Consider the following 288,358-nt stretch of genomic DNA (forward strand, 5'->3'; position numbering starts at 1 on the left):
TGTTTTTTTCACACCGCTTTTTGTGACCAAAGAAAAAAAAAGTGGGTTTATCCCTTTTTTTGCAAGTTTTCACAGTGACGGATCACGGTCTACAATAGGAGAGGTGTTTTCTCTCCATCACCGGTTCACCCATCATGTCCAGGTAATCCTCCAGTCCCTCCTCTCGCCTGTCACGACCGTGTCCAGTGCAGCTGTAATGAGAGACTTCATCTCTCACCTGACGCCCCCACCCCACCCCACCCAACAGGAATGCTGGGAAGTCCGGGAACATGGTGTTTGACTGTGTTCACCTCATTCTGATGGATTTATTGCAGCGAATGAGGCAAATCAGTGGCGTTGAGGACTTGGCGTGAAATACCTGACATTGCTGGGAGTCAGACTTTGCGAGGGCACTGGCATTTTATCGAACCAACACTCTGTAAAAGTTACACACTGTAAATTTAAATGAAGGAGCTGGAGATATAAATCTGACATTTGAATTTGCAGGGTGAGAGGAACATGAGGAATGTGGAGCGTCTCTCCTTTATGCAGCAGCTCGTAATTCATGTTAATTCTAGCATTTTTGTGCATATGCTGCTGTTATTGTGGTTTTAATTGGTTTTCATCTATCCTGGCTTGTGTTTCATTTACCTTGCCCATCTCTAAGATTATTTTATTAAAAGGAGAAGTAGGAGAAAATGCTTTCCCAATCTTGCCTATTCTCTTTTTTTTTTTTTACATCTTTCATTGCCGCGTCTGCGCAAGGTGAAACCCACACGGGTGAACACCTCATTTGTACTCAGCCGGAGGTCTTTGCATTGTGGGTTCGGAGCAGAACGAGCCCTGAGGTTAAAGCAGCACAATTTGGAGTGCCTCCCATTCCTCTGACTCATTGGATCAGTTTAAGAGAGCACGTCGCAGGCTGAATACCTCGGGCTTATTAATTGACAAGCGTGCAGCGTACAGAATGCGCCAATATCAGATTCTGCTCTTCAGGAAGCGGTTGTCTTAAGCTGACAGCAGATGAAGAAGAGCACAAAGAGAGAAGGAATGAGACAGCCAGGTTGTTGCAGACACACCCTTCTTCCCCGGGACGGGCCTCACTGTGGTCTGCATAGCTCGGGGGGGCTGCTAGACACCGAAACAGAGCGAGAACAAGAGCCAGACAACTTCCTCAGATGTCATCACTGCATGGTTAGGAAGACTATTTGCAATCAGCATCTTTAATAATGGCCAACATCATCTTGAAGAGTTTAATCCCAGAATGAGAAATTAATTACATTCTTAAGAAATGATTGACTGTGGCAAGTTAAAACCAATTATGGCATGTCTTGCTATGTATAGACTGATTGACAGACTGGCTTAGCTCTATATTAGATATGTCAAAGCATGAAGTTCAAGATATTGCTTTGGAAATCGATACCTTTCAAAGGATAATATGGATAATTTAAGTCCTTGATTGACAAAACAGCAGTTTTTTCCAAACTGGATCCCCCTGTTCACTAAGCATGATCTTTAATCCTGGGATTTTGAAAGAGAGATTTGCATTCCAGCTGTTTTCAAGCACTTTTCTCCAGTGAGATAATGGTTTTTGTTCATGGCCCCAGTTTACAGAGAACTGATTCTGTGCATAACAGATTATAATGTTTTTTTTTTTATCCATATAGCCTATTTATGATCTTTGAATATTGCTTTATTCTAATGTTGTGCTTTTCAGAAAATTTATGATAAGTAATAAAGGTAAGATACAACCAAAGAGTGCAACAAAATATATCATCATCCATTGAGAGATAGATATTTCTTTTTATTGAATACCTCGATATCGATATTGTGATAATATTGTATGGTTGACTATTGGTTCTTTCACAATTTTTGATAGATGATTATTAGTAATGTGGATTTGATGACTAAGCAGGTAGAAGCAAATAATAGAACAGCTGGAACAGTGGTTTTCAAAATGAGGTCTGGGGACCCCCAGGGGTCCTTCAGGGTCTTCCAGGGGGTCCTGTTAAAATGAATGGTTTTTCACTTCAGCCTGGTTTAAATGGTTATGAAACATCTCTGAACAGACATTTATTTATGTTTGTATTTATTTTGCTGTATGCCCGTTTTAGGTAGGTTTTTGTGCAAATTTGCTTATGTTAACTTATGTTATGGTATTTTTTTTTTTTTTTTTTTTTTTTTTTTTTTTTGCTAATTTGCAAATAGCCTTTTTTCCATCATGTCTTTGAATGAAATCCAATCACTTTGTGCAGGTGTCAAAGGGTTAAATTGACACCTGGGCCACTGCACAAATATATGTATGAGTGATTATTTGAACATCATGTTTCAATCTCAACACGTTGAATTTATTTGACAAGCATAAGTGTGTGACACCCAGACAGATCCACAAAGAACACAAACCAAAATATCTCTCAGAGTCCCGGGGGCGATATCACTTCAAGTGGGGGGTCCCGGGCGGCTTGATGAGACTCAAGTCAGGGGTCCCGAGCACGAATAAGCTTGAAAACCTCAGAGCTAGAGCAGGCCATCAAGTTCTGAAAATTTCATTGCTTTACTGTAATACAGCCTTTAAAATCATCGCCTTTAAAATCCCAGATAGTATACTAGTCCTATATTGGATTTTTTTTAATGGCATGAGATGACTGTAATCCACACACTAAACCCCATGCAGACCACCACAGAGCCTGATTGTCAGTTCATGACACTGAGCAGGAAGGGACAGAGTTGCAGAGTTGCAGCAGCAGCCAAGACCCATGAGGAAGAGGAGGAGGAGGAGGAGGGAGAGAGGGAGGGAGCGGACCTGGACCCAAATGCATTTCATTTTGAGAGGGGAAAAAAATAAAAAGAAAAGTTGGACCGTGCTGAGTGTGCTGCTGTCTTCTTTCCTCCCAGTTCTGTGTATTGACAGAGCCTGTCACCAGCCCCATTGACATGCAAATTACACAGAGAGGGAGGCGGCGGTAGGAGAGAGAGAGAGAGAGAGAGAGAGAGAGAGAGAGAGAGAGAGAGAGAGAGAGAGAGAGAGAGAGAGAGACCAGAGGAGCGACTGTCTCTCCCCTCTTCACTTTGTTGTTTCCTCTCTTGAACACTGCGGGGCTTCATGGGACCCAAACCGGACCAAACTCCGTCCTCCGCCTGAGTCTGTGCTTGTGGATGTTTTTCTTCGAGGTTTGTATTTTTTTCTTGCCTGCTTTGCTCACACACTTCTGGGTCACACGGCTGCTTTGGTTACTGCGCAGCGGAGGCGGCGAGCTCCGTAACACACAGCGCATGTTTGCGGACCAAAGCTGGGGCTTCTGCCGAGTTACAGCGCGTCTCTCTGCCCTCTCACATGGGAATAAATCGCTGTAATGCTCCTATAATATGACCACAGGCTCCTAACAGTGTCTCTGTGGTAATCAAGTGTGAGTTTGAAGTGATTTTTTTTTTATTATTATTATTTTTAAATCGCATCTTTGGTGTGTTTTAATCACCAAACCTGTGCTGAAAGTTAGTTCAGTAACCAGGCTGATGTGCTTATTAGTTAGTTTGTAGTTTATAGTTACTTTACAGTATTTTTAGTGTTAATTTTATCATTAAAACTTCCTCACTGATAGCTGAAGTTGTCTCTGGTCTTCCAAATTAAAAGCCACTGTGATATTCCTACTAATAGGCTGGCAGCCTATTCCCATAGGGACTTATACAGTGTGACTGGAGTATAGTTAATAAGTGACCCTATAGTACTTTGTGGTGTTTTACTATCTTTGATCTCTCTAATGGAAAATCCCATAGACTAATGTTCTTGTAATATTCATGTAGTGTGTCTGTGGTGCTAATAGTGGGTTTACAAGTGATTTATTTGTCTATATTGGTGGCTATCATCTCCCTGTTGGAGAATTTCTTGATTACTATAGATTGGCTGTACTGCTAGTGAGGTTATAGTATTGTACTGTACTGTAGTATGGTAAAGTCACTAGGATTTCCAGGGTGTGAAGCTCAATACTGACCTCATATTCAGCTTATCATGATAATATTTCAATAATATTCTCAGTATTGCAATCTGACTTAGAGTTTGCTGTGGTATTAATATAATCTTGTGAAATTTTATTATAGGCTCACTATGCAAACGTGTTGATCTCTAGTCTCAGAAGAGTTTAGTATAACCATGTAAGTGAGAGATTTTGTCACTTAAGTCTGGAAAAAAAAAAAAAAAAAAAACATGGCACAATTAGCGGAATTCTAAGGAAAAATGCTAATTAAAATCCAGTGCAAAAATGACCTTACATCTGATGCAAATTAGGCTGCAGCCAGTGAAAAAAAATCTTAAGGAAATGGGAAATGAAGCAGGCCTAAGTGAAAATCCTCTCAGCAGCATGCAGCTTAGCCTCAGGCTTAACCTAAATATTTAAGACGACAAGGGTTCAAATTGAGGCTATTTAGCTCTGGCAAATCTGGTGAGAAAGTGGGAACGTATTAATAGAAGTACAGTATAGGCTGGTCAGTAATGTGTGATAATGATAATACCTTTCCACAACAGCATGACAGCCACACAGTGGAACTTGTGTTGGGCATTAACTCCTAGCTTTGATAAATTGCATTCATTTGACTATTATTTGTTTGCAAGGCAGTGTAGGGTGCACACGGGGTTTTGATGGTTGAGTTTCCAAACTGAGGTCCAGAGGCCCTCATGGGGTCCACATGGCAAAATGAAGATTAAATTTCACAGTTTTTCTTCAGTCATTAGAGGATATCCCAGTGAGAAAGTGTACAAAAATGACCTTGTTGGTCAGAGGTTTCACTTTCTCCTCTGCCGTCTCTTCTCTCACAGTGCAGACAGACAACAAAACACTTCTCAGATTGAAGTTCCTGTTCAAACCAGGCCTTTTGGTCCAAAGTGGCTCTGACCTCTGACATGGAAAAGCTTGGGATCCCCAGGGCGTGTAATCCATTAATGGATCACTGATTACCTGCTTAAAACTGTAATCAGTAATGGTGCATTTTAGTACTTAGACTCTAGTGCTTGATTGGTTACTTTTTATTACTTTGCCTCCAAAAGCTAGAATTAGCAGCAGCCCCACAAAAAGATGTTAAAATGACATGTTACTCCATTTTAGTGGCAGTAATTTGAATATTGTTATCATTTAAATAGGCTAAGGATGCACCAGTGTCAGTGCTGTAATTGGTGTCAGTACTTGGCAAAATTGAGTATTCCTATACACAAGACTAAAATCCAAAACCGAAATTCATCAGTAACATGTCAGAGATAAAAGCAATCCATCTTGATTTTCTCCATTTTGACAAACAAGAAGCCTTTATTTCTCAAAAATAAGAAATAGTAGGGTTTTATATGAATTATTTTGTTTCAGTGGCCCCAAACTAATGTTGTAAGCTGCATTGTCTAGTTACAGTAATGGATCAGATCAATACTCTGTATTTGTGACTACTTGAAGCTTTGTACTTGCTATGAGCGCTGAAAAAGTGACATTGTTGATTCCCTATAATAGACAAATAGGTGTAAAATTTGTGGTGTTAATCTCACAGTTAGATACAATCAGCATCATTCAAATAAGTTCAATATCCAACAAGTAGAAGAAATCACTTATTTTTCCCTCTAAACAGCCTGTGATCTTAAAACTGTGTGTTTCCCATTAACTTTGATGGATTCATTGAGTGACTTTTCATAAAAACATGGTTGTTTTTCTGTCTTATTTTTCCCTGTTGCTTCAAAAATATGGTGAATCTGACAAATTTCAGCATTGATTCACTGTACCCTGATGCCTCTAATGTTGTTTATTGGTTGATTTAGCATCAGATTCCTCTCTGGGAAATGATTTTTTTCCCCCCTAATTTCTAATCTTAGCACATGTAATCTACTCCCCAAATGTGGAGTCTGTGCTCTGTGTGAGGCTGATCCCTGCAGTTGGAGTATAAACGCTAAGCTCGCCTCGTCTGTCCGTCTGCTCGGGTCCCCGGGGAGCTGATTAGCAGAGCGCTGTGCTGCCGAGGTCAGAGTTCACCAGGTGTATAATGGGCACATAATGAGCCATAATAGGCTCCGGGGCAGCAGGGGCCCATTTTAAAGGCTCCGGAAACAAGACACTGTACCAAAACTGGTTATTAGATTTGTCTGTCAGATGGTGAGATGGTGTGTGCTATTATGAGCGCTGGTAGTCAGGTGCAGGTCCAGATGCTGATGATAGCTAATTCCCAGGATGCTTTGTGAATGAAAACCAGCGCTGTTAAAGCTGTCACATTTGTCATTATGGCGCCGTGTGACACTGCAGTACGTGTTAAATCTGTGATATTAATGCTCTGATGAATTTTCAAGGGACGGTATCACTTTGGAATCAGATCTGCACATTTACATTTTAAAAGTAGCCTCAGGAGGCAATATAATTGGACAAATCCAAGGATTAGCGCACTATTTGTCATAGCATTGCTGCCTAGTGAGGCATTGGAAGCGCAAGTGAATAGCTCGGTGGCACAAGAAAAGGAGCTTACTTTAGTCTTTTGCCTTGCGGGGGCTCTAAAACTTCTTTATTGGTGGCTTGAAACAATGAACTCTTGTGGCTGTGCACGGCCCCTCGCTCTTTCACCGAGACTGCATCTGCTGTCATTAAGTTTTCTCAGCGCCAAGGATTAAAGAAGTGGGAAAAATATTGGTGTTTGGTCGTTTCTTTCAGGGCCGATGTGAAAGGAGACAAAGGGGTGGTGCAGTAGGGATGGAGTGTGGTGTGTATGTGTGTGTGTGTGTGTGTGTGTGAGGGTGGGGGAGCAGGATGCTCTGCCCCTCAGCTGACACTCTCGGGTTAGTCCTCTCCAGCTGGAGACTGTGAAGCAAAGACCCCTCCCTCTTGCTCTAATTTTAGTGTGTATGTGCTGTGTACTTTTGCACGTGTGTCTATGCTCATATGAGTGACTGTACTTGCATTGCGCTTGTGTGTGGGAGCCGAGCAGAGAAAGACACAACTAAGAATCTCTGTGTGTTTGTCCCACATGCATACTCTGGATGTGTCGAGGAGATGTGTGAGATTGTGCACTTTAATAACCACATGTGGTATTCTGCTGCTCCCAAAAGGTTGTGTATGTACGACTGGCTGACTGTGAATGTGTGCTTAACACAGCCCACGGGTGGTGAGACTCATTGTGAAGACACCATTAAAGGGGTAGGCCTTGCCTTGAGGAACACAAGGGGCTTTTTCCCGCTCAGTGGTCCGGCACAATGAAGCAGGACAGCGCAGATGATTATGATTGCGGGATTGGCAAGGGTCTTCAAACTCATTTAGCATTTAGGAGGGTCTCCGCTCTTGCTGCACACCTGGATCCTCTAAATTATGCTGCATTACACTGCAAAAAAATAGCCATCTGAGCAAGTCACTGTTTTGCAATGAGATTTAAACTATTAATGTAGGGGGGAAAATACTAATCTGGTGATAAACCTAACCATGTTCTCATAAGTTTAAAGAAATTTCTTCAGACAAGTGTCACACCCTTGAGATATCCGAATAGTATTCCTCTAGTATCAAGATGTAAGGCATCACTCCATCCATTTTCAACCTGGATCCTATTCTTCAGTATTTTCGATCATAGCTATCAAAATCTCATGAGTCAACTGACAAGAATTTAGTCAGAATTGTTCAATATGAAGGAAAATGTGATGTGAAATCTGGTGTGAAATCAAGGGTCCAAGTTTTGCCCGTTAATGTTAATGTATTTTTTGCAGCGTAAGGGGAGAAAGTAGGTTTTTTGGACCATTCCAGCACCTCAATTTTTCATAAGTTTCGTCTTTGTTCTGAAATTTCTGTATTCAGATTGTGTCCGATTGACTCAAAAATAGTCATCTGAAGAAAGAGAGTGCATAACACAGAGAGAGAGAGAGGGAGTGGAGATGAAATGGAAAATGGAAAGATTTAGGACACTCACACAGAAGTGCCTTAGCAGAGGGACCCAGAAAAAAAATAGCCTGATAATAAGTTGTCTCTTGCAGTTGTGTCTCGGTTCTCTCTCTATTTTTTTTTTTTTTTTTATCCTTGTATTGCAAGCGATAAGATGTTCTCATTGTGCACGAGGAATACCTAAACACTGTTGTCCTCCAGGCGCCTGATATCATCAAGCCACACCATGAGACTCTGAGCCACGATGTGCTCAGTCAACATGCGGCTATTTCCCCTGAATATGTAATCCCATACGCACAGAGAAGACTAAACAGGAGACGGCACGGGCAAAGTGACAAAAAATACTTTAGCCAACAGGATGATGTTGTAGACTAGAGTACGCTAACTTTGGAGAATTCGGCCTGTTGATTATCTTACCCAGACAGGTTGTTTTTTTTCTCTGATGTGCATGCTGTTGCTGAGTGCTTATGCTCTCAGGGCCCTATAATCTCTCTGTAATGTTATACCATTTCATATGTTACTTACTGAACACGTGCTGCCAGATTATGCATTTCTATTAATATGCCAGATGACAGTAGGGACATTCTTCTATTTTTAAATTGGCATAAAGTAGGATTGTGGCTGCCGCTGATGTTAAGTGTTTTATATATATGGGCCTAATGTTGCTCGTGCCAACAACAGTGCCAACTTTGTTAATGTTTTGTCATGTTTTTTTTATTTAAATGTAAAAACCTTATTTGAGTAAGAGAGAACATCTGCAGCAACTTGACCACAAACACCATCTTTTATTTCTCATTAGCCCATTTACTGAGCACATTCTGACACATTATGCATTATAATTTGGAAATTACCATTCTTTTTATGGTGTGGGAACACAGGATTGAGGGAACATGGGGTGGTGTTCAGTTACATGGAGGGAACACAGGGCCTGGGAACATAAGGTGAACCACATCATGCATTAGGCAACTCCCCCTAGAAGTAAAAAATGAGAGCTTGTAGCAACTCCAAAGGTTGGATATATTTTAATGAAAGATGAAATGAAAATACATCAATGGAGCTGCTTTCAATGGAATAAGATGTCTGTTCCCTCAAGCCCGGTGGTGTAGTGGTGGGGAAATACAGGCGTACAGAGTGTATACACCTCTTTATTTGGCAGTTTACAGTATAACCCGCCTGAAATAACTTGTCTTGGAAGTGAGCAAAGGTGGCCAGATAACTACAGTTTTTTTGTGCTGCTGATTCATAGTGGGCCTCAGAAATGATGAAGACGGACATTTTCTTAATCAATACCAACTTAAAAAATCAATTTCTATACTAGACTAAAGTTTTGTTTAATATTTCTTCAGCCCCATTGGAATCTTTCTGATTAGAGATTCCAGCCAAACTGTTTCCATGGACGCCAAATACAGTGATCTGAGAGGACGTGTGTTTGCATGCCCCGAAGCATTGAATCAGAACAGAACTTTTTTGACATGTGCAAATTGGTCCTGCCTGCTGGGAAGCGTCTAATTTGCTAGAAATGTAAATATAATGTAGACTGAGTTATGTTGGCCTGTAAAAATGAAGAACGGCTGTTGCCATTTTGACTTTTACCCTTGGAGCAAGCAGCCGTCAAGACTTTTTCCAGCGGGTTTTGATTTGATCGTTGAATCGATGGACTCCCGGAAACTCCTCACGTCACCTGATGTTCCCCCCATGTGGGGCAGCCATGTGCAGAAAGAGTTTATTTATTCCACCCAGAAAGAAACGATCAGATTAAGTGTTTTCATGGTTATTAGAGGCTAATATTTTCCAATTGAACAGGTTATCAATGGATTACACCAAAAATGAAAATTCCCACTGATCAGGCCAGATTGAAGTGGTTACATGAGGCGTTTTTTGTTATTCTGATTGGGCTGTTATTCTGATTATTAGTGGAATATTAGGGTCCATGTGAACGCAGCTGTTGCCGGGACGGACCTGCAGGCTGGTCTTTCACACAGCCTGCAGGAGATTTTCAAGTGAGCGTGTGCCACCTGTGAGAGGGATTGTACAGCATATTGGATCTCTTGGAGCGGCGGCTCGGCCTCGACGTGGAGGCGCTGCCAGTCAGACGGATGTGCTTTGTGAGGCATTCCTTCACCGATGAACAGCAGAGTCCTGATATCTTCATCTTGACAGGAGCACATTGGTGGTGCATTCAGGCAGTTTTTCTTTTATTGTCAATTTTATATTTAAATCGTCCTATTTCTTGTACATTCAAATATCTATTATGATTCATACGCACGGTTAGGCCATACTGAGAGGAATTATGCTGTTACTCACATCTTCAGCGTGACCCCTGTCCTGCCTTTTTAGACGGCTGTCACATCTGTTTCGTCCATCTTCTGGACCGCAGAAAATTTTCATTATCAGCATTCACCCTCCGGATTAGCCACCAGGATTTGTCAGCCTCCTGTACTTTTGCCCAAAATACACAAATGCTGGGTGGGCGTTTTTTTGAAAACAACCGATAAAACGACACAGAAAACATTTGCATCACATCTTTTCCGGTGCATTTCCTGGTACATTTATGCGGACAGTTTTTCCGACAGTAAATGGATCCCCTCTGCTTCAGCCTGATTGTCTCAGAGATTCTCCCCGTTGCAGCGATGCAGCCAGATAGCCAGCACTGAAACAGATCTTGGGATTAGTGAGTGGGTCAAAGTATTGTTTTAATCTGGTTTTGGCTCTCGGTCCCTGACGGAACTGGTATAGGGAAAGACAGATGGCTGAATTTGAGTGAAATCCAGGGTGGGAGGGAGGGAGGGACGCGGGGGGGAGGAGGAGGAGGAGGGGCGGGCAATCCCCCTCTGTTCTGACGGCCCGTGTCACACATCATCCAGTCACGTCACTGATCCAACGCCGGAGCAACAGGGGAAGAGCCCTCCTGCGGGGAATACTGCCACATTGTTAGGCGAGGTCGAGTCAAAGCTGCTGTTTATAGCTCCTCTCTGTTAGCGTGTCCCTCTGGGGTCAGATTCAGGAGCTCTGTTTTTTTTTTTTTTTTGTAAATTTGATTAGAGAAAACAACACTGCACGCACAGCAGCAACTCTTTTCAGCCAGAGCGATAACTCTGTGGTGCGGCTGGATTTTGTGCAAGAGGAGAAAAATCTGATTTTCAATTCTTTGTTATCGAGCTCCGATCCTGTCACTGCTCGGGTAATTGGTCTACAGTTTCTTCTGAACTACAGAAACATCATGATAAGAACTTCAAAGACTTCAAAAAATCTTCAGAAAAGTTCAAATCTGTCCCAGAAAAAAAAGTTAAAAATAAGATCTTTTGTCACTGTGTTAATAAAGCTACACATTTATCTGTGTGTAATAAGATGTATTGATTTCCACAGTCAGAAATCAGTTAAACATCTGTCTAATATTGGCAGCAATGTTAGATAGTCTGCTAATGAAAGTGTGACATTAAAATGCATCAAATCATAAAGAAGTACGGTAAAGTTGTGATAAATAATGATGAAGGCAATACTCAGCAGAATAATTATGACTGTCTTCGCAGCTTTGATTTTGTAATCCAGCGTACAACATCAGTATAATTAAGTTTTCAGAAAATGGGTCATTGTTAGTTGAAGCTATACACTGATCTTAAAGGAGAAATCCACCCATTAATACAATCTGTGATGCTCAGTGCCTTTCAGCTGGCTGATTAAAGCATCGTAAGTGATTTTATGGTTACGTGTACCCACTTCCTTTTACCTGTCTTGTCCTCCATATTCAAATTAGAGTATTTTTTGATATATTTTTGTTTTTATTTTAACTTGTATTTAACTTTGTCTTGCATCAAAGTGGAGAGAGTAATAGTGCAAGCATTATTTTATTTAAGGAGAAAGAGAGAGTTTTGTCCCTCAGTCAAATCACTGCATTGCCTTCTGCTCTGCTAAAGATGAAATCTCTCCCTGTTTGCTTGTTGAAAACTGGTGCAACATGGCCTGCCTATGAACCAGCTTGGTCTTTAATTCTGACGGACTGACATCAAAAGTTTACGTTTACCACTGACGTTTGATAATTGATCATTTTTTTGTCCTCTCAATGCGACGTCACATAGTTTAGGTTTAACCAGTCGTCTGTGGGGATAACGAAACCGCCCCACGATACAACAAAACTGACACAGAAATGCCACGTGTAGGCTGGATTTTTCCTTTTAACACGGCCGGGTTCTGATGTAATGCATTGCCCTGCATCTAAAGCTTCATATATAAGAGATGAGAGCTCCTGTAAAGTTGCAGCTGGACCAGAGGAAGTTGCAGCGCTGCGTGTTAAAAGCCCCACAGTGCCACGGTGCCGTATAGTGAGACGGTCTCCCTTTGTGGGGTTGTGGGAGCTCACACAAACAGAGGGGAAAGCATGACCCACATAACAGGGAAAGTACAGCAGGCAGCACTGTAGCTCAGGGCGCTCAAGTTAATTTTAGTGCATCCACGTCCTGCCTCATTGCACAGAGGTAATATTGTAGATTTGGGTTTTCAGAGTCTCCATACTGCGTGTTTGTCTCAGGTGGAGGCGAGGGTTGCAGCACAAGCTGTTAGACGAGGCTTGATGTGCAGACTGTGACCTCTTGCTGTTTTCGCTGGCTTCGCATGCACGCAATCTGCGCTGCCAGGTGTCTCAAAACATTTAATGACCTCCTTGGGGGGCAATTTTTCCATTTCTGTAAATAAGAACTATTTCAAAGCTGGCTTTTGAAGTGTGCGCGGCGCTTTATTTTTCATTAGTAAGGGGGAAACCTATGATGCAATTTAAGATGCACAGTCTTGTTTCTGAAAGGGAGAGACGTTACACATTTTAAAATGTAAATGAAGGCTTACCACTGAGCTCTGTGCATAGTATTTCTTATCGAGTGTTGAATTTTGAAATGTGTGTCATGCACCATGCATACATAGTGACCTCCCCATCAGATCAGGAAACTTTTTGTACCCAAAAGTCCCCCAGCTACTTCCATATTTTCTATTTTAACCGCTGAGTGGCTTTTTAAAAATAGGATAATCACTGGTTACATGTCAAAGTGGGAGATAGAAGAGACAAGCTTTGACAGAATTAATTTCCCAGCCTTCCCTCTGTTTTACAGCTAATCATTTTTGGGATTAGACTGGCAAACTAACCGTGACCAGCCAGAACTTTTTTTTTTTTTTTTTCTGGAGGGGAGTAACTAATGGAAATTGTATGAAAAAGGCAATCAAGTCGACACAGCGTTCCACTCCTGACATGCAGGACAAAAAGGCCCTCGCTCAACTTTCTTGCGCTACTTTTTGGGGGGTCGGCAAATGGGGTCCCGTCACTTCCCTCTTCTTCAGATGTGACATTCTCACGCCCGCAAAAAAAAAAAACTTTTCATTAATTCTTTGCCGGCTGAATTCCTTGAAAGGCCTCTGTGGCACACACTGACGGACGGGCACTAGCAGCTAAATTCCTGGCATGCCTCAGATATCAAATGTTGTGTTGTCTTAAACGATGTGCAGTTGTCCTCTCACTTTATCATTCATGTCGACAGGCTTGACAGCAACCAATTGGCTTTGACCTCGGCGCTTCATTGTGAAAGTGTAAACGGATCACAGCGGGTGTCATCGACTTTGCCCCTGCCTGGGATACGTCTGCATCTCACCCTAAAGAATCTTTTAAATGGAGTAATTCAGCGCTATCTTGGTGTTGTGGTGGTTTTGCTCAGCTGTCATGCGGGCTGTGTGAAAATCCCCTCTGCTGAACCTTCACGTCACCAGAGAAGAGTGTGTGCTCGTGTGTTTGTGTAAGACGTAATCATACATGTTAGCAAAGATTTAGTAAACTAAAAATAGGAATCATGCATCAGTAATAACAGCGTTCACCACTGCAGAAACTACCTCTGAGGTGCACGCCTTATCTAAAGACATAGATGCAACAGACAGGAGTTTTAATTACATAAACATTTCTTGGAAGCAGAAATTATCTCGTTTGTAGGGTTAAATGGGTGAAGCCGAACAAGCGCAAGTATAGCTGAAGCCCAGTGGAAAAGCTGATGTGTAAGAGAGAAGCTAACCAACATTATGAAGCCTGCTGACTGAAAAAAAAAAAAAAAAAGCACTCCAGCCATTGTATTTCCTCCCACGTTAACGGCTGATTTGCACACAAATATTTGGGCCTCCCAGGGCGAGCATGCAGTGGTAGGGGTCCAGTCTCTCTCATTGTGTGCATGTTTTCTTTAGACAAGAGCACAAATCAGGACAGATGTGGGCACAACTTGAGATCTTGAGATAACAAACTGGAAGAACCCAAAAACTAAATTGCGTGCACATTTTAGGGTTTCTTGATTTCTCGATTTGTGCTCAGTCAATCAATGACTGTATATAATAGGGGTGTGACGCTTCAACGGTTTGGTTTGTATTTTTTTCATTCAGAGATTTCATAAGAATGTATGACATCCACAAATATTCTTTTCAAAAGTGGCCGACGCTCTGCTGACCCAATAACTGCAGAGCTCCAAACCTCCTCTGGCATCAACATCAGCACAGAAACGGAGCGCCGGGAGCTTCACGCGAGCCTCACATCACCGAGCATAACAGCGAGCATCGGATGGAGCGGTTTAAAGCACGCAGCCGCTGGACTCTGGAGCCGTGGAAACGTGTTCTGTGGAGCAACCAATCAGGCTTCTCTATGTGGCGGTCTGATGGACGAGTCTGGGTTTGGGGAACGCCAGGAGAACGTTCCCTGCCTGACCGCATTGTGTCGACTGTGCAGTTTGCTGGAGGAGGGGTCACGCTGTGGGCTGGTGTTTCTGGGCTCGGCCTCGGCCCCTCAGCTCCACTGAAGGGAAATCAGAACGCTACAGCTCACCGAGACATTTTGGACAATTCTCTGCTTCCAGCTTTGTCAGACCAGTTTGGGGAAGGAAGGTCCTTTCCTGTCCCAGCATGACTGAGCCCCAGTGCACAGAGCAGCTCGATAAAGGCGTGGCCAGCTGAGTTTGGTGTGGATGAGCCCTGACCTCAACCCCATCCAGCACCTTTGGGATCAACCAGAACAGAGATTGTGAGTCCAACATCAGTGTCTGACCTCACAAATGCTCCTCTGGATGAACGGGCAGAAACTCCCACAGACACACTCCAAAATCCTGTAGAAAGCCTCCCAGAAGAGAAGAAGCTGTTCTAGCTGCAAAGGAGGGACCAATTCCATATTAATGCCTATGGATTTAGAATGGGATGATCATAGAAGCTCCTGTAGGTGTAACGTGGAGGCATCCCAATACTTTTGTCCATATAGTGTGTGTGTATGGGTTTCTGTGGCCGACCTTTCAACCTCTAACTAGGAATAATAGCCTGTAGCTATTTTGGTTAACCAGAATAGGTCTTGGAAAACCTGCACACTAAGTTTGCAAGTTAGCTAACTCTGGGTCTTTGGCTCCCACCGAGGGTTTATTCTGCCAGTGAGGTTTGTTAAGCCACCAGCAGAGCAGCTTTGCCCCAGAGAAATGTTTGCCTACAGTAATTAAAATGCCAGTCTGCTTGGATGTAAGCGGAGGAGGGTCAGGGCAGGTATTTCATCGGGGTTATGCAGTGGGCACCTCCCATCACAGATGTTTTTTTTTTTTTTTTCTGAATGAAGCCCATCACACTTGAGCAGACAAGATAAAACACGTCGCTCTCACAGCGATCGCTTTGACCCGAGTGTCAGGGAGCTTTGGTGTGTTTGTGCTCCGGTGTCACTGAACCTTTGACGCCATAAAGCAGTGACTGAACGAATGAATGAGATTCAGTGCATGAGCTTGTACGCAGACAGTATGTGTGACGTGACATTACGATGGAGGTGATATAATTGGCTTTTGTGTGCTTTAAAATATAGTTAGCGCCCGTGCAGAGAAGCTCAGCTGTTAGAGGGAAGGGTTTGTGGGCAATTATACCGTTCCAATTATCAAGTGGGCTTCTCCCGTTACAAATATTTCTTCGGGTTTTCGGCTGCACGACACCCCAGGCAGGCTCCACAGCGAGACGTAGCGCCGGGAACACTGAATAAATCATTTTATGTAGGTCTTCTCATCCAATACGCATGATGATAAAATATTCTCAACACTGCCATGGGAACCAAGCTTAGGCAGACAGCCAAAACAAACAGCAAAACAGATAACCGGCCTGTCTGTCTTTGCTAATATCACTATAATGCTGGTATTTTTTCAGGTTTAAATAAGAAATGATGTTTTTGAAATATCTGGAAAAACAGTTTCACATTGGGAAATAGTAATAGCACATGGTACAGGCTGTAATGCTCTTTTTTATGCATTGCCCTCACCCACAATCAAGATGGTGCAGCAGGTAATGTAATAAAAAGAGCTAATGTGATTTGAAAAAAACAAGGCAAAGGAATAAAGACCAGCAAGTGGTCAGATACATTCCTGTGAGGTCAGACCGGCCTGACCAGCGTGTCGACCCCGGGCTGACCCGCCTACAGGGGAGGTGAAGAAAAGACATGAGGACCTGGGCTTTGATGAGCCAACCCTTCATCCTGTTCCTTCCTTTTGTAAAAACTCTCCGCGACACCTGGGCCTCCTTGAGTTTTTATTTTTTTTGAGTGCAGTCCAGGTTTGGATTTGGCCGAATAAAGGACCTACACAGAGAAATAGTGAACTCCTGTTGTAAACGGGTGATGCATTCATTTATTGTTTACAGTGGAGAACGGTGCAACAGCAGGATATTGTTTCTCCTCACTTTTTCATATTTAGTATTTTTTAACAGTGTAATGACCTTTACAAATAACATTTTATTAGTACTTTCTAATCAAAATACACAATTATGCCCAAGTAAAATATCCTCTATCTTTTATTGGCACATCCTTGTAAATATGGCTGTACTTTTCTGATAAATGATAGAATCTGACAAATATCAAGACAGAATTTTGATAAAGTTAATCCCAACAGATGTAGTTTTAACACAGTTAAAAGTTTTGGAAAAATGCAAAAGATCTGTGACAAATTACATGATATCACCTTTTATTTTTAACAGTTGTTTTGACAGTGTAGCTCTAATCACGATGAGGCACGCTGTCTGTCTTTCCTGTCTCACCCCCCCCTGCTCAGAAAAGACAACACTGCCAGGTAGGAAATGACACGGCCATGAAACGGTGCGTCTGCAACGAGAGGCGAGTTGTTTTTCAGCGTTCAGCTTGTTAATAAGTAGTCCCCGAGGCCTCCTCCCCTAAGCCATGTGAAAAGTAAGGGCTTGGCATTTCTTGTTTTTGAACCGAGTCCTGAGTTCCTGAAGGGTTGCACAAAAGCCCCGTTGCCTAGCTGCGTGTGAGGAGCCTTAACTGCCAGGCTTTGTGTGTGCGGGGTCTGTGTGTGTGTGTGTGTGTCTCCCACTGAACGGGACTCTTCTGCAGATTCAACAGGAATGCAGCCGGGGGAGAGAATTCCCCCCCCCTCCTTGCTTAATCTTATTCAATTTTCAGCTGGCAGGAGGGAGTCATTCAAATGTTACCATAGTGCATTAGCAGCCTTTTCAGCTCAAGTGAAATGACCTCTCCAAAAAGTGCATGGACAAGAAGCCTGTGCTGTTTCTCTCTCTCTCTCTCTGGCATTCTTCACTTTGTGTGGTCTCATTTTTAATTGCTGGGAAATACAAGGGAGCTTGTCGATTGCAAATCTCTAGTTTTTCCTGTACTTTGACTTTTGTATTGGTCTTCTGCAGATTGCATGAATGCAAAAACCTGCTGTCCTTGTCCAGAGTGACCAGAGAAATGTTCTCATTTTGTCACCTTTTATCATTTTCAGTAGCTATGTTTAGCTTTGTTTAGCACAGTGCAAACTTAGAGTACTTTTCCAACCAAAATAATGTTATTAACAACATATTTTATGGCAATAGTGTGTTAATATGAAACTATTTTTGTGGTGGAGACTAACACAAATGGATGCATCCTTGGTGTAGACATGGCAGAGATAGAATAGATGCCAATATTTGGATTGAAAAGAGTGTTATGGCTGTTTTATCCTCACATCCAGTGATAATACAATAGTATCATGTACAATAGTACAATATGTCCATGGTTAATTTGTAACTTATTTCAAACTCAAGTTGAAAGGTTAATCCATTTCTCTGTCTGGGTATTCGTGATGCAGGCCTGTGGCACTGTAAATCTGTCCTATTGATATCATCTGTCCTATATTATCTCCTCCTCTCTCTTCCTCTCTCTTTGGTCTGTATTTTCAGAAATGATACACACAGTCATTAGAGTCTCTGTCAGTGCAGATTAGACTCCAGGGATGATACTGGACTTGGCTCTTCCTCTTCATGTTGGAGCTGAGCAGTGATTGTTCAGCTGAAAACGCTGCTTTCACATCCTGTCTTTGTCTCAGGTTGCCAGGTGCCAAATTTCGCGTTTGTAACGTCCCTGTGCAAGAGAACGAGCGCATTGACAGTGTGCTAATCCTTTTCACGGGTCACGCTGCTTATACAGTATTAGCGTCACTTGCCATGTAAATTTCCTCATTTGATAGTGCGGAGGGGAGTTGACAGTGAAGAGGTTAAGTTACGGCCTTCAGTAATGGTCGAGAAATGAGGTGATCCAGCCGCCCCGAGGCTCAGAGGCTGGATCAGATGGCCCCAGGATTAGAGGCACCTGCGGGGATCTCCTCAATAATCTGAGCCTGGCATTATACACCAACATTAATCCAGTTAATTGGGGCCAACTATTGGATGTGCAAGAGACTGTGAGAACCATGATTAAAGCTACACTGGCAGAGGGAGAGAGAGGGAGCTTGCTTCCCCCTGCTGTTAGCTGTGATACGAGGCCCCGTGGCCCCGTAAGCCTCTGCTGAGAGGAGAACGGAGCCTCGCCTCTAGCTGGCTTTCAACCACCAGCAGAACATCTGAAAATATCTTCGCAGTTGCCTATTTCTGCTGCCTCCCAGGATCCGGTGAACCCCCCCCCCCCCCCCCCCCCCTTTACGTCACCAAATTTATGCAGAAAGCACTAAGCTGCTCCCTGTGCGGCCACGTGGGGAATTATGCAGGTATGTGAAATAAATCTCCGATGAAACAGATGTTTTGAAGTCGTATCAACAGACCTTTGATCTGTAGCTGCTGGATAGGCCTGGTTGTCTCTGTCTGCGTTCAGCTCTTCAAAGAACCAAGACACTGTGTGTATGTTGATAGGGGAGTCAAAAAGCTTAACCCCAAACTCACCAATTTTGAAGAGAGACTGCCTTTGTTCTGCGCTGCACTGTTAATTTGCCGCTGTGGTGCCATGTTTTGCTTGTGTGGAGCTTAGTGTGCAGGATTATCCTCGACGTAGCTCAGATTTACACAGCCAATAAACACTTCATGGATCATAAAGTGTAATTTTGTAGTTGCCTACGCTACTGTACGTAGTTTACAAAAAAAAAAAAAAAGAGGAACTCCTATATAGGCCTACAGCACAAACAACATGTAATAGAGCCTCTTTAATCAGATAGTAACTCATGTCAAGACATGCTCAGAGCGTCTGTTTTCACTCATAAATCATAAACCGCCCACCTTATGGCTCTGATACTCACAAGAAAAAAAAATTATGAGAAAGAAGCCCACTAAGACTCAAAATATGTATGATATGCCACAGTTAAACCTCTCCACCTGCCTGGTTATTGTCATCTGTTGCACTCCATATTTGAAAGTTAAAGGGAAAGAGAGAGTTTTTAAGGTACTTCAGCTTTTTTTTTTTTTTTAAGATAGTTACCAGAGGAGAGTGAAATACAGGAGATAAAGGCATGAATTGAAAACCTTATGGAAAATAGAAAGTAATACATTAAGTCTACAAATTGCACTTAAACCTGACGGTCCTTAAGAGTGAAAATACTGACTTTTTCATGTAAGACAAGTGAACACTGCTCCAACCTGGTTCTCTACAGAGTTTAAGCAATACATACATTTACTGAAATTCACCCACTGGCCAACTTATCCATTAATTGGTTAATTGATGAGGACACAAACGCCTAAATCATGCAGTTGTCCCTGGTAGATCGCTGGCTTCATTGCTCCATGCAAAAACTACTGCGCAGCAATGGCTAAAATCACAGATGAGGTGTCCAACAGGCCGTTATTAAAGTGCTTTCTCCAAACTTGATCCATTATTGGAGCAACAGTGCCAGGCTGCCATGGCTGTTTTTTGTTTGGTTTCTCAAGTCTTAGTGTAAAAGGAAAAATGTCAGATAATGCATTTTCCAGATGACAAGTTTGATGAATGTCTAATTTACAGGTGCATTTTGGATTTTGTTGATTAGCAGCACCCTTTGGTGGCTTGTCAGGCTGGCTGTTTTGTAAAGTAATGTCAAGTTATATCAAACCACTCTATTATGACTGACTGAAGCAGATGGCACACCATTAAGATTCTGGGCATAATCTCTGACTCTGGTGATTGACGTTGCAGCTTGATAAAGCGCCTTGATTTTGTTGCATCAGATCCCAGGCCTGCAGTCCAACACAGAAACATCAAATGACACGCCACAAAAGTCTCGTCCGGTGGATTTGGGCCTTTACACTCCGTGCACTTGGCTGGTTGTAATATCGCTTATCTGGGAAATGAAGCTTGCACCGCTGTTGGACACATTCTGAGTCACTTTAAATGGGAGTGTCATGTCAGCTAAATGCCAAGAATGTGAAGCGAAACAGAGACCACACAGTCCAGCAGACACCCGATATCTGCATAAAGTCTTTTCATGCAGACATGGACGAGATGCAGTTGATCCTTGCATTGAACATGGCTGCTGGACGGTGAAAAGATGAGCAAAAGGATTATGTTGATTATAAATTGTGAGTTGTTTGGCTCAGGTGCAGGGTTATTTATTTATTTATTCATTTATTTATTTATTCATTATGAAGATTGCTTTGTAAAGAGAATGCCAGCAATGATTTATGATACAAAAAACAGTGTTAGATATTAGATACCTGTGGGAAACAGCGTGTGTAATTGGTGAGGAATGTGTTCCGCTGAACTCCTTGAGACTGGAGTGTGTGACACCTTGACGTCCGCTGATGGATTTTAACGCTGATAAGAAATCAGGTGAGACACTTGTGCTGTGGCAGCCTGTTTTCCTGTGAGTCACTCCACCTGCCCTGTGGTTAAAGCAGCTCTCACTCATCCAACCGCAGAAGTGTGTCTGCTGTACCTGGTGGTTATAACTAGGCCTGGGAGGTATTCGTGTTTGGCTGTCAGCAAAACGGCACACTCCCTTGTAGGGCACGGTGTCAATCTCCGACTAAAATTTTGGCCCCTGCTGGCTCTCGGTGCAGATTATTTCTAAGCGGCGTGATCCCGGTTGGACGGGACATGGATTTAGCGTGCTGGACAGTCGTGATGCTGATGCAATTGCTATTGAGATGTCAATCGACACTGCCCGTTCCCTCCTGCTTTCCTGTTTGCCAGGCTACTAAGGGCAGAGCACGTGCCGGCTTGTTATCATTCCATGTGTTTCCTGTTCTCTTTCCCAGCAGCTGAGAGGATGAAGGGGAGGAATCCTGGCAGCTAACAGGGTTTGCAGCACCAGAAGAAGCAGAAGCAGCAGCAGCAGCAGCAGCAGCAGCAGCAGCAGCAGCAGCAGTGGCAGCCCCTCTCGCTCCTGCCTGGCCCGTCTGTCCACATCATGAGTTAGTGGACCTCGGATCCCCCCCCCAAAGCCGCCGCCGCCTCCTCTTCATCTGGAGCCTCGTGTCTGGAGACGGCAGCATCACTCGCCCTGCTTCATGAGCCAGCAGGATGCGGCTGCGGTCCTCGCACTCTCCGAGCGCCTCCTCATAGCGTCGCACAAGGGCCAAGCCGACCATGTGGTCCAGCTCATCAACAAGGGCGCCAAAGTAGCCGTCACCAAGGTGAGTGAGGCCATCAGACTTTGTGTTTGCTCTGTATTTTTATTGTGTTATCTTCCTGCCGTGTACTTAAATGATTTTTATCACTGCCCATATCTTGATAATCATACCTCAAACTACATTCAACTAATTTTCCTCTGAAAGTCAGCATTCCCACTAGTCATGGAATTTCAAAAAGTCAAGGAATTTAATAAATTCTCACGTCATGTTAAAAAGATAAAGTCTAATGCCTTTATGTTGCTGTATGTTCACTTACCCTAAAGAATAAAACCAAATGATAAACTTTAGGAGGACTCATGGATCTGAAGTGTGTTTAAAATTTTGCTCAAGGTAAAAAAAAAAAAGTCATGTTACATTTTAGTAAATTGTAGAAATTCAACATTTTAGTCATGGAAAGTTACGAAAGAGTCAGCGAATTCTACATTTCAGCACAGGCGTATTTTGGCAATCTGTGCAGCGCTGTTTTGAAAATCTGGAAGCCGGAAATGTTGCTTGGCGATTCAGTCCACCCGAGTTCACACCGCGAGCAACAACGCTGATCATCTCGCTGTATCCTGATCGGTGGTGGTTAGTGCAGGAAAACCTCTGTTACATCTCTAAAGGCCTCTGCAGTCCATTCAAACGAGCAACTCCTTTTTACTGCCTTTCTACATGTTGCATCATTTTGATAACCAGCCTGCAAGCACTAATTAGGTGGCATTAATCAGACAGAGGCAGAAAAGTGTACCACAGTTAATAAATAACTTTGTGTTCACTTTGTGTTATGTTCTGAGCCATTCCTCCCAGCTTAATTTCTCAGAGTCCTGCAGCCAAATAAACGTTGTTAGAGAACTGGTAAGCTTTGAATGGCAGTAATCAAAATCTCATCTATTTTGCACTTGCCAGGCAGAACTATTGTTCAGAAACAAGTTCATGTTGGTGAGGGAACAAGGACGCATGGGAATCTAATTTGCTGTTGACAGCCGCTGACCATGAAAAGCTGAAATGCTTGCTGACAAGAGTGTTGATCATCCACACACACACACACACACACACAATGTAGTTTCCCTGTTTGCTGAGCTCTGTAGGAAATGAACAGGCGTCTGCAGACTTGTTGATGGTGTCGCTCACAGTGTGAATGCAGGGTCAGGACCAACAGGTTGGCCCAATTTGGCTCACAGGCTTTCTCTTTGCCTGCAGTTACTGTATGTTCTCTCTCTTTTTTTTTTTTTTTTTTTCTCGTCCCTGTTGGTGTCGTTTTACTCCCATTGTGTGAGTGAACTGCGTGACTCATGGATGTGGTCCGGGGAAAAAACAACAAGGACAGTTCGCTTTTACTTTGCGGTTTGTTTGGGATGGCAGTGGCAGTGACCACCCTCGTCACCGCAGCGTCACGGGGTCTGATCCCCACGACGGCCTCCATGTGCTGCTGAAATGCTGTCGAGTACGACGCCGAACCTGCTCGGAGACTGTAAATGAATCCAGACAGGAAAAGTCAGAGAGAAAACAGCATCAAAGCGTGCGCAGAGCCGGAGCCGCATACGAACACAACCCCTCAGCACGTTTCAAAACCCGGATCAAGAGAAACTGTCGGCTAATCACTGCCGCTGAATTCAGGCCTGTAATGTTCTTGAACGAGACGCTGAAACTCCGCCGCTTCGGGCGTTCTCCGTGCTCTGATCCTTTTGCTGAGATTTATGTACTATATATTTCTGTCTCGGGGAAATATGTGAAGAAATACCCTCCTAATTGCACCGTGCGTGATATGCAAAATGAAGAGATCTAACTTGGAAAAAAAGATAAGACTGAATAATTGCTCTTTTCAAGGTGCATCAAGTATTTTTTAATCATAGTTTGTCTTGTGGGGGTTAATTAATACAAAAGATTCTAAGAGCCATGCCAAGTCATTTAAAAAGAGATGGCTGTTGTTGTTTTTTTTCCAACATAACTTTGTAATGTATATAATGCCACAGTCAGTGTCAATCAGTCCTGACAAAAGTAGCTCCGGTCACATACATAAATAAAAAAAAAAATACTGCATGCCTCAAGGAGAAATTAAGCTCCAGATTCTGTAGCCACTTCGTTATTTAGATAAAATTATTATATGAAAACATCAGTTTCAAAGACCCAGATTCTTTATTTTGCCTCTCAACTGCCAGCAGAGGGAAGTAAAGCCGCCATACACAGGCAATATTTTTTTTTTTTGGACAAATTTAGGACAACACTGACAAATTAGAAATGGATGAACTGGGAGGTACTGCTGCCATTGCTGTCCTGATGGTTCCTCTTTTTCTACTGAAAAGGAAATAATTTAATACATTTTTTGTCTCAAAGACCAGCTGAAATCACCAGTATTCCAAGTTCTTTAATAGTTGTAGGTATTATTATAGTTCATACTGGATGAATAGATTAATTACCTAGTTGTTAACAGGTTATTAAAAATAAATTAATGTATATGTTTGTTTTACAGTAAAAAGCGTTAGAAAAAAGAACATGGTCAGTGGCTATTAAGAGGAAAAAGGCGCGGATGCTGTCACTGGCTGCTCAGTCTGCCGTTGTTGTTTGAAGTTTTTGAGGTAGACTGGCGTAGGTCACCTGACCAGGTTTCTTGTCTCTGATTGGCTGAAGTTGAACCGCTGTCAGCAAAACTCGCTGTCCGATTTAGTTCGGCTTGATTTCGGCGGGAAAATTTTACTGTGTATTATGCAACATGTAACAAAAAGAGAGAATGCATCATCATTATCTGTGTGCTGAAGATTGATTGATTGATTGATTGATTGATTGATTGGTTGATTGATTGATTGATTGATTGAAACCTTTATTTATTCTCGGAAGACAGTTGAGGTTTCCCTCTTTTACAATGCCGCCGAGATACACTTTAAAATACATCAACAACAAACAGGATATACCTCATACATTATAATGACAGGAAATACACATAATAAATAGAAGAAAGGGAAATACACATAATACACGTTAATAAATAAAGTTGTAAAACTGGCTTATGCAAAATTAGAAATGTGCCTGGACTTCAATTAAAACAGTTACAATTAGAAACACAGCGGCTAGTGATAATAGAGTTAAATTCTGCATAAGTGGGTAGACTTTCCAGTTTTAAAAAGCTTTGGAGAGCATTCCAGGATTTTGGCCCATCATAAGAAAAGGCAGTCTTCCCCAGTTCTGAGCTAGCCCGGGGGACTCTAAGAAACATTAAGTCATTGGAACGGGTCAGGTGAGGCCCTGTTTTCCATTCCAATAAGGATGTGATGTAGAGAGGTTGCTTACCAATTAAGGCTTTAAAAATAAACTGAAACCAATGTTTGTCGCGCCTTTCGTTAAGCGACGGCCAACCGACTGCATCATAAAGAATGCAGTGGTGGGTATCATATTTTGCACCAGTAATAAATCTAAGAGCAGAGTGGTAGACTGTATTTAAGGGTGTAGTAAACCTTTTCTTTCTCTAAGAGTGAGTGGATTGTTTAGGGGCGTAGGGTCACTTGAATATGGTTTGTCAGTGATATCAGTGATATCAGTGATAATGAATAGGAGGGTCGGCTCACTTGAACCCAAACTCTGTGTTTGTCAAGGCAGCAGTGTGTGTGTGTGTGTGTGTGTGTGTGGGAGCTGGTTTGGTAACCTGTGACTTTTGAGAGGTTGGGCAAACTCACAGAACAAGACAGTTGTCGCTTCTTGCTGTTGCAAATACATCGCTGGGTTTAGGCTCGTGTGCATGATTGGCGATATGGAGAAAATGAAATTCCACTGGTAATATCCTTTAAAGAACTTTACATTGGTAGCTTATGGGGCCCCTCTACAGACGCCTCATAGGTGCACATCACCCCTCTGAGCTGGGGGTCACTCAGGGTGACAGCCCCTGTCCTGCTCTCTCCCAGCCGGTTCTACATGAGCGCTCGGCCCAAACGGCACAAAGGGGAGTTACATCACATCCTGTGTGTTGGAGAATGACCTTTCAACCTCCGTGTGTTTATGGGAGATGTGAGAGCTTATGAAAAGAGCTAAACCATGGCCACAAGGGACTCTGCGGTTGACTCTGACTGCCAGTGTGTGTGTGTGTGTGTGTGTGTGTGTGTGTGTGTGTGGCTCTTGGACACAGAGCACTGTCACTGCAGTCCATTTGGCCGAGCCGCAGCTCAGCTGTTATACCGTTAAACATCTGCGTGCACATGCCAACTTCTGTTCGAGGTTACACGGCACTTATAAATATAAAGCGATATGTTTCATATTAGACACCGGGTCAGTTCACGCTTAATTGAATCAATTCAAAAGTTACATTCACCCTCAGCCAAATCACAAAAGGCTGGACACAACATTTTCATGCCGTAAAGCTTCACTTAGATTTTTATGGAAAACGTGCTACCTAATTTAATTATATTGCTACTACATGCAGTTTAGTGGTCTAAAATAAGAATTAGGGCATTTACAGTTAAGTGTGATCAGTTTAGTCACAGTTTTAATCACCGAAATTTTAAGAAACGGTGGTAAAAGTGGCTGATTTTATTACTTGTTATTGTTTGGTCTGTGGATATGATTCCTGTTTATTTGTGTTTTTGTTTCCATATCTTAAGGATTTTGTAGGAAAAGAAAAAAATAAGTACATTTTTATGAGAAAGTGTCAAGACAGCACTGTAATGGGGCAAATACCACACACACACACACACACACACATGTGATCCAACATATGATCACGACACTGTAGCTGTGTGTGTGTGTGTGTGTTCAGTCCTGTACTACAGTAGCTACAGTGGCTGCGTGTCAACAGCCTGTTTGTGCTCCTGTGTGAAAGGACTTGCTTGACTGCCAATGAACCCGAGGTAAACGAGGCAGAATGTAGGTCAAGTCCACAGATTTGCGCGGCGTTGACGGTGTTTTTACAGCCTGCAATCAAAGGCATCGGCGTTTTTTTGCTCGAACTGTGGTGAACTCACTTTCTCTGACGCAATAACAAGGGAACTTTTATGCCACGAGCTGTATGGAGCTGGGAACTTATTGGGAAGTTCCCAGCTCCATACAGCAACACAGTCAGGTATCTGAAATGCTTAAGAGGCCAAATGCTGACTGCTGTTAACGGGTGAACTGTTCATTTGTTACTCAGTGCTGCGTGTAATGTTTTCCATGCTTTCTGCGCCGGAATTACAACCTGATTTTCCTCCGGGACAATATCCATATGGTATCATCCTAAACAGCTATAACAACATTACATCTGCTGCCGCTCATTGTGATGATTTTGTCTCTGGCTGTGTTTAGATGGTTTTTTGGCTGCGTGCCTCCGCGAGAGCTTAATCCAGGATCAAGGGGACAGAGTTTCAGATGAAAAATTCCTCCTCTTCTTCTTCAGAGGAGGAATGAGCAGATAGTTTTTTTTTTTTTTTTTTTTTTTTCAGGCTAATATGAGCTGGAAGGTGTTGAGTGGAGTGAGGCTGATGGGAGGAAAAACAAAGTCAAGAGGATATAAGAAGGTTAGAGGTGGGTCGTAGGGGGAGATAACGCTGGCAATGAAGATGTGGAAGGAGGAAGAGGAGGAGGAGGAGGGAGGGAATTGAAAAGAGAGGCAGGAGGTGGTGGCTTAAAGGCAAAACAAGAGATGAAAGATCCATTTATACATTGGATAATGATTAAAGAAGCAATACGAGAGATGTTTTTCAACAATAAGTTAACCGATATGTTGAGATTTCAGGCTTTCGCACATTTTATTCTTATTTTCAGATGTACAGGTGATTGATTCAGAAATGTAGATGTAGTAGTAAGCCTTGTCCTCAAGTCAAAAAAACACAAGTGCACTATTATTCCAGTGTTATTAATTGTGATATATTCTCTTCATCAGACATTTCTTTTGGATCTCTGCTCTAATTTAACTCTTTCAGGGAGTTTTAAACAGCTGTTTCAGACAAATCATCTTAATCTTAATGCAGCCTGTTTGCAGAGTGATGCTCACTGATGGGAATCAAAGATCTCAAATAAACAACCAGGAATGATTATTTACTGTCTGACAGCTGAACAGATAGATAGATAGATAGATAGATAGATATACTTTATTGATCCCAACCAGGGAAATTCTGGTGTTCCAGCGGCAACAGTAGAAACATATAATAAAGTTAAATAAAATAGAATAAAGGCTTAATATTTACAATAAAGACTATAAAGACTAAAAACTAAAAATATACAATAAGGGCTAGCCTAAGAAAAAGACATATGAGATGTGAAATATACAGATGGCAATGAATATGAAAGGAAATACACAGATGGAATTGAAGTATATAACAGGAACAGGAAAATAGACAGATAATAGACAAAAAAAAGACAGGTATTAAACATGCGTATGGATGACCTTTTTTCTGCAATTTTCCATCCTAGAAATAAGCGCTTCAGAATGATATTTTTGTTGCTACCGGCCGTGATGCTCCTTAATTAATTATGGTGTCTTCTGGAGAAATCCTAAATCTCCACTCAAGTTTTTAATCCGTTAACTCCCTGGTCAAACACCCCCTTCACTCGCCTGCAAACTGTGAATACGGCCCTGCGATTGGACAAACATCTCTCCAGTCAACACGTGTCAACTTGGAGTAATTGCCACTGGAATAATTAATAATTCTAATTCACACTTGGAAAATGTGTTTTGTAAGTTTTCCCACTCTCAGCATGGAGGCCGCTGCTGCCCGCTGTTTACCTGAGCCGGCCTGGTGGCGCCCGTCCAAGCCTGGCCCTGTGTAACTCAATCCCAGGACCGCATGAATGCCGAGCAGAGCAGGGCCGCACCCAGGGAAGACCAAGCACCCCCCCCCCCTTCTTCACTAAGATAATACTTACGGTGTAATACGGCTTGTGCTGCTGTGTGGGAATACACACCCGATCTGTAATTAAACTGCATTTACACAGCATAATTACAGATTAACAGAGATTGTTTGGGTTACCGGGCGAGAACCTCTGCGTTTGAAGTCGTAATTACGGTATCGGCGCTGACATCCTGATTTGCCGTCCTCCTTTATTGAGCTCAGCGGAGTTCATTATCTTGAGAATAATGTTCAGGATGTCGGGATGTATTGACAGCGCTTTAACTTCATCCTCTGAAGGATTATTTTGAATTCTCGTTGCTCTCTGGAAGACAACGACAAAAAAAAAAAAAAAAAAAAAAAAAAAAAAAAGCACACTCCCAGAGGAAATATTCCACTGTTTACGTTGCTTATCTCATTTCCCAGTAAAACACAAGAGCATCCTCGCGTGCTTTCCGTCGCCGCAGGGCATAAGACCCTGGCGAAGTCAAGTGACCCGCGGCCTGAATCATGTGCCGCTTTGAGGCCAGGAGGATGCCGAGTTGATCCTCTGAAACATGAACAGCTGTGGAGGTTGCGCGCCATTCTGTTAAATCATAGATTAAGCGTTTGTTTGTTTACGGCGGACTCATTATTGAGATGGGGCTGCACGGCCGGGGCCAGATTGCACTCGGTCTCGCCACGAGCCATGACAACGGTGACCCGTGGAGCGGCGATATCCGACTCGTTTGAACGGTGTGATTGTGTGTGTGAAGCGGCGGAGGTGGGTTTCCCCTTGCCCTTTTTTGGGGGGGGGGGGGGGGGGGGGGGGTGTTTATGCTCATTCACAGACTCTGGGTCAGTTTCCCTGGTTCACATGGTTGGCTCGGTGTGTTTTGTGTCCACAGTATGGCAGAAGTCCCCTGCACTTGGCCGCCTACAAGGGCCACATCGAGGTTGTGCGAATCCTGCTCAAAGCCGGCTGCGACCTGGACATCCAAGACGATGTGAGTAGATCCGTTCATCCCTCTACCAGCTGTGGGTCTACTTTTCTTCCACTCCCAGCTTGCACTGCACTGGTGTCGACAGTGATCAATGCTTGTGGACCGTTGCTTTAGTTTCTATTTTATTGGAATCATTCTTCAAGCATTTTAGACTTTTTAAAAGACAATTTCCTCCCCACACACGCAGCAGCGGGATATTTGCTTGAGGAGCGGTGTATTTTCCCTGTCACACACACAGAGTTTCTGCCCACACAAGTAGTGCAATGACCTCCAGCGGCCTTGAGTGGGACTCTTTTGACTGCCCGCTAGTGGGCTTACCCCGGGGATGCAAGTTCCCCTTCCTGGCAGATAGCGGAACAAATCTCTGGTGCTCCCAAATTAACTCGCTGTGGTCAGTGAGCTCCGTGACAGGCTGCAGTGCGTCCTCCAGGACTCGGGGGAGGCAGGAGCAGCAGCAGCAGCAGCAGGAGGAGGAGAAGGAGAAGGAGAAGGAGAAGGAGAAGGAGGAGGAGGAGGGGAGAAGACAGTGGAGGAGGGCTGGGAAAGAGCCTGGAGGATCAGGGAGAGTGAAGGAGGTTAGAGAAACCCTGCTCCTACCGAGCCGGTGGAAATCCCTTCCCCCCCTCCTGTCCTTCTTTCCTTCCCATCTTCCTTCCCCTGCCCAAGCTCCAGTCCTCCACCGCCTCTGCTGCTGCTTCTTGTGCTTGGCAAAACTCTTATCTAGCTTGGAATGGCTCAACTTCTCCTCCTCCTCCTCCTCCTCCTCCTCCTCTTCCTCCTCTTCCTCGCCCCTCCCTCTCAAGGAAATCACAGCTCCTTGCTCTTTCTTCAAGCGTCCTCATGTCAAACCCGGCCTGCCGAGCGTCCGTCGCTCACCGCTAATCTGCCCTGTCCGCAGGAATTCCATTTATGGCCGTGCATAAATGTGAGCTGAGCTGAGTGACTCTTTTTTTCTTTTTTCTCTTTTTTCCCCTCTCTCTCTCTCTCTTTGCTTTTTTGCCTGGGACTGTGCCGTGTGCTTGCCGCTTTGTGTGGTTTCTACAAGCCACAGCAGGGCTCTGACAGTGGAGAGAGCCATTTGGGGTTGAACTGCTGTGGTTCGTTTAACTGCTACATTGAGTTACCACAATAACATTAGCGCCACTAGAGGCTGTTGTAGCTGTGAGCTTTGGGATATGTGCTACACTCACCCCAAAAAAAAAAAAAAAAAAAAAAAAAAGCTTACTAAAACCTCCTCTGCCATTGTTGACATTTTTGATGAATGAAAATCTTGTATCTCCATATCAGCTTGTCAGATTTGCATAAATTAATATAAAAAATGATCCTGCAAGGGCAAGAAAAGTTACAGTTTCAGCACAGAGTCAATGTAAACTAGCGAAATTGGGGTTCCAAGATTTTCCCATAATGCTGATTGTGTTATGATTTGAATTTTGGTGCCGTCCTGTTGGTGGTGGTGGTCACGTTTGGGTTATGAGTTTTCTCTGTGTGTGTGTGTGTGTGTGTGTGTGTTGCTGTTGGCAGGGGGAGCAGACGGCGCTACACCGGGCCGCTGTGGTGGGAAACAGTGATGTTATCGCCGCGCTCATCCAGGAAGGGTGTGCTCTGGACAGACAGGACAAGGTACACATCAGAGGACCGACACACACACACACACACACACACACACATGCACAGTGCACCTGTAATCACACACACTCAGGCGAGCAGTGACACACAGACACACAAACAAGCGCACATTTACAAAGAGCCTATCAGCAACAGTCCCATTACATTTACACACATGCTCTTCTGCATTCACACACACACATTCACACACTCACACACACACTCAGAGGCTAATGGAAGCTCTATTACAGTCAATCACGGGAACAGAGTGAGTTTCAAAGCCATCATAATGTCGGCTTGCATTAAAGCCATTTGACGATCAGCAGAGAAAACAGTGTGCCTGTAATCTGCTTAGCCTCATTCCTGGAGGAAAATGGAGTAGTGTGTTTAAAATCACAAAGGAGTGGGAAATTATACTCTCTCCTCGTTGAGCTACTACTCCATGCTATAATACATACACTTTTAATAATGCACCAAAAAGTAGTGTATACTTACTTTTACTCAAAAACCAGCAGATTCACAGTGCTTCAAAGTGAAACCAGTAGGTGCACATACAAATAACACCCGACCAAATTTTTAGGTAATCCCGCTCCTTCCATCAAATGAAGCTGCCTTTCTCACCCTAACCACGTTCCCATAGGCTTACAGTGTCATTGTGAGTGTTTCCTCCATGTTGTGCCTCTGTCCAACATCCTGTTTCCACTGGAAAGATTGGTAACACTTTACAATACAGTACAACAATTGACATTAGTTAACGTTAGTTAATGCCATAATGGTTAATTAACTGTTAGGTAATGATTATTATGGCATTTACTAATGTTAATAATATCTACAATAACCCTTAAATAACATATAAATTAATACCTTAGCATGAACAGCATTAGTACATGATTCTTAGACACATTAGTTAATGGTTACTTAATGTTTATTACCTGTTACTTAATGTTTATTACCTGTTACTTAATGTTTATTATGGCATTAAGTTACGTTAATTGTTGTACTCTTATTGTAAAGTGTTACCGAAAGATTTTGCAATTCTAAAGGCAAAATGTTCTTAAAATGCTCTAAAAGGTCAATTCACAGATTTGGAAAAGCCTGGAAAGTCAGTGTAGTAATCCTTAGAGGTCTGGGATTGCACACAAAGTTTGGAAAATTTTTGAAAAACTAATTGCGTCTAATTGGGAAAATTTGTGCATGGCATTTATTTTATTTAGTTATTTATTTTTTACCCTTTGCACTATAGCATGTGCTGTTCATGCACTGTTATACTGCAGTATGCCCCAGCTGTCAGCCATTTACAGCCTCTCGCATATTAAACAATGACTGAAGTTGTCTAATCTCTGAGTGAGGAATTTTGAAATCGTGTTAGTGCAAATTGGATTTAGATTCATTTGCTGTCTTAAATCATCATAGAATTAAATCCGCATTACAAATTAAAACCAAAAAAAAAATCAATAAACTATCATGTAAACAAAGCCGTTGGTGACAGATGCTTTCTCAACAGGGGGCGCCTTGTTGGAACTATAGATTTATTATTCTCAAGAGGGGGTTATGGACGGTTAAATTCATGTAAACTTCTGATGTTTGCCCAAAATCTCCATTGTTTTCTGTGATTTTCTGGACTGGAGGGAGGATTGTGGCCGGTGGCAGGGGGGTAACATAAAGTTCACATAAGTTTTTGTCTCTGATAATGCTGGTTTTGTGTCTTCGCAGGACGGCAACACTGCTCTCCACGAGGTGTCCTGGCACGGCTTCAGCCAGTCCGTCAAGCTGCTGGTGAAAGCCGGCGCCAACGTTCATGCCAAAAACAAGGTAACCGCAGCTCGGTGCGTTTCTCTGTGCTGCAGCGGTGATTAAATGTGAGTGTTTTGCTGTAGAAGGTCACTGTCTTCTGGGTAGCAGAAGACAGGGCCGCTTCTAAGTATTTCTCGTCCCAGTAGGAATGAGAAAATCAGACAGCACAGCAAAAACGATTGATTTTGACCGGCCACTTTAGTCTTCCACTGAGTGTTAAAATCCTGTTTTCTTCACAGTCTCCCCATTTGTATCGAGATAAAGTCTCTTGGTTGAAGAAAAATAATACAAAAAACGCTAATTTGCATTGGAAACACGTGAAATTATTTCACCGCCATGGAAGACTTTTTTCACTCATATAAATTTCAATTATAGATCAAATAACATGTTATGACGGATGCTTTTTGCAGTGTTCTTTCTAGTCATCTTTCTACTACGGTAATAAAAGGATTAAATAGTGCAGATAATAGCTTTTGGAATCTGTAAAAGCCTGATTTGGGATAAGCTGTTTTCATGCATCCTCACATCCGACTCATGAATATCTCTGCAGACATAAATGAAAAGAATATTCTGAATATTGCCACGCAGTGCCGAAGCTGTGTCGGTTTGAAAACCGAGGCTAAATTGGATAAGGTGGATGCATGACTCGGTACACAAGGAATACAAGCAGCTCTTACCCAGAATATATTTTGTATTTTACATTTGTCAGCTGTCTGCCAAGGAAAAAAAGACATGTCCACTCTTTTTTGGTACATTTTCCACATACTGATTTTCTAGAGTTTGGCTTGTGTTGTATTAGTACCTCCTCGAAAATGAGATGGCTCATTTCAAAAGGTTTATCCTAATGAATAAACGTTTATCATCATCTAGAAATGATAGCAATATCTTCAGATTGGGCAAAAACGATACAATAATTAAGATGTTACTCATTTCTAAAACTGAATCTGAAACTGAAACAAGCTGAATTGTATTGAATTGACACCTCACCTTGTTTGTGTGTTTTATTTTTCTCAGCTGACAATATAAGATTTACCGGATTCAACATGAGATTAAACAACATGAATTTTTTTTAATGTTATTTATAGCAACCTGTGTAAAAGGCTAGAATGAGCGCTCTAAAGTGTTGAGCACATTAAAGAGGAGACGCTCGGGGAAACATTATGAACAGAGCTCGCGCAGCTTGAAGCCTGCTCAGTTAGAAAAATCAAACCGCCTGTCTCTGCCGAGTGGGTTTACAGTGTGTGTGAGCAGCAGCATTATGATTCAGTGAACGCAGCCGCCGCTCTCTCGCCGCCTCCTCCTCCTGGCTCCCGCTCCTCACTCTCATTTTGTCTTTTGTCATCATCGTCTCGCTTCTCTCACTCTTCTCGTCTCTCGCCTCGTGCCTTTTTTGTCTTCACACTCCCTCTCCTTTCTCTCTCTCTCGTCTCTCGCCTCTCTCTTTGGTTTTTGTTTCCTCTCCAAAGATGAAAGTAAGCTGATTGCCGTCTGCCCCCTGTTTTTACTCCATACATTAAAAATAAAAAGTCCTAGGAAACTAAACTAAATGATGAAATGGACTCCTTATTTTCTGTCGGTGTCTCCCAGGCAGGAAACACGGCTCTCCACCTGGCGTGTCAGAACGGTCATGCCCAGAGCTCCAAGGTTTTGCTCCTGGGAGGCTCCAGGCCCGACAGCAAGAACCATGTAAGTCCTGCAGGGCCGCCGCCATTGATGCTGATGACAGAACAACCTGCCAGAATTAATCAGATGCAGGCACACTGGAGTGCTTTTGACCAGTGAAGTGCTTTTTTCTGCTGGTCTGGAAGGTCATGTAGCATTTTTAATCAGAATTATCCTCATTGTCAGGTGTAATACTTATGTGTAATTACGGTAAACAAATATCACCATATTCGAGACTGTTGTTCATCTGTTTTGTTGGTGCTCGTCCACATTTCCCATATAAACCCTGTGCAAAGGAGCTGCAGCTTCTACTGTGGACAAAATCTTTGTCTTTCACTCGAGTTGTGTGCTCTCTGTTTTCCAAAGTGAGTGACTTGGGTTAAAGAGATCATTAAATGGACTCTTACTTTCTTGATTTGATGTATTTCCTGTTCAAACAGGATGTACGGGCAGGACAAAGTGCAGGGAAGGATCACTCACAAGTGCAAACCAACACAATATCAGTTTGGGAGAGAAACACAGTTTTATTTGAAGGGATGGGTGGATGAGGGAGGATGTTTTAACATTTGTGAAATTTTTATTAGTTGAAATTTTAATGTACACCCACTAGTGCAGGATGATGATGTCGCCAGATACTCGGGGCATGATACTCTGTTTTACACGAAGTAGAAGTCATGCGAGGTTGCTCCACGGGGACTTTAAGTGACTTTTCCTGTCAGAAACTTTAGCTTTAGCTGCGTGTTCCTCTGGGAGGACAGCGCCCTCTTCCTGTTTTGTGCCGTAAAGCAGTCCAGCTTTACAGCACAGCAGCCCAGCCAAATGCAAATTCAGATGGAAATTCATCCTAATAACACACAACGTCAACTTGAGAACAGTGGCTGTCAGCAACACTCTTACCTTCATCTTAATTATCAAAACTGATGTGGTAATGACTTGCTGACTTGCCTGCCTTCTAGAAAAAAAAATAAAAAATACTGAAACATGTCAAACTGCACTGACACATTTTTCACTGTTTAACAAAAATTGATTTTATTGCTGCATGATACTAAATGACTTGATAAATAGGATCACTTTTTGCAGCAGTGATACTCCTCTTGAACATATTTAATACTTGATGTCGCTGTCAAGCATGTTTTTGTTTATTAGGAAGCATTTTTTAACTAAATCTGCAATATTTTTCGTTTTAGGCCTAGGCGGATTATTTCATAATTCAGTGTTCCATCTGCAGCATAATTTCCATTGCCTAATTTACCTTGTGTACCCTCTGAAGTTGGCAAGAACTTCATGTAAAATGCAAACTTTGAAAACAAACTTGCCTCCGCGCTCATCCACACACATTCACCTGGCTGCCGTTATCCAGCGGCTTTAAAATCCAGGATGACGGTGTAATGCTGCTACAGTGCTGTTTACACGGCAAAGAAGTCACTTAATTATGAAACCCTGCACGGTTCAATCTGCACTTCAAAAGTAATTTCTGCTCTCCTGGGGAAGCTGTTGTTACTCAGCACAACTCACATGTGGGAGGTTGTTGCTGCTGAGTCTCGGCGACGGCTCTTACTTTCACTGTTAAGAGCTTCATCCATGTGCTGTGATGCCGTTTGTGAGACCAAAAGTCTTAACAGGTCTTAATGGGACAGGTTGACCACCAGCAGCCATGTTTCTTGTCAAAATGTGACTCTGAAATTTTCATTGTAATGCTCATTTTTTTTCCTCATGAATGCCAAAAAGTCACCATCTAAAGTTCCTCTATATCTCCCAGCCAGTAATTTATCTCACCTCCTATTTTTTAATGCTAATTTGGAACAAATAATGCCTCATTTTGACATGAAAGTCTGTAGGTGAAATGGTGAATATGTTGTTGTCTCCAGGCAGGGGACACCTGTCTGCACGTGGCGGCCCGCTACAACCACGTGGCCATGATCCGAACGCTGCTGGGAGCCTTTTGCTCCGTGTCAGAGAAGAACCTGGTGAGTTTTGGCAGATTGATAAATTATCACTCGACACTCACTGGAGATAGCTGGAGTCTTGGGAGTTTTGTTGGCTTGCTTTTTTTTTTTTTTTTTTTTTTGGCTTTTTTGTGTGTATATATGTGTGTTGTCTATTGCTGATGGTATTTTAAAATGCATGCATGGTTGTATGTAAGTATACAGTCATATACAGGATGTGAATGTACGAGCATGACTGTGTGGATGTATGTGTGCATGTAGATAAATAGTTTAGTGTAGATATTTTTCAATTTTTTATTAATCTATTTTATTTTATTATTTTATTTATTTATTAATTATTAATTATTATTACTATTTTATTACTTTATTAATCTAAATTCTGCATCTATTCAGTTGTTAGTTGTGAGCATGAATGCAACAGTAACAGTGACTCTGATACGTGACCAGCCATTGTCTGGAAGTTATCAAAATATCAATTCTAGCTGCTAAAATAGTGCAAGTGGCTTGTGAATTTTGTCAACCATCAACCAAAGTGGCTGAAGGACAAAAAAACTTCACTGTCCTAGAGAAAGTTTAATATTCTCAAAAAAAAAAAAAAAAAAAAAAATCTGTTGTCAGTTTGACAAATCATATGCAAATGCTCTAGTTTGGTGTCTGCTTGTGTTGCATAGGGTTTTCATAATATATGTTTTTTCCAATATAACTATATATAATTCATTTGTGTGTGTTTTGGAATTGCTTTTGCACTGAGTCACTCTGCATAAAGAGCCTCCGCTAAACATACAGAATGTAAACGTTCATTCAAGCATAAAATGTCTTGGACTTTCCGAAGGCATTAAGTCTTTTGTCTTTTTCTCTCTCTTTCTCTCTCTCTCTCTCTTTCTCTCTTTGTCTTTTTCTCTCTCTCTCTCTTTCACCACCCTCTTGTTCTCGCCGTCTTGCACCAGGCCGGGGACACACCGCTACATGTGGCAGCTGCTCTGAATCACAAGAAGACAGTACGCCTGCTGCTGGAGGCGGGGGCAGACAGCCGCATCTGCAACAATGTGAGCGCCCGGGGGGCTTCTTTCTACATCATTAATGCTCGGGAGCGGCCCCGCCCGCATGCACGCACACACGCACGCATGCCGCTCCTCTTCCTCATCTTTAAGTCGGAGCACATTTCTCTTCTGTGACCAATCTCCTCTCGAGGGATTTTCACAGCATCCCTCCTTTATTCCCTCTATTTAAAGCCGTGCTAGGCAGCTTTACATGTTGGCAGCTCCAAATGTCAACATCCGTTTCCAGAGGTCATGTAAGGTGATGTCAGTAAACTGCACACAACATGCTCATGCTTACCAGCCTGACGAGTGTCTGATGCCTTATAGCAATACATAGTGAGGGGACAAGAGAGGCAAACGCCAACTTTGGTGAGTCTGGCGTTTCTCTGGTGCTGCTCACTGCTGTGGAGGAGATTATTTGCATTTCGTATCAGATCTTTGTATAGGATCTAGGGCGACTAAAGGAACATTTTACACCAGCACTGCTTTTAAAATTCATTTAAAACTCATTTATAAGGCCCTAAATGCTCTAGCGCCTTCATACCTCTGCGATTGATTATCTGACTATGATCCAAACCGTTTCCTGGGGTCGTCTATCTCTGGCGTGCTCAGTGTCCCAAAAGTGAACAAAATAACAAAAAGTATGGAGAAGCAGCTTTTTGTTATTATGCACCAAAGGCTTGGAACAAACTCAATCATTACAAATAAGACAAGCAACATCTGTTCATAGGTTTTCAGCTCTTTCTTGAAACTGTTTTTGCGATCTTGCCTTCAATTATTTTTTTTTTCTAACTGCATAGTTATTTCCTATTTCTTTTATATTTCCTATACTTCTTTCATGCTCTTATATCTCAGGACTGATTTTTGGCATTATCAACTTATTTTATTGCTACAATTATCCTATTTTTTTTCCTTCTTAATCTTTTCAGGGTTTTATCGTCTCATTGTTACTATTATCCTGTGTACATTGTGCTCCTTGCAAAGCACTTTGAGTTGTATTTCATGACATGAAAAGGACTTTTTTTTTTTATTGCTACTATCATATTATTATTAAATATGGAGGATGGAAGGCTCTTGCTATCAGTCAGTCCTATTTTGTGATTTAGGCTGATTCTATCTGTCTATATTTATTTAAAAATCTTGTTTAGTGCATTTTTAATCTCTAACTGTCTGTCTGAGTAACTTTTTAACCGTCTGTCTGACTGCCTGTCTGTCTGTCTGTCTTTCTGTCTGCAGGCAGGTCAGACAGCGCTGGACCAGGCCAGAGACCACAACAACCCGGACGTGGCTCTTCTCCTGACCAAAGCCCCTCAGGTGACACCACCATGGCAGCCAGCTCATTCACCCATTTCACTTTATGTTTCTATATTCATATACTGGCTCTTCATAGCAATGCATTGGTTTATTAGGCTCATAGTGATATTCAAAGAGTGTTGGTTTACTGCTTAGTAACATTTATTTTACATAACTGGTTATAACTAGCTAGAAGTTTTCGTAATTTCATTTAATAGTCAGAAGTGGGGAGTTTTTGCTTTCAAGGTCTGTAGGTTATTCCGGTGTGTGTAATAAAATAGTAACAATTTTACAGACTCTATTATCTATATTTTAAAGATTGTGTATGATGTGTATTTTTTTTTCTCCTCCTAAACTGCTTTAGAGTAGATCTCTTAAACATGCACCTGCGAAATGCCTAAAATCGAAATGATAAATCACACATTCTGTAAAGACTTTGACCACCTCATTCACCCGGTCACGTCACTCTACAGGTATTTTAGAAAAAACATTCGCCCTGCTGTTGGGGCTTGTTTAATGACACTACAGAGATGGACTGTCATTTCTAACTTTTATAAAGATCAAGCGATCGCCATAATGCTAATCTGACATCATTCCTCTTGGCTGGCAGTAAAAGTGTTTCTGCTGCTCTCGCCGTACATTAAAACAAGTACAGGCACAACGTGCTCGCAGAGAGTACATGGACATTTGATAAGGGAAAATAAAAATTGCTCTTCAAAATCAAATTAAATGTACCAACAACTAATTTCCAAATGAAATGTTGCAATACAGTAATCATTTTAGAGATGGCACTGTATATAATTCAGAGCAAGCGAGTAATGGGAATGCTAACAACAATCATAGGACAGTGGCAGGGCATGTGATGGACTTCCAAAAATAAATACCTGGGTGGGGGCGTGGGGTGGAGATCGGTCCCAGGCAGGCTTTTAATGTATCTTCAGATCAAATTCACAAACATAGGGTGGAAAGTCATATTTATATCTAAGCAAAGTCACATGCTTCAACATTAAGACCAAGAAACCTTTGGTAGTTTAGTGAGATTATGTTGGCTGTGTCACGATTTGATGCAGAAATAATGTCAAAGAGATTTATTTCATCAAGGTGAAATAATTAATTAACTCTAACATTAATGAGCTCATTAGTTTTATGGCAGTAAGTATGTAGATGGTATAAAATCATGGGCAGCATCAGGACGTCCCAGTATTTGATACAAGTTCTAGGGGTTAGCTCTTACGAAACAAAAATATATTGCAGTATATTGGAAAATATCATGTGATCTATTAGATAATACATTTCCATATATGGGAACTAGTCTTTTAAATATTTTCCCATATATTGAAATATATGCATAGACCATACATGTCTATATATTGATACATATAAAGAAATATGTAATACATGTTAAAAAAATATATATAGTTTGTCTTTATATGTTCAAATATACTACAACATATGCATATACCATATATGTATATATATCGCAACATATCTAAAAAATATATTGGGATGTTTTTTTAACATTGCATATTTTCCAATAAACAACCATGACATATGCATGGACCATGCATGGCGTATATCTGTACATATATTTCCAATACATGTCCATATATAATTGGAAAGTCATAGACATGTACCCAGTATTCATCAAATATAAATCTAAATACATTATGGAGGATATTTATAAATATAAAATGGCAAATATTATGGGATATAAACACATATATATTCATTTCCAATATATTGCAATATATGAAATGCGCAATTACTTATGTATAATTCCATATATTGAAATACATTACAATTATTGATGCAATATATATATATATATATATATATATATATATATATATATATATATATATATTGCATATGGTTCACCAATATATTATTCCATGTATTGCTAAGACATTTTCAGATATAAAATATATTTCAATATATTGTAATTCCATATATTAAATGTAATATATTCTAATATATTACCATATATTAGTAAATATATTTTCTTTCCGAAAAGGAGGGTTGATTTAAAGTTGCCGATTGAGTTTTACTTGACCCTCGGAGTGAAAATGGACACCAGTGTTGTGAGTTTTTGAAATCTCCAGGTCTGCTTGGGCTGTCGCTCTGCACGTCAGCTCTGTGGGTGCAAGTCAGCGCTGTTTTATATCTAAGTTAAGGGAGCCTAGTAGACAGTGCAGTGTGCAGCAGGAAGTCAGTTCCTTATATATGTGTGTGCACGCGAATATATGCCTGTGTTGTGCATGTGTGTGTGTGTGTGTGTGTGTAGTCAACGTACATTTACATTTGCATCGACTGCGACCTGCTGTGCTGCATATGTAAGCTGAATTTACCTCCGGGGATCGGTAATCTACAGTCTCATTTAACTGAATTATGTATCGCGATTGCAGTTTTCCTGTTGGACCCGTTTCGTATCTGAATGTTTCCTCTGTGTGTTCAGGTGCAGAGCTTCACCCGCGGCAGGAGTGTGAGGAAGAGGAGAGACAAGCTGAAGGCGGAGGGCAGGGCCCAGTCGGTACCCAGAGACGAGATGCTGCCCAGTAAGGTACAGCACCGGATCACTACACCTGTTACAGACAGCCACTTTCTTAATATTATAAAAATCACAGTGAATAGAGTAACGGCAGTAATGTAAGGACAGTATCTAGTGACCATGTCAATTTCTACTGCATGTTCGGCAGGAAATATTAATGACTCAGGTTTCTGGCGCCTTTCCAGCTTTGAGCGAAACACAGAAGGAGAAGCAGTTTTCAGATGCTTGTCATTTTTTGGATCATATCTCTGCTTTGGTTTTTGATTGAGCCGAAGGAATTTTCCCCGATCCTTTGATCCTTAATCCCTAAATGCCTCTTTTGTTTCATTTTGAACTTTGATAAAATGAAAACACACTGCATCGGTTTTAAGATCCCTAATTCCCCATTTTCACCTGTTCCTGCGATGTTTGGCCTCCTGCCACTGAGACCAAAAAGCAATCATTAAGCCACGAGTAAATCTGAAGGTGTAAAAGAAAAGAGGCATATTGGACATGTCTCTTTGAAGTCATGAAGTCTTCAAGTAAAGCATCCACCACTCTGACTCTCCTCTCTCTTGCCTAATTCCTGCAGGACAGTGCCTCCGCTGCCGACGACACGCACAGCAGTGACCGAGTCGCCTGCAAACACATGGAGGTGACCGAGTCAAACACCAGGAGGGGAAAGAACAGGAAGCAGAAAGAAAAGGTTCCTATTTTCCCCTAAAGTCGCCTAACTTAAAAAGAGTAGGGCCGGGTGCTGACTCAAAGGTGCCATGTTTTTTTTTTTTTTTTTTTTTTCTCTTTTTTGATCAATTCAGCACACTTTCCCTGTGGTCTTGTTAGGTGTATGGCAAAACAAAAACACTGAGCTCAGCATTTGAAGTGTGAGCTCCGGTGTGTCAGTGCCTCCGCTGCAAAGAACAGGCTTTTCTCCTCTGGGTGCTGATTTTATGCTAATGAGGCGCCGCTCGCATCAGGGGGTTTGGCTCGCGGCTCCGAGGAGAAAAGCCAGAAAAGTAAGAGTCAGTGAGTGGGAGTGGTAATTCACCCCGGGGGCAGTCAAACACAGATTGTCAGCTCTGAGTGATGTCACGAGGCTCCACATCAAAACAGCAATTTTCCCCTCATGTAAACTCACATGAAGGAGATGGTGTCAAACTGGGTGTCTATTGAATTCAATGGCAAATAGTGTGTATAACAATATGGGACCTTAGAAGGACAGGGATGATGTGAAGGGAGGTTGCCAGTCAAGGAAGGTCTGGGCCATGCAAAATAATGACTTACACTCCCCTCTCCCTTTAGTAGCATTACTCAGGAGCCCTTGAGCAAGGCACTTACTCATCAAGCTGCTCAAATGCAGCAGGTCAGCAATCAACCGGAAGGAAGAAATTGTCATAAGTCAAAAGTAGAGTCTAAAAAGAGTCACAATAACGTGTGGTGTTGCTTTTGCAGCCGTCTTTGTCCGACCCGCTGCGCCGCAGAGAGCCCAAACACAGTGACGCGTCTCACAAGAGGAAAGGCAAACTGCGCGGCTCCTCCCCTCACGCGCCCGTCCCGCCACACAACTATAAGGCCTATCAGCTGTACACGCTGTACCGCGGCAAGGACGGGAAGATCATGCAGGTAGGTGGCCTCCCCGGCGTAACGGTCCACTGTTTTGCCAGGTTTTTCCTCCATGTCAGACAGTTAGGAAGCCTGCCTGAGAAAGTATTGTTTCAGACCGCCTGAAGGAAAACAGGACTCTGCGTCATCCACCGTCGATATGATGGAGGTTTCCCCCTGCATGCAGCAATATACAAATCTGTAAACCCTGCAGTGGAAATTTATTTTCCTCTGCCGTTTTATGTATTCACATTTCATTGTAATTTTTTTAAATTAACTAATTGATTTGAGAGGTTGTAATGTCTCTTTCAGTCCATTTCACTGACAACTGAAAAGGTGCAATGTGCAATGAGTTTTAGTATAAATGTCTGAGGTAGTCCCACCCAGCTAAGAATATCATTATGGGGAAAGAGAGCAAGAAAATGTTTAAATTTAAAGGTATTGATTGTTGGCACAAAATTTTCACACAATCAGCAACTCTAGTCCAAGCATAGCATTAGCTTTCAAACCTACATTGATTGAATATTAATATCTGTGGCCCGTTTGCACACATTCTCAGTATTCAAGTCAAAACCCAAGGGATACTGCACCGTATCTGCAGTATGCTCCATACGGATGCAGAAAAGTATTAAACTGATTTTATAAATTCCAGTTTCATTTGAGGTTAAGGTGGTTTTTGCTGCTGGTGTTGTTGTAGGCTCCTCTGAACGGCTGCCGCTGCGAGCCGCTCATCAACAAACTGGAGAACCAGCTGGAGGCCACCAAGGAGGAGATGAAGACAGAGATCCACACCGTCCAAGACCTGATGAACAACAAGATGGGCCAGCTGGACCGCAAGAACAAACATCAGGTAACACACGCACACACACACACACACACACACACACACACACACACACACATAGATACCTAGTAAAGTTTAGGATTAGCATCTCAGGATGTGATCTACCAAGTAGGGATGCTCCCAAATCCGAATACATATTCGGCAAGTAATGAATAATGGCTTTCTGATGGAAAAAATTACTCTTGTGAATGCCAATTGTCAATTTCTATAATATCTTTACAACCTGGGTTTACCTGTGAAGAATGACACCACTTTAGATGTCCTCAACATCGATTTTTTTTTTTTACTTTGAAGGAGCATTAACCCCAATATCATGAAACAAATTGCATAGCAGATGGAGCTACACCAAAAGAATAACAGCCCAGAAATAATGTAAAACCATCCTCAAACTCAATAACACAACACAAAGGCCACATGATAAACAGCACACACACAAAGTAAAGAACTAAATAGGGAACATGAGCCAAACAACAGTGAACTGGCCTCATTAAATGTCCGTTGCCAAAAAAAATCTATATAGTTTTAATAAGCATGAATTTCAGTCGTTTTATATTTCTTTGTGGTTAAAATCCAATTGAAAAAAAAAAAAAACAAAACACTTCCAGTTTGAGCCTTGCCCACTTTTTCCTGAATCTGAATCCAAATTATTTTGCACAAATACAAATACAAATAGCATGGTGGAAGTTCCCTCTGTTGCATTTGTTCAGATGCTCAATTACAAGCGAACCAGGGCTTGTAAACAAAAGTCACATGCACTTCTAAAGTAGCTTGGAGGGAGTTCTGGTAACATATCATCATGACAGGTCAGATATGGCGTGGTCTGCACGCTTTGCTGCTATTTACATTTCCTGGTGTTTATACCAGTTAGGGACAAATTGTTTCCTGTCAGTTTGGATTACATGGTTCTTCCTGACAAACTGGCCCACTGTTCTCTTGGAGGAGGACTGAGCGCTCGTTGTTTTCATGTGGCCAGTAGGTGCCACCCCAGTTCAGGCAGTATTGTTAAGGCCTTTACACAGCAGGCTGACAGTAGGGCCTGGGCTCTCTTCTGGAGGATCACTGGGAGTCGGTGCGGGGTGTCCTGCACCCTCATCACCTTCATCGGCCCTCCTCAGCAGCCTCCCAGCTGATTCAGCCTGCTGGATCAGCTGTGGAGGCTGTCGGTGCCAGAGAGCTTTGTGATTGGCTGTTCAGCCGAAGCAAATCAGGGCATGAGAAGAGAAGCAGAAATTGAGTTATGTTGTTATTGTGCTAAATAACAGCAAAGCAAAAGACCTTCAGGCTGACAAGACCAGATTCAGATGCAATCAGACATTGTCCTCATTTTAATAATGAAACTGTTAACCCTAACCCTAACCAGATTCAGAGTAGTGTCAAAATGGACTAACACTAGTATCTTTCTACCATCTTGAGGCTTTTGGTTTGCTTTTTTGAGACTACTGCCCCCTCCTACCATGGCCGACTACTTCCTCTCATGCAGGTGCAGAACATGCGGCATGTCAGCTGTAGTCTGTGTTAATGTACAACTTTAAGCGGGAGTCGTGACGGGTGGGAAAGTGATCTGCCCATCTGTCTTGGTCGGCGCTTGTTCTTTGAAGCTGGAGTGTCCCAGGTGTTAATCTCACCTTTCGCACTTTTAATCTGAGGGCCGTGTGTTTGAGCCTCACACTGAGTGCAGATGGTATCCACAAAAGCCTTCTCATTGTGCTGCTGTGTAGTTGAATGGGCACAACAAGGCTATAACACTGCAGAGGTTAGGGGTTCTATTCCCTGTGTAGCTCCTTGAGTGGAGCGTTACTACAATAACAGAGCCTAGGTTTTGGGTTCCACTCCCACTGGAGCCACCCATATGAATAAAACATGCACTCATGGTGCCGTGAGGGGCTTTGGGTAAAATCCTCTATCAGATTGCGTACACTCATTCCAGCACACACTTCAAATGCATCACTGCTGTCTAAGAAGACGCGATGCTTGATGTCGGCATGAATGCATAATCAGCGAGATCAAAACAACACAAACTGAATCTGTGCCGACAGCACCTGCCGGACATAAAGAAACGAGTACGCAGACCCAAAAGAATCCAACATCAACAAAATCCTGAAGGAACTTCTGCTCACTCCTGGAAGGGGAAAAAACTCCTCAAACTGAGTTGGTGGAGTACAAAGTCCACATTTATTTTACGTATGACAGCAAAATGTGGTGTGACAGAGTGAAAGCTGTTTAAAATGTTTTTGGGTTCCCCTGTTTTCACTGTAAAAGGTCTATTAAAGAGACTTACACCAAAGTGCACAGAGACATCACATGGGCTGCAACAGCTGGAGGCATTCAGCAGAAGGAATGAAGTCATGAATAATGAAATGACCATGCATGAATGAGTGCATGGAAATATGTTTACACATACATCCCGTACATACTGTACATGCACCCATAGTATCATAAGCCTGGATGTAACATCAACACAAACAGCTATCACACCGTTTCACCTGCGCCACAGCAGAACACAAGTGTAAGCCTCTTTGGCTGCTGAACTAAATGAGGTTTTTCTGTCGTCAGATCCGAGCTCTTGACAAGATCACGGTGGAGAGGGTTTCAGCAGAGAGGACAGAGTGCCTCCACAGGATTGACCAGCGTGCCATGCAGGAGCGACAGGAAGGGGAGAGGAGACAGGTAATACTAACAACACTCTCAGCTGGGTCTGCACACTCGCTGAGGCTCACTCCACCTGGATTAAAAAAGGCTCATGTGGCTATGTTGTGGTGTATTTTTTTTTTTTTTTTCCTAAATTTAGCCCACAGTAGGTTTGCTCCGAAACAAAATCTCTTCCAAAAGCCAGAAAGAGTCAGTAATCTCCACACCAGCAACAAAAACAAAAAACAAAAAACAAAAAAAAAACAATGACTTGTCACGGGAATCGATCAATAAACCGATCAGACCCCTGCAAATATATGATGGTCAATTTGTGCTATAGGGCATTAAAGCTGTTACTTATTGTACCTTTTTAAGATGCCCTGACATATATTTAAGTTGAATGGTTTCATTTTTAACACTCATACTTTTTGACATTATGAGGTTAGCTTGCAGAGTTTTTCATTTTTTAAAACTACGAATAAGCCATAGGCAAAATGTCATGAAAAATACAAAAATATTTACCCCATTGTGGCAATCACTTAACATGCACAGACTAATAACTGGCCTAATTGTGCATTCATGCAATAAATGTGACGTAAACTTTAATAATGGGCACTAACTGACAAAGAACAGATAATGCACATTTCTATAAATCCGTTAAAACCTCTTGTGATTTTCTCTGCCCTTTAAGCAGGCGTCAATGGTCAATGAGCTGAAAAGCTGGTGCCTGTCCAAGCTGCAGAACATCGAGGTTCGTTTCGCGGGGGATCCACGTGGCCCCATGCTGCAGCGCTCAACCTCTGTGACGGAGGGCCTGAACGAGGTCAATGCGGCCGGGCTCAGCGTGCTGCCTCCTGGCCAGGGTGGCAGCTCCCAGTGCCTGGAGGTCCACAGCAGCGAGGCTCAGCTGGACTCTGCCCAGGGAGAGCCCAGCGTGGCAGAGGGCGGCTCTGCCAACCACTACTTTGTGGTTCATGTTGAAAGCTCTCCAGGTATGATAGACAGCTCAGTGAACCAGTGCTCTAAATTTGCAGGGCTTGTCACGCGCAGCCAGACACATGTTCACAACGAGAATGGACTCGTTTTGGGAATATACAGGCTTACGTAACCAAAACATTGCATAATCTAAGTACATTATTCTTCTGTCATGACCTTTTTGGAAGAAAATAACAGATTGCTGCCAGAGCCAAACATTGTCAGTGAAATGTTGACTCAACTTGCCTGCAGTGTGCTTTCTATTATTCATGGTGCACAAGTTTATATTGCATATCAATTAACAGGCTGGCTTGAATAATCATGAATATTTGCATGAGCTGTGCTTTTTGGTGATTACTGTGTAATTGTACGTACTCAACAACTCCCTCTTGCACATTCAACAGATGGTGATAAGGCTCATAATGCAGACATTGCGTCTTCAGCTGGAGCCAGGAGCCCGCTGTCATCTACTCAAGTGGTGCGGCCTAAGGAGCGCTCGATAATCTCTACTGACACCCGAAGGAAGAACCATGAACTGCTGCCAGACATGGACATCCTAGAGTTTGGGGCGAGCAGTGGTAGAAACCACAGGACCAGCAGCCTCTCCCCTGCGACAGAGCGCCGCTGCAGCAGCAGGACTGATCACAAAGAGAGGGAGCACGGCCGGGACAGGGGGAGGCACCACAAGAGGCATTCCCAGGGCAGGACTAAGTCCAGAGGGGCCGCAGGGGCCACGGGACAGGCAGGGGGTAGGACTCCGACTCAGGAGGTGTGTGGGAACCAGCCCAGCGACCTCTCCTTTGCACAGGAGAGGGAGAACATGCACGCGCTGGAGGTCACCCAGTATTTCTTCGAGGCGGTGTCGACGCAGATGGAGCGCTGGTACGAGAGGAAGATCCAGGAGGCTCGCTGGCAGGCCGACCAGAGGGCCCAGGCGGACCGGGCCGCCCTGATGGAGAGGATCGCCTACCTGGAGGACGAGCTGCGCATGCTGAGGACTAGCAGACATGATGACTGCTAACACTCAGCCATACGGGGGAGCGAGAGGTTTCAGAAACTGGACAGCAAAAACAGCTACAAACCACACAGAACTTGATTTTACCCTCTCCAAACAGCCATGAGAAAATCTGCATCTGCGCCACAAAAATTTTAATGTCAGATTTTCTGTTCTTCGACACAAGCAGCCATATGCATGGGTTACTCAATTCATTATTTGCATTCCTAAAGGCCATGGATCTACTTAATTATACACATAACTACAGGTGTTTCATATTTATAACTGCTTAAAACCCTACTTTTCTGAATCACACTAATTAACAAAATACACAAAACACCCATTTCAGTTCTACATCAGAAATCTATCTATCTATCTTTGATATGAGTAATAAATCACTGACCTGGTAGTTGTCATGTTACGTCTAGATTTGTAAATATAGTGATAAGGGCAGCTCTTGTGCACTGTGCGTTGTAAATAAAATAGATGTAAAGCTAGATGTTTAAAATGGATGTACTGTGCCATTTATAGTAGGATAGGCGCAGTATATCACATGAAAGGGCATTAACACTGGTGTGCAGCGTGTACAGATGCACAAATACAATTTTACCCTATTGCATACACACACACACACACACATATACAAATTCATCCAACCATAATCTAAATATGGATATGCGTTATGTAATCTCTCAATGTGCATTATATGTGCTGCCAAGAACAAACACAGTAACTTCATGTGGAGCATTTCCATGTAACCATTAACCTCGGGCACAAGAACTGCAAGAAAAAAACGACAACACTTTGAAGTCAGCCATGATGGAGAAATAGCAGCATAATAAGCTTATTAATGTTATCTGCAAGCTGGAATTCAGCTTTGTGATTTAAAAGGGCAACCTTGTGTGAATGTGGCCAAACTGACACTATTTAAGCCCCTGTTGATGAGCTTTTTGCGCATCAATCTTTAATTTTTTTTTGGAGGGAATTAACTGCACAAACAGGCAAATCTTCACACCACGTCACATTTTAAACTTTAATTTCACCATCACATCTTGTCAATCCTTATAAATAGCTGAGTCGAGCAGTGGTGTGTCTGATGTCACCCATTCATCCTTCCACTGAGAGGTTTCTGCAGCGGTGCTAATTTAATAGCACAGTGTCTATAGTTACACCAGCTTTAATTTACTGGTAAAAGTGTGAGTGAAACACGTTTACAATCATTTAAATGAATAGCAAGTGGTGCTAGGGAGGACTAAGCGTTTATAAATAGGCCTTTTGACAAATAACATAATCTTTTGTACTGTTAGGCATCTGTCTACTTTCCCTTGGGATTTTTCCTGAAAAAAAAAAAAAAAAAAAAGACCTTAATGACTTAACAGGATTTGATGCTGTGGGTCAGTATTCAGTATAACCTAGGCAACCACTGAAATCATACAGCACAACATTACTTTCAACGCCAAACAACATAAATAGGCTCTGGGGTCTGTAGCCATGTAAAATGTGTACATATACTGGGAATAAAAACATTTCAGAACTCTTCAAGACCTGGAAAAGATCAAATTTATGTTCTATACTTCCAAACTAAGACAAGAAAATGAATTCCTCAAACTGGAATCTTGGCCCACGAGCAAGTCTCGGAGCGATATCAAGTGATGATCTTTCACTACAGCCGACTCTAAACAAACTATTTCACCACCATTAAGATTTATTTGACTACCTGAATTATACAGTTTCCCCGAAGACCTCTCCAAAATCTTCTTGAGCTGTGAGAAGACAATCTTGTCGTGTTGCCAAGTCAGAGAGATGAATTATATGTCGAGACAATTTGCATGAAGAAAACAGCGTTGTGTGTCGCAGTATTACTGTCCAGTGTAGATTTTATGTAGCGACTGCCTGTTCTGTTCATGTTGGAGGCTTGTTGTATATGGATGACTCTGTTGATATGAACAGCACTCTGTGTAATGATGACAATGTATTTTGTATAAAAAATAAACATTGTAAATGTGTCTATTTTGTAATCGTTGCCCATTTAATAGATAATACACAAACCAAAGTCAGTGGCAAACGTGCACATTCACCCTCACGGTTCACACTGTAGGCCTAATTCATTCATTTGATACTTTTTTATCGTCATAGGATCAACAAGTGTTGTGAAAGTCTCACCGCTGCAGGAAAAGCAGCAGAACAGGCTTTGCTGAATGATGCCTGCAAAACTATTACATGTCATGCACATTTGGACAGCCGACAACAGGGAATGTTGGCCTTAGAAAGTGGGTCAAAACTTCAGTCACTGGACCTAACAGCTTGTTAGACTACACCATCACTTTGTTCACTGTAAGTTAGCAATCCCTCTTGATCTGAGGCTGCCATTTCTCCATTGTTATGTCAACACTTAGAGCACAAGAGCAGCAAAAAACATAGCAAATCTGAGTTCATAATACGTGATATTTATCAAATAAAGGTGTGCTGTCAACACAAACTGGTTTGGGATCCACATACTAAAAATATCATGTTCACATCACATCACATTTTCCATGAATATGAACTCCCAACATGAGAAAAAGCATCAACTTCAGCCTGTTAGTGGTAAATGTAAGTTGAATGTGGTATTTTTTCATGCGAGCACCAGTTGTGCAAGTGAATCCACAGATGTCAACAGTGCAAGTTAACAGTAAGGTAAAGATTCAGTTATCAGTTTAATTGACAGTAATAAAACCAACCCCTGTGCGAACAGCAAACGTTATTCATTATTCAGTTTTATTGCTTATGACATGAATTTATAAATAAAATAAGTGATTTTGAACGTGGACATTACAGTGATTTTGATACTACGGGAACATACACACTGATGAATAAGCTGCTAGCTTTGACAGTGTCCTTACACAAAAGAGTAAAATGCCTACACATTCATTCATTTAATGGTGGAATTGGGCATTTTACTCTTTTCATTCCATGAGTTCATGAGTTCAAGATATGAATATTTCCAGTTACAGCAACAAGGTGTCATCCCATTCTGCTTCATCCAGATCAATGTGAACGCAGCATCAGAGCTGCCTCAGCAGTGCTGTGTTAATCACACAGGGACATCCCATGGCCAGCTGATGGTACTGCTGCCCGGCGCAGCATCACCTACAGAGGCATCTCTAAAGCTCAAGCACCATCCAGCAGCCATGTGAGGTCTTCACTGAGACAGAGTCCAAAGCAGTCTGTAGGCCGTGACAGTGTGAAGTCAATGTAAGATCTTACTGACTCCCAGCAGCTGTGAGGCTTCAGCTCCTGGCCAGTGCCAGAGACTTCTGGAGCGTCTCCAGGTGGTTGTTTGCTTGTGTGATCATCATGCGGATGGCATCCTGAGGGATATTTGAGAGGAAATATCAGTAGTGAAGAGGGGGGATACGGGGAAAATACATAACTGCGTCATTTGCGAGCAGGGTCTCCACATTTTGCATGACAATATTCAAGTTGATTCACAAGAACAGCCATCTCCAACTGTATTCCTTTATACAACTTACTGGTATGTTTTTGTCAGATAATCAATAATTATAATCAATCAAAATACTTGTAGACTATGCTTGTAGACTATGCTGATTGTGGATGGACAAAAATGACATTAAATTAGGGCAAAGGTATGTATTGAGACTGAAAATTGTTTGTGTGTTTGTCTAAAATAATTTTGCGCTTAAAGGTTCAAGGTGAGCTGGGTCACCCACTGGCTACTATTCAATGTGAAGAGAAGCACACTATATACATAATGATGTGCATTTACCTGGTTTGTGGCAGTTTTGTTCCTCTTGAACTCCTCCCTCGCCCAGTCCCTCAGGTATTTCCTGTCTCCCTCGTCTGGCACCTGTCTTATGGTCCTCAGCATGTTTCTGTAAATTGACAAAACCCTCTGCCTCTGCAGAAACTGACCAAGAAAAGCAGCCGGTCAGAATGAAAGCATGGATGTAAGTACAGGCATGTATCAGCAAAGTGAGTATTAATTTTAAAACCTAAAAATGAACAATTATTTACCGTGCAATTCAACATACTGGTGGCACATATGTAACTACCAGATTACATTACACCTCAGCAGATGGTTCACACACTAATCATACTAAACTAACATTGTGTCAAACTATACTTTTGCTACTGAATGTATAGTTACAAGTTTCAAAACTAGATTTCATTACTCTCCATCACACTATTGTCTAGCTTTATGACTCAAAAGCAGCAACATGATACTGACTTTTGGTTTTCAGGGCATCCCACCTTGTCATGATGTGGTAAACAATGATGAATACCACTCGGGTTTCAAAAGAATACAACTTCAAGATGCCTCAGGAGTTCAGGACAATCTTTGACCCCATCCTGACCCAATTTACACCAGCGCCGTGCTTCATGTTATGTTTTTGTTTACATTTGACATCAAACCACCAGATTAAAGACAGACATTCGAACGTGTTGCATTAATTCAGCAGGTTATTAGTTTACATCATTATTTACATTATTTTATTCTATTAAAATTATAATTGTATTATTACTTTATTTTATTTTTATTTTATTATTTTATTTTAATATTTTAATATATTTTATTTATGCTATCCTATTTTGTTTTATTATTATTATTATTATTATTATTATTATTTACTTTATCTGATTTTATTTTAATTGATCTTATCTTATTTTATCGTGTTATCCTACTGTTTTTTGTTTTTTTTTTACCTTTTTATTCTGCTTTTGTTGTGTTATTTTGTGGTGTTTTATCTTGCTGTGCAGCACTTTGGAAAACCTTGTGTTTGTTCAGTTGTGCTATATAAATAAAGTGGATTGGATTGGATTGGATAGGGACGAATCCGAGGAGTTTTATCCTCAGCCTCGTCTTTAACACTAATGGCCCTTTTCCATTAGTATCTACTCGGCTCGACTCAGCTCGCCTCGGCTCGACTCTACTCGCCTCGACACGGTTAGGTGGTTTTCCATTACAGTTGAGTCGCACCTCGCCGTGGTTGGAGTCGCGGCGCACCGTCCAGCTCCCTCTGGATTCTTTGGGGCCGCCAACAAGCTCAGGAAAGTCTCCACGTCTTTATTTGACCGCGGTCGCGGTTTGCTTGCCATTTCCGACTTTGACAACTTCACTGACGGTCAATGCGCACGGCCGCTGTTGCCGTTTTTGTTTTTTTTTTTTTTTAAATGTCGGGTTTTGTTTTCGTGCGGGAGTCGCTCTCGTCACTCCCTGTCCAATCAGTTGCCTGCACGGCGTTAACGTCACATTTTCAGCTCGACTCAGCTCGACTCAGCTCGCTTGGAACCCCGATGAGTAGGTGCTAAAATGGGACCTGCTAGCAGGTACTACGACCTAATGGAAAAGCTCTTAAACCGAGTAGAGTCGAGCCGAGTCGAGCTGAGTCGAGCTGAGTAGGTACTAGTGGAAAAGGGGCATAATACACAAAATGCTGTTCCCCTCCCATTTGAAACTACATGGTGTGCCTTTCAATCATATGAGCTAATGTTATTTTTAGCATCACATTCTGGGTAAACGACCAGTAACGTGACAAGCCTGTGTCCACTTCCATCCTGAATATGAACAAGTAAACATGAAAACCGTCTGTAAAGCTGTAATTTGTACATAGAATAAAAGTTACTTGTTTAGTTGGTAAACTACCTTAGCTAACGGTGACACCACACATGCTAGTTGTTAAATTAATGGTCAACACCAGTTTCTCGTAAATAATACTAACTTTACACGTAATTTCCGACTTGCACTGATAAAGTAAAGACATACTGGACATTAGCCTTGTGTAGTTTCTATTATTATTTGTTTTATGAGTTTTATAAAACTAATAATCGCCTGTCGCTAAAATTAGCATGCATGGCTAGCTGCGGCTGAAGAAAAGTTAGCAACTGTAATTTCACCGAGTTGGATAAATGATCAATTCTTCGGTAGTTTTTAAGAAAGCTATCAATTTCCAGCATACTGTTCGTTATTATATTTACCTGTTTTAAAGAAAAAGCAGTAGGAGGTAACCTTGAAACGGACATGATGCAGGGCTGTGACACAACCTCCGCAGCGGATGTTGTCAAGGAAACCAGGCCGGCTCCATGGCAGCGCACAGCACTGAGCGCAGCGTTTGTCGCCCCCTAGAGGTTTGGAGAATAAAACCTGCAACAAACAGTGTCACTTAGTCCAGTAATTTTAGGCCAAAATTGGGGTCAACCTAGGACAAATTGCAAGAGAAGCAAACTCGACTGATTTTGTGTCCTCAGTTTGTCCTGAGTGAGGGGAAAAAAAGTCCCAAGAAATCCCATTGGTGGAAAGTTTTGAAAATCACCTATTTATGACCACATGTTACCAAAAACACGTTTTTAACATACAGGGAAAGGGGTTCAAAATTTTACTTCAGATATCACTATAAAAATTCACAAGTTGATTGCACACACAAAGACAAGAAAAAACGTCAATTACAAGTTCTTTGAATTATTCTGTTTACACATGCATATCAGACATTATCTGATTTGATATGCGCTAATAGGAATATAAGGAATAAATGCAGAAGAGACATTTAAACAGTGAATTAAAAGTTACTATATATATAGTAACCTTGAATTAAAAGGTTACTACATAACAGTGAATTAAAAGGTACTGTATATATAGTAACCTTTTAATCCACTGTTTAAATATCTGTTCTGGCATTTATTCCTGATATTCCTTATTAGCGCATATCAAATCAGATAATGTGTGATATGCATGTGTAAACAGAATAATTCAAAGAACTTGTAATTGACTTTTTTTCTTGTCTTTGTGTGTGCAATCAACTTGTGAATTTTTATAGTGATATCTGAAAGTAAAAATTTGAACCCCTTTCCCCTGTGTGTTAAAAACAGTGTTTTTTTGGTAATATGTGGTCATAAATAGGTGATTTTCAAAACTTTCCGCCAATGGGATTTCTTGGGACTTTTTTTCCCCTCACTCAGGACAAACTGAGGATACAAAATCAGTTGAGTTTGCTTCTCTTGCAATTTGTCCTAGGTTGACCCCAATTTTGGCCTAAAATTACTGGACTACTTCTGCACCACAGCAAAACAAACAAAACAAGACCTTTGAAACTGTTTATTATCAGGATCATTCGTGTCATGGTATGGTTTTAATAGATGGGTGTCATGAAGAAACAACCTCTTAAATATAACCAATGCCTGCTTACATTTATGTCCACGTTACAAAACACATTGGTGGTTAACATTTCAATGCACAATCATAAACACCTCGAGTCTACTCCTAACGGACACAGTGATGAGCTCCTCGCTCTCTTTCTGCAGATGTGTAAGTCACACACAGTATGGTTGTAAAATGAACACAGCAGATATGTGTCTTGAAACCACAAAAATTGGTTATTGGAGCATATATCAAAATTGGAATCTGCAGTCCCTGTGCTTCAAAGTGCATAAGAACTGAATTTCTTAAAAATCCTGACCTTTACAGAGCTGTGACCGCGCCTCTAAGACCGTTCATCGCAGGTGTGAAGTGAGATGCAACACCGTTTTCCTCTCCAAGGCACATTTTTTTTTTTTTTTTTGAGTTCCTCTAAATGTCAGTCGAGACCACACCAACATGCTACTGTTATGCCGTGACATTATGAGGGGGGTTCTTTTACGCAAAAACAGCTGTTCAAAAACACAATACCACAACTCTGTACCGTCAGCTCTGTACATCGGTTGTTGTGTTCACATTGAAGATGAGTGATTTCATGACGCTCGTAACACTGACTAAAACATCCACACAAACGTGAAAGGGGGGTTATTGTACAGGGGGGGACAAAAGAGGTATTTACTGACGCTTCACTGAGGTGTTTCACACGCAAGGGAATCACATTTTTGTTTCTACCGTTTCTCAGAGACGTGCAAGTTAAAGCAATCCTTGTTACATTACAAAAGAAACTTCGAGAATTCCCCTGATGACAAAGACAAAACAGCAAAGGTTGCTATCAAACTCTACAGAGTCTACTAAAATTAGAGTAAAAATAAGAAAATAAAGGCACATGTACAGCGGCAAATCCGTCTTTTTTGTGTCCATGTTTTTCTCTTTTTTTTTTTCTTTTTTTTTTGTAAGTTCTGTTGAGAGGCTAGCAGCAGAGTGGCATTGTGCAGTTGTTTGCCGGCCCTCCCTCCTCCCTTTCTAAAAAAAATGGCTTCTCATTGGTCTACTGGTCGGCTGCCGTGACGAGCTCGAACCACTGCCTCAGCGCGTCGCTCAGGGTCTCCGGCAAGGCGTTGACGTCCCGCAGGATGACGTAGAACGGGAAGGGGAACTCCTCCATGTAGGAGCGGATCTCCGGCAGCTCGCCCGGCCCTTTGAATATGGGCACCTTGATGTCCAGGATGGAGTCCTGCACAGATCAACAGAGGTTTTAGTCAGACTTTAATCAGCCACACTGAAGATTAAACTGGAGAAACGGGAAAAAAAATAGTTCCCATCTTGTTTCTTCCTGAAACAAGTTGCTGGGGCGGGACTTTAACATGGAGAGGCATCTTTCAAAAGTGGAAAAAAGTGTTTTTTATATGGTGGGACCGGCACAATTATCAATCAAACATTTTCTGTTTTTATTGGCTGAAATTTTTGTTCATGGCTACTGGTTCACCCCTGCAGATGCATTGATTTCCAGCTGGTAGAAGAAATAGGAAAAATACCAAAATAGTAAATAAAATAAAATAAAATAAAATAATCAATAAAAAAAAAAAATCATTAATTGTTTGGCATTGTTAAATAACTGAATATTATGGCATGGAAAAAGAGCTAACAAGCTGAAAAAACAAACATTTTTCATTTCACTGTGACTTTAAAACAGGGAAATTTGGCTTACCACTGAAAGAATACTTCACTTAAAAACTATGTTGTTAATATCATGTGTACAACTTGAAGAGTCTTGGCTGCCTGCTGTAAAAGTTTTGAATCACAAAAACTTCCCAAAACAGCTGTCATCTCTGCTAGAATGGAGTTGATTAGCACCAAACAGCAGCCAAAACAAGCTCACAAACTGTGTGTGTTCAGTTCATCTCATACCAATGTAATTATGTTTAAAATAAAAAAATAAATAAATACAAATAATCTACCTCTGGAAAATTTCAACTCCAAGCTAAAAGAAGTGGCTACAGTTTTTGAAACATTCGTTCTTGTTGGGGCATGGGATCAAAATCTTTTTTCTTTTTTTTTTTTGTTGGATATTTAAGACCACTCAGGGTGAGGACATGATACAACCAGAGTGCTTTTGAGTGAACTGCTCCTTTAAGCACTGCCTTACCCTCGAGTTGGGGTTGTCCAGGACGACGAAGATGACGAAGACGTTGGCGCTGCGAGCCGCCTGCACGGCTGCCGTCACCCTCTCCTTCCCCTCCAGGAAAAGCCCCCTGCCGTCCGACACGATGAGCAGCAGCTGGGCGATCTCTGTGGAGGGAGGGTCACAGGTCAGGGGTCAGAGGTCAGAGGTCAGAGGGGTGGGTGTGGTGGTTAGTTACAACACACCTGGAAATCCAGCCAGAACTCAGGACAGGTAAGTACAAGGATTTCCTTAAATTTCTTTCTCCAGGACAGTATGACAGGTTTTATATTTTCCCAGTTGGTTTAAGTGTAGCAGCTCAGAATGAAGGAGCAGTGCAATCGGTTCAGGGGTTGAGCAATAAATAGATATTACATCGATATAATTACATATAACAATATATCATCTGGGGTACTGTGGTATGGCATAACTGTCTGTTTTTTACAGTAAAGGAATGCAGTTTTCTGAACTTCTGTTCTAGATGTTCTGTTTTTTGTCTCTACCTGCTTGGTTATCATATTCACATCACTAATGACTGTTTATTAAAAATCTCAAAGCACCACTAGTCATTCCTACAATGTGCTCACAATGTCAATATTGAGGTGTTTGGTCATAAATGATATTTGATTTTGTCCACAATGCCCAGCCTTATAATAGGTTCAGTATGCTGAGAGTTTTATAACATCAGAAACGTTGACTGATGCAGAAGACTTTTACTAAGTGTTCATTAATCACCTCATATTTTCAAATTTCACACTATTAATGACTTTTAAGGTGTAAAAAAAGGAAATTAGGACATTTTAAGTGTCTTTAAAGACCTGCAGACACTGTGCTAGGAAGTGTCTCCACTTTGAGAGAGCTGTCTTGTCTTTTCTCCTTTGAGTCCGCCTCCGCTGGCCTGCTGCTCTGCTGCTGGGTCAGTGACTGAGCTGCCTCAGAGGGACGTTGCTACCCTGCTTTATTAGGCAGCCTGAATCCCAGCCTCATGAAGGGGAAACGTTAGCTCCACCAGGGGCTTTACGGCCGTGACAATGACTCGCTTCAGACTCAGAAGGCTTGGCTCTGGTCCTGGGACTGCCTGGCCTCCTGGTGCCACACTAAACGCTTGTTTGTTGGACACTGGATACAAACTGGGAATGGATTCCCTTTCCTCAGCGGCACAGGGGCGAATCCAATCAGCAGGCCTTCGTGAATGCATCTGTTGGCAACGCGGGAACTGACTTTTCAAGCAGCCATGGTGGCTGGCAAGACCGAGTCTCAGCAGCTGCTCTCAACATTTTAACCTGCCCACTTGTTTGAAAACAGGCTCTCCAAATGCTGGGTGGATATCTGCCAAAGTGTTTGGTACCAGCTACAGCCCAAATTACCAGCCCTCTAAATGTCCCACCCTCCCACGGTGTATTGTTGTTGTTCAAACTAAGTGCATCCCCTGTTTAGATTTAAACTGCAGGGGACTGCAGAGCCCTGAATTGCAAGGGTGAGTGTATTTTAGCCTTATGAGAGTCACTGATGTCTGTTATGCAGCAGAAATTATGATGCAATCTATTAACGTATAGTATGTAGAGCTGCTACCTGGAGGGTGCAGGAAAATGTGCTATTCTTACAGCAGAAACCATGATTTAAACCCTGTTTTTTCTAGCGCTTACTTAATGTTGAGATACAGCAGAGTTCGTATGCAGTGTCAAAATAAGTAAAAAAAAATAAAAATAAATAAAATCATCACAGCAAAGATGTATTTTATTTGATGGACTGTCTCCAAATCTCTTCTTAAGATGCTGATTATGTGGTTATGCTCCGATAATTTCCCACAGGGACTTGAGGTGCCAGCGGTGTGTCAGCAAAGCACATTACCGCAGCGCGACACGTTACCTGAGTTTGTGGATCCTGGCATCTGCTGTCGCGCTGCTCCAAACATTTTGGCTGAAGTCTCCAAAAACTGCAGGAGAGAGGCGAGACACGACTGTCAGGCAGTGACAAGAACGGGCGCAATTTAATGCGGCCACGTTGCACATCCAGAACTAAACTTTATGGAGACGAAAGAGCAAGCAAACCACAAACTCCAGTCCTGCGAGTAAAACTTCCCATTCATTTTCCCCATAGACAATATATATATATATATTTTTTTAAACAAGGAAATTAACTACTTTCACACGGCATTGTAAATGATGCTGAAAATGTGTTTCCCTTTATTTTCAGTGGTGTTATAGTATTCTGTTTTGAAATGTTTTCCGCTATAAATACTCTTCCAAAACCCTCCTAAAAGCCATTATGTCAACAGGACAGGAAATCCAAGGTGGAGCGACATCAACCTCTAATACAGGTTATGTACTTGTTTCATCATCTGAACAGTGAAACATTATGGCTAGTAATCAAATGTCCTATGTTGAAAAGGTATGGGAAATTACTCTAAATAAGCTTGACTATATAAATAAGCTCGACTGTGGAGGGACAGCGGACGTGGTGAAAAGCCGTTGAGCAGGACGAGGACTCCCACCTGTGCTATTCTGGTCTTCTTCTGCTGGAACTGGCAGAGTCTCAGTATGCGAGCGCCCGACTCGTCGTTGAACTGCTGCTGGAAAGGGTGGAGCAGCTGCACCGTCTCGCCAAAGCTGAAGGCATGACCGAAGATGTTAAAAGTGTTAGCCTTTTTAAATCGAGGGCATGTGCACAACAGCAGCTGTGCATGCAAGTTTGCAAAGATAAACACACTCACGCTCATGTCCAGGATGATTTTATTTTATGCATTTTCATTTTGCATGCCATGCTTGTTTAGGTTATTTTCTGCTGTTTAAATTGTTCATATTTCTATTTTTTCTATATTCCTTGTTTATAGTGTTTATATTGCTTGCTGCTATTTATTATCTGTTTATAATGTAAATTTGCTTCATATTTTGCTATCCACTTTGCTACTGTAATGCTGGAAATTTCCCCACTGTGGGACTAATAAAGGAATATCTTATCTTATCTTATCTTATCTTTATGTATCAGCAATCTCCATCTTGTCTGACCGCTCTCATCCCTTACACCAACAGTTCCAGTTTTTACCATCAGGTTCACTGCTCAGACTCCCACTTGCAAAAACAAACAGATACAAGCACTCCTTTGTACCCTATGCTGTTTCTCTTTTAAAAAAAAAAAGGAGAAAAAGGTAGATGGGTGGAATAGTCTTCCTAACTTGAAATGGTCTCTCTAATTCAAGTGATCATTTATTTATTCATTTATTTTATTTTATTTTATTTTATTTATTTTTTCTATAATGTGTACTTGGAATTGTAATTTACTATGTCATGTGTATTTGTTTACTTTGTTGTGTGTGCTTCCTCTGTTGTGAAACTAATTGCCCCATTGGGGACAAATAAAGATATTGATTGAGTGATTGATTGATTGATTGATTGTTGCACTTTTTAGCCATTTAATTTCTGTTTATCAAATTTCTTTGCCCACTTAGTTTCTTCTTGTTTCTTCTTTTGTGGGTTTTTTTTTTTAACACTGTGCAAAAAAAGCACAGTGTTTCTCCAAGTGAATGATCTTACCTGCACACAGACACCTGGCCGACCTCCAGCAGAGTGAGAGCATTGACGATCACCGACAGGGATTCAAACGCCAGCTGCATCACACAGGAGAACAGATAACTTAACGGTAAGAGTCATTCAACTGTAAATTGCTTTTTTTTTTTTTTTTAAAGTATATATAATCATTTGACCCAAGAGTTCTTCTCCCTGAGGAGAATCAAAATCTCCCCGTTTCTTTCAATTAAACAAAACTCAAAATCTGACTAAAGCCTCCAAATGTGTCCACCTAGAAAGCCTCTTCGGATAGCTTATAGAAAGAACCATCATTTGGATGTTTTAATCCATTCATAAATCCAGTCGGCAGTCAAATATTGAGAGAGGTTGGCAAGTTCGGGGATTTATCGTCCATCGTGGCCTGCAGACTGACAGTTTTCAGCTCTGATCCTCATTATGCGAGCAAGAATGTGGAAACACAAAGCCTCCTCTGCCAATCATACTTAAATAGTTCCTAGAAGAAATGATTAACTAAAGTGACAGCAACAATATCTAATTCTCATGTGGGAAAACTACAGTCCGTTGTGTTTTTTTTTTTTTTTTTTTTGGACAGTAGTCAAGTCACAGTAAGAGCAAGGCTACTAATCTATTTGTTCAGTTGCCAGCTTAGAAAAGCAGCTGGATTTCTGTCCTCCTCTGAAATGGACCTAAAGACATTACACTAAAGTAAAGACAACGTGAACAAAGGACTTTAATCTTGATCTATTTCATTACCAGGGTCATGTGAATTTTATAACCTCACCATGGGGCGGGGCCTGTGCACAGAGGCCTGGGAAGCTCTGGCCTGTGGCACATCACCTTCCAGAAACAACTGAGGCTTTGGGACTACATTAATGAACCTTCTTCCATAAATAAATAAATAAAATACAATAAAATAAATAAATAAAATCATTTTCTGAACTTTGCTGTGGGGAAAAATAGGAAAAAATCTCTTATCAAAACCAATTCTCAAAAACAATAATTAACCTTCTTGATAAATAAATGGTTTTCTTGAAATGATCGTTTTTAATTTTTTTTCTTAACATTAAGGCAGCTCTTTCCTGGTCTTGAAATCCCTACCGTTAAACTGTAAGGCCTCTGATTTCACACATTTAAACACTTTTTAGACAGTAAGGTTACAGTTCAAAGTTTAATGAAAGATACACTTAAGGTTTAACTTGCGTCTACCGTGAACATGAACGGTAAAGCTTCATTTAGGTAGGCCTGTGTGCCTCGTGTCGACTGAAAACAAGCGAGCACATTTTAGAGTCTCGGTTGAAACGCGCTCGCAGTCGGACCGACCTGTTTGGAGTGGTTGTCCACCATGCTGGAGGAATCGTCCACCGCCAGGCAGATCTGGTAGTCCCTCTTGCTGGGTTTGGTTCTCCGCAGCCAGATCTTGTCTTTGCGGAACTGACTGGCGATGTAGGGGATGACCTTCCTCATGTTGAGACGCTTCCCCGTGCGGTAGTCACCTCTGTGGAGCAGCGAGGGTTACAGATCACAAACCGGATTAATAATGAAATCATCCAACTTGCTGAACTGTGTTGAAGTTGCTGACAGCAGTAGTTTCCTGAATACTGATACAAAGTAATTTTGAGTGTTTCTCTATTACAGTAGTTACTAACAAATGTGTACTGTGCAAAAAAAACAAAAAAACAAAATACCCTAAGTAGTGCACATGCATAAGAACAGCAACATGGAAACCCCTGCTAAAAATCCAATCCCACTTTGGGTCAAGAAGTAACAAAAATATCATCTTGTTTTGCGCTGGAATAACTGCACCACCTTTTGGCAGATCAGTGTCATTTTGAAAATGTCAGAACTGATGTGTGTGAGTCACCATTTTCATCAAAATCTGATCAGGAGTGTCAGAGAAATCATGAGAAAAAAAATGGACAAACAAATTAGTCATCCGAATTTGGTCAAAACCTGATCTAACAGTAAGCAAATGAATGAATGAAACAGCCAACCACAAAATGACCCACAGTCCCTTTCCTGCATTTTATCTTGGAAAACAAAATCCGGAAAAAGCAAGAAGCATCTCGAATGTGATCAGAAGCCCGGCGCCGGTACTGACTTGAGTTTGGCGGCTTGCGTCGGCTCCAGGATGAGTCGGAGCTGCTCGCACAGCTGCTGGGAGAGGGCCGAGGTCAGCGTCTGGTACTGCTGCCACATGGCGGCTGCCGCGCTCTCCTGGACCGCGGGGAAGACGGTGAACACAAGTGAGACAGCCAAGAAATACATTTAAACAAAAAAAACTGAGGACTCCAGTCAAATAAAAATTGATTAAGATTCAGCCTAGAAGTCAGACGTGACCAGGATGAGGCGGCGTGGTCTTAAGGCAGAGGGCCTGACTTCATTTTTCCTTCTTTGTCGCACAGGACAGACAAAAAGACACATTTCTCCTTGGAGGACCAGTGCAGCAACTCAAACCTGGTGCTCATAATCTCTCAAAGCAGCTAAATCCCTCCAACAGAGCATGATCAAATTAGTATTTTGTGGTGAAAATGTGCACTTTTCTAAATAATTATAATACTTATTTACTGAAGATTTAGGCCAGGATTTACAAATCACGAAACATGATGTGCATTAGTCCAAACAGATGAAGAGAAAAGGAGGATAATCTAAAATTCATCAATCAGTATTTTAACAATATAGTTCATTCCCTTCTCAAAATGTTAGCCTTTTGCAGGTGAAGGTCTTGAAAAAGCTGGTAAAAATGTTTCTTCATGTGAGTCAGCCATCACTCTGTCAGGGCAGGTCATCTGTTTTCCAAACGGTGGAGGGAAGATCATTTGGGAACAAAACTCAGCCTATCCATACAAGCACTGGCTAAAGTGTTTTTTTTTTTTTTTTTAAGATGCATTAAATGTGATGATTAGCTGACTGATGGCAGAGCAGACTCACCTCCTCCTGGGCCCCTGGAGCCTGTCGCTGCCAGGCCTCCAGCTGCAGCTCCATCTCTCTCCTCATCTCCTCCGGGTCCTGCACTGGTTTCTGCAGACACAGGGCAGTGGCGGCTTTAAGGCTCGACTTCAGTTACACAGTGACTTTCTGAAGCAGAGGTGAAAGGTAATACATCTGTCTTTGTGTTTTTTAGTGGCTGTGTACCTGCTTGGTGTCCAGCAGCAGCTCGGGGACCGTGTGAACCGTGGACTCGGAGCTTCTCTCCGGTCGCTCTTCATCTTTGGGACGTTGGCGCTCCTTCCACTTCTCCTCTTCCTCGCCCTCTGCCTGCTTCTGGGCCTCCATCTCTCCGCTGTCCAGACCTGCGGGACGACAGCATGTCAGAGTATCTGCAGAGTGTCTTCTGAAAGCTAAACATCTGACCTTTAAAGACCTTTTTTAAATGCAACCTGGAAACTGAACTGAAAAAAAAAAAAAAAAAAAAAAAAAAAATGGCTGTGCTGTATTAATCTAAAACTGGACATGCAACAAAGATGCCTGTCATTGCATGGTGCAACATTAGATCTCTAATAACTGTCCTTGAGACTTTTTACTACCTTTCAAAGCGTTGAATTTGGATGTTTTACCGTATTTCACCAATTAATCGCCCGGCCGCAAATAGCCGCCAGGTTCTTTTAAACGCCTGGGGTCTGCACCCATTTTGCGTATTAAACGCCCACCTGAATAACCGCCGGGGCGATTATTTGCATTATATTGAGGTAACGCAAAATAAGGCTACTCACCTTATTTTTGCAGAAGTAAACAGTTAGCCGCACAATAACTGTGCGGCACTTCCGTTTTCTGTCAAAATAAGAGAGCTAGCTAACGTTAGAAAAAAGGGTGTACTGTAATCTTAAATCGACCGACTATAAATATGTTGGACGGTAACTGTCATCACGATGATGGCCTGGTGCAGGTCTGTGCAAAAATAAATAAAGGCCTGCAGCAAATAGTCGCCTGGTTCTTTTAAACGCCTGGGGTCCAAGTTGATTTTGAGTATTAAACGCCCGGGCGATTAATTGGGGAAATACGGTATATAAAATTTCTATTTACAAAAAAAGAAGAAGGGCACGCAGTAATCCTTGAAAAGGTCAGGGATGCAATCGTACCACACAAAATATTGTTCTCATTCCCACAGGCACAGAACGGTGAAATATGATATATGAGAGATAAAAAAAAAACAATATTATGGATGGAACGATTGGAGTTAGGTGGCCTAAAGGTTAGAAAGGTGGATGAAGGGTAGGACAGGGTAGAGATATCGATGGTTTGCATTAAAATAACTGAATTCAGCTGTTCAGGTTGAATGTGTGTTTGAATATAACTTATTGTAGGGCACTACTGAAAAAAAAAATATGACAACCGTTCCTGGATAAATTAAAATATAAAATAAAAAACGATCCTGAATCCGGACCTTTCTGTGTGGCTTTAGTTGAGTCTAGCTTCTCGGGCTTCAGCTCCTGGCCTTCAACAGCCTGGAGCTCTTCTTCTTGTTCCTCCGTCTCCATGGCGACATCCTCATCGTCTTGGTCCTGGTCCTGCTGAGGCCCTGCTGGTTTCTGCTGGTCTGAGGTGGCAACATCTGCAAACAGCAACACCAGTAAATATCACATCCATCTAAGTGCTTTGAAAATAATGAAAATGTCTGATGACAACTAGCGATGAAGTTGGAGTTTAAAAAAAAAAAAAAAAGAGTTTAGGTGATGATTTTCAGAAAAATAAATGACTCGTTTGTCTCCTGGTGTCGAGTAGATTTCTCCCAGTAGAATCCTCTCTTTACTGACCGTATGTCTGGGCGTCGTAGGCCGTCTCTCCCTCTTTTATGTGCTCGTACAGGTCCGACTCCTGCTTGGCGTCGCTCTGCCTGTTGTCCTGAGTCCGCTCCTTGCTGCTTTCCGTGGTGCGCAGACGCTTGTTGATGCGTTCATTGTAGTCGCCCATCGATCGCTCGTTGTCCGCTTGACCGGGTTTCCTCTTGAAGCTCTGCAACGGGCATGGAACAATCGTGAAAATGTCGACCAAAATTGAAGAAAAACAGCGGGGGCGGCAAGACCAGAAAATAATCGTGAAGTTGGGTTTTCAATGTTTCAAAACACACCTGAGTCTTGCTCTGAGTCTGTTTCTGTGAAGCCATTCTCGCCGTCAGCTTGGACTGGTGGCCCTCCGACTCGCTTGCATCAGCTGCTCCGCTGCCGTGCTCCTGCAAGACAGAGTGACCGATGAACTGATAACGGGCTAAAATGGATTAATTGGAGATTTTACGCCACGAACACCACGAGCTCAGAGTAACATGTCAGAAATAAAGCAAACTTTCTTGATTTTCTGCATTTTTTTTTCACATAGAAGCCTGTATTTCACAAAGAACGGGGAAAAAAGGATTTTATATCAATTGTTTTATCCAGTGATGGCAAATTAATGGTCCAAGACTACACTGTTTGGTGAAAGTAATAGATTAGTTGGAAGTATCAAAGTTTTGTATTTAGTGTCAGTGACGCTGAAGCATCCCTAATAAAATGGTAAGACAATGTTTTTTTCTGAGTGTTTGGGGGGTAATTTGAGGGTGGCTTGCCCCCAAATGGAAATGAAAATGGTATTTCCATCATCCATGTAGAATTTGACAAGAAAATGTGATGTGTGATGTCCGTTGACGTTCAAAAGGATGTGGCTTTTTGCTTGAACTCATCAATTTATTTGTAAAGCTAACGGCCAGAGAAAATGTTAGAAATCTGAAGCCGCGATGAGAGCTGCACCTCTTTCGCTTGGTCTTTCTCCGACGCCTCGCCTGCCAGCTCGACGGCCGTGTCGCTCTGGACGTTCTGCTCTCCCGTCTGACCGTCGCTGCTGTGCTCCTTCCTCTCGGCTGACTCTGGCTGCTCCTCATCCTCGCCCGCTCCCTCCTCCTCCTCCTCCTCCTCCTGGAAGAATGGGACAGCAAAATGACATCAGTGCGCTGACTTTAAACAAACTTTTCTGGGATTTTAACAATTATGAGTAACTATGAATAAAAAACACAAACAGAACTATACATTTAAATATGTTAACTGCTCTTGAAAAAGGAAAAACAATCAAATATTCATCTCTAAAGTGCCTAAAACCATCTTTTTCTGCATTATGCTCTGTAAGAAAAAAAAAAAGCATATTGGACATACACACCAACACCAATTTATATCATTATAGTTTTAGTGCATAAGTATTGTAAGGCGATGGAGCATCAGAGAACATGTGCACCTTGGGTTTCTGGCCTTTATCATTTGGAATAGCCTGATCCTCCTCCTTTCCTGCCTCTTGTCCTCTATCCTTATCCTCCTCTTCCTCCCCCTCTCCCTCTTCTTTCTCCGCAGACTCTTTGTCTTCCTCTGCTCTCTCTCCTCCCTCTTCCTCCTCCTCCTCAGTCTTCGGCTCCTGGCCGTTCTCCTCTCCCGGTTGGTCCGGTTGGTCCTCCTCCATCCCCTCTGCTCCCTCCTCCTCCTCCTCTCCGTCTTTCTGTCCGTCCTCCTTCTCGTCCAGGGTCATCGGCTTCTCGTCGATGTCAAACGGATTCTCTTCTGGTGAGCGGAAACAAGGCCACAAAAGATTTTAAAACACATTAGTGCTAAAGCGCATATGTGCTGTATTATTAAACATCGGTATAACATTGCCAAATTAACTGTGACTTAAACCATGTCGCTTCCTGTTGCAAAGACAATGCGGAAATTTCTTTGCTTGTTTGGTAAAAGTTTTCTGTTTTGCTTTACGGAGCAGGATAAAAAAAAAAATTCTTTGTGTCACCAAGAAGTCTCATTTTCCCACCAAACTCCCACTCCTCCTTTTCCTGTTTTGTGCCATAAACCAATAAAGCAGATTTCCTAAAAATGCAGCGTAGAGGCTGGTAGGAGCTGTTGATCTTCTCAGTGGTGGTCCTGCTTATTTATGTTAATTATACAGTGCTAATGTTTTAAATTAATGTATTAAGGTAAAAATGAACACTGCCCAGCACTTCTGACAACCGCCTATTCCCTTCAAATTACAGTTAACCAGTAATACTGACTAATGCAAATGCAAGAGACTGATAAGTTTTCGAAAGAGTTTTTGTTTTGTAATGAGCAAATGTGACTTTTGAGCAATTTCTAAGGAACAATAAACAACCTATGCAGAAGAAAACCTAAAAATTTTGGCTCGAGTTGTGCAGCTCTTGCGAGGGATGAGTGTCGGAGTCGGGCCCTACCGTCTCCCTCGCTCTCGCCTCCAGCCTGGTCATCATCCTGGTCCAGGTTGAGATCCTCCGGCAGCTCCATGGCCTCGGGGTCGGGCCTCTGGTCCTGCTTCCCGTGGTACGGGTCCACTTCATTCTCATCAAACTCCCTCTGTGAAACAGGAACCAAACAGGTCAGACAAGGCAAAGTCAGAGAAGAAGAAGGGATCGGTCCGCTCCCTGATATTTAGCCTGAATGACAGAAGACTGAAGAATATTTGCAGGGATTACATCTAAGGATTTCTGATTTACCCAAAATAAAAAAATAAAATACCTGATCTCCTTGTTCATGGATCTTCTCTTTCTCCTCATCGTCCAGTTGCTCATCTTTGTCCTGATTTTTCTTGTCTTTATCGGGCTCTGCAGCGTCCAAGTTGTCATCTTTGGCAACCAATTCGGATTCACCCTAAAATAATCCACAGTGTTAGCAGGACATTAATGCCCATTTAAACTAGCGGCTTCCAAAATGGCAAAATTAAAGATGATCAATCAACAGTTATGTTTTTTGATTTATAAAAGTAAGAAATTCCTCATTTCAAACTTTTCAAAGCCACTTTTTCAAGTCTTTCTTCAATGAATGTAAAGACTTTAGTCAGTTTCAGTATGAATTATATTAAGGATGGCTAGGGAATTTCACTATTTATGAGGCTATTAAGATAAAGATCATAAATAGAGAATTATTTTCATAATTAGTTTGGCTTTAAATATAAGTCTTTAGCTATATAGCTGTAAAAAAAAATGAGGATTTTCAACTACTAAGATCATATAAATTTAAATATTGGAAACAATCTTTTTCCAGGGTTTTCCAGATTTGTGTGCTGATCTGCTGTTTTTTGTTTGTTTTTTTCTTGGAAATAATCAAAACCTTTTCCAGACTTTTCCAGACTTCCTTGACCCACTCAGGACCCCTGTATGTACCTGGTCCATGCCATGGCCAGACTCTTCCTCCTTGTCACTTCCTTCCTGGTCATCATCCTCGTCATCGTCCCCCCACATTCTCTCATCCAGAGTGTCTGTCTGGCCTTCGCCGAGGTCGCCCATCTTTTTATCCAGCTCCTCTTCATCCTCTCTATCAGAATCATCATCTTCACCTGTGAATGACCCAGGAAAGACAAAAAATACAGCAGTTTGACAAACTTCTCACCCGGCATCTTCACCATCCAGACACCAGGCTGCTTCCCTCACTGCAAAAACGCAAAATCTTACCAAGATTATTTGTCTTATTTCAAGTCAAAAATGTCTTATTACTAGTCAAAATATCTTATTACACTTAAAATAAGACATGATCACCTCAGAAGTGAATTGTTTTTAGACAATTGTCTCTTGTTTCAAGTGAAAATTTGCTTGAAACAAGTGAAAATTTGCTTGTTTCATTGGCAAAATTTGTTTCTTGTTTCTAGCTAATTTTCACTTATTTCAAGTGAATTTTCACTTTTTCCACTGGCAAATTTTGCCAATGAAACAAGCAAATTTTCACTCGTTTCAAGTGAATTTTCACTTGAAAATTTTCACTTGAAACAAGTGAAATTGTCTAAAAACAATTCACTTCTGAGGTGATCATGTCTTATTTTAAGTGTAATGAGATATTTTGACTAGTAATAAGACATTTTTGACTTGAAATAAGACAAATAATCTTGGTAAGATTTTGCGTTTTTGCAGTGCTGATCCGTATTACACCACCACACAGCACTTCAGCTCACCTGGCTCCTGCTCATCCCCATCATGCATTTGGCCATCAAAGTCCTCTGACATCTCGATGGCGTCGTCTTCCGCCTTGATCTTCCCCTTGTCCTGCTGTTCCTCCTTCTCCTGCCCCTCCTGGAAGGTGTCCTCCACCTGCAGGAACACCACACCGGCCATGAGAAACGCCGCTCAAGTCATCGATCTAATCTTGGACTCGGATGCTATATCGCTTTTCCAATGCTTATTCTTCTTTGAACATTCACACACCCTCATATCCTGCTACGGCATGATGACGTCAAACAGACATGAGCAGTTAAATCAGAGTTTATTCATCACCTGCTCTTCGTTCTCGATCTTGTCGCTGACGTCTTTGGTGCCTTCGCCCTCTCCGATGCCGCCGCCCTCGTAGTCGTGAAACTCCGTGGCTCCTTCGCCGTCACCGCCAGCCATCAGCTCCTGGGGCAGACAGAAGCCCTGCAGGGGGTGGAGGACAGATTCATTATTCTTACTGAGGAGAAAGACAAACTAAAAATTATGTAGGCGTTTGGAATTTAATTGATAGTGATAGTGATAGTGAATGTTTTATTTCGGTCATTTTCAAGTTGCAAAAATCAAATACACATGAATAGACAATATCTTATGCACATATTTTTAAACAGTAAATAATATTTCATTTCCTTTCAGTGGAACATATAAGAAAGTAGCAGAGTAGATGAAAGACGGAGTGACAGGATATGAAGTGCCAGTGGGGGACAGCCAGGTTCAAATCCCTTCAGCCACCAAATTGTCTTGCTTTTTTTTTTTTGTTTGGTTTGTTTCTTTTTAGAATACAAGAAATTAACATAAGCTACAAGGTGAATTACGGTAAACTGCAACCATAGATGCAAGGATTTGTTTTTTTTCTCCATCTAAAATGTGAACTCACACCTCACAAATAATCATAAAAATCAACCGGATAAAAGCACTGCAGCCAAGGATTTATATTATTTTTTTATTCTCTACTTATTCTACTTATTTGGACATCCTGGCTTAGGCGTCTACTAATTATGGAATGCGCTTGCCACTTGGGGCTGCGATGGCCGGTTTTAACGTCACAGTACCTTCTGGGCGAGCTCGGTGAAGATGCTGGCGAGCACGGAGAGCAGCTTCCCGGTGCTCCTGTGGGCTCCCAGCGACACGGCCAGGTAGTAGCGGACCAGGTCGGAGTAAACGCCCAGCATGGGCTCCAGACGCACCAGCAGCCTGCAAGCCTCGTTCAGCTCCTGAGCAGCCAGAGAGAAGAAAAACACAAAGTCAGAGCCACAAGGAAATATGAAGAGATTATACAGCCAGGCTTTAGGACGAGATCAGGAAGGAAAAGCTCACTTGTCGCAGGTATGGAAGATGCTGAAGTGCTCATGTGCATCATAACGATGGTGAAAACGTAGCTTCATTACATGTTAGTCATTAGTACATTTTATATGTGGATATTATTAATGCACAGGGATCCCATTCTATGTCAAATGTAAAATTCCCAGACTTTTCCAAACTTTTCCATGTCTAAAATGAATTTCCATGACCTACATTAACATAACCATAACATTAACTTATTTTTTTTTCTTTGACCAAAATTTTAAACACACTTCATACTTTCTGTGTTGAAACAGCCCTTGAGTTTCACCACATTTGCACGTAATATCAGTAAAAAAAAATCTTGCTTGCTTACTGACCTTTAACATGAATAAATAAACTGAACCTGTAAGCGAGGTTTTTCAGTACCTGGAGTTGCTGCGGCTGGCAGGCGTCCCTGTGAGTCCTGAGGCGGCTCAGCAGCGTCTCCAGCTCAGCGCTCACCTCGCCCAGGGACAGAGACTCCACCTCGGCTGCCAGCTCCTCCTCCAGCAGCCGGCTCAGGTGTCCCGGCTTCAGCAGGTCCTCCACAGGCTCCTCCTCCTCCTCCTCGTCCTCCTCTTCATCACTCTCTGAGGTGTCAAGTGACATGGAAAGCCAAACCATGAATGCTCAATTTTGGTAGAGTCAGTCCAAAAAAAATATTCTACGGTCCAAATGTCAGCTTATGAGAATATTCTAAAAAACTTTGTTTATTTGGATGTGGATGTCCTGTGTGTTTTGACTGGGGTCCAGGGTTGTGAGATATGTTCTCTATGTTGGAGCTTTCAGTTGATACAGCATTATCCTCATTGTTACAGATGCAAGTTTATGACGGGATGAATTTTCTGGCTGTAAAAGTTTGCATTAAATATCCTCGATTTTTTTTGCATATAAATTTAATGGTTGTCCCACTGCTAAAATAAAATAATAAGTGCATAAAAATAAGGCAAGCAATTCCAAACTGGGTAAGAAGGTTAAGTAAAAGGTAAAGTGAAAATAAAACAAATAAAATATACCTATCACACAATAAAATCTTTAACCCCTTGTTTTCTGTCTGATGCTCACCATGTTGCCCAGTTTCCCAAGCATATTAATATAACCGTATAACCTAACAGCCATGATAGTTGAGGACAATTGCATTAAGATCTGCCGAGACTTTCATCAACATTTTTCTAAGAATCTGAATGTGTCTAAAAGTGGTTAATTATTATAGAGTTAGATAAATAATGGCTAAAATATGAAGTGTGAAAGTTTACTGCATAAGAACTGCCATAAAAATAGTTTGTACTGCAGTCTAGTCTAGTCTCTCCACTTTTAAAGCCCAACTGAAGACGCACTTGTTCACTTTAGCTTTTGGCGGAGTATAATTACTTTTATTGGGTCTATATTAGTTTTGTTTTTTATGTTGTTGCCTTTATGTCTTTTATATGTTACATGTTTTTTGTTTTATTGCTTGCTATTGCTTTTATTGCTTCTGCTTCTTTACTGTAAAGCACTTTGGTAGGCCAGTGGCTGTTTTAAATGTGCTATACAAATAAAGCTGACATTGACATAGTCCAAGACGGTCACTGTCATTTTCTCCATGGGAATGGAAAGTGAACTTTGAATTTTTAAAGGACAAAACAGCCTACAAAGCTCGTTAGATCTAGGCTTGTTTATGCTCCCTGTTCTTGTCGCCGGCGGTGCTGCTGCTCTCACCTCTCGTGTTTTCTCCATGCTGCTCCCGTCGATGCTCCCGCTGCCTTCTCTTCACCAGCGTCTGGACGGCACACAGCACCGAGTTGATGGTTTTCTCCAGCTCGGCAGAAAAGTCGGAGCAGAAGGCCTGCTGACGGTCTGCTCGGAAGACAAGGAGACGACACAATGCACAACCACGTACGCCTGTTATGTTTTGATCTTGATGAGCAGACGAACTGCTGCTTCTTACCTCCAACAAGGAGATTATGCTTTCATTAGTTTGTTTGACTGTCAGAGGGATATTGTGAAAACCTAGAAAAACAGATTTCCAGGAAATCTGGCAGACAGATGGTCCTTGAGCCGAACATTAACACGCAATTTTGGTGATCAGACGGATCTAGGATTTGTTGGGTGAAACAATTATTTCACGTCTTGCAATAACAAGTTGAAATATAAATGTATAAATACAGTGTCTCCTGTGTGCATCTGCTCTTCTCCTGCATCTCCTCCAGCTGCCAGATCTTTGTTTGTTAATTTATCCAATTCTTTATTTTATTTAATTCATGTATTTTACTACTTTGACTGGGTTGTACACTTTTCTGTAAAGTACAAAAGTGCCATACACACTAAGGCTTTATTTATCTATTACTAACAGAGGAACTGTACACTCAGTCCACTTTTTTAAGACACATAAAAGTTATTGAAAAAGTTATTAGTAGATTTAGTATCATTAACCATTAACAGTATGAGGAGCAGCAGAGTTAGCGGAACTAGTTTCACCTGTGTGTTGGAGTCCCAGCGAGAGCAGCTGGGTCTTCCAGGTCGTGAATTCGGTGACGCTGGCCTCCACCTCGGCTCTGACGTACTGCAGGCTCTGGCTGATGGCCGGCTGGCTGTCGGCGCCGCCAACGCACACGGCCGGGCTGAAGAGCTGCTTGACGCCGGGCATCTGAGCCGACACGGCAGCCAGCTGGTCGAAGCCGGAGCAGCACAGGGTGAAATGGCTCCTGTGGAAGATAAAACACACAGAGGAGTTGGTGGTGTTTTTTGGCCGCTTCGACCAATTTCACACAAACTCCAGAATGTGGTTTCTGGTTTTCAGTGAGTTCATGACTGAAAGGTAGCCAGTGTAACCAATGTCAACTTTATATTTTTTCTCCCTGCTTGTCAACATCTTTTGCTTCCATTTTATTTTGTTTTCTGTATTCTTTCTGATTTGTATGTTATTTTATTCCTATTATGCATTTTGTAACATGATGGCAAATATGCTCCATTCATAGCTACTATTATTAGTAGCAGTAATCATACTAGTAAAAGTGAGAAAACAAAAGCCTCAGGAAGCTCAATCCCAATAGAGTTGAATTGAGAAATTATAGGTAAAAGTTACATTAAATAGTAGTAGTCACATGCAATGTCAAACAACTGCATTCAATGTGACAATGTTCAGTTGTGTCATGTGTCTTTTTTGATTCAAGAGTTCAATATATGTATGGTAAACTGAGATTTATGTAATTAAAATGCAGTCTGCTGACACTAACCTCTTTCCTTAAAAATCCCATTTAGTTTTACATCCTGCTATAACAGGATATACATACAATCAAGAAAGTAAAAAAACTGTTTCATGGGGTCTTTGAGCACAATTTTGCTTATTGATTACATATTTGGAGTGTTACCAGGTGTGGAGCGCCCCCTGTGAGTCCTGCTGTGCTGCGGCGTCCAGCTCTGCCTTCAGGCTCTCGCTCTGCCTCAGCATGTTGGCCACACGCTGCTTCAGCTGGCACCAGGCGGCGTCTCCCCTCCGCATCAGGCAGGCAGGCGGCTGCCGCTGTGCCACCAGGGGGGACGGGCACCTCAGGGTGTGCTGCCCGTGGCTGCCCGGCTCCTCTTTCTGCTGCAGGTCCTCGGGGCAGCACTGCAGCAGCCAGGCCAGCTGCTGGAGGAGGGTGGCGCACTGGGCGGCCAGCGCCTGGCCTCGGCTCACCCACACCTGCAGGGAGGCCTGGGGCGGCAGGGTGCTGCCTGGGTCCCCGCTGTGGCTCTGAAGGTGGGCCTTGACACCCTGAACGCTGGCTGTTAACCTCCTGTGGAGAGGAAATGAGAGGAAAAAACTTTCAAAAAAAAAAAAAAAAAAACATACAAGCATCTGCACTGCTGAAGTTTCCTTGAGGCACTGAATCCCTTCCAGCTCCTGTCAGCTAGGAACATAATCATTCATTCTTTGCTTAAATGCATGAATTAGAAAGTTTGCTGATTAAACTGTATTGATTGGTTGAAATTAAAAAAATACAGTAAATTGCTCTGACTTCAGCCTGAATCAATATTAAATGCATTCATAATTCTTAAAAAAGTGTGATCTAACAGAATACTATGAATTGCACCTTTTTGTCATTTCTTTTTTTTCTAGAAGAAATAAAACCATTCTTGAAAAAATCTGTGGTGACATTTCAGAAGAAAGAGCCGGCGAAGTCTTACATTCTTCTCATGTGTTTAGTAATGAAAGTAAAATTTTGGCTGAAAAGTAAAAAAAAAAAAAAAATCAAATCCTGACTCAAATTGTGGTTTACAAACTCAAAACAAACTGAATAATTCCCCCTCAAAACACTGTTCTTTTGTTGTATTAGTATTAATACTGTTAATTACCATTAGCTATTAATTGTATTACTAATTAATAAACCACCATGAATCAATCTGAATCTCTGTTAAGCTTAAACACCGCTCATCTGTAATGGAGACACCAGACTGACCTGAGTCGAACCCACTGCTCGGTGAGCTTGGCCAGTCGTCGCCTCTGTCTGAGCAGCAGCTTGAAGAGGTGAGAGGAGAAACCTCTGCAGCGCTCAATGTTCCCCACACCGAGCTCCTGCAGCCAAAATCACACCAACCTCAGACTACATGGTCACAATGTTGTTGCTACAGGCGCTTTGAGTTTGTCACCTTCTTATTATTCAGCAGACAAAGTGTCTGTGTCTCACCTTGGCAGCGCTCTGCAGAGCGGTTTGCAAAGCCGTTCTCCTGGCCCACGAACGGTAAAAATACTTCTGACATCCATCCCATGCTGTCGTCAGCTCGGTAAACAACCTAGAAAATAAAGAAGACAGAAAAAAATTACCTGTTTGCTGCAAAAATAGAGAATATCCACCCTGTGACTCTCCTTTACAACAAAAATACCAGGTAGGATCTGACTTTTGATGTAAAAACTGTTGAAACGACAATAAAATTCAATAATGTGGTACAGCCTCAAATGACTCTTATTTGTGATTATATTTACGTGTTCTCAGCCTTGTCCTGGGTCCTGACAGCAGACAGGGCGGTGGTCATCTGCAGCGGCTGCATGCAGAGGATCTCCTCTGGGTCAGCCGTCCTGTTCCAGGTCAGGCCTTTACGGTACGACAGACCTAACAGGACAGAATAAAAAAACAAATGGTTAAATAGCCACATCAACAATAATCTTTTTGTTTCATGTCACTTTAAGTATCCCACTGATGCTCCAAAGACTCCAAAGTGATATCTGTGAGTGTGTGTGGGAAAAGTCACCGATCTCTGTGAGCATCTTGAACAGGTCGGCCAGAGCTCTCTGCTTCTGCTGCAGGATGTGTTTGACCTCGGCCTTCTGCTTCTCCTTCTCTGCTGACGTGTCGATGGTGAGGCTCTGCAGGTCTCGCAGGTTGCTGATGATCTCACCTGAAGCCACACAGACACACAAAGATAAAACAGGGCTGCATTAGTAGCAGTATCTAGATGCTGAGAAATAAAAAAGGTAACACTCTTCCCTCCCTCAATAACTACTGTTAAGGCGCCTCTGTATTATGGCATTATTTGCAAATGAAAACTTTATTTTTTTGCAACTCTCTGTTAAAAAATAAAGATGGGAGTAATCTAATGTGCTAATGCTAAGATGTGTTCTCAGTTTGAATAAAAGGGAACCTGATATGAAGCCCAAGGCCTTTCTGCACAGAGCCTGGAGAATGTGAATGTAACAATTCAGGAATTGCAGTCATGAGTGTTTCCCCAAAACTCATTCCAAAGTTAAATTAAACTGCATGTTTTTAGCTCCATTTGAATGTTTTTTTTGTTTGTTTTTTTTTAGCTGATGTGGTGAAAAGTGTTTTTTTACCGGTGAAGATGTCCAGGTCTTCAGCCAGCTCAGGCACTGGGTTTTTCTTTACCAGCTGGACACACATTTTCTTCATCTTCCTGGTCAGAACAGGCAGACGGCCCTGAAGAGACGAAGCCTCGATGCTTTCCTCTGAGACCTCATTCTGAAATACACAATTCAGTTGAGATACAATGAGACAACAGAAAAGAGGTGTAAAAATTATTTGGTGATAAAAACACAAAGTGAGATAATAACACCCCAAGATGCTTAAAAAACACTTCACAAATGCAAAAACACAAAAAAAAAAAAACCAACACAATTTTTATGTGATTTTTAAGCGATTTTTTATGCTTCGTAAGACTTGCACCTGTACATCTCTGCCCTTTCCTGGCAGGGTGATCTTCAGTGTCTGGTGAACCCGGTGGATGGGTGTTTCTTCTGGGTTGGCGTCCACGCTGTCCAGGTTGGCGCTGCTTCCCTGCTCCACCAGAGCGGGCGCAGTGGGGCCATTCAGAGCCTCCTCGAACTTCTTCACAAACTTGAAGAGATTCCTACAAGCAAGAATATGGGCAGAAAACATACTTATTAGTTGATTCTAACACATGCATCCCAAAGTATATGAGGCAACAGGGTGAAGGAGATGGTAACAAAGGGTGAAATATAAAATCTTACCGATGTGTCTTCTCCACCGACTGTTTGATGGCCCAGAAACTGACATCGTTCCACCTGGAGATCTTCACAAAGTCCTGTGGAGGAGCAGTAGCATTGTACCAGTTCACATTACAGCAGAGTTTAGGACTATGCATGTACTGCTGTATGCAACTACAAATAACATGTATTTAAAAAGGATCAAAAGTATAGAAGGAGGAGGATTAAAAAAAAATCGTATTCACCTTGAGCTCCTTCTCAATGGGCTGTCTGAGCTGAGTGATTTTGGCCTGGATGCTTTCAGAGAACTGGGTGTAGTATGTGTGCAGGTTCCACAGAAGACTGGATAAAGGCTCTGCAAAGAAAAAAAAAAAAAAAAAGACAAGAGTAAACAAGTTGTCCCTCCACAAATCCAGTCCCCTCACAGCCAATCTGCCAACAGACACATCATCTTGTTTGACCCATCAGTGTAATTTTGAAAATGCTGGAATGCAGTGGGGAGATGCATCATTTTCCGGAGGTTTGTCAAAAATGCGATCGGTATGTAGAATGTACAACGTATCATCTCCCTTGGACCAATCAGTGTAATTCTGACAATGCCGGATCGCAGTAGTAGGACGCATCATTTCCCCAAGTATCTTTGATGCTGCAGATAAGACAGTAATCAGTGCAAATTAGAAAAATGGCAGACCTTGCCCCGGCTGGCTGGGAGCCAGGAGGAGGTGGCAGTGGAAGCTGAGCAGCATGGCCAGCCGGGTGTGGAACTCGCCCAGGGTGGAGCCCTCCATGAAGGCCTGCAGGGTGGAGGACACCGAGGACAGGGAGAGGCGCTCCCCCTCCTCCTCATCTGGATACGCCATGCAAAACAGAAAACAGAGAGCCTTATGTAACTGTACGGATGACGTTTCAAATCAGCATGTCGAAGGTGGGTCTTTTGCTTTCCAGAAGGACAAGCAACATGCGGCTCGTTTTCAGTGCATCTGCATCGGAAGATCGCCTTTTCCATTTCACATTTCTCCACAATTCTTTGTTGAGGGTGCAAATTTACCCAAGTTATCCTTGCTAACTGCATGTAACCACTGCTAAATACTAACATTGATGGTAACATTAACATTATTGTGAGTGATTCTGGATACCCTTGACCAAATTTGACATAAACTCTCACTATGAAATTTAACTCAGAGATGTACTTGTTAGATTCGATATGATCGGTGACCTGATTTTATATTTCATTTCTATGTTTATCATTTGCTACGACACTCACACATTAAGTAATAATAAACAAGTTTTCACTTAGACTTTGTTTTAACGTGTTTTAGGTGATCCAAACACAAGTGGACAGCCAAGACCATTGTGCAGAAAAGAAAACAGAATATAAATCAAACTGTAAAGGTTATCATATTAAACGGCCTCATCATTACTTGGCATTTAAACGATATCAGCACAACCTACAGTGATAGTTTAAATACCTGTATTGGTGCCCATCCTCTGCTCCTCCAGGTATCTCTCAATCAGCTGGTGGACAGAGAACCAGTGGCTGGTTGATTTCTCTGTGTGGCGCTTCATGACGTTATCCAGGCTGCTCGACCAGCAACTGCCACACAAAAAGGAGAGGGAACGCGACAGAAAACAACACGTTTACATTTCCACACACAGGAGCTTGTGTTCTGGTAAAGGTCATATTCACCATCAGCAATTTTCTATGTATTTTTACATCAGACCAATATCTCTGTACAAATAAATAAGTAAAAACAATGTTGTGAATATTATCCTGGAATATTATCATTGTACAAGTCATGAAAAACCAACAGTGAACTCTTAGATGTACACATTTACATGCATCAGAGTCTCGGCTAATACCACACTGTTACTGTTAGGGTTTCTTGTTATTGCGATAACTCAACTCAACTCAACTCAACTAAAGCCCTTTAAAACAACCACAGTTGCAACAAAGTGCTGTACAAAAATAGGCAATAACAGGAAAATAAATAAATATTAAAATAATTGTTTATTGTTTTTAATGTTTCTAAAACAACTTAAAAACAATAAAACAATTTAAACACAATAAAACAATAAATAAAACAAACCATAAAACACTAAAACAGAAGCAGAGTCTCATGTGGGGTTGAAAGCCAAGGAATAAAAATGCGTTTTAAGACGAGTAACAGCTTATAATTTTTCACATGAATACTAGCAGAATTTTAATTTCGTGGCGGTCAGTTCTTCCCATCTCCATATATCTAGTGAAGGTCTGAAAATAAATACTAGCCGGACTGAAAGCCCTGCCGTGTCTTACTTGAGCTCCAGTTTACGCCACTGGATGATGAGCTGGGTGACTGGTTCCAGTTCCTTCCGCAGAGACACTGAGCGACTGGCGTTATTCTCCCAGTCCTGATGAGAGCAGAAGAAGAGACACTTTATACTGACTGTTTTGTGTCTAAAAGTGATGCTGCATTGAGATGTGGGGGACTAGAACTTGGCCGTATTTTTCTTTGTCAGTAACATGCCACCCTGAAATACATTTATGTGGCTGGACGTTCAGTAGCGCATCAAGTGTCCTGCATGCAGATCTCACCTGTGCTTTACCGAGTAGGATCTCCATGCCGTTAAGGAACTTGGCCAGCGGGCTTGCCAGACTGAAGGACATGATCCTCTCCATCACCACGGTCAGCTGGAAAGGAACATGCAAATATTATTTTAGTTTTCCTGAAAATGCTAGAAGGGACGATAAGGAATTGAGGAATACTGATGAATTTGGATGGTATATTTAAAAAAATCAGGGGGTTCCTGGTTCAATCCCCGGCTCCTCCAGAGAGTGCGTGTGAATATTATGAGGACATTGTAAAGCACTCTGAATTGTCAGTTAGACTAGAAAAGAGTTACAGAAATGCACTCTATTCAAAAGGCCTTGCAATATTTTTCTCAAAACCACAAACAAAAGCTGCAGTGATGCTGCTGAAATGTAATTAATAAAAAAAACAAATCACCTGCACTAGAGCTGGGTGCTCGGGCCACTCGTCCAGCCTCTGCTTGACCGCCGTGCTCAGCTGCTCCAGGACAGGAAGGCAGAGACGGGCCTCGGCCATGTTGGGCTGCTGGTAGAAATCGTACGGCCCCTCCGCGTGGACAGCCAGGCCGTCGGGGCCCTCCGAGCCCAGGACGGTGTTCTGGAGGAGGGCGGACAGGAGCAGCTGGCTGCCGGTGAGCTGCTGGTCCAGCTCAGCATCTGAGGAGGGAAACAGACGAGCAGCTTGACAAAATATCATCATGCAGGCCTTGTTCAGTAAAGTAACGATCCACCTTCCATTGACATTTTAATGAAGTAATGCATGATATTTTTTATATAAATGCATTGCTGTTTTGCAACTCTTTGTTTTTCCTGATGCAACTGTATTGTTTATTGAAACATTTGCAACACTGAGGAATAGTATAATATGATATAATATATAATACAAGAATACCCACCCATCAGATGATAGAATCGCGACACCACAGGGGTGGCGATCTGATAGGAGGAGACCAGGGCTTTGATGTGCTCTTTGCTGTGATTGGCTGGGGCTGTGCTTTGGTACCAGAGGGACCGGGCGTATCCCAGACACAGGCGCTGGTGGACCTGGACCACAGTGTTCATGCTGGCCGGGGACAGGAAGCTGCTGTCACTGGACTCCTCATGCTCCTCGTCCTCCTCCTCCAGGCCTGCGTCTCCTGGGCCCTCCAGGCTGGGCTGGGAGGTGATGTCTGCAAAGTCCTGGACGGAGAACATATGACTGTAAGGTGATGTGAATTTTTTTTTTATAAGCCCCGCTTTTTATAACCATCAGATTTTAATTTGGGATTCTTTTATTTGGGATGCACCAAAGTGTTATTTTTTTAGGCCATTATATCCATATCAGCGGATACTAAAATTCATTTTTGGTGGGTTAAGTTTTTCAAACAGGTCTGTCTTAAGATATATCTTTTTTTTTTTTTTTAAACAAAAGGTAATGACTAAATTTAAAACTAACGCACTCCATCAAAAAAGGTCAAACAAGTACAAAGTTCAAAATGCAAAATATTGACAATAAAATAATAATTTTTTGTTTGTTATTATCTTATTTTATCTTGGCTTTGTGCAACATTTTGTAACTTTCTGTTCTGAAAAGTTCAATATTAATGTTATTATTATCACTATACCACTACTTCTTTCTTAAGCTGACATAAGCTGATACTGCTAGTCTGCTGACATATCAATCAATCCTTGTTTTTTTAAAAATTATTTTGTTTTTAAATAAACAAAATTTAAAGTGTTAAAAATGCTGGTGTTGTGTGCTTCAGTTCTGAAATGCATCATCCCTTCAAAGTTTGTCAGTTTTGCACAATGTGTTGTCCAACATGTCACTGCTAATTTAAAAATGCTTTCATTTGAACACAGTGTTTTTGTAATTGTGGAACTCAGTGCCAAGATGCATGATCTTTCTAAGTTTGGTCAAAATCAGACCAGGACATGACGGTTAATGGACAGACAAAATTCACAGGCACCGTCTGTTTTCCTAAAGCCATGGGTAAATACCTTGTTGAACTGAGGGAAATGGCGTCTGAAGTCCCTCTCCTCCTGCTCATCTTCCGTCAGGCCTGAGCCGTGCAGTCGACTGCGGTTGCGGTACAGACTGGCCTCCAGCTGCTCTTTCTCTCTCCTCCGTCTCTCCTGCTCGTCCCACTCATTCACCAGAGCCTGGAGAGCATCACATTACAGTCAGAGCAGCTGCACACGCCAACACTGTTCATTCACTTCAGACAATCTGACAAAAATAGCACATCTCAGGGTTCTCTCTCTATGTCAAGTGTAAAATTTCCTGATTTTTCCATGACCTTCGATGACTGAAATGGATAATAGACATAAAAAGATATGAAACCGATCAACTTTAAACACACTTCAGATTCAAAAGTCTTAAAAAATGCCATGATCTGTCGGAACCCTCATGACTTGTCAAATGCCATTTTTTGTGATATGAATGCATATGTACAATAACACATGGCAGAAAAAAATTACATGGAGGGCAGATAACGGTAAAATAGCAAAATGTCACAGACATTTCTCAGGAAAATCAGATGCTCTAGGTGTAAACAAAACATCTTACCTGACAGATGTGCCTGAAGAGGTTTTGCGTGTCCTCGCTGAACTCGCCTGTAGACAGAACGTGGCACTGCACATAGAGCAGAGCGTTCAGGAGCAACGTGGAAGACTGTGGAACCACGCGCTGAGGGTCCTGCTGGGGCAGGAACTTCACCAGGCCCCGCAGAGTGTCCATGCAGGTCCTGGAGCACAGGAAGTCAGCCCGGGCCAGGTAGGAGGGCAGGCTGGGCGACAGGGAGGGGAAGGCGAGCAGGCACGACACCAGTTTGGGCAGGCCGGGTACGGGCGTGAGCGAGGCAGCCACCTGGGACGCCACGAGCCTCATGCCGTGTCGGAGCTGGAGGATGCCTGTCCGCAGCGGCCCGACCACGTCAGGGTACAGGGGGTAATCCTCCTGCAACCTCTGAGAGAAGCGGTGCTGCGAGTTCTGCCACACGGCCTCCTCCTTCAGCAGACCCTGGACGGCCGACCTCGACTTGGAGGAGGATCCCTGCAGGGCCTTCAGCAGGTGGGACAGCAGGTCTTCCACAGCGGACGCCTGGCCGATGCTGCAGAGGTAGTGCTGCAGCTCCTGGAACAGCCGGCCGTACTGGGGCTCATGGGGCCGGCAGGCTTGCTTCCTGGAGAGCTCGGCTATTTGCTCCTTCACCTGCTGCATGCGGATCCAGAGGTACCTGAAGATGGAACAATACAGTCAATCAACTGGTTAGAAGCTGACAAAACATCAACGAAATTCCTCCTAAGTCAACTATAGATAGGACAAGAAGGCACTCTCCATCAGTGTCACAGCTGGAAGTTACAGACCTGTTTGTGCCGCAGCCCTTCCAGCCAATCAGCATTGAAAGCTGATCACTATTGCCTTAACACATGACCAACCTTCCAGCCGGATTTTAGATGTTATGTGAAAGTGTTGGGATCCAGTAACCCTGTATGTGCTAAGCCCAAACACCATCTGGATGGCTAAACTATACTGAGGTAAAAATAAAAATAACTTCTTTTTTTTTTTGTATTTTGAGTGAACTGGTCCTTTAACTGGGGTATAGTAAACTGGGTTAGTTTATGGTTCTCACCTGATTCGAGGGTGCTGGAAGCCGTCAGTAGTGCTGCTCTCCTCCAGTGCTGCTCCAGTCATCAGCTGGGACGACAGGCTGCGTCCTCTCCACTCCTCCTGCAGCAAAGCCAGCTGGGACAGACAGAGGCAGACATTGTTTGTTTCCCTATCATGGCATTATATATATATATATTTTTTTTTTTTCTTGAAGCTACATCCAACAAAATCTGCCTGGTCAGGCAAAAGTAGCTGGGTCGAAATTCTGTACAATCCCATAACAGATTTGTGGTTTTGCAAGCTACAGCCAAGTAACGGTTATTATTCAAGGGTGGGAGTTTTGGCCGTAGCACAATGTGGAAAAAAGGACTGAAAAGAGTAATATTCACCTCCTCCTGAGCGTAGTTGAGTTTGTAGGCCCTCTTCACAGCCGGGTCAAATATGGTCTGCGGTGTCCACATTTTGATCTGGAGCAAGCCCATGTTGACCCAAAACACTCCAGAGCGCACCAACAGGTTGGTGCCCTGGACCTTGTTCTGGACGTACTGCTGCAGGCAGGTTACGCAGGCCTCCAAAAGGCCCTCGGGGAGCAGGTTGGGAGGCAGGAAGTCTCTGAAGGCCGTCTGGATCTCCTGAGCGGCTATCAGAGGGTCCTGGTCCTCCACCAGGCTCTCGCAGCTCTCCATGTAGCCCTCCTGCAGGCTGGGAGGCAGCAGGTCGGCCATGCTCTGCAGCTGCCTGCGCAGCACCATGCCCTGGAGCCTGAAGTCTGTGCCCCTGGGGAGCAGAGGGTGGAGGCACAAAGATGGGTGATCATTCACTTTGTATTCTTCTGAGACATTAAGATGACTGCAAGTAGAGTTCCTCTTTGGTTTGCATTTATAGATTACCTTGAATTTATTAAAGGGTTTCATGTGTTACTGTAGGCAATTTTTACAAAGTCTCATTTTGAAACAAGGTGACCTAACATATCTTTTGATGTTTTGAGGTTGTTTAAGTTTTTTTTTTTTTTTTTTTTTTTCACACCTGAACTTCTTCACAAGATTTGATTACTTGGCTGCGTGCTAGACGCCTGAGGAACAAGACATACAGGTCAGCACGTTTTTTTTTTTTCAAATTGTAGATTAGAAAATATAATTTGAAATTACAGTCTAAAATAACATTAAATGTGTACACTGGAACTTGAACTCGACATGTATTTAGACTGAACTGCAATATTTTAAACTCTTTTTTGAAAACTTTTTTTGTGAAACTTCCAAACTTTTTAGAGCCAATAACGAATCCACTGCTGTTTCTACACTTGTTTCACATTTTCCAGGCTACTGCATCATTCTATATTTGATATTATGCTCACTAAACTAGAGAAGTGTGACTTTCTTTGTGTAACCTACCTGAACTCAGCCAGGGCAGGGATGGCCATATTGTCCCACAGCACAGCAGTGATATCCTGGAGCTGCTGCATCCTCTCCCTCCACTCGCCCAGGGTGACATGGGAGGAGGAGAGGAGCGCTGTCCCGGTGGGATCCCATCGACCTCCGCTCTCACTGCTGCTCAGCACCCCGAGCATACAGCGTGACCACACCGCTTTACTCAGCAAGGCCGGGCCCTGGAGAGGACATGGACAGTGTTCACAAGGCTCTGCTCTCATAAAAGAGCTGTCAATCTTCCTGACAGTGGTTTTGTTTCAAAATTTACATGGAAATGATTTATTGCTGCTGAATTGCAATATGTAGGACCTTTAAATTAGAACTTTATTTTAAGTACAAAGCAGTGACAGAATAAATTTGTGTATAACTGTCTGTATCAGGTAGAATCAGTTTGGATAACAGGCAGAGCACATTACTGTATAAAGCAAATCCTATTCTACTTGTATTTAAAGTGTGAGATCTATATGGCCAGTACCAGGTTATCTGCTCCGTGATGTGACTTGGTAACTGTCTGGGTTTCAGGGCAGAGGGGGTCCCACTTCAGCCAGCGGTCGGGGTCAGAGGTCACGCTGCTGGTCCACAGGGCAGCCAGAGCCTCCGACAGCAGCTCACACCACACAAACTGCAGCTCCTCTGTTGGCTAGAGGGTGGGAGGCATTACTTAACATCTGCGGTTTTAAAAAAAAATTATCTTCAACCCAGTATTATACTCCTATTCTACTGCTTTTTTATCAGTCTCAGCTGTGAGGTGGGTCTGAGCAGCTGCTAAATTAATACATACAGAATTTATTACTGTTATCACTGTTGTTACATGTGAAATTACAATCTTATATTTCAAGACATATTGTATACTATTAATGCCAAACATTGCAGGAAACCCAAGACTTTTTCTACTAACCCTGTCACTGCTGAGCAGGAACCAGAGTGGCTGCAGCTGACTGACGTTCATCGGCGTCGACTGAAGGCAGAAGCGAAGATGTCGGGACAGCTCGCGACGCAGACTGTCCTCGGCCTCCTGGTCACTGTGGATTAACAGGAACATTCACAAAACTGTCTTTCCAAACCATGGAAGTGTTGTTTCAGATACTGCAGGGTCCCATAAGTGTGTTCAGTTGTTGTTTCGGGAGTGAGGAGAGACGTTTGAGATGCCTGTCATACATTCAGGTGGGTCAGTGGGTGAGAGATTTCAGTTGTATGCATTTTTGTGTTTGTTGCATTAATTAAATTGAACTCAGAAAAATGAGAATATACTTGAAATAACTGATTTCAGTGACTACATGGTAAGGTCAGTAAGACTGAACAGGGAAATGGATACACAAATACATATAATACTAAAACACAATCTTCTTTGTTTTGAAGCTTTACCCCTGTGTGAGAGCCAGCTGCAGCAGGTCTGTGCTGAGTCGTAGCTGGTTGAGTACGGCCAGTTCCTCCATCAGAGGCCACAGCTGGGCTCTGTGGGCGAGCTGCTGCAGCTCCTCCCTGGACAGATGGACACCGTCTCCGGGTTCCTCCTCCTCGGACATGGTTTGCACCTGCATCAGCCCGCTGGACGTCATCTGTTTCTGCTGTTGCTCCACACAGGACACCAGCCTCTGCAGGACTCCTGAAACAGAGCGAGAAAGAACATGTTTCCCGCCACAAATGATGAAGTGCCCATCTAGGCCAATCAGTAGTAAATATGTCATCTTATCTGGCGTTGTAATTGCACTTTCCCCTTTGGTCAGTCTGTGTTTATGTGAATGTCTGAGTGCAGCACCATCATTTCCTCAAGATTTGTCAGAAGTGGATCAGTATTGTCTGAAATAATACCCATGACACTGGCATAAATGATGTGCCAGTGTGTACGTTCCTATAGAAGTGCCCTTGAACGACAGTCTTGAAACGCCAATCAACAGAGAGTTTTTGCTCTAAAACATAAAGTTATTGGGCTATTTTGAATGTAGTGATGCAAATGTAGTGATGATAATAGACGAGGTGGAGAGTGTTTGACCAACAACAGAGTAAAGGCTATAAAGTGAGTTTTTTTTTTTTTAGAACTTTTTATTTAGATTATTTATTTTTTTTTTTTAATCCATTGAACAGTATCTGTTGTTCTTCTCATGACGTCACCGGAAGTCCCTATAAAGTGAGTTTTGAAAGCCAGAAATCTTTGTACCTGGAAAAATTATCACTAAGTCATTAGAATCTATTGACCCTATAAACCATCTGCCAATATACTTTGTGTTATGGTCAACTTGTGCTGGGAGGCAAATACAAATCAGACATATTGCCCCTCAAATAGTGAAGTGAAGATGCAGGTAATCAGGTCTTTCTGCGGCACAAGCTCACCAGACTTGTGGGGGTCCAGCTGGTTGTTTGCCAGCAGGACGAGGCCCCAGGCCTCCAGCAGGCTTTCCTTGGTGTCGAGCCCCAGCCCAGCACCCTGAAGCCGGACGAGCTCCTGCTTCCACCGGACAGCGGTGCCGTCCAGTCTCAGGTCGCCAACGTCCAGCGCTTTGCTCAGGACCCTCAGCCGAGACGCACACTCAGCGACTGACTCCAACTGGAGGACAACAGAGGAGGACAACAGAAGAAAGCAACAGATTTTAATTTTCAAATAACACAGCACATCAGATCTGATCAGATGAGAAGTCCTCTCTGTCACAGTTTGTGAAAGTGCTTGCTTATAAATATTTCTCAGGTGTTTAAAGAGAGTGAGTAGACATCCTGTGTATGCTGGTATATTATGGGCAAATTCATTCATGGCTCATGATCATAAAATAAGGCATAGATCATATTATGTTTTGTTTACACACAAACCTGGGACAAATAATAATTAGCTTTTGCGTTTAATTTTTAATGTATAAAATGTATGAAATCCAAGAGCCCATGGATGGGATTTTACTTTCAAAAATTTTATTTAACCCTCACAACAAAATCTTCTTAATTTCTTTCAAAGATATAGAAAAGATGCTGTATGGGCCAATGAAGATGTAATTATTTTGTTTATGAGGATTTTTAAAAATTATTTTTTAAATGAGAATCTGAAATTACAAAAAAATAGATTGTCTTGTCATTATCCAGAGAGGTGTTTTTTATATGTTTTTTTTTTTTTTTTTTTTGAAGAAAAAAAAAATCAAAGAGTTAAATAAAACTTTTCAAATGGAATAAGTGCATTACAATTAGGTGAGGCTCATTGTGAATCCCAGCCATGTATGCTAAATTGATAATCAGATACCTTATGATTGTCTAGACAGCTAGAACCATACAAAAAACATTTAGTAAAGTAGGACTGATGGAGTCTCTCCCCACCTTGAATGGGAGAGTTTTTCCCAGGTTTTTCTGGATGCCTTTCAGGGCCGTGGCCACAGAGACCGGAGTGGACAGCACAGTCTGGATCGCTGCAGACACCGTCTGGAGCTCCTGCTGCCCTCTGCAGGACAACGATGAATGAATTGTAAACTTAAAAATACAACTCAAATGATATTAAATATTAATTTATTCACCAGAATTACACAGGAGAAAAAAAATGTCTTTGTCCACTGAGAAAAAAAGTTTGGAAATTAAACTACATGAAGCACTTTAAAGACCTTAACTTAACTGGTAAATATCAAACTAAATTAATTGAGAGAAAAAAAAAATCCTTACTCAAAGGTGTCGGCTCCGTCTCCCAGGAGGAGCTGAGGCAGCCGCAGGATGAGGTGCTTCTGGACCCACTGCCAGTGCAGAGACAGGACGGAGACGCCCTGAGAGTCGGCTGGCAGCGTGTTGCAAACATCCCAGAAACGATCCCGCCACTGCAGGAGCTGCATGATCTGCACACACACATACACACACACACACACACACACACACAGGAGAAGTGAGGATGTGGCAGTGTCATTTGGTATCTGTTATGACTAAGTTAATAATTATCAATTATATAATTATAATACATTTGATGATATAATAATTTATTAAATTATTATTATTACTACTATAAAAGAAGAAATAGTAGAGGCTCACAGCATGGGAGCACTAATATCACTAGTATCAGTACTGATAGTAATTATACTGTTAGCATTACTGTTCATAGTAGAGGTTGTTGCAGCAGGGATAGTAAAAATAAGCAATTTGCAATTAGTAGTGGTACCATTAGAGGCAGCAGCTGCATTAAAAGTGCTGATAATTTTTGCACTGTAATAATAGCAATAATAGTAGCTGCAGATGTAATGATAGCAGTAGTAGTGGCAGAGCTGGCCTGGAGGAATTAGTATTAGGTGTTAGTATTAAAGCATTAGTAATAAATGTAATAGTAATGGCCATAGAGGTAATTAGTAAGTAGTTATCATTTACTCAAAATATGACCCCCTGCTTTAAAAAAAGGAAAATAAAGAAGACAGTAGATGTGATGTGAGTCCACGAGCAGGACGGAGCTCTCACCTCGAACATGATGTGGTCTGAGATGTACGGCTGTCCGCCCTGTATGGCCTGCAGCGTGAACGAGTCCCACAGGTCGAAGAAGGTTCGCAGGTGCATCAGCACCGGGTGAGGCAGGTGGCCGATATCCACAGTCCCTGTGAGGGCAGAAAACACAAGCTGCCTGATAATCAAACTGAAACAGGAATCATGCACGGCTGTCGGTGGACCCATGTAGCTGAGTAGCTAGAGGATGAAATTAATACCTCCACTATAGCCACACAAACTCAAAATGTACTCATTGCACTGAAACGAAATTGGTATAAACACACTAAACCAATTACAATGTCAGGAAATTTGGAATAAAATCAGTATGACTCTTAAGAGCTATTTGGGAGGTTGGATCCAAAGTCCAAAGGAGAAACAAAACGACAAAATCATGTTACAAATACATTTTTCCACCTGTGTCTGTGCATACCTTTGCTGAAGGCTGTGGCCAGTCTCAGGGCACAGTTTTGAGCAGACAGATTGATGGCACAGGTGCAGATGACAGACCGCTCCTCTCTGTCCATCATCAGGACAATCCTACGGCACCAACAAATAATAATCACTCTACACATGAGGGAACTGGCTGTAGAGGGAAGTCATGCTCTATCTTTTTCTACAGGGATGCATGTATGTTTTCCTTTTCCACACCATCAGTTCATAAGTGGATTACACAGATTCTAGGCACCGTTCAATGTATTGAAAATGTGTGTAAACCTGATCATTCAAACTAGTTCACTAGACAGTTTTGCATATATTTTCCCAATATCAGTATTCTTGAAATGATACTGCATGTTCAGCAACATAAAGTGTGTAGTCACATTTGTAGTTTGTAGTTTGTTTCTCTTGCATTTGATTTGTTACTGATTTTGACTCTACGACAGCAGTGTTTAAAAGTTTTAACTTTAGCTTAAACTGTGTGACTGCAACCCGATCAGCAGATAAAGTCGACCCCGGTCCTCCTACCTGTTGGCGACGGCGTTCAGTGCCTCCAAAAACTCCATGTATCTCTCCTCATCCTCAAAGTTACACTTGTTGGCCAGAATATCCAGGTATTGCTTGTTCCAGCGCATGTCCACCAGGATCCTGTATTCATCTGGCAACATCACAGAAGATGATTTTGACTGTACCAGCACTGCACTGATGACTATTGGTGCTTTGATAGGACATTTAAACATATGAGATTTTTGATAAACAATCATTAGTAATGTTTATATGATGACCAAGCAGGTACAGGCAAATACCAGAAAACAGAATATTAGTTCAGAAAATTGCAAATTCACTGTAATGCAGCCTGTAAAACCTGGAAAATTATGATAATCATTATGATAATCCCAGGTGATGTGATATATTGTGCCGCCTTTAAAAAAATGAAATGGAAATGGAAACAAAGAAACTGCAGATAGTGTACCTGTGCTGTGAGGTTGGAGTAACTCTGTGAGGGACTTGCCCTTCACAGCGAGTTTGCTACTGAACACGGCCTTCAGGGCTCTGTTTCCCGCCTCCACCTGCACCAGCGCTGGATCTGAAAGAGTCCGCAAAGAGTCAAAGAGTCACCTTGTTGTAGGGGCAAAAGCAACCGTAGTTATGGATGGCACCGCATAATGCAGACCAAAAAAATATCCCCTTACCATTTCTGCTGTGTTTGAGGAAAGATTTTTGCTGAAATGCAATTTAATTTGTTGGCAATGAACAAAAATACCCTCTTTAGGTGAAGACCATTTAGACTAAACTGCCAAAAACTGTGGAATAAGCACACAATTTATCACTGAGTCAGGCTGGTGATGAGAACCATGTCCCCTTAACCAGCAAATTTTGTGCTTAGTTCATATATTTGGTCAAGTGAGTCTCAGTAGTCCTCACTTCAATCAACCTGTGGTGATTCTGCACCTTTACTTCTAAAATTTCAGGATATATTGTAGGTTGAACCTGCAGCAGTTATTATAGTGATTCTGACCTTCTTTCAGTTTAGTGCAGCCATAGATCCAGAAGGATCCACTTCAGTAAACAAAAGTGATAGGTTAGGTGTAAATTAACTAACCAGGGGCGTATTTGTAGCTCTTTCCCAGGTGAGAGAGCCAGCTGCTGCGGAGGATCCAGTCCCCGTGTGTGGCTCTCTCGGTGAGCAGTCGGACTGCGGTGGGGATCAAACGCAGAGCGTCTCCGTCCTCCAGATCCACCACTCCTCCAGAGAACACCTGCCCCTCATGTGCACCGCTACTCTGCAGCGCCCTCTGCAGGTCGCTCAGACTGAGTGGACGGTTCCTGTGTGAAGCGCAGAGGAGAAGAAACTCAAACTTCATCAAAAGAAAATTCAATGAAAAAGCCATCATTGTTCATGGATGTTACACCCTGTGGTACCTTATTAACCGCTATTCTTGAGACTCCTTTGACCCCAGTGTCTTACCTTTTGCCCTGCAAACTGAGTGTGTTGAGGCAGAATGAGAGGACCTGTCCATCTCGGAGGACAGAGGAGAAGCAGGAATCCTCCGTGGAGAGCAGAGCGGAGGGGAAGCCGTCGGGCCAAACCCCGGCACACAGCAGCCCGCTGCCCCAGTCCTCAGTGTCCAGGATGGCCAGGTGCTGCTCGATCACCTGCTGGGCTTGCTAGACCCCAAGAATGCAGGAATTATCAATATCTATCCCTCCTTTAACAGCAATAAAACATTTTAACTGTATCTGCAAAAAACAAGGCAGTTATTTTACATTTTGTGCCACTAACAAGCATGGCTATTGCTGCTGCTAAGTGGCTGCTGAAATCCCCTTTGAAGCATTTTTGCATATTTTAATGGCTTTTTTCTGTATTTCACGGCTGATAGCGGAGACATGACAAGCATAACAGAAAGGAAAACACTTTTTTCTAGGGGTGCTGGTACCTTTTGGCTGGCGGTGGTGCGCTGGCAGAGGGAGTAAGCCTCCCCGCAGGCGTGCTGCAGGGCGCTGGGCAGATCCACGCCTCTCTGCAGCTGACAGGACAGCAGGGTGGCCGCATGGAGCAGCGAGGCCACAGAGGAGGCAGGGGAATCTGAAAGATAGGAGGACTGCTCTGTTAAATCTGCAGACTCACTGCATGAGTGCACTACGGCTACGTCCACACAATAATCCCTGCTATTATAAATGTCCAACAACTCGCATCTATTTCTGTTTTAAAGATGGCATTTTCAGTTCAAGTTGCAATGAGAGAGGACACAAAACCTTTTCATTTGCTTTGACAGTGGCATTTTCTTCCTGGTTCATGTTTGTTCTTCTCTGCTCGCATTTTTGCAACGTGTGATGTCAAATTTGTCACATGGGAGAGCATTTTCAGAGGAGAAGTCTGAATTGCTTTGCAAACCCCAACAGATGCGGTTCATCTAATCTGAAAAGACGAGAATCCATGTGTTGTTGTTTTTTTTTTTTTTAGGTGTTCAGCCTCTGGAGAAATAAAACGGGATTTGAGCTGCCTGTCTGAGCATGTCATCTCATGGCTGTCAGGTGAAGAGCTTGTGTCTCTGAACTGCCTTATTTTTCACGAGCTGGGGAAAGCAAGCTTGTTTTTTACCTTGACAACCGCTTATTTTTTTATTCATCCAGTGGGCTTTTGAAAGTGTGTTATATTTGCAAGGGTCAGAGTTTATAAAGCCCAACACACTGCAAGAAGTCAAAATCTTACCAAGAGTATTTGTCTTATTTCAAGTAAAAATGTCTTATTTCTAGTCAAAATATCTCATTACACTTAAAATAAGACATGATCACTTGTCTTTAGACAATTTTCACTTGTTTCAAGTGAAAATTTACTTGAAACAAGTTGAAATTTGCTAGAAACAAGAAACATATTCTGCCAATGGAACAAGCAAATTCTTACTTGTGACACAAGTGAACAAACAAATTTTTACTTGTGACACAAGTGAACAAGTAAAAATTTGGTTGTTCCATTGGCAGAATTTGTTTCTTGTTTCAAGCAAATTTTAACTTGTTTCAAGTAAATTTTCACAAGTGAACATTGTCTAAAGACAAGTTATTTCTGAGCTAATCATGTCTTATTTTAAGTGTAATGAGATATTTTGACTAGAAATAAGACATTTTGACTTGAAATAAGACAAATAATCTTGGTAAGATTTGACTTTTTGCAGTGCAGAAATGAGGAATCCTTCAAGTGAAAAGCTAAAACCTCACCAAAACATCACCAAAATTGAAGTTATAATGTTTTCACATGACAACAATGATATGAAGCCACTGGCCAGGGAACAACAGAGATAATTAACAAGTTAAAAAAAAAAAAAAATCTCTACAAAAGCAAACTTCCTGTGCTTACCCCAGATAGCAGTCTTGATGCTTTTATGGATTTCAATCAGCAGATCACACACACAATCCCCAGTCACTCCCGCAGTGTGAAGCACCGTCTTCAGGTCCAGTGTGTCCCAGCAGACTCCTTCATGCTCCCCTGGGATGTAAACCTCCACTCCTCGGTTCCTCATGGCTCTGGAGATTTCTCCGTGCATGGGGTCCATGGTCAGGAACAGCCTGCAGAGTCAAACTCAGCGGTTGGGTTTCGGATTGCTACCGCGGTCTAATGTGAAAAAAGTGGACTTGCTATGACTTTGCGCACTACCTGAAGTTGGGGTGTGGGACGATTTTGGGGGTCGTTCCGTCTATGACGCCGCGTTCGTTGATGGTCAGAGATCCTCCGGGCTCCAGCAGGGCGTTCAGCCGGTCCAGGACAGACGCACTGAGAATGAGCAAGCAAAAGCAGTTTTTTCAGGCTTTGCTTATTAATTTCCTGAGGTCTGTCTGAAATACAAGGTTCCTGACATTTTCCATTTGAGGACTCCATTTACCTTCAAATTTCCTAACATTTTTTTAATCAATTGGGGTTAATTTGCCATGCGTACAAAACCCCAGCAAACTTCGAGAAGATGACAGTAAAAACTGTTACTTTTTGAACTTTTTGGTTCACTATTTAAATGAACTGCATTTCTATAGTATTTAAATAGCCAAAATACACCTTAAAATAATTAAATACACAAAGATGCCTGGCCATTTCTTTACCTGCAGAAGTTGACGTTGTCCATTTTTTATTTTTTTAATCAATTGGGCTCAATTTGCCATGCGTACAAACCCCTGGCAAACCTCCAGAAGATTATGATTTAAATTGTTACCCAAGTTAATATCATATACTTATATATCTTTTTTGTTGACTATTTAAATAGACAAAATAGCCCCGTAAATGAAAACAAAATTTAAAATGCATAAATGTACCAACATGCATGGCCATTTCTTTACCTGCAGAAGTTGACGTTGTCCATGAGCAGCCAGTCCCCAGCCTGCAGGGCTTGGACCAGCATCCCGTCCAGCCACTCGAAGCCTCCGTTGGTCCAGCCGTCCTCCAGCTGGGCCAGACGCTCTTTGAGCAGCGTGAAGTCCATCTGCAGCTTGGACATGTCTGCAGGACAGACACAAAGACAAACGAGTTCGAAGACTGTAAAGACATTCTTAGACCTCCAACATTTATCTATACTTAATTCCAGCTGTTAATTTTGCTTTTTTTTCTTCTATCAGCTGATATGAGGGCGTGTTACCTGTGAACACTTTGAGTTTGGTGTTGAGTTTCTGCAGCAGGAGGATGATCACCTCCAGTTTGTTCAGGGCTTCAGAGTTGACCGTCCCTCCGGTCCTTTCCAGCCCTTCCTCCTTCAGCCAGCGGCAGAACAGGCCCCACGTCTTCAGTAGGAACTCTGTGTCCTGGATGCCGACGTCCAGCGACATCAGGCCGCGCCTCGTTACCATGGCAACAATGTAGTCCACGCTCTCCAGCACTTGTTGCCAGGGCCGCATGATGTCCACCTGGAGAACGTACAGAGTGACAAATTGTTGGAAAAATGTCAATATTGATATTAGCTCTGATACTTTTTCATATATTAATTGGAAAAATGAGGCACCGATTTACTAAATTATAAGGTAAACTCTGCAATGTAATAGTTCCACATCTTTTGAATGAAAACGATACAATTTTCTCAATAAAAGTTGAGGAAAAACCCAATTTCAAACCAACTCGTACTCTTTTTATAATCAAAATCATTTAATCTAGTAACTATAGAGTAAATGTTTAATCAAACAAATAGTGCCAAAAACACTTACGGGAAGTTAGCAGAGCTCAATGTGAAATCTTCAAATTACTTGCTTACCCTGGTCAGCAGCCCAAATAACCCAAAATATTATTTTATGATGATATGAGCAGAGAAGAGTACAATGATTCTTAGCATCTTAGTGGTTTTGGGAAGCTGGAGTCGACAAATATTTTGAGTTATTACTTAATATTTAACTGAAAAGCTAATAGCCTGGAAATATTAAGAATTCTCTGTCAATTGATCGAATAATTATTTCAGCACTACCGTAAGCCTCAAGCTACCTTGCAAACACTTGGATTCACTGGTTTCAGAGGGTGGTGCTAACAAGCTGAAGGACATCTCCAGAGATATTTTTCCAGCTCATGATGTGACAAATCAGATAACAACAGGCCAAAACTCCTGAAGCGCAGGAATCTGTTTGATGTTCACCTGTTCAAAGCCTCCCAGCAGCTCGGTGGTGTCCATGGCGCTGTTCATGGCCATCACCCTGAGACGATGGCCTGTCAGCAGAGCCAGCAGCCGCACCAGGCTGGTCTTCCCACTGGCTGTGGGACCGACCAGTACGGACATCCAGCCCATCTCCACGCACTTCATCAGGGACTCCAGCGGCCGCAGAGCCTGGTGTGTGATGGACAGCGGGGGGTCCAGCGCCACGGGCGCTCCACCGCTCCGCTGCAGGACCGAGAAGCCCACCTGGAGGGGCGAACAAGAAAAAAAAACAACCCTAGACTGTTATTAGAGAACATGACAGGACTTTATTACTTCTATAAAATTTTTCTAAAATTTTCATTTTGTAATAGAAAATCAAGGCCAATGAGATTGGTCAAATGCCACAATCATGTGACCTGGGATGTAGAGCGATCTTTGCTGATTGGCTGGATGAAGACCAAATGATTATTGAACTAACTGAGACAGGGGATGGGCCTGATATGTAAAATTTCTGAAATTACCAAAAATAGTCACTTGCCCTATAAAGGGTTAAAAAAATATGCTGCTTAATACCTGGATGCAGTTTGAGATTCTGACAAACCTGCAGATTGAGAGGAGTGATGTGGAACTGCCGTGAACCTGTGTACGGCTCAAAGTCTTCTCCAAACACCTTCCTGAACACAGACAACACCTGGGTGGGACAGGACAGGTTACACAAGGTGAACGGGACGTTTTGAAATTATTAATTGTTATTAATTGATCACAATTTATATTTACAGTATAAACAAGATAAGTTGACCAAAGGTTACTGTGTAGAAGTGGCTTAAGTGAACACAAAGGGTTAATATGGCACACCTGGGCCTTGTCTGCCTCGGTTCTCATCCGGTCAGCATAAACCAAGGCGACATGCTGGCCCGGGTTGAAGAATCCTGGCGATTGGTCGGCCTGCATCAGCTGACACCAACGAAACATGTCGCGCAGGTTGAACTCCCAGGGGCTTCCTCTCTGACCCCATCGCCTCTCCACTGATACCTCCTGGGCAAGCTGATGGGATGTGGACAGGATATGAGGATCAATAACACTTATTAAAAGTGAAAAGTGAAAACTTACAAGGAATGAAGAATTAAATACTTGTTCTAACATGCCTCCCAACTTTGTAGAGAAGCTCAGGTTGCAGTGAAAGAATCAAGCAGAAACAAGGAAACAGATGCATAAAAGAGACGTACCCTGTTATTGAACTCCACCATTTTATCGATGATTTCTTTGTCAATGTTGGGGAAAATGGAGTCTCCGATAAACTCCAGGTCTTTTTTGGTGAGTTGGTCCACAAACACCTGGAAACACAGGCACAAATTAGATTATACCTAACAGAATTCAGTATTTATTTAGTATGTACATAAATATATAAATCGTGAGTATAATAATAATGACAGAAATAAACAAGCAAATAGTAAACAAAAAAGGACAAAAAACATTTTTTCATATTAAAATAATAAAATCATGATCACTCTGTGTCTCTGTGATGCTCTGTGCACATGCCTAAATTTGTGTGTTTTCCTGAAATTGACTTTTCAGTATCATATGATGAGTGGTGAGCGTGTTTATGGCTTTCAGTGTGGGGCTAATGGCCACAGTGCAAGGAAGTAACAGCAATAATACAGTAATAATGGTGAAAATATGGAAGACAAGAAAGGCACAGCTAATAAAATATGCAACAGATATGACCACTTACAATACATATAACAATACATATCTGTTGCTCTTTTCATTACAGACTGACTGCTTTTACCATTTGCCTCTTAAGCATTTGTGGTAACTTTCTAAGTGTTTAAATCGTTATTAACATCCGAGTGTGGTTTACTTGAGTGAATCTGTTGAGGAAGGATTTGGGCAGGCCCTTGCGCCCGCCGCCTTGCGTGAAGGGATTCTGGCAGCCGAAGATTTTGGTCTTCTCGTGCTGGACCTGGAAGCTCATGCCCAACTCGGGGATGTAGATCTCTGCTCGGTGGTCGAAGCAGGCGTTCAGGCCCTCGAGTACCGACTGGGAGGCCAGGTTCAACTGTGGGCACAGGAAACAAAGGCGGGAGTCAGTTCGTAGTCCAGGGAGGTCATGTGTGCTTTTAATTTGTCTTAACTAATCTAACTTACTCTTTACTAACTTAACTGTCTGGGGAAGTGATTTCACAAAAAACACTTAAGGAAATGAGAAGGAATACAAGCAGTGTCCTGGGTATAATCTGTAATAATACATGTTTTTTGTAATGAATGTTTTTAATATATTATAATATAGATATTTAAAGGGACATTAAGTAAAATATAACCTTTGCTGAGCTCTAGTGGTGATCAGTAGGAATCACAACAATTGATCCCCTTCATAAAAATCTTGCTTATTAATACATTAACTTGAATAAAGGGAAAAAAGAGGAGCGGTTTAAATCCCATGCTTTTGTATCTCCATCACCGGCTGGTGCGCGGACAAAAAATGGGTTACAAATGGGTTGCAAACTTAAAAAAAAAAAAAAAAAAAAAAAAAAAGCAGTTAAAATTGTTATAATTGTTATAGGACTGAATTTATAGGACATTGCAGTCGACTCAGAAGTTGGAGTTGTGTTGTGTTTTTCATAGATGCTGGGCATTGCAATGTGACAATAACACAAGATAAATTCTCCTAAAAATGCACTGTGAATATATTATATATGTGGTATGAAAAAATATTAAGTTTTTATATCTTTTTGCACTATTAAATGGATTAATTAACTGGAGAATTGCGGATGATGGTACTGAACTCTACGATCACCCTTTAGAGAGCTAATGATATTTTTTCAGTCTATATCATGATGAGTATGATGATATTCAACCACATCACCAAAACATCACATGTAACAATGGAGAAAAATGGTCTGGTTGACTAATAGTCCAGTAATTTTAGGCCAAATTGGGGTCAACCTAGGACAAATTGCAAGAGAAGCAAACTCAACTGATTTTGTATCCTCAGTTTGTCCTGAGTGAGGGAAAAAAACATCTCAAGGAATCCCATTGGTGGAAAGTTTTGACAATCACCTATTTATGACCATATAATACCAAAAAACGCCCTTTTTAACACACAGATGAAAGGGTTAAAAATTTTACTTTCAGATATCACTATAAAAATTCACAAGTTGATTACACACACAAAGACAAGAAAAAAAGTCAATTGCAAGTTCTTTGAAATATTCTGTTTACACATTCATATCACACATTATGTGATCCTAGGTTTTTTCATAAAATGACTGGATTATAATAGTCCATACCTCATCCAGGACAATCCAGTGTCCCGCCTTCAAAGCAGCCAAAAGGGGGCCATCACGCCACGCAAACTCTCCCCCCTTCCCTCCCTCCACCGGCAAGTCTGTGCCAAACAAGTCTGTCACATCCTGCCGGAGAGAGCAGAGCATCGATTTCAGAGAATAAGCTCATTTATATAAACACCATCAGTAATAACTTTCCAACTTCCCTTTCTTTCGCCATTATCACTTTTTAAGAGCATGGAGGTGAGTCCAGGACATAATCGAAAGAGCTCAGCAAAAATGCCGGCGGTGGATTACCGTTTGCTCTGAAAGGTTGATTCTGACCAGGTGGTTCCCAGAAGCCTTTGCCAGTGCAGCGACCAGGCTGGTCTTACCCACGCCGGGCGAGCCCTCCAGCAGCACCGGCCTCTGCAGCTTCAGCGCCCGCAGGAGCCTCTGGGCGTTCACGGCCGTAGTTCCAGCTGCGATGGCGTAGTCTGACAGGTTGCGACTCTCACTCTGAGGTCCTGGATGAAAAAAGAGGCATAATAAATAACCGGTTCTGAAATTTAAGAAATGGAGCCGGATCCATCATTTTCGCAAAACTGGTTCCCATAACGATTCCTGGAATTTCTCATCTGCATTCATTTTGCTCAGTTGTGTGCACTGAAGCGACTGTAGTGATGTCACGTCACCTACAAGACTGAGCGGGCCCGGGGTGGATACGCCCCCACTGCACTGCTATGAACAATGTCGGACCGTCATTATCAAGCGAGGCAGGAGGAGGAGTGCAGCCCCACAGCGTAGCCAAACAATGTCGAAGCCAGAAAAACGCACTTAACTAGGGCCCTATAATTTCCGCGAACACGGAATCGCGGAATTAGAAAAACAACTGCACCGGCACCGTATGAGTCCAAAAGGCAAAGAAACTTTCCAGGCTACAGCAGCGCACTGACATAGATTGTCTAACAAAGTGAAGAGTTGCCACTCCGCTCTATTTTCACTGGCTAACAGCAGCACACTGACAGCTTAGCTTGTCTATTCAGAGAAGAGGTATCACTTCGGCTTATTTTTCATATTCAATCTATGTTATCACAGGCATACTCCTGCTCATTCGTTGGTAGTTGAATTGTTAGGTCTGTTTGATAAGTAATTTACATTTTTAAAACAAATAATAATTTAACATATTGTTAAATTATTGGAGTCACTGGTAAACATCTATTCCTGCAAGATAATTTATTATGTTCTACAACTCATAAACATACACTAACACTACATTACTAACACTACTTGTTACTTCTTTATTTTAAGTATAATGGTGTCATAAAAAAATACAAAAATATACATATTTGTAACCGTTATCGGAACCGGTAGGAACCGGAATCGTTAAGAGGGAATCGTTTAGGAATCGGAATCGTTAAAATCCAAACGGGTCCCAACCCTAGTCATAAGCAGACATTACTGTACTCTAGGCTACAATGACCATTTGCCTCAAATGCAAATACTTTTTTAAAAAAATTGGTAAAATAACAAAGAGTAAAACTTTAAGTCTGAGGCCAAAAAGCGTCTCAAGTCTGGTTTTATTTTTGTATTTGAACAAAAGCAGAATGTGTTTGAAACAAGGTAAGACGATGGATGCACTGTCTTGTGTTCTTCCTCTGTGCACATTTGCTATAAGTTCATATTGGTAGTGGCTATAACCTAGGGTAGAAAGAAAAGATAGTGGCCTGCAATGGAATACAGCATGGGGGCCTGTGAAGGGAATAAAAACCTCAGTGAAATTAAGTGTATGACATCATATCAGTGGTAATAAGAAATGACAGGTTGTTATGTTCAAACCTAAGGCGATGTAGAAAGGGTCGATGCCGAAGAAGTCATCGCCCCACTGTGGCTCCCTGGGCAGGCTGGTGTCGTAGACCCTCAGGGCGTCCAGCATCTCCTGGTCCAGCTTGGTCGTCTTACTGAGCCGCTGCTGGAGGAAGCCCAGGCATAACTGCCGCGCCAAGAGGGCGTTATCCGCAGAGGACACGGTAGTCCCTGCAAGAAACGGAGACGTCTTTACATCATACCCTACAAACAGTCCCTGCCCTGTTCAAAGCTTATGTTACCCCTTTGTATACAGCTCATCTCTGGTCCTCCTACAGAGTGAAAAGTATGCAGAGGCTCCGAGTGGCATATAATGATGCCATGAGGCTGCTGCTTGGCGTTCCTAGGTGGCACAGTGCCAGCCAGCTGTTTGTGTCCTGTAATGTACCAACATGTCAGGCACTGTTAAGAAAACTAATGTTTAATTTTATGTGTCGACTGGAAGTGTCTGAAAACATCATTATTTTGGCCCTAATCAGCCCCATAATGGGCTATCGGTTCACATCCAGACTTCGTATGCACTGGCTTATCAGTTTGAGCCTTTCTTAAGTAAATGCTTTTTATCTCTTATCTATAGGTAACCTGTATATGTGTATATGTGTGTACATGTATGTATATGTGTGTGTATGTGTATATGTATGTATATATATATGTATACATGTACGTATGTGTATATATGACATATATATATTTTTTTTTTTTGGGTAACTTAATGGTATAGCACTGTATAATGTATTTCTTCACTTTTGTGTCTGTTTTATCTTTGATTTTATTTTCAATTTCATTTCTTATGTGGACCTTGTGTCTGAATAAAGATTCAATAAAAACACTGAGCAATTCCCTGTGAGAGTGAAAACGCTCCTACTTTGTATGCCAAGTTATAAATCCTGAAAAAGCTCCATGACCAATATTGTGGAAATGCTGCCATACGCCACTTCGCTTTCTCACCAGAGCCAATGCCGTCGATGTAGACCAAGCAGGCGGCGTGGATGAAGGCGGTGACCGTGTCCAGCCTCAGGTCCCACTCTGCCTCCTCTTCGTCCTCCATGGCTCCCATGGTCATGAAGCCGTCCTCGTCGCGCTCGCACACGGTGTTGAGGAAGTTGACCCAGGACAGGATGTCGCGGACGCTCAGGATGCAGCGCCGCCCAAAGTCTTGCTGGGTCAGCCATTCGATAAAGTCCAGCATCAGCTCTGTGATGTCTCCCCCTGCGTTGGAGGTCAAAGACAGGAAAAAAACATCATTAATACTATATCATTTGAATTTAACATTTTGTACATATTTTATCAGACATCTAATGATTTAACAGTGAGCTGAAATTAGTCTTTGTTTGCACACTTAACATCTACAGATTAATATGGAACAATGTCAGCCTCTATGTTCAAACCACAACACACATCAGAAAACACTGGCGAGGTCTCACTGCCCCAATAATTTGACTTTTGGCTCTTTCTCTCTGTTAAGCCTGGCTAACTAGCTGGTGAACGAATGATTCTGCCAACAGATTAAGTCTAAGCAGGTTCTCTGAAAGACTCAGCTGTGGTCCAGCTGCATGCCTCTAAGTTTTAAAAATAGTCAAGACGCCAGGTTTGAGCCAGAAAGGCCATGACACTGCTAAACCCCGGCCAGTGCAGACGAGGCCAAGGCCTTACGCGACTTCTGGTCTGACACCGATCAAGGGGAGGAGGTTACCGTCGAGCGAGAGGCCGGAGCGCAGGTTGTGCTGGATGATCTGCACCAGGTCGCTGCGGCTGTTGCTCTGAGGACACCAGATCTCTGTGAAACGGTTCCTAAGAGCAGGCGAGAGCTGCCAAAAAAAAAAAAAAGGATAAATATAACATTAAAGTCAGTCTCGGTCCTCATAAAATAATAAAAGGTTGCCATCGTCTTTCTTAAAGGTCATTCCAATACGTGCAAATTTCTCCCATTTCACTGTAAATTATTATACAGAAATATTAAGCATGTTAAATGTCCTTTTCCCTACTTTCTTCCATGTCCTGTTTTAGGCATCTACCTCACTGTTTGCAGAGTAGCTCACAAGGAGTTAATAGGAGAGGCTTTATTGTCTTATCAGCTGTTTTCTCCAACCACTAAGCCACCCTGCTGGCCAAAGCTTTGCTGCTGTTATTGCCAGCTTTGCTCTGAGCTCAAAAGACAACACGGTAAAGCCAGCGAGTTTTTGTTTACCTCCTTCTTGCCAAAGTCTCCACCAGGGTTCATGGTGGCCACCAAGCGGAAGCCGGCCGCTGCGGTGATCAGCTCCACTTCGTCGTTGTCCCCGCTGCCCTTTTCTGCGAGCACGAGGGACCTCTCTGTCTCCAGGACACTGTCGAACACAACACAGCGTCGAAAGTCAATCACCAGTTTTACTTAGCTGATCATCCATATGTGAGTGTGTGTGAGAAAACAGCATTTAGACCATCAAACCACAATAAAAGTCTCCATTGAAATGCATGCACATGAAATTTTTGGGTTAGGTTCCAGCTCTTAAAAGCAACAGTGACCATCCCCACTTATTCTGTGACAGGGAAAACTGGTACATGTGTGTATCCGTGTGTATTTGCACCTGTTGAGTCTCTCCAGCACCGAGTCATCCGCCAGGGAGATCTCATCCATGAGGAAGACCCCTCCCTCCTTCATGGCCAGCACCAAGGGGCCGTCATGCCACTGAAACAGCCGGCCGTCCTCACCGTCAGCCTGCACGCACGCACGCACGCAAAGCGAGGACAAGATCACTTTTTACTACATGATCTTAATCTATGATGTACAACAATTATACAAAACAGTTTCGGAAACAGCTCAATAGATCACAATTAATAATTATTTTGACTTCTCTTTTACTTGTTGTGAAGGAGACTTGTGACAGTATGGAAAAACTTGATACAGAGTAGACCAGGAGTGTCAAATTCATGATATAAAAAAGGCAAATTCTCCATAAAATGATTCCTAATGGAACTGCGTGAGAATATATTTAATAACACATGTTTGTACTTTCTTGAAACCTCTCAAGGGCAAAAAAAAAAAAACAACACCAAAGGGAACAATGTAGACATTCCCGCTGGCCGCTCGCCAGTACCTGATGTGTGTGTCTGACAGGTCGCAGGCCTCCCAGGAAGTCCGACGTCTCCATGTGCAGATGACAGTTCAGGGAGAAGAACTTCTGCCCGGCCAGAGCGGCAAACAGCTGACAGATTGTAGTCTTACCGCACCTGGTGAGAGATTATGAGAGAGTGCTAACCTGCTGGCATAAAAGCATGTGCAAACACACGCACATGACAAGATAATCCCCCAGATGCAAACGCACGTAACAGACTGTCATTCATACCCTTAAAAAACAGCAGGAGGGATTGTTTCCGGATTAAATAAACAGATAAACAAAAAGGTATCACAGGGAATTCCTTCAAATGTGACTGTTAAGCTTGTGCATGCCACTAAAGCACTTTTTTTGCTGTTATATTACATTTTCTAATGATGGAAATTTAATTCTGTGATAGCACTGAGTGGCACTGACTAAGGCGGTCAAAAGAAAAAAATTGTGGATGTTAATTTACTCCAGGGTGTCTACAGGTGTCAAAGAGTTCAATTTAATGCTTTTTAAGACCTTTTCAAGATGCATTTTAACCTAATTTATGACAGATTTTCGGGAAAAATCATCTTTTTGTTATTAATATGAGCATTGCAGGTAAGTGTAAAGGTAAAGATACAGGTATAGGTATAGGTCCCTGCAGATGCAAAGGTGAATAGTGCATGTAAATGTAGTATATGAGAGTAAGTGTAAAGTGAGTTAGGTTAATCTACAACAGGCATTTTCCCAACAGGTTAAGTGCAGTATGTTAGTATGAAGGAAGAATTAGTATTCAGCATTTTGTAACATCAGAAATGTTGAATTTCATGCAGAGGAGCTTGACTAACATTTATAAAGAGAAATTAAAAGATGGATAAATTGAATTTGATCAAATGTTTATGTGGAAATTAACTATTTCATGACTGATAAGGCCAAATATTTACAGTATAAAACTGAATTTAAAACATTTTAAGACTTTTTAAGGACCTGCAGACAAACTGGTATCTACAATCAGAATAAGAAATTAAAAGATGTTTGAAAGATTTTTTTTGCCCTTCTTTGATTCTCCTTTAAGAAGAAGAAGAAGTCTTACCCAGTGTCTCCAACCAGCAGGACAGACTCGCCAAATCGAAGCGCCCGTCCCACCAGCACAGCAAGTCTCCTCATCCCGTGTGTCCAAACCACGTGACGAAACTCCTCAGGAACTCCTGCGATGCTGTCAATGAAGGGACCTGCCAATCAGAGCAACAGACCAAAAATGATGTCATGTGTATGAGACACGTTAAACCGTTTTCTTGATTTTTATTGTCCACTTGTGCAGGCCTGCTGTGAGTCTGATGACACACTCAATCTCCACATTCAATATTAGTGCTGTGCGATCACACTGAAATCAATATCACAATACTAACACTGATTTTTTTTTTTTTTTTGATATTGATGTCTATGGCACTGTGACTTGTATGCAAAATCACTTAAATACTCAAATACATGTTCATCCCATTGAACTGAAAGGTAACGTTAGATGTGATGTCAAACAAAACTCAAAATTTGTATTCCTTAAAATGTTTCAATTAATATTACGTTAGTTTTTAATAAAAAATTGCCAGTCATCATCAGTTTTGACAGCTGAATTATGTCGCAATATCCCAAAATGTCCACTACCATGATCACAATGTGCTCCTACAGACAGATGATAAACAATAGTGAAATGAACTGAAGCCCAAGTAAATATAAATGTCCAATGTCAATGTTTTAGAAAGCACTTAGGAATAAACAAACAACTGTAAGTTACCAACAGTAAATTCAATATATTCTGAGGCTCAAAATATTTTTTTTGCAAAGGGAATATTGTATCTTTCAAAGCTAAGAGAGAGACCATCAAGCTGTTAAAATAAAGGGAATGCCCATGCAAAAAGCTTAATATTGTGACTGCAAGGTGAATTATAATATTAATACGGGTATCTTGCCATTAAAAAAAATATACAAGGGCAAACATGAGATGTCTCTTCATGGAAAAAAAAAAAACTCAATTTGTACATTTTCTCTTATGTAACAGTGTAACTGGAAATGGGGGCTTCAGCACAGCACCTGAATATTTGGATCTGAAACCGTCTGGTACATGTTTGTCCCTGATTAAAAAACCGCAGCCTCTTGGGATTTGGGAACTGCAGCTGTCAATAATATGATTTCAATTTTTTTTTTATTTTAAAAAAACAGTGCACATCAATAAAGTGTTCATTTGGCGGCGCTCCAGCTGTTAATGCAGCACGGGGGACGGTGAGGTCGCCCTCGGTCAGCGTGCGGGGATGGAGCTCAGTGGCCGTGGTGTTGGGCTCGACTCACTGAAGTGGCTGGTGACCTGCTTCTGGGAGAACAGGCTCTCCGGGTTCACCGTCCGCTTGAAGTGCTTCTCCAGGATGGACTGGATGGTAGCAGCTTCCTCCGGCTTCCTCACGCGTCCCGCCAGCAGCATGTATCCTGATGGAGGGGCAACCAGTTTACTTAATGAGGCAGGGCTTTTTTTTTTTTTTTTTTTTTTTTGGAGGATACCAATACTGCAATCCGAGATCTTCAGATAGCAGACAAACAGCAATATGAATATTTGCAAAATGGTAACACAAATACACATGCAAAACATGTTAACCTAGTGTGTTTTTTTTAAAAGAAAAGACAATGTCACTATTTTTACAGTTGAATTAAATGATACACTCCTAGGAAAAAAAGGTCACCAAAGTGCCAGTTTCAGCCCAGTATCCACAGTAAAAGTAATACTGGACCGACCTCGGTTTTGCTTTTTAAAGCCAATACCAGCCAATACTGGTCATCTGCAAACTCTTGCTTTCAGTGGATCTCTGGCAAGCAAACGCCAGAACAAGAGACAACACAAAAAAAAAAAAAAAAAAAAAAAAAAGTAACCTATAATTAGCATTTATTACATTTTTATTATAGGATCAGATCTGGGAATGCAGCTTCAAGCACTTCACTTACAGTGCAGCGCTACTATAAAAAATAAAGTTTGATGTTTTGATTATATTTTGCTTAAGAGAGATAAATGAATAAGAGAAAGAGAGAGTCAGTATATATTGACTCTTTAGAGTTAATTTGTTTTCTGATAAAGACAGGCTAAGCATCTGTGCAGATGAACGCGTAACAAGCCTCACCATCATCGGCTAAATGCTGCAGCCAGTCCTGCGAGGCCTCCGTCTGCTCCTCCAGCCGGTAGCGGTCTGCCCAGCGGAAAAGATCCCTGAGCGTGATGAAGCCATGTTTCCCAGCAAACACTGAAGATCCCCTGCGCAAGGACTGGAAGAACCAAAACACAATCCACGGACGCAGTTTAGAATAACACAAAAAAAGAAGGACATAATGAGGGAAAATCAATATAATATGAAATCCCCAGTAGACATTTAGCCTTAGATCCCAGTGATTGGTAAAGCTGTATCTGGACTGTCTAATTAGATAATATTCAGTATCAGTTAAGATTAGGTTGATAAATACTGTTACAAAACCCATATGCACCCCTGCTGATCCCATAGATAAAAAAGGCTACATATTCTTCAGACCATATTTCTTTTTTTTACATTATTTAACCACATTGCCCCCACAGTTGTTGTTTTTTTTAATTTTTGTTTTTCAAAAGAGACTCCTGACCCAGAAAGCGATATCAAAATCAACACACAGCGATATACAGCAGTTACCTGCAGGTCCTGCATGACTTTGACCAGCTTGTTGCAGTAGGATGGCGGCAGGCTGCACCTCTGGTGAAGGATGGTCTCCAGCTCGCTACTGGGCAGCTCATCAAAGTGCAGCTCGACAAAGCGGTTCCTGAAAGCCCTGGACAGCACCTGGGGATCGGATGGAGATCTTTGTTTTTGTTTTTGTTTTTTTTTTGTTTTTTAAGATCACTTGTTCCTATTAACAAGAAAGACAGGGAAGCTGGGAGGAAGGGTGAAAATCACAATGAGAGGTGAACTGGGGCCGGTGGAGCCTCCAGGACGTTTGATCATTCTGTCGTCCTGTGAGGGCCTGTGAGGATCCTGGTTCAAACATTTCTTTCACTTTGATGCTTGTAATCGTTATATGAAAATTTGAAGGTATTATGTGCAGCAATTTTCAGTGTAGTGTAGCATTAAGCTGGTTGAGATGCATAAAATGTAGTGAACGGTGCTTCAACCAGCTGTGAGATGGTACAGCCCAAGGGGGGCAGCAAACTGTAGACGAGGAGAGGTGCCACTTTTGCTCACAGTAGAATTATTTTATTTTATTATAGGCTACATATCAAAACACATGACGTTTTGACCCATCTGTTCACCAGGGCCTTCATCAGATTAACTCACCGATGTTCGTCTGATGAAGGCCCTGGTGAACAGATGGGCCAAAGCGTCATGTGTTTTGATATGGAAAAATAATTATATTTTTCTACTCCGACAAAATCAAACATCCTGATGTTTTTGATGAATATCTTGTTATTTATATTGTGTCGATGCCATATGGATGACTGTTAGTTCTTTCATAAGATATTCACTCACAAGAGATTTCTGATAAATAACCATTATTAATGTGGATATGATGATCAAGCAGGCAGAGGACAATAACAGAACAACTAGAACGGTCTAATAACTTAGAAAACTGCATCCCTTTACTGTAATGCAGCCTTTGAAACCAGGAAAGTCAATACTTATTCTATACAATGATATTATGACAACCCAAATCCTCGACAAAATCTAATTAAACATTACAATATCAATGTAAAAATCTATATATCACCCTAACAGATCACTGTCCAACCCTGATATATCACTGTTCAATTTATAACCCCAGGAAGAGCAGCTGCTATCATTACAACAGTTTATGGGGATCATAATAAACTAAACTGGACAATTAATTTTGATGTCTTTCTATAATTACCAGAAATGAATATTCAAGATAATTTGTGACCTGTGTCTTGCACCATCCTATCATTATAGTAGCCTTCATCATAATAAATAACCCACTTCCCATAAACAACATTGCTTCTTGTCAGAAAGTGGATTTTCCTCCTCGCCCCTCCTCCCAGTCCCTAGGAACGCTTCATTTGTGTTTGTTTTCTCCCTCGACATGATGGAAGTGATTTCACCACCGGCCTTTCACTCTCTCCACCATCAGCCAGTGTGAGAGGCTATAAAATATTTATATCTGCGCTGGAAGAACAGCAGCCTCTTTCTGTTTTGTGCCGGTTCTTCCTCAGCACCGTAAAGAATTAGAGCAGATTTACTAACCTGACGGCACACAGTGAAAAACGCAGCCCCGCAGAAACTACCAATCTTCTCAGCGATCATTTCACTTATTTATGGTGCTTACACTAATGTGTTTGAAAATGAATGGAGTAATGATTTATTGATGTTAAAATGCTACAAGTAGCATGCTTATTCCCAAGATTATTCTACTGTTGCACGGCTGAGAGCATCAGCTGAATGACTCATATGTTTTATATATATATAAAAAAAGGTAAGAGTATGGACGCAGCCAATTTGGAAGCCAATGCATTAAAAAAAACAAAAAAAAACAAAACAAAAAAAAAAAAAAAGATCCTCCAGCTGAATGAACGGCATACCTTCCTACCGCCGTAGAGACCTGGGGGATTCTGGGTAGCGAACAGCATGAACCTGGGGTGAGCCTTGATAACTTCCTGGGTCTCAGCCACAAACAGCTCCCTGTTGTCATCCAGCAATCTGTTGAGAGCCTCCAGGACATCGGTCGGGGCGAGGTTCAGCTCATCCAGTATGATCCAGTAGCCTTTCCTCATCGCGTCGATCAAAACGCCTGCAGCGGGGGCACACATGAGCAGCGTGTAAGACCGTGCTGATGCCAGAGGTCACTGATACACTGGGGCTTGACTGGGAAAAGGCCATTTTTGTATGTTGGGTTGAAGAGGAATGCAAAAAAAAATATGTTTGAAGAGGCATGTTTAAAGCCAAAAATGGATTTACTTTGTGAAATCTTGGATGCAAACATGAATTTTGCTTGTAGATATATTTGTGTTGCAATTTTGAGTTCATTCAGTGTTTAATAAGGAAGCAGACAGTTACTTTGAGCTGGATTAGAGCATCGATGGTGATTACAAAGCAAATTTGAGGGTCCACTGTTCAACCAGCCTTGCCACAGTGATCAAATGTCAGTTGAATCCACAGTGGACAAATATGCTGGCCTTTATTTTATATTTGCCTCTCCATTACATGCAAAATATCCTGTATTAAACTTCAAAATCAAATTCAGGTTTTACTGAAGTCTGCCATTCTGTTTTAGTCTGCAGGGGAAAAGATCATGAGGTGAACACAGCAGGAAATTAATTTTATGTTTGGTAAATAACTGCAGTTGCTGATTTTTTTTTTTTTTTAATTGAGGCTGAAAAAATTGCAAGAAAGTCCACGCCTTATCCGGAGATTTTTATGAAATTCCCTCACTCTCGCTGTCTAGAACGGACTTCTGAAAATTTCATGAACTGCGGGAACCCAGTTCTCTTTCACATGGGTTTACATTTTCACATTTTGTGAAAGCATATATCAAAATGTTGCTCAGGGCTGGAGGCAGTGTGACGCGTCATACCCTCTTTGAACACCAGCTTGCCCCTGTCGTCTGACGAGTAGCAGCCGATGTACTCCTGGATGTCGGTGTGCTCGTGGTTGTTGATTCTCACACACTGGTTTCCAGTGGCCGCAGCCAGCCAGCGGATGAGACTGGTCTTTCCCACGGACGTCTCTCCTTGGATGAGCACTGGGTGAGTCCTGCGAGGCCACAGCATGAACAGAAAGAGTGAATTTGTCACTTCCTGGATAAATGTGCCGTTTTTGATTGTCGTGAGAGCAGATGGTTGATTTCATCAGCTCAGCACAGAGCGCGGTACGTCCTGAGTGAACCAAATTAACCCCATCGAGGCCGTGCTATTGAGCGGCTAACAGAGGCCAGTGACCCATGAACCAAGGTCACTGTCAACGAGCAAAACCATGACAACAACAACAACAACAACAATCACTGTTATCATCATGACAGGCAGTGGGCAGCTTGTTCAAATCAGGCCAAAGTGAGCAAGAAAACAGTTCACATTACATGCCTGTGTCAAAAAAATTAAATTTATAACTTCATGATTTGAATTTTTTTTTTTTACAAAGATATATTGGCAACCAAGCCCCAACATCCCAAATCTGTTCATTTATACAACGTAACCCATCTTTATACTTCATAAAGATCATACAGGGACACCAGAGGCAACATTTAGAAATATGAAATGTAAGTACGGTCAGATATGATTAGTTAAATTAAAAAAAAAAAAAATGTATGTTACAGATCAGTTGGGAGGTTAATCATAAATGGAATTTCATTTTTTTTTCCTGGTGTATTCCAAAAAAAAAAAAAACAAAAAAAAAAACTTGAAGAGCTTGTTTGCAAAAACAGATATCTCCATTTGAATTTCTTAAACCCTTTTTAAACTTTTTGGAATTTTATTAAAATTTACTATATATTTATTTCTATTTTTATATGTTTATTTAGCCTGGCATCATTTTTATTATCCTAAATCATGCTTTGTGTGTGTGTGTGTGTGTATGTGTGTGTGTACTCCAAGCAGTATCAGTGAAAAAGGTGTATTCATTTTAAGAATGGCTTTTATCTGTTTTTGCAAATGAACTCTTCACTTCCAAAATAACTTGCTGGAAATTTGTATGCAAAAAAATAATTCATTTGAGTGAAATCATGGGTCAGCCAAGGAAAGCTTTCCTACCCTGCAGACACCACTCTGACCAGGTCACGGAGGTTGAGTTTAACCGAGGCAGTGAGAATGTAGCTGGGGTCCAGAGCCGGCTCCATCTCCCCCTGGGACACCCAGTAGCCCTCAATCTCCACACAGGACCGGCCCAGGGGTGCCGGGATGGGCTGGATGGAACACAGAGGACAACAAAATACTTAGATAAAAACAATGAATACACATCTTTTTTTAAAGCTTCAGAGTAAGTTCCTTCAGGGTAGCCACGGTAACAATTATTATCCAAAGTCATGATGGGGCCTTCTCTGACATTACTCAGTGATCTTGATGAAGATGAGGATGAAGCTGTGTCTGCTGATGCCGTACCTGTTTGAGACATTTGGTGTTCCCTGCCAGGATGTACTGACACACCAGTTTCTGGACCAGAGGGTGGGAGCTTCTGTCCAGCTGGGTCAGAAAGCTCAGGCAGAAACCCTGAAAGCATGACACGACACGGGGAGAACTCAAAAATTCAGAATTCATAAAGGGAACGGGGGCGTAAGCGACTTCTTTTAACTTCCTACCTCATAGAGCGAGCGCTGCACGCTGCTGCAAGGGTTGGCTGCCACATACTTCAGCGCCCTGCAGAGAGTGCGCAGACTGTAGTGAGGCCTGTGGCCGGTCCCGTCCACCAGGTGAGAGTTGGCCTCCTTTCGTACCGACAAGTAAAAACTGCACAGAAACACAGTCATCCAAAGGAGAATTAAGTCATTTAAGACCAAGGAGCTGGAACAACACTGGGTCCTTTTCCTCTGCAACAGAGCCGAACCTGGCACTGATGTAGCTGCAGATCCTGTTTCCTCCCATTAGGGTCAGTGTTTGTTGTTTGTTGTGCAACAGAAAAGGACCCATTCATGCATTTTTAGTCTAGTTTATGGGGGCCTGTTTTTGACCTACATTAAAAAAAAAAAAATCCACAATAGAGATGAGTAAGCTACCTAATTAGAGCAGAGATCTAGAGTAGGTTCAGGAAAAATAATACTGCTTCATCATTTGCCCACATACACTATATATCCTGTGGTTATTTCCTGCTGTGGGGCAGTGAAAAGCTTATTCATTTTACCTCTGGACATATAATCTCTAGGAAAAAGTGAGATTATAATCAAAGGTGGAAAACCTCTCAGCACAATCTCAATTTCCACCAGTCACTGTAATTAGTTTAGTCAATTTAAACTATTGTTTGAATCAAAAGCTCTATGTATTCTCTTGAAAAGCATGATAAGGGTTATAAGTTTTGAAACAAAATGTTGGTTGGTTTGAACACCATCCAAGACACTGGTAACTTGACTTGAACTGAAAAGTTTCCTAACGGCTCTGCTGAAGGACGAGCATGTTCTTACTTTATGATCCCACTGATGACGCTCCGGTGGGGATTCAGGCCTTTGAGGTAGTCTGAAACTAGAATCCGGAGGTCCCTCTCGTTCTCCAGCTCCTCCACATAGAGCTCAGTAAACCTGTGGGAGACACAGACTCAGCACGTTTAAAGACATCCCTGCCAACAGCAAAACATCTGTCTAAAACTAAATACTGCAAACCAGATCATAAATCTACCTGCCAACATCGTCGTTTGTAGTAGGGGTTGCCTCATTATCAATGTACATTTAATGCACCATTATCAAACAATGGTGCAGTCGTCTCACCTGTTCCTGATGCCTGGGGGCAGATTCCTCTTCCCGACATCAGTAGCAGGGTTCATGCAGGCGAAGAGGCGGAAGTCCGGGTGGCGAACGAGTGGCTCTACACAAAATACATACGAAATTTAAAAAATGTATGCATTCAAAAATATAATAACAATCCAAATATACTAGACAGTACGTATGCAAAAAAGCAAATACATTTTCCATGACTTTCTAGGACCATATTAAGTTTTTTACTTTATATATGTAGCATGAGGTTTTTTTCCTTAATCAAAATTTTAAACACATTTCATATTTAAAAGGTCTTATAAATGTTTGCTATTCTGTTTTATGTGTTTCTATCAAAGTGAACATAATGCAAACACAATGCAAAATAAATATTATGTTTGGTGAATAATTCATTACTTTTTTTTTTTTTTTAAATTGTGGCTGACAAAATTCATGATATTCCATGACTTGTCCAAAGAATTTATTAAATTCCCTGACTTTCCCTGTGTGGAACAGACATTTCAAGATTTCAAGACTATCCAGAAAATCAAATGAACCCTGGAAAGGGGAGGTAAAGGCTGAAGGCAGCCTCTTTGTGGCCTTAATGATTAAATATTGACTCACATATACAGACTAGATTTCTTTACTGTAGGAGTTTTAAAGGAAAAGAGAATATTATCTGTCCAGAAAAAAAAAATTCAGTTATCTGCTGCGGGGACTTTTATGGATATGGCAGCTAAATCAAAGCAGACAATAAGTGGATTCTAATTTTGTACTTGAAGCTGTAGGCCCGACAGTGCGGCGCTGTAATTGCTGGATTTGCCACATCACATCATTATGAATAGTTTGGTCCAAAATGCAGTCAGCAGTGTCCAAGATACTGCAGCTGACTGACAGAGGAATTCGTAAGCGGAGCCAAAAATCCTCGGGAACTCCTGTCCTTCACGTGTCATCGCTTCCATCATTACAGCGCCGCTCACCTGTGTCTCCGCGGTCCAGCAGCACCAGCGAGCCGCCGCTGCCCTCCAGGAGTCCACTGAGACACTCCAGGGTCTCCGCCGTCGCCAGGTTGATCTCATCCAGCAGCACCCACTCGCCTTTCTTTACTGCCTGGGCTAATGTACCCTGGACACAAAGCAGAGAGCACAGGGGCAGAGGGATGAGGGGAATCATCCAGACTGAGGCCGGTTTGTCGGCCCATATTTATGAAAAGACACCGCTTAGGCTTTAGATTAGATTCAGAATCTCGGCCCAAAAGGAATACAAATTTGGGGCAGACAGATAGAGTTTGTCGGTGTTGTTCAGAAGGAGAGAGTTCCCAAAAAAAGCAGATCACCCCCGAGGGCTGTGGATTATGCATGTCCTAATTTTTGGAAAGAGCTGTTGCTGTTTAGCTTTTCACATGTAAATTTCTGACAGTTTGAGCTCCACAAATGAAAACCCATCCTGCCCCCTTTGTATTAGCTTGAAAGGAAACTGGAAAGCTCACCAGATCTCACAGAATCTGTCTGGATGAACAGATCGCACTAGAAATAAGTGGGGAAATATCCTTTTTTTTTTTTTTTTTTTTTTGTATTTTGGTTGAACGGTTCCTTTAATAAAACATTTTAGCAATCATTACCTCCACAAAGGCGAAGACCATGGCTGTCTCACATGCTCTGATTTGCTGCTGGGTCTGACTTAATCTCACAGCCAATGCCTCCCACTGCTCCTGGAGCAAGGCAGCTGCACAAACACACACACACACACATACACACACAGAAAAAATGGTCTTATGATTTGGCTACAGTGTACAATATTGTAATAGGAAACCTTGATTTAATAATTAAAATTAAAATAGTCTTTGCACTGGAGAGCAATTTGGTTTACAGTTTCATGTCTTTCCCTGTGCATTAGATAAATTAGGAGAAAATAGTTCCTTTTCAATTATTAATTTCTGGTATAAGCAAGAGTAATTTTCTTACTGCAGGAGCCGATCCCTGCAAAAGCAAGACAGGATAAAGAGTTTCTGGTACAATACCGTTGGACTTCTCCTGCAGCTCCTTGGTGAGCGCGGACTTGCAGACATGGTCCATGAGCTTGAGCAGATCCTGCCAGCGTTTCCCCCTGAAGCAGGTCTGCACGTGGCCCAAAAAGGTCAGGTTCTGCTTCCTCGAGTACGTCTGGGAAAACAAATCCTCGAAGGCTTCCCGCAGAGGTAACAGGATCAGCTTGTGGTCGACCGGCTTGTAGCTGCAAAAGACAGTGGATAACCACGGTGGTGAATTTGGAGTGTCATTCGAAAACGAAGCAAACACATCCGCTATCGCCAAAAATCACTGATAATCACAAACAAATGTGCCCCCTTGTTTTGACCTTGAGCCTGTTGGTGTGATTTTGATAAGATTACAGTGATCCGATGCTTAATTTGCCCAAATGTCATCTAAATCTGATTAGTGGTATTTGAAAAATTACATGTGAGGGCAAAACAAAAGGAAAAGCAACACAAACTAAGAATGAAACTTAATGAATTGTCCCCCCCATAACTGAAGATCTGGAAAGGGACTATGGATTAGGCTTCATCCGTCTATCACAAGAAAATTTCTGAGCCTCTTCTGCCTGTTTGGGATGAAACTTGAAGGATACAAACCTGATTTTACACTGATGTCCAGCAGATACAAAATGAATGATCTCTGAATGATAGTCTACAAGCTCTATGCAGCAATGGGTGCCATTTGTGTTTGCACTTTAAGTTTTTAAGTGTTTGCACTTTAAGTTGTCACTCACCCTCCCAGCAGGTCAGCAGTATCACTCTGCTGGTTCATGTTCACAACCCGCAACTTGTGTCCTGGAAAGTGCAGAGAACAGGAGAAGTTTGAGGGATTCGGTTTGCGTCCCACAAGGTTTTTTTTTTTTTTTCCCTTCTGTGTCTCACTGACTTCATCCTGTCTCTGTATTTTCAGAGAGGCTTCATCTTTGCCTCTGTGGAAGCTTACCTGTGGCTCTGGCCAGGTACTGCACAGTGGAGGTCTTCCCTGTTCCCGTCTCTCCGACCAGAAGGACAGGCTCCCCCTTGGTGACACACACTGCCAGCTGTTCCAGCAGCACAGCAGAGGGCCGGGTCGCAGCGAACGTCTGGATTTCCCTAATCATGAGACAAACATCGAGAGGTTAACTGAGTCTGAGTCAGTCTGCTAAAACAAAGAAACAGAATGAGTTGCTCTCATGATTCATGATTCCTAACAACAAAAAGCAGAATACTATACATTGCCAATTTTATTTTTCCATAAGGTTTTTAGTAGCATAGATAATGTTAAGGATGTAAAGTCATTTTTTAATGATTTTTTTTTTTTCCACAAGAAAGTGTACAGTTTAACATTACTGAATGAGTTTATTTAATCAACATACATTTTTAAAAGCACTGAATGGATTTGTTGACTCCAACTGATATTTACAAACTCAAATCAGCTTGAATCATTCCAAAAAAGAGACATCTTTCATAAATCAAACAACCAAATGCTGAAACGTGCATCAAACTGAATCAACATGAAGCCACAGATTCACACACCCTGTAGTTTGCCTTCCTGCAGGTCACACCTGCCAACTAAGGAAATACTGTCCTGAGCCTGAACTTCAAGCTGCAACATAAACTTGGCAACAAAATTAATTGAATATCTGATACACAGCCTATGTCATATTTGGGTTCATTTTGGGGTGTGTGCTATTTGCTATTTACTATTTGTGGACAATATGAACTGGGTTATGGTTATGAGGGTGGGGCAAGTGGCCACAGCACAGGGGAGTCATAGCAACAACAGAAAGCAATGGCAAAAAGCAGTAAACAGACTATTGAAATAAATAAATAAATAGATAAATAAATAAATAAGACTTCTCGCATTTGCAGTATTCGTCAGTGTCTGTGATGGCTTCACAGATGCTTGCAACTTCAGTCGCAGGCTAGACGCCCTTTTCAAGACAGCGGGAGGTAAAACTGTACGTTGCATCTTTAATAAATGTGTAAGGCATCTCTTTCATACATACAAATACATATGTCTATCCCATCTGAGTTATGGGACAGACATATGTATTTGTTTATTTATAAGGGCCTTGTTGGGAAGCTGCCATCTTGTATCACATCTCTGCTGAACTGGTCCTTCAGGGCATATCAAACTCTGGCTTTCTCTGCCAGTTCCTCAAGTCTGTACTGAGCGTGGAAGATCTGCTTTTATGTCTTTCCCTCGACCATCTGGAATATTTTACATAGCTCCCTAAAAATTAATTCTTTAGTAGCCCTAGGTCAGTGTAAATCCATGATCACAAATCTTTCAGCCTCTGTGTGCACCCGTTTTAACTGAGTTGTTTACTGAATTTTCTACGCCCAATTATCTTAATTAACTGTGTATATATACTTGTTTTAACTGATTGCTCCCGTTACTATGTATCTTTTATTACTTTTGTGATTTTTTTTTTATGTCATTTAACACATCACTGTAAATAAGGGCCAGCTCTCAATAATTTTGTAGTTTAAATTAAGGATAGTGAATCACATCAATACACCTTATCTGTAAGAGATCAATACTTCAGAAGCTTTTACATTACCTGAGAGTTTGACATGTGACATGCATTTGTGTCAGTCTGTACACACAAGTACAAAATGTGACACTTGCTTTGTTACCAGCCCAAAGTTTGACCCCCGTACAGTTTGGCTTTTGGAAATAATCAATGTGTATTTTTGGGCATTTGCTGAGGGCTGAATCATTAGATGGGTTTGTTTACCATAATGCAGTTTGAAATCAATTCAATGTTTATTCAATTTACCAGCAGGGGATCTATTTGGCTCTATCAGTGGGTGAATGCTGGCACAGCAACTGCCTGATGTATGCACTGTGTAAACAGAGGTGAAAGGGGACAGCTGGGCAGGATGCCCCACTTACACACTCAGCTGCACTACTTCGGTCTGCTTTCGACCCAGAGACACTCTGCCCACTGAGGCCTCCAGCTCGGTCAGCGAGATGTCAGGCTGGTACATCTGGCAAAAGTGCTGGGCCTACAGGAAAAACAGCAGACAGCACACAAAATCACACTCTAGTTAAAATGTTCTTTATTATATTATTACATTATCTATCTATTTGTAGTCATTATAAGATACATTTATTTACAGATGGACTTGCATATTTAGTACCTAACGGCATCACTGGCCTATAATGTTAAGAGGCACATTGAAAAATATTTTGCTGCATTCTTACAGTGTCAAGTCTGAGCACATTTTTCTCAAACGTGCTATTTACGTGTCTTTTAACATGCTTTAAATCAATTCTGCAGAGGAGGTAGATTCAATACATGCAAATTTTTTTTATCAGCCTTAGGTAGGGCTGGGCGATGCAGCCAAAAAATAAAATCTTTTCATGATTCACATTTTTCACAAGTTAAATCTATATCTCACCCAGACCTAACCCCTAACTCATGCTGAGAAACACCTGTCTACCATACGTTTTTAACATACCTTTTCTTTGGAGATGTTCAGTTTACTTCCAATGACCTCAGCCATTCGCAGTCGACTCTCTGCGCAGGACAGCATTGCTGTGAAGCAGTCAAGTGCCTGACAAAGTAAAATGATAAAAAACAAAAATCAGTTAATAATAATAAGGCACTTATATACATACTTTAGCTCAAATGTGTGACTGCCACTGCCTGTTGAACCCTACCACTGGCTTTGAGTGTTTAAACTGTGTACACTAGGTTCACTCTAAAAATGTATTTACTGAGCTTTTGATACAAAGTGAGAACGACTTTTATCCACATTGGCATCTTGGAAACGTTGAGGTTTAACGGGCTTGTATTCTTGGTCATAAAAGCTGTAAAAGCTTATTTTCCATGTATACATTTCCTCAACAATCAGTGTGAAAGTACGTCAAATTTAAATGTCAAAACAAATCCTGGATGGGTGTTTTAAAGAGCAGGATTTTCAAGAGTGTATAAAACTGAATCTGCTTTTGCCTTAATTTGATTTTAGGTCCGCCGCACATAAAATGGATAAAAAGTGAGACCAAGTGCTGGGGAGACTCCATTAGTGACTACGGGAAGGTAAAGTGGTAAAAGACGAAAGTGGCAGCCACCTGTGCAGCAAATCAGTGACTAACCTCAAGGAAGACGTGTTGTGCCGTAGCGGATGAAGAGCTGTCAAAGTTGCTGCTGATCCTCTCGCACCATTTCAGCAGGTCCCTGTAGAGATCACAGCTTAATTAACCCTTTTGCGTATAGCGGTCACTACAGTAGACAGCTGTTTAAAAGTCATTTTCTCCTAAATGCAATGGTTTCAATGGTGGAATTGCACATCAGCTGTTAGAATGCTCTCTGCTGCTCCCCTCCATTGAGGTTTATGCAGAGACTGTCAATTCTTGTTGCTGAAAACATATTAATACTAGTATCATGACATGGTAATACCAGTCCTGCATCCTTAAAGAAGTATGGAGACTCACAAAAGTGTTCATGCCCTAAGAAGAGTAAAAACACATAAGAAAAAAATCTTGACTCAGGCTTTCATAATTCATGCATCAAGGGGTTAAAAAAAAACAAAAAAAACCCTGAATTTGGAAACTATCAAACAAAAAGCACTGCAGGAAAGTCAAAGGGGATCAATGAGAAACGGACCCTCCATGTTTAATGATCCCTGCAGGGAAAGTGGGTCATACTCACAGCTTTAACCCACATTTATGCAGCATGTGGAATACTGGGAGATTTCAATGACAGCGACCAAACTTCATTTATTTTTACGTGTTGAATAAACATAAATAAGGTTAAGGACGGGGAACTGAATCAAATGCTTGTTCAACGGCACATACCCCTAATGACCTCCAGTGCGTATGACCACCGCGGTGCACACTACACTGTACACTTTAGGAACAAACAGTGCATCTGAGTTAATTACATTGATCCGTGAGCTACTGAAGTGGAGAGCACGGCACACCACCCGCCCACACATCATGTTTTTTTACACGGCTGGATCCTCACCCGCTCCCCCGCTGCCTCCCTTCTCTTGTGAAGGCGTATCTCTGGCTGGAAAAGGCGATATGCGTGTGATTCGCACCTCGGGTTTTTGAGCGGCTGACTAGGAACGTGCTGTATCTCCAGAGGACGCCCTGATAAATCAGCGGTCCGATGTGAGGGTTCAGAAAAAGGTTCAAGCCCCGTCGTCCAGAGAACTATCCGATCGATGATCAATAGAGCAAAGCAACACCCTTTGGAAAGCTAATTAAAGTCATGGAGGCTAGCTTTTCAGACTGACTGGTAGCTTCACTGGGAGGGGGCATCTGACAGATGGAGGGTTAGTGGGTCTAACCCTCCACGTTTGTCATGGTGAACTCCTGTTGTGAGGCTGTCATGGCATAGAGAGTCTAGACATCATGTAAAGTAGGGCTTTCATGGCGGCTGTGGCGGTAGGGTGGCCATACGTCCGGATTTAGGCCGGACAGTCCGGAATTTAAATGCCTTGTCCTAAGCCGGACGCTTATTTGTCCTCCTTTTTGGAGTTGCACTTGAACGCAACGCTGGCCCGGCACACTGGCTTAGCTTGTCTATTCAGAGAAGAGGTATCACTTCGGCTTATTTTTCAATCTATGTTATCACACGCATACTCCTGCTCATTCATTGGTAGCTGAATTGTTAGGTCTGTTTGATAAGTAATTTACATTTTTAAAATAATAATTTAAAATATTGTTAAATTAAAAAAAAAAGCCAACATGATGCAAGTCAAAGACTAAAAAAGAATATTGACTAAAACTATTGACTAAAACTAGACTAAAATACTTTGGATTTTCTTCGACTAAAACTAGACTAAAATGCCAAGACTTTTCGTCGACTAAAATGTGACTAAACAAAAAAGAATTCAAGTTGACTAAATATGACTAAAAGTAAAAAGGGCATTTGACACTAGACTAAGACTAAAACTAAATTGAAAATAGCTGATGAAATTAACACTGGTGGACCTGACTGAGAAAAGATGTTCAATCCCGTTTTCACCTCTGTATGTCCAATGGTTCCATTCATATGGGTAGTATATCCTGTTAGCTTAGCATAAAGACCTAAAGTCTATGGGAGTTGTTAGCCTAGCTCCGTCAAAGTAAATAAATAAACCTTACAGCAATTTCAAAGCTGTCTTACTTATACAGTATATCGTGTGTATTTGCTTCGGAGTTGCTGTAAGGTTTATTTTTTCACTTTGACAGAACCAGGCTAACGACTCCCATAGACGTCAAGTCATTATGCTAAGCTAACACATAATGCTACCCACAAGATGGTATCAAACATCCTGTCTCAGGCTGGGTAAGATGGAAAAAGGGTATTTTGCCCAAAACACTGGGGTATTCTTTTATAAATTAGCCTGCAGGGTGTATTGAATGTTCCCAAGATTTCATGTTACCCTGTGTTACAGGTATATACTTTTTTCCAAACTGAAAATAACCCCATGCTCCTTCAATTCTATGTTCCCTCAGTATAAAACGCTGAATAATGTCCACACTACTAATATATATCACATTATGCACTCTAATAAGAAAAATAATTTCCATCTGGTATTATAACAATAAAGAACACAGAATTTAGGGAACAGAGGGAATATAGGACACTGGGAATATAGCTAGCTAAAAAAATAAGCAAAATATAAGCCTTTCCTTCAGGTTAACTGGACTCTTCTCAAGTTTTGGACCTTAAGTCTGTTTCCTGTGTCACCGTGATATAAATAAAATCTCAAAACTTAATCAAACTTAATCAAATATCTGTTTTTTTCTAGCCTTGTTGTTGCATATTTAGTCATTACTGACCGACAGCTAGCTCGCCGGTGGACTTGCATGCTGGCCCCACATGAAGTGGGTATAAAATTTATGACATTCATTTATTAAATTTAAGGCTTTGGATTAAGGTTAATCACCCCAATAGCTTTTGTGATGAAAACAAAAGTTGTTTATGCTAGCAGACTTTGGGATTCAATTTTTTTCATCCAACAAGGATGTGCGAGCTCTCTATAAGCGCAGAGATGACATAACACACAATATGGTGCAGAGAGGGAGGAACGATGTCAGCAGAAAAAAGAGACACGACTGAGTCTGCATGGAGCCGGTCATCGCCGGTCATCACCTCAGCGACAGGGCTCTCCCCTCCAGCGATGAGGTCTTGTCCTCAGACCTGTGCTGCTGCGTCTCGTCGGGGGAGCGCAGGCTGTTCGTCTCCTGGTCAGGGTGCCTCTCGCCCGTCAGCTGACAGTAAATATCCAGGAGACGGTCCGCCACCACAGTCAGGTTAGGATACCTGCTGATCAGGACCTGCACACGGAGACGGGCAAAGCACAACCAGCTGTTAGTACAGACAGGGACATTTAATTACCTGCAGAATAATATAAAACTCTTAATGATCTCTGGAGGGAAACTGGGCGAACATACAGCAAGAAAAAAACAAATATCAACAAGAGAAGGCCAAGCAGCATTAAGATGGTGTGTGAAACAGCAGCACTAGAGGCGATGGAGCTGACTCGGCTGCTGACTCGGCTGCGAAATATTTGCCACATGAACCACAATGACAATCTAAAAATATCAATGTATACTCGATATATAACAAAGGCAAAGGTAACAAGCACATCTAAAAATACATACTTGAAGTCCTACCCACTCACATCTTTTCAGACATGCACAAACACAAAAACAAGCCCATGACAGGTCATATATATGCATATGTAATGTATGTGTGCATGCTTTCTAGTCACATAAAAACAAAATGAGAGAAATAAGGCCATCAAACACAACAAAAGGGGGAAAAAAATTAAATTTGGGGACTTTTTCCATATTGTGATTCCTCAACGCTCACCTTCTTCAGCTCGTCCCGTGTCATGTTGCCCATTTGCAGCTTGGTCCAGTATTTGTCCAGCAGGGCTGCATGGGAGCTCTGTGGTCTGTACCAGCTGCCGCCGCTGTAGTACAACCTACAAACCCAAACGTGTCTTACTGTCCATGCAGAATTAAAGACATCATATGCAGGCGGACACTGTGTACGTTTGGAGTCGGATGGTGTTCCTACCTTCTTGTCGCAAAGAACTGAAATCCAGGAGCAACATCAATGCAATCCTCCCGTCCTGGGATCATTAATTTTTTATTCTCCATCAAAGGCAGGAGTACGGATATCTTAAAAAAGAACAAAAAGTCTTAATCTAGTCGCAACACTAATGCAAAGAAAAGAAACAGGTTAAACATCGAGAAAAGCTCTCAAGTTCTAATACGAAATGCAAATACTGACCACATCCAGGGGCGCGTGGTCGATGTCTTCCAAGAGGATCCACTGGCCTTTAGACACGGCTTGTGTCAGTGCACCAGGCTGCCACACAAACTTCCCGGGTATATCCGTGCAGCGGTACATGCCTAATAGCATCTGTGAGACAACAATGTATTAGTGAATTCATTCATCAGAGAAAAAAAAAATACATTAACTTTACCTGAATCAACTCAGCTTTCTCTCACCTTGCTGTCGGTCTGATCCCCGAGCTGGACTTTGAGGATTTCTGTCGTTTTTGTGTGTCCGGTGACAGCGGCCATGAACTCGACCAGGGCCGTTTTGCCACACCCGATGGGACCCTCGAGGAGAACGGCCTTCTGGGAAGCCACGGCCAACGCCAGTCTTCTCAGATTGCGGCAGGTTGAGTCCACGAGCACCAGGTCTTTTTGGTTCATCTAGACAGAGGACACAGCATTAGGGCTAAAGCTAAAAATAAAAATTAAAAGATAAGACGTGGATGTTGCAGGGACGGTGCTGTGCGCCATTTCAATTGGAGAAAAAAACAAGTGCACATGCCTGTTCTGGTTGTCGTGGTACGATCCTGGGCAGTACCACGCCGCAGACGGCCACGACGTTCTGCGACAGATCCTCAGACACCACCTGACCCCGGGTAAACTTGTTGGCTTTTTCCTGGCGCCACATCACAGAGCCCTGATTGGCTAAGACTAGGGCTTTTTCTACCTCCAGCTGCTGGGTTTCTTCCAACGCTCTGAAGGCATAATCAAAGCAAAAGTCATGACACACAGCTTGAAAAGCACCTTTTTACCGGGCCACCGCTCTGTAAACAAGACATTTTGGTACTGTACCAATTAAAGATCACTGGGGAAATTAACCGAGAGTCATGCGACGCTCAAAATGTATCCAGAAAGAGGAGGCATGAGGAAATATTCAACAGAAAATGTAATCTATCACATAGTGAAATATGTATTCATTAAAAAAACAGCGGTATCTTTTAAGCACCGTTAGTGAGTCATGTTGAAAATGGCACCGCTACTGGCAAATTTCCACGTTAATCAGACCACGCGGATGAAAATGCTTCATCAAAAGAAAAGGACATACTTTATTTTCATGTGCAGGATCTCATCGCTTGACAGCACCTTCCTCAGAAATATGGTTTTCTGATTATCAGTCATGTGAGAAACCAGTGCCAAACAATGGGCCGTGTACCTGTTGAACACAAATGGGTGAAAATTTTAATGTGTTTCGGCCAAACGCAAAAAAAAAATTACATCATAATCATCGTAAATAATCATAAATGAACATTTGAGGATTAAAAAAAAAAAGGATTAAAAAAAAAAAGAGGTGGTATAAAAAACCCTGGTCAACAATCGCTGTGAAAATCTGGTTGTGCTTCTAAACATAAAACCTGACTGCCTCTATAAACATGGTTAATATGTGTGCTATTTTTTTTTTTCCTGGAAACTAATCATTTTGCCAGATATATCTTTGGAAACATTGTGATTTCTGCTAGAATTTAAAATAATGTACAGTGGGTTAGAACAAAGCTTAATATTAATACTATGACCAGAGCAAGAGTTAATGACGGCATAGGTTACTGTGTGATGGGAAACCAAATTTACAGCCAAATCTGCATTATCACACTGTTCACATTACTGAATTCATCAAACCCAGAAAAATCTTTTTTTCAGGAAACTGCCTTTCTTTGCTCAGTTGTTTTAATTTAGTCTTTATTAGTCCAATTCTCCAATGGACTAGAGCTGCACGATAAACATTTCATACCTTCATATTTATGCCAAATATCTCAATTGTGATACGATACAACTATGGGTTCACACTTATTTGAAAATCTGAAGTGTAACAACAGTTAAAATTATGTATTCTTCAAAAAACAGCATAATAATACCAAATGGATGTAGAAAATGTCACTACTTCACAAAGTATTTCATTGATCACTGTCTTAGGCTGACTCTAATCATAAATTTGATATTATCCATTTCATTGCCTTCTGAGATACGAACATCTCGCCTGTTCATATCCAGATAATGACATGATAAAGACATATCGTTTAAACCTGAAATGAACCTCCATGGCTGCACGGCTGTGGTCGCCGGAACGTTTGTGCCACAAGTGCAAAAAGCCTGTTAAGGTCAAAAAACAGGAAGCGGAGCCTCACCCTCGGACCATGATGTCACTGGTGAGCAGCTGGGACACGCAGGGACTCCAGTCCCACAGCACCCGAAACTTGGCACAGTCGCTCTGCAGGAAGCGCAAGGTGGCGCCCATGAGGTCCCGCAGCTTCATCCTCCTGGGTCCATACTGCACCGACGAGGACTCCTCGCTGGTGAAGAAGAGCCTCTGGAAGACCGGCGGGGCGTCGTTGAAGTACCTCGCCGCGAACCTTGAGGGACAGGGGGAGAGGACAACATCGTGGCTTACACATGGCAGAGAGGTTTCCAAAATGTTTCCAGCGTGAGGCGGCCCGCGAGCTCCACTTACGCCTGTGCGTCCGGGCTGATGCCGAGGAGCTTGCTGAGGGCCACACACAGGCGCTCGTGGAGGTCATGGTTGATCCTGGCCCCCGATTTGACCCTCTCCGCGTTCCTCTCCAGCAAATCCAGGACGAGGGGTCGCAGGTGTCGTGCGATCAGCAAAGTATAATCCTTCTCCAACAAAAGCTGAGCCAAACATCCCAGGATACACTGCCTGTCCTGCTGGCTCCATATCTGAGGACAGATCAAATGTCAAAAAAAAAAAGGTCCCAAGTGAAATCCTGATTGATTCCCATAATAAAAGCCCAGACATAAATCAATTTCTTCTAAATATCCCCATCCTAGGGGGGCCAATATCGCTGCTACATGCATTTAATGACACAACAGGGCTAGGCATGCGTGTATTGTGCTATTTGTAAATGGATAACATCAATATCTGAAGGGGAGGAATTTGCATACTCAACCCAGGACGCGCTTTGATTCTCACTGTGAAAACAAGCAGCTCGAAACACAACATTTTGCTCCTAACAAGTCAGAGAGGTATTTATCTTACCTGTTTGGCCAAATATTGGCTGAGTTCGTTGTGACTTTTGTCAATATGTCTGGATATGGTGCCCAGTGATGACAGGCTCAATTCTAAATTTTCCATCGTATCATTTGTCGTGTCTGGAGGTGCGATCTACCACGAAAACAAGCGAGAGCGCTCCGCAGAGTAATATGAGGATCCACCGCTCATTAACTCAAATTGAGGGGGTTCATCACTTGCTTGTCTGTCTGGTTTGGGTATCACAACACACAAGCACGTTCCCGTCAGTGGTGTTAAAATCCTGTCCACATGTGAGTAAAGCGCGAATCCTTCCGGGTCGCTTGTGCTTCGCAGCGTCGCGCTTGATGACGCGACCAGAACGGCGACAGAGGCAGACGGAGAGGCAGAGGCAAGGCTCCGCCACAGAAACAGCAGCGGCTACCACGAAAAACTAAAAGATTGTCTTTTTTCCAGCGCATGTTTATCGCTGCCAGCGGCTTGGCTTGTTAATGTAAGGCCCGGCGAAGGCTGCCAGATGCGCAGTTGTTGACTTCGTTGCGGATTTGGCGCAGTTTTTAGGGATAGTTTAGCGGCAAGCAGGGAGCTAAAAGGCGTTCTTCAGTGACAGACCGCGGGAAAATGTCGTTACTTCCTGTGCAATGAAGTCTTGGCGCGACGTTGCTTTTGTAAACACCGAGGGGAAGAAATAACGAAATACAAACAAAGCAGTCGATGGTAAGCCAAGGTTTATTTCTTGTGTTGAATCGAGACTTGATTTGTGCATAAAGATGACACCGCTGTCTGAATTTCATGCGTGTTTTCACGGAAATGCGCTATACTCAGCGTTTTTTTGGATGGGTGAACTGGTTTTGACCTCAGATTAGAGATTTACACGTCCACTGTAAGGTAAAAATCCGCCTGAGCAGGGTTTAGCTGTGTCTGCGCTCCTGTGTCACTGCTGACATTTGATTTTAGTGGAAAAATAGCTCAAAGTGTGAGGCTCCACCAACATGGGACTTCACTAAATTACGGTGTTAAAGGTTAAAGTTAGCTCGCCAAGCAAAAGTTGGCCCGCTCACTTCAATCTGAAACCATGTTTAGCCCTGTAGGATTTAATTGGAAATAGCCAGTATACTTAATATTTTTGTCCCATTTCCATTTTGGTGTTTTCCTGGCTCAGGACTTTGCTGTCCTCTTTGTTTGGGGCCTCGCAGTGGCCCCAGATAACAGCTCCAGCTTCCATGCAAGACGAGTTTTGGTTACTAATTCAGCTTTAGTTTGTTAAATAATAATTGTTATAATACCCCATTTTAAATGTTTTTATTGTATGTGCTGATTTTTGATGCTGAAATGAGTCAAAACATGAGCAAAATTGCGATATGGCCAAGTGCAGTATCCCAGTTGCCAGTTGCAGGTCTTTGAAGGTAAAGATTTTTTTTTTTTTTTTTTAAAGATGCTGCTATTATAAATGAAGTATTGTGGTGCTGTGGAGATGCACTGGCCTACAAATTGTATTCTGTAGCTGCAAGAAGATGTTTGTTTGCTGTATTGATGCCAGCAAGAATAACATCATTTTAGTATTTTTTTTTTTTAAACAAAATCAAAACAAATCATATCATATTATAACTTATTATTAGTAGTATTTGTCAAAGTAAAAGCAATCTGATTTTTTTTTTTTTTTTTTTTTTTTTTAACCATACTATATGTTCAGGACTAATTACCAAGGCAGGTCAACTGGTTTTAGAGATAGATTTGTTTACTGATTATTAATAGTGGTCATGTCTGGGCGTTTTATGCCTTTACGTGCACTTTATTAAAAGCTTATTTGAATCTGATGGGATAAACACACTGCAACAGGCAGGAGAGTGAAAACATATAGTTCTGCAGATTTTTTTTGAGGAACGTGTTATAATTTTTTTTCCCTCAGCATTAGCTGTGGTGACGTAGCTGTCAGCCAAGTTTTCTTCGACAAAATAGACCGTGTCAAATATGTTCTGGCCTTTACAGACTGGCATTAACTGTCTGTTTTGTTTTGTTGTTTGTTAGGTACTCCTTGCAAACAAACTGAGCGAAAAACACATTTGGAAGAATGGAGGACTTGTTCAGTGACGCTGTTGACGGTCACGGTCGTAAGTATAATGCTTTCTTTTTTTAATTCTCACAAAACATTTATATATTTCAAATTTTTTGTGTGTGTAATGATATATTATTACAATGAAACTCTGACTGTGATGGAAAGAAAAGGTTGAGTATGACTGCTGTAATATGGATGTAATGGTTTTTATGCTTACACACAGTCTTGACTCCTGTTGTCAATGAAGACTCTGTGGATATCTATGCCGGGCTGGATGCCAGTCCATGCAGCGTCGCAGGTAAAAATCATTTAAATAAATTCAGGACAAAACTACAGTTTGGTGTCACACTAAGAAATTAAGTTTTTCTTATTATTTATTTATTTTTTTTTAATGTTTTTACTGTGGCTGATGGAAATAAAGTAGTGCTACAGGCAAAATCTGTAATCTGCAAAATCAGATCAGCTCTTGCCAGCAGTCAGTCAATATTTTGATGCTATCAGGCCAGTTTGACAGACACGGCTGTGTTGAATCATGCCATGATTTCCACTCGCAATATCGAGCCACCAGTCCTTCACTGCGGCAGTCAAATTCGGCTACAGAGCACCTCATATGGTTAAATTTTGTCTGAAGCACTTTGAGTTGCATTTTATGGATGAAGAGTGCTATAAAAATAATAATAATAAAAAAAAACATTATTATCATTATTATTATTGTTAGTCATAGCAGTAATATCACTATTATGATGTGTGAAAGGGGTATTATATGCTGTTCATACTGGATTTTAGTATTTGGGTTGCTGTCCAATATGGGTTCAAATATCAGCCCAGTATCTGGCACCATCTTCAGGACATCAGTAATTGATTATCATATTTTGGTTTATTGTAGATAAGTCCTCGTTGCTGCTTTCTCCGCGGCTGAAGGAATCAATGGATCTGTATGAAGAAATTGTCACAGAGGAGCGTCAGAGCAGAGATTCGTCTTACGATGAGGTCAGTTGTCACGTCCTGTGTGCTTTGTTTCTTCTTGTGTTGCCTGAATTTAATATAATAATAGTGATAATAAAAACTGAAAGAGGCTTTTGCCAAAATCGCTCATTCATTTTTTTTTTTTTGTTCACAGTTGAAGAAGAGATTCCAAGCAGCACAAAATCAAATTGAAGAGTTGCGCAGAAGACTGCAGCAGATGGAGACACAGGTTTCTTTACTTTATTTACTCTGTTTGTAACTGTGGACAGTATGTTGAGAATATTAATAGAAATGATACATGGGTCTGAAAAAGATTATCTCTATGTTTTGAAATGCTGGGGACAGCCCAAATACTCAGAAATGTATAGAAAAAAAAAGTTTTTCACTCCGTATGCATTTCTAATGTCTTGTTTGATTTAGATGTTCACTTTCCATGTTGTGGAAAATGTGAATTTATTTTGTGAACAATTTTAAGCTGTAGTATGACATGATGTGGTTCATTAGCCACGATCAATCAAAATCTTGTAACCAGGTAAAAAAATTAAGGTCTGGAAAATGTGATTGTTGAAATGGAAAATGATTAAGAACTATATCTTAACATTAACAATATTTGTAACTTCATTATAAATTAATTTTAATATGTTTACCTTTGGTAGTTTTTTAATATTTTGTGATAACGTTTTAAAGTGTGAAACAGAAAAGGCTGATTATTTTATGCCTAAATGTAGTTGATATGATTTTATGTTCAATGTTTCCATCAAATTCATTTAGCTGCATTGAGCCTCCACAAAAAATTAATATTCATTCACTTGGCCTTATAGCTCAGCCGGCTCAAAAAATAGCCATTAGAATTGCAGGTACAACATTTGTACCATGATTGAAATATCCAAATAAGAGCTGTTCATTAATTTGTTATTGCATCACAGTTTTCCCATCTCAAGACATTCCCATCTCACTTCAACAACAAACTTCATGAATATTTGAATTAAACCTACAATTCGTTCTATTGGGTGTTTTCTCTCCCGCAAAGCAACCGGATCGTCTTCTCATATTGTCAAGATGCATCTGGACTCGTTAGTTTTCATACTACACATCTTATGTGACCCAAAGTATCCCATACCACCTCCTTCAAATGACTTGAACCCATTGCTAGCATAAGCCCAGGAATAAACCAGAATAAAAACTATGGCAAGTTGTATCTCGACTAAAAATTCAATAGAAAAGACTGAAAGTTGGCAAGTTGTATCTCGACTAAAAATTCAATAGAAAAGACTGAAAGTTTTTTTTTCCCCTCCTTTTACAGAACACAGGGTTGAACACAGAGAACTGCCGACTCAAAAAGAACATCTCTGCACTTTTAAGAACTGCCAGACAGGAGGTGGTGCGAAAAGATGAAGAGATTCAGAGGTTGAACCAATGGTAAGATTCATTTCTACAAATACATTTTTAAAAATCAGGTATAATATGTGAACGACTGGCAACAGAAAAACATTTTTTTAATCTGCATCACATTACTACCGTATTTCACCAATTAATCGCCCGGGCGTTTAATATGCAAAATCGACTTGGACCCCGGGCGTTTAAAAGAACCAGGCGGCTATTCGCTGCAGGCCTTTATTTATTTTTGCACCAGGTCATTATCGTGATGACAGCTACTGTCCAACATATTTTCAGTCGGTCGATTTAATATTACGGTACACCCTTTTGTTCTAACGTTAGCTAGCGCTCTTATTTCGACAGAAAACGGAGGTGCCGCACTGTTATTGTGCGGCTAACTGTTTACTTCTGCAAAAATAAGGTGAATAGCCTTACTTTGGGTTACCTACATATAATGCAAATAATCGCCCCGGCGGTTATTCGGGTGGGCGTTTAATACGCAAAATGCGTGCAGACCCCAGGCGTTTATAAGAACCAGGCGGCTATTTGCGGCCGGGCGATTAATTGGTGAAATACGGTATATTATCACTATATTGTCTAAGTCATATTGTATTCAGGAAGGGTTTGATAAACCAGTTGCCAGCCAAATGCTAATAATTTTTTTGGTATATCTAATGAGTCTGTCTATGCTACCAGCTACTTTAGCAGGTAATCTAACACTGCTGGTATTCAAAATACAGTTGTGGGCAAAATAAAATAAGTTGCTGGTTAATTTGGGGATTTCATATCCATTAGGGCCAGCAGACACAACATTACCTACATTAACTGATTGTATCTGTGTTTGTTACGTAATCAATCAGTTGTTGAAATTATCCTCCTCAGGTCAGGCAGACGTCAGCCTCGTCATCAGCCTCACATAAATGGTCTGTGGCCTTCAGATTCAACCAGACAGACCGCCTCAAGTAGCCCCATGAGTAAACCTCCTCCCCCAGCAATCAAGCCTCCTCCCCCTCCACCATCAACATCTTCAGGACAGCCACCCCCCTCTTCACCACCCAGAGAGGACAATCTTCAAAGGAGTTCCCCTCAACTCCCCCGAAAAGAAAGCAGTTGTGCCAACCTTCAACCCAGCGCTTCTTGTGTAGAGACAACAGTTTCAAGATCCTCTGACATTTCAAAATGTTCCTCAAGAGGAGAGGCATCCGTAAAACAGACTGATCACTCTGTTCGCAAATCCAGCGGGAGCTCATCATCTGGACACAGTGAGATGGACAAACACAAACAATCCAAGCACAGAGAGGAAAAACATCAAAGTCCAAAACTATCTGAATCGACAGTTAGGAAACACAAGTCTGGCTCAGATCGCAGCAAGGAATGTCATGAGAAATGTCCTGAGAAAGACAGGTCTCACAAAACAGAAAAAGAAGCAGGCAAAAAATATGACTACATGTCATGTAAAACCAGAAACTACCCAAATGCTGAAGTGCACCACAGATCAGAGAGGGCTAAAAGTCCACCACCCGAGATTTTACCTTGTGCAGCATCATCTAGTAGTAGTACCCAAGGATCGTCTGATGACACAAAAAGTAGAAGTAGAGACCGGAGGCAAGATAAAACAAGAATTGCAACAGTAGACTCTGTACACAGTACAGCTTCTGCTCACAACTCTAAAGAATCATCTAAAGACAGTTCAGAGTCATCAAAAGACCGTGAAATGCGGTTAAAAGGCCATAGTAGAGATCATAGAAAAGTCAGGACTGGAGATGGACACAGTAGAAAAAGTTCAGACTCAAAGGACCGGAAGCAGTCCTCTTCAGAGCAACATGTTGAGCGATCCAGTGAGTCGTCCAAAACAAAGAAAAGGGATAGTCCTTCAAGGGATCATCGGAGGAAAGGGGAGAGAGGCTGTGAAGATGAGATCAGGAAAGGAGATAAAAGGAGCTCTCTCTCAGAAAGAGGCAGAGAAAGTGAGAAAAAAAGGTCAAAAGAAAGGGACCAGGATAAGACAGAAGTTAGAAGTAAGGTTAAAGAGAAGAAAACAGTTGAGGCCTCAAAGAGATCTTCTGAAGAACCAAATATCACTGGAAAAAACGTTGTGGAAGAAAACAGTCCAAACAGGAAGCTTTGTTTCATGGAAACACTGAATCTCACCCTTTCACCAGTTAAGAAACCACTGCTTCTCGTAAATGGTAGCCAACAAGATTCCACACCAGCTGACAAGGCATTTGAAAATGGAGGAAAAAGTGACACTGAGCAGCCTGATGTTGGAGTTTTTTTCGTCATAGATGAACTGGACAGCAGTCAGTCAGAAATAGGATTTGATCAAGATTCAGATAATAAAGTTGCACAGCACTCTCCAGATTTGCCCAAAACGCCAGGTTCTGAGATAACAGATGAGAAATGTGTCAGTATAAAGGTTTGCCAGGAACAGGACAAACCCCAGATTGAAACCACTGTGGCTGGTGAGCAACTTGAAGATGATTCTGTTCAAACTACCTCAGCACATTGCCAACAGCTTACAGATAATCAAACAACCAATCACTCTCCAAAATTACCAGAGAGTAGTTTCGTTTCAGTAACAGATAGTGTTGTTTCAAAAAACACAAGCTGCAACACAGAGCAGGGGTCAGATGACAAAATTAATGAGCCTGGAGCAACAGCCTGTATAAATGGTTCGCCCGGAAGCATTTCAACATATGACCCTTGCAATTTTTCACAGAAAATAAACCCTGAAAATCAAAATAAAGAAACTACTATTAATGAACCCACAGTGCTTGATTCAAGTGTAGAAACGTCTACAACTGCAGTACCTACGAGTCTTTCTGTGGATGCAACCAAAGAAGATGCAGTTGCCTCACCCTCAACAGAAAGTCCTGTTGCTGAAAATGATACTGGAAAGGCCAAACTTGAAGGGCTGCACACCTCACCATCCATCCTTCCTGAGGAGAGTCAGCAGTGTCCGGTTCCTTCTGCCTCATCAAATTCTACCCTTGTGAAAGAGGCTTGTAACTTGCAAGATGGTCCCAAAGATGCAGATGCTGTATCTAGTACAATAAGCCTTGAAGCTTTCCCACAAGAAGGCTTGAGTTTGCCTGAAGCAATTGATGTTTTAACGAAGTCGAATGAAGACATCAGCGACACCAATAGCATTGCAGCTGAGCCAAGTTCATCAACTGGCTGTGTTGGAGTTTCTAAAGTGAGCAGCACAACAGAAGAAATGACCCTGCCAGAGAAGTGTAAAAGCGTTCTTACTTTCACACCAAAGAAGACCTTCAGTCCCCGAAAGTGTCATCCAGAAAAAGACGAGGGTAAAATCGAACCTTCCAGTTCCATGCCACTACTTCATGATGAGGACTCCATGATGCGCACACTGAGCAGCCTGAAGAGCATCCCTGATGCCATAAGCCCTCTTAGGAGCCCGATACGGCTAACCAAGAGAAGTCACCTGCATTGCCATGGCAAGCCAGCTCATGTCAAAAGCCTTAGGAAAGGTAGGGTGCACCAGATATTGTCATTTTCCATCTGATACGCTGTATTATTATTATTATTATTATTATTATTATTATTTTACTTGACCATATCTTCATTAAATCAGATGAATGTTCATGACATGGTTTTAGTACAATTCCAGGTGTGCCATTGAGCTATTTATTATTCACTCTACACATTTTTCCCTCTCCTTGCAGATTTCTCTAGCACATCTGTCGATGCAAGTTCAATGAAGCTGGACGTGAACAAAGAGAACAAATACCCAGGTTCTCCTTCAAAACACGAGTCACAAAACATTGGAGACAAGGCATCGGATCCTCCCTCTAGCCTCTCTGACAGTGAACTTGAGGAAGGGGAAATTGTCAGTGAAAGTGAGGAAGCAGCAACAACAACTTCTCCAGTGTCTTCACCCAAGAGGGCTAAATTATCAAGACCAGAACGAAATCAAACAAGTTCAAAGCTGGCCTCAAGGTTTTCTAAGAAGATATCTGAGGAGAGGTGTGTTGCTTCAAAACATAGGAGTGCAACAGGGTCTTTATCGACAGGAAGTCCATCAAATAAAAGTCGTTTTAAAACCGTTTGCCCCACAGCATCTGAAGTTTCTTTCTCCACCATGGAAGAGGTGATGGAAATGTTAAAGACTGTTCGCTATCAGATCCGAAAAAAGTACATGAAGCTTCATAAAAACTTCCCCAAGAAGAGTTTCTATGGCATGATGGACAATTTCCATGAGTCTTTTTTAGAGTTTGTGGATGGTGCTCGTTTTGGACAAATATGCAGTGAAGTTGAAGAGCTGAAAGCCACACTGAAGAAAAAGATTACATCTGTGTTTAACAAAGTATCAAATAACGGTATTGTGAACCGCATCTTTGAACAGCAAGCATTTGATCTGAAGCAGAAATTGTGGGACTTTGTGGATGTTCAACTTGACTTCTTGTTCAAGGAAATTAATTCAACACTAATATGCTTTTGCAAACCAAGAAAAGAGGCAGTGGATGGGAAACCAAGTGGAAGTGAAAATGTATCTAAGCAGCTCTCTGTAAGAATTCCCTCGAAGTCGCAGTGTCAAAAGGACAAGCAGTCTGTTCAGACCAGCCAGAGGACAATCAAGCCTTGTGCTGCTGCCCCTTGCAAAACAGGTTTAGGAAGTAGAGGCAAAGATATCAGAATGATCCACACAGAAAAAGACAGACCAGTTCCAGTTCGCCCAATTCCACAAACTGTGGTCAAAGTCTTTTCTCCCAACAAACTGACTTCAACTCCAGAGAAGAGTAATAAGGCTTCTTTGGTTCTCTCTCAAAGTGGCTCATTTCAAGACAGGACTGACTTTGAAATACTCACCGAACAGCAAGCTAGCAGTTTAACATTTAACTTAGTGAGAGACTCTCAAATGGGAGAAATATTTAAGTGTCTCCTGCAAGGAAATGACTTACTAGACTCCAGTGCCACTGCTGGAGACAGCACTGCGTGGTCAGTCAGTACCCCAAGGAAGGATGGTGTTCCTGGAGAAAGTTTCATTAGCATTACCACCCCAACTAAATATTCTCCAGCTAAATTTCTTTCACCAACCAAATTTGCTACTCCCTCCAAACTAATCACTACATGGTCTGGCATTTCACCTCACAAGGGGTCCTCTCCACGTTCAGGAGTGCAGGTCCCATTGAATCCAGCTTTGTTTGATGAAAGTTGCTTATTAGAAGTGCCTTCGGAAAGCAGAACAATGACGCAATCCAGTGTGATTTCTCAAAGATCCTATTCCATACTAGCTGAAGATCTGGCTGTCTCTCTTACGATTCCATCACCCCTCAAGTCTGACAGCACCCTCAGCTTCCTACAGCCACCTACCATGGATATAACATCCACTCCTGAGAGTGTCATCAGTGCTCATTTAAGTGAGGATGCTTTACTGGATGGAGAAGATGCTACTGAGCATGATATTCACCTTGCCCTTGACACTGACAACTCAAGCTGTGAGTCCAGCAGCAGTGCAGCCTTGGAAACAGCTGTCACACCATTATTTCAGTTTAAGCCACACTTGCCCATGCAAGCAGTTGTGATGGAGAAGTCTAATGATCATTTCATTTTGAAGATCCGCCAGACAGCCACTGATGCAGATGTTACTCTCACTGCTGATCAGAGTCTAAGTCAAACACTAACAGAAGACAACCAGCCACATGCGGAAGAAGATATGCTAATTCAGGAAAGTCCTTCAAAAGCTATTTTGTCTGATGAGTCGCAGAAAATGTCGGAGCAACAGAAAACAACCAGTCCCTCAAAAACTACCTCACATAACAGTGTGTGTGCCCACACTGAAAGCTCTGAAACACGCCAAAGCAGTCAAGTGTTGCTGTCTAATCAGTCAGACTCATCAAGGGATGAAATGGATATGTCAGCATCTGACAGGAGTCTTGTAATTGCAGAGGAAGTCAACAAAACCCCAGAGAAAGAGCAAAAGGATTGCAAAATGAGCAGAAAACGCAAGAAGAAACAAGATAAATTAAAAGTAAAACGGCCCAGAAAGGAGGAAGAAAAGCCCAAGGAAGGAATGGTGTCAAAAAGTCCAAAAGATAGAGATGCAACAAGCTCAAAGAGCGAGAAAAGTCAAGCCAAATGCAAATCAAAAACTGTGTCCCCCAGCAGCCTCTCTGCTAAGAATGTCATCAGGAAAAAGGGTGAAGTGGTGGTGGCATGGACTAGGTCAGTTCACTTTCCACTTTGCACTACACACTTGCACTCTATTTCATTGTCTTCAAGTGCATATCTGTAGAGCATAATTATCACATTGAGGCATTGCAGCTTATGCAAGGCTGTGCAAATGGCACTTGTGTAATGAATTATATTGTTATATGTAAAGAAATTATCTTAGCTGCAGCACAAAATGAGCATTGCATGAAAAAAATGTGCCCCTGAAATGTCATTGCTTAAATATTGATTATTTTCTACTTCATCTTGCAGAGATGAAGATCGGACTATTCTTCTTCACCTGAAAACAAAAGGTGCCTCTCGTGAAACCTTCTCTGCCTTGTCAAGCATGCTTAACAAGTCACCAGCACAGGTTTGTCACTGTTTTTCTTTTTTTTTTTTTTTTTCTCCCTAGCTGTTTTGTGATACGCACTTGTCAGTGGCAATATACTCACCAATTATGCAGACGGAGTATTACATCATGTCCTGCATTGGATTTGATAACAATGACAGAACACTTTTTCCCATTTTTCAGATTGCTGACCGATTTGCCCAGCTTATGAAGCTTTTCAAGAAGCAGGAGAAGATGGACAGCTGACCCCACTGATCATTTGAGCATTATGATTTTATAAAGTGTTCATGTATCGGGCAATTTATAAACATTGTCAACACAGATATATAGGCTTTGATTCACCTGACGTCATGGAAGAATATCTGGATTCCTGCTGATTAAAAGGTCACAGGTTGATCTCCACAGTGGCTAATGTATTCAGTAAGATCCATGTGTCGACCAGAAAGACATTTAACTCTTGCCTGCTGTCATTGTAAACTGATCAGAGATTCGGCTAAATTGAAATATTTCTGTGACGGACTGCAGGTTCAAGCAAGGCTCATGTTTCTAAGTGAAGTCGATTGACAGAAGAATATAAGCGTTTGTCACTCACTTCATCTTTTCATACTGTTCGATTTTGCCAACGGGCTGCAAAGTGTGTGAATTAGACAATTGCACACTTGTCAGGTCAATTGATTTTGGTGCAATTCAAGAATAGTGGCTCCCTTTACGCCTCTAAAAGGACAGATGTGCATGGATGGTGTGAAACATTCAGTTACTAACAGTAATGGGTGTTGTGTTTGCCTGAAGGCAGGCAGACACACTGCAAGTGTCTGTACACCTCATTAAGGACACAACTGTTGTGAAGGAATTTTTTTCCCTGGAGAATGGATTAGCTTTTAGAGAATGTGAAATGTGAATTGTGATCAAAACTATTATAATACGACTGGATTTTAAATACTCATTTCAGTGTTACGTGCAAAACAGCAAACAACACAAGAGCATATTTAGTGTTTTCTGATTTAACTTGGTGTACCTGATTGTTTTGAGCATAATTCAATGTAAGCTATCTGTATAGCCATTGCATAAAATCAGTATCATTTATGGGGATTTGCTGTTTTTTTTTGTTTTGTTTTGTTTGTTTTTTTTTCCCTAAGTTGTTTTGCTATTAACAAAACCCAGTCCAGTGCAAAAAAATTCTATGTTTTTCCTTCTTGGCCTTCACAAAATGGTGCACTGCAAAAATGTCCATCAATGAAAATCACTTTGTCTTAAAAAAAAATGTATATTTCTTACATCAGTTCAAACTGGCTGAGATAATTCCAGGTACAACTGCATAACAATTTGTTTTATTCAGTGAGCTGACATTTTTTGACAATGGAAATGTCTGCCTTTTTCTGCCTTGTTTTAAGATACTTCAGAAGAAAGGAATACCCGTTTTTGCAGGACTGGCAGTCCTGAGCACATTACAAAAAGGCCATTTTATGAGAAGTATATATTTTGGATCTTTTTTAAAGGTTGCGTGTGAAGGGGGTATTGAAAATGTTTACATGTCCAATTACTGTACAGTACATTTATGTGTATATGTTAATAGACATTAAACCTTTTATCTGTGAGCCTAAATGGCACCTTTGACTGTTTACTTGTTCCACTGATTATAAACACCATGCAATGCAATAATTCCACATTGTTAATATTGTACATATTTCTTCACTGAAAATAAAGTTTTATTTATTTATACTGCTGTCAGTTTTTAATTCTAGTTAACTAAGACTGAAGCAGAATCATTTGGGTAAATTCATTTTGGTCAATTATAACTAAGATAATTTTGTCAGGTGGCACAATATGCTGTATTCATTGTGACACATATTCATAAAGTGGGCCACAAAGTATGAAAATTGAGGCCATAGCCTAGGGGTGCCATTTGTAACTCAGTAGCAGACCCTCATTCAGCGACAGGAGGTCGAGGACAGAATTAAACCTGTAGATACTGCAAGAGTTCACTGTACCAGATTCAGGGTGGATGCCTGGTATATCGTTATCAGAGACGAAATACATCGCCTAAAATTGCCAATGATTTTGCCATGCATGTAGAAATAATTGATTAAATTATTGGTTGCGGGCAGGTCAATAACATGCTTAACGTAAATGAAGATTTAAGGTGTAAAGTTGCGATGCGATGCTATGGGGGAAGAATATGCTGTAAGCAACAATGTTTAAAAGTTAAAACAATTTTGCTCGGCTGCATATTGACATCTCAGTTGGCGATATTGATAATATACCAGTATAGTGTCCTGTTAAAAATTGCAGGGTAAAACTAACCTCGGGGCACTGTAGGGTCACGTGGCGGATCAATCAGTTCATTCTGAGCCCTAGTTTGCAACAGCATTGAAATAGTGTCTGCTGCATTGCAAATCTTCAATGGGTGGCAAATGGACCCTGATGTCACCACGAGGGAATCTGCTGTTTTATAATGGCTTAAAGCTGAGGCGGGAGGAACCAAGATCCTTAAACAAAATGTGAGTAATTATTTGATGAGTAATGAAGTGGTGTGTATTGCATGTTTGTTATTTTCATTGATTAAGGCACTCAGAATTATCTGTAAACCCCTTTTTGAAAGTGGTGTGCCGGGCTACTCATGTTTGTCTGTGGCTTTGTTATTTCTTTTACAGTGAGTAATTATGTAACAGAAGATGGGGGATTGGAATTTACTAGGGGGTATCTTAGAAGAGGTACATATTCACTCCACCATCGTGGGGAAGATCTGGCTCACCATCCTCTTTATTTTCCGGATGCTTGTTCTCGGCGTGGCAGCGGAGGATGTCTGGGATGATGAGCAGAGTGAGTTTGTTTGCAACACGGAGCAGCCCGGGTGCAAGAACGTCTGCTACGACCAGGCGTTCCCGATCTCTCTCATCCGCTATTGGGTGCTACAGATCATCTTTGTGTCCTCTCCGTCTCTGGTGTACATGGGACACGCTTTGTACCGCTTGAGGGATCTCGAAAAGACTCGTCACCGGAAGAAAGCCTTCTTGAAAGCTGAGCTCGAGGGGACCGATCCAGTCCAAGAGGACTACAAGAGAATAGAGCGGGAGCTCAGGAAACTAGATGAACAGAAGAGAGTGAGGAAAGCGCCGCTGAGAGGCTCATTGCTGCGAACATATGTATTCCATATCTTGACCAGATCTGTGGTGGAGGTGGGCTTCATTATTGGTCAGTGTGCTCTGTATGGCATTGGACTGTCTCCTCTGTACAAATGTGAGAGGTTGCCTTGCCCCAATAGTGTGGACTGTTTTGTGTCAAGGCCAACAGAGAAGAACATTTTCATGGTTTTCATGCTGGTCATCGCTGGGGTGTCTTTATTCCTCAACCTGCTGGAGATATTCCACCTGGGGGTGAAGACGATCAAAGAAAGCTTGTACGGATACAAATATAGTGATGAAGACAGCATCTGCAGGTCAAAGAAAAACTCTATGGTGCAGCACGTTTGTGTGCTCACTAATTCATCACCACAGAAGATGAGGCGGCTCACACAGATGACCTGCTCCTTTGCCGCTGATGGTCAAGGGGAAGCTCTTCCTTTGACCTTGACCCCTTCAGCCCCGCAGGAGGGTTTGAACAGCAACAACGCTTCCAACGCCTTCGAGCAGCCGCCCAGGCAGACGCGCCTGCCGAGCCAAGCTGACATCCAGGGTCTGCAACAACAAGGGGCTGCAGAGCGGCGTCACACCCTGGACAACAGGAACCACTCATGCAGCAGTGATGAGTCTAATGGACCTCAAAGCTCTGGTCAGCCACGGAACGGCGGAGCGCAGCCACGACCTTCACTGATGGCCAGCCACATGGAGATACCAGCAGCTCTGCGTAATCCACGGAGGAAACAGAGCAGAGTCAGCACTTGCAAGGAGCTCAGTGACGTGAGTGATTCTCCTGAGAGTGGCCATTACCCCCCGGCCAGGAAGGCCAGTTTCATGTCCCGGGGAATGTCTGAGAGCAGACTGGCCAGTCCGTCGGACAGCGGCGACTCTCAGAGTGGACTGGACATCGAAGCTCAACGCCTGGCCCAAGGGGACAGTCCTTCAGTGACCCCGCCCCCTCCAGCCAGCGGGAGGAGAATGTCCATGGTGAGAACCGGCACTGATTTATAAAGTGTTAAAATTGTATTGTGTCAAATTTTGATCAGTAATAACAGTGCTGTGCTCTCTCTTGTCTTACAGAGCATGATTCTGGACCTGTCTTCAATAATGAAAAAGTGAACTTTTGGGACCAAGCTAGAGACAGAGTGAATTGTAAAGGGACCCAGGGATCCTCATCGCCAAGCGAATCTCATCCTGTCTCTGGATTGCTCATTGTTTCCGCAGTGATGTGTGTACTAACCGTGAGCAGAAAGCATTTCGGTACAGTTATATTGATGTGAAGTTCAGTCCACACAAAGTTCTTTTCATTTTATTCATGTTCTGTTAAAAGACTCTGCAGCGTCAAAATGTGTTTATATTAATGCAAGCTACTTGCTGGGTAGAGGTAAGGCTTATCATTGGGGTAGTGAACTTAATCAAAATTCTCTTTGGCTCAAAGCGTATAGCACTACTCATCAAATGAGACCAAAACTCTGTTACAAGGGATAGTTGGCAGACGGCAATTAAAAAATGTGGGCTGGGAAACCACAAAAAAGATCAGAGAACACTCTAGACCAATGATGATGGTTTATCATACAGAATGAGCTTCAGAAAAAAAGGGCTCTTCAAATTCAAGTTTTCCCCCATTGACACTATTTATGAATATCTTTGAAGTTTTTAGCTTTGCTGTGAATTTGTCTTTTTCTATTAAAACATTTTCTTTCCCTCTTCAGTGGGACTGAACTCTTTCAATATTCTGAATAGATGGTGCAACTTTTTACTGCCTCCATTAGGCACCAATGAAGCACAAATTTCAGTTTTTTATGACTGGAAACCAAAAGCTCGGTAGTGGACATACGTTTACATATAACACTCATAAAATCACAACATAATATGCATGATATGTTTCTTTATTTCATAAACAGAAATGGTGTCTAGACAAAAAAGTCATTTATGTAACACTAGCAATTGAAATGAATGAAAATGGGGTTTGCACAATACCGTATTTACAATGGTTATTAAGTCATTTTAATTCATTAGGGTCATGTAGCATTTAAAAATTATAAAGGTAAGAACTCTTAGTAGAGAATAAGCAAATAACAGCTATTTCAAATTGACAATATTAACACAAAACAGTCATCTAGAAAAATGAGAGAAAAAAAACAACTTTGACTACAAGCTTAAGAGCTATTACATTAAAAATGATGCACCAAAATCTACTAATACAATAATCCATATAATCTGTGTAAAAAGCATGTAGAAAAACACCTGATGCAGTTTGTTGATACAGTCATTGACCAGTTATGAGAGGTATGAAGGATTTCACAGGTAGATAAGTGTGAGAAAGTCCGCACTGGTGACTCGGGGATGGGGGCCCAGGCCCCTGCATACACTCACTTCACTTGAATGTGAACTATGGCCTCTGCAAGTTCTAAGGCAAATATCGGAGGTGCACTTGTATCCATGTAATGCTGAACCATCCCAAAAGTTGGATTAAAGACAAGGTGAGGAAACTCATTTGTCTCTTTACAAAACCAGTCCAATTGAACCTAACAATTTTACATGGCAAATCAATCAAAACACGACATGACACCTTTTTGTAAACATATTCTTCTTTTTTTTCTTATATATATCTTTTACTCAATGATCTCAGCCTGCACTTTCAACCAGGATATCAGATTATTATAAAGTTGAGCAATCTGTGAGAAAGGCAAGTTTTGTTCATATTCCTTTAGAACAACCTTTGGAGTTGAAGAGCCAGTGTTTGTTTCAGAGAAGCAGCAACAAACAAACAAACAAATAATAAAAAAAAAGAGTCAAACTAAACAAGACAAATACACTGCAAAAAGGTAAGAGCATTCAATTATACACAGAGTTACAGCAACAGCAGAAATTGTTCACTTAAACCAGTCCACTGTAATGGCCATGACCACAAATCCAATGCATGTTCTTCTTTTTTTAAGTTTGGCTTGTACAAAATAAAAGTAACTTGATGGATTTTTCATATTCTAATTTCAATTCAATTCATTAAAATTGCTTTAGGACTTTTCTATGCTCAGGATTACATAATCACTGGTACATCCGCTTAAAGATTTTAGTTTAAACAATGTTAACAAATCTATGTAACCATTTTTTCCGATTCTCAAACAAAGCAAGTCAACAAAACCTTTTTTTTTCTTCTTCTTTTTTTTTTTTTTTGCTCGTAAGCAAACAAACTATCAACATATACAAAAGTCTGCTTCAGACTCTGATATGGAGAGAAATGTAAAATACTTGGCACCCTGAGACATTAAAAGAGAACGACCGTGGAAATGATAGTCTCGATGGTGTAAACCGGACTTTTTCAAGGTGTGATTGAGATGATGACGCGTGGATTCATCCAATTGGGTGACGCTGAGGATGTCTCTTACTGCACTTTGACCCCAATATTCAGCAAGACTCGGAGGCTTAGCAGGTCTGGACGCAAGCTTTTTTTTTTTTTTTTTCGACCGGATGGTGTGTGCTTCGACAGCCTCGGCTCTTTTGCATCATCCCTTCATCTGTTTCTTTTTGCCTTGATAAGAATTAAGCGTCTCGTTTAGTCAAACTAACAATGTTGAGCGATTCGAAAACGTTACAGTAGGCCTGCAAAACAAAATGATCCCATGCACTCGTCACAATCACCTCGGACTGCGATCAGCGTTATTAGGACATCCAAAGTTGAGATTTGAGCTTTGTCAGGGGGCGTAAATTTCACAAATTCAAATATATATTTTCCCCAAAACACTGAACAGACAAAGGTATCTGGTAACTGTAAAGCCTGATGAGTCTGCACTCTCGAAAGTGGAGCAGCAGACTTTCCAAAGTTTAGTTCAAACCAAAAAAAAAAAAAAAAAAAAAAAAAAAAAGGGAAAGTAGATCAACAGATTCGGAGTTGTTTGCAGAAAAGAGACTTCTGTCAATGTAGACCATTTCACTTTAATTTCCTGGCTTGAACCTGGTAGAGTTTCTACAGCAGGAAAAACTACTCCAATAAAAAAAAAAATGCAAACAAGAATGAATAGAGCACAGAGAGGAAAAAAAGGGCCTCACAAACACGAGAAATCACATCAATCAACAAAGAAACACAACTGCTCCGTACTCAGGCTGTGCCAACAAGTGTGTGTGTGTGTGTATGTGTGTTAGAGTGTGTGTGTGTGTGTGTGTAAGATTCTACAAAGAAGGGACAATAGTCTTTAGAAACTTTAAAGATAAGATTATCAAATACACTTAAACTTACTCTGTTAAGCTTATAACAGAAACAGTTTTTAACATGTGAGATCATTTGGACTAAATCTAAAAATTTACAAGAAGAAGAGTCGGGGAACAGGAAATCAGATGGGTTTTCTGTGTTTTTTTTTCTTTTCTTTTCTTTTTTTCTCCACAATTTCATCCAAACCTTAAAGCCTCAATCCAAGGTTTATTTCGGCATTTTTTTTTTTTTTTTTTTGGGGAAATATTCACATAAATCTTCCAGTAGTTTCAATTTATAAGTTAAAAACAAAGTCGATGTCATTTATGAAATGCACATAAACTCAAGATGCAGGTCTGTTCACCTCAATTTTTACAAGAATCGTCAATCCAACAGAGGGTTTACAGTTATAAAATACATATAATTTTTTTGTGTTTGCTCAAATGAGTGTATGAACAAACTCTCCTGTGTTCAGTGATCAATTTACAATCCAGTACATTAAAAGTGATGGTGTTCCAACAGGGGGCGCCACGCTACACTTATGGATTGGGGCTTTAAAGAGCTATGAATAAGCTTCATATTCCAATTGAATTCACTCCTGGTCATAGATTATGGCTCTTTGTCTGTACTGACGCTGATTTGTTTGATTTCGTTTTTACATAGAAATTTTAAAAGATCATTTTTAAAAAGCAGACTGTTCCAAAGAGAACTTGCGAGGCAAACATAAGCTAGACAAACTAACTAGGCTTATAGCTATAGGCAGCATGCATGCACATCACAAAATAGGATGTTCCAACAAATGTACAATTAGGGCAAACATGTTACTATCTTATATGATTGTTATTCAATCATTTTGACAACACATACACTGCTTTCACGTCAAATGAAGTCTGAATTAGCTTATTCAATTCCTAAAGAAATACAAATATAAGATGTGAACACTCCCATACTTTATAACATTAGCTTCCTTTTGGGTTAAAAGACCTGTTTACGTTTCAGATACATGTTCTTCATAGATAGCTTTACTTTATAGCAATATAGTTATATCAATACGATGTTTTTTTTTTTTTTTTGAAGTGCCAAATTAAGTGCTCCAGTTTCAGACTTTTAAGGGTTCTGAAACTAAGAAAAAAAAAAAACCCTTGATGAAGTGCTAACTGGGCCAGAAACAAAGTGCCTAAACTAAGCTCAAATTCTGGTGAGATTATTTGATAAAATATTATTTTGTCGATAGATTTTTTTTTTTTTTTTCAGGATCAATCTGAAAATGTCAAAAGTATCTGCGACTCAGTTTGAGATGTTGGCCGTGCTTATTGATGAGACGTCGATGAGTATCAAACACTGAAGAGATTCAAAGTGTGTCTGCGAGAGTGTACACATAGCATCTTTAAATACTGATAAGAAGTAAGATTTCCTCTAAAAAAAAAAAAAAAAAAAAAACACAAGGCGGAACTCTTTTCACATTTAAAGAGGAGTCAAAGGTGGAGAGGCGGTGGCTTGAGCCACATGTTCAAAACATGTCATGAATGTCAATTTTTTTTTTTTTTTTTAAAACATGCATGGGGCTCAAAAATCACGTTTAGGCGTTTGCCGAATGTGTTTTAAAAAATTCATGTATGTTGAAGAACGTGTCTGTATGTATGTGTATGTCAACATGTGTATCAAGCTGATTTCCTGAGTATAAGAACACCCACCGTGACGGGGAATATTCCTTTAGGCAGGACAGGAAACAGCAAAGCAAATATTTTCCCTTAGCAAAAAGGTGCTTGACAAAACCCCGGTGAGAAAGAAACATCTAAGCCTCTACCTGTACAATATCACTGTTACAGCCATCATGCTCCATACTATATACATTATACGTTCTGCCAAACAAGCACTTGAAAGTCACCATTACAACATCCAAATACAATGGTATTGCTGATGAGTGGGAAAATAGCCATTTAACCGCCTGCAAAAAAAAAAAAAAAGAAAAAGAAAAGAAAAAAAAATCATTCTTTTTCACTTTCAATTCAGTGCTGAGGAAGGCAAAGGAGGAATGTTTAGGTACAACCTGTACAAAGTTCTCCTGTACAGAAATACAAATGTGAGACGCCGAAGACATTTTTGCATATGAACATTTACAGTCAAACTGCATCATAAATTTCTCATGTACAGAAGCTGTATTCTCATTTTTCATGAATTAGGTTGAACATTCAGAAGATTTTCCTGAGTTTGAATTGCTGTGACGAGGGCCACTGAGAAAAATAGCGAGAACACCGTAAAGAGAGAGAGAGAGAGAAGGAGAAAAAGAGAGTGAAAGAGAAAGAGAGAGAGAGAGAGAGAGAGAGAGGTAGAAAAGATTGATAGACAGTGACAGAGTGGGAAAACAGAGAGAGAAAATGAGAGAAATGTGAAAGGCAGAAAACAGAGATTATATACCATTGGTAGACACAGAAAGACAAAGAGAGCTGCTGTTAGGTCCGATGAGGTTTGACTTTGAGTTGTGATCTTTGCCCGTCCCTGTGGTGAGTAGGCTGTCATACATGAGAAACAGTGTCTCCACTGCAGAGGTTGCTGCCGGGGCGAGTATAGCACCATTGTAAGGGTTTGGTGAGAAGCTCCCACTCTGTCATGGTAAGAGGAGAATACCTGGAGAACAGTATTGCTGCTGTTAAGACAACTTTAGTGTCAACCTTTTTTTTAAAAAAAAGACAGCACAAAAAGACATATAAATACAAACAAAGCTTGTTTTTGTTTTTTTCAATGAACACTGGCAGAGGCTGACCATCTCAACGACCCCGAGAAAGGGTTTGTCAGAAGAGTAAAACTCAAATTAAATAGTAAAAAAAAAAAAAAAAACATCAAAAAGAACAACACAGATAACCACCGTTACTTCGTACAGTCCTTCCTTGGCTGCTCGTCAGTTGTACACTTGTCAGTCATTTCCTGGCAAAAATCGACCGTTACCGTCTGGTTGGATTTCTCCAAGGAAAGCCCTGACTCCATGTACAAGCTGGCGTCCTGGCCGTCCATATCTTTGACCGGCCCGTCCGCCCCGTTCCGGGCGGCCGGGTCGGGCTCGCTCTCCGAGGGGCCGGGCGACCTGAGGAAGCTGGGCTCCGGTGTGGCCGAGCCTGAGCGGGTGGTGAGGTCGATGCTGGTGGCGGCGGGGCTGGGCGCCGGAGGGTCGGGCTTGGACTTGGGGTTGGTGTTGGTGTTGGTGTTGGAGGGCTTGGGGTCGGGGGCAGCGTTGTTGCTGGCAGTGGAGTTGGCGGGCCGCACGACAGGGCAGTAGTGGTGTAAAGACTGGACCTGCTCCGGGCTCAGCTGTACGTCCCTGCACACCTCCTGAGACAGGCAGGAGAAGTTCTCCCACAGCTCGCCCATGCAAGCCTTCAGCTGGTTCCTCTCCGTCAGCAGCTTCTCCTTCTCGCAGACCTGCACCCACACAAAAGAAATATTACACTTAAATATTTGCTTTCCCATAGCTCAAAAACAGTGACCAGGGCTGGTTAATAAATCACTATTACATAGATATTGTTATATGAGACTAGACATCGGAAACACTGCAAAAACTCAAAATCTTACCAAGAATATTTGTCTTATTTCAAGTCAAAATGTCTTATTTCTGGTCAAAATATCTTATTACACTTAAAATAAGACATGATCACCTAAGAAATAACTTGTTTTTAGACAATTTTCACTGGTTTCAAGCTTATTTTCACTTGTTCCACTGGCAAATTTTGCCAATGAAACAAGCAAATTTGTCTAAAATTTGTCTAAAAACAAGTTACTTCTGAGGTCATCATGTCTTATTTTAAGTGTATTGAAATATTTTGACTAGAAATGAGACATTTTGACTTGAAATGAGACAAATATTCTGGGTAAGATTTTGAGTTTTTGCAGTTTATCGTAATATTGTGATATATGATTTGCCCCTACCTGCCTGGTCATCATATATACATCACTAATGACTGTTTATCAAAAAATCTTGTTTATAAATATCTTAATCTTAATCTAACCTTAGAGGTATTTGGTCAAAGATATTGTGCTACTAGTTTTTGCCCATATTGCCCAGCTGCGGCTGCAAAGACAAACTTCTCAATGCCAAAAAGCATCTTCATCATCACAGTCAGGCATATGATTGGCTCTGGGGGGGGAGAAGAGGGGGTTATCATTAGCCCGTGTTCCCTGTTGTGCTGTGACTGTCTGACTTTGATGAAGACACATTTGGCTTACAAATGTACTAGTGCCTAATAAAATATTAAATCAGTGTGCTTTTTTTCCCCCATACCCATTGATTTCGAACAACTTCAAGCTGCAGCGGGGAAGGTATTTTCTGTCCCACAGCACAACAAAAATGGAGCAGCTTTTGATGCCAGACTGTCAGTCAAGGACAGCGGTCGCTCCTGCACACCGGCTACTGAACTTTGAATTTAGCGCATATTTAATGTCAGCAATGTTTAGCTACCGGGATTATCACGAAATTATCTATTTCCACTTTATCAGTTTAAAACCTACTCTCCTCTTCTACCTTCTTGCCTTCTTCTTAACCAGTGTTGCAAAATATTTCAGTTAAAAAGGTTAAAAAGTCTCATTCTCAAACCAAAAAAGCATATGATAAAGCATTATTATTATTATTATTATTATTAAATACTTTGGATGGTGATATTTCACCTCATCTTTAGAGCTCCCTGTTGGATGTTTGGTCTTTTGCCTTTAATTCGTCATTTTAATTGCCCTGTTCATATCTGGAAACCTGTTCTAGGTGTTTATGTATGACGGCGTTATGTCTTCTCTCTTGTCATCGAGTTCTTGCTTTTAGAGTTGTAAAGCGATTTAGGTATAACACTTTTAACAAAATATACAAACTTCCAAACTTACTCATCTTAATTGTGAAAATGTGACTTTAATATTTGTGTAATATTTGCAGGCCAGCATAATTCAAAGGGCTGGAGGAAAACAGGTTTTGCTGATGTCGCTGCAGGTTCAACTTGTTGCCGGCTCATAAATCACTTCCTCTCTTTAATGTCTCTTTAATATCTTCCATAGTAGTTATCTTAGGATGGCGCTGATTCTTATTCTCTTACATTCTAGCTGCCCCTTTTTTTCCCCTTTTAGGTGAAGAAAGCAAAGCAAAACAGGTTTTCCATGATGATATCATACCCATGGTGCTGGGGAACTTGTTGAGGACAGCTGTTACGTTTCGAAATGGGAGTGTGTGTATGTGTGTGTGTGTGTGGCTGACACAACAAATCAAAGGCTTGCAGCTCCAGTCTCATCACAGAAAAAACATGACAGCTGCCTGTGGATTTGAGCGGAGCTGCTTCCACCCAGCAGCCCACACACTGCCGCGTACTGTCAGCGTGGCAGCTAGAGGGCACTTGGCTGGTGTGAAAACGCTGACAGAACAGTGTTCTCCATTTGGGAGGTAATATTTAATTACAACATAATTTCCTTGTTTCAGAGGGAGTTTTGTTCTCAGTAGGAGTTGCGTGTTGTGTACGAGGCGGAGAAGTGTTGATTAATGAAAGGGGAGAGAGAGCGCGGCGGCGATGACAAGCGGTGACAGTTTGCTGGTGTAAGCAGGTCGACTCACCAGTTTTCTTATCTCGCACTCCAAGTTCAGGATGCAGTCAAGCTTCCTCTTGCGGCAGCGCTGTGCTGCGATGCGATTCTTACTTCGCCGCCTCACATCGTGGATGAACTCAAGCTGCTCTGAGGTCAGTTTGTGCATTTTTACCATCATTTGGAAGTCGTTCCGTGGAAGATTTGTGATTTGATCTACAGGGAAAGGGAGCTTCACCTATGGAAGACATTTAAAAAAAAAAAAAGAAAAAAGAAAGCAGTCTGTTATTAACAATCAGAATGGAAATCTAGTCATTAATTCAGTCACAACTGAGGTTGCTTGTGCACTGAAATCACCAAATATTGGTAAAGTCTTGCTGATGCTGAGTTGCAGCCTGTTGCATAATCCACAATTTGATGGTCTCAATGCCTCAAGGACTACAACTCCTTCTGTTACTCATTTATTTCTCTTTATCTGCATCTCCTTCCTTGTAATAAGGGAAATCAATGAAGGATAATGGCTTTTACCCGGCTTCACCTTATCAGTGTGCTTCATGATAAGAGGAAGTGTTCCTAATTTTTAGTTCCTTCAGTGCACCTCCATATCAATGATGCCGACTTGTTGTGAGACAGTTCATCTATTCCACCACAAGATGGCAGTAGAGCACCGCTCACTGGGCCAGGCGGCTTCTGACTCACACACACATTTGGTGAGCTTTTAGCTCTCTCAACCTCATATTTAACATGTAGCACATTCTCAAGCAGAGGGGAAAAGGTGATCCAAGAAAAGAGTCCCTCTCCATCTGTCCCTAACCACCTGGCAAGATGCCAACATGACAGATTGAGGGGGGCAGTGACTTGACAACCTGATCCAAATCAGTGTCAGGTGATTTCTGGGGGCATGGGTATCTGCACCAGCGACTACCACCAGTCCTCACGGGCGGCAGAACAAAAGAATCGGTGAAATAAATGCGACACTGATTTGGCACCGCAAAGCCGGCTGGCAGCGCAAACCTACACAAAATCAGAAAAGACATTTCCATGTGATATTCCTCCACCAATATGACAATGTCAAGGCTGTATGTGTTTATTCTCTTTTTCTCGGCTTGGAGAGCAACAATAGCTTGGCCTCTTTTCCCTCAGGTGATGGCAAACCTTCTGATAAGCACATCATAGGCAGATCCACCCCAGCGGTATCTGCATGCACCAGGGAGCAGTCGCTTTAGGCAGGGAGGGAAACAGGATAGCAGAGTGGAAGCATAACAAAGAGCCAGAGGAAGACAGCCGGAGAGCTTGGCTGAGATGAGAGGAGCTGCTGCTCTCCCTTTCTCCGCTCCCTTTTCCCTTCCCTCCCTGTGGCTGCCTCTCTGGAGCACAGGAAGAACAAAGTCAAACGAAGGAGGAAGGCAGGGGAGAGAGGAGAAAGAGGAGAGAGCGATATGGCTCCGCACTCCCTGTGTACCTGGCTGTTCAACCAGGGCCAGATGCTCCCTGGAGACTCTCAGCCCATCAGGTGACTGCAGGCAGAAACCAAGTAAAACAGCTGCAGTAGAGGACAATACCGCTCCGGAAGACTCTCCTCCTCCACCAGACAGTGTACGGTGGTGGCTGAGGCGTCACCCGGTGTAAGCGCTGAGCTCAAGGGGATAAAGCAAGGTGCCTATTCATGACAGAATCGAAATGACTCCCCCGCCGAAGAGCAAATCTAGATGTCAATCTATCCCTGAGAGAGAAAATAGCTTGAGTTTCCTCATTAGAAGCTCAGCCCTCTGAGTCGCTAGGAGCCCTATTTCTCATCTCAGCTCGACATCTGCATGCAGACACATAAATAAATAATGGACAGAGCTTTCAAGGCCACACTCGGCTCTCGCTGCTTGCCAGGGCATGACAACTCCAAGCTCAAAGAGAGGCGTGGGGAAGCTATAAAACACCACTACAAGCTGCCAGCGTCATCTAAAGGAAAGGAGAAGATTATTCTGTTTGTGATTAAATTGCTACTCTGAACCCGGCTCGGGGTGCACGGCGTTTAGAGGAGTGTGAGCTTTCCAGGCAGGTACTCTGATGGGCTCTTTCATCATGCCAGGTTGGAAAAAAAAAAAAAAAAAAGGGGGGCAGGAGGCGGGGGACAGCCACTTCTCCGCAGCGACCTTGTGACGGTTTCTTTCTCCCCCTCATTCACTAGTCAGTCGTACGCAGGGGATGGTTATATTTAGTCGCTCCACCAGGAGAACCAGTTCAGCAACAAGGCTGGCTGGGATGACAGAGTGCGCTTCAGCGGTGGTCATAAATTCAGACCCCACTGTTCTGGATTTACAGTCCTTTTTTTTATTCTCTTCATTCCTCCATTCTGCCTCCCCTCCCTCACTCATTCTCTTTCTCTGGGTCATTATGCTGCAAATGGGGTACAGAGTGAAAAGTAGGGCTCATCTGTTATCAGGGGCAGCACTGTGCAGGGCCTTTCTTCTGACAGGGTGCACTGTAAAAAAATATTCATCTCAACGTGTCACTTTGCCTCATATTCAGTCTTAAAATAATATTTTTTTTTTTTTAGGACAAGTGAAAAATCCCGTCAAAGGCGAGAAACAATCATTTTCTGTTTCAATATCTGGAAACAAGGCTGAATAATATCATTCTGCTTGTATCATGAAAATGAAGCATAATTTAAGAAAATTATTGAAGGATGCTGTCCTAAAGTGGAAGCACTGACACTACACATAAAAAAAAAAAAAAAAAAATCATGTTAACAAGTCATTTAGTGTCATATTCAGTCTTAAAATCTTGTGTGTGTGCCTGTTTGTCAAACAAGTGGGAAAAATCTGAAATGATCCCACTTGTTTTCACTGCAGTTTCCGAATTTTTCTGGGGAAAAAAAGCACATCGGTATCAAGAAAATGACACTTGATTCAAGAAAATTGTGGAAGCAGGCTGATTAGCATTGTAAACAAGCGGCATTATCTCATCCTACTGGCGGATTTGTTCCCTTGTTGGAAGAAAAAACAAGATTGTAAGACTGGACATGGGACGAAATGGCTCGTTTTTAACCAAACAAGGCTCAGGAGTAGATGCGCTAATGTCAAACTGGATATTTTTGCAGTGTGCGTGTGGCTGGGCAGCTGGCAGCCGACAGCAGGTAGAGGCCTGTGGCGAGCCGTGGCGGGGCGGTGCGGCTGGATAGATGACCCGGACAGGGAGGGGGGGGTCAGCGGGCTCTGCGCTCACCTGCAGACTGTCGACCTGCGCTGAACCCTCAACACTCACTCCATCCCCGCAAATGCACTCTCTCCATCCGAGGCACTTCACACAAAGCCCAGAGGCTATCAGCAGTGTTTCACTGGCACTTTGCTTTAAAAGGTGAAGCAATTTTCTAAAATGGTTGCTCCCCCTGCGACTCAATGCCCAGGTCTCCGACTTACACTCCGTAATACTTGTGCAACACCCTTATCTAATCTCATCTTAAAAGAGGCCTTATCTTGTAATTTAGGATTCTGAATGCGGCATATTTGTGCTCATTGTGCATGCTAGCTCTGTAATTAACCCTGTGATACAGCTCACATGCCTCCAAATGGGATTATAAAGCAGAATCACAAACACACACACACGCGCTCAGTGTGAGATGTTGATGACGATAAGTTCACAAGTATCAGTTCTGTCCTGTCACTGTCTGCCCTGCAGGGTAAAGCGATAATCCATGATATTTTCACATAAATAAAGTTCTGTTCTTCAACTCCCTATCGCTGGCTGATGAAACACAGTGTTGATTCAACTGACATACAGCTCCTGAAAGCTTTTTATTTATTTATTTTTTCTATATAGCCTTTATTTAACCGGGTGAACGTCTCATTGAGATTCACTTTTCTTTTGGAAGAGAGATCTGAGAGAGCATAAAACAAGCATACTTCAAAATGACAAAGAAGGGCCACAATCAATCATTCACACAGGAACATTCACTTATAAGTACAAGTATAAAGAACAACCGATTGAAAAACACACCTAATTTAAAGCCTCATATAGTCACCAGAATAAAAGCATTAAAATTACACACAAAGATACTGACCACCGTTAAATCCCAAGTCCTTCAAAATTGAAACAAACTGACCATAGGATATCAAATCCATTTAATATTTGCTGCTCTAAACACTTGGTGCGTGGTAGTCCTGTCCCTGGAAAAATCATCTAGTGTTAAGGAAGTGAGAATTGCATTTTCTTTTTTTTTTAATATATTCTTGGAATAAACAGAGGAAGAAGAGGAACAGGGTGGTCAGCATGAGCGGCGATAGCCACCAGAAAAAAAAAAAGAAAAAAAAAAAGAACCGAGCTCCACCTACAGAAACGCAAACCCCATCAATAGAAAAATCCGAGGAAAAATGCGCCGCACAGTACCGCCCACACTGACTGACTGACTGACAAGGGGTTTCTGGGAAGTCCAGTGCAGAGACGCCACAGCGACAAGCGCTTAGCAGCAAAGGTATGGCCAAAATCAACAAAACAAAAAAACCTCACGGATTACCACGTTCATGTATCTGGACGCTGGCTGTGTCTGGCCCATGCATTCAGTACACTAACATGTGATTTAAAGTCCTGGGGGGGGGGGGAATAAAGTTGCCTCTGTGTCCCAGCTGGCCCCGAGGCCCTGACGTATAGCTTACTGGAACTCAGCTGGCATCATAGCATCGCTCTCCCCACTGGAGACATCCAACTACCGCCTCATCATATAGGCTACTACACTCTTGGCTCTTTTCTGCAGACATGATGAATAACGGCGAAAGAAAAAGAAAAAAAAAGAAGAAAAAAAAAAGACCCTCTGTGTTTGGTCTCTTTATTTGTTGCGTTGCACTCGGCACGGCACAGTGGTGCAGTATATATTCCAGAGGCGATTTGAGGGGTAATGACGAGGGACAGTATCTCATTACCGTCTAACTACGTTTTTTTTTTTTTTTTTTTTTTTTAACGCAAGCATCACCCTCGGTAAATATGGATTTTAAAGTAAAATGCTTGGGCAAACACTATTCCTCTTGTTAAATTTGAACAAGCCTCCCTCTGCTTGCTGTAGGCTACAGAATAAGGCTCTCTGTGTTACCGAGTTATGGCAAATTTTTGTACACGTCGCCCTTGTTAAATATAGATTTAAAAGTTAAATGCATGGGCAAACAGTGCTCACTATATTCAATTTGAATAAGTCCCCCTGCATCCATCCTACAGACTGTTATAAACACTAGGCTGTCTTGGCAGATGAGGAAAAAAAAACACATGAGATTACTGGCTGCTATCTGAGCTGTGAGTTTAATTCCTGCTCATTTGTAGGGCTGTTTACCCCCAAAATAAGCCCTTCAGCTGCATCACGCCTCATCAGCTTCAGCTTTATCAAAGATAATATAGCGTCATATATCATTGCATCACACTGTATCTCCAAAGAGCACTTATTTCCCAGCTGGCACTGATGTATTTATGCTGCTTTTATCGTGTGCTATTGTCGGGTTTTTATGGCTGCAGGGATAACAAAACACGCTCAGCAAAAAAAAAAAAAAAAAAAAAAAAAAAAAAGGGCTGTAAAAACTTTCAGCTGAGGCAAACCAATAAAAAACAAAGAAAAACAACAACAACAAAGCTGGGTTGCGCGAATTTAATCTCCCATTGAACTTGAGCATACATTATTATTATTACTATAAAAAGTCACCAGCCACTACAGTGCTAACATTATGAATGGCAAATCGGACTCAGACCACAGCCACATCATTTCAAGAATAGATCGAAATTTCTCTGGCACTGTACAAGGGGAGCGGAACTGATATTCAGTCTATGTACTTCCTGTCACACGTTCAGTCTATTTCACTTTTCACCCGATGAAGAACAATGTGCTGATGTATCAGGACTACTTCCTCATTCCTCCCACTCACTCTGAGATCAATAGTTGCACCACTGCGACCAGACGCTACGCTAGAATGAGCTTAACACCTACACTGCAGCAGGAGCAGGGGGGGGAGGAAGACGAAAAACAGACACAAAGAGACAGAGTCAGAGAGGGAGATACAAATAGGTGTTGTGTGGAAATAGACCCGCAGTCGAGATGATGACAAGGTGTGAAATCCCTCCCGAGGCCGCGGCGCTGCACAAAAGCACCGGCCGGGGTCCTTGTGGCGACCTGAGTGATTGAGGGCTCTGATCTCTTGACCTCATTGACTCGAGACCTGTCACACGGCTCCGCCGGGAAGCCGTTTTCGACACAGCGAAAGGTCATAAAATCGAGGCCATTAAAAGTTACTCTCTTAGTCTGCTCGGCGGTGGCGTTGCTAGTGCAGCACAGATGTGGCTCGTAGGAACGCAACAGCCCATAACCACAGAGCAAGGAGCTGCCCGGAGACCTCAAATGACACGGGCTACCTTGAATGACTACTGCTCCGGTCAGCCCGGCCTGCACTTTAACAACTTCCTTCCTCATTGGGATTCATTGTGTCCAGTCTGCAGTTCTGGGCCGCAGCTATTTTTACCAGAGTTGCTCTCCCCTCGTTCGGGCCCTGCCATTTGCTCTACAAACACAGCGAGACAAGCTCTCTCCCTGGACACTGTGTTTGTTTGCACAGCCGAATTACAGCGAGGGGGTGGCGGCGGCGGTGGCGGTGGCGGTGGCGCAGTCGGAAAAAAAAAGCGCGGCCCAGGAAGCATGAGGTAGCATTTCTTTCACCAGATAAAGGCCACGGGGGAGAAACCTAACACTGAGCTTCATTTTGTAAGTACCTCGCCTTGACCTACACTGTAAGGCTGGTGCAATAAACTGTAGAGCAAGGAGAGCTGGGAAACATTCATTCATAATAAATCTTATCAACAGCCTGCGATAGTGAGTGGAAAGCTGGCAGATAACCCTGTGTGAGTCAGTAGAGATTTGACAGAGGATATTGTGCGTGGTAATGGAGTGCCTATAATGGCTGACACACACACACACACACACACAAACCCACAGACGCACACCCCCACACAAAGGAATGACAAAGGGAACTGAAATGTCTCATGAGTCATTTTTGGGCTGCTCTCCTGCGTGACAGCTCAGCGCCGTAAATCAATCCTCCATAATTTACAGCAGCACATTCAGCAGGCCCTTCAAAGGCCCATAAATCTGATGGCGGTGGGTGTTGGGTGCCATGCTATGAAGGTAATAATTACACATTACTGCTGAGCCTCTTTATCTTGCGGAGCTGTTTGTGCAGCGGAACTGAATTCCTTCCACAGAAAGCACAATCCTGTCATGTAGCTCCAACCCCTTGCGAAATGCGGACTTGCTCTGTGAATCTGATCACCATGGCAACGCACCAGTTTCACTCTCTCTCTCCTCTCTCTCTACTCTCTCTCTCTCTTTCTGCTCCCTGTGTGCACTTAGTCCAGCCCTTTCCCTGCTCAAAGCTCATCAAAAAATGATTCTGCCCGCACCTAAAAACAAATATCACACTGTAATCGCGGGTGTCAGGGTGGCTCGGCGCAAGAGCGAGAGCCTCCTCGTGGAGCCCAAAAAGGTCGCAGGTTCAATCTCGGTAACAGCTGGCGCGTGCTGTGAAAGTGCCTTTGCGCAAGATAGCGAGATAGCGCTCGTGTGTGTGCTCACTTCACGCGGTGCTGTTGTCATGTCTTCACTCTGACTGAAGTGTAACATGGGCTGAAAAAAGTCTACCGTTCTTGGGCTCATCAAACCATAGCAAAATCCAATGGATGACAAAAAAAAAAAAAAAAAAAAAAAAAAAAGCTTTCTAGCCCAAGCTACTTTTCTTATCTTCAAAAAACAAACAAAAAAAACTGACATTTTAGAGATAGAGAGTGAGGTTTTCATCTGACAGAAAAAAATACAAGCATGTGCTGAAGCCCTGAAACACAAATGTAAATTTCACAGTGAAACTGAGAGAGGCATCAGAGCTATTCTTGTGAAATTGATTTTCTTTTCTTTTCTTTTCCCCCCAGGCTGGAAATCGGCTCATTTCAATGCTAATAAACTCAGGCTATTCTCCGTTCACTACTTAGACGGTCCCTTACTGATCTTTACCCGGTAAACAACAACAGTCGTCTCGCCCGCAGCCTGGAGGACGTCTGCCCAGGTGGATTAGGGAATGATGATTAGAGGATTGGCGATCCATCCTTGTCAGCAGTGTCGAGCCGCGCTGCAACCCCGTCATGAGACACGGCTGAACCATCCCACCCTCTCGCATTCACGTCTCTACAACCGCCGCCCATTAAACCTTTATGGACGCAACACATCACTCCTGTAATAAACGGGTTGTACTCCCATTGTGACACATCACGCACCTTCACCGCGGCGGTGCATCGCAGCTAATTGGTGATAGACCAGAAATGTCAGAACTCTGCTTGCTACCCTGAGAATTAGCATATGCATATTTATGGAAGCGGATTATAGATGTCAGTGTTTCTGCGGGGATAAAATGAGCTAGTTAGGCTTGTTGGCACTGGCAGGGAGACAGATAGAGCCACAGGGAATCACTTCAGAGGGCAGTCTTGCCCTATGAGAATCCTGACCCTTCAATCGCCTACAGTTTCTCTCACACACACACACACACACAAGCATGCACACACACATGCACAAACCTCCCCGCGCACGGCATCAACCAATCGCAGTCTTCAAAACACCACCACCTCCTCCTGCACTCAGATTGTTCTGGTGCATTTGGACTCTCATATTCAGACTCATTACACAGATATCCAGCAGTGCATAAAGCAGATTAATAATATCAAAGCACATCTGTGCCCTTTGGTGGTGCTGTAAATCTTGTACTGAACACTCCTGCTTCAATTACATGATGATTTAATGACTGCTAATGCAGACCTGGAGAGCAGGCCACTGCGATATAATTAGCCATGGTGGAATTGAGTGTGATGGTTACATTGTGTGCTACACGGAGAAGACAATGTTTTACACTCACCTCTGGCCCCCGCTCCTGTACATGGCAGGACTCGCTGTCTCCCTCGGAGAAGGAGCCTGACTCGTCGCTGGAGTTGGTGCCGTAGGACTGCTCACATTTGATCTTGGGCCGCACCTGGTTGAAAAGGGCATCCCCTCCCACACTTTGCTCCTGCTGGTCCACATTGAGGCAGCGCGCCACATTGGAGCACGGCGAGGAGGAGAACTCAAACTGGGGCAGGCTACAGGGCGAGCCGCCGCTGCCGTCCTCCGCGTAGGAGTAAGAGGAGCAGGAGCTGGAAGTCCTGGTGCGTGTCTCACAAGACGGCGAGCGCGGGCACACTTTGATTGGCACTGGGCAGCTGGTGATGGACCGTGGACGGCACAGGATTGGGGGCTCAGTGGAGGTGGTGCTGGGAGAGTAGGTCTGGGAGGTGGGGAGGGACTGGCTGGCTCCGGCCCACAGGCCCTTTGGCGTGTGCTCAGAGAGCTCCATCTCCAAAGAGTTCCCACCAGGGTAGGAATGCGCCGGGGTTCCCAGACGGTCGCAGGCCCCTGAGGAAAATATGACACTACGGCGGTCTAGCTCACCTTCCTGTTTGCAGACCCCATCACAGGAGGCAGACTTGAGGGACAAGCCTGCAGGGAAACCGTCCACGTCCTTTGGGGATGTAACAGACAGGCCCAGCTCCCCAGTGAAAGGCCTGAAGTCTTTTTTATGATCTCCCTGAGAGGTTCCTTTGTCCTGGGGGCAGACGAGTCTGTTCGCGAATAGCTGCTGCGATGTATTGGGCAGACTGGGGAGGTCCACCCCTTTCTTGAAGAAGGCTCGGAGACAGGACGGGGACTTGGTTCTCTTGGTTCTTTCCACAGACATGGGGCTGTCCATCTCCATGGCTGTCATACTGTCCTTATCCCTGGCATCCTGCTCGTCCCCTGACAGGCACAATGAGATGGCCTCTTCCTCTGCCCGTGGTTCCACTTTGATCTGGGCCACTGGCAGCCTGTCCTGGCCCGGCACTGCCCCGCTAACGCTGCTCTCCTTTAATGTGCTTGGAAAACCTGAGGTACTGGTGTGTGAGGAGGTGTCGTTATTGTGCTTGTTGCAAGCCCACTGGTATTTCCTGTATTTGGGGCATCGGGGCAGGTCTGACGCTCCGTGCCGATCAAAGTCCAGCCGGCCGTCCGTGAAGTTACCGGGCATAGGCATGGCTACCCGCTCATCGTCAGGGTGTCGCAAGGAGGTGAGGGCATCGGCACGCCGCCGCGCCCTGGGGGAAGTGGGCCTTACTGCCTCTGACTGCATGCTCTCATCCTCTGAGTTGTTCGTCTCCGCTGCCATCTTGCGGCAGAGCAGCAAGCCGTCCTCCTCGCTGCGCAGCTGGGCTTCCAGGAAGCGAAAGCATGAGTCCTCCAGGTTGTGCATGCGCAGGAATTCGGCACAGCGGATGACCTCCTGGATGTTTTCTCTGCTGAGTAACAGCTTAGCAGTGTAGGCAAACTGCAACAATGGGGCGAATCCCCTGGCAGTGACCTGCAAAAAAACAGGGAAATTGCCAGCATTACCATCAGCACAGCCATTGTTCAAAGCCCTTGGAGTGTGGTGAGACAACCCGACAGTTCTAATGACCATAAACAAACACTGTAAAGTACCAGTTAATCTTTTATCGGGTCAGCACTGAACATTCTATACTGACATACATACGGCAGGTTGTGTGTCCAGACTCATGTTCATAACAACAACCCGTGTGACATTCTAGCACTCCATCACGGTCTCCTTTGTGGCCACATTACTGGCTTCCCTGACACCCGCTCAGGACAATATCTTGTACTTGTGAACCCTTCCTCACCTAGGCTGGGTTATTTTAGCAGATACGATCGTTTGAAGCGATGACATGCCTCATTCAGTTGCATGCATTCATCCACGTTTGGGAGCAGCCCGGTGCTTAATGGTAATCCTTAATGGTTACTTAATGATAATCCCTAAGAAAGCAGAGAGAAAGATTTTCCTGACTGGATGAGAGACTTAGACCTGTGACCTTCACCAAACTGCTTTGCTTACCATTTGGAGTGACACGCTGTCTGTGCTGACATGCATGTGTCTATTAGGGGTCCGTACTGTAACTGCACCAAGCAGGTCAGGGCTCACTTTCTGCGCTAGTGGCCTGCGTCCTTAGGTCAAGTGCCTCTAAGCCTAATGGTTTGTAAGACTGCGGCTTATCCTTGTTGTAGCCATGTGGCGTGGGATGATAGAGGGAAGCCTTCCATTTAGACTTAATGCTAGATAATTAGGTAAACTCCTGAGCCTGCAGAAGTCCGGGCCGCCCTCTGCTACTGTTGTTACCAAATAAGCAGACGAGAGAAAGGAGCCAGGGGAGCTGGCTTAATACTAGGCTCGTCTGCTGTTTGGAGATCAGCGTGAAGTTCACACTGGGTTGTGTTCATCACTTACTCAGGCACAGAGCTTTAGCACCCAATCCCGCTGCTTTATCCTGGCTCATTCTCCGGTGACAAATGCATTCCTGTTACTCCCGGTACTCAGGGAACGCGATCAAAACCACACGGAGAGAAAAGGTGCGCTCAACAAACCCAATTACAATGGATTCACTTTGAAACTGGGGCAGTATTGTTTGCTCTACAAAGCACCTTTTCAGGGGCTGAGTGATGTAAAGTCTTCCTTACAAGACTTAACAGAGACTCGCAGATGTCGGGAATGAGCGGTTGCAATGTGGTTTTAATGAGCCCACTGTTTACTGATTGTTTTGCTTCCTTTGTTGGGGGAAACAACACAAGATGAATTACCCTAGGTGGAACGGTATCCGCTGTGTGAGCGCTACATCAGCTTCCAATGCCCCAATGGTCCCTGCCAGACACCCTACTAGTAAAACAGGATTTTCTCTCCTAAGTAATCAAGCTTCCAAAAACCACAGAATTTGCTCTGTGGATTTTTCCATTTGGAAACACGACCTAGCAGTATGCATGAGGAAACACAAATATGTGAGGGAAAAAAAAAAAAAAAATGGCTTGAGGTCATCTGAATGAGTTTCAAAGTGAACTACATCGACGGTTTTTGCAGATATTCGAGAGGAAGGATAAAGATTTGCATTTAGTTGTTGCTTCTTTTTTAACGTTTAAACCCCCGCCGAACCACAAGCATATTGTCTTCTCCAAGAAAAAAAAAAAAAAAAAGAAAAATGCTGTGAAGTTTCCTATGAGATACCCAAAGGCTACAGGCACAAACCTTTATAACACAATATAAGATGTGACTGCAGTAATTTGAAAGTAACATGACCCCAAAATGCAGATGTGTTTAGCAGAATTAAAAGCCACATTGATCCGTTGAAGTTTCCCGTTTTGAGACACCCACCTTGATCCTCAGGTCTCAATAACAATAATAATAAAAAATAAGAATTACAATCACGGGAATCCGAGCGCTTGTTTTCTGTATTCATGCTGCTTTTACACGCCGCCAGATTACGACCCATTGTGTGAGTTGTTCAATTGACGCTCATATTGATTGGGTAATTGTGTTAATTCATAAATAGTGTACTTGATTCACCATATTTATTGTGTGATTCATGGACTGAATGATGATTTGAGTGGGTTATGTAGACTTGCCCTGCTACTGGCAAGTGAAGAACATTGCTAATTTCCAGCCTTGTATGTTTGTGTGTGTGTGTGTGTGTGTTTTGTTTTCATCCACGGTGCTTCTGAGTGAAACCTATTCTTATTTATATGTAAATGCAGGATAAACATATAACAATTCTGCTTTTAAAAATTCAAATCACACACACCCTTTGATTTTTTTTTTTTTTTTAGCGTTTGCTCTTTACCCCTAAATTAGAGTCATGTTACCGTGATTAACCGGTGAAATGATTTTTTTTAATTTCATTTCAAAGGCACTCACATATAAATACTATATGTTTATACTTACAGTTCCACCCTGTCACCCATTATCCATCTACCCAGTTATCATTCATTTACCATATTTCCCTTTTACGGATGACGATTACTCATGGCAGCCTACAGTATTTGCCATTTGGAATCCATTTGGTATATCAGAACGTGCAGCCATATTGCCTACATTGTTACCGCTGTGGCAGCCACATTTCATCAACTCTGCTATAAAAAGCAATAATAAGGCGCATTAGCATTAGCATGTGGATTGTTTTCCTCTGGGTATATCTAATTTTGGGCTGAATTCCAAACAATACCCTCGAATTTCACCGACTAAACCGCAGAAATGTAAATGTAAGTGTAAATGCCACAGTATCATTAGAGGCAGGCGAACGGGGGGCCATATGTTGAGTGTTTGTTATGATCTAAGACATCATACCTCCACCGATCTAAACAGATGTGTGGCATACTGAACGCACATCTGTTTGCGTACCAACACATGACTACCACAAACCCTTCGCATAGGACGCTTCCTGTGCATCCATCAAGGGGGATGCGCTTTGAGTGAGCCCGGCTGATGAATCTATTCTTCCCCTGTTTATCCCGTGGATCCACAGGCTCCCAGAATGCCTCTGGTCTGGAGCACCTTGCAGCGAGCTCTGTGTAGCAGTCTGTCCGGCAGCATCGCACCTATCAGTCATTGTTAAGAGGAAGCTGCTGACTCTACATCCATGCGGGGGGATGGGGTGTATGTGTGTGTGTGTGTGTGTGTGTGAATGTGAGCGCGCCTGTGCACAAAGTGGGTGGGTGGGTGGGAGTGTGTGTGTGTGTCTGAGTGTGACGGATTGGGGGAGGGGAGAGGCTTTGACTGGACTATCCGCTCTACTGATGAGCACAGCACATCCACTATAGTATTGCTGCAGCACTGCTCAGGCTGCATCACTGCTCGCACACATGTACACACACACACACACACACATGCATAACACGCCAGGCAAAAGCAAATGTCTCAGCAAACTGCGCGTACTGGGCCTCAAATGCAGAGAAAGCTCGGCTCAGCTGACACTGCCTCTCTTCATTAACCCCTTCACTTACATGCATACATACACAGATGCACACACGGGGCAGCTGGGCAAGGCGGATTCAGCCGCGCCGACTGCAACGGTGAAGCCGGTCGGGTTTAAATGAGGCAGGGCGGCCAGGCCTGCTGCATCCAGGCCTGCTGATAAACAGCAAAGCTGCTGGAGGAAAAGTGCTGAGCGTACCAGGGATCTATTTTCAGCTAGTATCAGCAGCTGCTGCCTGCGGGAGTGCATCTTTATGTGTGCCCTGCACCATATGTGATTACTCCACTGTTACAACCAGCACAGCAGCCTAATGAAGGCAAGCGTAAAGGGAACGACATGCGGATGAAGGCTGGGAGGGGTGTGCGGGAAGGGGTGGAGAGGGGATAAAGACGAGTGAAGGAACGATTGGAGCTGGAGGGGGGGGGGGAAGGAGGAAGATAAAATGAAAAGGGGAGGAAGACGAGAGGGAGGATGTGACTGTTTCCTGGTCATTAGCGGGGCCGCCATGACGTATGAAGCATTTCAGCTGTTAGTAGCACTTATTGCGCGAGTTAAGACAAAGAGACAAAATTAATCAATGTGACAGATTGGGGCCATTTTAGGCTAATGCGGCCCTGCACTGTGTCTGGAGTGGACAGGCGATACCATTACAAGGCAGGAAATTATAGGCAGTGGCGTATCGCAGAGCCGAACAATTCACATGACATTTTTAGGAGCGCTGCCAAATATCCTTTCATAAGCGAGCTGAGAAATACTATACTGGCCTCCCTCCCTCCCTCCATCTCTCTCTATCCTCACTCCCTCCGTCTCCCTCTTCCTGAACTGAGCGCTCTTCCCTTACATCGGCCTTTCGCCTCTGAAGAAGAGAGGGCTAATTTATGCAAATGTGCTCCAGTGAATTCCTGCATGTCATGCATGCTAATGAGGACATGGCATGGATGACAATGGAGTGCTTCCCCACGCAAGAAAAACACTCCCTCTCCACTCGAGAGAGAGAGAGAGAGAGAGAGAGAGAGAGAGCCGACGCTTTAACATCAGATCTGCTGAGTAACCTGACATTAACCTCTGCCTTCACAGACAAACAAAAGGAGCCTGAGTCACAGTGCTAATGGAAATGAAATAGGCCCCCGTACTGTACGCTGCCACGACGCCATTGTGGGTTAAAGCGGCACGTTGGGAGAGATGGAAGGGAAATGCACAGGAACAATGAGTTTTCCGGTGGGCTACAGAAAAGCTCTAAAGCCTGTCGCTCAGAATACTGAAGCAGCCATAGACGATATTAACCCATCACACAGCTTCCATCAGTCCTACAGCCTGTTAAGGATGCGTCATACTAATAAAGGGAAAGGTCAATACCGCGCTAAGAGAGAAAACCTGACAAGAGGAGCAGCTCCTAACATAATGGAAATCAAAATAAAGCGACTTGAAATTGATGATAAATCTGAAATGTGTATGCCTGCACACACTTGATACTGGACTATGGCCTGGATCATATGACAATCATATGTCCATATTTAAAAAAAAACAAAAAAACCTCTCTTTTCCCTATCCACACGAGCACACCAGACTGTCATCTTCAACGTTAAATGTTTCGGAGAGCGTTTTTGAAAAGCCCCATGGAAAACGCAGAGCTGTCGGTAAGTAAACTTCCCCCCTGACAGTGGATTAAATCAGATAGTGTACTTCTTAATCCCCTCCTAATGCAGCTTACAGTACATGGCCAGACACTGGAGAGGACATGACCCTACCTCTTCACCATTTAAGACAACTACTCTTATATTAAAGGAACATGATGTCTGCAGGCTGCGAGCCCTTTATCCCTCCGGAGTGTTCTTTATCCCGAAGGAGTGTTTTCTTCTAAATTAGGAATTTGCTTTATTTCGCCAAGTACATGGATGTATTATGAAATGCCCTAATGGGCTGGTGCCATGTAGGATTGAACAAATAACGTCAAAAACAACAGATTATATGTGGAACAAAATCAAATACGCTACATTTACCTGATATATTCATCGAATATTGTTAGTTTCAGGTCTGCCTTCAGAATTTATTTTGTGATCTGATCAAAAATCTGCCCATTCCTTTCATTAAGCAGGATGTTTGCTGCTTAAATGTCTGGGGTTTAGAGGTTAAATATAAAGAGCATAAACACAGGGATCACTCTGCGGGCTGTCGCCCAGCAGGCTGGCTGCTCAAGGTGCTCCTCCAAGCAGCCTCTCACACTCAGACAAAGACCCTGCATCTCCTCTGTCAGCTTACGGGATGAGATGTGTCCTTGTGTTGGCAGAGAAAGAGAGACCCCCTGCTAAACCGGGGGGCTGGGTATTAGTGCCAGCAATCCCCACCACATCGTATCACTCTTCCCTCAACCCCCTCTTCTTCTTCCTCCTCCACCCAACCCCCATCTTTAGAGGAGGCAGAGCTGTGCGCCTGGCTCCCGGCTCCCACCATCTGTCTAATAAGCTGTGTATGTGTGATAGTCTCCTGGCTGGGCACAAGGTGTGGGCCAGGCTGTGTGAGGCCCCTCAGATTAGCTGGCATTGTGCGGGTCGAGCCCTGATCAACTGTTTGGTCTGCAAAGGAGGAGGAGGAGGAGGAGGAGGAACGTCTCATCAGCGCCCTCAACCTCCAGCGCGTTACCTTGGCCTGCCTCTGGACTGTGTCAAACTACTTCACCTTCTGTGCAACAAACTTAAAGATAAGATAAGATAAGATAAGATAAAATAAGATAAGATATTCCTTTATTAGTCCCACGGTGGGGAAATTTCACGTATTACAGCAGCAAAGTGGATAGCAAGATATGAAGCATAATTTACACTATAAACAGTATATACAGATAATAAGTACCAAAGAGCAATATAACATTATAAACTAGGGTTGGAGCGGTTTTATATCAGGCTGATATCTGCTTTTTTTTTTTTATTATTATTTTTTTTATCCATGTCAGGTATGAAACAGATTACTTTCTAGCTCTTTTTAAAAAGATTTTTTTTATTTTATTTTTATTTTATTTTTATATTTGGCAGCATATTCCTCATCTTTTTATTTTGCAATTGCACTATTTTCTGTGTTCATTTTGATTTAAAGCATTTCATTAAAAAGAGATTTACCCAAGTAAGAGTTTTGTTGTTTATTTTAATGTGTCGTGATGTTCAGACTTAAATATATTAAAAACTGGCACAAAGTGTTGGCTATCGGCAGCTTCAGTTAAAAAAAAAAAAATCAGAATCAGCATCGGCCTAAAAAAAAAAAACAAAACTACAAAAAAAAAAAAAAAAAAAAACCTTACAAAATCAATCAAACCCTAACTGAAACCTTTTCTCATTTGCCATGAATCATAGCAAATCCTCGCGCTGGTGCAGGTGCAAACGCTCTCGCACGGCGGGAAATGTGTGCAAATGTGTGTGTGTGTGTGCGAATGTGTGTTTTCCATCGGCGATGAAAAATGAGCAGCTTTCCCTGGCCCATGACTAAGGGGAAGAGCTGACAAACAGGAGGTGGTTTGAGGTCGGTGAACCAGCCCTCTGCTGAATCACAGCCCTGGCCTCTCCTGTTTCCCTCTGCAAAAACAAGAGAGGCCAAAAATGGCTACTGGGACCATCCACCACCCTCCGGCGTCCTCGCTGTCCTCTCCAGCGGTCTGGAATCAATCATCGCAGCCGGCCGGAGCATTCCCGAGCCGTGCTTGAAGTGAGACGTGCAAACAAGTGAAGAGTGCAGGAGCCAATTATTGGAGTGACTGTATGAATGGTTATTTGATTCCATTTGGTCCAGAACATAATTCCCTGATCTAATTTATTCGGTAAATTTGATTTCCGCTGCAATTTAGGAAAGAGATTCCAACGTACAGTACCGGGTGTGCATAAAACCCACGAGCAAATTCCCACTGCTTGTCTCTTGATGGGAGAACTAAAGGCCACATGTTGATAAGTAGCAGCTACAGTACGTGAGAGCAGTGTGCTGTGATCACGGGAGCACTACACATTTACAGCTTCACGATATGACAGTGAGGCGGACGGGAGATAGAGCAGCTGGGTGCCACCAGTGTCGTGATGACTGCTCCTCTCCAGCGGAGGGCTCTCTCTTTGAGATCCCTCTCGTTCGCTCATATTTACGGCATGCCGACTCCTATGAATCCCCCCATTGTTCTAAAGCTCGGCATAAATGTGATGTAGAGAGATGCTGTGAGTGTAGCCTCCATCGTCTAACGCAAACCGAGCGTCCTCTGTTCCTTCCCCCTGCCGGCTGGCCAGACCACAGCGTCACTAACGGGAGACAAAGCCGGATTGTTGTGTTCCCATGATCTGATGGCCAACAAAGCCTCGATAAAAACCGGCTCCCCCTCTGAAAAGCCGCAATCACATTAGATATAGATGATGTCACTCACCCAAGGCGGCCCCGGCTACTACGAGGGGCAGCAAGGTCATCGGAGACGAGTGACGGCGGGGGAGGACGTCTTTGCCCCCCCCCCCCATCATCCCACCCACCCTCCAGCTGCAACCAAAGCTCTTCTAATTTGCCCTTTGTTACTGTACACATAGGTGGCAGCCTTCAGTGGCGCTGGGGGGAATGCTCTGTGCGACTGGAGCCAGACACATTAGTGTCAGTGGAGTGTGCTAAGCTAGCAGACCTAAAGGCTGCGGCTCTGAGCTGACATAGACCAGCGGAGGCCCAGCAGCCCTGACCCCCCCTCCCCTCCCCTCCCCCTTCCTCCCTCCAATCATCCCGGCAGAGGAGGCTCGTGTTCGGAGAGAGGAGCAGCTCTACAGGGACACACACACACACACACACACACACACACACACACACGCACGAGGCAGGGATGTGTCAGCATGCGTGAGTCACAGACCGTGAAGCACAGGGCGACAGGGGACCTTAAACCTTGACGGGCCACATCAAGGAAGTGACATTCCTCCATGATGTGACAGCACCTTGTCTAGACAGTCAGAAAGAGAGACACTACCTGCCAAGAAGGGCAGACAAGTGACATTTAACGGGAAAAAAATCCACCTGAAAATACATTTAACTGTTAAAAAAAAAATAGCTACTGGCACTGTCCTTTACCCTTCTGGGGCAATTTTGTTGTTATAAAAAAAATAAGGGCTGAATAATTATTTGGAGTATTATCAAAATCAAAATTGCAGGAGCAGCATTTTTTTTTTTTTTTTTTGAAAAAGGTCAAATGTGAGATGAGATAGCATTACAAATGAGGTATTGCAGTGCTACACAGACGCCTTGGCCTACAAATCACGTTTTCCACATGCTTGTTTGGTGCAGCCCCCAGCAAAAATCACATCATCATCATGTGATCATCATTATCATTATCTTCATTATCTGTATATACTGTTTATAGTGTAAATTATGCTTCATATCTTGCTATCCACTTTGCTGCTGTAATACGTGAAATTTCCCCACCGTGGGACTAATAAAGGAATATCTTATCTTATCTTATCTTATCTTTTCATAGTTTTGTGAAAATGAAAATTACCAGTGTGATGTAAAAAAAAAAAAAGATTGTTCCTACTAAAATCATATATTTTATTGCACTCACAGTACATCAAAACAATGGAAATGCCATTTTGTTTAAATGATTCAGCCCTAATAATAACCAAACAGCTATTATGGCTATTTACATCTTTCTGCATTGGTATGTGTTGGTAGGATTTGTCCGTATGCAGTTTCCCCTTTGTGGAGGAATAATCCTAACCTTTGTTATAAACTATTTTTCTGTCAATCCATTTATATTAAATGTACATCCTGGTTTTACACCTCAGCAGGAGTAACTCTCTCTCTCTCTCTCTCTCTCTCTGGCACATTAAAGCACCAGTCACTGAAAGACGTTACTTTCCAGACTCCCTCTCACACCTGAAATACCCAGCGAGTCATGCATTATTCATGCGCAGGAACGAGTGAATGAAAGGGATTCTGCTTTGAACATCCGGGAGCCGTTCCCTGCAGTTATTCTTTGAGTTAAGGAGGAAGAAAAAAAAAAAAAAAAAGCCGTAATACTCATTTTGCATAAGACGACAATCTTGTGATGACTTCTTCTTCAATGAGCGCGGTGACAAAGTCGTTTGACAGGCGTTACTTTATTAATGTATGCCGGCCCCACCGAGGGGCCACGGCTCTGCGGCGCATGTGGCATATGCCCCACTTTTCGGCACACATGTGTGCACGCATGTGTGGGAATGGCTGCGCGCGTGTGACATCAATACGTCAGAGGGGTGCTTTCATCATGCCTTCAGCGGAGCAGCTCTGACGGGGCTCAGTTTAAAGTGACAGTGGGAGCTGAGGTGAGCAAGAGCAAAGTGTTGCTGAACCTGAGATGGCGTTAATCTCGCGGCAAAGTGTTACCTGCTGCTGACAACTGCGGTGGCGGCAGTTGACAGGTGCTAATTAGCAATCACAGCCCTACAGTCTCAATAATGCACCTTCTCGCACCTTTCACCGAGTCTTTACCCTCCAGCTATCATCTTTAACAGATCAAATTAAAACACCGCTTGCCGGCATCGTCTCTGATAACAAAAAAGTCGGAGCTGATGGAGGAACACAGGAAAGACTAACATTAATCCAAAAGTTAAGACTGAACTAAAGATGAACAGTGTTAAAGGGAAAAGAGGACGTTGTGGAGATGGTTTTAAAGACACTTCATCAGCTTACATTTGGGAAAACCTGAAATGCTAAAGATGCCAGTGCAGTCAATGTTAGTGATGTTACATTCCTGAGCAATATGATTTTTTTTTTTTTTTTTTTTTTTTTTGTACGAACAATGGGAACCACATCAAAGGTGAAAGCTGTTCTTTTTTACCACTGTGCCCAAATCTCACCGCCTGCCCTAATCCACTCCCCTTTACGCGAAGTGACTGAGAGCAACAAGGCCCATCCGGATTCTGGGAAGATGAGCCCCTGCTCTGCCTCTGATTGGCTAATCCTTCCCCGAACCCAACCCCACCCTAACCGTAACCTTAACCAACCAAAACAAACAGAGGTAATGAGCAGTAGCCACTCGAAGGCAGAGCAGGAGCGGGTGTACCCCGTCAGACTCAGAGGTAGATGATGTGTTTGGAGAAAGAAAGAAAAGAAAGAAAGAAAGAAAATGGGCCAAACTCGAAAAACGCAGCAGAATTTGAATGCACCTCTGCGATAAAGGCGCGCTATCAGCCAATCACACGTCAGAGCTCATTGATGCTGCAAGCACCAACGAGCTGATGCAGATTAAAAAAAAAAAAAAATCCAAGGTACTATATGTGTTTTATTAAAAAATATATAAATATCTAAACCTCAACAACATGCCTGATATGACTGTTTACAGTTACCATGGCAACGACCAGGGCCGCCACAAAACAGAGGGTTGTAACCGTGCGCGTGTCGAAGCGTTGATGTGTGAAAAATGACGTTTTTCTGTGAGACTCGTGTCCCTGAGAACAAAATTTTTATCGCTCTTTGTTGCATACAATTTGACCCTTGTGTGCCTGAATATGAAAAGCAAATGATAAAGACATAGAACAGAATATTAGATGTGGACAACTCTGCATTGACTAAGATAGGGGGTCTGGTCTTGTTGGCTGTGATTGTGCTGCTACACTGCAAAAACTCAAAATCTTGTCAAAATTTGTTTCTTGTTTCTAGCTAATTTTCAAGTGACAATTGTCTAAAAACAATTTACTTCTGAGGTGATCATGTCTTATTTTAAGTGTAATGAGATATTTTGACTAGAAATAAGACATTTTTGACTTGAAATAAGACAAATAATCTTGGTAAGATTTTGAGTTTTTGCAGTGTATTGGAAAGGTGCAGTTTATCCTGTTTAAAAAAATGTCTCTGATGGTGTGCGGCTATTGACACTGACACCGGGCAGGAAAAGGGAGCGGTTAAAGATCTGCCACCCTGCCTAACGGAATGTCTTTTGTCTTGGTTTTCAATGGGACGTTTTGAGTGTTACATTGTTTTTTTTTTTTTTTTTTTTTTACGGCAGCCGAAACCAAAATGCATCAGGGGAGGCACCGCTTTAATGTACGCACCTCTTCAGGAAGGCTAACGACCAAGCCATTCTCTGCCTGGCCCACCAGCGCCTGGAGGAAATACTCGCTGCAGGCAGCCAGCACGGCCCGGTGCCCGCGGAACTCCTTGCCCTCCACCAGGACAGTCACATCGCACAGGATATCCTGCTTCCGCTGGTCGTTGAGGCAGAGGAGGATATTGGTACAATGAACCGTCGACTCATACACATACATGGGGGCTTCAGGCTTCTCATCCACGGACATTCCGCTCACGCCCTGGAAATAGAAGCACAACAGAGAGAGAGAGAGGAGGGGGGGGGTCAGCTTACAGCGGAGCCCAGCGAATGCATACCGCAGGGCTGACATCAGCCCCACCAGCCAGCTCCAGCCAGCCCCATGATTCAACACATACAAGCCTGACTGCCTGCCTGCCTCTCCACTTCACATGCTCACTTCCCCTTTCCACTGTAAAACCCCCCGACTGCAACGTTGTGCACACCCACCCGCCGCTCAGCGCAGACACAACCACGCACTTGTACATACACAAATAAACACACATCAGACCACGTGTACATGCATGAGTTTATGGGCACAGAGTTCGCAAGCACCCCACTGCAATCCATTCACACACACACACACTCACGTTGCTGCAAAGACACCGTACATTCTCATACATTCAACTCCAACTGCGTTACAATAATGACAGCATGGAAATAAAAGGTGCTCCGTTGGGTTGAGTGTAAAGGGCGCTGGGCTTTTGCTCGAGAAGGGAAGTCCACATGTGTTTGTAATCTAAGAGGGACTCACTGTAAAGGTATGCCGAGCAGCTTGGACACACTCAGCAGGAGTAACATCGGCCGAGGCAGGTTGAGAGTACAAATACAAAACAGCTTCTTCACAGGCAAGGCGGGACCATATGGCTTGCAGAAATGCACTTTTTTTGGCGTGACAATAAAAAATTTAAAGACATAGAACATCAGGATAAAACAGTGGCGATCTGCAGCTTCACACCAAAACGGCATCAGCATATCTCCATATTGATGCAATAATTGAAGAATATACTCTTATGCACAATTTGCTAGAACAGGCCCACTAAAAAAAAGAAAGTTAGTGGATAAATAATATTGTATTCAATGTAAAACACCATTTACAGGAGCTCCAGGATGCGGTAAGTGACATAAAAATAAAGAAAATAAAATGAAAAAGAGTTATGACCTTGTGCCTTTTAACTCCGGCTCGGTCCCTCGGGCGGGTGAGTTTTCTGATTCGCTGGGCGGCTCTCAGTGAGCCAGTGTAACTCCATACTTCCATCAAAACACATACCCAAGAAGCCCAGCTCTGGGAAATAACAGCACGTGCCCATAATTTCCCTGCCAAACTTTCCATTCTGCTCAGCCTGTGATGACAGATGCAGAGCTATCATTCCTCGGAGAACCCGCCGGAGACTCACCGCACACACAACTTACTCAAAGAGCCTTTATACTGGATCTTACCAAGTGCCAAGATGTCTCCTGTAGACATCTCTGCTATACGTTTACTCCCTCCTTTTCATATTAAACACTGGGGGGAAGGTAACGGGCCCGCGGCGAGAGAAGCACACTTGCGACTGAAACGCTTGTGGTTGCAAGTTTGAATCCTAAGTGGCGGATTAAGGAAGAAATCCTGCCACTCCTTCAGTATAACCACTGTCTAAACATTCTTGAACGAGGCAATTAGGTCCTAATAGATAGATCGCTACTTTTATTGTCCCTGAAAGGAAATTCATTACCACAGTTAGTGCAGACTTTGACTTTGACAGAGCTGCAAATAGTCAACAGTCGGTGGCTGGTGGTCGTCAGTGACCTTTTCATAGAAATACAGGTCCATTTTGTTCACTGGTACCAAACAATAGCTGCTCTAAACATCCGGTCCCCAGTAGGGCTTTCCTTGGGAGCAAAGGAAGTGATGTCTTTTACTTACAGGTAGTGAGTCAAAGGCAACTGGCAACTAAGACGTTTCACTGCTCGTGCCCAAAGCTGGAGGATGCTTCTCGGATGAACGTCCACGAGACGACGCAGAAAGTCCGACTGCCTTTGATGCATTGATTGTCGATAGTGTGGACATACTGAAAATCAATGTCAACTTACTGATGTGTTTTTCAGTTTTGGAATAAACAGAAGAAGGGCTGGATGTAGTTTCAGTAGCATGAGCAGCCACACAGCCACAAAAGATCTTTAATAATTTCCCAGTTTGGGATCAATAAAGTAAATCTATCTATCTATCTATCTATCTATCTATCTATCTATCTATCTCTGCCTTCAGAAAATCAAATTTGACCCACAGAATAAAGGCATCACAGCTCTGGACACACTGTTTGATGACCAAGTGATCCATGGCAAGTGCAGAGTAAAAACAGCCAATCACCAAAGATGACACCGTGCCTACAGGCTAAACTAAAACTTAAATATAAAAGTAGCATCGCATAGACTTTCTCGTGATAGTGGTGTCCTTTCGTTGACTTCTTCTGACTCTGTGCCGTGTGGAAATTTGTTTTGCATCATCCACGGGATGCCAAGAGCCAGTGGATCTTGCATCTCTCGCGCATGGAGGCCTCAAGGGGAGGAGGGGTGTCACTACCACTCCGGCTGACTGGCTTCTTCCCCCCTTTGCATGTGGGAAATATCTTGGGAGGAAAATGGAAACTCCTCTCAGTGTAAATGGAAACCATCCCTGATCATTTCTTCGACGCTGTGATCATCCCGGACTACAGCCTCCGACGACGTGAACGTCTTCATCTTTAATAACCTCTCTGCGCCGAGCGTTCAAAATAGCAGGACCTCCCCTGGTGCCCGCGCTTGCTGTGAAACGGTCTGAGCGCCGCGAATCCGGGCGGAAGCAATAATCCATTACAGATTTCATCAATTAAATCCACCTACGCTGTACGGGAGGAATGAAGGGGAGGAGACGAGATAAAGAGGAAATTTAAAGCCTTTCTAAGCCATTTCTTCTACGTGTATTTCTTCTATATTCTTCCACTGACTATCACACACTACAGCCTGCACTACTTCGATATCTTGATTCTTAATTATAATCTACACTCTACAAAATATTACAACCGCACTATTAGACTGGATTTTTTCCTGGGCAGGTGAATTCAGGTAGAAGTTTCTTATTTAACTGGTAATTCCTTATTTCACTTCACTTGCCTCATCTAAACTGTGAAGGGAGAATGTAAATCAAGTGGAGGAGATCTGTTGAAGGGATTTTTTTTTTTTTCGCCTCAGAAAAAAAAATTCCCCTTGTCTTGGATTGTGGTAAAGTTGGTGCACACCGACATTCGGCCAGTAAGAGCTATTATTTTTTGGACTCTTTCTAGGACAGGCTCAACACCTCACCTGCAGAAACTCAGTGTGGCAGTGAGGCTGTCGCACTAGTAGTCATCAGACCATGCAGACCGACTGCTCCAACACACAGCGCGGTGCGGGGGCAGACTTGGAACCGCCGTGTCTGTCCAGGCCTCTCCGGTGGTTGTCTGAGTGGCCGGTCCAATTGTTGTACAGTTTGCTTATTCCCAACAAACATTTCTCAGCTGGCTTCCCGGGATAATGACCTGTCTTCCAAGAATAATGTTTCCAGATGCGGTTGCAGGGTTCAGAGCAATCAAAACACGCTATTTCTACCCTGGAATGTGCATTCGCTTTGCTTGGACTTCAGACGGTTTGTTGCAGTGGGAGGAAAATGCAAGGATGACACAAACACAAGGTGCACACACACACACACACACACAGACACACACACATATGTACATGTGTGCATCCATGTGCACAGATAGAAACGCACAATTAAGTGCATGCACCCATACACACGCTTGTGTGCAGACAGACAGACAGTCATACCCACAGATGTATGTGAAACACATGCAAACACACACACACACACACACCACAAAATAGCAGGTTATGACTGCATTCTGATTAGAACTGCTGATGGATGCAAAACTGTTTTTTTTTTTTTTTTTTTTTTTTTTTTTTTTTCCACTTCCAGGACAGTTGTCTACGACAGCTCTTTCTGGCACAATAATACTGATGCAGCTAACCTGCTCAGTGAGTAACACGCCTGCATAGATCAAAAGCGCTGCACGGCGATGATGAGTTTCCTCCAGCCGTAGCCTGAGCAAGCGTCAGGGCTGCCCACTGGCATCTCCTGAAGTGAGCCTGCTGATCTGAGAGCTGCTGATGAAGACTAATGTGGCTGGAGACCGGTTCGCTCGGCACTCCCCATTACAGCAATTATGTTCGCGTTATGCTGTGCTGCTTAACGCGTCTATGCAAAGCAGCCCACACACTGCGAGTAGGCGCATACAAGGAAGGTGTAGGTTGCATGTAGGCACGCAGCACATATCTGCATGGCTTCCATTGCATTCAGCTGTAGTATGTTGCATGGCCTCTGACTATACATTCAGTACAGCTGCCTCATCGTAACGCATAACAGCACATCGCATTGTGTCAGATTGTATTATAGGCTGTATCGTATCATATTTTGGGGTTGTTTCCTATGGTTGGTTTGGGCAACATTATCCACCTTAATAAACTGCACCACAATCTGCCTGGAGAACACACCGGGTAATTATTGGCTTCAGCGCCTAACTTCAACCTGCGTGCTGTGATAAGTCACCAATTAATCGCCATCTTCCGGATTGGACTTGTGTTCATAGTGTCGCTGTAACGAGAGAGCGCCTCGGGGGGATGTCAGAGAAAATGCTGCACTTTGGTCCGATGGGAGCGCTGTGACACGGGATAACCTGGAGGTGAAATCCTGGACTGGTGTGAAAGCCACATTAGCCGTACGCACCCACACATAAATTTTGGTGGGGGGGTTTGTGGGGAACAAATCAACCAGATGTTTCACATCTTCCCATAGATCATGGGGTTTTTGAAGGCAGCAAAAAAAAAAATCGCTCCGTGACTTCAACTGGACACGCAGCAGCATGTTTGAGTCACCGTTGGCGTGAGCGTGCTGGATGACGTGGTCTTGGTTTGCAGGCTTGAAGGAGGGGGGGGTTGGGAGGAGGGGGGGTGACAATGTCATGATGTGCTCCGTGATGTGTGTCCTATCTCTCTCTGGGTGTCTCCAGTGTCATGTGCATGGACCGTGTGAAGGGGGAGGGGGCGGAGAAGGGTCGGGGGTGGGGGGAGGGGACAGGTCGTGATGGAATCAGAAAGAAAGGAGTGAGAGTGGGGTGGGGGGGGGCGTGAGCGGCGAGGCGGGGGTGACTTGTGGGACTGAACAAAGCGCCCGAGCGCCACTCTCATGACAGGAGGAAGGTCACATGGCTCATATCATAAACAGGGCATCATCCCCCCCCCGTTTACACATCCTGGGCGCCATGACAACGCATTCCTCAGAGATGCCTTTCTACACATTTCTATGTATATTCGCGAGCTGCGACCGTGCACGGGGGGCAAAACAAAGAGATATGAGGCTCTTTTAACACTGCACACTTCACCCTCAGAGGAGAATGAACACTGAAAGCCACGTGGGCACGCCGCTTTCCCCGCTGCTTCAGGCAGATATGTATGTATGTAAATCCTCATATACTAAGCATTTTCATATGCATTTCTCACAATAGACAGGGCTCTTTGTTTGGCTGGCGATGCCGAGCTAGCATGCGGAGAAACATTTCCGTCTTGACACAGAATCGCATTCAAAGGCTCACCGCATTCAAGCTCCAGTGGGCATTAATCACCGGTCTCTATGACAAATCCTGTTGTTCTACTGACTCACTGGTCAGATGACAATTTCAGGAGATGATCCAGTCGATGGCTTTGGGGCAATTTCCGTAAGCATTTGCATTTCTAGGATCAGAGGGACTGAGGGACGCCCCGGAGCACTGGAAGGGAGATAAACAGTCACGTGGAGGAGACACTAAAAGAGCGCGTAAACGGGTCCGGAGGCAGGTGAAGAGGTGAACCCGCGCAGCTGACCTCTGCTTCCCGCAGAGCCAAAAGGTCTAAGTCAAAGCCCTTAACAAATCCTGCCATTTTAAACGGTCAAACCGCATCCTCTGAGGCTTTGTCAGCAAGTCGACACAAGGCTTCCCCTCTAGCATTTGCATTCCTAGCGTCATTCATTAATTCCCTCCGCACATCAGATAATGCGCTCCATCATTTACTGACAGATTTCTGCGTCAAACGGAGAGACAATGAAGTGCTGTGGAGCAGAATGAGGCCCAGGGGGCTTGGCGCACATTCGTGAGCACCTGCCACAAGTGATGAGCGCGGCATTTGTTGCAAGAAAATGTCAAAGTCATCGAGAGGGACTTGAAAAATATTGCTCACGATGGAGCAAAAATGGCAAAAAAAAATTTTGGGGGATGTTTCTATCTCAAGGAACACCCAGACAGTGTGGTTGTGAAGAAATAGAGATGTACTCTGTGGCTCCTGGTAGTAAACAAGGTTAGCCTCAACTGCTGCTGCTGCTGCTGCTGCTACAGCCTAATAACATTATACGCTGAGGCAGTACAGTCAGTGGGAGACAAACATGAACACTGTGTCACTGTGCACAATTAGGAGGGGGGGGGACTCCTGCCAGATGACTGTAATTACACCAAGGATGAGCACGGTTTTAATTGGAATTATCAAATTAGGCCACGGCAACAAATGCCCTTGGAGTTGTACAAGGCGGCAAATGTCAACATAGACGGCGATGATGTCAGTCGCTCACAAACGTATCATAAAATTTAAGCCGCGGTCCGGGATTTGATTTACCGTTTAGAGCTGAGGGAAAAAAAACCAAACAAACAAAAACAAAAAAAAAAAAACAAAGAAAAATTACATACACATCTGCTTTAACATTCGTAACGGGAATGGGCTATTTAATGGCTTGTTTTTAAGCTGATGGCATTTTTCATGAATGCATTAGGGCAGGGGTCAACAACTACATTTGTCGCAGGGCAAGAATTTTTCCAAGCAAACACTGCAGGGGGCTGAATTTTCAAATAGCAAAATCCAAATTAACCTATTATTGTTTAATATTTTCACTTTCTTAGAAAATGTATGTTATTTTATAAGCCTATATCAGTGTGAACAGACTGATTAAAAACATCTATGACTTACTTAACCACTAATTGGACTAATTGCAGAATGCAGTCCTGACTGGGATGAAATAATAAACGTCTTGAACCGGTTTTGACGGTTTTATGCAGTGTCCTGATTGGTGGAAAACGCTCGCAGGCATGAGAGTGACAGGTTTCGGTGACGATTCTGAATGTTAAATACGAGCGATGAGTTTGTCCCCGTGCCTCCGCGAAGCCTCATTCCATTCACAGAGGACAGGAATCGGTTTCAGCGTCACCTGGATTTATAACCTCTTTAAAACCTGCGGGTTAAACGAATGTATTTGGGGTCAGTAAGTCATTCTCAGTTGTTATGGAAAAAAAAAAAAAAAACGCTACATATCCTACATACCGGAATGCAATTTTTATTCCTCATATTTTCTGAATTCATTAATATTTTGCAGGCCAGATGGGAAGCTTTGGCGGGCTGGATGTGGCCCGCAGGCCGCCTGTTGACAGTCGCTGTATAAGGCTCAGATGATTAATCAGTTTACTGATATATCGGTAATATCTGTTTTTTTTTGTTTTTTTTTTAATCAGATATTGGTGTTCATGTCTTCTCTGTCCTATAAGAAAGAGATTATTCTGCAGCTCTTTTTTTTTTTTTTTTAAGATTTCTTATATTGCTTGACAGTATCTATCTGTTTTTATCTTGCATTTTTTCACTTTTTGATTATTTTGTTCATTCAAACATTTCATTCAAAATAAATTCTCAAAATGGTTCACTGGTTCATTTGCGTAGTTATTTTCAAACTTAGCATACTGAATACACAAAGTAACAGCAATCAGCAGCGTCAGTTAAATAAATATCAGAATCAGTATCGGTTTAAAAAAAACAAAGCAAAACACATCGGGCTGACCCCAGTATGTATGTATAGATAGCACGTGATTGATTGTGTTACACATTATATTGTATTTACATTGTGTTTATGATGACGGATGATGATATGTTAAATGGAGTGATGATGAATCTCAGAAAAAAATTCCCCCGAGGGGACAGTAAAGTCTATCCTTGCTTATCTTATCTTAAGCAAAGCTCAAATTAAGTTTAATACACTGTCAGGGTTTTGCGTGTAACTGTCTGTGGCATTTGTGTGACGATCAGCGAGAGTTTTAGAATCGAATCAGAACAGAAAAGGTTTATTGTGAGCTCTCGGGGAGTGGAGGTGGACGGAGGAGTTGGGCAGGCGAGGGCAGGGGGCTGAGGGAGGCTGGTGGCCGGCGAAGCGGGAGCTGAGGAGGGATGAAGGCAGGGTTTTGAGCCTGGCTGGGCGAGAGAGCGGCAGGCAGGGAGACGAGCAGGAGAACAGGCAAGCATGCAAATGATCCCGGGCCACAGGGAGACAAAGATCAGCTCAGAGATCAAAACAAGATGAGAATCAAAGCTGAGAATTCACAAAATCTAAGCGGCCTAGGAACACAACCCACCACACCGGCTGAAACAACAACCTGGTGATGAGCGGATGAAGGACCGGGGCTGATGTGCTGCTGAGCTGATGAGTGGATGGGTTGCAGGTGTGCAGACTGATCACACACACACACACACACACACACACACACACACACACACAAGGGGAAAGGGAAATACTAGAAACACAAGGGACACTCTGGAGGCTGTGACCGTGACAATTTGTGACATTTTTAAAAATTGATTTATGGCGTCTTTCCTCTCATGTTTTCTTTCCGAAACAGCAAAATCCTCAATCCAGTGCTCCCAGATTCATGCACTTGTCTCAAACTGCCATTCAATTGAATGAATGAATGAATGAATATGCCACGTTCCAGAATTAATTCAAATTTTGTTCTTACAATGTTTAAACTTTGCTCGCTACACCTGAAAAAGACCACGTGCCGGGCTCTTGAAACATGTGCGTCCAGTATCTGAACATATATCCTACATGTGACGGAGCACGGGTGGTATCTATCAAAAAGTGGTGCTAATCATACCCAGGGTGGCGGTTCTCTGAGACAAAACTGCGGAGATCATCAGAAACATGTTAATGGTTCATTACCAGAGTATCAGATGGGGATCTCCGAGCAGAGGAACTGATTAAACAGGGATCGCTCCGTCTGTGGTGTAATGGAAAACGCTAATGAAGACAGACTTAAAAAACTGTGGCGACTATAACTCGCTGTAAATGTCTCCCTGGCTATTTAACCAACACTTTCGCTCCTCTGCCTCCCCTGCAACTCTCATTCTTTCGCTTGGCATCACAGCTGTAACACTAGAGAGGCCAGAAAATTTCGGATGTCAAAGAAAAAGTCTAAGTTGAAGAGGGTAAGCATCATTATAAGTACTAAGCAGGGGCGGATCTAGACAAATATTCATGGGGTGGCAAGAGGGTGGCTTGGAGACTTTAAGGGGTGGCAGAAATATATATGCTGATCTAATACCAAACGATCACATATATCAGTATTTGCTTGGAAAACCCCCAAATGAGGATATTTTAACTCAAAAACATTCTATTATTATGGTACATGAGTAAAGCATTGAATAGAAAACCAAAAGGTGGCATTAGAAATATTTATTTATTTATTTATCGATCTATCTATCAACCCCTTAAATAGTGGGAGTGTCATCTTTTGCTGCATTTGCACTCGGACATTTGAGTCTCGTAACAGCGAGTTTCCGAACAGCCACAATTAAAAAAAATAAATAAATAAATTGTCTGAAATTGGGGTGGCAACTAGGGTGGCAAGGCATTTTTCTAGGGTGGCAGCTGCCAACCCCTGCCACCCCCTAGAACCGCCTATGGTACTAAGTGATTCTTGGATTGTAAAAAACAAAACAAAACAAAACAAAAAAAAAGCGGTTTGCACAGAAACTGGGCTTAAGAAAAGTCCCACAGAGGCGTTTTGAAAGCTGAGACATTTCTATTACCACACTCAAAACAAAGAATCTGGTCTGCAAGGGGAGTTGGATTTTTTTTTTGTGATCAGTAAAATCTGTCCAGAGGTAAATCATTACAGGCATATACCGTCGCTGTCAGGTGAAAACCTCGCAACCCTGCAGCTGTGAGAAAGCTTGTGCCTTGTGATTTTGGATGATGTCAAACATACCAACTCAAACGAGGCTAAAGCGAGGCTGTTGTTCATGTTGGTCAAGCGCTGACACATAAAAACGAACGAGGTCTGATCCTGACGGAGAAAAGGAGCCGACTGAACAAGTAACTGAATAATATAGTCAAAAAAAAAAAAAAAAAAAAAAAAATGCCGAGTAGTTTCCTGATGCATCAAGAAAATCTCAAAATTAACTTGCATCAGAAGAAGCCAAATTACCCCTTACGTAAATTACCCCCCGGGCCACCCCTTAGGTAAATTCCTTCAGTTGTTTAAAGAAAAAATAAGATTGCAACGCAAGATTAAAGCTGCTGCTGCCACGGACGTTTTCTTGCACTGTGGGGCTTTCCACTGCGACCACAAAGAGTTCACTAACATCAATTGTGGGAGGCTCCTGCTCTCCAAGCTGCTGATAAGGTAAGCAGTGTTTCATAAGGACACGGGGTTGCTGATATTGATTCAGACGCAGGCTAATGTATGCAAGGCAGCCATCGTTGAGACAAGCGGCTGATTCTTGCCATGCTCTGCTGACTAATTCTCAGAAATGTGCAGGATTTCCTTGTCATATTTGATGGTGCTAGCAATTTTTTTTTTTGTTTTAAAAAGCGGTTCAGGCAAAATGTCCTCAAAACTATTCAGGATTTAGGACCTGATCACACATTATAGCACCTTTACATGTGTCTATTACAAGTTCATGTAAATCAGGCAGCACCACACATCTTTTCGCAAAAAACATTCAGCAGCAGTGATGTAAAACGCCAGCCTGGGTTCACCAGATTCAGCGTTTTTGCAAGATGTGGCAGGCGCGGTGAAACATGAAGATAGATGGGGGGCTATGAGGGGACATGAGAAAGTTCAAGGTAAAACCTGGCATGGAAGACAAAAACAGCGAGTCAACTCGGGCTGCAGCTGCAGCCGTGACGCCCTCGTCCATCTACGAATGGATCCGAGCGCCTTTTGCGCCGGACGGGAATCAATACCGTCTCCCTGCGCTTCGATCGCAAGATTGAGCCAAAACAGCACAGCGTCAATTTCTGACCCTCAGTGGTTGACCGTGCACAGGGTTTCCAGTGAGCTCCAGGAATGTGCGATGGTTAAAACGTCTGACCTGGAAGGAGGCAGTGGAGGCGACTCTGCAGGTCCTCCATATGGTCTGTCCTTAGGGCCGGCACAGTGCAGGTGATTTGGGATAAAGACGCCAAGACCGGGGTGAATCCCTCGTGTCCCGCCAAGCCGCGGAGCATCTCGCGGTCCTCCGGCTGCTGACAGTGATGAATAGGCCCGACACTGAGCTCTCACCTGCACGAGCCTCGATGTGCATCCGCGGATCTGCAGTCCGCCCTAATTAACACGGGAGCGACTTCATCTCTCGGCGCCGGAGAGGCCCAGGCCGTAACCTCAACCATGCAAATCAATACCCGAGCCACCACTGAGATTTACCTTTTGAGAGAAACAATTACGGAACCCAGCAAAGACATACACTAAGAACTAGGAGTGCGGCAAATGCATGAAGGCTTGTATCTCTGACAGGATGCCGGCACTGAAAATATCAAGTTAAGGCTGGTAGAAAAGCTCGTTTTAAAACCACAAAACCAGCACCTCACATGATCAACGTAATGACACTCAGCTGGACAGATTTTTTTACTTACTTTATGGAAATCACACCTCAATCCTGGTTATCATGGATGCCTTACAGCCAACGATCACTCACTTGGAAGGCGATTTTACGATGATTATCCGGCTGACTCATGCCTCTTGAAATACCCCCTTCATTACCAAAGAACAAAACAAGAAAAGAAAAGTAAAAAGAAAAGAGAAAGCACCAACTGGCTCCCCGGTTAGCAGAGGGACTTTTTTTTTGATAAAGCATGGCTATCATGCTTTCAGGGGATTATCGGTGTATCTGAAACGCACCAGACTGTTTACCTGACACTACCTGTTGCATAACACCACGGCATACCTCACTTTTCTCGAGCACAAAAGCTAGCTGCCGCCTAAGATGAAGCCTCAGAAATGGAAAAAAAAAAAAAAAAAAAGCGAGCCTTAGAAATCCGTAGCGGTTCATTTCGGTTGGCATTACCTCAAAACGGCGCCAGAATAGAATCCAGTCATCTTGTCATTCCAGTCTCTGCTCTGGCAACTTTCTAATGTCTCTCGTTGAATGTATACTGAGCCTATCAGCATCTGTGGGTGGGTGAGAATGACTGAGCAAGTGAGGTGTGTTTGAGTGTGTGTGTGTGTGTGTCACTTGTGTATGTGTTTGTGTGACGGCATGCCAGAGTATTTTTGGGCCCTGCCTGCTTAAATGCAGCTTGCATGAATCATTACTTCCCACATAGTAGGTCAGTAAGCAGGGTGAGTCATATTGCTGTCTTATATGGTAACACGCTGCACATGTGATAGAAACACTTGGTTATCTATAGACGGGGCTCGCTGTTTCAAATGTCTGAGGCAGGGCCACTCTGTCTGAGCTCTGTCTTGGTCTTGACACTCTATTTAGGACGTAATTTGCTTGCGCCTGAGCTTTGATTTTCATCGCAGTTTCACAGCAGCTTTTACGTGATCCACATTTTGTGGCGTTGTCAAAAGGCTCCCAACCCGCTCTGATCATCATTTTGACTAAACCCACTTTGACACAGCTTTAGCCTTCAGTGTAAAAACACCACAAGAGTAAAATAGTGCATTACACTGTTGCACAAAAAAACACGATGACACGACACAATGACACAAAATACGACGGAGGAGCTTTGAAAGAGATCTTTGTGTAGCTGCTTACCTTGCGCTTGACATTCGCATTGGCAAATGACAAGGCGCACCTTTGTGCACGAGCAAAAAAAAAAAAAATTATTTTCAATCTTCATCTGTTTGTGTAAACCTCTTCCTGTGTGATTTGGCTGAATCAACAAGGAAACAGGCTCAGCTGCAGACACCTCGATTAGACGGCAGCCACAGAAAAAACAGCCTCTCTCGGTAGAAGCGAAACACCCAAAACCATCACTGCCAAAAGGGATGGTGGCCTTTGAGGAGTTTGGATTTGGATATCTGGAGCTTTTTCAGCAGGCTCCACCAGAGAGCCAGAGAAACAGCAGATCTTGTGCTAATTAGGCCAGTGATTGGCAGGCCAAGGGGCTGCTAGGATGAGTGTGCCCAAGACCGGATTATGTGCTGCATTATTAATGGAGCCCAGTGGAAGCAGCTGGGAGGGTGGGAGCAAGGTTGAGAAGGAAGAGTTGAAGTTTAAAAAAAAAAGAAAAAAATCAATGGTAATTTTTGACAAAAAAGATCAAGCTTGAACGACTCATGGAAAAAAGGCAAATGGAAAGTCTCCCCACAGGAAAGAGTTGACACAGAGGCATCGCCCACGTCAAACCTTCAAAAGCCGTGTCTGCATGTATGCATGTGTGCGTGTGGGTGGGTGTGTGTGTGTGCGTGTGCAACACTGCGCATGAACATGTGTATGTGTGAGTGGGCTGGAGGGTACAAGTCTGTCGATATGGCAAGAAAAAAAAAACAACAACAAAAAAAAAACAACAACAGCTTTTCGCGCGTTGCTCTCGCATGTGTGACATCTCGAGCATGCGAGGATACGCAGAAGTGCCCTCGCTGGTGTTGCCGCATGCAAAAACCGGGCGAACCGAGGTAATGCTCTAAATATCCAGCAGAGATCAAAGGGGCTGCAAAGACAAGGCTGCGAGGGAGATGAAAGACACCACCTCCTGATATGACTGATTGTAATGCGCCCTCGACGAGCACAAAGGAACCTGCGACACCTCCGAGGAATCGACGCACGGGCTGGACGCCATGGTTACGCGCTCACATGTCACGCGGCGAAAATGAAAATTCCCTCTTGCTTATTTGTTTGTGTGCGGTTGTCATGACTCGTTTGACAGTTCAAGCCGCGGAGAAGACCACACACACACACACACACACACACGAGGCCGAGGATCATTCATAAAGCATGGGCCAAGCTCACGCCTCTCACTCATCAATGTCATTTGCAGTTCTCTATTTTTTTTTTTTTTTTGACCACAAACACGACCAAAATGTCACTATTCATGCCGTTCTCGTTGACATTCACACCAGGGTTTCCTCGTCTGACTAAAAACACCGAGGCCAGCGTGAGATCTAATTCGGGGAACACTTTGTCACGCGATTGATGAGGCTCTCTGCAGATACGGGGGATGTTTCTGTACGTCCGAACGTTGTCAGACCGCTCCTCTCTTGCTGACTTACACCTTGCCGGCTCGACTATCCCGAAGTAATTGGACAGATCACATAAATACATGTCATTCAGCGAGCGCGTGTCTAGGGATACGCTGCACACCCGCTGCTGTCAATTTATTCCGGCTGTAGCGCTGCCAGCGTAGCGTTGGGGAGGAGGGGGGAGCTCGCAACACGTTCACACATTCCAGCACACGAAGCGTCCCGGGCTGAGCTAAGCTTGCTCACATTACCCAGCCAGAGAATGGCCATAGCAGGTTAGGTGACCCGCTGGCAGCCGCACTGACAGAGTGTGAGGGAGCTAATTTGGGAACTGATGTGAGGGTGAAAATATATGTACACACACAAATGCGTGTGTGAAAGGGGGAGGGGGGACGGACGGACGGCGCGCATTCGGTTTAAGTGCAGAGATACAGACACAATTACAGCGAGGAATACCACCGCATGCATGTTGCAAGACCCTGCAACACAGCGCTCCTGAAACCCCGTGTTGTGGACACAAACAATGTGCCGGTGACATTCTTCCTCCATGTGACAACAGTCAAATGGAAAAACTAACAAATATAAATATAACATAGACTTAAGACTAAAGACTAGAGTTTTGGCGATGGCAAAATTCAGAAAACCTTTGCTGAAAATACACGGTTAACACATACAGGGCAACGTCTTGGCATGAAAAAAATAATAAAAAATAAAAAGTTGTTACAGCACCCATGTCAAAAAAACAAAAACAAAAGGTGAACTAACCCAGCTGGCATTTTAACATTTATTCAACACTGAATCAACATCATAACTCATGGGTGAATCAATGTTGAATTTGGTTTTGATTTTGCAAAGCGAATCAACGTTGATATTGTGTTGTTGTTTCAACATGAGTGAACTAATGTTGAAGGCACAACAGTGAATTAATATTGAATTAAGAATTAACATCACAAGTTTCAGTGTCTTAAGACATTGAAACAACATCACAATATCAACAACATCACAATATCAACGTTGATTCGCTTTGCAAAATCAACACTTAATTCAATATTAATTCACTGTTGTGCCTTCAACATTAATTCACTCATGTTGAAACGTGAGACATTGAAACAACATCACAATATCAACGTTGATTCGCTTTGCAAAATCAAAACCAAATTCAACACTGATTCACCCATGAGTTATGATGTTGATTCAGTGTTGAATAAATGTTAAAATGCCAGCTGGGTGGAAGAGGCCAATAGGTTGAATCGACATACAGATCTTGTGTAAATTTCAACGTTGATTTATTGATAGGTTGTCAACGTTTCCGCAATTGTTAGCTTTATATATTATTTCAACATTGTTTCAATGTAGAAACAACAACTGACATGTTTTAAATTATATTTCAATGTTGAACGTCGGTTGAATGCCAGCTGGGGAGGCTTTTCGGATTAGGCTCTACTATACACGACTACTATAATTTGGGAAATCGTTTCTTTCCCTTGTGACGTGACAGGTAGCAGGTAGCAATTCCAAAATAAGGGTCTGAGGCGCTCTCTGTTGCAATAAAAGCCTTTAATTCACATGGGCAATGCTGTGTAGCTTTGCTGAGTTTTTTTTTTTTTTTTTTTTTTTTTTTTTTTGGGAATTGCTTCCTACTGTTGCGGTATGCAGGGAATGGACAAGTGCGAGGGACGGAAGCAACCTCCAACTTTTAGTCACTTCTTCGCATGAGTTGTGAATTGAAGCCGCATCACTGGAGCTGAGGATGTCTGAGTGCATCTCTACCACCCTGACCTCCCAACCTTAACTTTCCATCGCACTGTTTCAGTGTCAAACTGCTGCCTGTTTCTGCTCCTGTCTCCCTCAATAACTGCTTGCTTGAGGGTGAAATGAAATTTCTCCCCCTTTTGCCTGCAGCAGATATTTACCTTTTCGCCCGTCACGCTCATTTCACAAAATGGTGTGAGACAAGGGTCCAAGAGTGTGGTGTTCATACCAAACAATCATTGATCTTTAAACCTCCTACCAGCGAGAAGAGGGAATAAACAGCAAAATCACCTAATCTAGTCGATAATGAAAACTGCCTACTCTTACTCTCTCTCTCTCTCTCTTTTTTTTTTTTTTTTTAACAAAAACAGCAATGCTAGTTGACTCAGATAATGAGGAAATTATCAGTCAACTGACAAAAAATAAATTCATTCTAATTATGGTAACAGATTTATCATTTTTATATAGTAAAAATCTAAAAAAAAAAAATTAGTGACTACAGCTTCACTAAGATGAGATCAGATTAGCTTATTATTCTCTGTTCATACAATCGCAGAATTAATACTTTGGGGTTTTTGGCTCAGACTAAGGAGGCAATTTGATGATATCACTTTGGGCTCTGATAATTCCCCACGAATTTCCAATTATGTCATTATTTTTGACATTTTATGGATCAAATGATTAATCAGTTAACCAAAAACCTAACTGGTATGGCAGTGAAAATAATGCATTTCATTGCATTACAGCACCGTGTGCACTTTAACATTTATTCAAAATAGATAAATCTGACCACACAAGCGTCGGTAAAGGTGAACGTGGTCACCGTGGGGAATCACAGGACAGGCTCTTCCAGACATTTGGCGTGTCCCACATAGTCGGGTCAAGAGAGAGACATGCGTCAACGCAGCCCTTCAGCGTGTTTAACATAAAAATGCAAAGGCACAGAATGAAAGGTTATGGTTTGTGTCTGCGCAGATGTGACACAGAGTGCGGTTTAGCGGCTTAGGGCAACTCTCTTGATGACTCAACCTGAGAAGAGAAAGCCGTGTTTATTGATCGGTCCCTCTGCACACCCGAATAACACCAAGTCACAGTGGAAATATTCTCAGGGACAACTGTACCACAAATGATGAGACCACAACACGAGATGACAGGCAGCTTTGTTTTAATCCTGCTTGTGTGACTCCAACACCATGGAGAAGGTGTCTTTCACCTCCGTCTTAAGAAATAACCTGTTTCATTTTTCTCGCCGATATCGTGCCCATGTGGAGAGATGAGGCTTCACAGCTTTACGGGACAAACAGGTCGTCTCTTTTAATATCAATAAAGGATGCACATCTGAATCTGAATCCCAGGTTGAACATAAATATGATGTGAGCACATTGTAGTTTAGGCGTCATCAGTCACTGTCTGATCAATGTTTCGACTGCCCAGTCCAAAAAAATGAGCAATTGCAAGATATGCATCAGCACGTCATCGGCATCAGCTGATAAAGGCTTTAAAATGAAATATCGGTATCCGCCCGGAATGAAAATTTCTGCTGATATGACAGCCCGATAAGATGACACTTTAATTATGCCTAACTGCTCCATGCTCCGGTGAATTTGTACTTTCTGTAAGGCGTTATATTTTACGTCTGCATCTGCCAGTGGGACATCACTATCAGAGGCTTAATAATACATTAATTCCCCCACAGGAGAGACTCCTTGTTCTCTGCAATTATATGAAATAAACATGTCCATATGTCGGTATCTGCATCAGCAATCGGCCAAAATATTGGCATATCGGATATCAGCAAAAAAATCCAATATCGTGCATTCCTTCAGAAAATAAAGCAAAATAAAATCCAACAAAAATACATCAAGTTTCAAGTGTTTCAGCCAATTTGCAGCGGTCAGCAGAACAAAAGCAGCACAGACATGTCATCCATCTGCTATTGACTGTTCATTTCTGACAACCTGTTATGAACTTATCGCCTGTGATTAAAGATTATACCAGTTTAAAACACTGGAAAGAAGCCAGAGACCTCAGTCATCAAATACACACTAACTTGTAATCACTATTGGGGTAAAAATTTGTTCACTGTGCCGTGCAGGACACGGGTCAGCATTTTTCAACCCAGCCTGGTTTAAAATGTTGATTTCCCATCATTTATGTCTGTTCATAGCACAAAAAAGTGATTGCACCGTCAGAATCAGAATCAGAATCAGAATACTTTATTGATCCCCAGGGGGAAATTACTTTTTGTTACAATAACAACTCCCACTCAAAGTGTAAAGTAAAAAGAGCAAATAGTCAAGAGAAATAAAGAAAGGAGTATAAATATAAATATATATAGAATAAAAAGAAAGAAAAAAAGACCGTGTTGAAGTGCTAAGCATCTTAAAGCAAGCGGTGAGGTTTGTATACAGCCTGGGCACAAGTCTGGGCAAAATGCATTTTTTTTTTTTTTTTTTTTTCAAATAAAGATTGGATTAGTGATCAGCTGATTCCACTGTTAAAAAAAAAAAAAAAATCACCCAGAGCTGGCCCCCGTCAGGTAGCGCGATGAGTGCATTCCTTACACAGAAAAACATGTCATTGCGCAAAACACAGAGAGCATAAACGAAACACATCACACTCATGTCTGTCATATTTCAAGCAGCCGCCGTGTCAGTCTGTGTGGACTGGAGAAGTGAAGCCACATGGCCAAATAACTCGGTTACAGTCTTGGCCCTTATTGTGAGATCAATATTTATCACTCGGTCTATTGATTTCCTCTTGATTAAAACACTGAATCTTAACAAGTTCAAGGAGAGAGAGAGAGAGAGAGAGAGAGAGAGAGAGAGAGAGAGAGAGAGAGAGCGCTGGGTGCAGCCGAGGTCGCTGGATGAGTAACGCCGGTGGAAAACTGAGCCAATGGTGATACAACAATCCCATAAACTACAGTGTAGTATAGATACCGATGGTATAGGTGGGTGACATTTTCCTGAGCAATGTGTGTGTATGTGTGTGTGTGTGTGTGAGGGTGTGTGTGTGTGTGTGTGGTGGCAGGGAATGATTTTTCCATCACGGTTGGAAATGACTAATCCAATAATCAGTTGAAAGCACGGCATCTATAAGCAATACACAGCAAGTTTAGAGGCCTGGAAAATTTGTTTTCATGTATCGATCCTCTGTCCTTGTGATCTTGTGATGTGCTTTTTTTTTTTTTTTTTTGCTCTCTCACCACAAAAAAGGAGCTTCAAATAGAGAATTCTCCCGGCAATGAGTAAAAAAGATAGCTGATACATAGCATAAATACTGTATGTTACGCCTGTGAAAGCATGGGAAAATATTCATTAATTCATTCATAAAGTCCTTCCAGTGTCTCTGCAGCTCAGATAAGCCGGTGAACTCTTATTCACTGCTGTCATTATGCCTGACAACAGCAACTCTGACTAATGCACTGTGTATAATGCTAAGCTAAATGCTCATGCGTCCATATCTACACCTATTTGTCTCCTTATCAAGATGCATAAACAAGCGTGCGTTAAAGCAGAATGTCATGCTGGGACACAAAGCCGCTTGCTTCTCAACTTTTACAAGTTTCCCTTTCAAAGTGAACGTGAAGAGCGAGTGAGGGTGAGGGAATTTTTGATGCACCGTTTTATTCACCGTTCTATCACTAGGGGAATTAACCTTAGTCATATGCAAAACGTTTATTTTATGTGTGACAAACTGGGTGGCAGTTCAGCGGATGTTCAGAATTTGAGCCAAGTTCCCCATCAGTCAGGGTGAAAGTCTGGGTCACGCAGGGGCTCGGCGAGGCTTTTGTTTTTTGGTTTTGTTTGTTTTTCAAAGGTCACCTGGCAGTTTTCACTTTTCTGATTTTGGTAAAAAGCTTTGCTGAACTGGGTGAAGGGTGAGGATGGTGTGGATGAGTACTTTGCGATGCGAAAAACCTCAAGTAAGTCAGCCTCACACACAGTCTGAGCAAGCAGGATGAGATGCAGCGGTCGCTCGTTTATCGCGGGAGTTACGTTCCAAAATAACCCGCAAAAAAGTCAGCTTTATTGTTTACAATTATTATAGATGTTTTAAGGCTGTAAAACCCCTCACTACACACTTTATACACTTTTCTCAGACAGGCATTAACATTTTCTCACTTTTCTCTCTTGTTTAAACTCTCAAAGTTCAAACCTTCGTAGAAAAATAAGTCCAGTATTATAGAATGAACGCATTCTGTACTGTACAGGAGACACGGCACGGAGGAGATTGATTTACAATGGCCTACAGTCCCTTAGCCAATCAGGACGCAGAACACAATGCGCTGTTAAAAAAAAAAAAAAAAAAGCATGCAAAATTGCACTAAAAAAAATCTGCGAAACTGCGAGGCCGCGAAAGGTGAACCGCGTTATAGCGAGGTAATCCCACTTGTTTCCAATGCAAATCTAAATTTTTACTGAATCATATGTAATTTTCCTGACACTCATAGGCTGATTTGCCCGTCTTTCATTTGTTATAAGAAAAACAAGATTTCAAGAGTGAATACGGGACCTTAGAGGAGACCCCTACTGTTGTGTAAATTCACCCGTCAATCAGGTAGCAGAGACGCCTGGGCTTGAGAGAGAGAGCCCTGCTGCCCCGGCTCGCCTCTCAAAGGTCACTCTCTCCTTTTCGGCTCTCACTCCGTTTGAAGTCAAGTGCAGAGCAAACATTACAATGACTGATGGAGCAGGCCAGCCTTCCTCCTGGTCAGCCCCGAGGAACCTCTGGGGAGAAAGCGCAGACGCAAGCCGTTGCTATTTGCAGACGAGAGACAGCGCTGGCTGAAATGACACGTTGGACGATGGTCTGCGGAGGACATTTGCTTTTCTAGTGGCGCGTAGTTCTTGGAAGGCATGACTGATGCACATCTCTGGCCGAGCCATGCTCATGCATCCTAAGCGTTTTAGCCGTGTCTGCGGCCATGCAGCTGCCACACAGTGGACACAGCCTGCGAGAAGGCCACTCTTTAAGCTCCAAACAGGGCTAAAAGGCCTTTCTTTATCCTGCCGCTGTTTCCTGACCGAGGTCAACCTCTTGCACACCACAAATTACTCCCTGAAACGCAGGCAGACAGGGCCACAGAGAAATTGCCATTTGTTTGTTTATGGTTTAGGCTGTGCACTAAGTCCCCCATCGTAAGAGGCTATTTTTAGCCACCTAATCCTTCAATGGATTTATAATGGCCCAGTCTTCACAGATGAAAAAAAAAAAAAATGGACATAAAAAGGTTCATGTTACAGAGCATACTGGGTTTTGTCTGATCTGTCATTATTTAAATACCCTCCATCAAAAAAATGTATAAATACAGTTATGGTTATGAAACCATGGTTATATATACATCCTCGTGTCAGCCTTATTATCAAACATGAGACCATTTCTGGGACAACTACCATGATGATTATGTGTGATGAATCATAACTAGGAGGGGGATTTCAGCAGCAAGTGTAAAAAACAACAGGTTTTTCATGGAGAGCCTCTGATTAATTTCTTTCATAACTGCTGTAGCTGTCTCTGCCAGACTCTGGACATCCTGCTCCGCTAAACATTAATGGCTCAGCTAATCTGTTGCCTCTCTATTGAGGCGGGGGATAAAGATGACCACACACATGCACTCCCTCCTCAGGCTTTTATTAGAAACAAACTGTTCTAATCGTCTTCCTCCTGCCACACATGAATCCATCGAGCCGTGGGCCTAAAGACATTAACATAATGTGGCTGAGGCCAGGCTCAACCTCTCGCCTCCTAAAACCCTTAAAGCATAACTCAGGCTTTTTTTTTTTTTTTTTTTCCCAACCAGGGGGCCTGTTTTCCCATCGTTTTCCACCACACCAAGCGATTCAGATCAAAATCGACTGCTTTACTACACAGCGATGATTTTCAAAGCGGGGTCCGTGATGGGCTTCCAGGGGGTCCTCCGCAAAAAAAAAAAAGAGAAATCGTTTAATTACACGATTATCTAATTCACCAGAAAAAAAATGTTACAATAAAAAATGTATGAGTGATTATGTTAACATTATGTTTTAATCTCATCACTTTACATCTAGCATGACATCAATTACATTAATTAATACTTAACATATGCCGAAATATCTTTTTGTGTAAGGGTCCCTGTAGGGCGAAATCACTTTAAACTGGGGTCTGCAGTTTGAGGGGGTCTGGGACATGAAAAAGTTAAAAAAAAAAAAAAAAAACCTGTTGCAGAGAGATGTATGTGTGGGTGTAGCTATCAGTGCAGTCCTATGGGACCAATGGATGCTCTTCAAGCGTGTGTTTCCCAGCATATTGACACTGTAATGAGCAAGACTCAAAGTGCGAGTGTATATTTATAGCTTGTGGTTTACCTTGCAATTGCTACTATTTATTTTCCAGTTTGCATTACTTTACACTGCTTTACCCCTGCATGCATTACTCTTGCATGACTTTAGATCATTTTCAACATAACATAATTTACCAGTGGCTCATCGCCGCAGAACGATCAATCAACGTGTTGAAAAAGACATGATTCAGCTGCCTCTGTGGTGTTTATTAGCCCTATAGGACTAAATAATGTAGAATAATCACTGATAATGAATCAATATTATGGAAAAAGATGCAAAAATAGTTTGAAATGTGTCGCAGTTTGAGGGAAAAGTAGGATTGGGACCAAAAATGCGTTTTTTCCCTGCCGTTGGGTGCTGAATCCAACAGGAAGCCGTCTAATCTCGCCGGATCACTCCAGCAGAAAAGGGAAGCCGCTATTACTCCACCAACAATAACGTCCCAACAGGTAAACAAGCACACATGTGGCCCGCAGCCGAGGAACAGGCGCTACCGAGAGATTTTACTGAGCCTAATCTAAACTCTCGACGCTGCAAGATAAGAGCGCACGTTCGGAAGTGATGTGATAGCGGCTGATTTATTTGCCCGGGCTTGATAAATGGGTCCTATTCCACATGTCAGGAGCAGGTAGCGCCAACCCCGCGCAGCTGCACTCTCTGAACTCTGTCCATGAAGTCCTGCTGATGCCCCAGTTGCCTCTGCATGGTTCAGCTGGCCCCGCTCTCTGCTCAATATGTTCTGTGCTCAGATCTAATGTAAAGCCAAGGCATCGATCAGCGGCCTGTATGGACTCGATGACTTCGCTCCGTGACTGAGAGTGGACACGTATGCCTCAGCAGCCGCCACTCTCATTCGGTGCAGTGTGATGTGTGAATGCCATCCAATTTAAAACCTACACTGTGTGGATAGTTACTCTTTTTTGACAGATCTGAGATCATTTTAACTCCGACTCGGCCGAGAAAATTCTGACTGAACCAGACCAAAACCCGGCCATCGCAGCCTGAGCCTCAGTAAAACCTGATTTATATCGGCCTACGTTGTGGCAACTTATCTTTAACCCTATAAAGCCATTTGTATCATATATGATACACATTTTCAATTCCGTTTTTCGTTTTCAGTTTAATCAATACTTGACCAAAATACTGTTGTATACCTTTGAACACTTCCCCTGTTCACCCTGGACCATACCATTGGCACTTCAAGTACATATCATATATCATACACCAGAAAGGTCGTGTAATAACATATTTTTTTTAATATATATTTTGTTATAGGACTAAATAAAGGGTTCAATTTCAAAAAATTGGAATTTTCTGCCAATTCTTTCATAGTTCAGGCTTTATAGGGTTAATCTCTGTAACTGAAGTCTACATAGTGTGGACCGCCATCAGATTAAAATGGATGGAAAATCTAAATTTAACATAAACATTTAACAATCGGCTGTATCAGTGACATCCATCCAAAAAACTCAACCCAAAATTAAAGTTAAGTGCCACTTTAACAAAACCCTTCATCAACCCACGCCTTCAGACAACATATATTCATTACCCATTAATAGCTGAGATAAGTAGGAGAATGCAACATCTGAGACCTGAGGCGAAAAGTCTGAATTTTCTGTCCTGTCCAGACCTGAAGCAACCTGACAGAGACAGTCAGGTCCCGTCAGGTTCGGGCAGCCATCTCAAGCCCCAGAGTGCAAAATAATCTACAGGCTTCATGTTTAGGTCTGGGTATTGGCAAGGACCTGATGTGATGAAATATGCTGCATGTAATCCTGATTTGTATCACACGACATTGCTATATCTGACAGAACGGACTCCAAGTGTGTAAACAGAGCTGAGACCGTTTAATGAATAACATCTAGATAATATACAACACATCATGTGATAAGCTGAATGACAAACTAATCCAAATTTCCGATTAGGGTTTACAACCGAGGTGGCACAATGTGCTAACATGCTGATGTGATAATGATATGATATGAAAATTAAGTGTATAAACAATAGATACCAACACAAGGGGCTGCAGAATTGATACAGTTTTGTTAAAAATAATATTGTGATTCTCAGTTTTTTCTTTTTTTTTTTGCACAGATAATACCAAATACAGCAATTTTGGCTTTGAACAAATAAGAAAAAGTATAAAGTAATTGCACACTGGATTGCTTTTGATCACCTTTTGCACACGGGCTTTGCAAATGAGTGTACATCTTTGCCCCTGAGCGTCCGTCTTTGTTGCTCTCTAGATGAAATCCCTCCACTTACGGCTCCTGGCACCAGATGTGTCAGCCTGTCTGACAAACGCGGACTTCAAATATCACAGTATCTTTGACCGAAAACCTCAATGTTGATTCTGAGCGATACTGCCGTAACCGTTAGGGGATGACTATCGGTGCTTTCATGTGATAATTTGACACGAGCGCGATGAGCAGCCATTAGTCATGTGGATATGATGACCAAGCAGGTAGAGACAAATCTCGGAACAGCTGCAACAGTTTAATAAGTTTGGAAAATTGCATCCCTTTGCTGAGAAGCAGCGTTTAAAAACCAGGAATTGAGGGCACTTGTAGACCGGCGGATCGGGATAATGTTTGATGCTGCTGCCGCGCTTTCTGCCGTTTAACTCGGCTGAACTTTGTACTGTCAGGAGCCACTCTGCACCTCTCCCTTTCCCAATGCTCATCCTTTTTCCTTCAACTATTCCTATCCAAACTATTATGCCCCCTGGAGGTGACACTGAAGCAGAATTTCCGCCTCCAGAGCTCCTTTTCGACAGCACTAAATTAGTTGAGAAATTTCGCTTATTCTTAAGACCTTATGCCGGGACAGTGCAGCATCTGAATGGCTGCACGCAAGCTTCGGCATGCAAACGCGGCGCGCTAGACTCGAGCCGGCGGAGCGGTGCCTCTGGTCCTCCCTCGCTCACTTCATTCGGTGAACTTTTCTCACCTCTCCGCAGCTCAGAGAACTTGTAAAAAGCCCAGCCCAGACCTCACCTGTCAGGGCGCCCGCCAAAAATGAGTCATGAGTACATTCGTCAACCCTCCGCCGAGGGAGGGTTATTTGAGGGAAGGGCTGACGTCAACCACACTGCTGCTATTTTGCCTCAGAAAATCACAGCTTTGAAAAAAAAAAAAAAAGAAAAAATTCATCATGTCGCCCTCTCTGCCCTGAATCACATTCCCCTCCGTCACTCCTTCCAGCTCCACTTGTTCTCCACTCGGTAAATTTATTTTCCTTGAGCTTGTGGCTCTTTTTTCCCCCCTCCTTTCGCCTTTTTGGTGATCTAGGAATTCGAGTTTGTCCTGCAATGACGCTCGCTCCGAGTCACTCTGGGTAAGAGCATCATATAATTGTGAATGTCTAGACAGCAAGCGGCAGCATATTCGGCGAGCTGACTTATTCTGAGCCTTTTCACATCCTGTAGGGCTCTCAAATCTCGTCGCGAGCAGTTTGCCGGGCTCATCACAACAAACTTGTTACGCTGAGGTGGAGGTGGGGGATGTTGGGGGGGAGAGCCGAGCCGGGACGGGACGGGACGGTAAAAAAGGTTTAAACAGGAGACTCGTAAACAGCTTGCAAAGCACTAGGGTAGCCGCGGGCATGCATCTCCTCCCATTCTTCCATAAACCCACACACACACACACACAGAGCAGAGACTGTGTGTGTGTGTGCGTGTGTGTGGGTGTGAGGGGGGGGGTATTGGACTGCATTTCACTTCCCCATTTCCACACAAATAGAACAAGCCAGGGCCACACACATTCATTCACTCATGTAAACGCTCATATGGTGTGTCAGGGTAGATTATTCCAAAAAAAAAAAAAAATGAAATCTGGACAGCAGACAAGGTTACATGCCCTGGAAAAACAACCAGTTACTGATTACATTTTCGATAGCCTCCACATTTTTTATGTGCAAGAAAGGCGTCTGAGGTGAAAGATTATCTATACGGCAAGTGGTAAAATGGTTGAGCAGTAATTTTAGATGGACATTTACATACTTTTCAGACGGCTGTGTCCATTCCTAGGCGTGGATCTCTTGAATTCATAAACATTTTACACTCATTCAGGTATGCAGCCGTTGCCCAAAAGGCTTACAAGTTCTGTGGGTAAAGGTTGGTGACACGATTTACACTTTAAAAAGCGTATAACTTACTGGAAATCCATAAACAAATCTATTTTTCATGAATTCAACGTCTGAATGGTCATTAATAATTCATAAAGTAAACCATAAAGTAAGCCGCATTTATGGATGTACACATTTCTTGGAACAGCGACAGTAGCTGAATCATCCACTATAAGAAATGTGCTGTCGGGTGTTTCCAGGTACTCCACTATTGTAATCTGACGACATAATCCAAGTCAATTTGCCCCTAAAGAGTGCTTGCATGAAATCTGTCTGTCTGCCTGTCTCTCTCTTTCACTCACTGTCTCTCTCCTGCGCACACACACACACACACACACACACACACACACACACGCGTACACAGAAGAATGCTCTGAAGTCTGAAACTGTTTTTTTTTTCTCTTCACCCTCTGCCTCTGAGTCATAATATGAAGGAGGAAGCCAGGAATGAGTCAGAAAATGTTCCACAAGTCTAATAGTACATTCTCAGTACTGCATGAATGACTCCCAGGGACTATTTTTCTCTCATCACAATAAATAACTTCAATGAAAAGATCGAACTCGTGGCTTATCTGATGGTATTAGTATTTCTTTCTTCCAGCGAGCCTCGATGAATAAACAGTGATCTCGCAACATGCAGAGAAAACAAATGAACCGAGGCATGGGCCGGTTTCCCTGCCTGCGACCGTCTCTGGTGACCGCATAATTCATTAGTGCAAAAAAAACCTTCAAATACCGAGCAAACGCATGTACTATGGTAATACACCGCCACAATTCTCCGCTGAAAAAATCTGGAAAATACGCCTTTTCTAGCCACCCTTTGAAATTCTACTCCACGCCACAAATTAATTGGCTTTGCAGATGAAAGAAACATGCATTGTTAAGTGCTAAGTGCTGAATTGAGAGGCTTAGCGAAGCAGCATCACATCAAAGCTCCTCCAATTAGGTTGGGTATCCCCGGCTCCATTGAGAGGAACGGGGCTCGCGATGAGCGGGGCGGAGAGGGCGGCTACCGAGTATCCTGTGCAATTATCGATTCGAGCTTCCCCGGGAAACCTCGCCAAAGTCCTGCCCCGCTGTCAGTCCAGGTGGCACCCGCAACCCCGGGGTGACACTTTCACCTCACGCCCATGAAACCAAACCAGGAAAGCACCATGTTTTTGACCGCCGCTGGCCACAATCTGATTTTAGCCGGATTAAGGCGACGCTGTGAAAACTGTGACCTTTCAGCACCCTTTTCGCCGATCGGGCTTTTATTTTGGTTAACACACAGCAAAACAGAAAAAAGAGAGAGAGAGAAAAAAAACAAAAAACAACTGTCACTTTAGTTGCATATTCAGGGTCAAAATTCATGTTTTTCTAGAAAATAAGTGAAGGGAAATCTGCCCGTGGTGTGAGATAAGCCCACTTGTTTCCAATGCAATTAGTATTAGTTTAATAATAAGGTAGAATAAAGCAGATCAGCCTGCTCGTATCAAAAAAACCAACAACAAAAAAAAAAAAAGATAGCACATTCAAGTACAAAGGCTACTGGAAAACAAGCTGAATAGCACTGGAAACAAGTGGGCTTATCTCATCCCACCGGCAGATTTTTTCCATTAGCTCCAAGACAAAGTGGATTTTCAGACTGAAAATGAGCCTAAATTACTCGTTAAGATGTTGAAGATTTTTTTTTTTTTTTCAGTCCACACTTAGTTTTCCGCTCGTTTTGTTTTACCAGAGCTCATGAACACCTGTGATTCTGTAAGGGGGAAAACGTGAAGAGCAGAGAGGGAACTCTGGACCAAGTCATGGAAGGTCAGCGGGCTCGACCGGGTTAAAAGTGAAAGGTCACCCCGGCTAAACACCCAACCTTGGCATCTTGCATGGCAATACTTTCTCTGTTGCATCTTTCATCTCCTATCACCTGCCGTCTTCAATGGACTTCAGTCTAACATGAAAAGCTGTCAGGTGCCTCTTTGCTCCAGCCCATTGAGGCTTAACTCAACAATGAGATAATTGCGGACTCTGGCTTTGCCTCCGAGTAACATGTTTAATTTAAACTCGCATCTCCAAGTGGATAGGGGGCTACACGTGCACATATAAATAAATAAATAAAAAAAAGGGGGGTATTCTTTGCATGAACACACCCTCAAAAAGATCGCAGGCCGAGACTCGAGGCCCTCTGAGGCGGCAGGGCTCAACCTTGACTCTGACGGGACGGCCTGGCACTGCCATCTCTCACCTCCCGCCTTGTAAAGAGAGGGGGTGAGGAGGATTCCTGTCATTTCTACATGTACCTTTCTGCTGCTGCGTGAGGCGTGGGGGGGGGAATCGCAGCCATTCATCAAACCTCTGGGCAGCGGCTACAAGAGCGCCGCCGTCTGAAGTGCAGCCAACTTAGTCGTGCTATTCACCCATCGCCGACTGTGGAGCGCGGGCGAAAATAAGAAAAATAGCGAGGAGTCAAAAAAAAAGGGAGCTTTTGTATCCAGGAAGCCCATCAGCCTTGTATGGTCACATATCAAGAGTTTTATAGCCACCATTTGGAAGAGAGTGGCTCTCCGGCATTCGCACACATCTTCAAACGGCAGGTATTTTTTTTGAAATAATCCAAACCAAACACCAAATGCTCAGCTGAAATGTTATTTCTGTGCTTTCAAAGCCAGATGTTTGGGTCTTTTGAGGTCTGTTGCTGGATCAATGTCTCATCTGTTTTCTCTATTCTTGATATTTTGCAGCATGTGTCAAAAAATAAAGGTCTTAAATTCCTTAATAACATCCTCAATAAACCATGCTGTTATATATTTTTTGGAGTCTGACGTTAATTTGGCTCTCTATTTCTTACATAATATCCCTTTTCGACAATATTGCTCGGTAAGAGAAATTGTTGTGTCTAACAATTTCCAGATAGTGAGCATACAAAAAGCCCCGTAACAATTCAGGGTAAAAATCATTAACTGAAGCGGTTCACTCAGGACCTTTCAAATTTACAGCACCCACTGTGTAAATGTGTTATCTTTCTGTTAATGAATGGCTTGAGTCACCTACTATCTTTGCAAAGCAGAATAATTTTGTTCTGTGAGTCACATTTAAGGAGTAGGCGTCGCTTTTTTTTTTTTTTTCTTCTTCAGATGGTGGCTATCTCATTTTGGAACCGAACTCTTTCACACACTCCCACTGGGGAAAGGCAAGATATTGTAAAACCATCAGACTTTGTGAAACCCTACCCACCACAGGAAAGGCCACCGACTCGCCCCCTGAACTTGCCCAACAGAGCCGGAGCGATTTATTTCACAATTCAGTGAAAATAAAAATGCCGCGGCACAACGGGGCACGGGGCGGCCCGTCGGCGTCGCGAGCCACCGGCCGCCGTCGTATTCAACCGACCAGCGGCTAAATCGCCCTCTGATTGTTTCCCCGTCCTCCGTCGGCCTCCGAGCGCCGGGAGACAGGTAGGGCTCCCCGTCGATGAGGTCACTGTGTATTCAGGGCCTAACAATGCACAGAGGCAGGGAGGCTGAAGGGACCGGCGGCACCCATCAATGAGCTCCTTTCTCCCTGGGGAGCCACTGTTTACTCAGCACAGGGCTGGTGGGGGCGGCACAATGGTGCTTCTGGGCCTCTGGGCCTAATATTGATGTCATACTACTCATCTCCACATTATCCCTGCTATTGATTAGGCTGATCTCAGCCTGGAGCACTGTGGAGCAACAACAGACAGTGCTCTCTCTCTCTCTCTCTCTCTCTCTCTCCCTCTCTCCCTCTCGCTCTGTTTTCCCCTGTCTCCCCATCCCACTTACTCCCACATACTTGGTGAGAAACCAAGCCTGTTTTTTTTTTTCTTTCTTCCCAGCCTCCTCCTGGATCTCCTGCACCTCAGTTCCTGGTTAATCGATCAAGAGCATGTCAATACTGCTGAGGTTTTCTAAGTACACACACACACACACACCGCGAGTGGTAGCAAGGATCTTTTTTATCCCTCATGGCCAAATTGGTTTTGCAGCGAAACAATCATTAAGAGGAGGACACAGCTCTGTATCCATAATGCAGCTGCTTTTATGCTTTGTGGTATTATCGCGAGTGTGTGATTCACGCGCTGAGCCGGAGTAAACTGCTCGATAAGAAATGGATTTCAATACAACAGACCTGCTTCTACTGTGCACTGCAAAAAAAAAAAGTCAATCTTAACAAGTAATTCTCATAATAATTCTTCTGAAAACAAGTTTAAAAAATCATAAATGGGATGAGATAATCAGTGCTAATGAACTTGTTTCCATAATCAAGTCAATTTCCTGATACAGCACTGGTGATCTGCTTTGTTCTGCATTATTTCAACATATTCATACTTGGTAACAAAAATATTCCTGAAACTTCAATGGAAACCAATGGCAGATTTTGTCAGCTGTTTGAAGAAATGCACTATTTTATCACTAAATATGTGACTAAATGCAATGTTAGGATGAAGATTTTCTGCAGTCGGTACAGAAACGTCAGGGCCGACTTCAAAAGATGTTGCATCAGAAGTGTAACATGCAATAATGAACTGCTAGCCTGACGCACACTGTGTGTTGGTTGCAGGTGCAAAACAACTTCTAAGATGCTGTCACATTGCACAGCTAACAAATTACTCACAGACAAAGACCTCGGCTGCCAAGGGCTTTACAGTAAGTGGAAAATCTGAATCACTAACTGTAACATTTACTGAACCCAAAAATCAGTGGAAATGTAGGCAGAGCCAGCCTCTCATTGTTTCCACATAGGAAAAATGTACAAGGGTTTTAACATATTCATAAAATGAGAGACTGTAATATTACTGCAGGATATCTGCCTCCACTGACTAGGAAAGTGGCTACAACATGAATTTGATCTAATGGACGATGAGTAACTGCATGGCATTTAGCAAACGCATCAGCTAGTGCATTAAAACGCTCCGTGGTGCAGTGACAACAAGAGGCTCCACCACACTGCAAAAAAAATGTCCATCTTCACAAATCATTTCATTTTAAATGCATTTTTCAAAACAAGTTAAATAAAAAATTTTTTTTTAAAAAAGCATCAGGATGGGTGACATATTGTCGCTTTTCCAGTGAAGTTTCACTCGCTTTGAGAAATGCTTTCTTACAAAGACACCTACACCTAAACCAGCAGCAACATGTTACCTCATTTGCACCGGAAAAAAGTGAAATTTTGCCACTATTCAGGCAGATTTTTTCACTTCACTGGAGAATAATCCATGTGAGTCATTTAATCTCATACTGAGTCCTAAAATCTTGTTACAACAATGGAAAAAGAAATTGTCATTTTCTTTTATTGATACTGGTAATCTGCCTTAATTTGCCTTGTTTCAACATATTTATCCTCGTTTGCAGAACACATTCCTGAAGCAACTGAAACTGCACTGGAAACAAGTGGGATTATCTCATCACAGTGTTTTGTTTTTTTTCACTTTACTTTAAAAAAAAAAAAGTAGGATTTGAAGACAGAATATAAGCCTAAATGTCTTGTTTAGGTGGAGTTTTTGCAGTGCTGTTTGTAGAGAATAACAATTTCACTCGCCTACTTGCTTTACTGTAAAACCAACAGATGATCAATATTCCTTGCAGGGCAGCAAACATTGCACAAGCGGGATGAGCACGTAAGCATGTTGTTCATGGCCCCATCCCAGAGAAGTTGTTGCTGTTGTTGGACTCGCTGGCCCCCGTGCTGGTCTACAGGTGGGACTGCCGGTGACACCTTTCACTGTGCGACATGGGAACATTACGCCCTGACTCTTCCCTCCGCTCAGCTGGCCCCCTGCCTGGACTGTGTCACTCACTCGTGTTGCCTTTCAGCCTCGGCACTGACATCATTACTGCTCACAGGGCCGCGCGGCTCTCTACCTCAAGCTTGCCCTATCTAGGGTTTCACCTAAAGGTAAGGTGTATTACGTGGATAATTGGTCCTCTGATGTCTGGCTGGTCATACTATCGCCCGTGGCTAAAAATACATCCCTCGTGTGTCCTCGTTCATACGTGTGCAGGGGGAAGCCCGTGGTGGGAGGCGGAGGTTTGCACCAGATTTATTGATGACGGAAAAAAACCAGTCAGATCCGTCTCCAAATGCAGCTGCATGGCGAAAAATCTGCATTGCAACAAGTCATTTATTCTCACGTAATCTTGTTTTTCTTAAAACAAGTGGGATAATCTCACTTGTTTCAGGAAATGTATGTATAAATATGTCGAAATAATGCACAGTAAGGCAGATCAGCCCACTAGTATTAAGAAAATGACTCTTGATTCAATAAAACTCTGGAGGCAAGTGGGATTATCTTAGATTTTTTTTTAGTTGTTTGAGGAAAAGCAAGATTTTAACACTGCTACGAGGCTAAATGATTTGCTCGGATTGAGAACGTGGGAAAATAACATGCCCCAAATATTTGCTCACGTCGTTTGACTTTAACTCTTGTCACGAGCGCCTCTCAGATTATGCCTCGCTCAATCGTAAAAGGAGGATTTTGCCATACTGTAAAATGGCTCGGTGCGATAGGTTGCATCGAGCCTAGCCTATATCCTCCCCTCACACACACAGTGTTGCCTTGTCTCCTTAAATATACACCTGGTTAATTATTCACAGCCCTGAGGGTCTGCAGTCTAGCAGGGTAGCTGCCTGCGTAAGAACCTGTCTTGCCTGATTTTATCTCTCAAGGTTTCGTTAGTCTGGGCATGGAGTCAAGCGATAGGAACGTCATCAGAATTTTTTTGGTTTCCAGCAGGGGAGGAGGGGGAGGAAGGGGGTCACGGAGCAGTTAAACTGACAAACCTGGCAGGGCGAGCGAGCGCAGCAGCTAGGTGAGAGAGGCAGAACAAGGCCCCGTCTGACTGGCAGGGTAAAGGCCGGGCCTGCGAGGCTCGCTGGAAACAGATGTCAAACAGGAACTCTGTGTTTAACGTCTCCTCTGCAACAAGCTTCCTGGAGACGGGGCTAGCCGGCAAACTGCTGCCTCATACTTTACCTCGGTCAGCCTGTGACCTACTTTCTGCCGGGATGTGGAGAGTCAAAACAAAAATTACAAAAGGCAACAGACGCACATTCTCCTCACTCGCGGGCTGATCTGGAAAGACGGCTGCAGGATATCTCTTTCCAGCGTTCGGACAGCGCTGGCCTCTCCTCGCTGCTCGCTCTCCGTGGATACATTAAAAAAAATACTTCAAATGAATGGTGATTCAAGGAAATTATAGTGACAATGCTGTGCAAATATGTGAATCCCGTCGAGCCAACAAAAACAACCGAATCTCCGAGCATATAAGTGGAACAGGAGCGTGATTATATATTTTCAAAACAGTAGGGATTATGACAAACTGTCAAAATATTAGGAATGCAGAGCAAAGTATGGAGCGCCTGATTTCACGGGTCAGTAATGACCATTTAAGATGTGGGAGCTGGCTTCGCTCCAGCTCCACAGCACAACTGCTCCCCATGTATTTACATAGATATGAAGCTGGATGGACGGCGAGACAAAAGCAAAGGCACATGAACGGCGTCCATTTAGGCAAAACACGAGGATTCAGACATCAGTCAAAGTGCGATTCACATTCAAAATTTCCATTCTGGCATATTTTATCAGGAAACAAACAAGGTAATTTAAGTACGGCAAGCTGATCTATCAATGTCATTTGTCTGGGAATTAGAACAGAAACCCAGTAAGCGTCTGCATTTTTTTTTTTTGCACTGATCTGTCTGACATTTTTCCCATCAACCCCTGGCACTGAGGCTGAGCTCTGATTCAGCTTGTTTTGACTGACACCTCGTCTCTGCCCGCCAGATTTGGCGAAGTTGTGGCCTGTCAGGCTCAAAGCCAGATTCTCTACAGTGTTTAGTCTGGCCAAACTTCATACGCGACCTGGGCAGGCCGAGTTACAACTCTGACATGAAGTGATAAAAAAAAAAAATAAAAATCCACAACTTTTTCATCTAAATGAACGTTGGGTTTGTTTTGCATCGCAGGCTCATATGAGCTGTCCTGAATATCGAGTATCTGCTCTGTGTTTCCTTGGAAAAAAAAAAAAAAAAATCCTCCGCTGCAGAGGAAGTGATGCATTTCACATTCTTACACTATAATGGTAGGCTATCATAGCATATCATGATGCCTATTAAGTGTCAGCTCGATGGTAGGTGTCATGATACACTAACAGGCTTCAGTGCATAGCAATACTAGTGCATTATGGTCTTAAATACTATATATACTAGTGCAAAATACTGTATCATTGATCTGAGTGGATAATAAGACATTCAAGATTCAAAAAATGTGTGTTGTGGATGGATGAAATAATGTTTAGTTTTGGTTTCTTTTTTTTGCAGATGCAATCATGAAATAACATGCTTGCTCCAAGTTTTTGTCAGGTGAGTCTACAGGGTCCTCACATGGGCAAGTATGTGCACTGTACCCCTTTAAATTTCCTGCATGAATTGAGCGTCTGTAAGAGGAACAACGGTAAAACTTTGCTGTTTGTTTCAGACCTCCAGAGCTGAACCTAAATGCCAAGGGAGTAGGAGGAGGAGGAGGAGGTGCTCACTGTTTCCAAAACTGCTCTTTGGATCGCTGGCTCATCAGTGACAGCAAAAAAAAAAAAAAAAAAACGGAACCACAGCAGACCAAACCACGTCTGGCCCCGGCCGGGTTGAACAGACGAGGCAAAAACTGTGCCTATGACACAAGCTGGAAATAATACAGGGTGTAAACAACCAAGCGGGGTCAAGACGGCAGCCAAGGAAAACACACAGAGACCAGAAGAACCCCCCACAGAAACCCCTGCTATAAAGGTCCTGACCAGAGCCACAGATCAGTGCACGCAGCCAGACGAAGGTGGCGCACCGAGCAGAAAAAAAAAAAGCACCCGGGCCTGTTTGGTTTGCAGCACACATCTACATTGCCTCCTGCTGACGTGAGAACAGCCTGTCCCCCAGTGTCTTCTGACAGTTCATTAAATATCCACGGTCACGTCAGCCACACGCAGACCACATGCGGACACACAAGAGCGTCGCGGCACACAAAGGATCGGCGTCTTTTTTAATGTCAAAAAAATAAAACCATCTGAAAGAAAACATGGTTTCAATTTTTCTGTCTTCTTGAGGCGAAATCTGTGAGAATGGTTAAAGCGCAAAATAATATGCTGAGGCAGACTGTGAGAGCCCCCTCGCCGACACCACATGAAACATTTTCATCTTTTCATTCAATATGACAGCAAAAAAAACAGGACAAAGTCATTTCCAAGTAATCTGATTTGACCACTTGACTCCACTAAACTGGTGAAATCATCCGCATGGGAGACAAGTGACATTTTATGAGGCCCCTAGCAGGTGTTTTTCCTCTTTTCTTAGGAAAAATCAGATTTTATGAATCGAACCTAGCTCAAATTAGTTGTTCTTTTTTTTTTTTTGTGTGTGTGTGTAGTGCATTAGTGTCTGCAGTCTGATTAAGTCCACTGACATTTCCCAGCAGAGGTAATTGACATTCAGAGAGCAGCGCTGACAAGACGGCACGAGATTCCCGCAGAGTCATGAATTATTGTTCTGCCATCAGATCAGATGGTCAGAAAGGGAAAAAGAGCGTGGGATCATTACACCTGTCTCATGTAACTCACTTCCTGCACACAAAGGAAGTACGCACGCGATCTTATCAAGATTGAATCGCGAACGTACAGCGCCATGTTCACACACACAGGCTTTCCAGGGTGAGACCTTTTGTGATGAGCAGCGTGAATGTCTGATAATGAGCTGGCCGAGCTCCCCTTTCCCCTTTTTTTTGGACCAGCCCACATTTTACTTGTCTCAAAGCTTCAAAATCCATCTTTAACTTGCCTGCAACTCTTTCACTCAGTTTCCTCTTTGGAGACTAGTATAGATTCAACCCCCTGAACTCAGGTTTTCCCTCAAATTTCCTCTTATGTACGTTCAAACCAGACAATATCATACCCTCTTAGGACCTGGCGTACACATATGTGGACATCACATTTTGGGTTATATTACTGTAGTAGTTAATTCTGCTTACCTGTATGTGGACCCTTACACTACCTGCCACTACTTGTTTTATATTTTCTTACAAGCATATGATGCCTTACTGTAGCTGTGACTGTCCAAAGGGGGCAAAAATGTTGTTACTTCATTTTGTTTTTTTTTGCACTGTGATATTCAAAACACGTTCAAAAATATGTTTGTATGTGTTATTAATACAAGGCAAAGCAGTCGGGACAAAGACTGCAATGTTCAGGGTGGAAATAAAGACTTTTGCACTCTATTACACAACGGCGGCTTTATTGAGTTTTAAGGAAATTGAGAACCAGTGTCCACATATCATTTTTCTATAAAACTACACCATGTAAAAAGGGTATCAGGGTCCAATAAGCCCAAATAGAATCATATGCATATCAAACAAAAGCTCAGGTCTTAAGAGGATACATATTCTGTATCTGCTGGCTGCACCTCTTCTCTGAAGCTGCATCACAGTCATACTGAAGGAAATATACAAACCCGTGATGCCATTGTTTTCTGGCTGCACCATAACACTGAATCGTGTGCATCATTTTATACACATTTCCCGGTAATGCATCAAGACATTGTTTGGAGTCTGTGGAAACTCGGGGATCTGCGCGAGAATTCAAAACAAAGCTCCGCGGGTCTGAACAACGCTCGGCCGTGCAGCGTGCATTTGTCACGACCAACCCGGCGACGGGATCAGCTGAGTCGAAGAGGCTTAACAACACAAATCAGCGAGCAAAATAATAATAAGTGCCCCCGATGCTTTTGTGCATGCACAGGGTAAACATTCGGCCGCACGTGGCCAACATGGCCAAAACATCATGAGGGCTGAGAGGTGCAGCATCTTATTACACTCGCAGTATCCCAATTTAGGATATGGAATGAGGTGTTTGGCTGAAAAGGTCAACTACCGGATTAACCTGTTCAAACCGGGGATTGGAGGAGGGGGGGGTCGGGTCATTTTCACTGCGCAAACTACGAGCTTGTGGAGTATTTATCGCAGGAGTACGGCTGTGTGTGGCCGATATGTCATTTCCAGCGGATTGTGGGCGCTTCCTTGACTCACATCCACGCTGACATTTATTTCATCACTCATCATGAGCGCATGTTACCCTTGACCTCAACCGTGGGACAAGAGGGCAAGCCAAAAAAAAAAAAAGAAAAAAAAAAAAAAAAAAGGAGGGGGGCGGGCTGGTGCTGGCTGGGGTCGGATGGGGTCGCCTGGGGAATGGGCGGAGAGGCCGGCCTACGAGTAACCGAGAACTTGAGTGTCTGTCAATAAGGGGAAGGGAGGGGAGGGGAAACTAAAAGACGAGCAGGAGGGTAAGGTTTAAAAAAAAAAAAAAAAGAGAGAGTGACAGAGAGAGAGAGAGAGAGAGGGAAAGAAAGACCAGAGGGATAGTGGGAGGGGTGGGACAGACTGGCCGTGGTGGACCGGTTGGGAAGTGGCTGACTCAGGCAGGGTTCACCGAGTTCAGCTAGTAAATAAGTGACTGACTGCTCAGAGTGCATTCCAAGGCTCCACCTCACCCTCCCGCCCAGCTTCTTCTCGGGGGGATTCCTGGGGTTTCTGGGGCTGCTCTCCGCTGGTGTGTCAACATTTCCAGACCCCGCTGCCAGTGAGAGCGAGAGGGGGGCCTGCGTGGCTTATTCAGTCTAGCGTGTTCGCTGCAGATGAGGAGGGGAAGGCCACATACCGCCCGCCCTCCGCCTCGTCCCTAACAAAAACATCCTGAGGGTCCCAGTCAAACGGCTCGCCGCAGTAAATGAGCCCTGCGCAGTCACACGGTTCCACCAGAAACCTTACACTGCTGGAGGAGACCGCCTCTGACACCGGGAGAAATCGCACATTCAGTCATGGTTAGTCATGTACCGCACGAAAAATATTTCTCAGAGCCAAATATGGCTGTCAGTTGTATATGCAGATTAATACACCCCTGAAGCAATGCAGAATCTGGCCATGGCACCATCTGCCTCGGCTTTTGCTAATCACCTCAGCCAGATGGGTTAGCAGATCTTTGAGGAAGCTTGTTTTCCTGCACAATAAAAACGGGCTGCGTTTGGACCCTAATGCACAAATCGGCGGTGCTTTGTATCTAAAAAGGAAAAGTGGAATTATACCCGATGCCTTTGAGCTATCCCCAGTGACAGACTGCAAGATTGCTGAGCCTTTCAGGTTTGAGAATGTGCTGCAGAGCAAACACCACAGGGAAATGTGTGTGAAGGGCAACAAGGTAATTTCACGGCAAAAAACTATATATATATATGTGTGTGTGTGTGTATATATATATATATATATATATATAGTCCCCTTCAGTGAGTTAATGGCACACACACAAGCAGCTCTGACAATTCACTGAGTGGGCATTCTGAATCAGCAGCACTTTCATGGTGAAATGTGAGTATCAGCACATCTGTTCTGAATGAAGTCCTCATCTTATTTGGGTTTTTGCCACATCAGGCAAAAAGGCGCGCGGCTATTTAGCTCTGCTGTGCAAATCACTCCACCTCTCTGATGAAGCTCCGCATTGAAGTTCTAGCCGGTGTCAGGTAAATGGTGAAAGCTGTGAGTGCTTCCATTAGGTCCTTTTTTAGGGGTGTAATTGTAATATAAAAAAAAAGAAAAAAAAAGAGAGACAACCGCGGCTGCAATGGGAGTGAAGTGCTACTGGAGCTGTGATGTTGGCAGGTCTGAGGTTCTTAGCCTGTTTAGTTCAGATTTAAAATCTCCCCCGACCGCAGCTGGGTTGTTTTTACTTCCCTGAGTGGAGACGGGCTATAGGTCGTGCATTCCTCAGCTAAGGCCTGAAATCCTGAGAACACTGCCTGAAGTAAACTAGCTCCAAGACAATGGCGAGAGGTTGAAGGTGAGGAGAGTGGGGCCTTTGCAGCTACTAATATATTCCGAGGAGATTTCTAAAGTGCTCTGCCGCCAATTGCCCCACATAATGGTTTCCATGGCGATGGGTCCTAGGATCCAGGGCTGCTGTACAGAAATGAACCAGCAGAACAATGACCCCAACTTCCACCACGTTACGGAACATTTTTCAGCGAGCTCCTTTTTCCGTTCTGTGTCAGAAGGTAAGTAAACTCCGATTTACAGAAAAGAAAATCCGCTTTTGTCTGTGTTCCATTTCCATCTCTCCTGTTCCCATGGTCCATGGCTACAGCCCCAGAGTTCCTAAAGCTTTTTTCCAAGGGCATCCTTTCAGCCTACGGTCTTGACAACACAGTAGGAATCTGCATGCATCAATAGCTTATAAGAAAACAAAATCCTTAACAGAATCCACAACTCCGGAGAGCCACATCCCTTTGGAACGGCTGTCTCTTTCCATTTCACCGCCTGCGCCGGTTCCAAACAGTCGCTACGAATTGAACATTTCGCTGCTGATTTCATTATAAATTATGAATCATTTCGAATTTTGCAAAATCCATTAACATTAAATTGAACAATCCACAATGCTGTGGAGGAGAACGAGAACAAAAGCAGGGAAAGAATTCCTCTCTTTTCACAAAAAAAAAAAAAAAAAGATTCATGGCTGGAGGCTGGTGGCTGCCCGGCGAGCTGAAGTGTATAATGTCCCGATGAAAGAGGGCGACATGGGTGAGCCATATTGACCACAGACATTGCACTGGCACCCACGCCACCCTACCGAGCCTTCCCGGGTCAAGGACTGTCAAGAGGATCTCTGCCCAGCGCTGAGAGCTGGGTGACATCCCATTTGGACGGATTATGGCCCCCTGATCACAGGCAACAAAGAGTAGATGGCACATATGACAAAACAGCGAGCTGAGAATAAAGCTCGTCAAGTCTAGTCGGTTTTCAACAATGCCTCTGGTGTGTACGTGAAGAATTGTGTGTGAACGTGAGAAATCCGCCATTAGAAAAATGACACCTACCCTCGTGTCTGACAGCAGAAAATTAAAACATACTGTATTGAAAGAAACTGTCAAAGCCAAAGCATTTTCATGCAAAAATTACACCTATTTCATAGCCTTATTTCATGAAGCGCTGCTGCAACTGTGATGCCATAGATTCACCCTGTTTTCCCAGATGAAATTCTGGTGTAGGAGGGGTGGAGGGTATACGTTTCCTTATGCACAAAGTACAATCTGACAATGAAAAGCAAAGACGTCCATGCAGAAAAAGCTGCACTCACCAACATCAGATCTTTGCTCTTTTTTTTTTTGTTATCTTTGATGGCAAACATGGAGATGCCGTGTGCAGTAATTTGACATCACATCGCAGAATTTCTGGGTGTTGAAGTTCAAAATTTTGCAGACAGTTACGTCTCATTGCCACCGGGAACCACCAAGGCGCAAAGTTATTTTACAACACAGTGGTCCCTCGTTAATCGCGGGAGTTACGTTCTAAAAATAACCCGCAATAGGCGAAATGCGTGAAGTAGTCGGCTTTATTTTTTACAATTATTATAGATGTTTTAAGGCTGTAAAACCCCTCACTACACACTTTATACACTTTTCTCAGACAGGCATTAACATTTTCTCACTTTTCTCTCTTGTTTAAACACTCAAAGTTCAAACCTTCGTAGAAAAATAAGTCCAGTAAAAAAAAAAAAAGCATGCAAAATTGCACTAAAAAAAATCCGCGAAACTGCGAGGCCGCGGAAGGTGAACCGCGTTATAGCGAGGGACCACTGTATAGGCAACTTCACATTTTGGTGGACAAAATGAGCACTTCTGCACGCGAGATCCTCCGTCATCCTCTTTGTATGATCGATATATTTTTTATGAACTGCTCAGGAATAATAATAAAAAAAAAATGTTCACGTGGAGCACCTCATCCCATCCCCCCACTGAACATCGACACGGCAGCGCGGAGACAAAAGCCACACATGCAGATGGAGGATATACAGCCTCTTGACAGCTCTAACGGGCGCAGGAAGACAGGCTGTTATGGAATCTAAATAACACTTGTGTGGGGCTCATTAAAGCCGCCCTGAGTGCTTGGTCATTAACTCTCCTCTGCTGTGACCTTCATCCCTCAAGGTGGGGCGGACTGCATCTTACAGTCTTGTTGTGAACTTGCTGATTCTGAAAACACCCCCCCCTCCCGCCGCCCCGCCGCCCCGGACAGGCGGACCGTGGTGATTTGTGACCTGTGAGTGTGGCACTACTTTTTATGGACTGTGAAAATGATGAACCCGCTGCACGTCCTCTAGTTCGCTCCTAAACAGTTTCCGTGCGGGGCGAGATAACCGGCATCTAGAGACGCCCTCTTCCCCGCAGAACTCATTTTAATGTGAAATAAGAGACGGGGCTCTGGAACGACGCCGTTCATTTTCTCTTCTTTAGCTCGCATTTTACACCCGGGCTTGCTGCACACGGCCCTGGCCATCGCTGCCACCGGCTAGCAGACATCACGGAAGCACTTCCTCTGAAGTCAGCTGAACCTGATAGCAGCATCCCTCAAGAGTCCAACATCAAGATTAGCCTAGATTCAATTATTGATGGGTGATAGGCATGTTCTCTCTATCTCTTCCGTTGCAAAAAAAAAAAAAGAAGAAGAAGAAGAAGACGACACTGGCACCGCTGATGATTTTTGCCAGCAGGCCCAACACTGTCTACATCAACATGCAGACAAACACTACAGGATCACTTAAGGGACCACAGTTGCATCTGGGGCGTCCCATCATTGAAGCTAAATGTTTTCCAATCCCCTTGCAATGTAAGGATTTTTTTTTTTTTTTTACTATTTACCTCATGGACTGCAGATAATTTTAATGCATTTGCAAGTGATGCAGTTGTTTAATTATAAATATGGTGAGTAATAAGATAGGATCACTTTTTTTTTTTTATTTTGCAAACATTCAATCATCAGACATTTACAATAAGCATTTAAGGTGCACTTTTGCAATCTAATGACCAATCCTAAGGAAACTGGAACGAACTTCACCGCAGAAATGTTTCTCGGGGTAATAATCTACACTAGACTATCACCTCGCTGCTGCATAAATACCTTCAAGGCAACTGCTCATATTGTATCAGCCTAATGCTAAATGCCACACTGACATGCCAAATCCAGATCTCCCTGCAGGGCAATGAACTCAAAACATGCTTGTGTCATAAGAGCAAGTTGAGCTTTATGAAGACAGGATAGGAAAAAAAAAAAAAAAGAATGCAAACTCCATTTAGAGGGAAGTAAAAGCAATCCAGTCTGATCATGCAGCTTAAAAGGTCAAAGTCAAATTTTGACTGAAACTTGCCTCTTTTGAGTGGTTTTGTTTTTCGCCTGCGGTGGATTTGTCTAATAAAAAGTCCTGTCTTGTCCGAAGTGTGACTGGAGTCCTGGGACGAGCTGGCAGGCTTGATGGCCCTCCCCCCACTGGCAAGACCAGCAGTGTATTAAAATAAATCTGTGCACACGTCCCACCCCAGCATGCTCACTAGACATTACCTTATACAAGGCTACCACCAGCGCATTCCACTGTCTCCTGGCCTATGAGCAGATTTTAGCTCCCCTGCTGTCCCCGGGCTCAACCCCACCCGCCTCAACCCGACACCCCCATCTCGCCGTTCCTGTGTTTCTGTGTACATGATCTCACATGACTCAACAAAACCCTGGGCCTGGAGTAGGCCGTCCACAGCTTTTCCCAGGAGGGAGGAGAAGAATGACTTTGTGGAAGGGACCTGGAGCACTGCCCTCGACTTGGCTCAAATTACCCGCTTGTCAGGCCTGATGGATTTTGGCTAAAAATAAAAGAAAAAGGGGCCCATGACAGGCGGATGAATGAACCCCGAGGTCCTCCCGCTAACCAGCCGCCACATCACGCAGCGTCTCCCGGCCCCGGCGCTGTGGAAAAACAACCGCAAATGCTCCGATGCCGGCTGCGTCTCACAAACAAACAACAAACAAACAAAAAAAGAAAAAACGTCCCCTTTTCCGTGCGGAGCGAGGAGCCGAGGGGACAGGAGGGGAGGGTTCGAGCGAAGGAGTAGAGCGAATACGAGATGAGCCAAGTGAGTGGGAATTCCTGTGCCCCCCCCCCTCCCCGCTTCGCCTCCCCTCCCCTCTCCATACTCCGCCCCCACGCACATTCCCCCCCGTCCACATTCATCGCAGCAAAATCAGAGCAAAACAGAGCAGCAGACTGGATAGTGGGATCATAACCCAACCCAAACAAATACACCAGCAGACGAGCCTGCAGACTCCCCCCCCCCCCGCCGAAGCAGATTAAGCCCTCTCCCGACCACTGACCCAGCCTCTGCCCTGATCAGCTGGCACTTTGATGATGTTTGTGTGCATTTGGCGCATGATTTGACAATGTTACACTGCAAAAAAAAAAAAAAAAAAATCCATCCTGAGAAGTCATTTTGGTCTCATATTCACTGTTGAAATCTTGTTTTCCTCAAATGAAAAATAAATCCCACGTCCCGGTGCAGTTTCAGGATTTTTCCAAGTGTAAATATGTTGGAACAATGAAACAAGAAAATGATATAAGTGGGATTATTTTTCACACGTTTGAAGAAAAACAAGATTTTGACACTGAATACTTGCTGAGATGGAGATCATTTGCAGTGTATATGTTTTTTTTTTTGTTTTTTTTTTACCCTTTGAGAAATTCCAAATTCGCCCTTCCAGGACACCATAGATTTCAAATGGCTCAAACTGCTATTTCTACAAGTGCATGCACTGTCATCCCCAAACTTGATTTACACCCTGACCCTGGTGCCGGGCTCCTTTAAATATTTCTTTACTGTTTGCCATATGTTTAGCTCGTACGAGGTCTGCACGGGTGTTCCAGACTGCCATCTGGATCCTATCTGGGACCACAAATGCAGATGTAGTGAAAGCACTGGTAGCAGCACAAGCCGCCCTGCCTAATGAATAGGAAGAGCACATTTTCAACCCCTGCAACAGGTCAGTCCCAGGCATGGGCTTTACCTCACACACACACAAACACACACACACACACACACACACACACATTAAAGGGTTGGTTCGGATTTTTTGAAGTGGGGTTGCATGAGGTACTTATCCACAGTCAGTGTGCAACCAATGGTAGAGGGCGGTTGGCGGTTCTGCAGTTTGGAAAAGCAGGCAGGAGTTCAGCCTAGCAGAAGCAAAACATACTTTAGCCACCTAAAAAAAGGCCTGTCTAAAAAAAAAAAAAAATCAATATCATTTTAAGTGTACGCTATATGTCAAATATTTTCACCACTTTGCCATTAGACAGCCCTTTCCTTTGGCAAGCCGTTGCTCGGGTCAGAATGGCACGGCTGTGTTTATGCGTAGGAATATGGAAGTCTATGGTTGAGAAAATCCAGTGCCAAAGGAAAAGGGCTGTTTGATGACGTGCACTTAAACTTCCAGTGACTTTTTTTTTTAGGTGGCTAAAACACGTTTTCCTTCTCCAAACTGCCGTACAGCCGACGGCCGACGCGGTCTTCTGTAGGTTACACGCTGACTACGGATAAGTACCTCATGCAACCCCACTTCAAAAAAACCCGAACTAACCCTTTAAACAGAGGGAAGATCAATTGTCAGGGAGAGGTTCCACCTCATCTCGCCTCTCAGGCTACCCGAGACTGTCCCGAAATATCCTCCTCGCCGAACAAAAGAACAAAATGGCAAGAGGCGATACGTGATACAGCAGGGTTAAAAATAGCCCTGCCACTGACTGATAGGGCAGCGTTTTATGACCTCCGCAGGGCGCTCTAAGTTTACATCCAAGTACCAGTGGCTAACACTCCAGGATAAACAAGGTGTGTTTTGTTTTTTTTGCAGCGCCAGAAAGATGCATGAAAACAGTCGGAAACATCACGACGGAGCCTTACGTCTGTTAGGACTTGATGCCCCTGGAACTTGAGAACAGAAAGAATCAAGCATTCTCACGCGCGTCAAAACCAAAGAACGTCCTGTTTGGGGATTCAAAGGGTCTCATGGTATGTGAAGCATAAATGATCTGCCTGAGAAGACAGAAGAGTCCACCTTTTCAAGGGAGGGAGGGGGTGGGGGGGTGGGTGGGCTCTTTGTTTTGATGTCACTGCACATGGAATACCATGTTGAGGATCATCAAAACATTACATCATGCCGGAAAAATCCATGAGAGAATTGCAGCTTTCCAACTGTGGCTTACTCCACATCAATCACAGCTCCCTGCGAGAAAAAGGGAAGAATTAGAGGAGGAGGGGGGGGGGGAGAAGTCCTGAAAGCCACTTGTTTTCTTGCAAAGTGTTAGCAGACCACTTGATTCAGGGTGGCAGACATCTGAATCAGAGCTCTGGAGGTGGTCTCCTCGCCAGGTTTATTCCCCAATAAACAATGAGCACCGAGTCAGGTTATAAAACACACCACTTTGTCCGCGCATGCAGAAATTAAAAAATAATAAGGTCTCGCTTTTGATTTTAAAACGGGAACACCGTGTTTCCATTACTTTTAATTTATTTACGAGCTGGCTGATTGTTCCTGGTTCAAACCTGCACGCTGCAAATGTGTGTTATTGCATTACTCTCTCGCAACGGTTTGACTTATGTTTCCTGTTTTTTGAACCCAAGCGTTAAAATGTGGAGATGTAAACAAGCGCACATTTGTGACTGAAATACTTTGCAAATTAAAGTCAGCAAAAAAAAAAAGCTGCACTTATTCACATAGAGTTGATTGATTCAAAGGCATTCCAGAGGTATAATGGGCATAATTTCTCCCACTCTGTGTCATAAGTGCATGCAACATGCCTCAGAGTGACAGGAACAATGGCCTCTTTCACTGGCTTCCCCAGGCTGGAGATGGGGAGGTGCATCATGGGAACCAGACAGGCAGACAGGCTTGTACAGTGCGTGTGGATACTTCAGAGAGCCTCAAACACACCCGGGCAACAAGCAATGGCACTTTAACTCGCAGACATCTGCCATATGTGAATTATGTGCTTCAGTTCCCCCAAAACAGTTGCTTTGCAAAACAGACATGGCTGAAAAACTCATTCTGGGCGAAGGAAACACGAGGGCAGGCGGTTCATGAACTTGCAAAAAAAAAAAAAAAAAAAAAAAAGGGAGTGTGACTGAACTGCAAAAAAACATCTTTCTTAACAACTGCTGACATCTAAACAAGCGGACAAATGTGGGAATGTCATTTGGGATGTGACGGGGTAATTTAACTTCTTCCCAGTGTGAATAAACGGGTTTCAGGCTCTGATTTTTCTCGATACCAGTGGAAATTTCTCGACACTGGCAACAAGTGACATGATCTCACCCGCCAGGCTGATTTTTTCTCACTTGCTTGACAGAAAACCAGATTTTAAGAGTCAGTCAGCGCTGGACTTCATGACACTTTTTGCAGCGTGAGGGCCGCCACTCGCGCGGGGGCCGGCGGAGCAGGCCGCGGCGGCTGAGGGAAACGGCATTAGGGCGTGATGCACAGATGCCGGCACTCCACGTGGTCTGGGCTAAGCGCTCTTAGGGCTCGCAACTCCTACTACTGATGGTTTTAACGCCAGTATTTACCCTAAGCCACAAACCTCGGCTATGAGACTAACAGCGGCAGGACAGAGGACGCTATTGTGCTGCTAATAGTCTGCTAATAAAAGGAGGGGATACGAGTCTTGACTTTAAATACGTCCAGGACGCACGTGAGAGCCGTCATAAAGAGATTTGGGAGCAACATGTCACATCAGAGAGTCATAATTTCCCCTTTGGCGAAACATGTGTTCAATGGGATTTTATGTATGGATTAAAACATAATTTGAGGGTAGTGGTTTAAAAAAAAAAAAAGTGATTTTTTCCCTCCCTTTCTGTGTTTTTTAAAAGTCACTGGAGTTGTTTACAGCTTCGAGAGAGAGAGAGAGAGAGGGAGGGAGAGTAAGCAGCTGTATTAATTATTATGATTCAACATTTTGTTTACTACAGCCCCTATTCTAGCACCTGCAAAGGAAGTCAGTGAAGGAAGCTTTATTTCCTTTTGCAACAGCTTGTTACAGATGGAAATGCACACTTTGACGAGAATTTATGAGTTTCGCACGGTGTGAGGTTCAAAAGCGCTGCACAAAAGGACATTAGTGCTCCAGAAAAATGACATGAGTGTCCCAAAGCCTGTACTTTTTTTTAATTTTCACTAAATTTCTTATTTATGAGATGATTTTCTTTGTCCTTCTTTCTGCCTTTAAGAGCATAAAGTTTACGTACATCATCCTCCAGCTGAAATGAACAGCTTGTCTAATGCGCCGTGTTAACAGTGACTTCAGAGGCATTGTTTACCACACCACATAGAAGTAAATATATAACAAAAAAAACAAAAACAATCTAACAACTGGCCCGTTTCAATTGCAGCGTGCGGCTGTTTGTTTGTCACTTTCACAAATGTTTGCCTTCGCTTCACACACTGTAACCACAAGAGGAAACGCTTGTAAAAAAATACAAACAGTCGCCCTGGCAACATAAATGATATTTTAAGAAAAACAGAAGGCAGAGCGGGTCCGGTACTCACAGACTCGTCCTTCATTTTCTGATTCTGATGGGGGATCATTAATCCACGAGCAGCGGTGACTCTGTGGCAGCGCTGCATCACCGCCAGAAATGCAGATGCTCGGTCAGATACGTGATTGACAGGTGGGTGGCGCGCTGCGAGGGCGTCCCTGCTGTGATGAAAGACCCTCCTATAATCCGGGGGTTAACCATCGATTCTTACAGTGACGCTCACAAAACACACTTCCTTCATAATTCACGTTTTTTTTTTTTTTAAATTCCAGCATTCCACACACTGATTTAATGACTTGCTATGGAGATTTTACCAGTTGTTAATGTGATGTAACATCATATAAGCTGGCTTGATGAGTGCAATTTTATGCTAAATTAAGACGTAACTTCATAAAATTATCCTTCAAAACACCTATATTACATTATATCATATCACAGTTGGCCTAAATATATACACTGGGGGGGAAAAGTCCAAATTTCAAATCAATTATTCTCATATTTGGGCTTCAAAAAGTGTCCTTTGCCAAAAAAATAAAAATAAAATAAATATCAGTATCCTAGATAATTCAGGTAACTCCACAGGTATGAGAAAACAGATTCAAGAAAATTCAATTTGATTTTCACTGAAAACAATTGCCAAATTTGTTTGAGCAATTATAACATTTTAAGGCTCAATAAAACATTAAATGGCTTGTTAAGATGTGCATTTTTGCAGTGCAGTCGTATGTGTGAGCAGGGAAAATAACATTTTCTCCGCTTTTCTGCCTCATTCTTGGAAATGATCAGATTTATTTTCTCATGCTTTTACAGTCCCACTCCCAAGCCTTGTAGGAATCCTCTAAATCATAACACATCTGCCCTCTGTATTCACAGATCAGCGCTGTTATGATTCCCAACGTTTTGTAGACCTGGAAATGGACTAAAATTAATTTCTCGCACTTTCTGGACCTGTGGGATCCCTGGTTACCACCGACGACACGGCTTTCCCCTGTCAATTTCCAAACCGTCATCTTACCAAAAAGCTTTGACAGTCCTAATCTGTTTTGTCTCCGATATACACTAATGACGAACCAAAGATCTACACCATGAAATACTATCAAATTAATTCAAATTCATGGACTGACTGTGATGATTTAATCCTGCATATTATGTGAAACCATTACACGGCGATACCACCAGCTTCCTTTGTGCCTCGGCGGTTAAGAGGAGGCATTTACTCTCATTTGATAAAATCGGCTGTGAAATCTCCTCCATATTCCTCCATCAGTGTCTGCTGATAATAATCAAACCGCTCAACCCAAAAATGTGCTTACAGCTGCAAACACGGTCGCAGTGTGACGCCGTGTGACACTTTCTGGGGCTCAGACAGGCAGCCTGTCGATAGCGGGCCCCGCTGATGAATCACATTCTGGATTGACAGATTACACTGTACAGTTTGAGCGATGTTTCCTGTGTCAGCTCGAAAACGGGGCTGCGCTCCTGCGGGAGAAGATAACCGTGCTCCTTGGCTTTGGGCTTGTGGGGAGGTGGGGGGTGGGGAGGGGGGGGTACCGATAAAGCGAAGCGAAAATGTTTCTTTTGTATATCATCCTGAAGGAATATGCATTATGACGTTCAAACAGACTGCGCTATGAAAATCGTGTGTGCAGGCTGAGCAGCCACTTGCTAAGCATGATGAGAATCAATTTGCTTCCTTTCCTCCAGACACAATCCCTAAGTGAGATGAAAGGGATGCAGCACTACTGTAATCCATCTAAATGGCCAGCCACTACAGCCTTTCATGCAGGCGCTACTATTGATCTCCTCTCCCTCTCTCTCTCTCTCTCTCTCTCTCTCTGAAACCTTTGTTTCCCAATCTTTCTCTCTGCTGTTCTTGTTCCTCTCTCTTTCATTTACACTGCAAAAAAAAAATCTCCATCTTAACAAGTCATTTAGTCCCATATTAGATTTTAAAATTGTGTTTTTCTTCAAACAAGTGCAAAAAAAAAAAAAAAAAAAATCTGCCAGTGGGATGAGATAATCCCATTTGTTTCCAGTGCAGCTTCACGTGTTTCAGAAATTTTTCAGAAATGTGTTTGAACAAGGCAGAATAAAGCGCATTTGTATTAAGAAAATGACACTTGACTCCAAAAAACAAAAAAACAAGTGCAAAAAAAGTGAAAAAAAAAAAAAAAAAAAAAAATCTGCCAGTGGGATGAGATAATCCCATTTGTTTCCAGTGCAGCTTCACGTGTTTCAGAAATTTTTCAGAAATGTGTTTGAACAAGGCACAATAATGCGCATTTGTATTAAGAAAATGACACTTGACTCCAAAAAACAAAAAAACAAGTGCAAAAAAAGTGCAAAAAAAAAAAAAAATAAAAAAAAATCTGCCAGTGGGATGAGATAATCCCATTTGTTTCCAGTGCGGCTTCACGTGTTTCAGAAATTTTTCAGAAATGTGTTTGAACAGGGCAGAAAAAAGCGCATTTGTATTAAGAAAATGACACTTGACTCCAAAAAACAAACAAAAAAACAAAGACAAAAAAAATCTAGAAACAAGCTGATTAGCACTGGAAACCACTGGAATTATTTCATCCCACTGGTATATTTTGTTTCATTTTAAGAAAGCCACGTTTTGATTTGAACACTGACTCTGATGACTCACTGACGTGGAGGCTTCTGCAGCGTGGAGGAGCTTCCTCGTCTGCTCTTTTTTGTTTCTACTTAAAACACACATCACACTTTTTTTCCACAGACGCCACCGTCACACGCTCGTTAATCTGTATTTTCTTAAGATGGCAAAAATAAAGAAATATTAGTTTTGGCATTTTTTTTCCCACCATGTACATTATTTGATTCAGTTTTTAAATGATAAAACTTACTAAGGCTCAGGATGCAAATACAGTTCTTTATGATAACAAGTGAGATAAATCTGTCAAATTAAAGTTTTTTTTTTTTGACTGTATCACTTGAAATGTTTCAAAATCACCTGATTGGAAGGATTTTAGCAATTATCCAATTATAATTCATCATCTAGAGTTAATCTAGCCAGTGAATTATAACTTATAATCTTTTTTTTTTTTTTTTTTTTTTAATTCCATTACTTTAAACTTAACCACACCAATAAATAACTAACTAAATCAATAAATAAGTTAATTTGAGGCCTATACATCTTTCTTTTCTGTATTATGATTATGATTATGATTATGATTAAGCCTAATTAGCTTGTCTTTTCCACCGCTTTTCTTGTTATGTTAGAATTAATGTTACTGCCATTTTTATACCTTATATTTCTTACTTTTAACCATTTTACCCTCTCTGTGTCTTATTGTGTTTTATTATTTTTATTATCACTGTTGCTTTGTTACTTATTTTATTATTACTGTTAGTGTCCAATGTGTTTTCTGGACACAAAGAGTTGCAGTCCTGCTTATGATAATGCAGTTTGAGTAAACATTGACCCGACTAGACGTTTTTGACCATACACTGCATCTGCTGTGTGTAAACAGGGGCGAAATCTGGATTCCTGTGATAAAGCACCTTTTAAAACGTGACCGATCCCCGTCCCAGGTAGCACATTTGCATGCGAGCGCCGCCCCCGCCGCTGTTGTTTTGACTCGCTCGGCTGACTCGCTCGGCCGCGGGATCAACAGTAGACCGTCCGCGACTCTGCCTCGTTGACCTTTCGCCATCTGTCCTTAATGACACCGCCTGTTGGTCAGCGGGCCGCGCGGGGTTACGCCGGTGCAGCAGGTACATAACAGGCGTCTGCTTACTCACTCAGGCAGGTGGGAGGTCAGCGAGTTTCCTGTCAAGTCCTGACCGTGACTGAGCTGAACTTTCAACCGGACACTTGGCTCACAGCGGACACGATAAGGGTGCGACCCCACTTCACAGTATTTTCTATGGCACACACCATTTTTTATAGCTTGTTTGTTTAAGTTCATATTAAAACCAAATCTGGGACTGCAGACAATTCAGTTAGACCTCATTTTTTTTAGGCATTGGTTTGACTTGACAAAAAAACTGATTCAAATTTGGAGTCCTTTCTTCTTAATTTGAGCAAAAAAACACACAATTCAGCACAATTCAGTATGATTTCTGTGAAGATTCTGCAACATGGCAACAGAAAGTCTTTGCATGTGGCTGGTGGAGAAGCCGCTTTTCAGTTTTGGTGCAAAAAAAACGGTTGCATCCCTCAAAAACAACATCCATCCTACAGACTCAAAAGCAGCCACTTTTGGTAACCAGTCATCCTGCGAGGCTAATTTCGGGGAGAGTCAAAACAATCCAGTCCCTGAAACTTCAATTAAGCATGATGGATCTGTCTGCATTTTTTCTTTTTTTTGCTGTTGTTTTGTTTTGCTTTATTTTTTTTCGGACCATAATTTCCCTCCTCTGTTTTAAAATCTGAAGTGCACATGAAGAATTGCCTTCACTTCATTTTGTTATGCTTGGCTTTCCAAGCATGAGTAACTGCAGGCTATCAGATATCAACATCTGTATACAGCACTTATACCCATAAAACCTTGCATTTTGTGGTTGTTTCCTGTTGTAGGCTCGGTTTGTGTTGTCACTCCTAACAAACTGCACCGCGGTTTACTTTTTTCGGGGATTTCGGTGCAGCTCTTTGGTGCCGCCGGAGTTTGAATGGCATTTTATTTACCTGCCCCAAACAAACTGCACTGAAAGCGTAACGCCCGAGTTTCAGAGTTTCATTTAACTGCTCCAAACCTGCTTGAGAGTGAGTGAACGCGCGCCCTCAGAGGATGTCACGACATGATAGGTTTTTTTTTTTTACTGTGTCATTCACTTCAAATTACAGGATGAAGTCAGTCTCAACCTGGCTGACAAGTATCCACATTAGGATGACTCCCGACAGGAAGAGCTGTATTTCACTGTCAGACGTGGATTTCACCCAACACATGCCGCTTTCATGTTTTCCGTTCCACCACCGTCTGCGTGCAGCAAATGGAAAACCCATTGTGCGCCTCATGCTTTCGGTTTTTATCCTTTCAGTTTGCAGCTTTTTTTTCATGCCCTAGCATTAATAATTCCTTTTCCCACTACTTTTTTTTTTTTTTTGTATGCCATGATTTACAAAAAAAAAAAAAAAGAGCATAAAGAAAAGTAAGAGGCATAAGAGGCACAAGGATCTCCAGCTGAGAAATGGCAAGAAGCCACCACGGGTATAGGCTAAATCCTGCTGATCTGGTTGTAAGCTCGCTGGTTTACAGTACATTGCGGGGCCCGGTGCAGGAAGTGGGCACATTACGCCCCTGCACTTCCACGCCTACGCCCCCCCGCCCCCACCCCTTTCCTCCCCCCCCCCCCCAACCACCTGTGCTGGTCTCACAGGATGCCACCCCACCCCACCCCACCCCCCCCAACCCCCCACCCGTTCTCCTCCCCGACACAAACTCCTTTACAGCTGCACGTCGCCAAACCGCACACTGAGCCTGCTTTTGTTCTTTTACACTCCACTGCCTCGACTGCGATAATGTGAGCGAATATATTATTTGCTTTACTGGAAATTGCCTTGCACTTTGGGCTGTACTGTTTAAAAAAAAAAAAAAAAAAAAAAAAAAAAAACGAAAAGGAAATTGAACTACGGCTACTATGTAATCACAGAGTTTATGACCAACAGCGATTGCCGTGGCCAATTCTATGCATGTAAGCTCACTCAGCAAAAAAAAATTAAAAAAGTCATTTAGTTTCATATACGGTGGTAAAAAAAAAAAGTGTGATGAGATAATCCCACTTATTTCTAATGCATTTTCAGCTTTTTTTCTGCTTAACAAGTATAAGAGTATGTTGAAACAAGGCAAATAAAAGGCAAAATCAGACTTTCAGTGTCAAGAAAATGACACTTGGTGCAAGAAACTGGCAGATCTTTTCACTTGTCTTAAGAAAAATGAGTTTTTAAACATTGAAAATGGCACTGACAATGAATAGGTTGAAAAAGCCAGTGTATGTAATTAATGATCAATAGGTCTTCCAGTGACACGTGTTCTTGATGGTGTCATTTCTATTTATACGTCCCTCTTGAGCCGCAGATGTCAGGGCTCCATGTTAACATGCACCGTGTCCACAATGGGAGTGTTTTCTTTTTTGTCAAGTGTCTCTGATGTGCAAAGCAGTACAAATAAACCCGCCTCGGAGGAATGCTGACCTCCGCCGCGGCCTGCGTTACCTCGGAGGTCACGGCGATCTCCGAGTGGCTCCGGCGGCCGGACAGTGGGTCATCCCAGCCCCCCGTCAAAGCCTCGCTCCCTCTCCGTCCCCCCCCTCCCCGCCTCGCTAAAACAATGATCTCACTCCCCGTACCAGGAATCCGCTGATTGTTTTAAATACCTTCCACTCTCACATGCTTGACTGGCCACTTCTCCTTTTTCCCATCGTCCGGGGGGAGGGAAAACCAAAAGAGGGAAAGACAGGGGGAAAAACAAAATGACTCTGGCAGGAAACATCAAGCCCACTGGCAAGACGGGAACTTGCTCCACTCAGCCTCGCAGCTAATGTTTAAAATTACAGCCAGCGACGACAAAACCCTCGTAATTCAATAAGACACGTCGGAAAGCACACGAGGGGGAAATATCCACATTTTTTTTTTTTTTTTGGTGGAGAATTATTCTTCGGAATCGGATGATGCCGTGGCACTGACGGTAAGGAAGGGTGAGCAAAAATACTCTGAATCTCTGTTCCTGGAAGACCAGCGATGGAGAGGACATTAACAGTACGCCTGTTGGACATGAGATCCCGTGACAGGATATCATATTAAATTACAGATTCACTTCACCTGACGGCAATGCATCACTTCAACATCTACTTTAGATGCGAACAGTCTACGGAGAAGCTGACAAATGGCCTCCTCTCTATGTAATTTCATATCACGCTCATCACAGTATCATCTTTTCCGGCCAGTCTTTATTTCTCCTGCTGACTGTGCAGGTTATGAGCAGCAAAGTGACGTACAGGAGTCGGTCTGGGTTACATTAGTACAAGCGTATGCGGTAAACACTCAAAACAGCTCTCTGCTTCGATGCTTTAAAGTTTGCCCGGCCAGCATGCACGACCACAGGTGACTGATTTTTTTTTTTTTTTTTTTTGCAGTGATAACTCTTCAAGAAGGAGAAAACGCAGCTGACAGCGAGCTTTTCATTCTTAGTGTTTCTGTGTGCGGTGCAGTGTCAGCGAGCAGAACAAAAGAGGGTCACATTAAAGGATATGACCTCACACTACAGAGGAAGACAACACAACAACAGTCCCCAGCCTTGCCTGCACACACACACAGCAACATGGTGTAAAAAAAAAAAAAAAAAAAAAAAAAATCTGATTATTTTGACACATGTTGTCATTTTAGCATCCGAATTTTCATTTTTATTGACAAAATAAATGAATAAATAAAATGATAAGGATGATATCTTTGGTGCAGTCTGGATCAAGCAAACACATTTTTTTTTCCTGCAGTTTTGATCATATTGGGATTAATTGGTCAGCCCACAGATTTAAACGTGCCTGCTCTGGAGGCACAAATAATCGAATTGGTTGAGATAAACACAGCAGGGCGGAGCCAAGGAACCACAGTTAGTTACAGCAGATTGAAGCCACGTTAAAGAGGCATAAGAGAGGAAGCAGCAAACACATTATGAAACAGCTTTTTCAAATGGGCAATCAGACCTATAAGTAATAACTTATTCAAATTTAAGCTCAAACTATCAGTTTTAGTCTGTAATAATCTGGAACTGCTGACCATCATGAAGTCCATGGTGAAATGACTGAATGAAAATTTGCTTCACTCCCTCTTTTTTTTTTTTTTTATTGACATTTTTTTTAACCAGTCAGTTCTTAATCTCAACCCTAACCCTCATTTGGCTCCACCCACTGAAGTTTAATTCAACCAATAGGATTCCTCCAACCTCCAGAGCGGCCCGGCCTCTTAAGACATGTTTTCATAACTAAACCCCCCCCCCAATGTGGCCTTTTGCATACATCTCTGCTTTTCACTGTGAGAAAGTATGAAAACGGAAGAATTATAGATCACAAGGAATGTGTTAATAAATCAAAAAGGCTCTGACTTAAGCAGATGTGCTCATATAAAGACCAGCAGGGCGAGCGCGGAGAGAGGAATGCGGCGTAAGATCAGAGCTGAAGGTGGACGGGGTGACGATGCGGCGCAGCGGCAGATATAGCGGGTGGTCAGCGGGGCGGGGGGGGGGGCGTTGACTCAACTCCACATGTGACTCAGCAGCTGCGGCGGGAAAAGCTGCTGACAGACGACGAGGATGACTCCAAATTTAAACTGGAGTAGACTCCTACTACGCGCCTCCGTGTTCCCTGGGAGGACACACGGAGGAACTGCAAACACAAACATGCCGCCGCGCAGGCTTCACCCCCGGAGACATATTCTGTTTACGCCGCCTCGTTTTCACAGCAAAACAGGTCTAATTTGATATGCATATCATTGCCATGGTGAGAGAGGTGGGTGGTGGGTGGGTGGCGGCGCTCTGGGGACCACACGGAGACATCTTTTGCAACACGGCTATAAATAACCTGAGCAACCCTTACAAAATTCGACATGAATTTATGGAGTCAGCAGCCAACTGACTGTCATGGGGCGATGTAGCGATAACGGCTGACAACGCCGCACCAGCCGAACATCGCGATGTGGTTCCCTGGCCACCATTTTCCCAGTGGATTTGGGAACAGGAGGGAGCCATCGGAGAGGGTGGGGTGGGTGTGGGTGTGGGGGGACTGAAGCACACATGTCACTCATGTCCTCAGACACTTAGCAGAACAGACCACACACACACAGGACTGTGGAATCTAAAAACAAAAATGCAGAGGCCTCGTGGAAAAAGCCAGTTTATATTTGGAGGCATGTGCTTTCACGTGACACCGACCACTGTGTTTGCACAGAGGCGTGCTTTAAAATAACCGTAACACATGCTGAAGTTTCACTGCTATTTCTGTCGAGCTAACAAAGTCTAATGCCACTTTGACACCAAGAAAGAGGTTTTTTTTTTGTTTGTTTTCTTGTTTTTGGGACTACCTCGGAAAAAAAAAACACCATTTACACTGGGAGCTCTACAGTAGCTAAGGATTTTTTGATGCTCCACCCCGGCAGTCTCTCCTTACAACGACACTATGACCGTAAGTCCCATCAAAAGACGTGATTTTATTGGTAGTTTATGATACACGCGGGTTAATGTTACACTGAAGTTAGGACTGCCTGTTCACGCCGAGCTCACATCGTGGGTCGCATTGGGATTTTAGGTCAGCGTGAGAGGCGTAAAACCCCGTGCTGAAAACAGAAAGGGCCCTGTGTTCATTGTGTGGGGATGTCCGCAGGGTCGTGCTGTCACTGTGCATGACGTGACAAAACAACAGATCAGACGTATCAACTGCTTACAGTCCATGCAAATGCACACGCATCAGCACGGCCCGATAAACCGGCTCATTCACGAGAGTGGACCGCTAAGCGTCTTTAACGCGGTCCTCGGAGTGGAGAGCATTTCAAGCCATTCGTCTGTCCCTGCAGAGAGAGCTCCTTCACTGGGCTCTTTTGACTCGGGAACTAACCATGTCAGCACAGCAGCTGTGCCGCCTTACACTACATACACCTCCAGGTCCTGCATTGCACAAAGAATGTAAGGTGACGGTGCCAGCGCCGGTGAAGTGCCCACTTCACTGGCACTGAACAGCCACAAGACGAAGAAGACATCAATGACGAGCATCAATTGTAACTGTGCTGTAAGTTTAAACAGACCTTGGCAATGCCTCGCAGTCCCTTGCCAGTAGCAGTAGTAGTAGTGGTGTTGTACTAATCCAATAAAAATAGGTCATTATAACACACTAAATGTTCTCCGTTCATTCACTGAATGCCACTTCACACAAGGCTCATTCTTCCAAACTGCCTCAATAATTACTAAATCTCCCCTCTCTGCTTCCTCCATTCATTGTTGTTTTAATTCCAAACCTATTAGGACCAGATGCAAGTAATTTAATTTGCTCAATATGTTTTGCGCAGTTATAAACTAATGGATGACCACCGGATGGGCTGCTAATGAGTATTAACTCTCTGAAGTTTTTAACTCTGCAGGCCATCCCAGAGTTCACAAGGTGATGCTGCACTTGAGGCGTAGTGGATGTTTGGTAGATCATCAAATGGGTGTGACGCAATCGCTGGGGGGATTTACAAGTCTTGATAATCTTTTACAGGCGACATAAAAAAAAAAAAAAAAAAAAAAAATCAAACCAAAGCAGAAAAATCAGAAATCTTGCCCGTGGCATTTTACATTTGATAGCTTCTTGGCAGCCTCACCCAGCTCCTCTCAGCAGCAAACACACTGAGAGGCATTGCTCTTTCACGGACAACTTTTGCAACCGCAGACGGAGCCGGGTCTGGCGCGATAATGCAATCTGACTTCACATGGAGAGTGATAACGCCAGTGTGCATCACTGCCGTGAACGGCGGGAGGAGAATGCACAGCCATGTCAGGAAAACAGAGAAAGAGAAAGACACACAGAGAGAGAGAGAGAAAGAGAGAGAGAGAGAGAGAGAGGGATCGCAGCAGAAAGAGGAAAACAAAAGCTCTTGGTCTAAACTGCAGGATCTTAGATTTCTCCCAGCAGTGCTGTTCCATCTACGCCTCACACTGGCAGGAGCCCAGTCAAACATGCCTTTGTGCTGACGTGGGAGAGCTATGGGAACATGTTTTTTTTTTCTTTTTTTTTTTTTCTAGCCAAAGCACTGACTTGAGATGTTGAGCTGTGCTGGTGGGTGTTACTCAAATATCCTAGGTGATGCAAATGATCCCTTAATGGTGCAGGAGGGGGAAAAAAATCCATGAGAGAAGTGGCACATCACTGGTTAGATGTGCAGCCTTTCTTTCATTACTTTATAAGCCATTCATTAATCTTGTAACCGACAGCTCTATTACGTGCCATACAAATAATAAAAATGCGATTTTATAGCCTTAAGGGATTGGTGATTGTCTTCGGGAGATATTGAGCCACTATCACAGCAAGTGGTGCTGATAATTCTATCACATCCTGTTCCTCAAACAAGAGGATTGGCAACTGCAATTTCATGAATCATTAACCCATAAGTGCTTGGTTACTTTTAACACAATAAGCTTCTCCTGTGATCATCATTTTAATTACGTTGATCAGCAGTCGCCTAACTTCAGCGACATAAAAACGCGATTACAATGGGCTCATCTCGCCGGCTACCACGGCGCAGTGGAAACATGGAGGAGCACTTTGAGGTTAGTTGCTGTAAAGTTCAGAATGGAAAGCCTGCAGGGGGGACAAACCGTGTCACATGAAGGGATCCAGTTGCCGTGTGGGATTTCAGCTGTGGCTGGGAACCCTCGGGGACTCATTATGTGCAGATCCCCAAAACAACTTGGGTCAAAACTGAGAGATCTTCCCAAGCCAAGCAAAACACAAGAGTTGGGGGGATTGTAATACTCAGTTCATCCAAACCTAATAAAATCACCTTTTTTGATTTAAAACTTCAATATATTTTAAAGTCACACAGAAGCCATATGTCAGTGGTGCTTTTGCTTCCATATTTTGATCTGCCTCTGGTTGAAACAGGATGTCGGGGTGGCACATAAAGTGGGGAGGGGCTACTCAAAAGTGTTCAAAACTTCAAAAGAGGATTTGCACATGGTTTTCTGTTGCCACAAAGTCCAGTTTCTTCAAAATGACTAAAATCCCACCACCAAGACACAAAAATGGCATCTTTGGAAAAAGAAACAGTGTTTTTTGGGGAAAGTGCACACCCCAAAATGCACCACACGTGCCATTTTGAGGCTGCTTTTCTATGGTGTAGAGGCATCTGTTAGGCCACGAGGCAAGCACTAAAAATGCACCATTTACCAGGAAGTAAAAGTAATGGGAGGTAAAAAACAGAAGGGAAGGAGCACCGGCATTACTAAAACATTACTATAACATTACTATAACAGGTGCTGTTTGGCTGTGGGTAACACATCACGTAGAATAGGCCAATGCCTAAGAAGTCTTTATAAATATACACTGAAATGTATTTAAAATCAGAATGTCTAATGCAAAAGATAAAACATGTTTGTCACATAGCAAGAATAAATTAAACACAGAGGTTGTGACTTGATCTTAAAGTATATTTGCAAAGACTTCCCATGCATTGGTCATGACTAGGGGAATTTTTACATAACTAAGTAAAAAAAATGAATGATCATTATTGTTATCATTATTATTATTAGAAAACTGTTCGTTTTTACATGCAGAATCAGCTCAGAAAGTGAAAAGGCAAGTTATCATTATGTAGTCCTTCTACTCATAAAGCTGATGGCCAAAGAAAAATAAAGTGATGCACACAAATGTGATGCCTGATATAATTTGATGTTGTGGATGACATATATTACACAATATCATACATAGGGGAAGCATGAAGTTGGAATGACAGATTAAGCGAGCCATTTCATCTGGAAGTGGCATTTAAGCCTGATTGAGTCACTGTAGGGTTTACAGTTTCGGATTCCCTCTGACAATAAGCAGAGGATTGCCATGGGAAGAGAAAGGCAGTGGGTCTACTGTACAGAACAAAAGGCTCCATGCGTAAAACTGCGCATGAGTGCTGCCGCTCTGCACGTGTTGTAAAACCAGCCTGATGTCAGTGTTAAGGCTTGCAGGAGAAAGAAACGGTGCTTTTCGTTCCAGATGCCTTAAAAAAAAAAAAAAAAAAAAAGGACTCTGTGGATGATTTTCTACGGCGCAAAACAGCAGAACACCTCCTGTGCTCATCATTTTCTTGGGAGAATCTGCAGCGCTGGTGTATGAATTTCACTAATTTCCTTCCAATCATTCACAAATATTACGCTGATGAACTGTGGGTTACCATGAGAGAAATGAGCCATCCAGCTCGCAGGGCTGTGTTGTGTTGGGATAGGATGCGATACCCAGTGCCACCGCGTTGCATCAGCACTAGACAAAGGGTTGCGATGCCGTGGATGTCACCGCTCCACAAAATGCTGTATCACCGCATTAATGGCAGCATCACTCGACTCGAAACGCTTTATGATTTCAGGCATTTCATCACCGAGTCAAACACGTGGCCAGCAAACAATTTACGAGTTCCAGAAATTTAAATATGTGAATACACACATGCACAAATAAATAAATAAATAAATAAGCACCGGGTTCCTATCCAAGAAATAACGCGCAGCAGGATAAACGCAGGATGAGTTCACCGCCTGGACACATGCTTCTTATTGCATGTAAGTCTAGGCAGGGCAAACGTGGACGCCTTTTCTTTCTACAACCCACACACACACTGCAGAAATGTGCAGGATTTTCAACCAGTTCATCCCCACTATTCCACAATCAAGAAATCAAAGAAATAAGTGATTAATGAATACTGGTTAAATTAGTCGATCAATATAAGCTACTTATAGAGGATGTATGGAGGATAAACACACATAAACCCATCTAAACTCAGTTCAGTCGTTTTATTTATTTATCTATTTATTTATTTATTTATTGAGCTTGATATTAGGGCGCAAACGGACAGTGTGCGTTGTAGGAAGTGGTTTCCAGTTGGACTAAGTAATAGAAAAATATGATTTTAAAGGGGGAAATATATAATAAAGATATGTTTTCCTGAAAAAAAAAATACAGATTTTTTTTTTTTTATTATTATAAGGCTTGTGATGCCTTATGATGATCATCAACTCGCGCTCACAGTTAACCCCCGTTTTATTTGCCACTACATCACTGACTCCAACATCATAAGATTGACAGGGACTGACTAAGCCACTGCTGCAGCATCCATTAGATGACAATGCAGGACCGTGCGTAAAGGCGCAGCTGTTTGTTTCGCTCCCAGCAGATGCAGTCAACTCTCTATTGATTATAAATCAGCAATATCGGTATTTTTGTGGAGGGGTGGGCTGGGGAGGGGGGTGGTGGTGGGGTGCGGGGGTGTGGGGTGGTCGAACTTGGCTGGCCCGATGGAATACGAGGGGTTAATGGCAAAATGTGGCTTTTGGTTCTTTAACTGCACCGTCGAGCGATAGAGACGCTTCCATTGGCTGTCGGACCAAATAAGGCTCGTCCTTACACAGCAAATATTTTGCTGATATTATGTGGATTAATGAGGAGTTGTAACGTGCAAAATCTCATTTCCAGTTCGACAAAGAGCATAATCGAAATGCTGGCAGCAATGAAAATAATGCATTTGTACTAGAAATGTTAGAAGTGTATATTTCACACAAGCACGGAAATAATAAAAAATATGAAAATAATAATAATAATAATAGAGTCTAGTCTAAATAACAGTAGATTGTCTACAGCACCATATAGGGTATTGTACAATGCACGTTAATCCTAATTATGAAGCTTGTTAGGTCCAAATCTATTTCATGAAAGGGCATGCGGTGAATGATGGTGGTCTCTCCGATTATGAAAGGCTCCTTAACCGGGCAAATGACGCTGCAAGTGACAGCTTCTTTTATCTGAGCATTTTTCCTTCCAGAAAAAAAAAAAAAAAAAGCGGCATGCCTGACCCTCCTCGGGGATCACAACGCATCTACTCTGCAAAAACAGAGAAAAGGGAGCGCACACTGCTCAGCCCGTACACTGACTCAAAGCATAACAGGATGTGGTAGCGCTGTGTTTCACTCCAAAACCCGAGTTCACACCCCAAAGCATTACACCCTTGAATACACACACACCGCCAAGCTTTCAAGATTTATGCATGCGGTTTTTTGTATGTGAGTTTTTCCATATCTGTGGACTCTCCTGGCTACCGCTGCACCACTTATGCAAGTTTGCAACTCCACTCGGTAATGAGAACAACAATGGGCTGGGATTGACAAACACGAGATTAAAAAAAAAAAAAAAAAAAATTAACACACCAAGTCGTTTGACGGAGACAGAGAAAGCACACACGCAAGCACACACACACACTCACGCAAACACACACGGACACGTACCAGGCAACACGCGTGCAGGCTCACCTTTTACTTTCTATTTTGCTCGTATTCCAGCCCTTTTGTCCGTTTCCCAAATAAGTTCTTTCACATGATGACTCGATTTGTCGTTTCCTCAAAGCCTCCCGGCTGCAGATGGGAGATGTTTTTTTTTTCTTTCTTTTTTTTCTCTCTCACTTACTACAACTCGGTTAGCTCTCACCAGAAAAAAAAACGCGTCTGTGATTCTACGGTCTGTTGTTGTCAGTGTGCGTATGTGTGTGCGCGTGATGATCCAGCGCGGCGTGCCGCTCCGTCTCTCCGCTGTTTGTTACACTCGACTGGAACGCCTACTCTCAGTCGCTACATTGTTGACATTCGGCCGCTGACGTCACTCCATCCCCTCATTCACAATATCGTACGCGGCGCAGCTTTGCGTTGGCGCCCGCGGGCAGAGCGCGCCGACTCACAGAATCGTGCGCAGCCGAGTTTGGAGAATCGCACTACTTGCTCGCCTCGTGTCCCCTCCCTTTCCCTCGCCACGGCGGCCTTAAACCCCGGCGCACATAACGGTGTTTCTAACCGGGAGAGGTGACACATGGCATTTCGGCAAACATGTCCATCTTAACCGAGTCATTTATTGGGTCTTATAGGGATCTGAAAATCTTGTTTGCGCTAAAACACGTGAGGAAACGCTGCCAAACAGAGGGTGAGGTAGGCGACTAATCTCATTTGTGTCCAAAACAGGTTCGCGTGATGGGATAAAATTCTTGGAATGATATCCTTTAAAAAAATAATGTTGTCCTTAAACATTCTCAGAAGAAAATCTATTAGTTGGAAACAACCCATGTTTTAAGACGCACTCACTGTCAGTCTAAACATTCATTAGGCCTGTTGTGCTTTTCTTTTCTTTGTCTTTTCTTTCTTGCACTGTATAGGATGAAGGAAAAGAGTGGACTGCTAATAATACAAAATGCTGATATGATATACAGTATGTCTAAATCCTCTCAAAGACTCCCTGCCTCTAACAGTAACAACCATGATAGAGTCAGCATGAAGAAAAGGAAGTAACTTATATAATAGACTTGTAAAAGAAAATAAATAATGATATGATACAGATCATCTACCATACTAAAAGTTAAAAGTTACTGGAAAATTATTTAATACCATATGGTAAAATTTACAGTGAAATCACTAAACTCAGTATCACAGATACACAGATCCCTGGCGAAATGCTATGTTGATATACTCTTATGTAGTATAGTAATAGTATAGTATGATAAATATAGTATTGAACTAACTGTAATAGTGTTTGTTATAATAAACCTAACCCTTTAATGGAGATTTGTGCCAGGCCCAAGCTTGGAGCCTAACTGCAGCACCTGATGAGAAATACAGTGACTGAAGGATCAAAGTTAGATATGGGTTAATATTTAACTGTCAACTTTCATGAGTCAAACCACAAAACAAACCAAAATGCAAATGCATGATGCAAAAGGATGGAATGAGGCGCTGGAAGCGAGCTAAGCCGGAGAACGCTGCTTTACTTAAATATGAGCCGAGAGAGGGAGGCAGGTTTTTGTTCTGGATCAGCTCACATCCTATTTGGACAAGGGAGCCCTCATCGGAGATGTTTTAATTTCTAATGTAAAACTCTGCCCTGAGGGAGTTTGCATGTAATTATGAATTATCATACTACAGCAGACAGCCCCTTCTTCAAACCAGTATTCACTTTTCACTTCGTATTCCATGAGTGGCATTCAAAGAGCAGCTCCTTGTGCGTCTGCATGCATTAACTGGTGATTTGAGATGGAGCTTTTGCTGATATCAAAACGGTGTCACCCACATGCATTTGTTTACGCAATAAAATAACATCAAAGTGGGGAAGATTTGAGCAGCAAAAGAGAGTTGTGCACATACAAGCGAGGGCGATGTTGACATGAGAGCTGCTTCATGACGGCGAGCGCTGCAGCTTTTGAAACGTGCCTCGTGGAATGCAAAAAAATTAAAAACAATCTGTATCCTTATCTGAGAATATAATAGGAAAAGCCTCTTCGACACACTATTGCAACATCAATCTTCTGTAGCCCCTTAACATCTTAAAAAAGTACCATAGGCAAGGAAGCCCATTGTCTGCCATGAAGCATCTGTGAAGAAACACAATGCTGGTATTACCTTGGTATAACCCACATATAGAGTGTCCTCACTGAACAAGGGTATTGATTTTTAAACATGTTGCTTCTTGACAGTCTTTGTGAACACATTTCACCGTAGACAGTGATACCAGCTCTTTAATCCACATCGTACTTTTTATGTGCAAAGTCATCTTACTTCTAAGAACTCTCAGATGACAGGCGCAGATTTTTCCATCCCTGACTTCAGTGCTGTCGGCACGTAACTTAAAATTAATATGTATTACTAAGAATTTAAAAGTCAAATGTGACAGAGAAAAAAAAAAGCTGAGGTCCCTTGAAATTAGGAGCTAAATGCCAAATAAAAAGTAAAGCAGTAACAGAGAAGTGCAATCTGTCAGGGGGGTAATTTTTGGGGTCCAGAGACACAGTTTGACAATCCACAGCTAATCCTCCAGATTAGTGAAGGTATTCATATTCATACTCATCCACGCAGAAACCTTTGAGACATCTGAGGCTTTTAATGCCAAAACCTAAGCAGAGCGGCTCCAAAGCTGGGCCGCGGGCCTCCAGCAGGAGCGAACCCGCGTATCTAAAAGGGCCGCGAGACGAGCCTCGCTCTTTTGTCTCGGCGCGGCGCTCGCACAGTCAACATCTTGCTCATGCTCAGAAATGCACTAAATGCACGAGGAGAATTTAATTACAGAGCGTGGAGTACACACACACACATACACACATTTGCTCGCACACATAGACACCCAGTGTGCAGCGGCATTCCTGGACTCGATGACCTCCGCCTGAGGCCTTTTCAAAAAGGCGGCTGACTGAGGTTGGGTGGCGGTAAAGGGGGAGGGAGGGGCTGAGGGGTGAACGAGTCGACGGTGGGATGGCAGTGCCTGCCTGGCCTTCCCGCCCACACTGTGGACAAACACTGTGTTTTATGTCAGGAAGTCTAATTAGAGTTAATAAAACCAGCATGTGAAATGTCTGCGATTCTTCCACGACAGAAAGAGGAAGTGGGGTGCAGAGGAAGAGGCTCGCTCTGAGAAAGTAGTGCAACCCCACACAGGGAAGGAGGCCATGAAACCCTGACCTTTCAGCTTAAGGACAAGGCAAATTGCATAACAGGTGTGGGATGTCTCTGTGTGTGTGTGTGTGTGTGCGGTGTGTTGGTTGATATCCATCAGAGCAAAAATGCACTCTGTCATGCATCCGTTATAGATAAACAACAGTCAGCCTAAACCAATACATGTGGATTTACTGTATCATCAAATCTGCTGACATCTTTCTCTTTGATGAAATCCTGTGAACTGGTAAAATGCACCAGAGTGAGTAGTTCCACGCCGAGCACCCAGACTGGTGTTTAGGAGAGATTACATGAAACATGATCGCAAAAAAAAAATTTAAGAAGTCACTCACTCTCATATAGATGTGTAAATCTTGTTTTTCCTAAAACAAGGTAAAAAAACAAAACAAAACATTCGTTTCTAATACTAATCAGCTTGTTTCCACAATTTTCTTGATATTAGTGTTGTTTTCTTGATACTAGTTGGCTGATATGCTGTATTCTGCCGTGTTTCAACATATGTACTGTACATGTGTTCCCAGAAATTCCTGAAACAAGTGAAACTGCTTTGGAAACAAGTGGAAATGTCTCATTCCACAAGATTTTTTCACACTGAATACGAGACTCAACGGCTTTCATTTGCAGTGTTTAAAATCATCATCACATTCATTTGCACACAAACACACAGGCATGTGTTATGTCAAAACTGAAAACCTCACAATTCTGTTTCTAGTGTTTTTTCCATCTTTTTCCAAGGCGCTGAATCCACAAGGCATGTCCCAAGGTCACGGGGTCCCGGAAAGACATTTGCAAGCCATTGTTTGACGTAAACAATATATAAACAGTTGTCAACAAGTTTGTTTTCATTTCCTCGTAAGTTGACTAGTTGGGGATTTGGTAAAGCCTTCCTCTCAATAACAGTGACTTAGTTCACTGTTTATATCCAGACACTGGAAAAATCTCCATCATAACAAGTCATTTGGTCTCACGTTCAGCCTTACAGTCTTGTTTTTATTAAAACAAATGAAAAAATCTGCCAGTGGCATGAGACAATCCCACTTGTTTCCACTGCTGTTTCACTTGTTTCAGGGATTTTTTCTGGGAACAAGCATAAATATGTTGAAATAAGGCAGAATAAGGCAGATCAGACCACTGGGATCAAGGAAATGACACTTAGTTCAAGAGACTTCTTGAAAAAAAAGTTGATTTGCATTGGAAACAAATGAGATAATTTTATTCCCCTGTCAGATGTTTATCACTTGTTCAAAGAAAAACATGATTTTAAGATTCAGCATGAGATTAGATGACTTGTTAAGATTGAGATTTTTGCACTGGAGCACTTCAGTGCATGTCGACTGTGAGCAAAACAGGCACATGTATAATCCTGCATCTGCTCAGACCGATGACTCACACCAAAAGTGTTCAAAGCAAATCCAGAAGCGAAAAAAAAAAAAAAAAAAAAAAAGCCCTGCGCAAAACGAGAGGCATGTCGGTCAAAGAGTCACCGCTCTGAGAGTGAGGATGACTCATTTCAAAGTGATTCATTGGGTTTGCGGTCGCAGAGATAGGACTCCGAGCCAAAAAACTCTTCCACGAATTTGCTGGCTAAGGAGAGCAGCAAGCCCAGGCAGAGGCACAAAGACGTAAATGCAGCTCTGTTGTCAGCCAGCAGCCAGCATGGGACCCAAAGCCAAATGCCTTTGATTACATCAATTACTGCGGCTCGACGGTGCCTCGGGGACCCATCCAACCGCCATTCATAACAATGGCTGCCACAGATGAACCTATCCGGCTCAGGTTTCCTTCAGGACAGGTCATCACTCCTGCACTCAAAAACGATACAAACAGATACGATGTCAGACATGAGAGAAAAACACACACATGTACACACGGCGTATTTTCCACACACGTGCCACGAATACGCTCACCACAACAGCCGGGGCAGGTAGGGCATGCACCAAACAGCCAGGAGATAGCTTCACTGACACTCAAGTGCCGTGTTGAAGGAGAGCACAGGTGCAGAAACCAACCTCCTTGTGTTTGCTCTCTAAAGAACTACTGTTTGGCTGGGTGACTGGAAGTAACTTCAGGTCAATCCCTGCCTAAGGCTTACCGCAAGACTCGTCTGGCGGATTTAGCTATTTTGCAGCTCTCCCTCTCGCTCCATACCTCGGAGATTGAAAGATAAACGCCGAAACATCCGCAGATGACAGCTTGTTATTGTATGTTTGTCATGTGTGTGTGCAAGTGCGCACGCATATATGTGCGTAGGCGGGGGGAGCTGACAGAGCTGCAGAGTTCAAACCCATGGCAAACCAGTTTCTTTGCCACATAAACACAATCCTGGATCACCCCCCCCTAGCAGTGTTCTATAAGCAGAGACGAGGGAAGACGAAACTACACCCCTCAAATGACAGGAGGGCTTTGTTTACCGGCCGGTTTGGCAGATGATCTGTAAATTTGAGCTCGTAGCATGAACCGTGGGATGGAAGCCGAACAAATAACAGCTATAAGGTGTGAATTATGTCACAACTAAGGCTCGACTGACACAGGCTTTCCAGGGCTGATGCTGATCCTGGTGCTGTTGGAGTGAAGTTGCTGATAGCTGATCTTCTCTGCCTTCCTTTTGTATCTTTACATCTGAAAATCCTGCCAAGAAATCACACAAGCAGCCTCTGTTTTTTCTCACTTTTATTCTGATCAGGGTGGAAAAAGCCTCAGAAACAAGCATTTAGCCACTGGGACACTGAAACAAACTCCACTGACACCCACACCACACCGACAAAATCTCCACATCATTTAGTGATTTATTAAGGCTTAAAAATCTTGTGAATCTTCCAACAAGTGTGAAAAGTCACAGCGGGGATAAAATAATCCCACTTGTTTTCAATGCTTAGCAACTTGTTTCCTGAATTTTCTAGAAACGAGTCACTTTCTTGATGATCCGCCTTATATATTCTGCCCTGTTTCAACATATTTATAGCTGATCTCTGAAAAATGAATGAAACACATGAATTTGTTTTTGCCGTAGATGAGATTATTTTAGGGTAAACAGATCTTCAAAGCCATTAGGTATTAGTTAAATAAAATAGCTCATCATAATGAAGTTAATAAACTGATCAGTCTAACCCGGGTCAGTGTCTTCTTTGAGGAGTGCAGTTTGTAAATTTGGACGCGTGTCTCGGTCTGTCTCACGCAGCAAACAGGAGCTTTGTCTTACACTCTGCCAGCAGCGTAGGCTGTTTACATGGGAAGTGGACCTGGATCTAACTAAGCAGCTTGTCCTGAGTCTAAACAGGTGAAATCTCTTAAGACGGCCCAATCAGCGGCTGAAGGCTCCCTGTCACCGCTCTGGCTCTAGTGATGAGTGGAGTAAACAAACATGAGTGAATGGGGTGTGCGAGAGATGAGTCATCACTTCTCTCTCTCTCTCTCTCTCTCTCTCGCTCGCTCGCTCGCTCTCCCTCCATGCTCTGCGTTCCTCAGTCTGCTGAACATCCGCTTCCCTGAAGGCCCTCGTCACCACAGGCATACTTCAGCAATTACCTTTCGCCCACACGCTGTCAGTCACATGGACGGTAATAACAGGCTGTCGCACTGTCCACTCAAAACTCACTCGCCAGCACTCTCCAGCTCGCCCTCTCTCCCCCCCGTCTCTCTCTCTCTCTCTCTCTCTCTCTCTCACACACACACACACACACACACACACTCGTCCACAAATAGGCCTGCTGCGCACATCATGAATCTGATTATTAGTGTCAGCTTAGACTGATATATCAAACCTTATCAGTCACATAAACCATAAGTGTAACGGGATTCTTCTTCTTCTTCTTCTTATTCTTGTTCTTGTTTTTCTTCTTGTTGTTGTAATTATTATTCATTACAACAATATAACAACACATAGAGGTGCTTATCATCTGATTAATGTCATCTTACAATGATCTTATTGCTTTAATTTTTCATTAGTTTTGTCTATATTCTTATCAGCTGTCTTCAGTTGCTTGAATCTGTATTTATGCATACATTATGATCAGATTCTACTTTACTCAAATTTACAGGTGAATCGCCAAACCGCCAGACCAGCAGCCAAAACTGTCCGTAAACAAAACTCTCTTGACATTTGCATGTTTAGGTTTTGCTGCTCGTACCCTTTGCTTGTGGAAAAAAACACAATAAAGGTGATACAGGTGTATTTACGTGGCAAGACAGCGACAGCATTATATGTGTCTCACACCTGCCACTGAGCAGAAGACTGCATAAGTTTAATTAGTGTGGATTTGATTGGTAGGTTTTATAGAAGGCTTTCCTATCATGATAAGAATAAACTTCCTGAAGAGACACTGAACTCTTTCTTTTGGCATGAAAAGGTTAGATTCTATAATATGAATACTGGTGCAAAACATTGGTAGTTAGAGGCTGCAACACACATTCACTGGCATAAAAAGCCCTGCTGTTCAAATTCTGCTGATTACCATTTGATCACTGTGACAGCTTCTTAGGGGAAATGTAGGTACAAAAGGTGTAAAAGACTTGTTGATGCTGTGTACACTTGTCATTTTTTCCTTCTTTTATAGCCGTGCTCTCATCACTTTCCAGCCCTTTCATCTTGGACCTGAGGGCATCTGGGAAGAGGATGTTCGATTTACTGTAATGCAAAGTGGAAAGATGCCTCACCTCTTACTCACGCGGCGCTTTGCAGCATAATGCAGCAGCACGCCGCTCTGATGGGCTTTGCCAGTCGACACATGAGAGGCAGGTGTTACATTGATCAGCAGGAATAAATAAACTAGTCAATGGCATTTTCCGTGAAAACTGCTACTATTCATATGCCTGCAGTATGAAAGAATACACTTGGGAGACCTCGTTTAGTGAGTCAGTGCCACTCTTGGTGGGTGGCAGCCACTTGTCACTCTCCACAGTGTGGAGTGGAAATTGAATCACTGAATTGTACCTGGCCTCTTGCAGCAGGCGGCGCAGAGAGCTTTGACCTTTTTCTCCAGCGTCACTGTCAAATTGTGAGAGCATTAGAGCATGACAATAACTCAGCCTGTTTTCCATGACTCACAGGAGCGCCTCGCACAAAAGCACCGGATTGATATGCCAAGTCAATAAAAAAACATTCTGGAAGAAAAATAAAATTGTCAGGCCGTTTGCTACCAATTTTGCCTCAGAAAAGGGAACAGCTGCTCGCTCCCTCCCCTCCCCTCCCCCTCATTAGCGCCCCTGTAAAGAGACCCACGGTGAAATTATGAATGGAGAACGATGGAGTTGAGTGCTATTCCAAATAGCAAATTAATTCATGATCCCAATTAGCATCCTTATGGTCTTACTGTAGCTAAAATGCAATGTGTAATTACATAATGCATGAAGTGGGTATAGAGTAAACAAAGAATTTCATATTAGGATGCAAGGCTTTTTCCAACATCTTTGACTCTGTGGAGGAGAACTCATCAACTTCTTAAATAATAGCCTGCAGCCACTTTGAAGGCCGACCAGGGATTCATGCAGATTAATGGAATCCTAACTGGCACACAGTGCAATTTATAGACCAACATGCAAGATATTATGACCCAAATTCTGTCCATTATTAAAAACTGCAACATCTCCCTACCATTGCTAGCCTATTTATGTCATCCAGTTTCCATGGCTACCATGCTATAGATAAAATCTAAAGCGCACGTTTCAAGTGCAGCATCAACTTTCCCTTGCGAGCAGAGAGGAGGGATGACACTGCCTCCCATTCGTCAGTGCGCTCAAACACAGGCGAGCCATCTCTTCCCATTAGCGGTGACAACAGATACAGCAGCTATAAGGAGGAGGTTATTGTGCAACATCTCAGAATGTGCAGGAAGATTAAAAAGGAAAAGCATGGCGTAATGTATGCACAATTTTCTCCTGATCTAAAATGGAGAAAAATCCACCTCATTGCAAAATACAGTGTATCCACCTCAACCTGTCATTTAGCATTACATTCAGTGTTAAGATCTTGTTTTTTTCCTAGAAACAAGTGAAAAAAAAAATCTGACAGTGGGAGGAGATAATCCCACTTGTTTCCGATGTAGTTTCACTTGTTTCAGGATTTTTTTTTTTTGTGGGAACAAGTGTAAATATGTTGAGACAAGGCAGAATAAGGCAGATCAGTCCGCTGGTATTACAAAAATGGCACTCGATTCAAGCAAATTATGGAAACAAGCTGATTATCATTGGAAACAAGTGGGATTATTGGATCCCACTGTCATTTTTTTTTTTTTTTTTTTGAATAAAAACAAGATTTCAAGACTGTATGGTAGCTCTGACCTGCTTTATTAACAAGTGCTGCAAACAGGCCAACATTATATACTGGGACACAATAACACAATAGGCTGATGTTTGTAATGCTATTTTGTTTTGCATGTGTGCTTGTGGAAATAAAATCAAACCACCACAGACACACACACACACACACTCAGACACAAAAGGGCACCAAGGCCAGGATGACAGTGTTCTTCCTTCCGCAGTCGCACATGGACCATCTCCCTGTATTTCCCCCCTGTTACAGTAGGCCAAACACTAAATGAGAATGTCCTTCTGAGAACAAAAGAGCACAGGACGGGGCTGGCAGCAAAGCGCTCTGTTCCTTATTTCCACCGGTGCTCACCAGTTCAGCAAGGGCAAGCCGGAGCACACACTCACACACACACACACACAATACCTGGCTGGAGAAGGAAGATGACATCATTTCTCCACAATGAAATGACTCATTGTTCCCCATATAGCTTCAAACACAGACCAAACAGATAACAGTCTATTGTGAGGCAGAAAAAAAAAGAAGAAAAGAAAAAAAAAAAAGATGAAGCCTTTGTCAGCAGAACGGCCAGGTCATTACATTGTGAAACGTAAACCATAAGATGGGGCTGTTTTGCTGCTTAAAAAAAAAAAAAAAAGAAGAAGGAGACATGCATCCTCCTCAGAGCCCTCAGTATCAAAGGCAACACTGGCCGGGCTGCTTGTGTGAAAGAGTCTACGTCTGCGTCAGAGAAATCAGATTTCGATTCCAAAGAGCAGCCGTACACAAATCAATAAAGTAGGTCGGCGTGGGCCTTCTAATATGACATAATAAGGATCAGGTTTGATCCGGACCACTGACATACTGGAGGATCTGTGGTTCTTTGTCTGTGAAAAACAGCCCGCTGCTCCTCATCGCTGATGATGGCTGGATCTTTTACGCCACCTCCTGGTTGGATATGGTACGGACCCACACTGCATCCTGCTCTGTGTCCTCCACATCCAGATTTACCACCAGTATAGCACATTGTAGTTTACTACAGTGGTACTCAAACTGGAGTATGGGGACCATCGGGGGTCACTGAAGATGCTGCATCTGGTCCCTAGCAAAAGAATGAAGAGATTAATTGCACATTTCCGGCATTTGTTGGAAGTTACAACATGAGAAAGTGTAATTTGTTAATTGTAATTGTCATGTGATCCTAGTTTGACTGGACATGTTTGGTCTCCCTCAATCAAAATCCTTGAAAGCTGGTAAATGGTGGTAAATCTGACAGATTTAGGGGGTGCGCTTTAGGGGGTTTCATTCTCAGTGGAATCAAAAATGTCTTGCAATTGTCATGGGAAAAGCTCATAATTCATGTTTTAACTTGTAAGGAAGTTGGGTGTTATAAATGAACTGGAACCATGAGGTTCCGACTCACTAAATCTCAGGAAATCTAGGCTTAAATCCTACCTTTATTCACTTCATTACAGCTCCTTTTTAAAGTCCCTTTAACATTACTGCTTTTAACATGATTGTTTTATTCTAATTATTTTATTTGCTTGCTGTATGTTTTATCCTATTTCTTTTAATCATATTTCTTATGCATTTGCTTGCTGAATGTTTTGTCCCATTTATTCTCTTTAATTATAAAGTGTATTGGGACCATGCTGCATAGTGCTTCTGCACTTAAAATAAAATTGATTGACATAGGGCATCTTTAAGATTTTTTCATGGTAAATTTTATGAAGAGCCAGTATAAAGAACTTAAATATGACCCTTGTCAATTCTAAGATGTGACATGATCCTTTTCAGATGTTTTACTAAGCATTTATTGCCAAACCTTGTATCCAACTACATACAGTGTTTGGACTCAGGTTAATAATTTCCGGTTTCATCAATAAAAATACAGTTTTGAGGCTCTGACAGAGCAAAACACCAATACGCTGCTGTAGCACGTTGCCTACCTTACACTGAGGACGCTGGATGCCGCCACTGTGCATAAAGACATGATGCATCACAGCACCGTCTCTCTGGAGGGCCGCACACCAGCCAGGAGAAACCCCAAGTCTGAAATAAATCTGTCTCCTTATTATAATTCCAACCTCTCTTTCTTTGTATTTGACCTACAGATTTGGAAGTCAGTCATGCTGGTGATTTAATAATGTCTAGATTGTGGTTTGTTTCCCAATAGCATTTTGAATCTTCAATAAATCACTTCATTATGAACAATAGTAGGAATTAAAACAAGACCACAAAAAAATCCTCCACATTTTCAACATGTTGCTGAGTCAAAAGGCCAGTCCATTCTGTCAATAAGAGCCAAATTTGATTTATATTTCAGCAGTGAGAGCCTAGCTGATGCCATTATTTCCTTTGTCGTGGCCTTAATAAGCAGTTGCACTGAACCACGATGAATATTTAAAGACAATTAGTTTGGCAACAAAAGCTGTCAAAATGTTTGTCCTACCACACTGAAGAGAACTCAAAAATGTATCAAAACATGTCATCGTGAAAAACAAACTTGTTTTTGAGCTGATCTTTGGAACCAAAATACGATACTCACTTTCCTCAGATAAAACAATAGTAAACAGTATGCTTTCATATGATCAGTCTTACTGTTTTTGGCTGACAGATGTTTCAGGAGAGTGGTTAATTCAGTGGCTCAGTGTTCAAATACCTAATTATGGAACTGCTCAGTGTCTGCTGGTTTTTATGAATCTTATTCATTTCTGTGAAGGGCGACATGCCAGCCAGCACTCCCTCGGCCTCCTGTGTTTACAGCAAAAGCTTAAATGTGGCTGAACTTCTGTCATTATCAATGTTCTGCAATCAATTACAGAACACTGATCATGTTTAGGATTAAGTGGCACTTATAGTTCTGACACCTGACAGAAAACAGTGACACATCAAAAACTGCATCTTTTCACCATTCAGTTTATTTTGCAATGCCTTGCTCACTGTCATATACCTAATTTCCCAATAAGTTAGGAAACACTTGAAAACAATATATGGTAAATGAATTCTGTGTGAACATAAAATTCATGAGGGGAAACAGGCAAAATTCACTCCTGCACAGTAACATGTTTCTAAAAGTAAGACTCGTCAAGTCTTGCACTTTTAAAAGAGAATTGCTTAAAGGAGAATTGAAATGCTAAGTGTTTGTACATGACTTGAAAACCAAAACCGAAATGATTGTGCAAAATATCAGGGAAATAAGAAACAGGGGAAGAGAGATCACATCCAAGCCTTCTTTTGAGTACATCTCAATTTTTTGGATGTAAAGCTGCTGAGATTTACACAGTCACCTCTGCAGCTCATTGACATAATTCATTTGACCATACATCCTTCTCGTCGGGACACACACATGGGATCAGTGATGTCCCCTCTGGAAATACTAATCCATTTACTTATGCTAAAAAAGGCAAACCTCTTTGAACTTTTATCCTCCCTAAATATAGCAGAAAACGTCAAGCACTTAAAATGCAGGCATATTCTAAGGCAACATGTGAACTAAAAACAAACAATATACTGTATAGGGAGGTACAGGCTCCTTTGTCTTCTGCACAAGGGCATTCCCATACCAGATAAAAGAATATTTTCTAATGCAAAAATGACACCATAGCTATCATACAAAGTGAACTACTGAATAGAAAAGACAAAAACATCAACACACAAAAACAATACTGAAGTCATAATAAAAGTGTTTTAACTTTCAGTAAATCAACTATTTCCTTTCTTTGCTCTAGTCGCAAAGAAAAGGAAGCTAGTTCTCTCTCTCATTTTTTTTTTTTAGAACATTAAGAGCAAATCATTAACACTGCATCCCTGTTTCTGAAGCTTAACCAAGGTTACTAACTATGGAGGAACCTGCAGCACACAAACCCCAATCCATTCCTTTTTCACTGTGATGGATGCTCAAGGCCTGTCTGACATACATCCCTCGCTGAATGAATATATTAACAATGCCTTGAGACAGGTCAACAGGTACGGTGGTCTCTGTAAGGGCTCATGCTCATGATTAGAAAAGGGAGAGGTTAGAGATAACTACATACATCAATTTAAGGAGATACTTTGCATAAAATGGATAAAACGCATGTAATGTAGAACGGATTTGAACTAAACTCCCGCGCAACTCTTAAAAACACCAAATTTCTGCATATAATTCACACTTTTGCCGAAAAAGCCGTCTTGGTTTTCACATTCTCGAGGACATCGTGACCCTCGGCCACTGAGAGGGACAAGTAAAAGGTCCAATCTATCCACTGAAGGGACAGTGAGGAGTGGACACACACTGACCAGGCAGCCCAGAGGCCCTGAGAGCAAAACGTAAAAACACACAACCCACCCTCATCGGCCTGCCATCGGACTCAGTGGACACACAGCCATAGCAGTTCCTCGCAGCTCAGAGAAGTCCTGACCCAAGGAGTCCGCCACCAGGAAGGAAAAGACAAACAACAAACAAAACAAAACAAAAAAAGCCCATCCCTTTACCCAGAAGCATGGTCTGGGGCTAAAAGGGATGGGATGCAGTGATTGTTTGGTCTGCTATCACAGAATATACTGTGAAGATGTGCAAATGTATGTACAGAAGACGAGGAGGAGGAGGAGGGGATTTGCTATTGTTGCCTGATTGAGCGCACATCTCCCGCCGTCCTTTTTCCTGCTGATAAACAGAATGGGTCTATGACGCAGCATGCAGGAAACACAGTATAACACAGGTCTCTTTACAATGCAGCGCACTGGGAACGACACGTCTGTGCCATCTACTGTACGGCAGGCGGTGGCAGAGCATGAGAGTGGGTAGTGTCATGTCGAGTGCAGGTCTGAGGAGGGTTTTCAACGTTACTACAGTTAACCTGGGGCAGCAGGGAAGGGGGTGGGAGGGAGGGGAGAGAGGACAAAGGACCAGTTTGTATGTCTCTGAACGCTGGACACCACAGGGTGATGAGGAGGTTGAGCGGGTGTTTGTCGGATCACGAGGTGCCCTGTCTCTTCTGTTGCTGGACCCGGATCAGTTCCAGCTGTTTTTTGCACTTCTGGTAGTAAGTGGACAGACTCTTGTTCTCCTCCAGTAGCTTTTTATGCTCCTGCACCAGACGGGACGTGTTCTGCTGGTCCTTTTCATCTTGGTCCAGTTCAGCGATGAGCTCCTTCCTGCACACATGTAAACCGCAGCAGCTCAGAGAAATGAAACACGCAGTTATCATTATAAACAGGATTGCCATTGTCAAATGTAAAACAAAAAAATAAAATCCATGACTTTTCATAAATTGACAGAGTGAGAACTGTGTATGAAGACAGAGCATGCTGTAACTATGTTAAGAAAGAGAGAAAATACTATACACATATGGCCATGACAGTTTAATTTCTCTCAGAAGCATATTCACGATGCCAGCTATTTTGGAGGCTCATCTTGAAAAAATTCAAGCGGTTTTAAGCTCCATTATTTCTCCAAAATAGCATAGGGCTCCATTTTACATTCTAATTTCTTCACCTGACTGAGTAAGGAAATTGCCTTTCAAAAAACACAGCTCCACGGCATAGCCATTTTCAGGGGGATGTTATGATATCACACACTACTTGACCAGAGGAGCCAGAAAAAAAAGGCACTGCAACAGTAAGCACTGGATTGCTTCGGAGAAAATGCTGATTCTATGTGGTAGATTCCCCTGTGGTCTATAAATACGAGATGAGCTCTTTAGTCAAACACAGTTGTTCCAACATGCTCTTCTTCTACAGCTTAGGATGGCTGCTGCCTTGGATTTGTCTGCTAAATTTGGTAATTGCCTTTGGGTGGCTTTCTGTACACTCACATGCCCACATTAAAATACATTTATCATCTGACGCTGCCTTGATATGGCTCCGTTTACTCTGTTGGCCTTATGACAGCACATGCATAATAAGAAACATTTTCCTTGGTTGCAGTGCACTTCAAAGCGTTTTGAATTAGCTTATACACACTAGCCAAATCTCCTTGCCAAGTGCGAAATGACCTCAGCCCCACTGCAGTAGATGAAGTCTGTTATCCAGTGTGCTGAGCAGGAACAAGGAGAGAAGTTTGGCGCCACTTACTTTCTCTGGATCAGCAAGGCGATCTCTGTTTGCACTTTCAGGTACTCCTGGGCCATTTTGCAGTGCTGCTCAAACACAGCCATGGACTCTTTGGAGTTGGGACAAGGAGCGAGGGGCTGAGAATAACCACACATGTTGAGCATTAATTGATTTAGAGGCCATCCACTCACGTCCCGTAACAAAATGTATTTATATCGATCATAGGCAAAGTTTGAGCATATAATAACACACCAAACATCTCACTATTTATACTGACATTCCACGTTTTAGATGGCATCATTTTTTTAGTCTGTGCAGGCATAATCCCTACATAATTGAGTTGACAGTTCATCTAAAATGTCCTTCAATTCACCTTTGAGAGGGAAGTGATGCGGTGCAATACAATCAAAACAGAGAATGACTATTTCAATGCAACTCATAACTGAAAATTTACATTAACATCTTATTCTGCTTGGTTTCCGATGCCAACAGCTGCATGAAGGAGCAGTCGTGAATGTAAGTGTTAACACAACCATGATAAAGGCGGAGGACGCTGTCAGCTGAATGGAGTGTGTACCTGCAGCTGGTGATCCAGGGTGAGATACGCCATGGGAATGGAGTTGTCTGAGCCGTTGGTGTCTAGACAGAACAGAAAGAGCAAGAGCTGTGTTTGTTTTCTCCCTGATTGCAGACGAACAGTGTGAGCTACATCTGCATGCCACGGTTATCAATAGCAACCGTAAGTCTTTCATCAGAAATAGCCCTATGCCTCCCATTCCCTCCTCCTCAGGGTAGGGTGACCAGAGACCAGCGCCTTAAATCACTGATCAACATTACGTAATGTCTGCAGTGCTGCTTGACAGATTTACACAACCGCACACAATGACACCGACGCCATTACGGTCACAGCGGTAAGAGGGTGACAAATTGAATAGACAGGCCAATTTCAATCAATGAATCCAGCTGTAAAATTCAACTTTGTTTTTTTCCCCTCCTCAAGACACAGAGCTTGTTAACAGTGCTTTTCAAACACCAAAAGTACATGTTAGCGAAGAAGAAATGGATGGATTTAATGGTGTATTAAAAGACAGATGGTATAGTGAAACAAAGTGAATCTGTGAGTCAGACCGCTTCCAGACTCGTCTAGGAATATGGGAACTGTTTGGTATTTGGTTCAGCGTCTCTGTTTTGATGTGGAGGCTCTTGCTGGGTGGGCTGAAGTTCTACATCCTTTTAAGATGTCAGACTTTATGGAAAGGATTAAGGTGAAAAAGCGAGATTGCAGATATCTGGCGGTGTACCTGTTGGGTCATCAGGGGAGAAGTACCCTCCTCTGTTGCTTTTATCTGGTGGCATCATCCTCACACTGGGACTGGAGGACCTGCTGCTGTTCCTGCTCCCCTGCAAGAAGACAGAAATACTGTCAATCATCTGGGAAGCCAATCAGTGCTGCTAAGTGTGGGAGAGACAAACAAGTGCTCACCAGAAAAAGGAAAACAATACAGCAAAAGGAAAATGACAAAACAAAACTAAATAATTATATCTCCAACTGGTGAAGTGATTGTGTACTTTGATACATGTTTTTTTTTCTGGAGTAAAACTTTGACATTGGCTGTTAATCATGCTTATTCTGATACATAATACCAAAAGAAGTTTAATGACCAAGATTTTGCCTCTTTGTTAAGAAAAAACAAAAACATAAAATTGCAGGAAAATGCCAACATATAAACTCCAACAGTGAAGACAAAGGCAAAGCAGTCTTACTGTGATGCTGATCTTATTGTTGGAGATTGACAGATAATTGTCATACCAGAAAAGCGTACTAGAAAACGAAAAGGTGGGATCAAAGGTAAATGTGACTTTAAACTTCAATTTCAGAGCAATTTCAGAGTAACTATAAATTTCTACTGTCAGCAGCTTTCTCTGGCTGGAGAATGGCTCTGCCTGCTTACCATTCACTTTGGTAAATAAAATATCCTTTGGATTAGGTGCCAAAAAATAAGAGACACTCCTCCCTTATGTGTGCAATGTTCCTCTACTACATCTGGTATCTGTCTGAGCCCTGGATAGAACCGGACTCTAGGATGCTGTTTGCTGGTGAGAGTGATTTCTAATAAGTGAGATTTGGCCAAATTTTAGCATAACTGCAATAAAAACACCACAATCTAAAACGCAACGGAATTATTTCGTATGCTACAGCATCAAAACACATAACTTGTCAACCTTGATCTCTGTGGATCACAGTGATCCCAATATGACATGCAACCGAAATTATTATAATTAAACCATCTGAGGGGAAAACACACGTACTTACAGGAAAATAAAATAATCAATCACACCATCACATCACTGATGTGCTGGTGTCGATTTCACAGGTAGCGCAACACAAACTACCTTCATGAACAACACTATTTCTGTACAAAGAGTCAAGTTTTTCCATGAACCCTCAATGAACTTTTGACTGTGCAGAGCTGAGGCGTTCTTTTAAACAGATACAAATGTTTGGAGAGGCGGAAAAGCAGCAAAGCTCTTAGCCAAGGGGCTTATTTGAAGACGCTGTGTGTTTGAGGTGGGTGTGCAAGGCTGTTCCTATACATATAATGTCTTCATCTTCCTTGAGTTGACATATCAAACACATCTCATATTCTATAACCTATCTCCCAAGGGGAATCTCTCACTTGACAAAGGATGCATCAAATCGTTCGAGACACGCCATCAGTAAAGCATCCAAATCACTTCACAGATGGAGAGGGATGATGACAGAGCCAAACTTAGAGGACATACACAGAGAGGAGGAGAAAAAACCTCTTTGTGTAGTGTTTTAAAAGATAAAGTGAAACACACACAATTATCTAAACACTAACCTACAGTTAATTGTACAGCCGTACACTGAATGGGTAAAACTAATTGAAACATTATTTAAATTGCAACAGAGTCAACTCTAATATCCAAATGAATTTTTTTTAATAAAGGTAGTGTGTGTAACAAAATACCATTGTTAATCAAGTACTGTGGTGCTACAGAGATGTCCTGGTTTGTTTTGTACAGGGCCCAGCTAAAATAAAACCATAACTTTAATAGTTTTTTTTTCCCACTGAAAATAAAATGTATGATGCCAAAATGATCCCCGTAAATTTTTCCCATCAAACTGTAAATTTGTAAATTGCAATGACAATACCTGTCAAAAATAATTGCAATATGATTCTTTCTACCATATCATTCACCCCTAGTATAGAGAAGAGACTGTTAGTCTTTCTCATCTACTGAGCACGATGGATTCATCTTTAAAATACAAAAGAACAGAGTGCAAGCTGTAGATCATGGGTCTTTCTTAGCCTTCATATTAAGCGATGCTGAAACAATAACACCAGCTAAACGGACACTGTCTCAACACTCACTCAAGGTGTCTACAAGATTTAGTTTACCATATTTTTTGCTAGTGAACATTTGCATTTCTGACTAAGACTTACCTGGCTGGACTCAGTGCCGATCCCTGGCAGGTCCTGCACAGACCGGCGTCTCTGAGGCTCACAGGTGGCTGTGGATGGGACGGAGGGAGACAGACAGACCAAGAAACAGAGAAGAGAGAGCATGAGACCCATAAGAGGTTGTATGGAAGGGGAAGGAGGGGGGGGGGTCGTGTGGCGTCTGCTTGTGGCTAGAGGGAGATCCAGATCCGCAGAGCCACACAGGGACAGCTGCACAGATTTAACCCCCTACGCCCTGGCCTGTCAACATGTGCTCTGGCATGGCTGTAACATGACCATGGCACAATCTCCTCCCACGCCCACCCCATTATCACTGCACAACAAATTCAAACATACACACACAGCACCACAGACCAAATCTACCACATGAATAGCTGAGCCTGCTTGTGCTACGTGTCTTTCGGCAGACTAGCTTGTTTGGGTTGGGGGGCAGGTGGTGATGCTGGGAACTATTTAAGGGTTCACGCAGCGCAGGGCAAGGCCTCAGACGAGGCTGGTGAGCAGGGGGTCTGTGGAGGCACTGGCAGGCACGACCCTCCCTAGCAGTCACTCATTCATTTCCTGCCGAGGTAAACATGAGGTCGGAGCTAACCTCGCCAGTGTCTGCAGCAAAGCTGCATAAATTCCAGATATCCCACATTCAAGAGATATTATCAGTTCTGTCTCCTTTGAAATAACTTCGGCAATGTCTCTGCAGTCACATCTTGCTGTCACAATACAAAGTCGTGACAGCTGTTGTAAATTATCTAGTTATGACAGCATTCCTTATAACCGCAGCACAGTTATTAGTCTCTCTCACAGACCAACACCAAAGCATGTGTATGATCTTAACTACAAGGCTGGACACCATCAAAAATACAATTCTGTCATATCTTGGTAAAGAATGATAATTTCTCTTTCATTCCAAGCAGCTCCAAAGTAAAGTAATATAGTTCATTTGTACCAAAACATTGATATTTCAAAATTTTGTACTTTTTCCAGGCCATAATTTCTTGAAAGGATTTTGGTCAGTGTTCAGTGTAATGTACAGTATGCTGATGGTAGCAATAAAACTGTCACCTACATCATATCACTCTGCAGCCAACATGTGAAACATATGACATAACACTGCTGTCAGGGGAAAACCTGTTATTGCCAAAATGTCTGCGGATACTAAGAAAAGCAGCTTTGGTTTCATGCATTTTTGAGTTTTAAAAAGATTTTATACGCACGAGAATGATATATTTTTAATCCATTTCAGAACATGTAAGCTCAGGCTGAACCAAAAGCACCAACATGACTGATTAAGTTAACATGACAACAATGACCTGCAAACGTTCCAAGACCAGGAACAGATCGAGTTCACTTTTCACACTCATTTACACCTGAGAAGAAACTCTGGATTTAGCAGATATTAACTGATAACAGGCTCTATCCATGGCATAGCAGACACAACACACCAAGACACATACACATAAACGAACAATAAGCACTCCAAACAAATCACAAAATGTGTTGGATTTTCATTTTGCATACATGCCGAGGGAAACACTGCTACATCACTTGTTTCTTATGTAAAACTGTTCTCATTTTCTTTAATAAAAGAAATTAAGCCGCTACTGTTCAAAACAGGCATTTAACACAAATGGATTTTTGGTAGCTGTCCCAAAGATGCACTTAGAATAATGTTTGCCAATTGTACATACACGTACTAGGTAATTTTGATACAGATTTACCAACTTTCAGGCATTAACTCTAAATTATAACTGCATAGGGGCTTATGCGCTGGGGAAATGACTGACATGCAGGTGTTCACATGCAGTGATAACAGAGTCCTACCTTTAATAAAAACATGTATGAGCTGTTTCGCTTAGTCACTGGATTTAATTAGCTACTCAATTCAACATGTCTACTACAGCTCCAAAATACAGGCTTTTTTTCTGGACATCCAGGGCTGTCCCCATTTCTTTCATCCCTATCTCTGCTCGTAATAATAGCTCTGACCCTCAACGTGAGAGAAATTAATCAAAATGACTTTTTCAAAGTTAATGGATGTAAAGAGAGCAAAGGGGCGAAAAAAAAGCCAAGCTTTCACAATGTCCTCTATGCATGAAAGGCAAGGACAAGCTCAAATGCAGAGTGCTGGGGCACTGATTTACTCTCACTTCCCATGATCTGCAGCCAAGCCAGAATGATGACAGAGAGAACAGAACCATGAGTTATTAATCTTATCTCATCTGTGTCACCCAATCTGATGCAATATGCTGATTGAATTTCCTGAAGAGCTCCAAGAACAGTTGTTTTTTGACAATGGTGTGTGACTCTCTTGGGAGGTCTAATTATGCCTTTTGAAAAGTTTGAGTGTAAAAATGTGTAAAAGGTGACTGCAGATGAGAAAGATCCCATGTTAACTCATGTTCCGCTTCTATCCAACAAAATCACAAAGGACAAAGAATGAAATAAGGTAACTCTAATGTGTGTTACTCCAGGACAGTTACCATTATTGTAAGTCCAGTATATATATATATATGTATATATATATATATATATGTTTAAGTTCAAATCAATGTTAAGTTACGGATGTTGTTGATCAGACAAAAATTGGGTTGAGACTTTTGCAAGCAATAAATTCCAAGGTCTGAAACTAGCATCCAACCAGCTGCCAAATGTGGGTAGATTATATTAGTGGTGGGGTAATCAAACCAATTTACCTGACACACTGCCTTGTAAAAATTCTATCTGCTGAAGAAATCTCTAATATACATGTAATCTCAGACAGTCAGACAGACAAATCACAATCACCTACAAAATCTTGCATTTGTAAGGCTACTCTGATTGGACATGTCTGCAGTCTGCTTTCATTGCCTGTCACATCATTATCGAGTTGAAACCCAACATTAGCTTAAATGTTTTTGTGAAAATCTGACAACTTTGGAAACTGATAATTAACTGAATTATTGCTGACTGAGTTTGTCTTAAAATAAAAAATGTCACAAAGCATGCTCATGCCATTATGTGATTATCATTTTTGGAATGTGTGGAAAAAATAGTGTGTGGTAAAATGTCTGTGTCTGGTATTTTTTTTTTCAACTATCGGACACACTGGTTGTTTCAGCAAAAAGTTAGTTTCAGACCGTGAAACTTAATAAGAATAAGGACTGATCTGAAAAGAGGTTCAGTGGGGCTGTGCACCCTGTGTGAGGTATCCCTTGGAGTGACAGACAGGAGAGGATCATGTCAGAGCAGAGCAACCCATGGGGTTCAGCCAAGCCAGCTCCACCTGGGCACCAGGAAGCCCAGTGGTCCAGTGGTACCTGTGACGACGATCTTGGGGACATCCAGAATGGTGCCGAATGATGCCGTTTTACGGTGGCCTCGTTTATACTGGGGGCGTGCTGCAAAAATACACATACACACACACAGCTGCGTACACAAGCATGCAGACTAAGACAGACACGTGCCCAAAGCTGGACAGGAAATGTAGAAACGTCACTTCCTCAGTTCCCTCTGGGCTACACACACATGCAGAGCATACAGTGTACATGCAAGGGCAGCATGCACCCTGTCCATTCCAGAGGCTGAGGAGGAGCTCCACATAGCAGGGCAACTGCTGGCAGGCACTGCATTACATTTCTCAGCACAGACAATGGCAGGCATTCAGTTCGAATGCTGATTGCACAAAAGTTCAACAAGGCAAACTAAGGGCATAGCTACAGAGGGTATTAATGCTCACATCACAGAAACTCGGGATAACCCTTTGAAATTACTCTATTCATTAAACTTTCATTCAAGTTTGAAAAAATAAGAGTTCATGTAGTGTAGCAAAACAAACAAGGATAAAATCCTGACATACACTCACTCTTCAAATCCAATTCAAATTAAAATGATACGGGCAGAGCTTCTCAGGTTTAATTTAGACATGACAGGGCTGATGAGTAAGCTGCATTCTGTTTGAGCCTTTGAGGAAAGGGAGATGACTGACAGCTCGGTTTGACTGGGCCTCAGTGTTTAGGGGCATACAGATGCTTTTGTATGAGGAATGAATCTTCACCTCAAAGTGATGAAAGCAGATGAAACAGAACTTGACTTGGGAGCCAGGAGAGCAGCTTCTTGTAGACTTGGATAGACCTCATTCAAACGAGCCACCCAACTCATTAACTCACATAAAAATACTAATACATTCTAATACAATAATACATTCCTTTGCTGTGAGATGTTTCTTCTAAGACAGGAAGTTTGTGACAAAGCACATTGATAAGCTGCTCTCATTGGGCTCCGTGTTTTGCTTTGCGCTGTGTAGTGTCTGGCATTACCTGCAGGCGCAAACGGCATCTTGGGCTCCAACTCTGACAGATCAGCGCTCATTCTCTTGCTGTCAGAGGACGCCAGGCACTGTGTTCGTGCAGGCAGGCTCTCAACGCTGCCCCCTCTGGAGAGAGGCAGAGTCCTCAATGGGTCTCCCTGAAAGAGCCAGCACAAACATCTCAACCACATCTTTCATTCTTATAAATTCAAAAATTCTTTCAACCATTACTTCATCTATATCTGCTTTTATGATGAAAATTTTAATGTCTTTAAAGGAAATGGCTGGAAGTAGGAAAAAGGCTTTGCCTTTGGCTTGAAGTGAGGTGCAAACTGAGGCGTTATCTTGATAGTGTCATTGCTCCCTTGAGAGTCACTGTGCTCCATGTTTGCATCACTTTTGTTGCTTGTGCTGGTGCAAGTGTAGTCCACATATGAACCTGTTATTTTCCAAAAGAGAAGGTGGTAGGTGAATTTTTCAATTTATGTCAATATTTCATGTTTGAAAGAAAGTTTAGGTAGAGAGATGCTGTTCAAAGTAGGGATGCACCGATACTATTTTTTGTACAGGCGATACAGATTAAGACAGCTAAGCAAGTACTGGCTGCAGATCCTTTACATTTTCAAGTCCTTTCTGGAGGGCATCAGTGTAACCAGGTGAGGTCAGGACACTGTGCACAGGAATGCAAAGTAATTGACCCAGTGACTGAGACAATTCAGGGACACACCCTTGCAAATGTTTCACTCAGAATACAACAAAACAGGTAAAATCACCACCACTGCTTATATGAGCCTCATAATAGAGATGTCAGGTATGCAAGGTGGTAATTGTGTGAAACACCAGATGCCAATCCCGATGGGATTGAAAAAAACAAAACAAAACAAAAAAAACAGAGGGACATCTGTGTTAACGCAAAATACTATGGAGAATTTCAGCCAGAGAAAATCACTGACATGCTTGCTCTGGACAGGATAAGCTTCCTTGAGTCCTGAGGTAACATACACCAATTACAACATTTCCTCCGGCAATACCTGTGTAGTCCTGAGAGGGCTGTAGACCAGTACGTGGTTGCTGGACAAAATGAGATATAATGCATCAGCCCATGTGATGGACTGATGCATTATATCATGTCGAAGTTCTCAAAAAGATCAAAGATCAATTTGACATCCAGTGGTTTTTCTTTGATATCTGATCTCTAATGCCATTACCCTTGGTGCAATAAAAAGGTACAATACAGGTGCATCCCATGATTTCAGAAAAGACTAATGTACCTGTACTAGTAGCAGAATTACTCTGTCCATCATCTGAATACTGATATGGGTATTGCAGAGGTTCATCAGATCCTGGGAAGTACTGGAAAAAATGATTGAAAGGAAAGGTAAGTAAGGTTGGAAATGTTTGCATTTAATCAGCCTATGTTTTTTGATTCCTTGAGGATTCTTGTCATTTTCACCCCCAAAACGTATAATGCTTAAGTTTATGACTTTGCAACTTAATGTTTTTGCATTTATTTATATGCAGTGCAGTGGAAAATGTCACCTTCCATGCTCATTAAGGTAGTCCAAACCTGGTGGAATTAAGTGCTTGTAAGTTCATTTGCAGTCAGCCATGCATCTGTCTATCTTTGTGAAGCACAGCCATGTGGAGCTACATCATCATCAGGTGTAACACAGTGTAAATGATGATGCAACTCAAGTTCAGCAAATAATCACAGAGAGCTACATTAAGCCAGGCACATACTTCAGAATTGTCAAAAACCAGAAATCTCTGTAGTGCTCATACTAAACGACCTTCCTTCCTGTAGTTTCTTGTCTCAGTGATATAGTGGTGGCACATTAAACAATGTGGCACAGATGGGGGTGACACAGTAAAAGATTCTTCACTCAGATTTGGTCGTAAGGGATCTCAATATCCTGCTGTCTCGTGAATAACAAATGCAAAGTGTGACTTTGTTCTCCACCTGACTGTGCTATAATAAGAGTTTGGGAAGGACAAGCAGCTCGCAGTATTTATTTTGTATGCAGTCACACAAAATAAGCACTCAAAAATGGTTTGGGAGATGTAGGCAGTATGGTATGACCATTATATGGAAAGTTAGGGATAATCTAGGGAATACAGCTCCATAACTAATAAATATAAATTGTACAGCTCTTCCGCTTTGTTTCCTAAGGAGGTCTCATTGGCTATAGTGAATCATCGTTTTTAATACTTGTCTCTACATATCCCACACAAGAATACTGCAGCCAAAATCAGATGTGTTTGAAAACATCTGAATGTCTGAAACAGCTCAGAGACTAAGTCAGACAGTCTCTCTTACATGCACCAAGCTGGGTAGAAACGGGGATTAAGTCTCAGGTCTCAAAACACTGGCTGGCACAACTAAGGGGGGGCTGAACACATGGAGTTACACTTGTAGGTACTGCAGAATCAAAACTTGTATTTTTCAAGCTTACAGCTCTGAATTGATTCTGTTCCAAACCAGGCATGGGACAATATGAAAATTTTATGTCACAATTATCCTGGCCAAATAATTGCAATTCACAATATTGTCCTGGTAATCATCAAAATATGCTTAAAACTAGTACCAAAACATACTGGAATTGTTTACCTGACATTTTCTTAAGAAACAAATATGTGTTATTGTATCACAGATAGAACACACCTTTTTAGTGAACATCCTTTTGAGTGAAAAACAAACAAGGACAGTTTCAGATGATCTACAATAAAATCCTAAATTGTCCTTGGAAATGAGGGCCCAAACTAAATTATTTTTTCAAGGATTCAAAAAAAGACTGCATGAAAAATGCTGTTACAATTCATTTTACATTCTACTCTCAGTGCTTCAACACTTTTTGTCTGTTTTATTTAGTCACTCCTTTTTAATGAGCCCCTTATAGAGAAGTTCGATGGTGTGCGAGCAAGAATTACCCTCATCAGATGAGTCATGATCTTCACTATTTCCTCCATGGAGGGCCGCTGGGAGGGATCCTTAGACCAGCAGCGTGTCATCAGGCTCTCAATGGGCTTGGGCAGGTTTTTGATTAGAGGTGGTCTTGTGCCTGAACATTAACACAAATAACATACAACGAATGACACAATCACCACAATAGGAACAGACAACTTTGGGCATCACACCAGCCATGCACAAAAGTGAAATATTGTTCATTCATGCTAAATCCCAGATGCTAGAACCTGCAGTGAGTCAGGGAGACAGATTCAGCAGTGCAGCATATTAAGCCTGTGTCCCCAGGTATTATTAGTGTCCCATTAGTATTCTCCTCCATCCGTCTCTGTGTTGGAAGAAACTACAGGGAGTGCCACGCAGGTGAAAATGCCTTTTAGCTGCTCTCTTCTATCCAGCTTTTAACTTGTTTAGTCTCCCAGCAGGACTTGCTGGGAAGCCAGCACTGTGGCTCTACAGTGACTGACATGTAAACACAGACTTTGTGAACTCATCATCCAATCTTTCACTTCATGCACCTCCCCACTTCACTCCCCTGTCCCCGACTTACCGTTGTGCACAGCCCACATAATGCGAAAAGCTGGTCCTCCGATTTCATCAAAGGGCTTCCTGCGAGTGATCACCTCCCAGAGAATGATCCCCCAGCTGAACACATCACACTTCTCACTGTAATTGCTGCCTGGAAGTACAGAAGAACCCATAGCAACACTTAGGTCCTTTCAAAAGGAGAAAAAAGGCTCAGTTTGACATAGCTGATTGACTGATGAAAGTAATTCTCTGTGGCGTGTTTGAGATGAGAGAGGGAATGTGCCTAGGAAAGCACAGGAGGTTTTATCTCATCTGCACCTTCAGAAGGGAGGATGAAAATAAGGGAGCAATTTCACCAAGGAACGGCTCCTGAATTGCTTAATTATTGTGCTTATTATTGCAGAATTAAAGTGCACATCACACACCTATTTTAAAGTTGCTGTGGTGAGGCATTTTGGTAGCATTTCACACTCATGCAAATTAGTTGTAAGGAGTTCAATGCGGGGGCAAATGTGAGTTGTTTAATTGCACAGGGGTCTTGTAACTCCCCTCCAAAAACAAGATAATGACTATCGCTTAATTCATGTTTCCTCCTGACCCCCCTCGCCAAGAACATGTCTCATAATGTATAAATATATTACGCTACTGGCTGAATGAGAACACAAATTCTACGCTGGTCTCTCAGGGGAAATAAAGCCACTAGCATCCCGCCATTCATCTTATCCCTGTGCTTGGGAGAGCACCATCAATAAAGCAGGAGAGTAAGGCTGATGATGAATCAAGAATTAATGTCTCAATGCTGGGAGCAATAAGCTGCAATTAAGGTGAAAGGTGACAAAGCAAATCTGGATGTTACAAAGACTACATACTAGCTGGTGAGATGTTTTGGTTGAGGTGACTGCATAAAAATGTCTGCAAATTAAACAATAGTAGAATGTACACTGGCTTTTCAGTCACAACAATACTGACGGGGACAGGTACCTGAAGCGTTTCAAATACCTGAGATGTCACTCATACTTGCCTTCAAATACCTCTGGAGCCATCCATGCTGCACTTCCTTTGTTGTTGGTCATGTGGGTCTGAATGTCGCATGCTGTTCCAAAGTCACATATCTTCAGCACAGTGCCGCCTGCCACTAGAAGCAGACTGAAACAAAGAAGGCAAAAAAATAAATCTCATTCTAAGCTGACAACTCTTTGAACTTGAAAAGATGAATAAAAAAAATATATGCTCTCTGACTTGCTTGTGGAATACAACAACTAAAGACAGAAGGTACAGACTACCACATCCAAATTAACATGTAAAAAAATGTATCCCACATAAATCAATAATAAAATAATAGAAAGAAAAGTTTGTTTTTTTTCTTTTCAGTGGCACCAGAATTATCCTACTTTATCTTGTGGTAAGACAATTTTCAAATTTAACATGTAGACTGGTTCAAAACCTTCCATTTCCACATCCTTACCTACCTCATCCACAAAGAACTGCAGTTTCAGTGAAAAGGAGTGTGAACCCAGTTTACTTCTCTCACCGACTATATTTATGTAAACTGATAAATTCATAGTATCTATCTATGTAGCTCAAGTGGCATTATGTATCAACTTTTAAATTGGATGTCATTACAAGGAATGGAAGGACAAGTCAGAAAAGCAACTCTGAAAGAAAAAATAAATAAATAAAATATACAAAAAATATAAGTACAATAGCCCAGAGCTGACAGCTTGTCAGACTGCATGACCTAGTTATTCCTAGAAACTCCACGACAGTTCTCTAGGAAATGGACCAGCTGGTCATTCCCACAGTGTCCTGCCAGGGGCTTTCTTTCCACCGGAGCCAAATAAACAACCTCTGGGGTCTGAATTGCACTAGACATCCATCAGTACCGCTATGGAAAACAGCCTTCCTCACTTGTCAACATGCAACATACAGAAATGGAACAGGAGGCACAGCTGACTGACAAGAGAAATCTGTGCAGTACTGGTTCACATTAGACAGCCTGACCAAATCAAAAGTAAGTTATTTGGTGTGCAAGAGAAGCTAAATAAAATACTGGTTACAAAAACAAATTAACAAGGAGGGAGGGGGGGGCACAAGGCACTCTGTCAGCACAGTGAAACAGGAGACAAGAGAGTGAGAGGTGAGGAGGAGCATACTTGGGTGGCTTGAGGTCCCTGTGAATGAGAGCCTTTGGTTTCATGCCATGGAGATAGGCCACGCCCTGGGAACACTGTAAACACCAGCTCATGGCATGGGAGGCAGTGTAATAGGGGAGGGGTTCAGCACCATGCAGCACTGTGGACAAGAGAGCACAGTCACAACCACAGCCACGCACATCACCGGAAACACACAACAGTAACAAACTTGCAGAAGAACCAAACAGAAATCGAGGCCCTGCAGTGTTTCACTGTCATACTGTCACGGGTAAACACAAACACAACCACATACACAGGCCTGCAATAAATGTCTACACTCTCGCTTTCTATTCTTTAACAAAGTCGATAAAAAGATGGCAAGCTGAGAATACATTAAGAATAGTATTCACAACTGAACTGAATAACATCAAAGTTATGGTAACAAAGGTCCCATGGGTAACTTTGATAGGAATTCAGCAACAAGGGAGGAGAGGTAATTGTGAACTAACGCACAGCAGAAAGTTCTTATTCTGAGATTATGTGCAGGTGCAGTACAGCTAATAACTTGCCAATCCCAACCACTTGGGAGTAGAGGATGTTCTGAACCAGTGAAGTGTTTGGAAAACGGAGACAGGCTATGTAAGAATAACAATGCAAAGCCTACTTCAAGTATGAAACACATTTGCACATGTATTGAAGAATACCTGCATTACTTTCCAAAGAGAATGTACACAACAAAATTTTATGTACTGTAAAACATTAAGTGCAATCTTAAATTAAAGGATTGTGAACAACAAATATGCCACATTTGGGCAAAGGTACTCAATGTGGATATTGTGCAATATCAGACAGAACTGTCACCAGTGAATCCACCACTTACTGTACGTATTATATTGGTTTTGTTACATTAATTTTTATAATCCACCCAACATGCAAAATTTTCTACAGTGTTGCACTGGGACAAATTAATAATTGCCAGACATGCAGAAAGTAAACCACTATCAGAATTCTCTGCACACATGTATATGCTGCCACAGAAAGTTTGTGCATATCTTAAGAGTGGCATGTTGTCATTTATTATGCACTATGACTGAACCTGTCCATTTGGGTGTCTGAGGGAGGGGCAAACAAGGTTGTACGGTGTGTCACGGTGCAAAAACTGGATAATAAAGGAATTAGACAAAAGGCTGAACATGCGAACAATGTGAAAGTAAATTGAACACAGCTGAATGTCATGTATGTGCAAGATTGTCATACTGTTTTGTTTCAGATATGACTATAAATGACTGAGAAGATATAGATAGATTAGATTAGATTACTTTCTATGCCTCCAGACATTTGTTTTCTGTAAGACTGCCACTGTGCACTCTAATACATAAAAGACATACAAATATAAATAAAAGATCTACAATATCAGCGAGGGGGTGCTACCCTTTAGTCCCCTTTGCCACTCTACACCTACTAGTTCTTCTGTTTCTTTCGCTATTTACTCTGAAATATGGACAGTGGCAAAAATGAGTTTCTGAGTGTGTTTAGTTTGCAGACTGGGAGTCTGAACCTCCTGCCTGATGGCAGCAGCTCAAGCTCCTGGATGGCATGAAATGAGTCCAGGGAGCTCTTATCATCCAATCTCAGTGTGGTTGTTTTGGAGGTTGTGACAGATCAGTACTCATCAGCCATGTTCTTTGGTACAACAACATGTAGTCTCACCATTGTACAATGACCCGCCTTCAGCATATTCCATAACCAGACAGACCTAAACAGGGAGAAAAACATTAAGAAGAAAGTATTTCCAAATCCAAAAACGTCCAGGCAGATAGTAGCAGTTCCAATAGACAATATGAAGACATCATCACTGAATTAAGTCATCAGCTAGGCGTAATTAGAGGTAACAACCTATTACTGAAATTGTTTAGGCAAACAGCTACAACAATATCAGTGCTGTGAACTTACTGGATTATTGCAAGAGCCATACAACTTCACAATGTTGGGGTGATTCACTCGAGAAAGCTGCCGAAGCTACAGACAAAAGGGAAACATTAAGTACAACTTCAACTATGTGCTGCACAATACCTTTAGCAATGCTAAAGCTATTGTGCAGCATGTTTGTTTTTGTAATAATGTTTGTTGTAATGTTGTTGTTTTTGTAATGTTGCTCAATGCTGAGTTAGCCAATCCTTCACTACAGATACTTAAGGAGGTGGCACTGAAGGGTGAAATTGCAAAATGAAGTCTTTCCTGTGTTTTAATAACTCAATAAACGGTGGCAATAAGAAACTGGCGAGGACAACAATACCTCAACAATAAAGGCTTTCCTCTCTGATTCACTCTCAATGGTCTTGATTGCAACATCTTTGCCTTTCCATTTAGCTTTGCAGACAACCCCAAAAGCTCCTCTCCCCACCACCTGTAAAGGAAAAGTTTATAGGTTGCTGTGACATGACGTTCATTCTCAAACACTTCCACCACTCTTGTGTTTTGCTCATATCAGGCATATCATTTCTAGATCATTTACGGAGGAGTCCGTGTCGATTTCACTAACAAACACAACCTACCTCCTCCACTTCAATGTCCACATAATCGATTTCTTCAAAGGGGTATCCGGGAGGCGTTTCGAGCATGTCGGCGGATGGTAACGTTAGAGACATTACCAGCTAAGGTCAGCTAGTAACTTTACTGCAGGGAGACATTTAAATCACAGAGGAGATTGAACACAAGCGTTAAATCACAGCTAACGTTAGCAGAGAAAAAGGCACAGACGACGACGAGCGGCACATTCACATTACTATCTCTTACCCAGTGACACAGACCACTAACTTTAACATGCGAAATATTTTGACAGCGTAGCAGTAATGTTAGTTATGCCATTTTGTCACCAACTAACGCACAAGCTAGGATAGCCTTCACTCAGCTAACGTTAATACGGTGCAGTCGGCTAACTGGCTAACCGTGCTAACTGTAACGTTAACCGTTACTGCTCTTAGCAGCTAGAAAAAAGCAATAACATGTCTGCTAAAAGTTAATAAATTGAGTCAACTAATACCGCACCACCGTGACCCGGTAGTGCCCACAGTTTAAAGCAATTTAACGCCACCGTATCACGAATAAAATAAAAAACTACTCGAGGCCTAGAGCGTATTAGCGAGCCAGCTTACGTTAGCCGGCTGGCCTTGTTGCTAACGTTCGCTAGCAGAGACTTATTAGCTTCATCAATCCAACCCTTCGCAGTTGACTGGTCACCAGCGCCGGCTCTCTAGACATGGGGCTGTTTTCTACTCTTCATTGACAGAAGCCTGGAAAGCATCGTCCATTATCCGAAAGAGCCACTCTCTGTCCGGCTGACAGACAGACATAACTTTTTGACAGCTCGTCCAGCTCGCTGGCTAGGTGGGTATTTTTATTCTTCGCAGGAGCAGCTCCATCAGGAAGTGTGTGCTCACTGCAATTCTGTCCCCCAGGGCTTTCAGCTGCTTTTGGAGAGACGGCGCTTTACCCCAAAATGTAACTCAATTTTGTTGCCTCCCCCCTGGGATTTTCGATCTATACTGTATGCATATGAAAGCAAGTTTTTCTTTTTCAATTTCATTCATAGCTTGCTAGTTATTCTCAAGGGATTACACTCTCCTGGGACCCTGAACTTGGGGCTGAAGCTATGGGTGGGGATACCCCTACCCCTAGTGTATGATAATCAATTCACTGAAAGTCTTCTCCTTTCTTTTCTTTTCTTTTCTTTTCTTTTCTTTTCTTTTCCTAATTTTCTGTATTTCATTTTTCTGTGTTTTATTTTTTCTTCTCTTTCATAGTGTTGTGGAATGGGCTGAGTTTAGGGTAGATAGATAGATAGATAGATAGATACTTTATTCATCCCGCAGGAAATTCACAGTTTTTCAGCAGTATCCACAGATTACAGATTAAATAAAATAAAAAAGATAAGAAAAATAAAGAATAAGATCTAAGTACAACAGAATAAGATCTGAGTACAACAGAATAAGATCTAAGTACAAGCCAGTGTGCAAAAAGCAAAAAACAAACAAACAAACAAAAAAAAAAACAGAAAAAACCGTGTGCATGGGTGTATAAAATGTGCATAGAGGTAGTTCAATGTGCAAATTTAGAAGAAATATACAGTATACACATGATAGGTACTGATGAGATGGACACACACACACACACACACAGCCTGCCTGAAGTTAGTGTTTATTGTGTCTAAACAAAACTTCTCGTCCCAAATCAGGGAAGTTCTGATGACTTTTGATGTACCCATTTTTGCCTTGCAAGCAAGTCCCTCCTCCATATGGATCAGGCATGTAAAGCTTATGTAATGTTAAAATTATATTTGTGGGGAGGGATGTTATGTAAACACAGCGTTTGATGAATGCTAATTACATGCTCCACTCATAGGGAGTAATAAAGCAGGTTCCCAGTGGATGCTTTCCGAACCACCGGGCAAGCACAACTCATGCTAATGAGCGTGAACTAATTTGTTGTGATATTGAACAGAGGGTTGTTAATAGCAAGAGCCATCCCTCTCCCCTGAAATAATTATTCTAATCACTCATTTCAGAGGTGATTAAAACACTCTCACCTGGCAGTTTTTTTGGGGAGGACTACCTGCACTGGCATATGGTTGGGGACCTGTGGTCAACAGGAGGTTGCATGTTTGTTTATTCTCAGCTGCCATCAAATCTTTGAAGAATTACAGCTGATAGGCTGCTCTCCTTCTGTACAGGTGACTTTTGCCACTCGCAAAGTGGTGTCCTTGCATCCATGTGGCATCATCATGCAGCATCTCCTCGCTTGATGGAAGTGATGAAGTTGAATAATATTCTGCAATGCCAAAGTGTCATTTTACAGCTGGAAGAAAATTTAATGTGACCTTTAAGAGGACAAAATACAGCTGTCTTCAGTGCTGGACGGTATATTTAGGGGATCCTGACACAGTTACAAGGACTGCACTGTAAATCCTAGCCTGAGGTTGGTGTGTTATGTGTTTTTGTGGCCACAGGGTGTTGCTGTTGTTCTTCCCACAGGAGGCTTCCCCTCGGACGAGTCTGATAGTGATCTGTCACACTTACCTCTTTTTCTACAGTTATATAAGAGCAGTATATTTTAGCTGTTTGTGTACCACTGTATGCAGAGATTGCTCACAATTAGAATGCATGCATTAATATCCTTATGTCAGAATCAGCACTCTCTTACACGGGAAATAATCTGTTTCTTCCGCTAAGTCATATGATTGATTATGGAGCACTTGTGCAGCTGATGAACATTTGTCTTGTGTTTATGGCTTTTAAGTGCCACAAGCTCTCCAGGTTTGTGTTATGGATATCTCTGTCCTCCATAAGACTTACATTGTTTAATTAGAGTGTAGAAGAAAAAGACCACTGTTTGCAAATATTCACCCAAATCATTTTCTATAAGTGGAGCAACTCCCACTGCTGCACCCTGACAAGTAAACACTGTGGACACTGGGGACTGCTGTGCAGTCATTTTGCTAAATCATTTTAACTTTATCTAAATGCTCTATTCACTTATGCAGAATTTATTTGACAGATGAAATACATCACCTGAAAAATAATCCCACAGGCTAATTAGTATTACCCTGAGGGCCCATTTCTGCAGCTTGCTGCAGCTGAACGCCCAATTGAATAGCAGTGCGAATCAAAGAGCTACACCTAAAAGAGAGTTTGAAATTGTAAAGAGGACTCCTTAGTGACGGGACTATTAAAGAAAGGCACGTTCAAAGCCCAGGTAGAATTGAATGCATTATTTGCCTGCTCTCTGTTCTGACTTGCAGAGCTGATTTGAATCAGATTGCAGCCCTCTCCACACCCCCCGGGCCTCCAGGTGACAAAGCTGCCTCAGCCTGGCACAGTTGGTGGCGGCTGTTCCACCGAACAGGCTGACTGCTGGGCAAGGAGGGACCAGCTGAGAGTGACCTTTCTGCATTGTTCCACGCAGGCTTGGATACATCAGACTTGATAAGTGGCTGTGAGAGTGAGGGTGTCGAGGCCAGCACAGCAGCCCTTCTCCCCATCATGCTGCCACCCGCCGCCCCCCACCCCCACCCCCTCCCAACAGGTCTCTATGATAAAGCCGCTATTGTCTCTCATCTGGGATAATTTATCTACTCAGCCTTAAATAGGGTATAACTGAGGGGAGTGGTTGACCTTTTCATTTTTAACACTAATACCTTTTTGGAGATTTTTTTTCCTGTGTGCAATCATTTAGCGGGTAGGTGGGTTGGGGGTGGGGTTGGGTGGGGGTGTACTGGTTGTTGCAAGGCAGCTGGCTTGTTGTTTATCCTTTGACAAGTCGGTCTTATAAATGTTTAATGAGATAAAAAGATGCTCCAAGCTGCCCCCCACATTCATTATTTTCTACTTTGGAATTTACTTAGGGAAAATAGTGTCTTAAGGCAAGTAAGACGCATTTGTGGTGCCACAGGTGTAGGAGTAATATTTTGTGTTTTTTATTTATATAGCGTTTTGTTTCTGATGCTGTGCTCTGTTCCAGCATTTTTGAATTGATTTAGGCCAAATTTATCATCCTCAGAGATCAAGGTAGCCTTTTCATGAAGCTTTTTTTTTATGTGTAAGTAAATAAGCACTTGCAGTGTTGCAGCGATGTAGTTTCTGAAAGCTGAAGTTTTGAAAAAGTCCTGGTACATGTCTAGAAAACCCTATATGTGACCAGACTGGGCAAAACCATTATGAGCCAATTTTCTTCCTTGAAAGGCTTTGTTTGTTTTCTTTCTTATTTCCTGCATTTTGCTCTGTGCACCAGTTTATGTTTTCCAAGGGAATCAATCATATTTAAACTGATTCCAAAACTGTTGGATAGTATCAAGAGTTGTAGATTAGTTTTCTGAAAAGCTCCCATGGGATCCATCTCGGTAAACACCACATTTCATCCGGAGCCACCAGCCTGACAGGCCTGTCTGCGGATGTGTTTTGGCTTTGGAGTATATTATTATGGAAACAAATCACTGGTATACACTGGTTCAAAAGTGAAGTGGTCTACACTCATTTTAAAAGCTTGATGTTTTTATTGGAAACACAAGAGGTTATCATAGGGCTCATATAGCCTGTGACATCAGCTCAAAGAACTTTTGGTAGCCGAGCCCTGAAACGAAGTCAAGACTGCTCTCACAGACTTCCTGATAAAGAGTCATTTATCAAACCTACTTTACCTGTCCACATCTTTGACAGGGCGACCAAGAGGGCGCATTGAGAGATAAGACTTTTTCCCCCTCCCACCGTATTTTTGAGCTTTTTTAGACTTTACACATGATCCGCTGCTTGCCAGATCAGAAACAGATTAATACAATCGGTTCCTACTGGCATCGTCTCCTTTGGTACTCTGACCACTCATGCAGACAAAAGGCTGTAGCTGTGATAAAGACAGAGCCGTTGCCAGGGAACTCGCCAATGCCGCAGCACCTCAGTGCTGTGCATCAAAACGCCTGGAGGAGTGGGATAAGGTAATGTCCGTACCCTTGAGCAGGCGGACAGTATCAAGGCAAGAATACAGAGGAGCAGAGTGTGGCAGTCTCCAGAGGGGGGTCAGACAGGGATCAAGGGCGTTCTTGTTATTTGTGATTATTCCTCCTAGTATCTGCAGGACTCTTTTTGGAGGTGATAAGAAACAGCAAGAAAAAGTAGACAGACTCTTAGAGCCGCTCCCTCTCAAGTTGGAAGCTCCATAAGAAATCGTTATAGTGCAGGGAACTAATTTCTTTTCAGTGCCATTGGGTCAGGTGTACAACCTTCCAGGGATTTAGGGGGATTATGACCACCCCTTAGCACCATCTCTCTACCTGACCACTGACTTTCACTCCAGCATCTGTGCAAAGCCCCGGCTTTTCCTCTCACTGCTCCTGGAATATGCTGCAGGGATCACAAGGGAGCATTCATGCTGGAGAAATCCCACCATATAGATGTGATGCAGGTGGCGCCTGTAGGGCTACCTCACATTGGTCAAAGATGAGCTGGATCAGATTGTCTGTTAAAGGTACCATACTATTCACTTTTCATGACTTCGTTTTCAAAAATCCTGCAATTTAAGATAATGTTCCTCCTGATATTTTGCAAATCACTGTAGTTTAGTTAAAACTTTATTTATTTCCAGAGTGCAGTTTGAAGACCATAAGGAGTGTTTAGACTGTGGATCAATTCTTTTAAAAAATTGCCATTATTTCTGATGGAGAAACATGGATTCTGCCTGTAGCAGTGGCTGAAAGGTGGATTGCTTTTTCCCCAAGCAGACTGACCCGAAAAAAGTTTGTCTGGACTGGATCTGGACTCCAGGTTTCAAGCCCAGAGTCACCACCCAAATTTATGCTCTGATCTTTGCTGTGAGTTTGCACGGTAGATAGCAGGTTTCAGGTGGAAAACCCTCCACAGTCGAACACCGCCTAACGCTGCATTCAGTTATCATCAGATGTGGGAAGTCACATGTTAGAAATGTGTGAATTCAAGCTACAAGGTGGTAAAAACTTGAACACTTTCTGATGGTAGCGTTAACAGGTTGGTTATGTTATCCACAAACACTGAAAACAGCTAATGACAACTAATATTATATTCCATAGGTTTAATCAGCATCAAAATGTTGATGAAGCTACAAGCATACTGTGATGAAAATCATATATCAAAGTCTTTTTAAAAGTATAAAAAATGATCACATCATTTTTACCGTTGACAGGGTGAGCAGCCATGTTACTATGATAATATATAAACTTTATTCCAGACGCAGGTCTATATAAAATGCATACAAAAACACAGACAATACAATAAAAACAACACAACAAGTGGGTTTAAAACACATACAGGCATCTATTCCAATGCTTCCAAAAGTATGACAAATATTTTGTGTCACTTTGTGCAGGCACCGCTAGGGCCATAATGACTCTGTTCTTTGACTGGCTAAGTCGACACATAAAACTGTACATAAACTTTCTAAGGACAGCATGAAAAGTGGGCACATCACTGCTTACAAACATATGGCTTGCACTTGTCCGCCTTGGGTGCCTAAGTAAAATCCTAAGTGCATCATTATATGCTCCTCATGAACTGAAGGTTGAGGAAACCTGTCTGACTTCATTACTGGGAACTCAGGCCTGGAACGCTGTTTTATTAGATTCAGAAATCTTGACGTCCAACTTGTTGAATAAGCTACATTCACACAGAACTTTTTTTTTTTTTTTTTTTTTTAATGTTTTGGCCCCCTGTCCACACCAAAATTGCATTGTGGTCACTGAAAATGCAATTTTTGGAAAATGGTCCCCAGAGTGGGCTTTTTTTTTTTTTTTTTTTTTTTTTTTTTTTAAACATTTTCCATTTTCCAGATTGATTGAATTGAAAACAGTGTAATCTGATGTCGCTGACGTCACTGTCACGACTTTGCCTCTTTTTCCATGCTCATTGCAGAGATGTTGACCCTAACACAGCTGCAATTTTCCACGGTCACCATCATTTTCAACATTCAAAATGTATCATTTGCGGCTCCACCTCATCATCTGTTCGCATAAATGACTCACCTTCATTTTTATCACCCTGATTTGTTTTCTGCACAGTTTCGGTCATTATTTAAGATGTTTTATTCAACCAAATTTGTTACTCAGCAACATCACCAATCTGCTCCAGTCACTCCTCAGTTTCTTTGCACATGCTCACATAGCAGACACTTTTGTGTTTTTGTGTACACAGAGATATCTTTGAAAATGCTCCAGAGTGGATGGATTTTTTTTTCTTCTAAAAGCAATGAAATAAAGTTGTGTTTTCAGAAATATGCATATTTGTGTAGATCTGTGACTTCCCTGCCTTTGAATCCTCACAGGCAGAAGAGTCGCAATTCTGGACCCTGAGTGGCCGATAACAGCGGCTCCTGTAATTCAAATGCTCAGTGGAGGCTTTCCCGTTCAAACGCTGCAAACATGGCTGATTAGAAAAACTGCAGAAGTGCCAGTAAAGTCCAGTTGTGTCGAGCTGATTGGAGTGAGTCTGAAAGTTAGGATATTTGAAAATGCAACAACTTTTACTTTAACGACCCAAATAAACTCAGATTCTAACAATGCCATCAATAAACTCTTTGTTCAAAATATGAGGTAAAAAGTAGGAAATGCTGAATTGCTATAATAATGCCATTTAAACTGCAGTGGTTCCCTTCCCTTCATTTTTCTCAGCGCCTGTAAATAGAAACCAATTCTTTCTCAAGTGCCACACTTCCTCAGCACATTCAGCCTCAGAAAGCAGTTAATTCAGAGAAGATACATTGTAATAAGGCTGAGCTTTTAATCATTATTCATATTATTCGTTACAAGTGTGAATAGTAATGTAACAACAGCCCATTTGTCTACTCACACAAAACAATTTATGTACAACGTTTTCGGAAACCCACTAAATAACAATTATGATGCAATTTGTTGACAAGAATTCAAAGTAAATATAGGGTTGCATTGCACAGAAGTCAGAGAAACTGAGTGTTTGGAGTATTTCCAGAAATCTGTGGCCCAGCATTTATCTCCACACGTCTGCTTTGCAGCTGAGGAGACTTATGGCAGCTGCTTATTTTGCCCTTACCTTGGCATGGCTGATGAACTGTGACAGCTGATGTCTGAACAACCAGTCAAAGAAACTGCCTGTAATGAGGAGTCTGCTGCTTGAGAGACAGATGCCATCATATTTCAGATAAAGTTATTCCCTTGCTCTGCCAGGCTATACCAGCTCTGGCAGGCTGAATGCGCCGGTGGCTGTCACGTGATGGGTTATTCTGAGATCAATTTCTGTTTGTTTTATAAATGGGTGGGGGAGAGGAATGTCTCGGCCCTACCTGTGTGAGTGGGAAAATTGTGGCTTTACACATCTAGTTTCATAGAAACACAGAATCTGGCTTGAAGTCCACTTCTGACCAGCTGCCTGTGGGTGCAACAGGCTAAAGCTATAGTCTCAAAGCCATATTTTGCTGTTTCAGACACTGATAGAAATCTATATTGACCAGAGCGTTGTTTGAAACTCCATTTGAAAAGCTCCATTCTTCATGACTCCATGCTTACCTGGAGTCTAATACACACTCTTGAGTCCATCGTCCATCTGTGCTGAGAAGCACCATAATCACAAGTTAAGCCCTAGAGAGAGCCAACAAAGGGATAACACAGCTGGGAAACCTGGAATTTTCTTTTAGAGACAAATTGCAGCGGTGTGATGTCCAGGGAACAAATAACTCTTGCTAACAATGTCTTAATTTGCTGCTAGATGTTGCTGGCTGCCATCCCGTGTCATTAACTATTCTTGTGTGTGTCTATTTTTCACTCTTTGTCTGAGTTTGAGTTCAAACAGACTAATTTGAATGAAGAAATGAGACTTTGTTGAATAAAACGGAACATGTATTGAACATAGGGAGTTTTAGTGGAAAGGCGCCGACTGGTGGTCGACGCCATTCGATGAGGAGGAGACAGTGATTCCCACGAGGACGACAATTAGGATGTCCCCCCTTTGTAATCCTCTGGAGCCTTTACATTGGTGGTGATGGGGAGGCAGAGTGAACCGGAGCTGAAATAAAAACATACAAACAAAAAATGAATGAGGTATATATGAAGAAAGACATAGACAAATAGATAAGGGCCAACTAGGACATAAGGAGCCCGTGGAAAATGGGGCAACCTCTGATTGGAAAATATGGTGGAAGGAAAAGGAATGAGTGAGCCTGCGAAGACGGTGTAACTAGCCGAATTTAACTTAAGTTACACTACATTTGTCATTTTTTAATACAGAAATTAAAGGACCATACCAGCCCTTTTTTGACTTCTCATCAACAGTTACTTTCTTGTGATTGTACCCGTCTAAGTGTATATTCGATGTGCTTTAGTAGCTTAAATCAAGGCGAACTTGTCACAGTTCACTCCGATTCATGTTAAATGGAAGTTTGAGCTGTTGAGGTGAAATTGAGGTCGGTGATGTAGTTATAAAACACATCCAGTAGGAGCCACAAATTTACCGATCGTGTTTCAACAGTGGCCGCTCTGGCTTGAAGCATCACTGCAGTCACTTCTGTTAGCCAGATCATGGCTGGACCCTTCAGGACGGCCCTTCAGCGTGTTCTGCAGTCTAGACTCAAGATCAGCCTGAGTGTCCGCCGGGAACCCCATGAGATGCTTGGAGAGGCACTGGTGGCAGCCACTGATGTTGCAAAGTGGCCTATAAAATCCCCATTTGGGGGTGCAGTACTTTTTTTGCCAGAAGTTGAATGATGTTTTAACACGTAGCTTTTGGCATTCTGGGTATTAAAAATGCGAAACTCTGTTGGGAACTTTCAATAACTTCCCCTTGAAAGTAAGGACAAAGCAAGTGGTGGTAAAAAAACAAAAAGATTCCCAGTGGATATGCAGGCTAGGTGAGTCGACTTTTGCCATCAGGGCCCCCAGACTATGAACAACGTGCCTGAGGAGCTTTGGCTAAAGGAGTCGGTGTTATGTTTTTTTAAGTAACCTCTTGTTGCAGATCTTTACATATATGCCTTGTGATATTTTTAATGGCACAAATCAAGGGGAAACTGTTGCTCATTCGCTTTTCCTAGGCATTTAAATCTCAATTCAAACTTATTTTACCGTCACACCTCTGCTGCCCCTTTCTTGTCTATTTTTTGTGCATTTAATGATGTTTACATCTCTTAGTTATTTCATTTAATCGTCATGTACAACCATCATGCCTTGATTTAACTGACTTTTCAAAACTTTAAAGTGCTTTGTAAACTGTTTTTAGAGAAATGTCATTGAAATGGGCTTATTTCTGCATTTCTTATTAGTGAGAAGTCCATTTCAGATCAGCGACAGCAGCATTTCCTGTGCAGTTCGATCTGCACGTCACAATACTATTTTTTTTTTCCTCCATTGTTAGGAAGAGTCAAAGGTAAAATCCATACTTTCAATGGCATCTGTAAAATGTGCGAGTGAATCTGATAAAGTCACCTCCTGTTGTACGGTGGCAGGCTGAAATGTTGGGTCAGGTCCACTTAGAGGCAAATTTATAGTGACGTTTGAAATTAATAAAGGAAATTGAGATTCATTTATACACGCCAGCCTCAGCAGGCACATCAGCAAAACTGTCAAGCAGAGGTCACATATATCCACGCTTCCTATAGAGGAGGCCCTAAGCCAAGTAGAAAATTGCTTATTTCCCAAGTCCAACAGGATGTAGTATTCTCTGTGGCCAGCAGCATACATCTATCCCTATGTAAAAGCGATAGATCAGCGTTTTTAAGAAAGCTTGTCAGGGTCTGCTCCTGTGGATTTTTGTGAAACAGCTGATATGGTACAACCAAAACATAGAAATGTCCTCATGATGATGAAAAGAAGACATCAATCATCATCATCAGTTCAGTATGCAACCTAGCAACTAAAAAACTACATATTTACTAAAATTAATTGATTCATACACCTTGTATTTTTTTTTTCTCTCATTCCTGCAGTGACTCTAGTGACTAATACAGCCACATAGCCTTATGTGTGAAATTTACTGGCTACATACAGACGTAGTTTTATTTATGCAGGGCAGCCCACCTTGTTATGATGAATGCCACTCAGTTCTCAAAAGAATGTAAGAATATATGTCTGTCAGCCCATCATCACCAAAAATATAAGCACATTTCGCTCCATTGTTTGTGTTTTTGTGAACGTTTTCCATCAAAGCATCAGATTGAAGACAGTGGTTCTGTCCTTCCTCGGCCTCATCCTCAACATGGGCATAGTCTGCCTTTAAATGAAGATCTGCCGTGGGCTGTTTTGTAATTTCAGTGCTGTAAAATTGTGAGAAATACCATTGATAAGAAATTTGATTTCTTAACAAATTAAAGCATATGAGTTGGCTTCGAGTCGGTGAGGGCAGACTTTCAGGAGATCAATATAAAAACAAGCATAAACAAAGTAAAAACACAAGAGAAAATTAACTCTCATGAAAACAAAGTGATTTAGGTGTCTTTTCTGCAATATGCTGCTTTTGAGGCAATGTTACTTTAACTAACTAAATTATTTTTAGAGTAGTTAAAATGTCATTTAACTGCTTTCCTTGTGGAGTTGTTAGTAGTTTGGTAAATTACAGATTTAGAGTAATTTCCCCAGCTCTGACAATGCATCCTTGCCTTCCTGATGAGCTGATAGAGGCTTCATTTCCTCTGCAGAGTGGATCCTCTCGGGTCATTGGACACAACTTTCTTTGTTTTTTGTACACATCTCAGTTCAGTGCCACAGTGAGTCTCCTGCTATTACATAGATCTGACATGTAATTGTCCTTTATCCAAAACAAATGTTTATTTTACACTCCGCAGAAGGAACATAACCGAGTTATATTTTTCCTTTGTATTTTCCCCTCTGATGTCAAAGTCAGCACTTTCATTCTCCTTGTTCATTTCCTGCATGTGCTTCTGTAATATGAGGAATGAAATGAAAACTTGTGCCTCACTTTCCGCTCACTTTTCCTGAATTCAGCACAAGTTAATTAAATTTTTCATTTCATCAGATTCAATAACATTTCTAAAGCTGGTAGGCAACTTTAAATTGATCTGGAGAGCATGGCTAGCTGACTGCAGCAACTCAAGGAAATCCTCACTCGTTGTTCTTCCAAAGGAGAGATGAATACCTTGCTCAAGAATCTGTTTAAACTACATTATTAGACCATTTCATTGCATTTCCAACAACAGGATTTCCAGCGCCGCGTTTCCCAGTGAACCACGCGTCTTGGTATATTGCAGACGTGGGTTTGTGTCATCATGTGTCATGTCGCTGTGTCTTATGGGGATTTTATACAACACAGACACTGAACGTTATACAAAAAAATGGCCCTGGTTTACATGGTAATCATTACATTTTTTTACCCTTTCTCAAACAGGATTTTTTTTAAAGCAATGCTGCTTTTCTCATCTCTTGACAAAATATGACGTCTATGTCAAAGGATTTGTGACAGTCATCTTTGATTTAATCTTTACTCAAAATATGATTTGAATTATCACTATAAGAATTGAGGAGATATGGCTCAAAGAGATTTGGAGCATGCTTTTACAAGTTCTGCCTTCTTCAGTTCATCAGCCAATGGGGAATTTTAAACGCACCATATCTAAACTGATGTTATCGCCCTTTTAAATGCTAATTCTCAGTTTGTGAAACCTTTGTCGGGGTGACATTTTACTTTGAAGCAACATTAGGTCTAATTTTGTTGGCAGGAAAGATATTACCTGACCCCTGAGTGTGTTTTCACCCCTGGTGTGAAGGCTTTTTTTTTGTCTTCTCACTCCTTTATTGATAACTGCAAAAAGAGAAACCAGCATCTTGAAAAGCCATTGCAGAATAGAGAAGAAACCACATTATCCGCTTTCATTTGCACAGCTTATCATTTAAAACTATTATTTTAAATGAGAAGGAAGGAGAAGAAATGTTAGCTAGAGTCATCATTTCTGGTTAGGACAGCCAGTTCTGGTGACTGACTGCTGACTCCCGATGTAAATTTCCCTTTATCTGCAAGATGACAGAGACCGGGCCAACATATGGGAACCCTGCAACTCCAGGGGGGCATCTCAAAACATTGTCAAGAACTATAGCTACTGGAGCCCAACATACACTCTATAGAATATATTCAAGGGCCCAAGGCATATATCTATCAATCACCAGTCACTCAAAATTCAACACATCTGCACAAAATGTGCTGGAGCGCAATTCAGAGCTAGCTGGGTCCAATTATTCCCTCTGGTGCATTTGCAGGGTGCAGCAGGCAAACAGCACCCTCTCAGGCCACTTGTGTTTTTATAGACTCCTTCCCTGTCATTCAGCTGGAGACAAACAACAGGCTCTGAGTGTGGGTGTGCACAGGAAATATTTCCTCTAATTATTCCTGGGCGCTGCATTGAGAAATGGAGACCACATAAATCAGTGTTTGGCAATTTCCTGAATGCCACATATGTGTAAGCTGACATGCATTTGTGCCTCACTGCATGTATTTTCTCTGTGTGCAGAGGGTCTCCATTTGTCTATTAAAGTGACAGTCCTTGGGATGTGAGCGGGGTCTCAGTGGGCCTTTCTGCTGCCAGAACTGAGAATGTAAGTTAGCACGTAATCTCTGTGTGTGCATTTGCTTGATAACATGATCATGAGTGCAGATGGGTATGACCAATGAGTGTTTATTGCTATGAGAAATGCGCTGTACCAAGAGTCATTGATATCCCTTCTGTGTATGGCTGTAATAAAAGAGAGAAATTGTGATTCCTGCAATGATAACCCGTGGCAGAGATCTCCTACTGGTAGTTTTGCATGTCGCAATCCCGGGCAAAATCTTTGAACTTGAGATTTCCCTTCATTTACCTTGTCAGACAGTTAAACAGCCTCAAACTGTGAGAGCGTCACTTGCAAGTTAAACTAAATCAAGCTCTCCTTGTGATTTCCCACGTATTCAAATTGTATTTAACCGTGGTCCTGCATGTCTAAATGTCTAGAACAGGGAACAAACACTGCCTGGCTTAGAGAGCTGATTGTCACTGAGGCTGCCCATGCTAAAAATGTAAGCTCTCGTGGTGACTGTGAGCTGCTTTGAATAAAAAAAAAAAAAAAAAAAATGCACAAAATGACATGTGCTATTATTATGATTTTAACCATGTCTGACATTCTATCAAAAACCCTGCTAACAGCCCTAACCTGTTTTTGAACAGGAGATAATGCATTAGCAGCAACAGAGAGGAGCAAGGAGGTGAGATGAAATCAGAGCGTCTTTTGTTTGTAAGAAAATAACTGCTTTATTTGGCTGAGGATGATACAAAATGTGACCAAGGTCACTGCTGTTTAAATTGTTGTAAAAAAGGTAATCTGCCCTTTGTTTACCGTTTCAGGCTTGCAGAAATAACACCAAGAAAGGAGCCCGAGTGACTTTGTTTGCAACATCTCAAATTTCACTGAGTGAAGAAGCTTTTCATTATACAGCTACAAAGGGAATTGAGAGGAGAGCAACAGAGACGGAGCCCGTGTGTCCTACCCCGGCCGCTGGTATCAGAACATGAAAGGATCACAAACATGACCTCAGATTCACTTTGAACAGCCCTAAGATGCAACCTGTGTACAACAGCATGCTCCAAATCCATTTTAATCTTAATGAGAATACCATGGAGTGACAGCTCCAACGCCTTCACAATTAGAAAGCCTTCCTGTACCTCCATGTATTAGGATAATCTTCCTTAAGGATTTTTGATGCATTGTAGCAGGCCATCAAGAATGAGGACCTCTTTTCTCACATAAAGGGTATGAGTGAAAATGGTACCAGAGGGCAGTAAATCCTCATGAATAATATTATTCTTAGTTCTTATCAGCCCCATTGTCAGTGATATTGTATTCTTAGATGATGGACAATATTTCATAAGGTGGTTATGCAGATTTTGAACCCTGACATTGAATCCTGATGGTAATCTGCAAGATTTTTTTTTTTTTTTTTTTTTTTTTTGTGCTTAGTGACATCTTTGGTGTTAAACTGTCATCGCGGTGCTGTTTCTACACCGCACCTCCCTGAGATCACCTGTCAGTCAAACAGTGTGGCAAGCGCTGTAACATCTTTTTTTTTTTTTTGGTGGATTTTCTGCAGATGAAGTTTGAGTTTCTAGGGGTGGTGCTAATAAAAATGGAAAAGCTAACACCACATTTCTCTGGGAAGCCCGACTTGGAGTGACACCTGTTTCGACTCAGATGAGCAAAAAAGAAAAAAAAAAAATTAAATGAATAAACAAATTCAATAAGAATAAAATTTGGTGGCTGAGTCTACATACTTCTCATTTTCAGTGCAACTCATGAATAATTCCTTGCTAATTTTATGCCTCTTTGTTAGTTGAGTCTAAAAGGTCCCCATTTCAGCCAATCCTCAATTTTGCATAGTGAGCCTTTAAAGTAAATAGCCACCAGACAAAACAGCTAGAACTATATGTTGCTGACATATTGCAGACCCAGCAAAGTAAATATGTAAATGAATGAATGGATAAATAGATTCAAAACAATGAAACGAAATACATCAATAGGTAAAAGTAAACTTAAAGGGAGAAAATGTATCAGACAGCAACATTCACACAAAGAGAGCCCTGATGAATTCAGTCCAAGCAAGTCCACAGGATGTGACACCTGGTGTTGATAACAGCATGACAAAGCTTTCATGAACGGCTATAGGGTTGAGTCACTTGGTGTTACATCAACGGCTGTGAAAGAGCAGCCGCACTGACATGTATTTACACGAAAAAACGCTGCACACGTTTGCACATTTTAACAGCCGTAGAGTTCAGAGACTAACAGACAAACAGATACAGAACTGGCAGGTGCTGAAGTCAGAAGAATTCAGTCACCACCACAGAGGAATACGACACACATTTGATGTATATGCGCATCTCGAAAATTGGATTGGATTTTCCCGTTTCTTGAAATTCCCAAAATAGGCTTTTGAAAGTGACAGAAGGGTAAAACAGTGCTGATGATCTCAGAGCCTGCAGCGGGAGCAGACGAGCCCTCGCTCTCCCGGCAGTAATGATGATGGCGTACAGTATGTAGGGTTTTAATTAAAGAACACTGTCTGGGTCATGCCAAATTGTGGCAGCATGCTGCACTGTACCGAGCATCATTAACAGCTCACTCATCCCATGTTAAAACCAAATGGCGACAGAGAGTAGTGGGCATATGTGGTAATTAGGCAATTTCTAACACATATTAGGAATTAACTGGTATTTGATGTTTAAGGGTAGAATGTTAAGAAGGAGGGATGTTCCCAAAACGCCCCCGGCTTATTGACATTGATTACAAAAGTGATTTAGCTGATGGAGACGGCTCAACCTCTGACTCGGTGGCTTTACTGAGCATGTTTTCCCATTTGATTATAGTGATTTTTCCCAGCCTGCTCTGCCGTCCTCAATCTGTTTGACATCTCTGCTAATTGAGAGCGAACTGCAGCCTAAATCCAAACACAATATGCTCCGTTTTGGGACAAATTTCATTTCATTCTGAAGATTCGTAAACCATCAAATCCATTCTTTGCGTGCATTTGCCGTGGTTGCTGCAAATGTGCGCCGCCTCGAGCTCTTTGTGATCTTACGCCGTGCTTGGCTATTCATCCTGAAACTGATGCATATGCACCAGCATGTATTCCAGGAAATGTGTGATACGTTAATTTTATCTTCCCTCGGTATCTTTACAAGCCCGGATGATTCATCTCACACCTGTTATATCCAACTTGAGCATTTTCACACATTGCCCACACTAAGAGTAATCAGCGATGTAGACGCTCGGTCCTCCCAGGAATGACCACAGATTGAGGGAAAACATCAATCAGAACGGGGGAGCGGAGTGTTTTTTTGCCAAGCGAAAACACACTTGAAAGCAGAACCCGGTTTTCAGACAGATTATGTTCCTCCCTTCCACTTTTTTTCCTTGTCGGTGGTCAGTCAGAAGAGGCCTTGAACCACTAAAATCCAGTTCATCCTGATATGAAGAGCTCATTTGAGGAGACATGTTGTTGAACCCCCACTGTGTTTGAGTATTCCCACTAAGCTCTTTGACATAACCATCTGGCTGCGAGGTGGTAGACTTCCACTTCTTCAGCTGTAAAGACTGCCGCTTCACTCCTGAGTGCTGCTGCAGTGTCGAGGAAAAACAGAGCCTGTGTTGAGGATGTGAGACGCAGGAAAAAAAAAAAAAAGGAGAAATATTTAGTCTCAGCTTGCTAGTTCACCCAATGCGGATCAAGCCAAGCAATTTTGGAGTAAATAATGCCATTTCTTCCCCCAGGCAATCAAAACACTATCTCTGTGAAAAATAACATGAGCCCACACCAGATGATTGCCCACTTTCTTCTGGTGGAAATGTACTCACCCAACTAGGGTGGTGCTGACCGACTCTGTCAGTGTTTCTGGCTTATCCGTTTTCCAACAGACAACTGAAAAAAAAAAAAAAAAAAAAAAAAAAAAAAAAAAGATGAAAAATGAAAATGTTGGCGGTACTTGAGTGGAATGCTACATCGCTCCAGTGCAAAACCTTGAAAAGGAAAGGCTTTTTTTTTGTTATGCGAGATCAGTGCAGCGATTTATTTCATCAAGTCGCCTGTAAATCATGTATGCATACAGGCGCTTTGTTAAAATGCCCGGCCCGTGACCGAAATTGTAGGCCGCTGGGCATAGTTGAATCCGAGACAAGACCATGAGCAAATGGGGTCACGTCTAGGTCGCGACCACAACCACAAAGGAAAGATACAATTGTGCTTTTATGCAGATACAACATTATGCAGAGAAAAAAAAGGAGAGAGAACACTTGCTTTTCACATCATCTTTGACACAGATATCAGGCAGAAATCACACAAGAGCTGACACAAAAACGAGAAGGAATGAGCTGAGACCAAGACAGACTTCGCACAAGACACTGAAACGGCAATTTGAGATTCATGGCCGAGAATGGACTTGTGTACTAAGCACTGAATGCAACATTCAGCTATTTTCTAAGGTTTGGTCTTGTGTACTTTTAAGTCCCATTTGAAGGAGTATTTATGGTGGTAATTCAGAAGTTTTACAAGGCATTAGCCGAGCAGCTGGGACTTGAGCAACAGAAACAAACATCGGCCTCTTCTCTGAAATTGGAACTTTCAACATAATTACATAGTGTTTTGACAGGAACGAGAGGAAAAAAGAGGGCACAGATAACGTTCCCTCGCTCTGCCGTGAGAGCGAGAGCGAGAGCGACGCCGTGGAGAGCGCCGTGCTTCATGCAGCTGGAGCAGATGCCGCCGTTGTGAATAGAACAGGATCCACGGGTGATCCTGCGAGACTGATTAGACTTCCTCCATCTCACCCAAATGAATTCACAGTGATTGAGTACGAGGCGACAGCGCTCCTCTCCTTGTCGCTGTCACTCCTTATTGCCCTACCTAGCTCCATCCAGCTCAGCCCGGCTGGCAGAGACTGCAAATATTGAAGCACATCATTGCAGAGGAGAAAGACGGGGCGCTCGCTGAAGGGCCCTGTCCTCCTCCATGTCCAGCTGCATCACTCAAAAGCTGACCTCGCCAGTCGACTGAGAGCAAGCACCGCTGCGTCTGGCTACTTTTAACTGCTCCCCTCTCACTTCTCTGAAAAGTGGAATTTCTATGTCAGATTTAGACTGATATATCAACCTCAGAAATGTACTGGGCCGCTACTACCCTTTTATTAAAGTCACAGTTTAACGAAACATGGCTTTTCACCTTGTTTGCCAATTCACACACCCATTTATAATTATGCATTTTCACATAAAATTCATTAGGTTTAATAAGCCATTCTGTTGGCAGCCCTTGCACATTTACATTAAAGGAGCAATTCACTCAAAATAGACTTGCACTTTAGGATTTTTACCGAGATTTTTTTTCAACTTTGCAAAGAATCTTTCATGGGTTGGAAAAAAAAAAAAAAAAAAAAAAAAAAAAATATATATATATATATATATATATGTATGTGTATATATGTATGTATATATACACACACACACACAGTACAGGCCAAAAGTTTGGACACACCTTCTCATTCAATGTGTTTTCTTTATTTTCATGACTATTTACATTGTAGATTCTAACTGAAGGCATCAAAACTATGAATGAACACATGTGGAGTTATGTACTTAACAAAAAAAGGTGAAATAACTGAAAACATGTTTTATATTCTAGTTTCTTCAAAATAGCCACCCTTTGCTCTGATTACTGCTTAGCACACTCTTGGCATTCTCTCGATGAGCTTCAAGAGGTAGTCACCTGAAATGGTTTTCACTTCACAGGTGTGCCTTATCAGGGTTAATTAGTGGAATTTCTTGCTTTATCAATGGGGTTGGGACCATCAGTTGTGTTATGCAGAAGTCAGGTTACTACACAGCCGACAGCCCTATTGGACAACTGTTAAAATTCATATTATGGCAAGAACCAATCAGCTAACTAAAGTACATAACTCCACATGTGTTCATTCATAGTTTTGATGCCTTCAGTGAGAATCTACAATGTAAATAGTCATGAAAATAAAGAAAACGCATTGAATGAGAAGGTGTGTCCAAACTTTTGGCCTGTACTATATATCTATCTATCTATCTATCTATCTATCTATCTATCTATCTATCTATCTATATCTATCTATCTATCTATCTATCTATCTATCTATCTATCTATCTATCTATATATATATAGATAGATAGATAGATAGATAGATAGATAGATATATTTCCTACTTACCCCTGGTGCAGTCTAGCCATCCAGATAATTTTGCTTTGGCCTGGAGAATCTTATCTTCTAATTCATGTTCATTGGGGGCGGATAGACACAGTTTGTCGTGTTCTTCAACAGGAAATATTTCCCAGCCAAACTCTTCTTCGCCAATGGAGGGCTGTGGGTTATGCCAGGTATCCCTGTCAGTGTTTTTTTTTTTTTTTTTTTTTAGAAATAGCTGTTGCTGTTTTTTTTTTCCACACTGAATAATTTGATGGTATGCTATTTTGATGTCATTTCCAAAAGCGAATCCATCACTGAGAGATATTCTCAGCACAGTTACAATAGTGTTGAATAAGAAAAAAAGAAACGTTTCATTGACCTAAAACAGAAATGTTAGCTAGGTTTCCATGACAACCCCTCACCTGCTCGGGGATTGCAGATGGAAAGTAGCTCGTTGCTAAATCTGGTACAAACTAAACATGTTTTCTCTTTGTTTGAGATTAGTGTACATGGTCCCAAAAATAATCTCATTAAAAATAAATAAATATATAAAAATCATAAAAAATAATAGCGCAAAGGCTTTTTTTGGAAACTCAGTAATGTGCAGTAACATTAAACCTCCAGCACAGGGAGAAATCCAGCACTGAAAAAGGAGAGCTCCCTTTCTTCTCCCATTAAGCTCCATTGTAGCTGCAGCTACTCTCTATGTACCTCGCCTTTGGACAATGGAATTACACCCTAACACAAACAAACAAACAAACAAACAAACAAACAAAATAAGTCACCAATCCCATGTTTTTAAAAGAGCGTTGATTTGTTTAAGGGTGAAATTTTCCTTTAAGATGCTGTAAAAAATGTGAAAATTCAAGCCAAATCTGTTCCTGTTGATGAATGCAACATAGCACAATCTATTCTTGCCACGTGAACTAAAGGCATTTTCAGTTTTGTAATGAGACAGACAACCTTGGACATTTAACTGGATTTGAATGCATATTAATATATTTCCTACAGTACATCCAGAGAGCATCAGCCCATTCTGTGCTGCAACACCAATGCACTCCTCCTCCACTTCAGTTTTGCCTTCCGTCGCTTTTATTTAACAGAATACAATGAATTTTTTAGGTCAGGTGTGCCAGTACTTGTGCATAAAGATTGCAACCACACTAGAAGTTTTGGACAATCATTATAAAAACTGTAACTTCACAACTTTAATAAGCTGCTGCAGTAGTTTTAGTCTAAAAGTTGTTTTCACCTTGCTGATAATAAATACTGGGCGAAAAACCGAATACTTGTATTTTTTTTTTTTTTTAATTTTTTTTTGGCATTGAAATGATCCAACTGAAAGATACTGAACATTTCCAAAACATATTGAAATTTTAGTCTGAAAATCAACGACTGTCTGGTCCCTTGTTTATATATGCGGCGTACAC

The 288,358-nt window shown here is 42.5% G+C and overlaps 7 protein-coding genes and 1 long non-coding RNA gene across 13 annotated transcripts; 4 read left to right on the forward strand and 4 right to left on the reverse strand.

The window, feature by feature from the left end:
• The first annotated feature begins 3,030 nt into the window (after positions 1–3,030).
• On the forward strand, positions 3,031–49,727 carry ankrd6b (ankyrin repeat domain 6b). Of its 3 annotated transcripts, none has more exons than XM_030047394.1 (16): positions 3,031–3,150; positions 21,309–21,686; positions 29,338–29,436; positions 30,955–31,053; positions 32,752–32,850; positions 34,420–34,518; positions 36,363–36,461; positions 37,388–37,486; positions 38,717–38,794; positions 41,229–41,333; positions 41,893–42,006; positions 42,753–42,923; positions 43,600–43,752; positions 46,300–46,413; positions 47,066–47,366; positions 47,754–49,727. In XM_030047394.1, exons 2-16 carry the CDS (start codon positions 21,561–21,563, stop codon positions 48,368–48,370), a joined length of 2,373 nt encoding a protein of 790 aa, XP_029903254.1. In that variant the 5' UTR covers positions 3,031–3,150; positions 21,309–21,560; the 3' UTR covers positions 48,371–49,727. The 3 variants fall into 3 exon arrangements, with proteins under 3 accessions (XP_029903254.1, XP_029903253.1, XP_029903255.1); XM_030047393.1 differs by having other exon boundaries at positions 21,312–21,686; XM_030047395.1 differs by having other exon boundaries at positions 21,312–21,686; positions 47,069–47,366.
• A 624-nt stretch (positions 49,728–50,351) lies between these two features.
• lyrm2 (LYR motif containing 2) lies at positions 50,352–54,428 on the reverse strand. The gene is made up of 3 exons (XM_030047396.1): positions 54,320–54,428; positions 52,110–52,250; positions 50,352–51,693 (listed from the first exon to the last, which is right to left on the reverse strand). Exons 1-3 carry the CDS (start codon positions 54,362–54,364, stop codon positions 51,613–51,615), a joined length of 267 nt encoding a protein of 88 aa, XP_029903256.1. The 5' UTR covers positions 54,365–54,428; the 3' UTR covers positions 50,352–51,612.
• Positions 54,429–55,420: 992 nt separating this feature from the next.
• Positions 55,421–127,550, reverse strand: mdn1 (midasin AAA ATPase 1). Of its 2 annotated transcripts, none has more exons than XM_030046699.1 (102): positions 127,281–127,550; positions 126,735–126,961; positions 126,412–126,636; positions 125,337–125,444; positions 124,794–124,986; positions 124,463–124,672; positions 124,242–124,373; positions 124,026–124,129; positions 123,816–123,930; positions 123,093–123,277; positions 120,101–120,182; positions 119,464–119,559; positions 118,895–119,007; positions 116,957–117,105; positions 116,748–116,808; positions 116,002–116,213; positions 115,603–115,706; positions 114,962–115,106; positions 113,997–114,093; positions 113,697–113,810; positions 112,881–113,028; positions 112,684–112,791; positions 112,336–112,487; positions 111,165–111,343; positions 110,173–110,381; positions 108,278–108,424; positions 107,741–107,882; positions 106,923–107,057; positions 105,673–105,811; positions 104,592–104,724; positions 104,082–104,212; positions 103,703–103,841; positions 103,208–103,322; positions 102,463–102,723; positions 101,488–101,685; positions 99,967–100,175; positions 99,673–99,795; positions 98,244–98,441; positions 97,609–97,716; positions 97,238–97,426; positions 96,984–97,073; positions 96,383–96,646; positions 95,405–95,669; positions 95,109–95,268; positions 94,438–94,554; positions 94,141–94,349; positions 92,723–92,871; positions 92,254–92,453; positions 91,888–92,111; positions 91,258–91,371; positions 90,813–90,942; positions 90,280–90,386; positions 89,826–89,959; positions 89,052–89,218; positions 88,716–88,836; positions 87,753–87,966; positions 86,787–87,027; positions 86,320–86,443; positions 85,897–86,061; positions 85,386–85,600; positions 84,384–84,771; positions 84,017–84,129; positions 82,951–83,620; positions 82,383–82,544; positions 81,299–81,581; positions 80,821–81,059; positions 80,409–80,504; positions 80,130–80,224; positions 79,303–79,427; positions 78,525–78,680; positions 78,079–78,188; positions 77,858–77,931; positions 77,553–77,736; positions 77,204–77,348; positions 76,624–76,770; positions 76,358–76,484; positions 76,062–76,167; positions 75,834–75,949; positions 74,763–75,170; positions 73,870–74,096; positions 73,111–73,248; positions 71,800–72,002; positions 71,142–71,303; positions 70,378–70,515; positions 70,059–70,194; positions 69,277–69,449; positions 68,633–68,764; positions 68,332–68,470; positions 67,356–67,672; positions 66,878–67,039; positions 66,226–66,327; positions 65,912–66,110; positions 65,542–65,709; positions 64,293–64,450; positions 64,089–64,178; positions 63,259–63,374; positions 62,481–62,655; positions 61,167–61,240; positions 60,128–60,242; positions 59,503–59,569; positions 57,619–57,761; positions 55,421–56,706 (listed from the first exon to the last, which is right to left on the reverse strand). In XM_030046699.1, exons 1-102 carry the CDS (start codon positions 127,374–127,376, stop codon positions 56,521–56,523), a joined length of 16,605 nt encoding a protein of 5,534 aa, XP_029902559.1. In that variant the 5' UTR covers positions 127,377–127,550; the 3' UTR covers positions 55,421–56,520. The 2 variants fall into 2 exon arrangements, with proteins under 2 accessions (XP_029902559.1, XP_029902558.1); XM_030046698.1 differs by having other exon boundaries at positions 66,878–67,042.
• Positions 127,551–127,653: 103 nt separating this feature from the next.
• casp8ap2 (caspase 8 associated protein 2) lies at positions 127,654–139,910 on the forward strand. The gene is made up of 10 exons (XM_030047181.1): positions 127,654–127,988; positions 129,300–129,382; positions 129,551–129,625; positions 130,214–130,317; positions 130,448–130,522; positions 131,597–131,712; positions 132,553–135,161; positions 135,357–137,856; positions 138,115–138,214; positions 138,377–139,910. The coding sequence occupies exons 2-10, from the start codon at positions 129,343–129,345 to the stop codon at positions 138,437–138,439; spliced, it is 5,682 nt and encodes a 1,893-aa protein (XP_029903041.1). The 5' UTR covers positions 127,654–127,988; positions 129,300–129,342; the 3' UTR covers positions 138,440–139,910.
• A 678-nt stretch (positions 139,911–140,588) lies between these two features.
• gja10b (gap junction protein alpha 10 b) lies at positions 140,589–143,007 on the forward strand. The gene is made up of 3 exons (XM_030047894.1): positions 140,589–140,691; positions 140,845–142,296; positions 142,390–143,007. The coding sequence occupies exons 2-3, from the start codon at positions 140,866–140,868 to the stop codon at positions 142,426–142,428; spliced, it is 1,470 nt and encodes a 489-aa protein (XP_029903754.1). The 5' UTR covers positions 140,589–140,691; positions 140,845–140,865; the 3' UTR covers positions 142,429–143,007.
• Positions 143,008–143,182: 175 nt separating this feature from the next.
• Positions 143,183–236,139, reverse strand: bach2b (BTB and CNC homology 1, basic leucine zipper transcription factor 2b). The gene is made up of 5 exons (XM_030047417.1): positions 235,875–236,139; positions 172,924–173,178; positions 159,961–161,472; positions 151,077–151,283; positions 143,183–148,915 (listed from the first exon to the last, which is right to left on the reverse strand). Exons 2-5 carry the CDS (start codon positions 173,164–173,166, stop codon positions 148,367–148,369), a joined length of 2,511 nt encoding a protein of 836 aa, XP_029903277.1. The 5' UTR covers positions 173,167–173,178; positions 235,875–236,139; the 3' UTR covers positions 143,183–148,366.
• A 12,052-nt stretch (positions 236,140–248,191) lies between these two features.
• Positions 248,192–268,166, reverse strand: map3k7 (mitogen-activated protein kinase kinase kinase 7). 3 transcript variants are annotated; one of them, XM_030046691.1, is made up of 18 exons: positions 267,873–268,166; positions 267,273–267,393; positions 267,014–267,124; positions 266,671–266,736; positions 266,428–266,473; positions 264,739–264,877; positions 263,607–263,731; positions 262,608–262,736; positions 262,024–262,154; positions 260,367–260,448; positions 259,404–259,534; positions 259,106–259,253; positions 258,107–258,187; positions 254,796–254,863; positions 252,627–252,726; positions 251,903–251,964; positions 251,347–251,462; positions 248,192–250,428 (listed from the first exon to the last, which is right to left on the reverse strand). In XM_030046691.1, exons 2-18 carry the CDS (start codon positions 267,363–267,365, stop codon positions 250,248–250,250), a joined length of 1,809 nt encoding a protein of 602 aa, XP_029902551.1. In that variant the 5' UTR covers positions 267,366–267,393; positions 267,873–268,166; the 3' UTR covers positions 248,192–250,247. The 3 variants fall into 3 exon arrangements, with proteins under 3 accessions (XP_029902551.1, XP_029902550.1, XP_029902552.1); XM_030046690.1 differs by having other exon boundaries at positions 250,248–250,428; positions 267,937–268,166; XM_030046692.1 differs by lacking the exon at positions 258,107–258,187 and having other exon boundaries at positions 250,248–250,428.
• Positions 268,008–270,992, forward strand: LOC115355802 (uncharacterized). Its single transcript, XR_003927920.1, has 3 exons — positions 268,008–268,104; positions 269,447–269,691; positions 270,515–270,992. It is a non-coding gene; the product is annotated as an uncharacterized LOC115355802 (long non-coding RNA).
• The last annotated feature ends 17,366 nt before the right edge of the window (positions 270,993–288,358 follow it).

This window comes from Myripristis murdjan, chromosome 24 (assembly GCF_902150065.1).
Source record: "Myripristis murdjan chromosome 24, fMyrMur1.1, whole genome shotgun sequence".
Classification (NCBI taxonomy): Eukaryota; Metazoa; Chordata; class Actinopteri; order Holocentriformes; family Holocentridae; genus Myripristis; species Myripristis murdjan.

Excerpts from the sequence above, each read along its gene's own strand:
- map3k7 (XM_030046691.1), bottom strand. The coding sequence starts at position 267,365 with ATGTCTCTAACGTTACCATCCGCCGACATGCTCGAAACGCCTCCCGGA. Across the intron at positions 258,188-259,105 it reads GATGCCGTTTGCGCCTGCAG|CACGCCCCCAGTATAAACGA; the intron begins GTAATGCCAGAC and ends GTATTTTTGCAG. Across the intron at positions 251,463-251,902 it reads CCCTGGATCACCAGCTGCAG|CCCCTCGCTCCTTGTCCCAA; the intron begins GTACACACTCCA and ends GGTTATTCTCAG.
- ankrd6b (XM_030047394.1), top strand. The coding sequence starts at position 21,561 with ATGAGCCAGCAGGATGCGGCTGCGGTCCTCGCACTCTCCGAGCGCCTC. Across the intron at positions 29,437-30,954 it reads ACCTGGACATCCAAGACGAT|GGGGAGCAGACGGCGCTACA; the intron begins GTGAGTAGATCC and ends TGCTGTTGGCAG. Across the intron at positions 42,007-42,752 it reads ACAGGAAGCAGAAAGAAAAG|CCGTCTTTGTCCGACCCGCT; the intron begins GTTCCTATTTTC and ends TTGCTTTTGCAG.
- bach2b (XM_030047417.1), bottom strand. The coding sequence starts at position 173,166 with ATGTCCGTGGATGAGAAGCCTGAAGCCCCCATGTATGTGTATGAGTCG. Across the intron at positions 151,284-159,960 it reads TACAGGAGCGGGGGCCAGAG|GTGAAGCTCCCTTTCCCTGT; the intron begins GTGAGTGTAAAA and ends TGTCTTCCATAG. Across the intron at positions 148,916-151,076 it reads AGTGCGAGATAAGAAAACTG|GTCTGCGAGAAGGAGAAGCT; the intron begins GTGAGTCGACCT and ends GTGTGGGTGCAG.
- mdn1 (XM_030046698.1), bottom strand. The coding sequence starts at position 127,376 with ATGGAAAATTTAGAATTGAGCCTGTCATCACTGGGCACCATATCCAGA. Across the intron at positions 124,130-124,241 it reads ACCACGCGCCCCTGGATGTG|ATATCCGTACTCCTGCCTTT; the intron begins GTCAGTATTTGC and ends TTCTTTTTTAAG. Across the intron at positions 81,582-82,382 it reads ATTTCCCTCAGTTCAACAAG|GACTTTGCAGACATCACCTC; the intron begins GTATTTACCCAT and ends TTCTCCGTCCAG.
- gja10b (XM_030047894.1), top strand. The coding sequence starts at position 140,866 with ATGGGGGATTGGAATTTACTAGGGGGTATCTTAGAAGAGGTACATATT. Across the intron at positions 142,297-142,389 it reads GCGGGAGGAGAATGTCCATG|AGCATGATTCTGGACCTGTC; the intron begins GTGAGAACCGGC and ends CTTGTCTTACAG.
- lyrm2 (XM_030047396.1), bottom strand. The coding sequence starts at position 54,364 with ATGTCCGTTTCAAGGTTACCTCCTACTGCTTTTTCTTTAAAACAG. Across the intron at positions 52,251-54,319 it reads CTGCTTTTTCTTTAAAACAG|TTTCTGCAGAGGCAGAGGGT; the intron begins GTAAATATAATA and ends TTTCTTGGTCAG. Across the intron at positions 51,694-52,109 it reads ACAAAACTGCCACAAACCAG|GATGCCATCCGCATGATGAT; the intron begins GTAAATGCACAT and ends AATATCCCTCAG.
- casp8ap2 (XM_030047181.1), top strand. The coding sequence starts at position 129,343 with ATGGAGGACTTGTTCAGTGACGCTGTTGACGGTCACGGTC. Across the intron at positions 129,626-130,213 it reads CAGTCCATGCAGCGTCGCAG|ATAAGTCCTCGTTGCTGCTT; the intron begins GTAAAAATCATT and ends GGTTTATTGTAG. Across the intron at positions 135,162-135,356 it reads TGTCAAAAGCCTTAGGAAAG|ATTTCTCTAGCACATCTGTC; the intron begins GTAGGGTGCACC and ends CTCTCCTTGCAG.